The following is a 280,428-nucleotide window of genomic DNA, read 5'->3' as shown; positions in this document are numbered from 1 at the left end:
ATAAGAACATATTATGAGCAACTCTATGCCAGCAAATTAGATAACCTGGAAGAAATGGGTGCATTCCTAGAGATGTATCAACTACCAAAATTGAACCAGGAAGAAATAGAAAACCTGAACAGACCTACAACCACTAAGGACATTGAAGCAGTCATCAAAAATCTCCCAACAAACAAAAGCCCAGGGCCAGATGGCTTCCCAGGAGAATTCTATCAGACATTTAAAGAAGAATTAATACCTATTCTCCTGAAACTGTTCCAAAAAAGAGAAATGGAAGGAAAACTTCCAAACTCATTTTATGAGGCCAGCATTACCTTGATCCCAAAACCAGACAAAGATCCCATCAAAAAGGAGAATTACAGACCAATATCCTTGATGAACATGGATGCAAAAATTCTCACCAAAATACTAGCCAATAGGATCCAACAGTACATTAAAAGGATTATTCACCATGACCAAGTGGGATTTATCCCTGGGCTGCAAGGCTGGTTCAACATCCGCAAATCAATCAACGTGATACAATACATTAACAAAAGAAAGAACAAGAATCCTATGATCCTCTCAATAGACGCAGAAAAAACATTTGACAAAGTACAGCATCGTTTCTTGATCAAAACTCTTCAGAGTATAGGGATAGAGGGTACATACCTCAATATCATAAAAGCCATCTATGAAAAACCTACAGCGAATATCATTCTCAATGGGGAAAAGCTGAGAGCTTTTCCCCCAAGGTCAGGAACGCGGCAGGGATGTCCACTATCACCACTGCTATTCAACATAGTATTAGAAGTCCTAGCCACAGCGATCAGACCACAAAAAGAAATCAAAGGCATCCAAATAGGCAAAGAGGAAGTCAAACTCTCACTCTTTGCAGATGATATGATACTGTATGTGGAAAACCCAAAAGACTCCACCCCAAAACTGCTAGAACTCATACAGGAATTCAGTCAAGTAGCAGGCTATAAAATCAATGCACAGAAATCAGTGGTATTCCTATACACCAACAATGAGACAGAAGAGAGACAAATGAAGGAGCTGATCCCATTTACAATTGCACCCAAAACCATAAGATACCTAGGAATAAATTTAACCAAAGAGGCAAAGGATCTGTACTCAGAAAACTATAAAATACTCAGGAAAGAAATTGAAGAAGACACAAAGAAATGGAAAAACGTCCCATGCTCATGGATTGGAAGAACAAACATTGTGAAGATGTCAATGCTACCTAGAGCAATCTACACATTCAATGCAATCCCCATCAAAATACCATCCACTTTTTTCAAAGAAATGGAACAAATAATCATAAAATTTGTATGGAACCAGAAGAGACCCCGAATAGCCAGAGGAATATTGAAAAAGAAAAGCAAAGCTGGCGGCATCACAATTCCGGACTTCCAGCTCTATTATAAAGCTGTCATCATCAAGACTATATGGTACTGGCACAAAAACAGACACACAGATCAATGGAACAGAATCGAGAGCCCAAAAATGGACCCTCAACTCTATGGTCAACTCATCTTTGACAAAGCAGGAAAGAATGTCCAATGGAAAAAAGACAGTCTCTTCAACATATGGTGTTGGGAAAATTGGACAGCCACATGCAGAAGAATGAAACTGGACCATTTCCTTACACCACACACAAAAATAGACTCCAAATGGTTTAAAGACCATTTAACGTGAGACAGGAGTCCATCCAAATCCTAAAGGAGAACACAGGTAGCAACCTCTTCAACCTCAGCCGCAGCAACTTCTTCCTAGAAACATCGCCAAAGGTAAGGGAAGCCAGGGCAAAAATGAACTATTGGGATTTCATCAAGATAAAAAGCTTTTGCACAGCAAAAGAAACAGTCCACAAAACCAAAAGACAACCGACAGAATGGGAGAAAATATTTGCAAATGACATATCAGATAAAGGGCTAGTATCCAAAATCTATAAAGAACTTATCAAACTCAACACCCAAAGAACACATAATCCAATCAAGAAATGGGCAGAAGACATGAACAGACATTTTTCTACAGAAGACATCCAAATGGCCAACAGACACATGAAAAAGTGCTCAACATCGCTCGGCATCAGGGAAATCCAAATCAAAACCTCCATGAGATACCACCTCACACCCGTCAGAATGGCTAAAATTAACAAGTCAGGAAACGACAGATGTTGGCGGGGATGCGGAGAAAGGGGAACCCTCCTACACTGTTTTTGGGAATGCAAGCTGGTGCAACCCTCTGGAAAACAGTATGGATGTTCCTCAAACAGTTGAAAATAGAGCTACCATACGATCCAGCAATTGCACTACTGGGTATTTACCACAAAGATACAAATGTAGGGATCCCAAGGGGTACGTGCACCCCAATGTTTATAGCAGCAATGTCCACAATAGCCAAACTGTGGAAAGAGCGAAGATGTCCATCGACATATGAATGGATAAAGAAGAGGTGGTATATATACACAACGGAATATTATGCAGCCATCAAAAGGAATGAGATCTTGCCATTTGCAATGACGTGGATGGAACTGGAGGGTGTTATGCTGAGTGAAATAAGTCAATGAAAGAAAGACCTGTATCATATGACCTCACTGATATGAGGAATTCTTAATCTCAGGAAACAAACTGAGGGTTGCTGGAGTTGGGGGGTGGGAGGGATGGGGTGGCTGGGTGATAGACGTTGGGGAGGGTATGTGCTATGGTGAGCGCTGTGAATTGTGCAAGACTGTTGAATCACAGATCTGTACTTCTGAAACAAATAATGCAACCTATGTTAAGAAAAAAGAAAAAGAAGAAGATAGCAGGAGGGGAAGAATGAAGGGGAGTAAGTCGGAGGGGGAGATGAACCATGAGAGACGATGGACTCTGAAAAACAAACTGGGGGTTCTAGAGGGGAGGAGGGTGGGGGTATGGGTTAGCCTGGTGCTGGGTATTAAAGAGGGCACATTCTGCGTGGAGCACTGGGTGTTATGCACAAACAATGAATCATGTAACACTACATCAAAAACTAATGATGTAATGTATGGTGATTAATGTAACAATAAAAAAAGATTAAAAAAAAAACTAAAAAAAAAAGAATTCAACTTGTATTAAGCAAGTACTATGGTGATAGGCATGGCAGTCCTGGGGTACTTTGATATGATTTAGGTACTACACCAATTTCAGAAAAGTTCCTCCAAACCATCTCCTTAAAAAGAACTATTAAATAATTAGAGATTAACCTTATTTGGGGGGAAAATCATAGGAGTTACTTCATAATCTTCAAGTATGTAATTTCTAGGTTTATAATAAAGAGATCTGATTAGGTGCTGACATCATTAATAGGGATCACAACAGAACTGAACTTAAATGCTACTAAGACATTCCAGTGTATTGTCTGATTTCGGATTGCACAGCAGTAAATGTGACAGCACCTATCTCAAAAGATCTTTAAAATAAGACCGCTCCTTCCTGTTCCTGATGTCTTAAGGCATTATATACTTTTTGGAGTCAAGGACTGCATGATTTCAAGGACCTCACACCCATAAGAGTTGTTTCTTCAAGTGCTCACCCAACAAACAGATGACAGAATTGGCTATTCTTCTGTGGTCAAATACCAATCTATATTGATACTGAGTAAACTAGATAGTTTTTTAAGATGACTGTGTATTTCCCCAGGAATCAGAATATCTTACACATTCACATGCATATACACTTCTCTTTCTCATTTCAAAGTGCATTTCTGAGCCTCTTTACCCAAAACCTACTGAAAGAAAGAATCTGCCCTTTGGCTAGGACTCATGGCCGACAGCACACTCAGTTCAGAAAAGGATAAGGCTCATGAATAAGGATATGAGGTAGAGCTCTGGGTTCTCTCTTAATAGGGATCCCACCTAAACTGGGCAGTCCTTCCAATAAATGAAGAGTGTAAAATCATTATAAACCACCGCTACCACCAGGTCTCAGTGTAACTGCTGGACTTTCCCATTTCCTTGAGAGGCCCTGGGATGGATCAGGCCTCACCTGGAGCCAGATCAGACTTCTGACCTCTGTTCCTTGCACCCGAATTATGGTTCCAAACGGAGGTCCAGCCCACACCCTCCTCTCCTGTCCTTGATCACTTCTTGGATCCCGGTGAGAAATTCAGACTTTGGCTGTTAAGTCTATCCTAAAGGGAGTCCAGCTCATCCCAGGGGTTAGTGCACACCTATAAAAGCCAGGGAAGTAATGTCCTAATCAGTGTGAGATTGTATTTATCTTCCTCTTCCTGCAGGATCACATGATCAAACCCTGTGCAACTAGCTTCTGAAACTCCAGGAATCTCATGACCCGTTCTCTACTGGCAAAAACGATAGCTAACACTTAGCATTTATGATGTGCCAGACATCATTCTAAATACATTTATTTATAAAGGCATTTATTCACTTATTCATTTAGCAAGTATTTATTGAATGACCACTACTGCCAGGCACGGTCCTGGCAAACCAAACACTTGCCTTTTTAGATGGTATAGTCTAATAAGAAGAGAAAAACAATCACAAAATAAATAATTAAATTATATGGTAGATTAGAAAGTTACAGACCCAGAGAGAAAATAATTCAAGTAAGAGGGATAAGAAGTACCAGAGTAGGGTGAGTGGCAAATTGCTATTTTAAATAAAGTGAGCAGGGACCCCAACAAAAAGGTGGCCTATGGGCAGAGGAAAGAGTCAATTCAAAAGTCCTGGGGCAGGAGTTTGTCTGGCATGTTCAAGAACAGCAAGGATGCCAGTGTGGTAGGAGTAGAATGAACAAGGGATAGAGACATAGAAGGGGAGGCAGAGGAGGAGGTATTGACAAGGTGGTTAAGCAGATGACGAAGGGGACTTTCAGTCACTCTTGGGAAGTTGACCTTTATTCAGTGGGGTGAGAAAGAAGTTATGGATCTAAAAAACCTTGATCTAATTTATGGGATTTTTTTTTTAAAGCTTTTATTTATTTGAGAGAGAGAGAGAGTGCGGGAGGGGAGGGGTAGAGGCAGAGGGAGAAGCCGATTCTCCACTGAGCAGGGAGCCTGACTCGGGGCTCGATTCCAGGACCTTGGGATCATGACCTGAGCCAAAGGCAGACGCTTAACCAACTAAGCGTTGTGTCTACTTTGTTGAGAACTGCAGAGAGTTAAGGGTAAACATGGAGACCATTCGGACAAGGTGGCCAGGTCTTTGTATCCTCGCATCAGCCAGTCTTTGGTGGGGCTGCCCCTTGGGAAAGCATGGACATTTTGAATGAGGTAGTTCTCTTCAACCAAGGCAGTCTCCCTGAGAGACATACCCCATGAGGGTTACCTTCAACAACCGATTGTCCCAGCAGGTCGGGGAGGAGCACACTGGTCTCAAAGAGGACATCTGGGAGGGATGGGCACAAAGTAACCACTGTAGAGACGAAGTGGCCAAAACCAAATGATAGCAGTGAACGTGATACAAAGCAATTAGATCCTGGATATATTGAAATTAGATCCCACAGAATTTGCTACTGAGAGGAGTCAAGAATAGTCCGTAATTTGGAGACTGAACAAGGGAAAGCTAAGACCACTATTAATTAGACAGGGAACACTGATTCAGTGCTATCTCATTTAATCCACATAATTAAATTATGTGGCAAGTACTTTTATTAGTTACGTAATGCAGCTGAGGAAAGAGAGGCACAGAAATGTCAAATGACAAAGCCAGAATTTAATTCCAACTAGTCCCACTCAAAACAGTTTTTATCACTTAAAAAAAGATAATGGGGGCTGCCTGGGTAGCTCAGTTGGTTAAGTGTCTAACTCTTGGTTTTGGCTCAGGTCATGATCTCAGGGTCATGGGATCAAGCCCCACATCGGGTTCCACATGCAGCATGGAGGCTGCTTGTCACTCTCCCTCTGCTCCTCGATCTCTCTCTCTCAAATAAATAAATAAATAAAACCTTTAAAAAAGAGAGAGATAATGGGATCCCTTCTCTGAAATATTTGTTAAGGGGCCCAGAAACTGAACTTCTAGAATCTTGACTTCTCACCCAGTTTAGAACAGTGACTGGTACGTACTAGAATGTTCAAAACTGTGTGTGGACTATGTGGAGGTCCATTTACAGATACAGAATGCCTGGATGTAGTGGTTGTTTAATGTTATGTTCTTGCCCAAAATTCTTCAGTGCATTCTGCCTCCACATTCATAAAGTCCAAATCTTAGTTCAGAATCCATGCTGTGGCTCAAGGCTCATCCCGGCCCCTTCCGTGCTCTTTCATACATCAACTTTTACTTTTCTTTCTTTTTTTTTTTTAAGATGTATTTATTTAAGAGAGAGAAAGCATGGGAAGGGGGAGGGGCAGAGGGAGAGAGAGAATCTCAGGCAGACTCTCCGCCTAGCCCAACACAGGTCCCAATTCCATGATCCTGAGATCATGACCTGAGCCAAAATCAAGTCAGTCCCTCAACCAACTGAGCCACCCAGGCACCCCTCTTTCTTGCTCTTTTTTAGGCACTACAGATATGTGTTAACAATGCTTTACCCAGACCCACTGCTTTCCCACCTTCCTCAGAAGCCACTATGCTGGTTTTTCTTCCCTCTCATTGGATAGGACACACTCCATAACTGGGGCATTTCTCTTTTCCCCCAATGTAGCTGAATATTGCTGACTTTCAAAGCTGAGGGGGTGACTCTCCTCCATGAAGTCTTCTGCACAAGTTAGGATTTTGTTCAATTGCCTGTGACAGAAACTTGACTATGTTGCTTTAACCAAGTAGGGCTTTATTTTTCCCACACACCAGGAAGTCTAGAGGTAGGCAGTCTAGGACTTCTATGGCTGCATAAAGAAACCATCAAGGACCAGGTTGCTTCTAACCTCCTTGCCTGCCATCCTTAGCATCTGGCTGTCGTCCTCATGGTTGTAAGATGGCTGCTCCACCCTAGGTGTTGTGTCGGGGTCCCAGGAACAAAGAAAGGGCAAGGGCAAAGTTTCAAAGGTGCATATTAACTGTATCTGTGCCTTTGTGTCAGAAAAATAATAACTTTCCAGGGAGCCCCACCCAGCAGACTTCCTCTGCCATCCCATTGGCCAGAACTTGATTGCATGGCCACCTCTTATGGCTCCGGTCGTAAACAAAACTAGCATCCTGTTAGAAAGCAAGAGGAAGAAACTAAAGGTGAGATGGACAATCAGCAGTGCCTGCCATAGCGTCAGACCCTACTCCAGGCTATTTGAACTTAACCCTTCTCTGAGCAGCGATTTATTATGGCAATTTGTGTGCAACTGAAGGACAGAGGCCATGTCTCTATCCCCCTCAACTGAGTGCTGAGCATGTGGTAAATGTTCCAATGACTAATATCACGAATGTAGAATGTGATATCACTAATATCATGATGTGGCATAATGGTTACTAGCAAGGTGCCCTGGGTTTGAATCCCAACTCTGCCATTTACCATTGACTTAGTTCTGCAACCTCAGTCAAGTACTTAACCTCTCTGGTCTTCAATTTCCCATTGTAGACCATGGGGACAATATAGTCATACATACTTTATACAGTTGTGACAAGGATTAAATCAGTTTTACTAGAGCATGGAGACTAGTAAGCACAGAAAATGGGATACACAGTTGGACAAGGCACTGAAGATGTATTTATTTGTGGACCGAAGGCACTGAATAGCTGAAGGCAGGACTACTGAAGACAGTTTGGATGCATGGTGATCACCATGTCTGAGACCAGGTGGCATGCTGGTCAGAGTTCAGGCTCTAAGGTCAGCTGCCCAGATTTGGTGACTTGCTTTTTCCCACTTATTAACTGTGTCCCCCTGGGCAAATCACCAGACCAGCCTAAGCCTCCGTTTTCTTAAATGTAGAATTGGGGTTAAAAAAAAAAAAAAAAGGAGAGCCTACCCCTTGGGTGTGTTTTGATGATTAAATGAGGTCAGTTGTATAGGGTGTTTAGCACAGCTCATGGTTTGTCTGAATAACTATTAGTTTTATTAAGAATCAGGAGCAATAGTCAAAGAGGCAAGCCGGACAATTTCACCCTGGCTGAAGGGGGTGCAGGAGTATAGAATGAGGCTTTGCCATGAATGTTGATCCTCACATTTGAAATCCCCTAGGAAAAGGTGTCCAAGCTGCAAAGTCCTGTGGTCTCCCTGTGGCACTAGGAGGCACAGTCGGGGGCCAATGTCCTCTTCTTTGAGTCCTGATAATGGACCCTTTAAAAAAAATGCAGCAAATGAACATCTCCCAAGAAATACCTACTTTATTTGTTCTTAGAACCAGCATTCAGCAGACATTTGCTTAACTCTGGACATCCCTACCTAACACAAATATAGGCTTATTGAGGCAGTCCTGCACCAAGAAAAACTCGTGGGTCTTGAATCTGGTGCAACCTTTTTTGAGGAAGATAGGGCAATGTAAATGGCCACCATCATCCTTCCCCAAACTCAAGCATGCATGCCTGTCCTTCTCTGTTTCTCACTTTGAAGCAGGGAGTACGTTGACTGCTACTAAAAACAAAGCGGAACACCAGAAGCTTGTGACATCACAGTTCATGATTACTAGACCTTTCTTTGTGCATATATAACACTTGTAAAAAGCTCACATTTACTATCCAAGAGTCATGATAAAATGGCTAATTTTGCCTATAATACTGTCACTGCATTATTGCAAGAACAAAATAAAATTCCAAATTGTTGAAAAAAAATTGACTACGTACTAAGCTGATTCTGTGTAACAAAATCTCCCTCAATTAGAATAATAGAGAAAACCTGGGTCAAAATAACTATACATTTGTAGAATGAAAGAACAAAATATGTAAAATACTTTTTGTGAGGTATTTTATCCTTTTAGATAAAATACACATAATTAGCATCAACATATTCTAATAAACTAAATGAGACTAATTAAATGACAAAAGCTACAGTTTAAAGTAGTTGTATGTCATAACCATAGAAGTCTTTGAATATACAAGAAGTAATTGTTGGTTCCTAAAATAGACTGCATATTGAGGAACATAAGTTTTTAATTCCCTCGCTTTGAAAATAAAAGAATGCTATGAATTTAGCAAGTAAGTCTTTGAAAATGCTCAAAAGAAATCATCTCAAAAGCTTAAATTCAGTAAAACGTGTTTGAAGTATCATAGAAATTCAGTAAGTTTTCACCAAGCACCTACTATTTGTATAAGGTATATACTGTAGCTCATTTACTTCTAACTCTTTGCTACAATGTATACTATAACACACACACTTCCAAGAAACCAGAGGCTACATATCTTAGCCAATATCACATAGTGGGATTTAAACCCCAGCCTTCTAACTTATTTATTTATTAAGTAATCTCTATGCCCAACATGGGGCTCAGACCCACAACCCCAAGGTCAAGAGTTGCAAGTGGTGGCACTCAGTTGGTGGCAACTGAGCCAGCCAGGCACCCCCCCAGGCTTCTAATTTTAAATTTGTAGTTTGTTACATTTCAAAACAATTTCTTGTATTATAAAATGGAACACAAGACAGTGTGAGTTAATGTGCATTTCCCATATTCTCTACAGAAAATCTTTCTCTTAACTTATGATGTGTGGTTGCAAGCGGAAAGATAGATAACCTGCAGAGAAGATCAGGTCATCTTCCCTAACCCTAACCCTCTGCTTACCCCTAACCCTTCCAAGGCCCCATAAATATGGAAGGCTGCGTTGAGCCGAGGAAAACTTTGAAACCTGGGCTTTGGCCTCAAATGCCACTGCACTCCCCCATCAGACAAGCCTGAGCCAAGTCACACAGTCACACAGCCTACTTGACCCTCCTATCTCGGCACCCTTTGAACACAGCCCCCCATTCCTGCACTTGATGGTAAGGCAAGGCCAATCCAATGAAAATGAGGAATGAAGGTCAAGAAACGGAGAACACATGAGCCTGTGTGCGCACCACTGCCCAGGGAAGAGCCCCTGCGGACGATCAGCCCCAGCCCTCAGCTGAACCCAGCTCTGCCCTTCTGACTCACCCAGACAAATGAGAAAAAACAAGGAGAGAATGAAGTAGCCAGGACTCTCCCTTCTCCCTCCAGAAGAAAACCATCCCCGAAGACAGAAGTCTTACTTAAGCTCCATCTCCAGTGCTCCACACTGGAGAAAGCATGGCCCAGGAATATCTCCCCACATGTTGGACCGGCACAGGACAAAGCCATACAAACATCACTCCTCCTGGGATGGACCTCAGCAGTAGCTAAGGGAACATGGAGAGTTTCCTTAGCCTCCAAGCCAACATTTTATATTCTTGATGTAAAAATTTTAGAATTTAATAACAGAGAGCACAAAATAATAAATGTTGGGGCTTTTGTGGAGAGCCTTGGGATCCCCCCTACCACCTGCTGAGGTCGTGCCTCGTGTCTCCCACTGTCACCCTTACAAGCCAACACGATCCACTTTTCTGAATGAATTTATAATGCGAAACCTTCAAAGGGTGGTGTGTAAATTCCACCTACTTCATTTTTACAACAGGGGCAGGATATTTCCAGGAAGGAATTTTGAAGATGTGAATACTAAGTAAGCAGTGCTATTATGTGGATGCGAAATGGAAAAGTCTCCCAGTATTTGGGAGCTGATGCAGTGGACCAGAGCTGGTTTTAATTATGTAGAAGTGATTGGTTACAGTAAAACTCAAACTGGAAAATTGCCTCAGAGTTAGAGAAAAGAATTCTTAAGATTCTAGAGTCGGCAGAGACAAAAGGGCTCATCTCATTCAGTGGTGCCCTGCACTCTATGTAATCCAATCAACAAATATTTCCTGGACATCTATTATGTGCCAGGAACTCAAATACAAAAATTCTTTTTAATATTAAAAAAGGTCCCTGTCTTCCCTATGAGAGTGATTGTGATTCCAGATATTTAAGGAAGAAAAGGACCTAATGGGGTAACATTAACTTCAAACAGAGTTAAATTTTAAATATTACATTTTAATCATTATTACCACAGCACCTACATTTGAAAATTAGTAGTATATGTAAAGATGAGTCGTATTATTTTCTTCCATTGACAGAAAGTGCTTGATTCACAAACATTTTCTACAATTCCTTGGAATCACACCACAGCTCCCTCTCAGTATAAAGCCTGTAAGTGGAAATCACTGATTTAGTTCCATGTGCTCATGTTATAGACAAAAAAACTAAGGTAGAGAGAAGTTATAAGAACCTTCTATCTGGTCTCACCTAGTTAGTGGTAGAGGACCATCATGCAGCCTCTGCTTATTCGCTGTCTATAAACATAGGTGACAGAGAACACTATCTCCCACGATTCATTCTCTCCATCTTCTGTCCTAACAGTTTGAGCTGAGCACATGGGCAGCCACATGAAGACGACATCTCCCAGGCTCTCTTGCAGATAGGCATGGCCATGTGACTTTGGCCAACTGGACATAAGCACGGGGATAAGAATTGACGTATGCAGTCTGGGTCACATTCTTGTATGGGATTCTTTCACCTCTCCACATCCAATCCCCACCCTCATTTGTACTTGTGAGCCAGCTTTAACCCTGCAGATAAAGTCAGCACCCTAAGGACAAAGGCATAAATAGAAGGAGCCCTGAGTCCCTGGATTCCCGGGAAGAGCAAGGCCACCCTGCTTTGCTCTTCTGGGTGGAGAGTTCTCGCTTGTCTAAGCTACTATAGTTTGAGGTCTTTTGTTGCAGAAATTTCATCGAAACATAACAAAAATAAAATACTGTACACAGATAAAAGGCTGTAAGGTGGGAGGGTATGGAAAATAAAAATTATGCTCTTGAAAATAAGAGAGAATGGTATTTCGTTTGTATTTCTAAATAATGACACTAACAGATCACGACAGAAAACTAATCTCTAGGGTGGCCAGCTCCCTAGTGTTTACACCTGTGTGTAGTTCCCTCCCAACAGAACCCAATAAAAGCAATGGTGGGTGATGTCTGAGGGTAGGTCTTTTTTTTTTTTTTTAAAGATTTATTTTATTTGAGAGAGAGAGAGCTCGGGGGGGGGGGGGGGGGGCATCGGAGGGGCACAGGGAGAGAGAAACTCAAGCAGACTCTGTGCCTAGTGTGGAGCCTGACACGGGGCTCGATCTCACAACCCTGAGACCAAGACCTGAGCCAAAACCAAGAGTTGGAAGCTTAACTGATTGAGCCACCCAGGAGCCCCGAGGCTAGGTCTTAGGTCTTAAAAGCATTGTTGATTCGACCTTGTTCTCCTTCTCTCTCTCTCTCTCTCTCTCTCTCTCTCATCACCAGCTCTGGGGGAAGCCAGGCGCGTATCATCAGGAGACGCAGGCAGCCCTGTAGAGAGGCCCATGTGGCGAGAAACAGGCTTGCCGTCAGTGGTGAACGAACGAGCCACTGAGGTGAGCACAGAAGTAGATCCTCCAGCCTCAGATGGATCTCCAGATAATGGCAGCCCCAGAAGACATCATGTTTGCCTTAGAAGGGAGTCTGCAAAAGAACCAGCTAGTTAAGTCCCTTGCAATTGCTCCCCTGTGGAAACTGTGAGAGAATAACTCTGCTCGTTGGATCTGTTTGCTATGTTACCTTCTTCAGGGTTTGGTAGGTGCTATCGCATGCTAGAAATGTTGGCCTGCCTCCCCTGGTGAATAGGCTCATGACGTGGAAGGTTTAGCTAACGCTCCCTAGTTTTCTATAGGATTAGAGGTGACAATAGCTATAAACACATCTCTTCTTAATGAATTTTGAAAATGTGGTTTCTGGGGGTGATGGTGGGGACAGGTAATCTCACCAAATACTACCCTAGACCCCAGATAAAAGGGGCAAGTTGGTGTCAAGTTATACGACTAATTTACGTTTAGATTCTTCCTGATGTTTTCATAAAATGAATTTATAAATGTAGAAACCAATTCTTTCATTAATCCTGTAACAGCTACCCAATGCATTGGGGCTAATACCTGGGACAGTTTGTGGCAATAACTATAATCTGGACTCCTCCCACTCCCTTATTCCACACCAAGCTGGTCACTGTGTGACTAATTCTGAATGTCCCCAGAGTCCCTCCTGCTGGCTAAGGCTTAAGCTTTCCTGGCAAGGTCTCAGGGGGAGGTGCTACCACATTGCTTTCTTGGGGGAGGGTGGTACCTCCTTACAGGGGCTCAAAGAGCATCTGAGCTCTTCGTGCTCCTTCCTGAAATGGTTGCCATAATTTCCAAATCCCATATCAGGACATATTTCAATTAAGAACTGTTTCACAAAATCCAGGACCAAGGGAGGACCATCATCACAGAGAGACAGGCTGAACTGACCACCAGCGTCCCAGTGACTGACCATTCGTGCCCCAGATATGCCAGGAGTGTCCACTACATGCCAGACAGGGCACTAGACCGCATGCAGTGGACAGGCCCAGTCCCTGCCCTCGAGGCTCTTAAAGTCTAACTTTCAGGGCTACTGCCCATGACCCCCAGGGCTCCCTCAGCTTCTCCCTCACCCCCACCCCAAGCTGGAAAGTGAAGGCAGGGACCCAGCCTGTGCTTTTCCTTCACTTCCTAGAGTGGGGCCTTTATGGACAGTGGGGGCAGGAGGAGGTCAGAATGGTAGGCTCGTTGGGAAGCTGGATGACAGGGCTGTCACCCCCTACTATGTCACATAGCAAAAGAACTTGAACTAGGCGAATATTTTTTTCAAACACCAAAGGAGCAAAGAGAGCAAGAGCTACGTTTTCAAAAACGATGTTTTGTTGTCCAAACACTGCTTCCCTGACTGCAGCAGTATGTAAGACCACGGTTATGGAGAGGCCCAGGCTGGCCTTTGGAGGCCTGTGTGCCATGCAGTGTATGGCTGGGTCCTGCTCAGATGACAACGTAGTCTTCAATGCAGAGGAAGACCCTGGGTCTCCTACTGGTTACAAATACACCTTCTTTTCCTCATAGAGTATTTGTCTGCTAAGATAATGCAAAAACCAAAATGAAGATAAATATTACTTAGATCCATCTTGGGAAAGAGGCGAGACTGTTGAGGGGGGAAAGACCTTTTCCCATTGTTTCATCTGAGGGTAACATTCCCTACCTCATCAGATTGTCCCTACTCCTCCAATAACCCCCTGTGCTTGGAACAGCATCCCACAAAATCCATGTCCACCAGGACCTGAGAACATGACCTTCTTTGGAAATAGAGTCTTTGTGGATTTCATTAGTTATGATGATGCCCTACCAGAGCCCTAAATCCAATGACTACTATCCTGAAAAGAAGGCCATGTGAAGACACAGGGGTGTATACAGAGAAGAAGGTCATATGGTGGCTGAGGCAGAGATTGGAGTGAAGCCAAGGAATGCCCAAGGCCACTGGCAGCCACCAAAGGCTAGGAGGAGACAAGGAGAGATTCTTTCCTGGACCTTCAGGGGAGCATGTGCCTGCTGACACTTTGATGTTTGCCTTCTAGATTCCAGAACTAAGGGATTAAATCCTGCCCCCCGGTTTGTGAGACTTTGTTGTCCCAGGAGATGGGCCCCCTTGCCTGAGGCCCAGGAGTCAGTGGATGGGTCAGGCTGGGGTGAGGTCTTTCCTGTAGGAAGCCTGCCTCGATTGTGTAAAGCTGATCCAAGACCCAAGAACAGGCACAAAAATGAGGGAGCAGTGGTCACGAGTCTTGGGAGCAGGCACCTAAGGCAGGACCCGGGCTCTGGCAGGTTTAGACTGAGCCACAATGAGTCTCTGCTTAGCTGCCAAGCATCCCCTCCCTGCGCTCCTGGGGAAGCCCATGCTTAGTACTTCCTTCTTGGCAAAGGGTTAGGAAAGGCACTACTGAGAGTGAACACAGGCAGACCTTTGGTTGTGGGGAGGTAGGCGGGCTGAGGCTCAGGAAGGTGGGGTTGCAGCAAAGTCCTTTTATATATTCCACTCCCAGGACCTCTGGATGCTGTGGGGGGTGGGGGTATTGTATGCCACAGACGTGGACTCAAACTTTGTGGAGATTACCTTTGAGAAGGGCAGGAAATACGAATTACAGGATAAATGTGGCATTGCTACCATGAGAAGAGCTGTTGTCACAGTGTATTAACACGAGGTTTTTTTGACACAGTGTATTATGTGCTACTGACAAGACAATAAGTGGCAAGGGCTCCCAGATTCCAGAAGGACTTGCGAGTTCGGCCGTGTAGGACATGCAAAGGGGGAGGCTGAGAACCGGTTTTGAGATCTTAGCTGACTTCCCAGCCCCAGTCTGTGAAAGAGGCTGGTGAGTCTGAGCTCGAGGCCAGGGACCTGCAGGAAGATTTGGTGGGTGGAGGGTGTGTGGTTTGCCCCAAGAGCCCACGGTGCACAGAGGTGGCAGGCCGTCAGGGAGACCTTCTGGAGCAATCGACATGTGTGCCTGGAGGTGGGGCTTGGACAAATGTCCACCTCTTGCCTAAGAAACCTAAAGGGCAAGAGTCTGACTAAAGCTGCCTGTGGCGACAGCGTAGACGGTGCAATTCAGGAAGTAAGTTCACTGACAGTGGGTCAAAGGTACGTGTTTACCGTGAAACAGAAGCGCGGACACTGGACGGTTTGCTCTGAATTGACCTGGCATCTCGGTAAAGGGACTTTGCCCCCAAGAGCCACTCCTGAAGCTGCTCCCACAGACAGAGTTCAACCCCCAAGGACAGAGGCTATAGGGGGAGTCTCAAGTGGCCAGTGAGTGAGTAGATCCATGGAATTAGTGAAGTCCAGCTAAAAGATCCCCAGGCACTGGATCTCCAGAGAGTCTCAGAGCCGCCCCTGTGACAAAGAACCCACTTTGAACACTTGCCCATCCCGGAGAGCACCGACCACTGCTCCTCATCAACTAGTCAGTAGAACCTTTCTGACCCCCTTTTCTCTGCTTCCCCCCCAATCCTGGAGGGGTCAGAGATTGCACCTGGTGGAGGGAGGGGGGGACCTGGCATCATAAAGAGAGAAGAAACTGCCCAGGTCCCCCTCTCCTACAGGTTCATTCCTGCCCGAAATGAACCAACTTTGAATGATTCAGTTTTATTATTCCTCGGGACTGGGCACGGTTAGTTACTAAACTGAGACTGTCCTGAGATCTAAAGTAACCAGAGTACTTTTCATGATCTTCGAGGGAGCACGAACCTGTGGGGCCCGCCTGGGGGGTCTCATCTGAGGGAAACTCTCCCCTCAGAGTGATTTGTAAGGGCAATCAGGGGAAGAAAATAAGTTTGCTTTATAATTGGCTCTTTAATCCCTACCCTTTCGGTTACATTCTGAAAGAGAGAGATGTAGTGCAGGGGTGCATTCAGAAGAGGTCAGATCTAAGAAGGAAGGAGGTGGGGGGTCTGGGGGGCCTGGGGGGCTCAGTCAGTTGGGTGTCTGCCTTCAGCTCAGGTCATGATCCCAGGGTCCTGGGATCGAGCCCCATGTCAGGCTCCCACTCAGTGGAGAGTCTGCTCCTCTCTGCCCCCCACCCCCGTTTGTGCTCTCCCTCTCTTGGAAATAAATACATAAAATCTTAAAAAAAAAAAAAAAAAAAAAGAAGGGAGGAAGTGAGGGAGAGCAGAGAAAGGGCTCAGGCTATTGGGACTCTGGAAAGTTCACAGCCTCAGCGAAAGGAGAGGTGAAGAGCAAACAAGGAGGAGGTAGCATAGGAATTAAGATCAATGTGGCCCCTTTCTGAAATACTCTTACGAGAGATAGAATAGTTTGGGGTGACTTCCAAGTCAAGAACCTGGTCATAGGAAGTGGTATTTGGACTAAGTGAAGAAGAAGGTAAATTAGAGCTGGAGAACCAAGGAAGCTGGGGGCTAGGGCCATCCAGGAGTGGTGAACACCGTCCAGGATGATGGCAGGTTTTGAGACCGAGAGAGGTGGTTGTCAGTGAGTGAGGAAGAAAGGATAGGAATCTGCTGGAGCCTCAGAGAAACAGGGTTCCACAGATGTGAACAAGAGTTGAGAAGATGGATGGTCCAGATAGATCTACAGAAGAGCTTGGGGAAGAGAGAGTGAGTGGGAAACAGCTGGAGGAGAGGGAGCACCGATTTTGTTGGGAGTGAAATTATGGGGTGACAATAGGGAAGTGAGGCCGCAGTGATGCGGTTCAGAGCACCTTGCCATGCCGAGTGTGCTCTGAGTACCCGCACCAGCAGCAGCCCCACCTGAGAGCTGCGTCCGATGCACATTTGACAAGCTCCCTCGGTGCTTCTGTGCACGTTAAAGTTCCATTCTAGATCATGACAAACTTAATCCAACCATGGCTTAGAAGGGGCATCGTGAGGTTATTACATGTTATCTGGATATTCTTTTTCTTTTAGGTTTGCGCAGGGCCATTACATTGGCCTCTTAGTGTGTGAAAAATAAATGTTAGGAGGCACTAGAGGTGGGCTTTGGGGCACATTGTCCCTCACAGGTGGATGGGCCCAGATCGCCATGATGGTATTAGAGAATCTGGTCTGCTGTGTGCCCTTTGTGGCTGCCTGTTTGGTGCGGATAGTGTAGCTGAAGGGACTTGAAGCCAGTTTCATGTCTGGACAGAGTAAATAATTGAAGAGAGCAAGCAAAGATAAAGCCCAAAATATCTCTTCATCAGCTTTGCTTGCTTCATGCCTGACATCCCACATATCTCCCTCCAGCAGCCAATTCCACAAATATTTGCTGGCTATGAACCAGCGGCCAGGCAGGCACTCCCAAATATCCCTTCTCGTTTCCATAGCCTTTGCATAAACCTTATTTTTATTCTCATAACCCCCCTTTCAGGTCAACAAGGAACGTAGGATATACTTTCTCTATTCACAGGCCTTGAGGATTTCCCCCTAATCACAGAGCTAATAAGTGAACGAGTTGTGATTTTCATCTAGATTTTCTGACTTCAGTCGGCCTCCACAGAAAAGATGGGCTGTTTCACGAAGGGGCATCTTTCTTATTTCATAGATGTAAGAGTTTAATGGGCCTTGAATTGCCGTAAAGTGTTTGATTCCCTAACTATATGCGGAAGGGAGTTTGAAATGGAGAAGGAGGGCCTTGTCCCGGATGATCTCCCTTCCCCATCCTCGCCAACATAGCTCATGGGATACCGTAAACAAAGCAAGAAAGCAGACACACCCGCTTCGATGGACCTATCTGGGGCAACGTGCAAAGAAGCCCTGATTTCCTTTGCAGAGGGAGAGCCCTCGGGAAAACTTAGCCATTGCTTTGCAGCTTACTCAGCCCCCAGGTGTCGACTGTATAGCTGGGTGGCGGTAAACACACCACCATCTGGGCCTTCTGATTCGAAGATGAATGCACATCATGCTAAATATATCCCTGGCAGCAGTCTTAATGTTTAAAACAAGAGAAATGTGGGAGGGATGAGCCAGCTCGCTGCACCACTCCCAGACACTCGCACCTGTCTGCCCACGTGCCCCACCCTGCCCCCCCTCATGGGACGCCCCTGTCCTCAGGGAGGCGCAGAGCCTCTTTCATCAGTTTCGTCGTGCAGCCTGGGCTCCCCCCTTTTAGTCCCATGGCCTAAAAACAGAAATTGTTTTTTAATATCCAGAGGACATAATGCTGACAGGAAGTTGCCTCATTGATATAGTAGGTACCACTTCCTTCAGTCCACCAAATACTGTCGGCAAATGAGGCCAGTGAGCTCTCCTGGAGATTTTCCTCCATTGCTGAGGCAAACATTCTTTACCCATGATGGGAGGGATGGTTAGGGAAATCAAAGACGACAAGCCTACTTACAGCATCATAACTGGGCCCCAGAAGTGCCTGCCAGAGCCCACCTCTTTTTACTCTGACAGTGGGCTTGTGGTCTTTAATTGGGCCTCTGGTTTTGTCTTTGTTTTCTTTTTTTTTTTTTAAGATTTTTATTTTATTTATTTGAGAGAGAGAGAGAGAGATTGAGAGAGAGCACAAGAAGGGGTAGGGTCAGAGGAAGAAGCAGACTCCCTGCCGAGCAAGGAGCCCGATGCGGGACTCGATCCCAGGACTCCGGGATCATGACCTGAGCTGAAGGCAGTCGTTTAACCAACTGAGCCACCCAGGCACCCTGTTTTCTTTTTTTGAAGAACACAGTATGGTGACCAGAATCTGGGTCGAGGACCCAGTGATAAGGAATGTCTGTCCTGCCACTAGTCCTGATGTTTTGCCTGTGAGGAAGCAGAATGTGGAAGCCTATTCTGGGTGAGCTGGTGCCAGCTCAGGGCGCCACAGGGTCCAGCTGCGTAGAGAATTTAAAGCCCAGAGAATCCAGAAATTGAGGGCTTTTTGTATAATCAACCTGTTTCCATATCCCTGGCCTCCTAAGATCAATCGGGGTACTGAATTTCTGAGTCGGTCATTCAAGGAGATCGCCAGAATCGTTTCTAACCCAGGCATGGACCTCACCCTGTCATTCCAACACAGTCCGAGGCCTTCTGATGATTTTCCTATTAACGGGTTCCTAGAATTAAAGATGTACACTTCATAGCGGGTCAAAAAGAATTCCCTTCAAGGGTCTGAGAATAAAGTCTTTGATTACTTATGAAAACTCATTTAACTTTTCTTTCTTAGCTTCTTTACCCTTTAAATGCTGTGATGAAATTGATCAGAGAAAAAGAAGAGCGTACACTTAGTGACCTCTTATTTTGTGCCAGGCACTACCCTCAGCCCTTTCCTGTACTTTTTCTTTTCTTTTTTTCAGGAAAAATGACTAGGATTTGGGGCACCTGGGTGGCTCAGTCAGTTAAGCGTCTGCCTTCGGCTCAGGTCATGATCTCGGGGTCCTGGGATCCAGCCCCGCATCGGGCTCCCTGCTCAGCGGGAAGCCTGCTTCTCCCTCTGCCTCTGATCCTCCCCTCTGCTCTTGCACACACACTCTCTCTCGGTCAAATAAATAAATAAAATCTTTTTAAAAAGATGACTAGGATTTAAAGTCCATCTTAATGAGAACACTTTCTTACTACTTCTAAATAAAAATGATTTACATTTTTTAATATGAACATGCTCCGGCCTTCGGCCTTCACTGCTTCCTGATGGACGGGGTTTCGGTACCACAGGACTCCTGAGTCCCCAGGGCTCCTGAGGCTGGAAGTCCTTGTGGCAACTTCGGGAGCCTGATTCTTACCAAGTGTTTAACCACTTGCCATTCTGCATTCACTGAAGGGATGTTCTTGAGAACTTGAGGAGTATGTGCTCTTTCTCATCCAAGCATCTTTATGATATCTTTTTCCCAATACGGATGTCTTTTTGTACTTTTTAAAAAAGATTTTCTTTATTCATGAGAGACAGAGAGAGAGGGAGGGGGAAGCAGAGGCAGAGGGAGAAGTAGGTTCCCCACAGACAGTGACACGGTGCTTGATCCCAGGACCCTGAGAATGACCTGAGCCAAAGGCAGATGCTTAACCAACTAAGCCACCCAGGCACCCCGTTTTTGGACTTTTTATTCTGGTAATTATATGCAGTTGATGAGGGTGCTGTGGATCCCCACCATATTTTTCACGATCCGCAGGTAAAGGCTGAAACACTTTATCTGGAATTCTTGACTTGGTAAATGTGTGACGAATCCAGTCTGTACAAATGAGAGGCTCCACACGGTTTGTCAGTTTGTAGTCAGCCTAGGGACCTCTGAACTATTGAGTGCAAAATACCTGCCCTGAGCATGGTGCTGTTCTCTTCAGAGGTGAGAGGAAGCAGAGCAGAGCAAAGACTCAGCCCTTTCCTATATTTCTTATATTTCTTATTTAATTACCACAACAATATTGATCTCTCTCCCTTTGTAGTTTATAAATATGAGACTGAGATCTACCTAAAGTTATTGGAGCTACTAACTGGTGGGTTTAAAACTCAGATGTGTTTGTCCTTAAAGTCCTTAGCTGCCATATGTTGTTTACAAGGAGATGACTAGAAAGGGGTTCTTATTTTAGAACCTTGTGTTTTCTTTTGGATTTTATAGTATTCAATGTATTTTGTGAACAGCTCTTTTCTGGGGGGTCTTATAAGAACTGTATATAAGACAGAGCAGGTCTTTCTCCCATTTTTTTCAGGTGAGGAAACTGAGGTCCAGACAGGTTAAATGCTTGGCCAAGGTCCCGGAAGTGGTAAATACTGGAACAGGAAAGAGGTTATAGGTCTTCTGACCCCCTTTCACAGCCCCTCTATTTAGGCAAAGAGCTCATTCTAGAAGAGACCTGAGTGACCATAGAAACTTTGGCTCTCATTTTACATTTGCAGAAACTAAGATCCAGGGAGGGAGTGTTACTTAGCCAAGGTCACCCAGTTAGCCATCAACAGAATTGGCACCAAAAATCAGACTGCTGATATTCCCAATTTAATGATATTTCTATGCTTTCAAAAGAAACTTGTAGGTTGAAGCAATCAATAAAAAAAAAAAATTTGAAGGAAACATTTCTTCAGTTGCTTTGGAAGCACAGAAGGGGAAGCCTCAGGATGGCGAACTTTTGTGTCTTTGGTTCTATCCTCAACCCCAAAGTATTTCCTAAAAGATTTTGTTTAGAGAAGAAAATCACTAATTGGTCATTGATATGATGGCTATAAATTACAAAGTAATTTGCCCTTGGTGCCATTGGGTAACTTCCTACTAAAAACGTTATTTTTAGGTAGGCTCTATTAGCTTTTAAGGACAGTTTCTTATAAGATCAGGAAACTTTATCCTCAGTTGGAAGACTGAAGGAGTCATTATAGCATCCAGCACTAGAGGGCGCCCTATGAGAAGGCTGGCTACACAGACTCCCAGGAAGCCACCTGAGCAGCTCAGAGACAGGCAGAGTGGAAAAGGAAGGGAAATAAAGAGTAAACAGGTTCAGCAGCTATCATGGGGCCAGACATCACAAGCCACATGACGGGTTATGAAAAGTTGTGTGTGTGTCTCTGTCTGTGTCTGAGTGTTTGGTTTTAGCTGTTGTTATTATTTTAATATAGACATGGTCCTGAAAAAAATTGATTATTCACATATATACCATTTAATCCTTACAACCCTGAAAGGTAGATATTATTAGCTCCACTTTATAGATGAAGAAATTAAGGTTCAGTGAAACTGAGTGACGCATTCAGTCAGGGACTGTGCAATGGAAGATCTGCAATGCCAAAGTATCTAATTATTATTAACCATCCTTCCTATGGTATTTCCACTGTGCTGGGGCTTTTTCTGCTGAAGACCATGTAATGTCCTATTGTCTAAATAAATGCCTTTCTTTTGCAGACCTTCTTAGAATTTTTTCAGCTAAAACTTTGAGATAGTGTCCTTGCATATTCAACAAGCATCCTGGCTGACTCTGATGTAGGTGGTTCGTGAACTTCATTTTGACAAACTACTTCTCAGTGCATTCCTCTGGAGGTATTCACACTCATATATCATATCTGATGCGATTTGCCATTTGTTGCTGTTCCTTTAGACATTTTCTCAAGTTACCTCGTTTCTGTACATTTTGTTTTTCAAGAGCAGAAGCTCCATTCCCTCCCTTCAGACCCATTAGATTCCTATTGGGTTAGCAGTTTCCCAGCACGTCTCTCTGCCTAAAGCATAACCTCCTCCCTGTATCCCTTACCTGTGTAGTTCGTACCCCCCTTCAGGCCTTAGTTTAGGCTGCTCTAAGTGATCTTGTTGCCCGAGTCCCAGAGGTGCTCCTGCTTTGTGTTCCCATGGCACCCCGCCCTTCTCCCACCAGAGCAGGGCACAGGGTACACACACCTTCCTGTCTCACGCACGGGTCATTTCGTATTTCCTTAGTGACTTTACTCTGACCTTACCTACTGAATACTTGCTGTATCCCTTTGTGAGAGCAGGAACTTTGGTTTTCTGGTTCATTATCATATTTTAGCATCTAGCACAGAGCCTGATGCATAGTAGGCTAATGCTTAGTTGTAGAATAAGCATTTAGGATCATTTGTAGGATATGTGAATGAACAAACTGAGAAGAATGACTAAGAAGAGAGAAGAAATTTTAAAAAGCATCTTAACTCACATTGGGCTGGGATGTATGGAGACAATGACCTTTGGGGTCAAGTGGGGCACCTAGGAGATGGCCAAGGGGAGCCATGAAGCCCCAGTTACTTGGCCAGCTTCATCTTCCCTGTGGCTACAGTCGGTTCAACTCAATACGTAGGTAGTGGTGTCTTTGATGCGACAGGCACTCTGCTAGACACTGGGGAAGGAAAATGTGTACACCACAGCCCCTGAACTTGTGGATGTCATATTTTAAAGTGAAACCATTTTGTGATCTCTATGCCGTGTGTTTAACTATTAATAGGAAACAAGAGCTGACATTATTCCACTCTCAGGAGAGTTCAAATGACTGAGTCTTATAATTGCCGCATAATGTAAGGGAAGTCTGAAAGAGCAATGCAGCAGAATGGGAAAAAGCCAGGTTTCAAAGTCCCATGAGGACATGAAGACAGAGCTGCAGAGAGCCTCGGCGACATGTGTGAAATAGGTCTGATGATAACACGACCACTCCTGGCCCGTGATAGCAACGGTTACCATGACGGAGCACTGTGCCAGGCACTCTGCTGAGCCATTTCCATGGATTAATTTACTTGATCCTCTCAGCTATCCAGTGTAAGTGTTTTTATTATTCACATTTTACTATTTGAGGAAACTGGCTCAGAGAGCTTAGGTAATTTGCCCAGTGTCACACCTGATAACAAATGTCACGGTCAGGATTTGAACCTGGGCCTGGCTGATGAATACACAAGATAATGCATGGTGCCTGGCAGATAATAAGCTTTCAGTGAATGGTTTCTCATATTCTTATTGTACTCAAGAAGTGGGGCCCACAGAATTATTGCTGTTGAGGTGAGTCGCTAGTCAGTGGATAGGGAGGAGGGCTGGGTTCCTGGGTTTGTGACCCAAGCCAGAGGCAGGAGAGGAGTCCACTCAGCTATGAGTGCTTCTGCAATTCCTCTGGCACTGTGCTTCCCAGACCCCATACCTGGGGAACTAGGACACCTCAAGGTTACAAAGGCCTCGCAGGCCACCCAGTCGAGGTCCCAATCCGGTGCACGTGTCCCCGGACCACATGCCAAGAGGCCTCTGATTGAATCTCTGTCTCAACTCTACCCACCATCCACATGCCACCTCTTCATTACTCTCCTGCAGGGAGGACAGACGATTGAGCCCAAGCCCCAGAAGTCACCACTGGACCACATTTTCAAGATCTTCTACGTCGACCCCATGTGTTGTGCGTGTGGTCCTCCCGGAGTGGGGATTAGCAGGGACGTGACCTTGGGAGAGGCTGGAGATCTTCCCAACCCCCTACAGAGTCAGTCATTCTTTCCCACTCCCACTTCGCTCCTCCCTCCACGAGGCCGGGAGAGCAAGAAAGGCTCCCATGTTTATGAATCCAAATGAACGTTGGTATGGGCAGAAAGGCCCTAAGGCCTGGGGAACTGGTGTGGTCGGCGCCACGGCTGGGAGCTGGGAGGTGTTGCCGGAGCAGAGCTGGCTCACTGCTCCGGAGTCCAGAAGGCCCGGGACACGCAGACCTGTGTACACCGAGTCCAGAAACAACACCTCCCCAGCTGGCACAGGCCCCTGTGAAAGCTCCCGGGCTACAGACTGCTCATTGATGACTAATTTCCATCTCCAAGGCTCCCCTCGCTTTTCCTTTCGCCAACTTGAAAACCTGGGGAAGGAGGTGTCAGAGCATAATTTGCTGCCTCCAGAACCCTCCTGGTTTAGCTCTCAGCACAAGGTCTGCTTAGTGAGGGACCAGTGGATAAAACCCCACTGTCTGCAGGACTCACGCGGGCGGACCTGTTTGTCTTGTCTTGTCTTTCCTCTCGACACACAGCAGGCAAAGCCTTATCATCCCCGGAGGAGTCAGGACAGTTGTCTTCTTCAAAGAGCCGCTGCCTCCAAGGGAAGCGAGCTGTCCTTCGGTTTTCAGTCCCAGCTGTCTCGTGAAATTGTGCCAGGGCCCGGCATCCCAAGCAGACTGAGTAAGAAATGTATGTTATGACCATTTGGTAGCTTATGGGTTACATGTTAATAGGTGCTTGGTAAAAGCAAAATCGCGTTGACTCTGAGTACGAGTCCATTCTGGGGCAGAGAGGCTCTGCCCCACACCACCTTGCTTCCGGAGACGCCCAGCCCTCCCCTCCTGCTGGAGGCCCACCGCTCCTGCAAGGGCTTTAAATTTCAGTTGCAAAAACCCTCCCTGGACCTCATCCCCAGTTCTTCCCAACAACCAAAGCTTTCATTGTCTCCAAGACTTGTGCTCAGGCTATTTTTAACTTGTCCTTTCTTTTTTAAAAAAAAAGAGAAAGAAATTACACCAGAAGAGCTTAATGAGCCCCATTTAGCTTTTTGTAGAGAAGGAAACTTTGCAGACATTAACCAGTAAGTGCCGCTGAATGCCTTGGCTGCCCAGCACGCCTCTGAAAATCAGCCTTTCCCTCCGCGTTACAATAGCTTATTTTTGGACAGTGGCCTCCGCACCGCATCACAAACTTGCCAAACCAGGGGTCCATCGTGAACTTAGCAGAAGGTAGAGATTTAGGTGAGAGGTTCAGAAGAAGAACTCAGGGTTGCAGAGGGCAGAGTGGTGGAAGGAAGGGAGAGTTCCTTGCGCTGGGAAGCCCTGGAGGCTCACTCTAGCTGCTCTCTGCTCCTCTCACCTACACGCTTCCCTGCCTCTACCCCGCAGTGCCACAGATGTGAAGCAAGTGGGAGAAAGAGTGACATTTCACATTTGGGTTCATAATCATGTAAAACTAACACACATACACACACACACACACACACACACCCGCTGCTAGGGCCCCCACCCTTAAAACAACAACAGGACCAACAACAAAAGAGCTCAAGTATTCTTGCAGGGCATAAAAAATTCTGGCCATACACATCCCTGCTGTCCATCCACCCAAACCCCAGAGTCCTCCCGGGTCAAAGTTGATTCCAGGGAAATGTTCTCAGCTATTCTGCATGGTAAGAAGTCCAAGTCACAAATGACAGGACTGCCCCCAGCAGGGTCAAAGCGGGCAGAACGCGGCCATTGGCCTTCTGGACTTTTAAGGTAAAGCAACCCGGAGGCCTTTCCAGGGGGGAAAAGTCCAGCCTCAATCCCTCTGATGCCCACACCCAGCCGTTGGGTTGGTCCAAAGTCTGCTGCTGACCTTCCCGGGCACAGCACGTGCATTCTTCATTGGGGTGTGGCCATGCCTTTGCTTCAGGGACACAGCACAAATGCTCTCTGTGGCCAGATGTTTCTGCATACAGTTAAAGGCACATAAATACAGTCTCTGTAACTGCTGCTGGTGTGTCTAAGGTCTATGGATGGGAGAGGGAGAGACGTAGACTTCATCAGGGGAAGAAGTCCCTCCCGGGTAAATAGCCCACTCTGAGCTGTGTTAGTGTTATAATACACCATTCTTTCGAATCCATGTTATTTCAAGCATTCCATGGTAACTCAGGAGATCAAAAGGCTCACTCAGAGCCGGACAGAAGGCTGTTGGACCATCCTGACTAAATGAAAAGATTTGGGGGATGCTGGGAAGTAAAAGGGAAATTTGTAAATACCAAGAATCTTTTTAAAGTTTATTATTGTAAAAAAATAGTTATTTGCAGTCAAGATGAATGTGAAGTATGTATTGATGATGTATACAACTTCAATTAATTAATCAAAAGCAGACAAGATGAGAAGAGGAGGTCTTTTGAATTGACACTCAAGTCTAGTGCTTATAATGAAGAAGGCAAAGATTCTCATGTTTAGACTCTCGATGAGAAATTTAAAGGTCAGCAAAGCCCCATCTAAAAAGCAATTGGCTGTGAGGTCTTTACTTGCATGTCTGCTAGCAAGGCAAAAGAAGAAAGCCAATGCTTTTGCTTTATAGACAGTATAAACAAATTGTGTATTTATCCTCCCTCAGGTCCTCATTGAATTTTGGGTAGAAGAAGCCTTGTCCCTCCTTCTGTGGTAGGATAGGGTGACAAGGTTGGGATGGAGGTGGAGAATCAAGCTCTGTCTCTATGCCCATACTCTTCCCACTTTCTGTGGGGCTTTCCCTGCCCTTCTAGGTGAACCCTTATTCATCCTTTGGGACCCAGCAAAATGGTCACCTCTTCCATGAAGCCTCCCCTGATACATCTGGCAGAGGATTATCTTTGTATGTGCATCTCTGTCCCTCCGCACCGGACTGTGAGCTCTTCAAGGACTGGGATTAGGCTTTACTGATACATGTGCTTCAGCACCCAGTGCAGTGCCTGGCTCACAGTTCATAAGTACTCAGTACGTGTTGTTATCACATGTAACGTATAGAAATAAATTCTTGTTGAATGCGTGCATGGCAATGGCAGGTCAAACAAATAATAAAAAGGGTTGATGACAGGTATTAATTTATAAATTCATAACCATCCATCAGCTCATCACTGTGCAAGGCAGTGGGAGAGAAGGAAGAAACATAGGACAGAGTTTAGGTCCTGGTCAGGAGAGTCGAAAGAACACACATGAAATAGCAGGAGAACATAAAACAGTGTGTGATACAGTTAGTGGTTCAGAGTAGAAGGAGGTGGGTACCAGAGCTTGGCCCTCTGAGTTCTTACCCCCCCCACCAACACACATGCACAAAGAATTACCCCCAAACCAATGTTTAAAAATCAAGTAGCTATCAGATCTCTTTTCTGGGGTGTTCCTGACCCCACTTTGCACCTTGTTCTGCTTTGCCTATTCTCTGAACAGCACAGCCCCTTTCTCATCTCCCCCAATCCCTCACACACCTTCCTGCTTTGCCCCTCAATTCTCTGTTCCTCCAACCCAGAGCCTGTGGCCAACCGACTCCTAGACTGTGACTTCCCTCCTCCTTCTTGGTTGCCCTTGCTCAGACTGACATCCAGCAGGCACCTTCCCTGATGTGACCCCAGAACCCTTGCTCGGGAGCCAGGGCAGATCTGGAGGGTTTGGCCCAGTGGCCTGGTGTTCCCCCTTTCCTTGGCCCTAAGAGGAAATGTCTCTGAGGTCCAAAGGACCTTGGGACTAGAGGAAAGGTCTCTGAGGACCAAAATAGTTATGAAAGATCCTGAAGGAAGAGCTGCTTCACCTCACCACCCCCTCTAGGCTCCACATAAAGAAATGTTCTGCTCCAAGCCCCATGTTTACAGACTTGGTGTCCCAACTGCTAAACCTCACCCATGCACACTGGCTCTCGCCATTCTTGTCTCCTTTTCTGGCCAGTGATTCTACTTGCTGTCTATAGCTTCATGCAATGTTGTCTTCTTGGTGTCCAATTCCATCTCCCCTGGTTTCTGATCCTAATTTGCCTCTGGAAACTTCTGAGCATCCCCTTGCCTCCCTGGTGCAGACTAGTCCAAGGAACTCATGAGACAGCTGCCTTGGGGTTTAGCCGGGCCCCTGCATTTGCTACATTCCACCTCTGTTGGGCAGTTTCCCACCATCCCTCCTGATATCCTGAAAACTAGGAGGCTTCATGAGAAAGGCAGGTCTTAAAGACTGGGTCGGATGCAGAAAAGTGAATAGGGAACATTGGCAGGTGATGAGAACAGCAAGAAATGGGACTGAAGAAAACAGGATCTTCATGAGATGGGGACCTTTGGATCAGTCTTCTGACGGTCTCATCCTGGGGCCAAACCAGGGTCACTGCCAAAGCTGCCATCTAAATGAAGGACACCACAGTGCTGAAAAGAACCACCAGTGCAGCAGCTAGAGTTTAAGTCACAGAAATCACCTAACTTTGGGCAAATCACTGCTTACTTTATTTATACCTCTCTAAGAAAGGAGTTGTAGATTTTTTTTTTTAAAGATTTTATTTATTTATTTGAGAGACAGAGAGAATGAGAGAGAAAGCACATGAGATGGGGGGAGGGTCAGAGGGAGAAGCAGACTCCCCGCCGAGCAGGGAGCCCGATGCGGGACTCGATCCAGGGACTCCAGGATCACGACCCGAGCCGAAGGCAGCCGCCCAACCAACTGAGCCACCCAGGCGCCCGGAGTTGTAGATTTTGAAGCTTGCAACCCCATACGTAATCCTGAATGGCTGGACATTCAAGGGAACTGCTGTTTGATCAGTGCGCCAACCACGTGGTATTAAGGGCCAGGTTGTAGGATCATTCCACTGTGTGAACAAATAGACAATCAACAACGTTCTAGGTTTCCTGTTGCCATACCCTGGAGAACATAGGCAGAGCCCGTGATCTCGGACTGAACCCATCTTTGGGGATTAAGTTGATACCAAGCAAAATGATGGGTCCAAGTTAAGTGGCTCTAATTCAGAAGGACTAGAAAAGCTGTGGACAGCATACACCCCAGTACAGAGCCCTGAAAAAGGAGCCTAGTGTGTTGGGTCAAAGAAACAGACTGCTTGTGGAGGCTGCACCAGTCAGCTTTCTCTGGGTCACCCCAGGACAAATAGCATCAAACTCTCAGTAAAGGTTGATTTCTTGCTCATGTTGTATGTCACTTCATATGAACAGGAGATTTGACTCTTTCCTCCTGTGAGTTCACATTGCCCTAGGATCAGCCCCCATGCTGGCTGTAACTCCTCCGTTCCACGCTTTCTTCATCCCAACATTCAAACTGAAAGAACAGCTCCAATTGGCACCTTGCCATTTTCAAGGAAGAGGGGAAAGAGAAATGATGAGAACCCACAGTGACTCTTCAAATTCTTTCTCAGAAGTGACACATGTCACTTTCACTCACATTTCATTAGTCAAAGCAAGTCTTGTGGCCAGGCCTGACTGGGCGGGAAAGTATCATTCTCCTACAGAGAAGGACAGCAGACACTGGGAACAATATTGTAGCTAAGACAAGGATGGACCTTGAACATCAGACCCGGTAGGTAGTTTATAGCTAATTACTTAGGAAACCACTGCAAGTTTCTGAGACAAGCAATGGCATCAGGGAGCTCTATTACAAGGCCATTTACTTCACCTGTAAATACAGATTGGAGTGGACAGAGAGTGCTGTGTAAGGGCCTCAACTGGAGCCCATGACATTAATCCAAGAGTGAGTCAACCGATTTGGGATGAAGATTGTTTACGGGGAATGGAGACAAACATCTGGGTAGAACAGTTGTTTTAAAGGAAGAATAGACAGGACCATTCACCCAGTTAGAGGTGGGGGCTGCAGGGGTATGAGTCAAAGATGATTCCAAGATTTCTCCTAACTAGCTGGGCTATAAGGCATCGAAACATGTTATTGAGTTGATGGCAGAGAACGTTCTAAAGATTTCTAAGGATCACAGCACATTGACTTTCAAGGATGATATGCAACAGCTAGGATACGCCATCAAGAGCGCTGAACTTGGCCTCAAAAATTTGGGCTTGGTTCCTGGGTCAGGCATTTATTAGCCGGGTGGCCATGGGCAAATTCTTTCACTCCTCTGTGCCTCAGTTCTTGCACTTGTACAAATGGAGGTAATGCTACCTACCTAGCAGTATTACTTGAGGACTAAATTTCTATGAAAAGTATTTATAATGATTTATAGAGTATGATTATCAAAGTCCTGGTTAGAAGTATGTCCTCAGTCCTAACCATCCAATAATTATATTAATTATATAAAGTCTTGGGTTCTTCAGGGCTTAAGGCATTCTACCACTTCATTTTGAACTCTATTTAGATGGTTTTGGGGTTGAAAACCAGGGAGGACTGCCTGATAATAGAAACCATAGATCATAATCCCAAATGCCTGGAGTCACCAGATAGGTAGATAAAATACTGGTCGGGTATGGGAAATGTGAAGCACATTTGTAGGAAGCATGAAGGCATGGTAGAAAGAAGCATTTGTCTGTTATAGAAAAAAGAACAGTGTACACAAAATGACAAAGGGCGGTCGCCCCTCTCCACCTCCGGACCAGGGACCCTTCGGAGCCGCTGAGGCTCTTGGGCCCTGCGGAATGACAGCCGGCTGAAAGGCCTCTGCAGCTTCTCAGCCCTGGCAGGATTTGGTCCACAGGAACTACTCCAGGTTTGCCCGCTGTTCCGGTTGTTCAAAATGCTGGGAATCTGGGTATTTTTGTGACATTTCCTGGTTATTAAATATTGGCAATGAATTAAAAAAAATTTTTTAAGAAAACCCTATGCAGTAACAACACATCTGTAGGCTTTGAGTGTATCACACAGAAAGGGAAGAGAGACTCACAGTTAACTCACAAAACTCATTTAGAAAGTGAGAAAAGAGTAGAGGTTTGGGGAGAGGAGGCAAACATTAGTGAGGAAAGCGGCAAGAGGAACTGTCCATTAGTGAGCCAGAGATAAATTTCCAGGGGATATCACAGAATCTGAGACATGGATGGTCACCTCGTCTCATGCATTCAGATTTAGATCTAAATCTAGACTCATGGCCTGAGCTCCCCTTTGGCTCAGGCACCATGCCTGAGCCGGGCAAAGGCCCCTGACTTCGAGACGATCAGGAACAGGAGATGGGTCTGCTGTCTCCTCCTTACATCCGCATGGCCCAAGGAACAGCTCGCATGAAAGCAATGCTGACTTTTAGTTCCATGATGACAGCCGCTCAGTCTAAACTTTATTTTCAAGTCATCTCTGGGCCACACTGTTTTGAAGAGCTGTCAGATGAAGTTTCAGACAGTGCCCAGACAGTATTACTCTTTGAATCCCAGAATGCTAGGATTTCACCCATGAGTAAGAAAACCCCACAGGCTGGCTTGTCTCCCTGTCCTCTGCATTCCTCTCCCCAGCTCAAGCCCTGCTCTACCTCAGCTTGACGTTTAAGGTTTCTGGCTCTGCTCATCTTCTCTTCCCACAGAAGAGAGCTTTCAGGAGACATCCTGACAGAGTGAGTTCCGTGTGGATTTTTAAACATTCAACTCACCATTTGGAAACAGCAATTACTCTTCCTTCCTCTTTTCAAATGGCTACACAAATCAGTTTGCTTTGGGAGCTGGTTTTATTTTGTTTTGTTTTAAAGTATTGCCCAATTCCTTTTCATGGTGCTTTTTCTCATTTTGTGTCATTTCAACTTTCAACTGGCAAAGCTGTAATTAAGAGTCCCACTTACTATTTTATGTCCCATCTATGTTCTTCCGTTCCATTTGAACTTTTTCTCTGAGCCAGGTTAGAGTATATAGCAACTTTACTACACAGTAAGACATTTTTAAAGTAAGTGATATGTTACAATGAGCATTTAATCTGTTCTAACTTAATTCTTTTCACTGTTGCGTTACGTTGCTTATTTTCCTTAATAAGAGTACAATTTAGAACTTTGGAATTATTATTTTGCAATTCTGTTTGTCAACTCAGGTTAGATTGTTTTCCTTTTTCTTTTTGCTGGGGAACTAGAACAAAGGTAATATGTTCCACCAAGTTTCTTCTTTTGCTACAGAAACTCCTAGGTGCTGGGTGTCATTTTAGTAAAAGGTCTAGATTTGGACACTGAATATGAATGCCTTTTCTCATTAACAAATACTTAGAGAACAGCATGAAAAAAATCTCCCCCTAGGAAAAATTTTCCTGACTTTATACTGATTAGAAATCTGGACTAAATTCATTCATTCATTAAAACATCATTATTGACTGCCTACTATGTGCCAGACACTATTCTAAATGCATGCAATACATCAGTAACCAAGACAGATAAAATGTCCTGTCTTTAAAGGGCTTATATTCTAGCAAAGGGAGATAGATACTAAACAAAAAGTACATATAATAAGTAAATAATAAGTGCTGAGAGGAAAATCATAAAGCAAGGTAAGAGGAATGGGTAGGCATGGAGTTGCCATTTTAGATAAGCTTGTCAGGATATGACATTGGGAGGGAGGGATGCAGATCATGCAAGATCCTTGCAAATCACTGTAAGGATATTGCCTTTGCTCTGAGTAAAAAAGGGAGCTATCACAGGGTTTGGGCAAAGGCATGAGCTGATTTGTCTTACATGTTAAAAAGCTCACTTTCACTGCTGTTGAGAATAGCCCGTGGGGAGGGATGGGGCACGCGTGGAAGCACATAGACTAGTTAAGTGGCTAAGGAGTTAATCCAGGAGGGAGATGATGGTGAATGGAACCAACGTGTGACAATGAGGTGTATGTTTAGAAGGTAAGCCAGACAGCATTTCCTGGTGGTTTCAACGTAAGTTATGAGAGAAAGACAGAAGAGTCAAGGATGACTGACTCCAAGGTTTTTTGTTTTTGTTTTTTGTTTTTAAGATTTTATCTATTTCTTTTAGAGAGAGAGAGCAAATGAGCATGAGTCGGGGAAGGGGCAAGCCGACTCCATATTGAGTGTGGAGCCTGATGCAGGGCTCCATCCCACGACCTTAGATCAGGACCTGAGCTGAAACCAAGAGTCAGATGCTCGACCAGCTGAGCCACCCAGGCGCCCTGACTCCAAAGGCTTTTAGCCCAAGCAACTAGAAGGACAGAATTGCCATTTACTGAGAGGGCAAAAGCTGTGTGGGTTGCATAGGTTTGGGGGAGAAATCAGGAGTTTGGTTTGGAACTTGTTAAGTTTGAGATATCTGTTAGAAGTCTAGGTGGGAAAACCAAAAAAGTAGTTAGAAATGCAAATTGGAGCTCAGGAGAGGGAAATACGCTGGGAATATAAATATGGGATTGTTGGCATAGAAAGGGAATTCAAAGCCGTAAGAGTGGATGAGCTCCTTGAAGAGAGTGAGCCTGGTGTCTCAGAAGACCAAACAAGGTAGTTTACCAAAGAGGAGGGAGCAGTGGATGGTGTCTAATACTGCTGAGAGGTCAGTTAAGGATTCAGGGCTGTATTTAGCCAAGTGGAAGTTGTCAGTTACCTTGGCAAGATCAGTTTCAGTGATGCATTGGCAGTGGAACCCCTTTAGATTGAGTTGAAGAGAAGATGGGAAGAAAGGAATTGGAAACAAGGAGTATAAACAATTCGTGTGAGACGTTTAGATGCAAAGGCGAGAACAGAAATGGAGTGGGGAAGGCAGGGTCCGGAGACATTTTATTCCTGAAGATGGAAGAGAAAATCACATTTTCAAAAAGGTTGACGGCAGCCATCCAGCAGAGAGGGGGAAATTAGTGACATAGGAGACAAGGGACACTTGTTGCCATGAAAATTTGAGACTGGATGAAATTGGGTGCAAAAGTGAAGAAACTGGTTTTCTATAAGAACGTGGATAGTCCACTCCTCGTGGTGGCAGGCAGGAAGGCAGAGGATATGGGTACAGATCCTCACGCGGTTAAGTTTGGTGTTTTTTAATACTTTTTTTTTTTTTAATTCTCCCCAGTGAAGAAAACACAGTCCAGGGCTACCAAGTGAGGAACCCGGGCTTGCCTAGATAGACAACCTTAGTTTTTTCACTCTATGAATCCATTTTAGAAGGGAGAGGTCCACTTCTCCTCTTTGTGGTTAAGACATGTACCCTTAATTTTTCTAGTTTCAATTTCACCATACCATTTCTAATTATAACAGTCTGGCAATTTCCCTTCCTCTTTGGACCTTGTGTTACGTCAATAGTCATGGAGAGTTACCCCGCATCCCCGCCCAGTTCCATTTCCCCCACACTGTTCTCCTCCCTCTACCTGCTTACTCCTTTCTGATCTAGTCTCCAGCATTTCAATTTCCTCAGCTGTGAAGAAAGACGACAATTTGCTCTCTACCTCCAAGGTTGGGAGTTTAAATAAGTCTAAGAAGTGAAATGGTTTTAGCCCATCTCAAGCAACAGAAAGAAGAGGAAAGTGGGAAGGTCAGACAGGAGAAGAGGGAGGAGACCACTGGGTTTTCATTTGCTTTGACTGAGCCCCTACTCTACAATTTCAAATCATGATATGGATGTGAGCTCCCAGATGTTGCCTGTTATGGTGGCTGTAAAGTTTAGAGGGTCACAATAGTTTAAGAAATTGGGTGGCTCATTTGGTTAAGTGTCCAACTCTTGATTTCAGCTCAGGGTCCTGAGATCGGCCCTTGTCTAGCTCCACGCTCAGCACAGAGTCTGCTTCTCCCTCTCCCTCTGCCCCTTCCCCTGCTCTCATTCTCTCTGTCTAAAATAAATAAATCTTGAAAAAAAGGAAATTGGGTCACATTTATACTATATGGACACACTTATAGTAGGTAACATTTACTGAGCAATGCCTATGTTCTAGGCACTTAGCTGAGCCCTTTCCATATGTCAGTTAGTTCTTGGCCACACAATAACTTAAGATATGTATCGTTCTTCCCATTTCAGAAACCAGGAGGTGAGAGAAAGAGGCTCAAATAACTTGAAATTTTGTATCCCTTCAGCTGTTCAGCATGACAGCCACTTTCCAAGCAAATATCGTCTGTATTTATTTATGTATGGTTATGCAGGTGTATCCAGATTTAGCCCTGTGCCCCAGGACTATTCTTCATTCTACAAGGAATTCATCATGATATTATTCATAAGCTACCCCAGTGTATTTGCGATCAATTTATAAAGCTTGATTTCTGCACAATATTTCAAAAACATGTTTACAGATTATTGAAATTCCTATTGCTTACCACCTGTTGGGCACTCTACCAGGTGATAAAATAAAGGAACAATGCAATCTGAGCTCCTCCAAGGAGCTCAGATTCTTCTCTATAGGAAAGTCGATTGTTCAATCATTCATTCATTCATTCATTCATTATTACTGAGTGCTTCAGGGCATGCCAAGTGCTATGGTTTAGGTAAGCACAAATCAACCTAGAATTACAATACTTACTAAAAAGAGATGCACATATAATGGCCTTTATCTCAAATGGTCCTTTCAGACAGTATTTTAAATGCTTACCTCTAGAGCCACTTATAGGCTGTGTGAACTTGAGCTAATTACATAACCTCTTCAAGCCTTTATCTCCAGTCCTAAAAAATGAGGATAGGAATAGTATCTATTTCCTAGGGTTGCTGTGAGAACTAAAAGGGAACATATGTAAGGTACTTAGAGCGGTGTCTGGCTCTGGTTGTTATTATTAGTGTGATTACCAGGTGCTAGAACGGTTGCTGATTCCTGACCATCACAACTCAGCAAAGCATAGTGAATGCCCTCTGTAAGTTTCTGTTAGACACAACTTCCTTGAAACCTTGTGTCCCCCCATCCCTGCAGACGTTATCTGGAGTAGCCTCAGATTCCTTTTCTGTCACTTTCCTTAATTTTGAATCCAATGTCGTATCTGTTATTGTCCTCTGCTGTCCACTTCCTATTTGTTTTCCTTGGGGCATAAGGAAAGCAGACAACTTTTTACATCCTGGACCATCAGAGTGATCTTTCATTACTTGTCATTGGTAGAGCTCTTACCAATTTTACCTTTGAAAATGTTTTTATTGCTGGGCGCCTGGGTGGCTCAGTCGTTAAGTATCTGCCTTCAGCTCAGGTCATGATCCCAGGGTCCTGGGATCGAGCCCCGCTTCGGGCTCCCTGCTCAGCGGGAAGCCTGCTTCTCCCTCTCCCACTCCCCCTGCTTGTGTTCCCTCTCTCGCTGTGTCTCTGTCAAATAAATAAAATCTTTAAAAAAATGTTTTTATTATTTTTCTTGTCATCAAAGTAATATGTGCTCAACATGAAAGCAATGCAAACACACAGAACTTTGTAACAGAAAGTGGATGGCCATAGTGATATCACATCCAGAGATAACCACTGTTAACTGCTTCTTACATGTACTTCCAGATTTCCTCTAAGCGTGTGTCTGATAACATGTATGTTTTGAGACAAAAAAAGTGCAAATACAAATGGGATCATGCTATCTATATTGTTCTGTGGTTTGCTTTTTTCACTTATAGGTTTTGGACACTCTTCCATGTACAAGTAGATTTATCTTATTTTTATTAGTGGCTACATACAGTTTCCTTTTACAGATCTAGCAGAGCTTGCTTAAATAGTTTCCTACTGGGATTCGGTTATTTGACTTGTACACTATTACCTGTTTTTGCTATTACAAACATGCCTGTACATATGTTTTTATACACGTGTAAATATTTTTGAAACACATCATTTTTGCATATATAACCCTGAAATATAAATTCCTAGATGTGGAATGACCTGGTCAAAGAAAACACACACTTATTTTTTCCAAAATTGCCAAACTATCCTCCAAAGGGATCTGCCCAATTTGTACTCACGCGTATAGTATGTGTGAATATCTGTTTCTCCACATTTGACAGTTTTCTGATTATTATTTTTTCCCCCTCAAATTTATACCAATCATGAAATCATACTTCTCTCAGATCTAGAATCATAGTTTAAAGCCCAGGGAAGATCAAAACATGGAACAAAGTGTTTTTACAAACAGCAAACCATTCCAAATTAGTTATAATAGTGGGGTGTTTTCAATCAAAATATTACACCACGAGATGTTAACAGTTTTTAAAACTGCTCTAACCTCCCAGATGAGCAAATCTGGTACTGTGATTAGATCACTTACCACACAGCCCCTGCCCACACACCTCCTTCTTGGCCGGGTGTGTGGAATAGGAGAGACTGCTGGCTCGTGAGGCACAGGGCAAGGAAAGTGAGAACGCAAGGGGTCAGAAGGGCTCAAAACCTAGGGTCGTGTTGTAACTAGTCTAGAACAGTCCCTTGAGCGTGCTCTGGACCTCTGTTCATACTCCTCCCTGCCAGGGCTGCCCTTCTTCACTTTCAGTGCCTGATCCACAAGGGCTCACTACGCCAGGGTCTGTTCTATTCCCCCTCTTCTCTCTGAAGCCCTTTCTGAAACCTTAGAAAACCACTTTTTGGAAGGCCTTGCTGTATCTGAAGACACACCTTCCTGAGCGCCCCTCCCATTTTGTGCAGCATGTTTACAAAGAACACTGACACTGAGTAAATGTTGATTGAACATTCACTGACATGGAGAGATCCTGATAGAGATGAGACTTCCCATTGTTCACAGAAAAGGGTGGATTCTGATAAGAGGAGATACTAAAGTATCGGGCTGGGACCATTTGTCTTGTTATAAACCTATCATTCCGAATAGTCTTCCTGGCCTTATTTCTTTATCCCTGCTTCTCCCCACCCACGAGAAAGACGGGAAATACATTTCCCTCGTACAACAAAAACAAGAGGAGAAACTATCAGGTTGGAAAACACCTCTCAGCAGAGGACAACCTTTCATCTGCCTGCTTCAGACACAAGACAATTTTGGCGAAAAAGAATGGGGAAAAAAAGAGTAGACTCGGATTAAAACAAGAACTGACTCTCCAAGAGATCTTTCATAGCAGAGACGGACCACATGAGGCTGGGTAGCTATTCGTTCCAAGATAAAGTTGTGAGTGCCCCAAATCCGAGGCAAGGACTTTCTCCTTGGGTTGGAAACTGCTTAAATGACTTTTACGCAAATGTCCCCCTACCACTTCATGGCATTCCTCCCTACGTCTTAGTATCAGAGTTTTAGTCAAAAGGAAAGACCCAGGAAAGGCGAGGGTTGCTGATCTTGCTCCGCTCCCGCCAGGCGACAGCGGCTGCCTGGCACGGCGCCCTGTTCAGGTAGGCGTTTGACAGGTAAGTCTTTCGGTGACCGGCGATCTTCCCCGCCCCATGCACCTGCCTGGCGTCTGGCAGCCTCTCGCCGCCAGTCCCCGACCCGGGGCCACCTAGCCCGCCACGCAGCCGCCTCCGGTGAGCCCGGCCCGCTGCGGGCGCGGCCGTGCGGCCGGGGGAAAGTGCTCGCCGTCACATGGAGGCCCGGGCCCGCCCCATTGGCTGCGGCCGAGCCAGTCGCGGCGCTCGCTGGCTGCGGTTGGTCCCGGAGCTGCAGCGCCTGCACGGGCCCGGAGTCCATGTTACGCTTTGTCTAATTCCCCCCGTTACAGAGTCATGTGCTGCTGCTCCCGTCGCCGCCGCTGTCGCCGCCCGTGGTGCCCCGGCTCCTCCGCCGCGCTTCGAGGTGGCAGCCGCGGGCGGGGCCTCGGGAGCAGGGTCCAGGGCGCCGCGCGCCTTCGCCGCCCCGGCGCGTCCCGGTGCAGCCGCCGCCCGCCGCAGGTGATGCCGCCACCTCCCGCCTCAGCATAAGCCGTGGCTTGGCGGCCAAGCTGCCCGGGCTGCCCCCCAAGGTTGGTGCGCGCCTCTCCGGGGCCGGGGCCGCGCAGGTGGGAGCCGCCCCGGAGGCGAAGCGCGCCCCTTCCCCGGCGCAGGCGTCCGGCCCCGCGGCGGGAGCGGAGGCTGCGGCCGGGAACTCGCCGCGAGGGGCGGGGGCCGGGGGGGATGCGGGCGGCGCGCGAGTCTGCGCTGGGCTCCCGTCTGCGACCGCCTGAGCCCAGAAAATTGTGCCGCTCGGAGCAGCTGGAGCGGCGGGCGCCGCGGACGCCTGCGCCGGCGGCGGTGGGCCCTGGGAGGGGAGAGTGCGGACTGCCTCCCTCCGGCTCCCCGTCGCGCGCGCTCCCTCCTCTCGCCCCCGTCCGCGCAGTCGGGAGGGCGGGGAGACCCGGTTTCGGCTCCGCTGATTCCTCTCGGAGGTGGGTGTTTGGTGCCTGGCCTTGCTGGCCGGGAGCCCAGAAGGTGAGCCCTTTAACTTCTCCAGAAACGCCTCCCCCTAGCCCGCTTCCCGCGCCGGGTGGGTTGGGCGGGGAATGAGGGCCGCGCCCCGCCCCCCGAGCCGGAGGGAGGGAGCTGGGGGCCCGCAGGTGCACCCTGCCCGCCGCGGGCCATCTCCGGGTTGGGTACCGGTATAATCCGCTTCTAGCTTGTTTGAAGGCGTGGGCACTTGGGAACGGGACTTCTGCTCCTCTCCTGGCCAGGGGCTTGGGTAGGAGGATTGGGGGGAAGTTGCTTCCTGGAGGATTGATAGAGGCCTTCCTCTTAATGTCCCCCCTAATTTGGGGTATTCTTTAGGGATAAAGAAATTAGGGTTTTGGCTTTAGGCGGGCTTTGTTTTTTGTTTTGTGTTTCTTAAAAAGCCAGCCGCAGTGAAGAAGAGCTGCTGCAGGTTCGAGGGAGGAGAGGTAGGTCCCTGCTGTAGAGGAAGAGGTGGGGATTTGCGGTTCCAACGGGCACGCAGTTGGGGGTTGTGTGGCAGAAGATGGGGAGGTAGGGCTTCAGGAAGAGAAAGAAACGCAAAGGTGAGAGCGAGCAAGTACTCAAGCGGTAGGCAGAAAGATGGAGAATAGGTACTGGGGAGCCCTAGCCAACCGTGGGGCCCAACTTGAGCTACTTGTACTCCTACATGGTTCCCTCTGCTTTGCAGATTTCTTCCTTTCCTCTTCCTTGAATTTGAAAAATATTTCTTGTTGAGCAGAGAAAGCTATGAGGACCTATTTTGAAGGAGATACAGGAGTAAAGACCTAACTTCTGGAAGCTTTCCTTAGATTTTTTTTTTTTTAAAGATTTATTTATTTATTTGTCAGAGAGCACAAGCAGGGGGAGTTGCAGGCACAGGGAGAAGCAGACTCCCCACTGAGCAGGGAGCCGGATGCAGGACTATCCCAGGACCCTGGGATCACGACCTGAGCTGAAGGCAGAGGCTTAACGGACTGAGCCACCCAGGCGTCCCTCCATAGCTCTGATGATAAAATTCCATACAGGCAGCATTTATTGAGCACCTATTTTGTGTTCTGTGCTGGACTTTGAAAGAGTCTGCACAGGCAAGGAATTCTTGTCTGCAGTAATGGTGAGGGCTGTTTACCTCATGAACAACCAAAGGGCACGTCCGAGTGCCAAGGATGACAGTGATTCAGACCTGCCCCACCAAAGCTTTTGGGACCTCTGCTTTTTACTGACATGTGGGAAGAATCCTGCACCATAACCAGTAAATGAGGTCTTTAGACAACGTTTCTTTTTACTGTCCACAAAATACTAACCAAACACTTACCATCAGCTAGGAGAGGGGTAGAGTTGTCGCTTCTCCTGCCTTCCACATCAGTTGACTAAAACCCTGTTAAGATGCCAAAGCAAGAGAGAGGAAAGATCCTGAGATGAGTTAAAGTAAGGATCCAGCAAAGTTGATTTGGAGTGTTTGACCTCTATAGGTTAGGTCGGGAGCCTCCCATAAAACGATTAGGTAATCCATGGAGCTGGAAAAAAAAATTCCAAATCTTGAATTGGCATGGTTTATTTCTATATTTGAACATTTTATCTTAGATTTGTTTCATTTTTATTGAGGGTTTGTGTGTACTTTGTTGATTAAAACTTAACACATTAGCAGGTGGAAGAGGAGACTGTCCTTAGATGACCCAGTCCCCCAGTCTCTTCTGTTACCATGTTGAGTAGTTGGTGATGCAATGAACGGGGGGGGTGGTATGGAGCCACAGTCACAACTTTTCCTCCTTGCCAAGGTTTACAGAATTTTTAAAAACTTGGTCAGAGGGGCGCCTGGGTGGTTCAGTCATTAAGCGTCTGCCTTTGGCTCAGGCTCAGGTTATGTCCGGCTTTCTTGCTCCACGGGAAGCCTGCTTCTCCCTCTCCCACTCCCCCTGCTTGTGTTCCCTCTCTGGCTGTGTCTCTCTCTGTCAAATAAATAAAATCTTAAAAAAAAAACAAAACAAAACTTGGTCAGAACTTGGCCTTTTCCCCTTGACTTTTACATTGTGCTGAGCTTTTTTGATTAATTTTACAAAATTTTGATGTGTTTGTCTTGTCCCAGTAGCTAAATTGTTTTGGTAGCTATATGATGGAAGTTAGACGTGGTTCAATCCCAGTCACGTAGGTGGATTGGCACTACGTATGAAGAAGTCAAACTTTTGTTCAAACTGTGTACTCATGATCACATACGTTCTTGAAATGGTAGTTGGTAAGGGATTTCACATATTTTCCACGTGTGATTGGAGCTGATGTTTGACATTCTAAGAAATACCAGACAGGATTTATTGAGCGCTAGCAGCAAGCAGAGAACCAGAGTGGATGCTGTGGTTCCTTACCGAGGAAGGAGAGGATTCGTGTACAGATCGAGGGCCAGTAAGACAGGTATAGGGGAGGACACCAGCAGCAGCAAAGGATTACATTTTTCTCAAAGGTCAAGGAATACTGAAATGGAAGGGTTTTTGGAGCCAGATGAAAGTGTTTGTGCTTTGGGAAAAGGGGAAGGAGCATGTGTTAGGGGAAGCAGTGAGCTTTGTCACAAGTCAGAGATAGTAAATAGGTTTGCCTGGCTGGAGCAGAGAACATGACTGATGAAGGCAGGGGGAATCTAGTTAGTGGAAAACTTGAACCACAGGTCAGTGGTGTTAATCATTTGCCTCAAGAAGACTGGTTCTCAACAAGGGGTGATTTTTGCCTCCCAGCAAACATTTGGCAATGTCTGGAGACATTTTTTTGGTCATAGCTGGGAGGCAGGTGCTACTGACATCTAGTGGATAGAAGCCAGGGATCCTGCTCAACATCCCTCCTGCCATGGCTGGGACAGCCCCCACAACAAAGAATTATCCTGGTAAAAATGTCGGTAGTGCCAGGGTTGAGAAACCCTGCTGTAGACAGTAACCAGAAAGGTCACTGTGAAGTGAAGTTACATCTCAGAATAGGCCTTGAAGGGGGTGGTTCTTGACACATGAGGAGGGACGTCAAGGTTGGGAAGCCAATCTAGGAGACTTCTGCTGTGCTCAGGCCTGAAGTGATTAGGATCTGGGCAAAACCTAATCAGAAGAAAAGGGCATTTTCAAGAGATTGTGGCAGATGAGCCAGCAGGGCAGTATAATATTGGGTAGGTGGGGAATCAGAATCAGAATTGGAATTGTAGAGAGGTTCTGGTCTAACTTCTTTAGTAAATTCTTGCACTTGCTAGGCAGCCTCTATTTAAAAAACCCCAGAAACAGGGAACTCTGTACTTATGAAAACATGTCGTTGTATCTTTGAACTATGTATGATTATTATTTGAGCTGAAGACTGCCTCCTGGGAACTTACCACATCAACAGGACAGCCCTTTGACATCTTTCACAAAGAGAGTATGATGTATCCTTCCCCTTTTCTCAGTGCAAAATAGTCCACTTCTTTTCATAATCCTGTGTGGGACATGGTTTGTAGATGTCTTATTTGTCGGCATCTCACATGGGGAATAACAGTGTCTGGAATTGAATACGGGAATTGAAATGTGTTCTGGTCAACAAAGGGTATAGTAGGACAGCTGTTTCCTGAAACCAAGGCATAAGCATCTATTTACTACAATTTAAACTTAAAAAACTGCCTTTTTTAAAAAAAAATAGCATGTAGCTAGCACAGATCCATGCATAGGTTCTGTCCAAACAGTCAGAACATCCAGATATTTGTTGTATGAGCTGCTGCATCCTTGTATTCATTGGGCAGATTTTTGTATGTGTGTGAAATCGAATGGAAGTGTTTTGGTTTGTTTTTGTCCATGTTCAGTGCTATCCTATTTATTTTGGTCCAGTCTTAAGGTCTTTTGAGATTTTAAAGTCTTGCTTCTGCCTTCTAATCCTATGAGAGAGGAGTAGAGGATGACTTAGCCAAAAGCTTTGTAGCCGCCTGTATTAATACTGCGTGCAGTCCAGTAGTTTGGCACTGTTAGTCCCATTCCGGACCTGGGGTGCTGAGTGATGGAGGTGAATTCCAAGGGTTGACTGGCCTGTAGGGGCTTCTGAGAAATCTGTGTTTGTGGTCAAACCACATTGCATTTAGCTTTTGCAAATGTTTGCACCTGTGATGCCCCTTTGAAATTATTTGAGTCTGTTGCAAGCTTCTGAAATTAGTACTCCATCCTCTGGGGTCTTTGTAATACTGTTTAGACATCTGGAAGAGAATTTCTAATGTTCTGTGTAAATCTGAAGCTTGCCAGATCAGAGTTGCTTTTGAAATTTGTGAAGAGGTAAATAGGATAAGTGATACTGAAAAAAACACATATGAACTTGGTTCCCACTCGGGCCAAGCTTTTTTTTTCCTTTTCTTTTTGTTAGTACGCCCAAAATACTTCATTAGTGCCAGCTTTACATTTGGGGAAGGAGAGAGGATTGGGGATTAGAAACAAGCGTTTTTCCCCAGAATTGGGGTTTAACTTGTCATTGGTATAATTTCATACTTACCAGATTTCACATGTCATCTCTGAAATGACATTAGGAAATCACCATGCTCAAGTGTTTTTTGAAGCAGGCAGTTCAGAAAGAACTTAGTGCCAAGTTCCCTAAATGTTCCAGATCTATTCAACAAACTAGATTTAAATAAATTATTTGTTTGGGGTGGTAGCCATCTAACATCGTTGAGAGGGCTAGAACAGAATTCCAGATCTCAGAGCTAACGTGTGCACCTTCTTTGTTAGGAATGTCCATTGTGCCCTAATCCCCCGCCGGTGTGTTGTCTGTCCAGATGGTCAGTCTGTTTGCTCTCCCTTCCGTTCTCGTCCACGTGGGACACCTGTCCATGTCCTCTGGAGATGAGGCATTTTCCTGAGAGAAGGGATGTTTTGTGAAGGTATGAGATTTCTTGAGAGGAAAATATTGGAAAACCCCTAGGTATTGTCCTTTTATACTCTTAAGGGCTGTATCAAACTTGAAGTCACCCTGGAATTAAGGATGTGATGTACTATTTGAATAGAAGGGTAGAATTTTATAGAAGGTATCAACACTCGAATTTCGTAGATGAGAAAATCAAGGCCCAGGGAGGTGATGTGACTAGCTGTGGCTTACACATGAAGTGACAGAGCAGGCATTAGAATTCATCGGCCTTAAAGACCACAAATAAAGGCTAAGGATAAAGATTTCCCCTCTGCTTGGAGATGTGTAAACAGTGGGTCCCTCAGGCCTTATTTACATAATTGATCCAAAAGAAGGAGCACACAGTGGAGTTTCTAGGTTTACAGATGACAGCAAGCTCTTCTGAATTATGAAATAACTAACCAATGGGGATTTACTCCAGGGAAACCGTATTAGGATATGTGAGTCATCAGAAGATTTGCAGGTGAGTTTCTCTGGGCAGTAGGAGGTCAGGTACTAAGAAATTATGGAACTGTCAGAGGGTGGTGTTTTGGTGGCAAGACCCAGGAAAGGACTTGGAAAACACTTTCACAGTGTTGTCCCAACTTGCTCTCGCAGATTAAAAAAGACAGGAAATGCTAAGCTCCATCAAAAAGATTTTGGAAAAAAAAAAAAAAAAGATTGTGGAAACCAAACAGAAAACAATCTTATTTGAGTTTCCACTGTGCTTTGTTCAAAGCTGGGGCACCTGACTTTAGGAAGCACCATGGAGTTGGGACAAGCAATGTAATGGTACCTAGAAAATGTAGGCATTCCTGCTAGAATGGAGGCTCCACAGGACAGGGCCTTGCCCATCTGCTTTTCTGATAAAAATATTGGGATTTTTAGTATCTGGAAAGAAGATCGGGAGATGTTACTGAAACCCATGAAACCACACGGATAAGGATGGAGGAACCTGGAATGTTCACCTCATCCCGTGCCACAACCTGAAAGTGGTATTTCGGTTGCCCACCTCCTTGTCTGTTGCCCCGGTACCTGTCCACGTGGTGAGGGCAGGGGCATATCTGTCTTGTTCTCCACTGATTTCCTAGTTCCTGGCACATGGCAGGCCCTCTGTTCATGTTTGTCCCCTGAAGGAAGGCCCAGAGAGGTGTACCTTACAGCTTTGTAATACCTAAATTCAGGATGAAGGCAAAAAAAAAAAAAAAATACGGCACCAGTTTTCCTCAGCCCTGCCTGGCTCTCATCCAAGTCAGCCTGGGGAATATTTTAAAGTTACTTGAGCCCTAGGTATTGAATCAAAATCTCTGGGAGCGGAGTTTCATTTTGAAAAGAGCTCTCTCTGGGGGCGCCGGGGTGGCTCAGTTGTTAAGCATCTGCCTTCAGCTCGGGTCATGATCCCAGGGTTCTGAGATCGAGCCCTGCGTCGGGCTCCCTGCTCCGCGGGAAGCCTGCTTCTCCTTCTCCCTCTCCCACTCCCCCTGCCCATGTTCCCTCTCTCACTGTCTCTCTCTCTGTCAAATAAATAAATAAAATCTTTAAGAAAAAAAAAAGAAAAAGGAAAGAGCTCTCTCTGCCCCCAAGTGATTCCATATGTAGAGCTGAGCCTGAGAACCACTGTCTTACAGAGCCTACACAAAGGCTGGGTACTGACTGAAGACACTCTCAACAAGGTTTCGAAACATTTGTGGCTGACAGGCTCACAATTAGTTACTAAGACAAACATGGAGCTCTAAGGATACATCTGTATCCTTGGAAGGTGATGACCAAGACACTGGATGGTTCACAGTGTGGCCCTTCGTGCTCCCATGAGGTGCTGCATCCCTCACCGGATGGCATAATGGGGCCAACTGGAAGGCCATTCCAGAGGGGCTCCGTGGTGACAGTTCCCCAGCCTAGGGGGAAAGAAAAGAAGGGAGGCAATGTGGCAAGCTTTTCAGTTTTGATTTTAATGCTGAGTTTATTCCATTTAAAAGGTCTTTTTAAAAAAAATCTGGGTTCTTCCTGCTTTGAGGTATTACTGTTTTTCCTCTTGTGAAGGATGGTGGTGGTTTGGTTTTTCCTATCATTTCTTGGTCGCCTAAGCCCTGGCAATTTTATGACAGTCTTCCTTTCAGATTTTACTAGTCTGAAATCAAGTCTGGAACGACCACTGCTCTGAGGTTTTCAAGTTGTCCGTATCCTCTTGTGGATACCTGCTGCTGGGCACGGCTCATGCATGTCACCGTTAGATTCCATTATGAACATTTCTTAAAACCCTTTTTACTTTCCTCTTCTGCTTGCTGGTAACAGTTAGGAACATTGCCAGAGAAGGCTTCACTTCCCCAGCAACCCATAAATTCCTTTGCTAAATCTCCGCGTCAACAGATCACCAACACTGCAATGAATTCTACAAAGCAGGAGAAGAAAGGAAGTGCAAGACAGCCATTCTCTCTGAAGGATGTTGATCACCCAAGAGCTGCCTTTCCGGATCTCATGCAATGGAGACAGGACAGGTTCATGCCCATCACTTCGGGTATGAAGTACCATCAGTCAAAATTCTCGTCACTGAATGTTCCAAGCTTAGTTCTAAGAAGTATTTGAAAATTAAAATTCTTTGGAAAATGTTCTCCGTGATGCTACCCAACTGATAAGCTTTAAAAATCAATTTATTATTAGATACAGCTAGGTTTTTTTTTTTTTTTAACTTAACTGCTCAAGAAGCAATTGGACGATTTGTGGAATACCCCAGATTAGTGCTAATAACTATTTATTAGGCATTTCCTGATTGTCCAAGCCTATGCCCTGGAATTTACATGCATTCTCATTCAATCCTCAGAGCAATCCTGCGTGGAAAGTGGACTACTCCCATCTTACAGATGAGGTAACTGAGGCTTGAGAGGTTATGTGGTTTGCAAAAAAACCAGAGGTGGTGGAGGTAGAATTTGAAACTACACTTGTCATTTCAAAGCCGGTTCTCTTATCTCCTGTTCTCATTTCTCTTGTATTTCTTTGTATTCATTTTATGATACCTATTCATATTCTTGCCAAAAAAACAAATAAGAGAATGGGACTTTGAGGTGTAGAGGGACCTTACAACCTGTCTGGCTCGTGCTCCTCATTCAGGGATCAGATCTGAACCTGGGAACACAGGCTGTGAAGAGGGGATTGTAGTGGTACCTGGGTCTCCTGGCTTCCAGGCCCGTGTTCTCACCAGCGTAGTGTTCTCAGAAGTACCAATCAGAGTAAAACCACTTGAGGTTAAGTTTATCCTAGAACTGAGAGAGTATTTTAAAATCACCTGTTGTGGAGACTTCTCTAGCCCTATTCTCCTGTCCTCAGTGTTGGTGATGGAGTGCCACCTGTGGTGGTATACGTCGTAGGAGTATAATCCTCCTCAGGAGATATGACCTTAACAGTGACTGCTGTCCATAAGTATATACAGACGTAGCTCGTGTTTGTAAGGTGTTACATCCAAGTGCTTGCTAAATTAATGCCATAGCAAACATCTGCAGTGAAACAATAATCCTATCTATGTCTGCTAAACAACGAGTCAAATCAATATCCATATATGTGTATCACATATACATACTCCATTTATAGATGTATTCTACTCCAGTATAATCATTTCAGGGGATTGAATTCATTCTTTTAGAATTTCTACTTCAACGGTTTTATTTTTCACACTAACATTCAGCCAATAATAAAGTACAGATCAGGAGAGGGTCTGCAGTGTTAACACAGCTTGCACAAACGCACCCCCATCCCATGCACACACACCCCCAGAGAGGGAGGGATGCTTTTCTTTCTCTTTAACCTAGTTCTTTTCAGATGTCTTTCTATTATGGTACATTTTCCTTCTCTCTCAGTTCTTTTCCTTACACATTATTTGTATGTGGCAAATTCTGTACGAAGCCAAAACTTTGTAATTGTATCTGTAGTTTCTGCACTAACCAGAGGGAGACTTAGAGTTGGAGGCCAGCCTTGCCCTGGGGTCTCAAGCACATACCAGGCACTGCCTGAAGTAGGCCTCTCCGAAGATGATTTGTGGCAGCTTGTCCTCAGCCTCAGGGTAGGGTGATCAGGAGGGAGTGGGGTGGACCTGGGCTGAACTAGAAAGTGCAGGTCTGTCTAAAGGGGCTCTGTTTAGCTGATCTGTTCAGCAGCCAATTGTTGCCATATGGGAATGTGGGCAAGTCTTGCCAGATCTTCTGATTTTTCACTGTAAGCCAGAAATCTGGATTATTACTTTAAAATCTCCTGATTTTAAAAGATTGGCTAGCTCAACGTTTTAAATAAGAACTTCCTGCAGACCAAACAAAATGGCTTTGTGGGCTGGATACAGCCTGCAAGCTTAGGCCCTTAGAGATAGATAGCCCTTAGTGGCCAGGTAAACAGAAGCGTGGGATGTGAATAAAAGCACAGTACACTTTGACAATCAGTTTAAATGGAAACAGATCAAAACTTGATTTCATTGTTCTGCGCCCGGTCCCCCCACCCCCATACACATACACACAGCAGAAAAACAACAACAGAAGCCCCATACTTGTAACGATTTCTGCCCTTTAAATTTGTTATATCTGGAGTGAATGCATTTGAAGGGTTGTCTTGCTTGAGGAGTAAGAGATTCAGGGAGAAACATGTAGTTTGGGAATGAAGCAGCGAGGCCAAGGTGATGCGGGTATGGGGGCGAAGGGGGCAGGTGGGCCCAGGAGTAGAGAATGAGGGGTAAGCGCCACTTGGAGGTGAAGAAAGATCATCTACCCCCTGAAGATAAGGGAAGAGGAGCATTTATTTACATCTCAAAATTGATTTGGGGGTAATAGAGAGGAGAGACCAGAAGAGTCCTGACATGAGAAAGGGAAAACTGTGACCCGATAAATGTTTGGAAGTAATGTAGAATCTATGTGGGTGGGCAGAGTGCCATTATTTTGCCATTCCTCGTGGGTGCGCATTAATTTGTGTTGCGGCTTCTGCAAAAGGAGAATTGGAGTGGAAAGGAAGGGAAAGAGTTCCCGTCAGAAAGGAGAATACAGAGGCAGGAAAAGAAGAGACCGCAGAGCAGCTGATAACCAAAAGGAAACCAGGAGAGCTGGCCAATGTCCGCCCTGCAGAAAGTTAGCTATTGTTGGAAGACAAACCGCAGCGGCATCCTAGGGGGTACACCCGGCAGCCCCCAGCTCCCACAGGGCTCTGGACTCCAGCTTGCTTTGCTCATGGAGGGCTTGTGTGCTCAGCACGACTTGGAGCAGCCCCCACAGTCCCTTAGTGTGAAGTCAGCGGCAGCACGCCGGCAGCTGCCCAGTCGGGGAACAGCGGGGGCTGGGTTTCTGCCCCTGCTCCCTGGCGGGGCGCCCCTGTGCAGGGCACGACCTCAGACGTGTACTGTGACCCGACTAGTGCTGCTGTCGTCAGTTGTATCTGCTCTTCTGGGGAAGAGCCTGCCTTCGCTTCCTAAGAATGTGTCCTATACATGGCCCCTCTGAGAGGAGGAGAGGTGATCCTTGAGCAGATCTCTGTTAGGAGCTGAGGCTAGGCTCCTAGCCTGAGGGGATTTTTAAGAGCATTGTTCTCTTAATCATCCCAAGTATAGCACATTGTTCCTGGAATTTCAGCATTTTCTGGGAAAGGAATCTTTTGATTCATCAGCAGGTTTTATTCCAGTCCCTGGGACTGTCATCCCTGCGTGAGCTGAACCATGTCCCTCTCAGCTGGTGTAACTTTAAAATTTTTAATGTTTTGGTTGCTTTCAGAATAAAAACCGCATTTTTAAAAATGTGCCCCCCCCCCCCACTTTATTTTAATGCAATGAAGGTCTTGGTTTTTGTTTTTGTTTTTTTTTTTATTATGGAAGCCGGTTTGCAGTATTGAGAGAATGGGTGCAGATTTCCTTGCTCTATTGCTGGGAAGAAGAAGAATTCTTCAAATTCCACTGTTTGTTCTTCCAGGGACTCTAGTCCACAGATGGAAATCCTGGAAGATCCTACCAGGAAGTGAAACTTGTAAATAATCTTTGTCCTGGTTTGGGGCATTATGGATAAACAAATTTATACGAGAAGCCTTCTTGAACCTTCTGATAAAATACACTTGACAAACACGATCTTAGAGACCAGTTCCATTCTGGAAATAATAATAGGAAACATTTATGTAGTATCACACGTACTGGGCACTGTTTGGAGTACTTCGCATGGAGTAGCTCATTTGCTCCACCCCCGTGCTGTGTAGCCTAGGACACTGAGGCCCAGTTCCACAGTCTGGCTGCACTTCTCCATGACCTTGAGCAGCTGAGGGACTCAGGGCCATAATACTGGCAGTGGCAGAGCAGTGATGGGAACCCGGGCCCTCAGTGGCTTCAGGATCCATGCTTTTGAGGACTGCATTACTGCCTCTTGTGCTCCCTCACAGCAAGGATCACAGATTTGCTTCCCACATCACCTCGGCTTTAAACTCAGGATCAAGATTGGATTTGAAAAAAGAATGACAATTTTGCTCGTTCCCCAGTCACTCCTCCCCAAACCGAATGAACAGAGTTGTCAGGAGACAGTTTCCATCCAGGAACAGAAAGCTGCAGATCTTCCTGGAACGGCGTGCTGGCATACCGCACAGACCCTCCTCAGGGCTGCCGCTGGGGACTCGCTGCTGCTGACAGCCCTCACCAGAATTGTTTTTAAGAGCACAAAACAGTTTTACCTTTATCTTTACAACTAGTGGATTTGGAGTGCTTCTGAGAACATTTTGAAAATTGCTTTTCGCACTTAATGTAAGGCAGTGGGAGGGAGGACCGTGGATCTGGGGCTTGAGGACTTGAGATCTGGTGGTGGCCCCGGCTTCTGCTGCCTGTGGGGCCTTGGATTTATTTCACGTTGGGTTTCATTGGATTTCATCTCCATGGGAATGATGGAGGGGATAGTAACGGCAGTATGACTGCTTTGAGAAAGAGCAGGTCCTATCATACAGGACAGTTGTTTGTCAACAACAGTAGCCGTATGTGTTAGGCAGTGAGGGCACCATGGTGGCCTTCGTGAGCCCTGGAAGTCATTGTCCATGGGTGAGCGGCGGGGGTGATGCTTGGGAGTACTCGGGAAGGTTTTGTGTTATTTGAACGTCTTTCCTTTCCTGTTCTCTCCTTACCTGTGTTACAGTGTGGATGATCGTGCGGGTGTCAACTCAGTTTCTGGCCCAAACTTTCCTTTTCCTTGGCTTTTCCCCCTCCTACTTTGGGCTCGCCTCCAGTTTGTCTACAAAGTGCCGTTTGTTGTAAGGGTGAAGCAGGCGATTCTCTGGGCAGCGACACTGTGGCTGTAGGCAGTGACTGTAGTTCAGAGCACAAAGTCAGGCTGGAGTAGGAGGGACACTGACAGGGCTTGTTCATTAGAATTTTGTACAGTGATTTTTGAAGGAAACAAAGGGGGAGGAAGGGATGACTTGTCACTAGAAATACTATGAAATACCCTTCATGACAGAACAAAATTGGGTAAGGAGAAAGGGCATTGAGAAATCATTGCTTATTTGACAACAAATGCTTTTTGAGCACTGGGTCTTGCAGTACATTCCTGTGGCATAGGAAACACAAATTAATAATAATAAGGAAAAGCTGTCCTCTTGGTGAATTTTTAGGTGGTCCATATTGAGCCAAACATTCTTTAATGCTTCATCTTCACTTCAGTCATGAAGGTATCATTTGTCATTGTTCCATTTCAAAGATAACAAAATTGAGGCACAATGTGTTTAAATAACCTACCAAGGTTATTTAGTGCTAGTAAGTACCTGGAGGAACTGTCCCTCATCCACAATATAAGACATGAGTTACGTACGCCCCTGCTCTCAGCATGCGAACGGTTTAGTGTAATTCAGCACAGGGTGCAGTGTATGGTAGGCTCCTGTTTTTTGAACATTTGCTTAGAGGAAGGAGAGACTGATTTTTGACTGGAAAGATCAGAGAAGGGGCGCCTGGGTGGGTGGCTCAGTCAATTCAGCGTCTGCCTTCAGCTCAGGTCATGATCCCGGGGTCCTGGGATGGAGCCCCACGTCGGGCTCCCTGCTCAGCGGGAAGCCTGCTTCTCCCTCTCCCCCACTTGTGCTCCCTCTCTCGCTGTGTCTCTCTCTGTCAAATAAATAAATAAAATCTTTAAAAAAAAAAAAAAAGGAAAGATCAGAGAAGATTTTACACACAAAAAAACCATTTCAGAAAATTAACTTGAGCAGGGCCTTAAAGGATGGTAGAGAAAGGGTGGAGGAGTAAGGGATACAGGTGGCAAAGTATGGAGACATGAAAGAAGCATGTAATGTGTTTGGAGACGGTGCTGTGACAGAAGGAGGGATGTGGGACGAAAGGATAGCAGAAAAGCAGTTTGGGACGGATTACAGAGGGCCTGGAGTGTCCTGCTAAGGAATTTGGACTTCATTCCATTGCGTTGGAAGGTTATTCCACTAAAGGTCCATGGGAAGAGACATCATTTGCTCCAGTCTCTGACTTCAGCAGTTCTGGTGGCTGAGTGAAGAAAGGAGTAGAATGTCTGCAGCAGAGGTTCCCCAAGCAGGCTGCACCTTAGGGCCCCCTGGGAGTTTCTTAAATGGACAGATTCACACATTAACCCCCAGCAGTGATTCTGATGGTGTAGATCCGGGGTGGGGCCTGGCCTGGATGATTGTGTTTAAAGGATCCTGCAGGTGCTTCTGAGTTGGGGGGGAGGTGTCTGGGCTGAGCCTAATGGGTTTGTCATTGTGTGGATAATTTTTTAAACCATGGGAGGGGGCCACTAATCAACGCTTGGGGAAGATAATTTCAGAACTTGGTCATTTTCCCATTCATATCTAGAATGTAGTACGGCTCTAATCTTTATGGCTTTGTGTTAAATTTGCCTTTTTTCCTTTGTTGGGAAGGAAAGGGAATATGTAGGATTTCCTTGGTGACTGTTCATCAACAGTCTCTCAGAGCGTGAGTTCTGGAGGCTTCAGGGCTCCCTGTTCAGTCCAGTCTCTTAGGAGTTGAATGAAGTGCTGCTCACTTGTACATTTCCTGGGAGCCAGCCTGAACTTAAGCCATTTTTTTCCCCAAATGTTACAGACCTCTTTTACTCCCATTTCTTGAGTTCTAAATAACTACTGACGTTTAAAGTCTAATTTCTGCTGGGAAGGCAGGCAGCTCTACCAAGGGAGAAGCAATTTCTCAACATTAAAGAAATTAGAAATTATAATTTATGCTTAAAAAAATAATGTTAGTTCAAGTTTTAGCTCTCTTCTCGCTTCCTTCTCCGCTGCTCTTTATCCTGCCGTGTGTTTGCAAACCATTCTCATGACCTTCTGCTTGTGTGGCATATTTGTAGTGGGGCCAGATGATACATACACTACTGACTTTTTCATCTGACCTCCAAATTCAGCCTTTGAGCCCCTTTGTTTCTTTGAATTTTGCTAACAGAGTCTTCTTGTGAAAGGAATATTATTTCTCATGAAACTTTACATGGTTTGTGGAATAATGGGATCGTGCTTTTTGAAGTTCAAACCTAAGGTCCAGAAATTGTAAACCTATCCAGTTTGCCGTTGCTTACTTTACTTAGCTCAGCCTCGGCATTTCAGGTCTAGAGGTGGTTAGTACCCATTGGACATCCTAGCCCCTCCCTGAAAATTAAAAGGAGCACAAAAATGAAAGTGAATTGCTTTTCTTCACCTCTCTGTTAATTTAACGGATTCAATTGGCTTGCCCTCATTTGCCCTTTTACACCGCCCAAATTAATGCTATGTGTACATTTGATTATAACAGTGTGAGTAATTTCCAAGTTACTTTTGAACACTGTTCCTTGTGGTTCTTTTCTTCATCATATTAGTAGATATATCCAGTGTTTTTCTTTCTAGCCTGCTTAACTCCTGTGTGGTTCTTGTTGCCACATAAGTTTCAGTTGATTTAGTGATCCTGATTTCATGGGACATTGTATCAAATGCTTCAGGAAGATCAAAGTACATGGGGTTCATTGCATTCCCTTCCCTTGCTAACTCCGTTGTGCTGTAGCCAGGCGATCCTGGAGTCTTGCAATCCAGGATTCCACTCAAGGCGAGGAAGCAGCTCTTCTTCCTGAGGCTTTTCCATTCCACAAATATCTTTTCCTTTCTTGCCCATATTCCTTTTTTTTTTTTCCCCAGCAACATGTAACTGGCTGTATATTCCTTACCACTTACAACCATTTTTGCTGCAAAAAGGAAAAACTCTAAGCCTCTCATCTGCCATACCCATTGTGCCATTCCCATGGGACTATTCTGCCATGACCTTTCATGCTGGAAGAAGCAAGCCCAATCCAGTTGTGCCTTATTGGTAGTAAAATGTGTTGGTTAAAAGTAGATTCCATGGCCAGCCAGGCTGCCCAAGTTCTGGTATTTGCTAACAGTGTTACTTTGGACAAATTGATATCTCTGCATCTGTTTCCTGATCTGTGATACAGAGGTAGTGCTAATTTCTACCTCAGACGGTTGTTGTCAGGAATAATTGAGTCAAGACATGTCAAGTGGTTAGAATTTGGTTTAGTTTAAACATTGATGAATAATCTTTCAAAAGTTTATAATGTTTCTGGATTTTCTAGGCATTTTGTTACTCTTTTATGCTGTTTGCCTTAGCCATTCCATTACAGGCAAAGGAAAGGAAATGAAAATCAACTATCCGATTTTGTCACCTTAAATTTTTCACAAATTGCTTTTTTTCTTTAAGATTCCATTATAATAGATCGCTGAGAATTGATACATTTGATAGACAATGACGTGTGTAATGTATTCCCTATCAACTCATGTATTTTTCTACCATCAGATGTTTATATATTTTTAAAATCCTTTTTAAGAACATTATTTTCTTGGTAGTGAGGATTATATTTATTTGACTTGTTGGGGCCAACCCTTTTAAGTTGTTGGATTTTTAATAGATTATTTTTTAAATGGGTGCCCAAAGAGAATTAAATTTTTTTTGAAGATTTTATTTTTAAGTAATCTCTATACCCAACATGGGGTTCAAACTTACAACCCCAAGATCAAGAGTCACATGCTCTTCTGACCAGCCAGCCAGGCGCCCCTAAGTATTTTTTTAATAAGGAAGCAGAAATACCCACTACAGAAGATAAATAGACAAAACATGCTTTCCAAAGAAAAATGTCTTACAGCACAGTGTTTAGTCTACACAATACACATCACGATCAACAGTCGGTAAATAATCCAAGGCTGTCCATTGCTAACAGTTTGTGCCAGGAACATTTTGAATACTCTTAACTTGTATACAGGTATTTGCATTTAGTCAAACTTTTGTGGTTTCTTGCTATTCTTTTCATATTTATGCTCTTTAAAATCTCTGCACATCAGCCACTGTGGCCTACTTATATATTTGCATACTAACTGAAGAATGAGAGGGGAAACTTGGAAAAAATATATTGAGATTTTTCATCATCACAGTTTGATTAGCGGATCTTATTTATTTTATAAAATAATGTTCAGCTGTAGCCCCAGAGCATATTTAACCTAATTTCTATGGATTTTCATGCTAGGGTTTAAAAATCAGTGGGCCTGTTGGAAAATACATGTTTATAATTTACACTTTAGAGAAATTTGGCAAGGTGATGAAGTAACACGATGCAGCTGAGAGAACGTTACAAGTTGTGTTTGAAAAGTAAGAGTCTTCTGAGTAAAAGTTCTATAGCACAGAATAATAAATCCACAGCTAAGATGCACCCACTCGTTTCTCTTCAGTTAAAAGGAGGAAGAACAGACCCAGGGTGAATTTTAGCTCCATTACCTGCTGCTTTGAGAAAATGACTTAACATCTGTGAACTCTGCTGCTGCTTCTCACACAGTATTTATGCCTCGTCCCTGAAAAAGCAGATCTGTAAATCCAGGGGTCAGGGCATGTGAGGGTCCCAGGTAAAGTTACCAATTCTATGGAACATGGGTGAATTTGTACGTGTGATTGGAAGCTGGGGAAACCGAGGCACTGAGTCGAGAGATATAGCAGCCCAGGCCTGTAATCAGCCTGGCCCTATCGTTCTGCTTTGTAGTGGGGTCTTCTAAGTCATGCTGTAGGGTGCTCTAAGCAGTGCTTTCCTTCTCAGCTTGTTCAGAGCCAGGAAACTGTGCCCAGAAGGGACCCTAAACTGTCTTGCAGGCAGAATTTTAAAAAATGATTTGCACCCTTCTGCATTTTTGCCATGGAAAATGACACTCTGGCTCCTCGAAAATGGCTAATAACCCTTTGTGGGTAAATGCCAATCAAGCCAGCCAGTTGGCTCTGAGGACATCTTCCTTGAAAGCCATGGCCCAGGTTTGCAGAGGCTGGGAGGTGAGTGTGAGTGCCGGAGACCTCCTTCTCAGAAAAGCCTGTTACATTGCCACCCTGGAAGTGCAGACAGACAAGGGACACTGATGTGAAGGCTGCTAGTACAGAGAGGCACTCTTGTCAATTTTCTTTTTCTTGTTTGCAAAATCCATCTGTAATAATGACCAGGAATCCTCATACAATGAAGTCTGTGGCAAACATTTTTAACCACCAAGGTAAGGTCTTCGTCTTTCTTTTTAAGATGAAGAAGGATAAGCAGTATCATTTAAGATACGAGTTTATCATCTCCTCCTCCACACTTGTTAGTCCTCAGAGAAGCTTTCTCTTGTCACTTAATTTGGAACCTCCAAAATGGCTTTCACAATGTTGCCATCTTAATCCATGGACTGTTGTACTTAGGGAGTGGAGACTTTCAAAATGAACTTCCAGTATTCTTCCAAAATCAGTTTTATCCCTTGTGGCATGATTTGTACCTATTGGGGAGCATATTTTGTCTCTTCCTATGAGGTTGTGATTTAATTTTTTTTTTCTACTCAACAGGTGTAAGGTAGAAACACTTCTCCATGAAACACAGAAGGTGCAGGAGAATAGCTGAACAATGGGAAAGAAAGATACTTAGACCTTGTGGCTGTTAGGAAACAGGTCTGGGACTGATGCAGTCATAGGAGTGTTGTATTACCCAAACTGTACACTGGGATCCATGCAGGTTAATTTCAGCATGTTTCCTTTGATTTTTCTGAAGAATTTCCTTTCTCTTCAGAGGTTTTCCTTCTAGGCTCTTGGAGTCATAATGAATAACAAAAATGGAGGCAGAGATACCAAAATGTATTTTAAAATGGAATTGTATCCTCAAAAACATGGTTATTATTGACAGAGTTGTTTCAGATGAGAGAGAAGTGAGATAAGTTTTGAGCTACATGCTTCCCTCCCACCATGTACTTTGTGGGGTAAAAATGGTAGTGCTTTGGGAAAAAGCATTAAGTCTGGGAAAAGAGGTGAAGAGTTGATAAGTCCAGGGAAGCAAGGGACTGTGAGAAAGTAAAAGGTGGCAGCCAAAGCAGAGCTGGACCCTAAAAGGATGCTGAGACCCCTCAGTAATAAGGCCTCATTAGACTGTATCTCTGCCCCTCCCCCCACCCGTGCCCCCTCCCCGCCGCCATCACCCTGCTGCTACACTTGGACTGCCCTTGGCCGATCACCTGCACAGTCTACAACTCCAGAATGTGCTCCTTAGTGAGGGGGTTGGAAAGGGCAAGTGACATGCAGTTCATCTGGACACAGGATAAAAGCACTCACCTCCTCCCTCAGGCTCCGCAAGTGTCGGGGTCTTGCCATTGCCAAGGTTCTTAATCACCTTTTTACATGTGCTCTGTTTCTTGGCTTGTCTGGAGGCTGATAGCATGCTACTGACAGGTGAGTGTGAGCTAAGTGCTGAAGCAGAAGGAAATGGAAAACAGAGAATTCCAACAGTTTCACGAAAAGTTGAGGCCATCTGTGTGTTGTGTTGTTTTGTTTGCCCTCTTAAAAAATCCCAGTTAGAGAAAAAGAATTCAGGGAACAAATACTAGTCAGCCGATTAGATTCTGAACTTGCTCAGACTTTGTACCTTGGCATAAGAGAGGCTATCCTCGCACCTTTTGAACTTTTGCCACTGAGTAATTCTGAAAAGGCTGAAAGAGCCAGTAGTAGGTAGTAGGAAAGAGCACAGTGTCCTCTGCTTGGGTAATCAAGGTACATGTTACTGAGGTGGGTAAGGACCCTGGCTAGTTCAACGGGGTTACAGCTTGTAAACTGCAGGATCATTTGGAGATGAAGAAATGGATTACAGATGGTTGCTGGGCTTGATTTTTCTCCCGGGATTCACTATTGTTTTGAGAATTAGCAGAGTGTAGAGGAAATGGCCCAGATTTTATACTTAGGAAAGACCTGTTATTCAACTCTCCATTTGACCATTTTCTAGCTGAGACATCAGGACAGTTAACTTCTCTGACCGTGTTTCCTCAGTTGGGAATATGAGAATAGGACATTTGTAGATCTGTTGGGAAATGTTAAAACTAAGAGCACATTAGAATGAGATGCTGCCTAGCACAGAGTAGGAGCTTACCACCAATTTCTGCTTAAGTCAAAGTTTGGCTTTTTATGTAGAATAACTATCCTACTCTCCATGCTGAGTTTTGAAAGATGAATAACTTTTATTTAAGCCATCAGCTTGATGATAAAAGGAACTGTTTATCCGAGACAGTCCTGTAAATGCCTTGTGACCCTAGAGATTTGTGTGGAAGGGCAGGCAGGGCACAGGGCACAGCCATCCACACCTGGAAGCCCAGAAACCCGGCACTGAGCACACGTATGAACTCCTAGAGCTGGCACGCTCTGCATATGGCAGATTTTTAAACCACCTGTTCACTGTTTTTTAAACACTACCCTGAGGTTCACCTAAGTCAGAGGGTAAAGCAGTGAACCCAGACTCAGAATTTTGGAACTGCTCTGTGATTTCATAAGCACAAAGAAGTACTTAACTTGTTTCCTGAAACAGTACACTGTACCATTATCTTCTGTGTGGAATTGGTATATGGAATGTTAGGGTACTGTGAGGATGAGGTTTTCCGCGTAGAGACCCCAGAACCCTGGAACTCCCCTCCCCCCCCCCCCCCCCCCCCCCCCCCCCCCCACCCCCACCCCCAGTTTGTGGCAGCTGTGTGCACGCTTTCTTTTGAGTCAGCCAGGCGCAAGACAAGTCATTTCCCATCCTGAGGCTCTTCAGTTGCTGAGTTGGAGTGGATGTACTGGGATGTGGCTATTCACTTAAAATTTTTGCATAAATCCAGCCTCCACTCCCCTGGAAAGGCTCGGTCCTGTCTTTACACCTTCCCCACGGCGATTTTGTTGCAGGGGCGGGGGCGGGGAGGAGAGGCGAGGAAAGGAGGAAAACGGAGGCCGACTACACGCGGCGCGGCGCTCTGCGCTCTGCGCTCGGGATGAAGCGTGCAGTCCCTTGACTCGGTACAAGTGGGGAGGGGAGAACCCGGGCAGGGGCTGGAAACGGAAGGGCTGTGAGCGTGCCGGCTGCGCGCTGGCTGCGAGGCCTCCGGCAGGGGGAGGCCCGGGCCGGCAGGGAGCCACCGCGCTGGGAGCCGGTGTGGCGGGTCGCTGCCCGCCCGGCGCGGGGGACAGCTCCTGGAGCGACCATGGCGAGGCGGGCGGGGGCGGCGGTAGTTATGCAACCCGCAGCCCCCCGGTGCTCCCTCCAGCCGGTCTGCGCCCCTCCCTCCATTCTGCCAACACTCGGATCTCTCGCTCTTTCTCGCCCCTGTTTTCAAACAGGAAGTGCACGGCTGTCTGTAACGTGCCGCCGGGTCCCAGGATGGAGGAGTGAAGTCTCCGTCGCCGCCGGTTCCAGCCTTTGGAGCCCCCACCTGAAGCCAAGTCCCCAGAGAGCGCCCTGAGGGAGCAGGGTGGCCGCCTGGTCCAGGTGCGTGTGGTCAGGTCGGGAGCCCGCGGGCCGGGCGCTGGGCTGTCACTGGCCGCCGCCCCTGGGTGCTGCCGAGCCAGCTCTCCAGCTCTGCGCCGCAGCCGCACACCGTGTGCCCGGTCGCGCCCCCCGTCCCCGCCTTCGCCCCCAGGGGTCTCTGTTGGCCGTGGCCTTGCCGCTCCCGGGTGTGTGGGACCCACGCGGGAGGGCGGGACGGCTTTGGGCGGCTGCCTGTGGGACCTGCCGGAGCTCACTCTCTTAGCCTTGGCGGGCGCTTTCCAGCCTGGGCTGCGTGTGCCCAGGAGGCTTCCCGGAGTCCCCAGCTGCCCTCTCCGCCCTCTCTGCCTCCTCCTGCCGCTGCCGCTGCCCGAAGCGGGGCACTTTGTTGCTGCCTTGCTGACCGGGGGTTTTCTGCGGGAAGGCCCTGGGAGGCTTGGGTGTTAGAAGAGTAGTGTGTGTGAAGTGGGGACCTGGCGGGGGAGAGAGGGTGCGTGGCGGGCGAAGTGTAAGGTGGAAAGGGGAACCAGAGTCTTGGTGCCCAGGCTCCGAAATCCCACCTCTTCAGCAGAGCCCCACTTTGTTGTTATTTTTTGTTTTGTTTTGTTTTGTTTTGTTTGGGGGGGTTGGATTGGGGGGGCCAGTGAGGGGGGAGCCAGGCTTTCAGGAACTGAGGAATTAGTGATGCAGACACGCTGGAAAGGTAGCGACCAGGAATGAGGGACAGCTAGTTCTGAGGTGTTTAGTCTGGTGTCTGGCTTGTTAACTGCAGTTGTGGTTTCTTAGCCAGGCTCCCTTGCTCAGACAGAAGGTCCTATTAAAGGTATGAGTCAGATATCTTTATTCATTATATTCCATTTTCCATCAGAGTAAAATTGAGAATGACTTTTCTCAAATTCACCAAGTAGATGATAGTTTCACATCCATCCATATCTTGCTCGTTCTCAGATGTTCATAGGTGGAGAGCAAACCTCTAGAGAAGAGGTTGGTGTTAGGCACAGACTTTGTGCTGCTTCGTTTCCCTGGCAGCTCCTGTCTCTGCAGACTAAGTCAGATTGACTTTTCCCCTAATGAAAGCCTGGCCTTGTTTCTCTGCCTAAATTTATCCACCTGGTGAAACTCCAGTCCGGTGGAGGGTCACTAAGGGAGGTTGGATGGTTGAGAAGAATCAGTTTGTTGGGTGGATTGGCCTCAAATGCAATTTTTGAACAATGTGAAAGTCAGTAGTACCCTCTCACTCTTCTGTTTTGGAGGAGGGATGTGAACAAATGACTAGAGGGGAGGAAAGTGAGAGTCTGCAAGGAAGGGTCTTTTTCTGCAGCACCGGGGGAATATGCATAATCCCACTACCACATGCATTTAGCTCCTTCACCTTATTGGGCGGCCAGGCTGCCTCAGGAAGCAGGGTTAGTTGTAGATTTAAATTCATGACATCACATGCTGGCTATGCTGTTCTAATTTGTACTTTTTGTAATAAAACATGTTTCCTGTGTAATTTATTTTGCTTAGAAAGGAAAATCTTTTGTAGTCAGGGAGCCTAGTAAATTTGTACTGTCCTTTCCCCCCTTCCCTGGCCCCCAGAAGTGATTTGAATTCTGTGATCCCATTATTCCAGTAGTCCTTCGGAACTTTAATCAGTTTTAAAATGCAGCTGCTCTAAGCCTTGCGATAATATCAATAATTGGCATGATTGTGTTAGCAGTAAATAGTCAAGATACATTATAAGAGCTCAGCAATTAATTTTATCTTTTCTCTAGATAGATGGACGTGGGCTTCTTAAATGTGAATTTCATTGTGGTATGTCTGTGTTGATGCCTCTTCTCTTGCCAAATACATGACAAGACTAAAAGTGAAAACAAGTCAGTGAGAGAGACTCTTGAATGGCCTGTACCACCATAGTACTTTTATACCCGAGTATGCTCCTGGCCCTCCAGTTCATTAATTTATTTGAGGACTTTGTTGAACATCGGTCGCTGTACCTCAAGATAAAATAGAACAGCCTTTGTGACTCTCTGAACTTGTACCCTATTTAGAAACAGGATTTACTCCTACCCTAACAGAATTTACTAATAATTAAGTAATAACCTAGGAATAGTGATAACTGATCTTAAGATCCTCATTTTCTGTTTACAGAGCACATTTTCTAGATCTCATTTATAATTTGTTATTCCCTTTAATAGTATGGTGAAATAGGACTCATGTACTCCATTTTATGGAGAGAGGAAACTAAGGCTGATAAAATGTGACTTGTCCGTGGTCATATTAGTAAATGGAGATGCTGGGACTTCAACAAGTCTTTTGATTTGTAGTCCTGGCCCTTCTGTAATCTGGAAAGTTGCCACCTAAGGAAGAGATGGCAATGCTGATTCAGGGGTCTTTCGCCATTCCAAGGGAGTTAGTAAAACTGACTTGAGACTAGCTTTACCTACATCTTCAGATCTTTTCCCACTCTCTCCCCCCAGAGCTCAGGGGTTTCTCTGTGGTGTTTCCCCCCGCCCCATTTGAAATTTACACTTCCTCTGTTTTAGTAACTAGATTCAGCTGTGCTTGCATCAATGTGATTTGTTTTCTGCTGCCAAAATTCTAACGGCATATTTTAATTTACAGAAATTGTATGTCAGGTCTTAGTGGCCAGTATCTTTTTGAGGGTCAGATTAGCATATGATATCTTTTTAAGAATAAAAAAGCAGTACTTCTGGTTTACCCCTAGAACACTTTATGTCCCAGAAAAGAAATAATAAATTAAAAAATGATGTGTGTGACTCTCTATAGCCCACTGCCATACTTACCATACCACCACCATACATAGCCCTCCCAACTCCCCCACTCCCCCAGTTGGGGATACCCACTAACAAGGTCATATTACAGGGGCATCTGGCTGGCTCAGTGGGTAGAGCATGATCTCGAGGTTGTGAGTTCGAGCCCCATGTTGGACATAGAGATTACTTGAAAGAAAGAAGGGAAGAAAGGAAAGGTCATGTTATGGAAAGACACCGGCAAACCTGTATATACTTTAAATTATATATTAAGTCTTTTTGTAGTACTCCTCAGATGGAAATAAGTTTATTTTTCTTATCTTTGCAATGCTTAAAGTTAAGCCTCTCTTTAGCTAATATTTTATATTGCATTGAAAAGGATATAAATTAAAATGGGGAGTACATTTTCACTGGGAAATGCTGGATAAAAGATTTATTTTCTCTTCAACAACTGGAATATCTACATTGAGCTATAACTTCTCCTCCTTAGAATTATGTCAGAGTATCAGGAGAAGGGGAGAAATTGGGGGAGGAAAGAGATAAAGTGAGTGATTTTTCTTTTTATAAGTAAGGAATGAAATATGTATATTTTCTTAATACACAGTGCACTGCCATTTCTGTGTGGGACAGTTGCAATGGCTTGTGAATAGGAATGAAAGCATAACAAGCTTTGATGTTAAATGCCAAGGAAAAGTTTATGACCAAGAGAGGACAAGGGATGGAGATAAATGTGTTAGGATTTTCATCTTTTCAAAACATTCCCTTTTTTTCATGTCTATCATAAAATAAAAATTGTCTTCTGTTGGAATTTGTAACCTTTAAAGCAGTGGTTCTCAACCCTTACAAAAATCAAGAAGCTTTTATTAATACTTAAAGATTTCAAAGATTTTGACTTGCTTGGAGTTTTACTTCTTATTTCTGGTTGCTAATATTTAGTGACACAGGTACTATTAATATCACTCAACTGAGTATATATTATAAATAATGACCACAGCATCTTCCTGTTTTTATAAAGTAGTATTACATATATATGTGAGACCGGTTCAGTGTACTGACCTCTGCCAGCACCTTGAAGTCCATAGGGTGGGAAATCAGGGCCAAAGTAAAACAACTGCTCCAGGCTGGAAATGCTGAGATGGGAATTTAAATGTACAGTACATTAGCCACCAGATTATTAAGATTCCCAGGTGGAGATTTTCCTCTTTGGTGTCCGTTAAATAGATGATGTGTAAAGTCCTGACTTTGGATCTGATTTTGTTTTGAGGTTGTTTTTCATGGTCCGCTTTGAAGTCTTAGATTACTCAGTCACGGATAACTGGAATTCTCCCAAGAGCATTTTCCCTACATTACTTCTGTGAATACTCCTTCCTTACGTTTGTTGAGTCAGGACTCTGACACCAGTTGCACAATCACCACTGTCTTAAGTACCACCAGCAGCAGCCTTATATTCATTTCCCAGAAGCTAAAAGAAGCTTCCTCCCAACCTTAACCTTTACAGTTTTTGATAAGTACGTGAAAAGAGATATTATTTATCCCTATTCTTTAGTGGAAAAAACAGACATATAAGTTCCCATTGAATCAGTCTCTTTGGTGTCCATGCTTCTTGCTGTGATTTTGGTATTCTGTTTAAGACAGGTTAGGCTGAGCACCCAAACCTCTTAGGGTTAGTGCATGATATTCTTTTTTTCTGGTTTTAAAAGAAAAAAGTCACTTCTGATTTATCGAACACCTCATATGTGTCAGACACTTTACGTGGATTATCTCTAATCCTCCTGGTGTTGTGCAGGATGGGTAATATCCCTGTGTTATAGATGAAGAAACTGAGGCAGGCAGAGATGGTAACTTATCCAATTCACAGAAACAAGCTGAAGCCTGGACTGGGATTCAGATTTCTGATTCCCCATGCTAGAACAGTCCCTTTTTTACATCTGCTTCTTTGTCCTTAACCTCACCGGTGAAAAGAAATGATCACACTTTGTTTAGTCTTACCTTTCGTTTTATCGTTTCAGCAAGGGTTAAGTTACAGCCATAGAGAGTATGTGTTTGGAAATAGGGACATGGAAGAGTCAAAATTTTTATAAATTTTATAAAAAAAAACATTTTATAAATATTTTTGGCTTTCATGCAGTATGTATTCATTTCTCCCCCTAAGGAGCCTAGATATATTGAATCTGTTGGTGATAGTTTCTTGAGGCAATATTGTCCACAAGCAGAATTGCCTGGATCTTGGGATGTAAGCATACTGATTTTACTAGGAAACCTGCAACTTGTTGTTAGGTTTATGTCCCCACCAATACTGCACGATGATTTCTTTTTTTCTTAACAAATTTCCTGATTTTTGCCAATCTGATGGATGTTATTTGTACTTCATAGTTTAATTTTGCCTTTTTACGATTATAAGTGAGGTTGAGCATCTCTTCATTTACTTAATTTAATTTCCCTTTTCTGTGAATCGGGTCTCTTGCCCTTTTCTGGCAAGAAGTTCCTTGAAAGCGTTCTCGTGGAGTTCCTGTATATTCTAGAAACAAATTCCTTCTTAGCTTTAGGTGTTTGGAACGCTGTCTCCCAGAACGTCATGGTGACTCTCATTAACAACAACAAAAATCCCTTAATTTTAATGTAGGTGAACCCACCAGTTTTTAATATTATTGTGGTCTGTGCATTGAGTCATTTCAGGAATGCTTCCCTATTCTGGGCTTACAGTTTAGTCTCTCCTCCCTTTATTAACTTTATAGGTTTACTCTTGAGTTTTTAAACTATTTGGAATTGAAGATAGGAGGTAGAAACCCGTTTCTACTTTTAAAAAACTGGTCATATCGTGAGCCAGTTTCACCAGCACTATTTATGAAATAATCTGCTCTTTCACTACCTCTGGTATATAAGTGTACATTTATATAGATCCCTTTCTGAGAACCCTCATTTGTTTAGGTGGCTTATTTGTGTGCTTCTGGGTCATTGATACACTTTTTAAATTACTATGGCTTTAGGTGCACCTGGGTGGCTCAGTCGATTAAGTGTCTGCCTTCCTTTGGCTCAGGTCATGATCTCAGGGTCCTGGGATCAAGCCCCACTTTGGGCTCCCTGCTCAGCGGGGAGTCTGCTTTTCCCTCTCCCTCTGCCCCTCCCCCCTGCTCATGTGCGCACTCTCTCGCTCTCTCTCAGCTAAATAAATAAAATCTTTAAAAAAATACTGTGGCTTTGAAATATGTTTTATCTTGTTACATGTGCATTTATATAACTTGATCTTATTATCAAGATTGCAATAAATTTAAAAGTTCAAAAATAGATGATTTTAGCTAGATTTCTTGCTGTTATCTGCATGTTTGTTAACTCTTTACACCTGCATACATTTTTCTAGAAATGTGTTTACTTCACTGGGAACATTCTGTATTTATTTAATAACATATTTTAATTTTAACATCCCTCACTTTACATTTCCTTCTCAGTTTTATTTATTTATTCATTGTTAGCAATATGGCTCCCTTCCGTACTTGGTCACCTAGGTAGGGCAGGGGATGTCTCACTTCAAAGGCTTCTCTTCTTCAGTGCTCTGTATGTGCTTATAGAGCTAGGATGTGCTTTCCTGGTATGGCTTTTGAATGAATGTTTTATGAGGTGTGATGCTGTAATACATGGCTGAATACTCTTGAAAGCCTGTTAATTATAGATGTGTCTTTACTATTGGGAAAACATTGCCAGTTTTGGCTTGGTTTTCTCCCAGTTTACTTTTCACCACTCTCTTCTCAGTTCACTTCGTCTCATTTCTCTTCCAGGCTCTAATATATGTCCCCCTGAATGCTGGATCATTTGATTTGGTAAACGGTCATTTGCATGCCTATAGAGAATAGAGTGTCCTTTTTGCTTAGTTGATGAAATGGCATGGGACCATGTTGTACATAACATGGCTTATTATTGTAAATTAATTTGAAGTTACTGTGGGGGACAAATTGTGGTCTCAAAATAGATATCACAGGACATGGTTGTCTGGACCAAAGATGTTCCCCTTGGCCATCAGTTCTACCACTATATGGGTGACAGGCTATATTTTATTTTTCTTTCGTCTGGAGTTCTTAAGGTGCTTTATGGATATAGGGGAGGGTTGCAATCTAACTACTGAAATTTAGTAAAGCTTGCACAAAGTCCAGTAAAATTATAATGTAGAATGTTCTAGAGTTTAAAACCTGCTTAGACAGATAAGACCATGTCCTCTGGGCTGTTGGAGTTGTTCTCCCAGTGTGCTTTAAACAGGATTTATTAGGTATTCATCTAAGTTTGATTATAACAACCCTAGCTACTGACCTGATTGAACTGACATACTCAGGAGAGGTCTTCATCAGTGCTGACATTGTCCATTTCTCGCTCAGGTTCCTTTATGCTCAGCTCACCAGCTGTCAGATCCACCTGTCTTACCAGCCTTCTCTCTTAGTCATTTATTCTGATATAATTGACAGCAGAGCTACTTCATCCATTCGACAGACATTTGCTGAGCTCTGAACTACTGAATCTTAGTTCCCTTATCTCTCTTCCTCCTACCTGCTGTGTCCCAGTCATTGCGCTAGGTTCTGAGGATAACAATGTGAGTATGACACAGTGCCTCACCTCAGAAGATAGACCCGTAAATCATTGACTGGAACTTAGAGTGTGAGGTGCTTTACGGCAACACGTCGTGACAAATAATCATAGAGAGTGGGGCGCAAAGAAGGCAGTGATTTGTTCTTGTCTGTGAGGAAAGGGTTCATGAAGGAGGTGATTTTGGTGATTATTAGAGGGATAGGATTATTTACCAGGCTGAGCAGGAGGGGGAAGAAAAAAAAAAACCCCGGAAGAAATAGCCCAGGTTCAGAGCCGGGAAGAGCTCAGTGCGTGAGGAGCAGAGTGCGAGTGACTGGCGCAGAGAGGTCTTGGTGCAGAGGGGAGAAGGGGCTAGGGGTGCGTCTTGGTCTAGATTCTTGATCCAGCCATGTCTAGAGCCGCACCTGCTGTGTCTAGAAGTGTGGGCTTTTCCCCAGCAGCATTGTGGGATCACCAGAGACGACACAAATGCTTAAACCATGGTCCTAAGGTATATGAAAAGGAAGCAGGGAGAAGCCCAGTGGCTATTAAAACAGTCCACGTAGAAAGTGAGGACCGAAAGCGTGGTGACAGTGGTGGAAAAGGAGAGGACAGGGTGGGTTTGAGACTAATGTAGGAGAGAGAATTGGTTACTGACTGAATGGAAAGTGGGAGGGGAGGAAGAAGAAAGAAGAAAGATGACTTGATGTTTCTGGCTGGGAGGATTCACTGTCTGAAGGTGTCGTTAGTCAGAATGGAAAATATGAGAGGAGCAGTTTTGGAGAGAGAGCAATGCGTTCCGTTTGAACTTAGGTTGAGGTGCCCCTGGGACACTGAATTGTCCTTGAGAGGCCTCGCCCCCAGAGAGAAGTCAGGGCTGGAGATGTGTTTTGGGGAGTGACGGGAACTGACGATTGTTGCCATGAATGTAGTAGCTGAGACCATTCATGGATGGCCCAACGACCAAAAGACCAAGCAGAAGAAGAGGAGAAAGAAAGAAGCTCAGGAAAAGACAGAAACAGAACTAATGGAAATATTATGCACCAGGGTTTTTGTTTTGTTTATATATATTGTCATACAGTCCTTTCAGGAGTATCCCCTGAAATAATTGTTGTTGTTGGCTTTTACAGATAAGCTCTCCGAAGCTCGGATGAGCACCTTGCCAAAGCACCCAGGTGTGGTAAAAAGGGAAGAGCTCTCAGGTCTGTCAGAGGCCACAGAAAGGTCAGGTAGAGCAAGGATTGAAAGTGGGAGCGTGGGTTTGGCAATGAGATATTCAGCTGGTGTTCCGTAGTCAGAAGAGTTCTGAAGTCCCAAGTCGGCATAGTCGTGGGTGAGGAAAGAGTAGGCCTTGAGAGGGGAAGCACCAGTTGGGAGTGTGTGTGTACACAGTTGTCCATGAAGGACTATTCTTGTGTGTGCAGTCGTGTCTAGAGCTTGTATTTTGTTTGAGAAGTGTGGCGAGGGAGTGACTAAAGGTAGAAGAGAGAATGACTGTCAGAGGAAGGCTCCAGAAAAAACAGGCCTAGCCAAGATCAGGAGTGCAAGCATGGTCAAAGGAAGTGTCTTGAGGGGCACTGGGTGGCTCAGTCATTGGGTGTCTGCCTCCGGCTCAGGTCATGATCCCGGGGTCCTGGGATTGAGCCCAGAATCGGGCTCCCTGCTCAGCGGGAAGCCTGCTTCTCCCTCTCCCGCTCCCCCTCCCCCTGCTTGTGTTCCCTCTCTTGCTGTGTCTCTCTCTGTCAAATAAAATCTTAAAAAAAGGTGTCTGAGAAGGAAGAGGGACATTCGTTCCTTTGGGGCAGGAGAGGAAGAGAAGTTATGTGTGCCTGAAGAGGGGTGTGCAGGTGGAGAAGGAAGTTGAGAAAGTTCGTTTCTAAAGGTTTGGGTTTTCTCAGTAAAGTAGGAGCTGATAAAATCTTCTGGGAATGAAGGGGCCTTGAGAAGACAGTTTAAAGTTATTAATAGTAAACTTGGAGAGAGGACCTCACTGATGGAGGTAGGATGTGTAATCATGGAGGGCCCAGTTGGGGCTTTGTTAGCGGGCATTAGGTGGTGATGGTGGGGTTTTTTTCTGGTTGATAGAGTACGATGAATATCATGACTGGTCTTTTAAAATAAAACACAAAGGCCTTGCCTGCAATGTTAGGTTTTGATGGTGATTTAAGGACACTTAAGGTGCCGGGGAAGGGAGGAAAGGAGCACAGGAGGGAAGAGATTGAACGTTAGGGAACGTGAGTTCTGGTCTGAGTTCTCCATTCACAGGGGGCGGCCTTGGGGAAGTCAGCTCATCTCACTGAAGCCTCACTGTCCTCCTCTTTCAGGGGAGGAAGTTATAATTAGCGTCCCCCTGAGTCTCCTATAAGCCCCAGAATGTCTGTGAGACTTGTCCATTAGTAGACAAAGATGAGTGGACAGAGGGGGGGGTGGGGGATGGGTCGGCCCGGTGATGGGTATTAAAGAGGGCACGTTCTGCATGGAGCCCTGGGTGTTACACACAAACAATGAATCATGGAACACTCCATCAAACACTAATGATGTCATGTAGGGTGATTAACATAACAATAAAAAATTTTTAAAAAAATGAGTGGACAGAAAGTGAGAGTCGCTAGATTCCTGTCATTTATCATTCATGAGTTCCCCTGATAGCAGCTCTCCCCAGTGCCGCTGGGGAGTCGACAACTCGAGGCCAGACTAGCTGTCAGGTGAGCATGTCCAGTGCCCGCTGCCGGGCCACACTGGGTAGGCTGTCGGGAAAGGGAGGCAACGGGGCTGTGACTGGAGTCGGGCGAGGGGTCGGCAGGGTGGGTTTGCTGGGTGTGTGTGCCGGCTCCCCAGACATCACACGTTCCTTCATCCAGGTGGTGGTGCTCTTTGTGTTCATCATCTGTGCTAGTTCTTTCCCTCGTACGATTGCATTTGATTTTAGCTGGGTTTATTTCTCCCTCCTCATTGAAAGTGTAGCATTGTAGAAGAGAAGTCAACAGTTGAAGAAGGTTAAGCACTATTTCTAGCATCTTACCTCAGAAGGCCTTCTTTTCTCCTTCCCATCTCCTTCCGTACACCTGGATTTCTTTGCTGGTAGAAAAACCAGAAACAGTTTAAAGTATTTCATCACTTAAGGCTCAGTTGGGTATGTTCTTCCCCTGGAAGGTTTACTTTTCAAAGCCATTTAAACTGTCTTTGCCTCCTGTTAAGAACAGGGATGACATCTTAAAACCCTAGAGGTGTGGCTGGCATTAAAAAATGAATCCAGATCAGGTGAGTGGCTCCAGAGATGATTATAATAATTTAACAAGCCTAAACAGGTAATAGGACACTCTTCAAAAATTCAGTCTCTAATCTTTCTCTGTGCTGTTAAATATTTGAGAGAAACTTGGGCATTTCCTTTTTTCCTCATTAAGCTATTACACAACTTAATGCTTGGAAAATTCTTCACAGGAAGAAACAGGGTGTAACAGTTTGCATGAGACCATTTTTTTAAAAATTCATCCTTTTAGCTTAAGTCTGAGAATACTATTCTCTTCATCCCACTGCTCTAGTTTCTTTCTGAAAGTCTAAATTTCTCCATATAATTAAATATTCTTCAAAGTGGAACATAGTTAAAAAAATTAAAGCCATTTAAATGTGAAGTTAAAACATAGTCTATAAATGTGTTCTTCCATTTCCTGAGAAACAACAGGAAGGATTTGCTTTCTCAAAATAAACTAAGTAGCCTGACTGTGAACTTAGAGTAGTAGAGATCAAAGATTCCAGCATCATCACACAATGGGAAAGTTTCAGTCATTTTTTTCCAACCTCAGAAAATCAAATCAAATGCTTCTTTTTTCACCTTTAACACGAGGAGCGAGGATATGTATGTGAAATTCAAAAACATACCTTTGGCATATGTGAAATTGTCATAGCCTAATCGCTGGCTAATCCTTCTAGGAGAGTCCTCTTCCACGATGTATTTGATCAATATGGGCATGCTAGACATGCAGCGATGAAAATGTCTTTTTTGGGTATTCAATTCAGGACGATTAGAGAAAGGCCAGCTGAGTTTCTGTAAACTTATAGCATCTAAACTTAAGCATGCTAGATCAGTGAATTATTTCATAGCTTTGCTAGTAAGAAATGTTTAACAGCTTGTATTGGTCATTGAACTACATGGAAAAAGGAATCTGCTACAGTAATATGTATATATATATAATAACACACACTCTCAGGTAGGAGTAAGAACATTTATTAATATTTCTCGACTTCCAGAAACAAGGAGTGAGAGCTCATCTTAAAGAAAGGAAATCAATTGTGTTATGGTCAGCAGATTTTTGTTTGTGAGTTATAAGCAAGATTAGGGAGAAATATATGCATTAAGTATTCAGCTATCATTAATTTGGGAGTTCAGATAATGTGCAGTTCTTTATTTCTCAAATAGTATAAATAAGTCAACATTTTGAAATACTGGACATTGTTTATATGTATTGGGGAAATTATATGTACATTGAGAACAGTATAGAATTTCTCAGTAGACCATTTTTTTTTTCTGTACTTACCTTTCAAGAAAAGGTAGAAGAACAGAGCTCAGAGCACTTTACAGCTTTAATCTCAGTTTCTTTCTTTCTTTATTTTTAACCTAAGTTTATGTTTACATTGGGTATCTCATAGACCATGTATATTTGGGTCTATTTTTTAAAAAATCTAATCTGATAAGCTGTGTCTTTTAATTGGTGTATTTACACGAGTCACATTTAAAGTGATTATTGATATATAGTCGGTTTAATATCCACCATGTTTGTAACTGTTTATTTGTTGCACTTGCTATTTGTTTCTTTTTTCCCTTTTCTTCCTTCTGTGGTGTGTGTCTGTGTTCATTTCTTTCTTTCTTTTTGGGAGAGAGAGAATGTATGTGTGCTTGTACGCTCAGGGTCGGGGGGGAGCAGAGAGAGAGGGAAAGGGAGAGAATCCTCAGATTCCCTGCTGAGCGTGGAGCCTGATGCAGGGTGAACTGAAATCCAGAGTTAGCCCGACTGAGCCACCCAGGCGCCCCTCCCGCTGTTGTTTTTAAGTGAACATTTTATATGATTCTATTTTATCTCCTCTTTAAGCATATCAGTTCTACTTTTTACAAAAAATTTTTAGTGGGTTACCCTAGAGTTTACAATTGATTTTACTTTCTTAAAAAAAAAAAAAAAAAGCAAAAACATGTTTATGTGCATACGTAGAGAAAAAATTTGGAAGGATATGTACTAAGACGTTATGAGTAGTTAATCTCTGGGTGGAAAGATTATAGATAATCTTTACTTTCATTTCTCTAGTTTTCTGTATTATCTGATTCTTTTAATGGCAGGCAGGTATTGCTTTTATAATCAGAAACAACAAGGCTCTTCATTTTGAAGAGAAAGGAGAGGGCAAATCACAGCAAAACAAGCTGAAAATCTCCTATGGTTCTACAATTTACACCGTCTCTTGTCTTCCAGCTTGAGATAACCACACTTTCCCTACAACCCCCATCACTGCACTGGGAGGACAAAGGAAAAGGGTTTGGCCGCTTCTCACCTTGCACTGGGAAGGTTGTCAGCTCCTTTTCTGTACCCTTTCTGCCTACACAGTGAGAATGAACCCTCCAGGGCGCCTGGGTGGCTCAGTTGGTTAAGAGACTGCCTTCGGCTCAGGTCATGATCCCGGAGTCCTGGGATCGAGTCCCGCATCGGGCTCCCCCTTCTCTGTGGGGAGCCTGCTTCTCCCTCTCCCTCTGCCTGCCACTCCCCCTGCTTGTGCTCACTCTGTCTCTATGTCAAATAAATAAATAAAATATTTAAAAAAAAAAAAAAGAATGAACCCTCCAAAGGACTTAGGACCCATCCACTATGTGGTTTGACATAAAAACGGTTTTCACCTAATACAGAGTTAACCAAACCCCTCTCTTTCTGTATAATTAAATTTTCCTGTGCATGGAACGTCCTTATGGGTCTTCACTGTCCTTAAAAAAAATAATGAGCAGAGGAGTAAAAAACTTGAAAAGTAGTTTAAAGCATAGCTTTCCTTGTAAAACTTGTAATAGTTCTTTGGTTTGCTGGTATGAAACCTGTTGTCGTCTTGGGCAGGGCAGGGCGATGGTGTTAGAGCCGGTACCTGGGGTAGTAGGTGAAGAGCTTGTAAGTAATGTGAGGTCATTGCTGTCTGTATTTTAGAAAACTCCCCTTTATGCAGTTTTAGAGAAAATTACCATTATTGTTCTTGCGATGTTGATTATATCCTCTGACTTTATTTGGGTTTGCATGTAAACCAAACCCAGGTTAAGGTTTAAAAAAGTTTCATAGCTCAGGGCAAAAAGATGAAATGTAGATTTTCTTTAAAAAAATGGTTTTAGTACCAACTAACCTGCCAGGTGTTTTCAAAAAAAGTCATAAATTTTATAAATACCATAGTTTGTTAGCCTGTAAAATTGGGATCATTATCTTTTGCTGCTTACCTGCTGCATTCAAGTCAGCAAAAGACCAGCGAAGCTTTTTGTGTCTTCTGATCAGAAGAGAATCTTTAAAAAGCAAACCAGTTATGTATCTATTTCCAGGTGAAAATTATAGGTCTCCATTTTAATATACCTTATTATTAGAGCTAGGAAATTTCATTTACGGTAAGAAATAAATTAGTCTTCATATTCTGTTTAAAGCTAATACAATTAAACATTTTGGTATATACAAAACAATAGGAAAAATTATGAAATAAGCATAAAAAAGAATTCATAAAAAAAGAATTCATTGATTATTACAACTATGTTGAGATATATATAAGTTTTGAAAGGAATACAAAAATATAAATATTGTTATTTAATGATTATGGGTAGAATTTAATACATTTTCTTTATATTATTTTGATATATTTTGTAAGTAGAGAGGTCAGAAATCAAGTTTCTGATTTCTGATGCTTATTAAGATAAGCTTGAAATGAATTGAATTTTTATATTTGCAGTATAAACCATATTAGTAAACTCTTCAGTAAGTCTGGAAGTAAGGGTAAGTAATTTGATTCTTTTTTAAACTCACTTTTGAATGAGACTTGATACATGGAAATGTTAGTGGAGAAACAATGACGAGAATTCTAGGGGTTGTTACTATGTTACCCCTTTGTCTAAGCATTACCTGTGTTGGCTTTGGTGCCTTTGACCTGCACTGTCATTGGTCCCTTCAGTTTCTAACTTGTCAACATCTACGTTGTAACATTTTGTCTGCCTTTTTGTTCCTCAGGTACAGCTGTGAAAATTACTTAAGTGAGAAATGGTTTGGGGATAAGAACTGTGAATGGAAGAAAGAAATAATCCTCTCATTTTAAATACGGGGGGCGGGTGGAGAGGATTATCTGCAACCCTGAGCTTTCACCCCAAAAGAACTAATAGTATAATAGGTTATCTTTGCTTTTCTAAATGTAAAGCATAATGCTTTAATAAGTACTCTTAGGAAAAAATCAGTAGGCACTAATTTTGGTCTGCCTTATCACCCATTTATTCCGTGATGATTCCTCCATGTGTTTCCTAATCATTTGCTCTTTGAAAGAAGTGTGAGCTTGTGATCAGCACTGCCACAGATGCCCAGTATGCGATCTGGATATTAGAGCAGTGCTTTGACAAAGAGGCTAACTCCCATTTTGTGCCTTCAGGAGGTAGTTACAAACAGTGAAGGGAAAATTCAAAAATTGAAAAAATGACTTTGGCAGTACCCTGTAAAAATACTGAACATTAATATTTATATAATTGCCAAATTAATATATGTTGTATAAACACATCAAATATATGAGGTATTTTATATATTTGTTAAAGTAAGTTTCCTTGCTTTTTTTTTAGTGTTTCATTCTAGACGAGTAATTCATATATTTTGGAGGGTAGTAAGACCAAAAGGCAACATTTTTACAGCAAGTTTAAAATATGATTTACCAAGTAATATTCCCACTTCATGGATGGAACTTAAAAACCAAGTAGTTTAGGTTGAAGGTCACACGTTAGATGAGCTTTTTCATTTTTAAGTAAGCTTTCATCAGTACTGGGAAAGAAAGCTTCCAGATCTCTTGCTTAAGTCAGGCTTTTATCTGAACCATTCCAGGATAAAGGAAATGTACAATTTAAGCTTTTCTGGAAGAAATAAAAATCTCTGCACTCTCTGATCTTAAGTCAGTAATATTTTAAACTAAATCTTTTATGCTAAAACTTAAGGCAACTCTGATTCCTTTCTTAATAGAAATAGATGTACATCATCCTCTGTGAAGTACCTAATCAAAGACCCAATTGCAATCTTCTCTGTAGTTAGTTTACAAATCCCAAGGCTCTTAACTCTTATCTTACAAGTCTTTTTTTTTTTAATTATAGGATTTTTTGAGATTTTCCTTGAAAATTTTCTTACATTTTCCCATTCCCCCCTTTTAGTTATTAATGGAGGATTTGACGGGAAACCTTGTCGCTGCAAGTGTGTTGATCTCTTGGGATAAAGACAAGTGGAAGTTGCAGATAGACAGACTTTGGCTTCCTATGAGGAAGAAATCTTCAAAGCTCTGCAGAGCTGGACTGAACTACCCTGTGCTGTCCAGGGTCCCAGCGATGAGGGCACCTCGGAAAGGCTGTCCTCAGTCAGGGGTGCAGAGAGCCCAACACCTCCCCTGGTCACAGAGTAAGCTCTCTGAGGTCACAAAGTGCACACATACCATTCAGTCTTAAAGTTAATTTCTCTGAGCCTCAGTTTGCTCCTCTTTAAAATGAGGATAAAATGACGTGAGGCTTATCATGTGAATTTAACGTATGTAAAGCACCTGGTGTAGTTACTCCTTCCAACTGAACACAATTCTGTAGTTTTTATTCTGTGCCCCTTTTCATTTCTCCCTGTTCTTCCTTTTCTGTCCTCCCATTTATTCTTTTAGAGCTTTTAATTATTGTCTCTTCTTTTCTCATCCTCCTTTCTATACCTATGCCTTAGGGTCTACCAATGGTGTCCAGGGATGCCCTGAGCTCCTTGGGTAGCATCCCTGTCAGTGTCTGATACCTGGGCGAGTCAGTGAACAGCGACCCATCCTCCGTGTCCTTTGGATTTGGCACAAGGGATAGCCCTACAACCCTTGATAAAGCCAAGATCCATTGCTGCTTTAGCTTTCCTATGAGCTTTTACTGTAGCACTTTCTGCTTCAACGTTAATGGTCATGAAAGCACTAAGGGGCAGTTGGATATGGAGAGAGAACAATCTTACTATACTAAGGCTTATGGATGTAGAACTCTGTACTGGTAACATTTAATTTTTCCTCTATTTAAGTTTCTGTTTTGGAGCCAGGCTCCTGATTGCAGATGTTGTATTTGAGAGAGAAGAAGAAGATCGGGTCCAGAAGGGCCAGAAGCGTTATTTTAAGAAAGAACATTCAACATAACTTTTTGGGGACTCTCTGTAGATACTAAACGGGCAACATAAAAAATTTATTCATTACAAGCTATTTGAAGACCTACTTGCTTGACAGAGTGGTATCACTTAGAAACATGATAGAATCAGCCCAGACTTCATGACTAAAAGAGAGCAGGTGTATACCATCAGAGAAATACAGATTGTTAGAGCTAGAAGGAATCTTTGGGACTACTCAATTCAATGATTTTCTTGTATAAATAATGAAACGGAGAATCAGGTAAAGTAACTTGTTCCTTGAAATATAGCTCTTCACATTAAAAAAAAGGCAAATCAGGGAGACGTGGCTCCTAACATTGTAGTTATTTTCTTAGACTCCAATGCAGCACCATGATGCTAGCCTTTAGATCTAGGAGTCATTTCCCTGTGGCTCAGAGATGATCTCTAGGCTGTTAGCCCTGTTGCTAATTGCTAACTAAGGCATGGATGAAAGCCTTTCTGTGTTCTTACTCAGCTTCTTTCTTTTGTCCATGTTTGGTTATTTTATGAGATCTTTGGAAGGTTCGCTTGCTCTGGCCCAGGAATCATCTAAATAGACAAATATTTGGACAGTTTGGTTCTCCTGTGCTTAATAGTGTTTTGACCTCTTAACTCTCTACTAGGCACTTTTGTGTTCTTAGGTGGTTTATGTGAGTGAATTCTGGGAGACAGGTGTAGCTGTGGCCATTTGGCAGATCAGAAAACCGGGGCTTACAGGGCTTAAGCTGCTTATTCTAGGTTTATACAGCTTAGAAGCTGGAGCTAGAACCCAGGTCAGCTTTCCGGACAACACGTTCTTCATTGCTACCCTTCTGCAGATTTTCTGCTCCCCTTGCTACTTGTGTAATGGGGGGAACAGGGCACGGAACTAAAGATCTATGGCAAGTAACCCAAAGAAGATCATCTGGCCAACCCTTGTCTTCCAACAGACGAGGTGTTTGTTTCTATGATTTCATAGAAGAGGTATTTGAGGTCTTGTTTTTATTTCTTTTTTTGGTTTTCTGTTTCAAAGTAGAAATGATCTTTTAGCTTTTCCTTATTGTGAAAGTAATAAATCCTCATTTAAAGAAAATATAAAAATATAGGAGAAAATTAAAATAACCTTTGTAGCTCCACAGATTATTTATTTTTTTGTTTATTTAAAGATTTTGTTTATTTGTCAGAGAGAGAGCACAAGCAGGGGGAGCGGCAGGCAGAGGGAGAGGGAGAAGCGAGCTCCCCACTGAGCAGGGAGCCCGATGCGGGGCTCGATCCCAGGACCCTGGGATCATGACCTGAGCCAAAGGCAGGTGCTTAACCAACTGGGCCACCCAGGCGCCTCACAGTCAGATGATTAAGAGTGGGTTCAAATCTCAGCAGTATCACTCACTAGCAGTTTGACTCTTGGCAAACTTTATTGTCTTTGCATGCCTCGGTTCTCTGCATGTAAAACAGGAATAGTCATAGTGCCTCTCTCACACAGTTGTTAGGATTAAGTAGGGGTTCTTATTTGTGAAGCATTTAGGACAGTGTCTGGCACATAGTAAGTACAACACAAGTATTGATTAAATAAAAGAAATGATCTCCCATGGGGGCGATACCCAGGGTGGTTAAGTTGGTTAACCGTCTGGCTCTTGATTTCAGCTCAGGTCTTGATCTCAGGGTCGTGAGTTCAAGCCATGCATCGGGATCCACACTGGGTGTGGAGCCTACTTTTTTAAAAAAGCATAATAAAATAATAAATAAATAAATAAATAATCACCCATGTAAATACTGTTGACCTTTGAATAACATGGAGTTTAGGGGCACTGTTGACTCCCCCATAACTTAATTACTGATAACCTGCTCTTAACCGGAAGCCTTAACCAATAACATAAAGTCGATTAACACATATTCTGTGTGTTATATGTATTATGTACTGGGTTCTTAGAATAAAGTAAGCAAGAGAAAAGAAAATGTTATTAATATCATAAGGAAGAGAAAGTACATTTATAATACTGTACTGCATTTTTTATTGAAAACAGTGTGGGTACAAGTGGACTCTGCAAAGTTCAAACCCGTGTTGTTCAAGGGTCGACTGTAGTCTTCCCAGCCCCTGGAGGAAGAGATGGAGACAGACCCAGAAGGTAGATCGTGCAGTGCAGTGAGTGGGTAATGGGCTAAGCTGTGCACAACCAGACAGGGTGGGTGGCCCTGGATCCTCTGCTTCTATTTGTCTCCTTAGTAATCCTAATAACTTGGAATATTACTAAAATTCTGTCTCTTACTTTCAAGATGTTCAAAATGGTTGTGATTCTCCTTTCTCTACTTACTGCTTTTAGGAAGCCCACAAAAACCAAGCCTGTTTGAGATTTTTCTGTTGCAGGCTAGGCCGGACATGGTTTCCTTTCATGTGATTATTTTCTGCGTCTGTGTTAGTTTAGTTCTTCTTTTGTTTTCTTGTGCTTTGGTGTGAAGAAGATGCCCTGTTTATAGAGCCTTGGTGTCTTTCATGTATAATGCATTCTTAAACTAATTCCAGTTGCTCTGACCCTTTGAGATTTCAAACTTGCTTTGTTCCAGTTTTTAAGCATTTTTGAAATATTAAAAATGTTCATGAGGAGGTGGGTCATGGGAAAATTTTCCCAGAGTTGTTTGTTCCTAGAAAATTGTGAATTTGCATGGAGAGGCTTAATGCTGGGTTAAATTCTGCCAGGTGCATTGGACACTTGAACTTGAGTTTCCAGTTCTTTTGATACTTAAATCCTTCTTTCTGTCACATAAAGTGTAGAGTGAGCCTCTTAAACCTGAGTGCCTGTGTTGAGCTGTTGCCCTTTGTCCCATCAAAGAAAGGTCTTTAGTAGTGCTTGGGTTTGCATTGAAGCACCATGTCAGTAGTATGGATCAAAAGATTTGTGTGTTCTCTGATTTTTGTCTTTGAACCAAGACTTTCCAAAAAGAACACAGAGTTGTTTTGAATATTGCCGCCCCTGGGTGTGAGTGATTATGCAAGTCGGTAGTATTTTTGTTTAAAAAAAGCAAAACTATTCATAATAGATTTAGAGGTATAAAATTGCAAGAAAAACAAAATACTTTTTTCAAACAGCTTGTACAAAGCAGTCTTTGAATGCAGGTGGTCCTCAACTCGTAAGGACTTGCAATTCTTCCTCCATCTTGGGAAAGACACCACTGTCCACTGGTTTCCATTGGGCCATTTTTCTTGGTATATCCTTCTCATTTGACTTCCACTTGCAATGAGTTGCCAAGTAGTCTCAATTCTTTTCTTAAACTTAAATACTTAAAGTTTATCTGATATCCCTTGAAACTCCAATATACTGCTCCAGTCCACAGCTCCAGTGTGCCCACCGTCAAGTCTTGCCAGGACTAGTGAAGCCACCTCCAGCTCCTCCTCCCTGCCTCTGACCTCCAGTGCTCTCTTCTCCTTGAAGTCTTAGAGGCTTTTACAGAACCAAACATACTATGTCAGTGACTTGCTTAAAACCTTCCAGTGATTTCTCCGTGCCTTCAGAACTCCTTCAGAAGAAGTTAAAAAACAGACTCCTTAAGAAGACTTTAAAACCTTGCATGAGGTAGTCTTCAGTTATAGCTATTAGCTTGCCTCGTCCCTGATGAGGGGCTGTACTCCAGACACACTCCACTTACAGCCTCAGAGAACTTCTCTCTGTTCTTCAGATCTGCTGTGCTTTCACTGAAAACGAGCCTTCGGGGAGTGTCTCATGCCTGGAACGCTCTTTCCCCCTCCACTGCTTCACTTTTGTCTAGCTAACTCCTGTTTCTTCCTTTTGTCTTACCTTAAATGTCATATCCTTCAAGAAGTCTTCTTTAACCCCTAACCTAAATTAGGTCCCCTGATGTTTGTTTCTGTAGTAACTCATATCTTCCCAACATTTCACTTATACATTTACTTATCTTTTCTAATTGATGCCAAGCTCCATGTGGGCCTAGATACGTCTGTCTTGTTTCCCTCTGTATCCTAGTGCCTTGCATACAGTAGGATCTCAAATGTCCTTTGAATGAAATGAACATGTTCCAAATCACTCCCATGTTACTACTTAATATTGCTTATCCAACAGCCCATACGTGAATTTCTTTTCTTTAAAGGAGTTTTTAGTAAACTCCTTTTATTGACTTAAATTAGCTTTGCTTACTTACACTAAATATGTACAGACATGAAATAAGATATGTACTCCTTATGCTGATAGCTCCTGGGCAACTATTGAAACATTTGAAAAATCACACAAAAAAAATGGAAACAATATTTTGAAACCATTAAACTTTAAGTGAAAAATATTTGTATGATGAGTGTTCTTCTGCTGAAACTAAATCACCTATATTGTTATTTTTAATTTTTTTAGAAAGAGAGAGAGTGTGTGAGTGGGGGAGAGGGAGGGAGAAGTGGGGCAGAGGGGGAGAATCTTAAGCACACTCTGAGCTGAGTGTGGAGCCCAGTGTGGGGCTCAGTCTCACAACCCTGAGATCAGTGACCTGAGTCGAAAACAAGAGTCAGATGCTTAACTGATTGAGCCACCCAGGCACCCCATATTGATGTTTTTTTAAAATAACAAAGTTGTTGCCTTGGGTCCTAATATTTACTTAATGCATATGTCTTTTGATTTTGATAATAGTAATGCAGAGAATACTTGTTTGTAGTAAATACGTTATTCAGAAGCATATTTTGGACTCAAAGGCCTTGCTGACTATCTCAGAACCATGAGACGTCATCAGGCCTCATCTGTCAGCGAGCAGTCCTTAAATTACAATTTTGATGATTTTAATGATTTCTCATTTTCTTCCTAGTGCTGTAAATTTCTTGTACATTTAAAGATAAGGTTAGCATTCTAGAATTACTGAACTCAACATCAAACATTTACCTAATTCAACTATTACTAAAACCAGGAACAGGGATATATTTGTCAATTTTAGTTCTCATAGATGTGGAAAATTTTTAAAGTTTTAGCATGTGGTCAAGCGTCAGACTGCTGAAGGAAGTCAATAGATAATAGAAATGACTCATTCACACTATTGTGAAAACAACTTGAACATGACTTTTTCTGATAATTGCCTCTTCTTTGTAATTTTTGAACCACTAAAACAAAACCTTTGTTCTATAATACTTTCATGCCATTAGGAAGGTATTATTATGAATGCATTAATATCATTTGGCCTTCACTTAGTGTGACTGCATCAGTTATGTATCAAGTCTACCTCTGTCCTTTCCTTATTAGCCTATAGCAATATAGCACAATACTCTCCTGTTTGTTATTTCATGGTGTTGTGAAATCAAAGTCTTATTCAGTAAGTGTCTTACACTGACCTTTATCATTGCCACGTGTGCTTGCCAGCATGTTATAAGTGCTGTTAGTGATGAGGGTCACTAGAAGCCTCTGCAGTCATAAATGCAACCCTGGCACTGTATTGGTAAGGGGATCATTCAGATGGTCCAGTGTGTATTTATATCAGTTTCTTTTAGATTAACAGTGAAGTGAAAACAAAACTGAAAGATTATTTTAGAGAGGTCACAGACTCTTAAATGTGTCTCTGGTCCTCTAGAGCTCCTTAGAGCCCCATTTGAGAACCCTTGCTTATAGCACTCATAGCCGACTGCAGACCACACAAAAACATACCATTGTGTCATATCCTTGTGTTTCCAAAGGTGTTCTGGCTAATGTGGGTCATTCCCTTGGTTCTCTACCTCGCCAGCCTCCTAAACCATGTCTGCATCTTACAAAGCCTTGTTTTCTTTCTTACTAAGGGCTATAGGCTCTCTGTTGTTGTCTTTTGGTTTCCCCGGGTAACATGAAATAATATAACAAGATTTCCCCAGGTAAACCTGTAGCCCTGTCACTCAGGAGCCCCTGTCGAAGGGGGAGTGTAGTAAGAACACAGCAGAGCAGCTAGGGAAGGCCGGAAGAACTTCAAGTATATCAGATCCATATACTTAACATTAAAAGGAAAAATTGGTACAAATGTTACCGTTACAGATGTCAAAGTTGAAGGCCTTTTAAGCTAAACAGAATGTCATGGCTTTGGCCTAAGGACCTAGCAAGTCACTTAATTTTTTTATTTTGCTTATATATTTTTGACAGCTTTATTGAGATAAAGTTCACATACCATACAATTGGCCCATTTAAAGCATACAGTTCACTGGTGCTTAGTACTTTCACAGAATTGTGCAATAATCCCCACAATCAATTTTATATTTCATCACCTAAAAAGAAACTCTGGGGCTCCTGGTTGGCTAAGCATGTGACTCTTGATCAAAGGGTCGTGAGTTCAAGGCCCACGTTAGAGATTAAAGAGATAAAACATTAAAAAACAAAACAAAACAACAACTCTGTACCCATTACAAGTCCTTCTCCATTCTCCCCAATCCCCCTCCCCCCTGGCAACCACTAATCTACTTTCTGTAGAGTTGCCTGTTCTGAACATGTACTATAAAGAGAATCGTACAATACGTGATCTTTGTGACTAGCTTCTTTCCCTGCGTATAATGTTTTCAAGGTTCATCCGTGTTGTAGTGTCAGTATTTCATTTTTAATTGTCAAATAATATTCCATCATATAGGTGTGCTAAAAAAAAATTGCTAAGTGTCCATTCAGTCTTATTAGGTTCACATTGTGGTAAAACAGATTTTCAGAACTTTCGCATCTGGCAAAACTGAAACTAGATATACCGAGTTTTATTTATCCATTTATCCATTCTTATTGGTTGACAGACATTTGGGTTGTTTCCCACTTCTGGGCTGTTGTGTATAATGTTGCTGTGAACATTTATGTACACATTTTTGTGGGGGTGTTATATTTTAATTTTTCTTGGTATATACCTATGAGTGGAATTGATAGGTTATACAGTAATTCTATATTTTAACATATCAGGGAACTGCCAGACTCTAAGAAGCAGCTGTATCATTTTGCATTCCCTCCAGCAATGTATGAAGGTTTTAGTTTTGCCCCATTCTGGCCAACACTTGTCATTATCAGTCTTTCTGATTGTAGCCATCTTAGTAGGGCTGAAATGGTGGATCATTATGATTTACATTTCTCTAGTGACTAATGATGTAGAGCATCTTTTCACGTAAAGATATTTAATTAAATTTTTTTTCCTTAAAATGAAGATTTCCGGGGCACCTGGGTGGCTCAGTCCGTCAAGTGTCTGCCTTTGGCTCAGGTCATGATCCCAAACCCTGGGGATCAAGCCCCGCATTAGCAGGGAGCCTGCTTCTCCCTCTCCCACTCCTCCCGCTTGTGCTCTGTCAAATAATAAATAAAATCTTGTTTTAAAAAACAAAGATTTCCTAGGCTCTCAGGAATTCTAATACACATAAGAAATATACCCTTTGGGAATTCTCAAAAGAAATTATGACCCTGTGATTTTCAGGGATTGGAAGATAGAAAATAACTGTCCTCACTTTAAGGACTGACAATTGGCAGGTTAGAATTTAAGTGGAAGCAGTTGAGCAGTCTGTCATCTTCAGGAACCTATCAAATGGAAAGCTTGCCTGTGATGAGCAAAGGAAGCCCGAGAAGGTGGAAGATGGGCCCAGATTTAAGAGTTTTCTTTTCACGGTGCTAAATTACCAGCCCAACCAAGCCACAGAATGGCCTTCAAATGGTGGGAAAATACAAAAGCCATCTTTATATCTCTCAAGGTATATATACCTTGTTTTGGTGTCTGGCACAAAGTATTTATTCTTGGTTTTGAAGAAGATGTAATGGAGCAGACAAATCAAAAGAGTGTAGAATCATAAAAATGTAAGAATTAGAAACTGTTGATCCCTTGCAGGGAACTTTCCATCATTTTAAAAGGGGTTGGGGCTGGGGGAGGCCTGGGTGGCTCAGTCGTTAAGCGTCTGCCTTCGGCTCAGGTCGTGCCTGGGATCGAGCCCCACATCCGACTCCCTGCTCTCGGGGAAGCCTGCTTCTTCCTCTCCCACTCCCCCTGCTTGTGTTCCTTCTCTTGCTGTGTCTCTCTCTGTCAAGTAAATAAAATCTTTAAAAAAAATAAAATGGGGTTGGGGTTGCAAAATAAAACATCCCCAGATTAAGTTCTTAAAAGCTGACAGGCCCCCTCAGATCACACAGATTTCTTCAAAAATATCTGCCTCATGTCACCAACGACTACTGCACACACCACTGCATGCGCTTGAAGGGTATTTGTGAATTCCATGATGCCGATGAGGTTTATTTAGGTAAATATACCTCACTTCATTCCTCCCCATAGAAAGCAGAGCAACTCCCATGGTTGTGGGGCTAGCTGTGGAGCTCCAGCTGTATACCAGGCACTGTGCTAAGCAGCATACACTTCCTGTGTCATTTTATTGACACAGCGCTTGAGGTGAGGTTAGTTCTCCTCTTAGTCCCATATTACAGAAAAGGAGATTTAGGCTCAGCAAGATTAAGTAACATGCCCAGGATCACACCAGCTCTAAAGAGGCAGGCCAGGAGGATTTCAGCCTTCCAGCCCACGCTCTCAGCCCACTGTACTCAGTATAAAAAAGTCTTCCTTACCTCTCTGAGTCTTTGCAACAGCAATTGGGGAAAGGTATAGAGCAAGAACTTTCTTTAAATATCACCAGAGTATTATTTTGATGGCGATTCTGTCATTGCTCTCTTGGCCTGCTCACTGCAGGTACAGGTAAGTGCGGCAGGAACCTCACAGGGTGTGTGTCCGTGGGGCACCTGAAGGTGGTCACTTCAGCTTGTGCACACCTGCAAAGGTTGGACTTGATCCCAGAACCAGCAGGGGAAAGTTACAGTTAGATTTCCTTTTTCTTTTCTAAGGAAAATAGGCTGCTGTAGGTAGAGATGGGTGGCAGGGAGTCCACCTGGGGTTAAAGCCTAGATTTAGGCAGTGGGGAGGGCTTCACAGGGTGAAGGATTTCTAAGCTGAAACCATTAGGACTTAGCAACCTTCTAGATATGAGAGCTGACCGAGAGTTGACTTGAAGATGGTTTCAGCGGTTCTACCTGGGGGACATGGGGAAGGTGCTATATGGCTGCAGAGTTGTAGGATTGGGGAAGAGGTGGGGTGAGGGCTACCACACCCAGTGGTGGACTCAGGTTCAAGGCTCTGCTCTGATGGACTGAGAACCTTAGTGGTTCTCTTGAGCTTGGGTGCTTTGGTCAACTTAATTAGAAGATAAAAGAAGTTAAATTGCGTTTGCTTGCCTTTTTGGTTTTTCTAGAAAATTGTTGGAACACTGAAGTTTCTCTTGGCCTCATGTGGTTGTATAAGGCGAACAAAGGGTTTAAACTCTTAGTACTTTGACTACAGTTTTCCTACGATTTTTCAAAATTTTCTTTTAAGGAGGAGCATTTAGAAAGGAAACTCATTTTGTCAGGAGATGAGAGGCATTTTGCATTCTGCCCCTCCCCAAGGGAATCCAGTCTGTGGTGCGGGTGCTTTCACAGTTCTAGCTCCCAGCAGCCAACCCATCCTTGCCTGTAAGATTCCTCACATCTGAGCTCTAGTTGAGTGGCAGACACTGCAGGCAGTGGTGCCCACGTGGGACTGAGCCCCCTGCCTGATTCAGTTCGGTGACAGTTGGTCCGGTTTGATAATTTGGAAGTAAGCGAGTAGTAGTGTCAACATTTTGTTCTTCTGGGAAGTGTATTACATTTAGATCATGTCTGTAGGACCCTCCATACCTTCCATTTGGGCACACAGTTGAGCTTTACTAATTCTACTTCAGATCTGTTTCTGAGAGGAGATACTTAGTAATACAGCATTGAAGTGGTGGATGATGAAGTTACTTCCTCTTTTGTTTCATTCATGCCTCACAGTTGCAAAGTTACATAAGTTGTTTACAGATAAAATGCTAGTGAAGAAAAGTCCATTTGCCACCCTCTAGAAGGTACAGACCCCTAAGCAGTTAGCATGATGATAATCGTCGGCCTTTCCTTGCTGCTGTCTTAGGTTTACAGGGTCAAGTTATCTTATGCATATCTAGGGTTAAATGTCCTAGTCTCCTGGGTAATACAGTGTAACATAGTTTCTGGTTTGTACTTTGTTAAAGAAAGTTGAGTAGATGATTGCCTGAGGTTGAATTGGTATTTGGAGCCTCATTAATGATTAATTAAAAACGTACAGAAGTGCTTTTTTTCTGAGTACCTGTACATAACGGTCTCAGGGTTCAAATATTCAAAAGATATCCTTTTACCCCTCCTAAGAAGTATGTCTCCTCGTAGACTTAAAATATATTTGAACAGAATTGAAAGCTTAGAGTTCTCAGACTGTTTGCATTTACATTAATTTACATAGGGCATAATTACTCTTAGGTCTCTGATAGCCGCAGAGTTCTGCTTTTTTCATTAACACTTGTTTCTTTCTGCTGCTTACAGGAATACTAAACAAGATACCTTAAGTATCATCTCAGGTGTTAATGATTTATGTCATTCAACTTCATTATAAAACGTCCTGGTGATTTGCAGTTGGAAAATGTTGGTGACCTATAATATCTAGTTTGGTTTGGTACAGATGGTAGACCGATTTATTTCAGTACTTTCAGTGACTCTTTTCCGCAGTAAAACTCCATTGAAAATTTTGTGAGGTGGTTTTGTATGTGTGTACTTTTATTTTGTTGTCTTTATTTTTGATGGTTTGCTTTCAAGTGCTACCTTATGTTTCTCCAATTTTTCCTTTGGGCACCTCTGGCTTTTACCACCATTTGGCCTATTTCTCTTAACCTGGTATGTAGAGCTCAGTCCCTTAATGATTTCTTCCTCACTAGCTAGCAGTAGATTGCAGAATTTCAAATTTAGAATTTGGAATATGGCTTTCCTGAGAGTATATTCTGTCTCCAACTTAAATGCAAGTTCTTTTGGGACAAGTACTATAGTTTGTTTATTGAGGCAAGTACTATAGTTTACACGTAATTATCCACTGACAGAAAGTAGCGTGGAGCTAACTACATGGTGCTTTCAGGGTAAGTGCTCATCGAAATGAGCTGCCTTTGGGTGTGTGATAGACAGCCTTATTAACCTGGAAGTGGAACGTAGACCGCGTTCTCCTAACAGATTTCGGAGATGCCACACTGCTCACTGCCGAGACACGAAGTCTGAAACCGCCCCGTTGAGGGGTGGGGGGGGGCGGAGGCCTCCATGCTTTCCTTACTCTTTATGGGGGTTCTTCCACTATAATGATCAGGACTTTGTTAGCCTGTTTGTTACGGAGCAAGCCAGACATGAACCAGCCCAATCATACTCTGTACGAAGATATTAGCAGTCTGTTCTGCTTTCCCCAGCTTCTGTTTTCTTCATTCCACGTCTCCAAGAGAATTACCATAAGGATAGCAGTTGTGAAAAATCTAGGGCTATTGATGTTGAAGGGCAGCCTCTATGTTGTCCTTTGGAGAAACCAAGCAGTATCTGTAGTTCACTATTGTCACTTTGCTGTGGGTTCTGTCTGCTGACTTAATACAACTGCATTTCCATGAAGTCAATGTTGGGGTGTGTTTGTTCCGTTCCCCAGCTTCACCCTGCCCCTCTGAGGTGAAAGTGCTACTCATATGGCCTACCCCACTTGCCCTCCTGTGCGGTGCCAGGTATATAATAAGTGGTTGTGATAATTTGTTCAAAGCCTGCATGAATGACTATTTTTAAGAGATTTAACTCTTAATTAACAATATTTTACTTAATTTCCACAAGTTTGGGAGAGGATTTACTTGGAGTCAAAATTGGGATAGAATCTTGGGAATTTTAGGTGGGAAGAGTTTATGACCTAAGAGGAATAAAGATGGAATTTTAAAGCCATATTATAGCCAGGCTTCTAGTACAAACGATTTACTTATTCTGTCCAGACTGTGAACAGTTGTCTTGTTCTCACTAAAGGCAATTTTGTTGAAATGTTCTTAGAAACAATGTGTACAGGCTTCTGTGATCATACAGGGAAGAGATAGAGATCCAGGGAACATCAAGATACTAACTCAACCTGTCCTTTTTGAAAAATATTTGACCCCTTCCCTCTCACTGAACAACCCCTCAACGCTGTCAACACAAAGTTGCAAAATGGGAAAGAGATCAAAACCAGTTTCTGTGCGACAGCTTTTGGGGAAGAGGGTGCTAGGAGAAAAAATAATATGTATTTCTAAATATATCATTTCAGGGGCGCCTGGGTGGCTCAGTCGGTGAAGTATCTGCCTTCGGCTCGGGTCATGATCCCAGGGTCCTGGGATCAAGCCCCACGTCAGGCTCCCTGCTCAGCGGGGAGCCTGCTTCTCCCTCTCCCTCTGCCTGCCGCTCCGCCTACTGATGCTCTCTCTCTCTCTGTCAAGTAAATAAAATCTTAAAAATAAATAAATAAATCATGTCATATATACCCTTCTTAGGTTCCTCTTGTATTTTCAGTGACCTAACCTTGAACATTTTTGATAAGTTTCTTTCTTACAGAAACACCGAATGACCCCCCCCCACCCCCCTCCCAGCAAGCAGCTGGAGGCAGTGAAGGACCAGGCAGCTATTGAAGCTCATGGCTCTTTTCCGTGGCTTCTTTGTACACTGCTCCGTGTTTATGGCCAGAATGAAGTGACAGCATCGTTACGTTGCAGATTTGCTGGATACAGTAGAGGAGGGCACTCACTATCCTATAAAATAGGACCCTCTATAAAGCTAACACTAATCATTAAAGAATTAAAATACGAAATACATCCTTGTCATTGTGTAGGATTGGAAATGATCTTGATTTAGACTATTGAGTCAGATTTATATGTGGCATTGTTCCTAACAATCCTAAATTTTATAATCCTCTCCATTAAGTTGGTTAATGCAGCCCCAATGTCTACCCTTATGTGCCTCAAACAGATTTATAGGGGCAGAATATCAGCTATATCATGGCAAACTTAGAGTGCCCTTCAATGCTGAATGACCTAATAGGTTATTACTCTTTTCTATGGGGAATGCTTTTTCTTCATCAGCTGTCTAAAATATTTGGGAAATTATATCTTGTGGGAGTTGCCATTCATCAGGAAATGCTTGTTCATAGATGTAAGCCAGACCACATGTAGCAGTAAATGTTATGTATCACTATGGAAACCAAAAATCACAAATGGGATAGTCTTTTAAGTATTAAGCATTCTGCTTATGGGGATAAGTCATATCCAGATTTGGTTCAGTTCACTCAAATATTTATGGAGCATTTAACGATCAAAAGGTCTGTGGGTACTTTGTTTAATGACTAATTTTCCTCTACACGCAACCAAAAACAAAGGGAAAAACTAGGAGGAAAAGATCCCAGTTTATGTGGATTATCAAGTTTGTAAGTGTAAAACTCTGAATTAGGAGGCAGGAGGCCAGGGTTTTAGCTCTGGCTCTTGCAAAAACTAGTTGTGTGGCTTTCCACAAATCTTTTAGCTTATTTGGGTCACCATTTTCTCGGTTGTAACAAGATAGAGTTGGATTATATGACCCCTAAGTGATGAATCTGTTTTCCTTCATTGTTCCTTCAGCTGTGAAGCTGTTTTTTTAATGAGAGATATTATACTTGGATGTTTCTCATTATTTCAGGAGTAATGAGGATCATTGTTATACTGCAGTGACTTTATCACCTAAAAAAATTCACGAAGGATTGGGGTCACATGTTGCCATTTGTCAGTGGGTCCTGCCTTCCTCTCTCCTCGGTGTGTATTGACGTGGGAATGCCAGGAGAATCTAGTAATGACAAAGTATGCAGTAACTTGAAGTATAGATGTTTAATTTGACTTGTAGGGGAAGAAGCTGGCTGAATTGGTGAGGAGAATGTTTATTCATATAGCCATTTAATTCTCAGTTCTAAGACTGTCATGACTGTCATTTCAGCAGTTTCTATAATAGGACTATCTCGTAAGTGGAATTGGAATCATTTGGCCCTAATGATTCGGTAAACTTGTGAGAGAGGAAGGGTGTCCATGTTTCCAGCTTTGTTGCTGATATGGGTGTGTGTGGACAAGGAAACCTCTCTGGCCTATTTTCTCATTATTAAGTGGGGGAAATAACCTATCCCATCCTCACCCCTTAAGAACATTGTAAGGATAAATGAGAGACCTGAGTGAAGCTATAAACAATGTTGTTTTATGTGTTAAATAACCAAGTAGAATCTTTAGACTTGCTCAAAATACAAATGTCCTTTTTATGGTCAGTTCTCGCTGTTGGGTTTTTTTTTTTTTTTTTAACCTGGGAGGGTTTACTAGATTATAAGTGTTAAAACATGCATGTGAGTAAAAGTGAGGGGCTCCAAAATATTGGACTACCAGGCCTTTACAAAACCCCGTAATACAATAAGGATTTGTGAAATGCTCTTCATCTACACTTTATTTCATGTCAGAAATAGGTTTTGATCATTTACAATACGCCAGGCACTGTTTGAGAAGCTAGAGATGCAGTAGTGAACTTAACAGAGTCCTTATCCTCAAGGAGACCATGAAGTGGGTGGGGCTGATAAGCATTATCTGCCCTGTAATACGTGTTAATAAAAAAATCAAGCAGGATAAGAGAGAGAGCAGTGGGAGAAGGGGGTGTTAGTAGATAGGAGCAGAGACCTGAAGGAAGTGAAGGTACCTTGCCAGATAGGGTATCAGGAGGATAGACATTCCAGGCAGAGAAAACCTAAGTACAGTAGCCTTCTGGCAGCTGTGTGGCTGAGGGTGAGCAGTGTGGGCGGAGCAAAGGAGACAGGAGGGGGATGCAGGGCGGTGAGCAGATCCCCCACCCAGGGGCTTCTGGGCTACAATACACACTCTCCATTTGGGTTTTTGTTGTTGTTTTTTGTGTGTGTTTTGATTCTTTTTTTGTTTTAAGGTTTTTTTACCTGTTAAGAGAGAGAGCGAGAGCGCGAGCACGAGTTGGGGGGGTCAGAGGGAGAAGAAGCAGGCTGCCCATCTAACAGGGAGACCAGTGCAGGGCTCGATCCCAGGACCCCGACCTGAGCCAAAGGCAGATGCTTAACAGACTGAGCCACCCAGGTGGCCCTTGTGTATTTGTTTTTTAGAATAACATACCATTTTTAGTTTTCAGTAAGATGACAAATCCTTATCTAGGAAGATAATACCACATATCACAAAACACCAACCACATAAATCCACAATGGAAGTCATTACTAAAGAGTCTTCCTGGAACATCGTATCATGGAATCAAAGAGACTAGTTTATAACATGAGAGTCAAATAGTGAATTTCCTTTAAAATAATAAAAAGCCCCTGTTTTCTGATTGATAATATTGAGTCCCAGTAAATGATATTCAGGATTTATTGGGGTTTTTTATATTTTGGTTTTTTGTAATTACTGGAGATTTAATAATGAACAGACTAACCACTGTCTCAGACAGCCTAACTCCTGCCCTTCCCTCGTGGCACCTCTGAGCTCCGTCCACAGCCTATGTGGGAATCTAGTCTGTTGTTTAGGAACTGGGTCTTCCCTTACATCCCTGTGCAAACCTCCTGCTTATGTCTTCTGTCCAATCCCAAATTACCCCGATCAGCTTTTCTTCCCCTTTCTCCTCACGCCCTCTCTCTCGTTTTCATTTGTGATTTTTTTTTTTTATTGTAAAAAGCACATAACATAAAACTTACCATTTTAACCGTTTTTCGGTGTACATATGCACACTGCAGGGCAACAGTTCTCTAGAATTGTATCCTTTGTGTTCTCACCGCGTTCCCTTATTTATACACCTAGTATTTCCAGCAGTGTTTCAATTTCTGTCTCCCTCAAGGCTCTCTTTATTTCTGTATCTTTGCATCTAACACTGTATCTGACTGGTAGGAGGTGATTATTAAATGGTAAGTGGCATTTTTTCTTTAACAGACGTCTCTGGAGCACTTACCCTGAGCCACTTTTCTAAGCCCATTGCATCTACTCATTGATTTGATTTTCACAAACCCTCTATATACTTTGTTTCATTTTAGGAGGAAACTGAGGCACCAAGATATTGAGGGACTTGCACAAGGTCACAGCTAATAATGAACGAATCCGTTTATAAAGAAAAAAGATAAAGACAGGAGGACTTCTCAGAGATTCTTTGGGCTGCTCCTGGGCTCCAGGAACAGCAGACAGGGTGGGAGTCTGCATGCTAGGGAGCATGTCCACTCCTGAGATCCTATGGGAAAGAGTCTTTGTCCCCTGCCACCCCTGCCAGGCCGACTCCACTCTGCCCAGGCTTCCTTCCACCCAGAGCTCTTGCGTGCTGGCCCACTGGGAGCCTGGTTTGTTGCCTCCTCTCCTCAGTTGACACTTGGACTTTCCTGGGCCTGCCGGGGATAAGTGCTCTTAGCTTCTCTCCCCGGTTTGGGGATTATACCTTCTAGAGGGGAACTTACCACCTAACTCTCCATCTCTTCTCCCACCCAGTGTTTAAAAGGCTGGCAGCGGTTTTCATGCTGTGGTGCACAGAGGACCAGGAGTAACACCGCCGTGCAGCTCATTTAACATGCAGCTTCCTCAGCTCAACCTCAGACCCACTAAGTCCGTCTGTGCACATGGGGCCCCCAGATCTGTATTTTAGGGTGCTTAAGAGCTACTGGGTCAGGGGCAACTGGGTGGCTCAGTCAGTTAAGCGTCTGCCTTCGGCACAGGTCGTGATCCCGGGGTCCTGGGATCGAGCCCCGCATCGGGCTCTCCGCTCAGTGGAGAGTCTGCTTGTGTCTCTGTCTGCCCCCCTACCCCGTTCATGCTCTCTGTCTATCTCAAAAAAATATGTAAAATCTTAAAAAAAAAAAAAAAAAAAAAAGGCTACCAGGTCAGAAGATGTGTCCTTGCCCTTGTGAGGGGAAAGAGATGAAATAAAGAGTTCTATGACCCAGGTTCCTCTCCACAGAGTGCTGGGGATCCTATAATCCAACTGTCATTTTTCTCTCTGTTAAGAGAAGTTGCAGGATGGTGGGAGACCAAACCTTAAGGGCGAATCTACGGGAAAGCTCAACAGTCCTCTAGAATAAAGGGGTAGGAAGCTGTGGCCTGTGTGTTTGGAACATAGCCACATTCATCCCTTCTGTCTTGTTTGTGTCTTCTCTACACTACAGTGGCAGAGGTGAGTGATTGCCTCCAAGACCATACAGCCCGCAAAGCCTAAAATGTTTACTATTTGGCCCTTTCCAGAAGAACTTTGTCAGGCAGTTGAGCTATCCAGTAGAACTTTCTGTAAAGGTGGAAATATTTCTGTCTGTTCTCCTTAGTCCGCTAGCCAGTGACACTTGTAGTTTGGGTATTGAACACTTGAAGAGTGAGTAATGTGCCTGAGTAACTGAAATTTTTATTTTATCTAGTTTCAATTCAATTTTAAAAATTAAATTTAGAAGTGCCTGGGTGGCTCATTCGGTTAAGCGTCTGCCTTCGGCTCAGGTCGTAGTCCCAGGGTCCTGGGATCGAGCCCCACATCGGGCTCCCTGCTCCGCGGGAAGCCTGCTTCTCCCTCACACTCCCCCCGCCCCAGCCAGCCCCGCTCATGCTCCCTCTCATGCTCTTTCTTTCTCAAATAAGTAGAATCTTTAAATAAACAAATAAATAAATAGAGCTACTTGTGTCTGGATTCCCCTCTGCCTCTTACCAGCTTTCTGGCCTTGGTCAAGTTACTTAGCTTGTCTCTGCATCAGTTTTCTCATCTGTAAAAGAGATAGTAATAGTACCTACGTTGTAAGACTGCTCTGAACTTAGCTTAAGCAGTGTCTTGCACATAGTAAACACTTCATGAGTATTTGTGGCCCTTTATCGTGATTTCATAAGTTTTTTGTGGCCTAGTTTAGGAAAGTAATCCTTATTATTTCCCCCTCTCCTTTTTTTTTTTTTTTTTTTAAAGGAAAGTGGATTCTGAATTCCAGGATAATTTGTACACTAATCTGGCTAATGTAATCTGTTTCTAATTTGGAGACCAGCTGTGCTTCATATCCTCCCATGTAGGGTCATTAACGTTAACCCGGGTGGATCCAGCAGGTGACATTTGTGACAAGGTTATTGTCTGAGTTTTACTGCTGGGTCACTGTAAACTTGATAGGTGGCCAGATTATTTTGCAGAGACTCTTCACAAATAAATTAGGTGTATTTAATTAGAAGCAGGATATTTCTTAGTGTCAGTGCTTGTTCCTAAGCTGAAGAAATGAGGAAGTATGTTTCTATTTTATCTGGAGACGTGTCAGAATCTCCTAACATGAGTAAGTTTAATGTCTTCCCTGTTGCAGAAGGGTGAGCGGGCCCGGCAGGAACATTATGGGGAGGGGTAGTTGGCAATCGTTTGTGTAAATGATAATAGTAGTAGAAAAGTGAAAAAAATTTCAGAATAAAATCACTGTGGGATTTTTTAAGTTGACAATTTGGTAACTTTCTCATCTTCAGTATTACCTACTAGTAATCCAGTGTATATACTTGCCATGGCTAAACAATACCACTTTTAAAGACTTCCCAGAAGCCAGTGAAGGCGGCCTCTTGGAAATCTACTTTTAAGCCCTCCGAGATAGCGATGATGTAACAGTACTTTTCAGTCCTTAGATCTGTTCTCCAAGGCTGGAACAACAATGTTCAGCAGATATTATGTGCTCAGCAGTTGCTCTCCAAGGCTGCCTTTTTGATCTGTAAGACCATGTTTCAACACTCCTCGATAAGCAAATAATATAAGGAGAAACCCTTGCCCAGATGGCAGGCACTGTTTCATTGTGCAAGTAGTGATCCCATCCTTTAGGTCGTGGTGTCCTGTTGGTTTTCTGCTTTCAAATTCTAGATTGTGCTTGAATGTATCAGACATACATTGAACCTGCTGAAAGTTCTCATGGGCTCATTTTGCACAGAGCAGAAAGAGTGAGAAAATAGTCAACTGTTCATATCCTCCAGCTCAAAATCATGTGTAGCCTGACACTTTAGCCATCTTAGGGAGGGGAGGATATGGAAGTATCGAGGTCTCTGATGTGATGTGGCCCCTGAGGGATGAGGCTGCCCAGTAAGCAGGGCTGTTTGATTTGCAGGCTCTGTTTTTGCGGGCACTTTTGTGCCCCTCCCTGCCCCGTATCACCCCACCCCTTTTGCCTACTGGACTTTATCTACAGCTCTTCTAGCACATTTCTTTACAGCCCTTTGACACCATTTGCATCACTTCAGGTTGAAAGAGAGTAAGCAATAAAAACTTCTCCTGCTATAAATTCAATATTTTTCCTCTCTTTTTATTTGAACTGTAGAGAGGGGAGGCAGTTTACAGTTTGGAGGACTGTGCCTTCAGTTATAAATTTCCTTGGGGTAGAAACCTTATTAATGTAAATTGCAGAGCTAGAATTAATGAGTAGAAGTTCTGAGAAGGCTGACTTAAGCTCAGTATAAGGAATCATTTGTTAAGCACCGGAGCTGGCCAGCAAACTGCTGTTAACAGCCCTTGGATGTGCTCAATCAGACCATTCTGTGAGGGATGTGGGAATGGCAAGCTGGACGAGATGATGTTGTTTGCTGTGATATTGTACCTGCCAAAGATACTGTAATACAAATAAATATTTTCCAATTAAATCTGTGATGTTACCTTAAAGTGTTGTATAGAAGGAATTATTTCTTGCTAAATTGTGAGACTCACTTATTAAATGTGACGCTCTAGTAGATACATTTGTTCTAATGTGTGTTGTATAATCATCTTCCCTGCAAATTCATTTTAAGATTAATTAGCAACTTACTAATTAAAGTATACATGGATAAATTCAGCAATTATTTATTTGGGACCTACTGTACCCTTCACACTATGCCAGCCTCATGGAGGATAAAACTATAAATAAGATAGTGCCTTAGTGTTCTAATTGGAGAAATAGACATGTGCTTTTTAGCCAGAACATAAAGGAGACTATAAAAAATATTAAAATCAAATTGCAAAAAGAGCAAAGAGGGAGCCATATAATTCTTCCAAGGAGAAAATTTCAGCGCAAGGAGTCAATGGGGACTGAACTTTAAAAGACAAGGTTGGAGGGGCAGGTATAGTAATGCACATATATTTTGGTATCTACTATATGTGGGACCTTTTTATGTGTGCTTTGTGTGTCTCTGTGAGGTTTGGCACTGTCCTCTTCATTGTACAGATCAGAAAATTGGTTGTGTAAAAGAGAATGCGGTCAGGATATGTGAGGAAAGAAATATTGGGAGTCTGGTGTGGCTGAATACAGGGTTTGTGGAGACAGAGAACTGGATAAAACCGGGGAAAGGTATATTGGAGGCAGATTATCTAATCCAAATGAAAAAGTTGACTTTCTAGAGTCACTTCTAGGACTGTCACAAGCAAAGTGTTTCTTGCAAAATATGAGCTTTAGATTTCAGTTCTAGGGGCGTCTGGGTGGCTCAGTCGTTAAGCGTCTGCCTTCGGCTCAGGTCGTGATCCCAGGGTCCCGGGATCGAGCCCCGCATCGGGCTCCCTGCTCCGCGGGGAAGCCTGCCTCTCCCTCTCCCACTCCCCCTGCTTGTGTTCCCTCTCTCGCTGTGTCTCTCTCTGTCAAATAAGTAAATAAAATCTTTTTAAAAAAAAGATTTCAGTTCTAGACTGTAATACAGAGAGATCTCATTAGGTTGAACATTTGTCATGACCAGAAAGAATACCCAGAAGACCTGGACTTTTTTTTTTTTTTTTTCTTTGTCCCCACCTCTTTCTTGCTGAGTGTGCTGCAGAGAATTTGTCTCTCCATCCATAATGTAAGGGGCAATAATACTGCTCCACGAGTATGTGGCAGGTCCAGGTTTGGTGTCATATATACATATCTATGAAGGACTCAATAAAATATCAGTTGAATCTAAATCAGAAAACAGGATTTAAAGCAGCAGCTCTTGACCAGCTAGTCAGACCCCTAAATATATTTCCTTTCTATCCCCTTTCAACCTCTTGGGCTTACACCTATTTCTTCTTACGTGGACTATTACAAGAGTCTCAACCAATTTCCATACTTGCTCGCCTAAATGTAGAGTGTCAGAGTAATTTTTTCAAGTATAACATATGTCACTTTATTTCCCTGTTCAGAGATCTGCAGTGGCATTTCATCTTCTGCAGAATGAAGAACAGGTTCTTACCTACTGGTTCCAACTATTCCAACATGAATCTCTCTTTCTCTCCTGCTTATCTTTGGCTTCTTCTCATTTCCAGCTCCATTTCTGTTTCTCATCCCCCTAGTCCAAACTGATTTCCCCTTTCTCTATTGCTTTTTATATCTTGCAACATTTTTCATTCAATTATCTGTTCAACATTTATTGAGTGTCTGATACGTGTCACAAACTCTGCCCAGTGGTGAAGACACGCAGGTGAATAATATGAGTCACATCGCCATTTGAGTCACCTGGTGACATTCACAGGTTAACACATCTTGCCACTGCTTCCAGACCACAAGCTCCCTAGGATTAAAGTTATGTATTTATACATTTCTGTATAGCTCTAGGCATCTTACATTAATGACACGTAAATTTTGTTGAATAAATGGTTGAATTTAAGTTAGTTTATTCCAAATTCCAAAATTATTCCAATTTCTTGTCTAAACTTCTGGATACACTGTGGGAATTTTAGTGAGACAATGAACACTTACTCTGTCTCTCAGTCTTTGCACCTACAAAATGAGTACCTCAATCCTTTATGATTAAAAACATGGGCTGGGGGGCACCTGGCTGGCCCAGTTGGTTAAGCGTCTGCCTTCGGCTCAGGTCATGGTGGGATCAAGCCCCACATCGGGCTCTCTGCTCAGCGGGGAGCCTGCTTCTCCCTCTGCCTCTGCCCCTCTCCCTGCTTGTGCTCTCTCACTTTGTCAAGTAAAGAAATAACATCTTTTAAAAAAAATTAAAAAATAAAATAAAAACATGGGCTGTAAAAGAAATAGCTCTTCTTTGGACTCTTCACACACAAAGTGATATTGATAGGTATTTGTATATAATTCAGTCTGTTGAAAGAGGGAACATTTTAAGGTGTCTGTACCTCTGGTATATATTTTTTTCTGTTTATATTTTAAAGTTTTTATAGAAATCTAAACTAGTTGGGAATTAAAACCACATACCATATAGAGAAGATTGTCTGAAACTATTGAAAGAGGAAGTTAGGAATGAATGGAGACTTGGAACAGGATGTGGACTCAAGTCTCAAGACCCGGCTTCAGAAAATAACATGTGCAGTTGAGCCTTTTCATGTTAATACGTATGTGTCAAAATTGTCTATTTCCTTAATTTTAAAATTTAGTTACACATTTAAATTATAAAAACAAAAAAAATAAATTATAAAAGCAATATGATAAATTTTGGCAAATAGAGAAAAGAAAAAAAGTACCTACACATAGTTATTATAATAAACACCTTGACCTCTTTCCATTCAGTGTCTCTAAAAATGTAAAGTTGTTGTATGCAGAACATTTGAGATACTACATTTTTTCATATTAATATTTAACCATCATGGTTATATGACTAGATAATATTCCATTTAGTGGCATATGGTGGTGTTACTATGGTGGGAAGATCAAGTGCTTCACTGTCATGCAAAATGCTACAACCTATAATGCTGATTAGCACGTGCTTATAGTTTTTCCCGGGTTTTGACATATTTCCTTAGGTGATGTTTCCAAAGTGGCTATTCTCCTCTTTCTGATATTAAAAATAACAGTGGAACCATCAGATGGAATCATTTTTTTTCAAAACACAAGACTTGTTTTACTTACCACCTCCCTGCATGATAGATGAAGAAATGATGGCACTATTTTAACCAAACAGTGGTTTGAATATAGTACATTGACCGCAGCTTTGAGTGACTTGGTAAAAAGAAATTTGATGTCTGTGTCCACCAACTGACTTTAGCATTTGAATGATTAAGAAATAACCTTGGGGGGATAAAAAATAAAGTTTTTAAAGACATTGTTGAAAAGCATCTGATTGAATAGAGTTTTACGCTCAGTACATACTTTCATGTCACTTAGTAAGTGGCAAGTTTATGTGTAATCCATCACATCAGGATGCCTGAAGACTTGCACTGAGTCACGAGTGTTGACCCTATCCGAATGACACACCTAAAGTGCTTCCTAGCAGCCTTCCCAGCTACCCATCGAGAGTTGCAGACATGTCTCCCCACAGAAAGGAAACTGCTTAGAGAGTACAAATTATATACTTCAAATGATAATCCAAGGAGTATTCTGTGATCTTAGAACATCCATGGTCATATAGAACAAAAAACCCACACACATTATCATATTCAAAACTTAGTAATGAGAAAGCCAATGAGAAGGGAGAGAGATGGAGAAGAATAAATAATAAATTTACAATAGGTCGCATGTCAATAAGGGCAATGGAGAAAAATAAAACACAGGGTGGAGGCGAGGCACTGTCAAGATGTGTGTGTGAGAAGGTGCTGATCAGGGAAGCCTGGGGGAGGTGATGGCAGGAGGCATCCGGAGATAGCTCAGGGGAGAGTGTGTCAAGCAGAAGGGCCAGCCTGGGCAAAGGCTCCAAGACAGAAGAACACTTGGCGCGTCCAAGTATCAGCGAGGAGCTTGGGTAGCTGGTGTGGAGTGTTCTGGTGGAGTGGAAGGGATGAAAGCCTGGTTCCATGGCTTTTCAAGAGAATGGGAAAAGGGGCACCTCGCTGGCTCAGTCGGTGGAGCATGTGACTCTTGATCTCAGGGTTGTAAGTTCAGAACCCGTGCTGGGTGTAAAGATTACTTAAAAATAAAATCTTAAAAGAATAACAAAAAATAAAGAGAATGGGAATGAATGTAGACATATCTTGAGGAATTTCCTTTTAAAGGGGAGCAGAGGAGTAAAAGAACTTGGAGGAGGAGGTAAGGTGAAAGGGGCAGTTTTTAAAGTGGGGAAAATTGCAGCGTGCACTTTGCTGATGGGTCTGACCCAGTGGTGAGTGGAAGATCGGTGACCTGAGAGAGAGAGAGACAGTTGCTGGAGGAATGGTGGTGTGGAAGTCGGAGAAGTCGGGGTCTAGAATACAAGGGCAGGAGTTGCTTTAGATAGGGCAGACCATTTACCCGTGGAAATAGAAAGGAAGAAGAGGGAGTGTGGGTCCAAATGCAGGAAGGTCGGTAAAGGTGGAAATGGGAGTGTGTGGAAGTTCTCCTTCCATTGCTTCTGTTTTCTCAGTGAGACACAGAGCACAGGGTTTTGCAGCTGTGGGTAAGGAGATGTCTAAAGAGAGGAGAATGTGTGAAATAGTCACCTAGGGGAGAGGAAGAGTCATGGAACAGGGAAAGACGGTCAGGTTGCTGAGACTACACTAAGAACCCTCCAGAGATCCAGTGGTCATGAATTTTTAAAATAGATCTCATCAGTCAGCAGGATTACCTGTTTCTCTCCAGCCACATTCAGCAGCCCGGGTACGGTGCCGAGCAAGCAGACTTGTATTTGGAACAAGAACTGTGGTTTGTCAGATCTCTAGAATGAAGAAGAAAAGAGAGGCAGGGGGAACTGAGGTGGAAGGCAGCGTTTGTAATCCTGTGGAAAGAGCTGAGTGACACGGAGAAAGTAGAGGATCCATGGAATTTAGTCCCACTGGGATTAACAGATTATTAGAGTGACTACCAGAGGGAGTGAATTGGAAAATTAAGAGTTTCAGGACCATTTAAAGAATCAGTAGAACTTTCTATTGATTAAATATAAGGGTGAGGAAAAGAGTGAAGCCAGGGATGGTATTCAGGCTTTCGCTTGAGTTGACTGGGTAAATATGGTTTCCAAGCTCAGATATTCACCAGGCTTGGCAGCTAAGCATGTCAGAAAACAAGGAGTGGTTAGGGGCTGTTGCAAACTGGCAGACGTGTGGTCCATCTGAAAGGGGGTAGCTCGGCTATAGCGGTTATTACCGTGGAGTGTGTGGATCCCAGGCTGCTAGATCCTCCAGTTTTAAAAATAGAGTCAGGTTTTTAATGTACGATCGCTCAATTTATAAATGCTGACTACCTTTTTTTTTTTTAAACAGCTAAACAGTGGTGAGTTGTATTTAGACCCCAGACCATTTTTTCCCTTAAGGACATTCTGTCCAGTAAATAAGATCTATATACGTAAAGCTGCATCTGTAGTTCATCTTAAGAAAGAACTTGAAGCCACATGAGGTAGAGGCAAGAACCGGGTGCTGAGTTGTGTGGTCCAGGCCACACATCGAGAGCAATTCTGAGAAGGGGCCCAGGAAAGGTTACAAGGCTCTTGGTGGTGCTGATTATGTGCTATCTCCCAGAACCACGGGCCTTGCCCTCAGGCATGAATTCTTTGTGGTTTCCATCCCATTAACCTTGAACAGTTTCACTGAACTTTATTTTTAGCTTCTGCTTTTCATTTCCAGATTGATAACCAAATGAGGAAGCATTGGCCCAGAGTGGCAAGGCCATTCTGAGGGGGTATTCCCTGGCCATGATCTAAGAGATGGAGTTGGCCCTGGTCACTTTACACCTTTCTGCAAGCTGCTCATGGGCCTCCGTCTGGAGGCAGTTCATCCACACGTCTGCCAGGTGATGTCTCAGGAGGGTCGGGGGCTAAAGCCCGACCCAACAGAGCAGCTGCCAGGGAAGGTATCATGAAGCCAAGACCTCACTCCCATGGGAATTGGACCCAGGACTTCTGTTTCTTCTTAGAAAATTGCCTAAGAGCTTCCTCTGGCTGAGTGCTGGGAGAGGAGACTAGACACCTGACAGTTGGTTGAGAGACAAGTTCTTCCTGGACAGTGGCTATGGTTATTTGTTAAATGTTTGTTATTTTCCACATGTGCCAGGCCCTGTACTGGCCCCAGGGACACAAACATTGACAAGGCAGTCATCCCTCTTGTCATGGTGGCTTGCTTCTTGCCTCCTTCCCTCTCTTCATTCATTCCTGAGAATTACCAAGAGACTACTACATGGCATACATTGGAGTGGCTGTTGGGAATGTATAAAAATTACTGTCAGTCTGCTCAGGGATAGGCAGGTAAGTTGCAGTACATTTACATTCTGTAATTGAGAGAGCTTGAGAGTTTTGTGAGTCCACAGATGGTATTAAGTGCTGTGGGAGATACTGAAGGGGAGAGGGTTCTTACCCCATCATCAGGGAGTGTATGGACTAGTGGGAAGAAGGGAAGCCGAAGCCACAGTCCCCCCTTCCCCTCCCCCAGAAGCACATATGGCTGTTTGATAACTTGTATTTCTGATTTTAAGTGTCTTTTTATTCCCAGCAATGTACCTGGTGCCCAAGTGCTTGATAAGTGTTGGTTGAATTAATGAATCAGTAAGTATGCTTCGCAAGACAGAAATTAACTTGTTGCTAAATAGAGAGCCATTCTCTCAGAAGGAGTGACTTTTGAGCCAGGCCTGGGAAAATAGGTGGCAGTTCCACATGAGAAGAGGGGAGGTGCCCCAAGGCATATTCCAAACGTGGGAAATGGCAGGAGCCACTCATTAAGCCCAGGAAACAACAGGGGTTCTGTTTGGTGATGAGCACAGGGCATATGGGGAAATGTGGAGAGATGAGAAAGGTCGGGAGCAGGTAACGGTGGGACATGGACAGCCAGTCAAGTGAGTTTAGACTTTGTTTAGTAGGCCACAGAAGTTTTTAAAGGGTTGCTCCGGAGGGAACTCTCAGAAACTACCATTGGTGGCAGTCTGATAGGTAAATTGGAGGGGCTGCAGGATCAAAATAGGGTTGCATTTTTTAGAGGGGTGTGGGGAGCAGCCATGACTGGAGGCTGAGAAGGGCCCTAGTGGGAGAAGGAGGGTTTTCTAAGGTTACAGGGTCACTGTGAGATGCTAAGGGAGGGTGAGATGAGCAGCATGCCTTTGGCGGCCCTGTCAGCCCAGGGGCCCAACACCCTCAGCAAAGCCCCCTGCCGCCCCCCAACCCCTCCCACCTCCCCGAGAGAGATGCTCTTAGAGGAGCTGGCCGTGGCTGCAGATTCTGAGCCTCTGAGGCCACACATAAAATGGCTAACCATGGGGTTTCAGCTGGGCAGGGGGACAAGAAAGGAAACCAGAGGAGACTAATTCTACACCCCTTCTATGTTCCGTGGCCTCTAACACGTTCAGGTGGTAGACAATTGGGCATAAAATGCAGAATGTTGTACATTCATCCCTCGGGGCCTTAATGACCTTCTTTGTCAGCACTCTTCAGATCCTGCTCAGCACTAGCAGCCTGTGAGGGACTGGAGAAAAGCGGGGTGCTTTCTGAAAGCCCAGCCAGCCACCCTGTGCCAGCACCCAGCTGGGGGAGGGGGACATCTAAGCCCCGCCCAGTGTGGCTACTTTGATCCATTTTTTTGCTTACTCATTACTAATACTTTGTAGGTAAAGTTTCTAGGAAAACAAACCAGCTAGTTCCGAGTGTTTCATGTTAACCTTTTTTTCTCTTTGTCATCACCGAAGAAAGTAGGGCATGTTGTTTGAACAGCATCTGCTCGTGCTACAGCCTGCACCTAAGACTGCAGATGGGTCTTTCTGTAAGAATCCCAAGCACGTGAACACAGATTTCTTCATTTGTTCTGTATATCTTGGTATAAAGGAAAATGACCTCACAGTAAGCCTTAATAAGTTCATCTTTAGGGTGGGCTGTAGACCAGATAGACTCTGTGTGTAATGGAGCGCTTTCTATTTCCTGACATTAGTCACTGAAGGAAAACGCCCACATAATAATAAAAATAATACCTAACATCTGTTCAGCACTTTAGAGCTCCCAAGTGCCGTATATATTCACAACCAAGTATCAGAAATCGTATACGTGATGTTATACTGTAAACTAGTGAAAGGAAAATAATTACAGCTATTGAGTGTATAGGAGACTGTGCTCAGTTAGGTAACGGTTTGTGGTGAAGGGCAGGTGGCTTCTGTTTCTCGAAGCCTTGATGGGGGTGGGGGGAGGGGGAAGCAGTGGAGTGAATAAGAGCCACAGAGTAGGCACACAGGGGTTCAAATCCCAGCTCTTCCAGCTGGTGGCCTTCAGCGGGCACTCAGTGTCTTTAAGTCCAGGCCTCCTCTTTGTAAAGTGGAGTGATGATTCCCCTCAGAGTTGGTGTGACAACAGAAAGAAATGGGGTTCGCACCACTTGTCAGGCATGGCCTGAAGCAGAGAAGGGCACGGCGGCTGATAATGCTTAACCAAGATGGCTGACTTGGTGGTGTGCTGGCAGATCCTGGCATCACTGAACTGTCCTCACCTCTGTTCCTCCACACTGTCACATGGTCCCACCTGTGTTTCTTGTGTCGAGACAGCACATCTGCTCGCTTTTTTTTTTTTTTTAAGATTTTATTTATATATTTGAGAGAGAGAGAAACATAGAGCACGAGCAGGGAGGAGAGGGAGAAGCAGGCTCCCTGCTGAGCAGGGAGCTCAACTCGGGACTCGATCCCAGGGCCCCAGGATCATGACCTGAGCCGAAGGCAGACGCTTAACCGACCGAGCCACCCAGGCGCCCCTGCTCTTTCTTTCTCAGTCCCACTGATAACAGATTTGACCTCGTCTACAACTGCACACTGACAACAACCCAGCAGCCAGGCTCCAGCATCTCTAACACCCCCTGCATCGCCACTACCTGATATCTCATGTATCATGGTGTGACTCTGCTTTCCAAAGCTCTGTTCCATGTTATTACGAGTTTGCACGGTCTCTCTGTTGCCGTACTAAATAAAACCAAACTCTCTTGGATTTCAGTGTCCTCTGAAATCTAGCTAAACCTTAACGCTTTGACTTCATTTCGTATGACTCAGTACAGTTTTGTGCTCCAGTCACACAGGCATCTTAACCTTAGGCATATGATGAACTCTGTCCTGCCTCTGTGCCTTTGCTTATGCTGTTCCTTTGGCCTAAAATGCACACACAGCATTGGTTATATTTCAAAATATGCATGCATCATCAGTCATAAAAGAAACATGAGGGCCCAGAAATACATCTTTCTTATAAAAAATGATGAGGAGCTTAATACCTTGACACATAGCCCTCTGCTCTCCATTTCATTTCTGCCTTGATAATTAATTTTCTGACAGGGTTGGGATATATTACCTTCATAATGGCATCAGTACATCCTAGTAAGGTTAGTACCAGAGTATTCAAGTGCCCAGAGGAAGATGTTTTTGAATTAGGGGATTTGGAAAGAGCAAGAAGGCAATAATAAGTTTCCTGTTTATAGCACTAAGAAACGTTTTCCTAAACCTCTTAGAGAATCCTTATTTTACTATTGCTAGGCTTACTGCCATTCCTTAACCTTTTACTTAGATGGAGTAAGCAGATCACGCTCAGGAATTAGCAAAGACCTTGTGTGCAGAGCCCTTCATGGGAAGAGTGCCAGGAACCTCAGCACCATGAACTGTGGCTTCAGCTCTCAAGCTGTGGAAGCAGAATAGTCAAAAAGCCGTTTAAGTTCACTCTCCAGACTCCTTTGCATTATTTTTTGTCAGGTGTAACCAGGTACTTTTTTGGACATATAGACTGACTGCATTTTTCCTTCTGTCCCTTTATCTCCATAAGAAGAGGTATTGGAAAGCAGAGCGGGAGACAGTCTGTTCCCTGTCATACCTCATCCATGATGAATTTCTCTCTCCCATTTTCTAAGGTATATAGCGCCTCATCTGTGGCAAGTAGTAGGAATTTCAGTAGCCTAAGATTTCTGTTTTTGCCAATTCATTGAAAAGGAGGAGAGACTGCCATAGGACTGGGAGGCTCTCTTCTCAAGAGCCTCAAGAGGGGTTGTGATTTGTCACTGCCTAAGAGATAGCAGTTACATTTAGGATTTTCTTTCTTACCCAGGATTTTTCTTAGAGGTTTAAGTAGTGGAAAAAGGATCTAGTAACTCTTGTAGTCTAGCTCACTCAGTAAAATTTCTCCTTATCCAATAAGTGCTCATTAAATGTAGCGATTAAGAGACTACTTCTCTTTTTCTATTAGTATTCATCTCCAAGGACAAGGACATTTTTTCAGAAACCTGAAAAGCTCTTAGTAATGAGCGATTTAAAGTGGGACGCATGAGGAAACATTTTTCTTAGTTTTTATCTCCAAACATATGGTATATTCACAGCCCATAAGTTGACAATAACAGCCTGTTTAGTAAAAGGGAAGAATGCTTGTCAGGTTAACCAGGTCAAATACAAATATGCACATGCAGTATGATAACTTCAATGTAAAATGAAAACCACAAATGTATTCACAGCAGAAAGTGGAGGGGAACTCCGCAAGTGGTAACAAAGGTCGGAAAATCATCTGATTTGTTTTTCTTTTACTTCTCTCTCTGCGTCTTTGTTCTCCGACTTTTCTTTGCTCAGTGTTACTAACTTTATAAGCAAAACGTCACTTTTAAAAAATCAGATGGTGATGGGTGTATATCAGTTTGGTGCTTATTTAAATGTTATTTTTAACAAAAGAAAATGGGGGAAACATGGTAGAAAATATGGAAGAATAAGTGATTAAATACAACATGTTGAATATAGGGGTTGTTCACTTGGGCAGAAATGGGGAAACCTCAGCTATCTGGAAGATCACCAAGAAGCAAGTCAGTTGTCTGGTCAAATGAATTAACACCTAGAAAGTGCTTTGAGCAACGCTTGGGATAAGATAAGCTAGTTATTTTTGTTGTTATCATTTTCATTCATTATCACCCCTGGGTACTAGCACACTTTATAATACCGCGTACAAATTATAGTACTCACTAAATGCTTTCGAGTTAATCTTTCTAGACCCTTCACCGCTCTGGTTCATCTGATAGCTGTGTCACATTTGGACTTTGATGCCCAGAACTAAACTGTACACAGAATGGCAGGCACGATCTGACAAGTGCAAAGATTAGTGGGACCACCTCCTCCCCTGTCCCAGTCATTGTCTGTCTGGTAATGTTTGATTGGTGGCCAGTCTCATCTTTGTCCCCTGTTAAGCTCCCAGTCTATGAGAACATCAAAGTCTTTTTCTCATTAATGTGGTAACTGTTAAGATAGTTCTTTTACCCTGATCTGTGCTCCTGGAATTTTTTGAATTAAATTATTTGACTTGATTCCTACTAAATATAACCTGTTTTTTTTTTGGCCTCTTTCAGCCTGTTGAAGTGTTTTTATTGCTAATTCTCTTTTGCTGTCTTCTTAAGCTTTGTGCAGTCATGACTTTTTCTGCAGCAGTATCACCGATTTAAATGTGGGCCTGGAGAGGAACAGGACAGAGAACCCTGTGCACTAACATTTAAGGCTTTCTCGTCGGTTGGCCTGGGAGAACCTCTCAGGCCCTTGTTCACCACCTGCTTGTTCTTATTTTGTTTACAATGCTAACAAAGTTCGGGGGCAGTAGCAGCACAATATTAAGTAAGCTGAGGTGTGGAAAAATAATTGATACTTACCCTTATTTGGATGTGAATGACATAAGTATATTTTCCTAAAGGCAAGATAAATAACCATTTAAAGAGTTGTCTCCTTCCTTCCCTCAGGATACAAGCTATCCCGTATAGTGAGGAAGCTCTTGGCTTACAGGTTATGGAAAGTTCTATTAAGTTCAGAAAGAACCATGCATTTAAAAGAGGAAAAAGCTGTATTCCCTGCAACATGCTCGTGTTCTTTCATTGTTAATCCCCAGCAGCCAGGTATGTCCTCCAGCCCGCCCACCCATTGCTCAGCAGACAGGCTGGTGTTTCAGTGGCTACCCAGAGCAGTATTGACTAACTCCCATACTTGCTCGTCTGAGGACGGATAGGTATGCTGGGACATTGGTAACAACATGTGTGCTAACATAGTGAAAATTTTTGAGAAGCAAAATTATTACGTATTCCTAAATAGGTAACTCAGCATACTAGGAGCATATGAGGACCTTTACATTACTTTCCCCAAAAAAGATAAGCCTTCTATATTCATAGAATAAATTGTAAACATCTGGTTAGATGGCATTTAAATTTCTTTGTTTCTCTTATTTGACAAAAGTTTTAAATCTCTGTGTATTTACAAACTTGGCAGACTTGGAATATTTTTTCAAGCTATTGTTGTAAATAAACAGCTTAGAAAAATTCACGGGCAGGTGATTTTATCCCAGCCATCTGCTTAAATCTCAAAGGCAACTTGAGTTAGCCCTTAGCAAGCTCAGAAACTGTGTATAAGTATGTGTGTAGTGAAATTTTTCTATGTAGTACATGTATCTTCTAGGTAACATATATGTTGGTTTGAAAAACATATATATATAAAGATGTAGCTGTTCATTTTCCTGGTGTATCTTTAGTTTCTGATTTTATATGTGAACAAGTTTGACTTATGTAACTTTAAAAATTATTCAAAATATCTTTGTATCTACAAGTTTCTATTCATATATGATCAATTCCATTTTATAGAGTGATTGAGCTTCTGAAAAGTTGTTGAGGCCTTGAACTTTTAAAAGTGAAATTATTTTTAGATGCCCTAAAAGAGCTCTTTTTTATTTTTTTGGTAAACATTTATTCATTATTTATTTATTTGCAAGAGAAAGATCGTGCACGGGAAGAGGAGCAGAGGGAGAGAGTGTCTTAAGCAAATTCTGAGCTCGGAGCCTGTCTTGGGGCTCTGTCTCAAGACCCTGAGATCATGACCTCAGCTGAAACCAAGAGTCAGACATTTGGGGCACCTGGATGGCTCAGTCGGTTAAGCATCTGACTTGGCTCTGGTCATGATCCCAGGGTCCTGGGATTGAGCTCCGTGTCAGGCTTCTGCTCAGCGGGGAGTCTGTTTCTCCCTCTGCCTCCCCCCTCCCCCCTGCCGGCTCATGCTCTCTCTCTCTTTTTCAGATAAATAAATAAAATCATAAAATAAAATTTTTAAAAAGTCAGATGCTTGGCCGACTGAGCCACCCAGACACCCTAAAAGAGTTCTTTAAAGGGGCGCCTGGGTGGCTCAGTCACTAAGCATCTGCCTTGGGTTCAGGTCGTGATCTCGGGGTCCTGGGATCGAGCCCTGCATTGGGCTCCCTGCTCAGCAGGAAGCCTGCTTCTCCCTCTCCCACTCCCCCTGCTTGTGTTCCCTCTCTCGCTATGTCTTTCTCTGTCAAATAAATAAATAAAATCTTAAAAAAAAAAAAAAGTTCTTTAAAAAGAAAGGAATAATCACTTCTAAATTTTTCTGTGATCTTAGTGATCTCTTTACTTTATCATGGTTTCTTAAAGCAGTTTACATCTGTGTGTAATTTGTGAGACCAGGATAGAATGTCTCTGAGTTTGACAGTGCAGAGTATCATCTCCAGCCCGGTGGGGAAGGGGGTGGCAGTGTTTCCACGGGAAATACCAGGAAAAGAAAAGTGTTCCAGAAAATGTTTATGAAACATTTTACATAGTATATATATTACATTTTCTTTTAACGGGCAGTTGTTGGAATCATTAGTAGAGATTACAATCTTAATATAATCTCAGTGTATTTTATGAATACGTTCTCTCATAAACATAATGTGATACATGAGTTTTAGTTTCCTGACTAGCCTCCAGAAATCTATGTCTTAAGTGGCTTGTTATCAATTCTTTGCCACTAATAGTATGTTTCCAGGGCTTGGGCAGAAGTCGGAGTGTGGGGAGAGGGTCATTACTCAAGGACCCCCCTTTGGTGGGTGGGAAGGCAAAGGGGTGATGAATTGGGAGTGATAAAGGATAGCTGGGGAGAGGCCCAGAGGGAGGAGTGTGGTGGGGAGGGCTCAGGAAGAGGCTTTGGAGATCACGTTGTCTAATGTCCTCATCTTACAGTAGGGGAAACAGAGATCCAAGAAATCTGTGTTGCTGACCCAAGGTCACATAGCTAGTGGCTGAGAAGGACCTCGGGTCCAGGTCTCCTGATTCCCAGCTCAATTTATACACCAGCAGGTGCTAATAGGAGCTGAAAAGTCCACAAGTCCACGCTCTGGGGATTTGTGGGGAGAGGGGATGTGAAGAAGGGTAGAGGGTGGGGAAGGCTTCTGTGTAGGGACCAGGTGTTACCCCCCCTGGAGGACAGAGATGGCAAGAACGAAGCAGAGAGGTCAGGGCCCTAGCCAAATAGATTAGCATTCAGGACAGAGTCCAGTGTAACAATGAGAAATTGCCATACCACAGTGCTGATGATAATAATTACTCTTCTACTTGTTGGATACCTATTAAGTACTAGGCATCGGGCTTTATGTTCTGTTGTAACATATCCTTTAATTTTCATAGTAACCCCGGTAGAAAAGTGCTGTGTTCCCATTTTCAGAGGAGGGTGCTGATATTCAGAGTTACACGGCTTGCCCAAAGTCACATGGCTTGCTGTGAGAGAGAGTGCCATGATTTGAACCTGTCTTCACCACATCTTTTTTATTTCCGCAGTGTTATGCTGCCACGCCAGAATCCTAGATCAGAAGGGACTGGGCAAATGTGACAGTGTCAGAGATGGGGAGATGGGGTAAGGTGCAGCATGGTGTGTGTCCGGTCCTGGAGCTTTACAGCGAGGGAACAACATAGTCAGGGTATAATCGGAGGCCACCTCACCTGGTGCAGCAGTTAACAGAAGGAATTCCCACCTTATCCCTGTACTTACTCCTGAGGAGCTAAATAAAGATGACTCATTATCTCTCCAAAATGTTGCCGAACCTGCATACATGGTGTAGTGCCCGTAGGCAACTGATACCGGGTATGTGGTGGGGGGGGGAATCTTGGGCTCCTAAAACTTGTAAACTGTTTAACACGAGTAAGCAGCTGATGGTATGCCTGGGTACCAGAATCCACTGATGCTCTGGAAGTGATGCCACCACAAACATTTGTCAGCTCTTAGGATTTCAGGGGCGCCTGGCTGGCTCAGTCAGTAGAGCCTGCAACTCTTGATCTCGGGGTCATGAGTTCAAACCCCACCTTGGGCGTAGGGCTTACTTAAAAAAATGAAAAACAAAGCCAAATCTAAGGATTTCAGAGCAGGAGAACTGAGATGGTGAGGAATGGAAAAACTACAGCCTAATGAGGAGTCATAAGTATCCGTGAATTCTAAACATCATCGAAGTTTAGCCCAAAAAAGGGCTTTGGGTGAAGACTTCCACTCCACTTTTACAGGGAGAGAAAGGGAAGCATTAGTCATTGAGCATCTTACAGTGTTCCAGATATTAGGTGCTTTCCAATCCTCACAAATCCTACAAAGGAAATACTTTCACTTGCTTTGGATCAGGAAATTGAAGTTTATTTTATCTTATTTTTTTAAAGATTTTATTTATTTATTTGTCAGAGAGAGAGAGCATGTGCACAAGCAAGGGGGGCGGCAGGCAGAGGGAGAAGCAGGCTCCCCGCTGAGCAAGGAGCCTGAGGCGGGACTCGATTCCAGGACCCTGGGATCATGACCCGAGCTGAAGGCAGAGGCTTAACCATCTGAGCCACTCAGGCGCCCCAGGCAATTGAAGTTTAGAGATCATTTGCTGTGGGCCACTTAACACACACACAATAGTTTTACTGAGATACACAGACCACCCCCGACTTATGATGGTTCAACTTAATGATTTTTTTGACTTTACAGTGGTGCAAAAGTGATACATGTTCAGTAGAAAACGTGCTTCGGATTGTGAATTTAGATCTTTGCCAGGCTAGTGGTACTTGGTACAATACTCTCTTATGATGCTGGGCAGTGAGCTGAGCTCCTGGTCAGCCACAGGATCACGGGGGTACACAATATTCTGACAACCATGCTGTACCCATACAGCCATGCACTCTCAGTACAGTATTGAATAAATTACATGAGATCTTTAGCACTTTATTATAATAAGATAGGCTCGGTGTTCGTTGATTTTGCCCAGACATAGGCTAATGTGAGCACAATTAAGGTAAACTGGGCTAAGCTGTGGTGTTCAGTAGGTTAGGTATATTAAATGCATTTTTTAAACCATTTCATTCATTTATTTATTTTTTAGAGGTGGGGAGGGGCAGAGGGGGAGAGAGAGAGAGAATCCCAAGCAGGTGTCACACCCAGCACTGAGCCCGATGTGGGGCTCAGTCTCATGACCCTGATGACATCATGACCTGCGCTGAAATCAAGAATCAGACACTTAACCAACTGAGCCACCCAGGTGCCGCTGTTAAATGCATTTTTGACTTACAATATGTTCAACTCACAGTGGACTTATCAGGCTACAACCCCATCCTAAATTGAGGAAGATCTGTACTTTATGTACTGTAACATTCACCTGTTCTAAGCATATAATTCCAAAGTGCCTTTTAAGGTAGCAAGTTTCCTGTCATTGAAAATGTTTGAGTAGAAGAGGGTGGAAAATTTCTCAGGGATATAGTAGAGGAATGTTCTGTTGATTTTAAGTAATGCAAAAATGGTTTCAGTACCCCCAGAGTGCTGAACAGCTAGCTGTTCACTGCGGTGCTTTAAACTTTGATGGACTTGTGAAAAAAGGAAGGGCCCAGAAGACGTTTTAGTTGAGCTTGTCATCTTCACTTTGTGCACTGGAATTGCAGAGGAGTTTTTTGTTTTTTTAAGATGTATTTATTTATTTATTTATTCATTTTTAAGAAGGAGAGTGTGGCAGGGAGGGGCAGAAGGAGAGGAAGAGAGAGTTTTAGGCCGACTCTGCACCGAGCACAGAGCCCAGCACGGGGCTCGATCTCACAACCCTGAGATCACATCTCACGACCCTGAGATCAGGACCTGAGCCAAAACCGAGAGTCAGATGCTTAACCGACTGAGCCACCCAGGCGCCCCTGCAGAGGAGCTTTTCAACACTTCCGATGCAGATATGAGGCCCACCCGCTGGGGCCAGCCTGACAAGTCAGCACTTCTGTGCTTGGGCCCCGGCCTTGAGCACACTTTAGAGGCTCCCTCACATTTTTCTAGGGTACAGCTGTGCTGAAACTGCTTTCCTCAGCTGAGGAGGGTTTCAAGTGCACTTAAGAGGGTAATTTATGAAGGGTCAAAGACCCAAACCAGCCCCGTCCCGCCAGCAGCCACAGTTCCTACCTATAGTTGCTCCTCTGAGCCCTAATGGTGACTCAGCCACATCCAGGTGCCTTCTAGCTGCTGCTGCCATCCGATGTCCAGCTCTTTCAAGATGTTGGAGGCCCCCTTGGCAGTTGAACCAGAGACGGTTTGTCTCATGACCTTTTAATCAGATGCACTTTTGTCTGTCTCATTCACATCCACCAGACATTTCTGCAGAGCTGGAGGATAGAAAGGTCCTCGAGAAAAGAATAAGTGTGAGTTCCGTCTCTGGATCTGATCAGTGTTCCTGCTTTCAGAACAATGATTTTATCCATATTTGAACGTTCTGTATCTCTTCTTCAAGTGTACAGGTCACCGCATATATGCCTACATCAGACGATCGGTGCTTTCTCTTTTATCGTCTCCATAGAGCTTGTATCGTTAACTGATGATAGTGCGGGCCGGCGCAAATCTAGCCAGGAGCCAGAAGGTACCAGAACTGGTGGCCTTGGGGAGCCTATAAAACCCTTCTGCACCTCGATTTCTTTGTAAAATGAGACTAGCAATTCCTGCCTAAGTGTCACTTTAAGAATTCAGGTAAAGACTGTGTGTGACAATGCCTCACAATGGCGTCATGTATTGCACTCTTGCTGTGTACCAGGTGCTCTTACTCGTCCTTGGGGAAACAAGCATGAATAAATAACGATCCCTGCCCTGGAGAATCTTACAGCTCCGTCAAGAAGATAGATTCAAAGCCAGATCATTGTAAAAGGGTGCGCGGGCTCCAAAATGCACAGGATGCTCTGAGAGCCTCAGAGAAGGATTAGAAGGAGTAGGTTGCTGGCGTAGAGATTTCGGGAAGGCTTCCTACAGGTGCTGATGGGCGACCAAGGGGACGTCAAGGTGAGTCCGAGAAAGCTGGATATTCCCAGCAGAGGGAACAGAGTGGCAGCGGCGTGCGGATGGGGACCCAGGAGGGGGATGTTGTGATGCTAATGCTCGTAAGTGTTGTATTCAGTTCCCCTTTGCTTTCCCTAGGGAGAAATGACCTTTTTATTACATAGAGTGCTTTGAGAGGGTTCAGAGGAAGAAAGAAGGCAAGAGATGTAGTCATCTGTTTTCCTCCTCATTTGCCTGATTTTGTGTAGGTGTCTGGGATATGGAACAGGAGCGAGGCTGAGCGATTTATGCACATCAGCAAAACCCCGAGATTAAAAAGAACGCTTTGTCCAGGTCAGGTACCACGTATATGTTTAACACTTGAGGTGGGCATTGCAGCATAGTGATACAGAAAGTCTCTCTCAGAGGAAGGAGGCTGGTTTTCATAAAGAAAGCTTTTATAGCGCAGGAGGTCTTTTAATTGTAATTAAACTGAGAGATGGTCCACAAGCCATGCAGAGCACTTAGCAAGAGCATCTGTTGAGCCTCACAGTAATTTTCTGTGTCTGCCCCAATTTTATAGCCAGCAAAACCACAACACTATCCCTTTCAAGACTGTTCTTAAAGCAGCCCCCTCATCTGGTTCACATGTCCTACCCTCACCCTGCGTCCTTCACAGTTGTACTCCCTCGGGAATCGGGAAACCCACAAAGCCGTGCATCCAGCAGTGATTTCGTTTCTTCAGCGATGGCCAGTGGAGGCAGTAGAGGCACCAGGAATGTAAATGGTGCCCAGTTCTGTGCTGTGTGCTCTCATGCCTTCCGTTGTCAAGCCTGGGCCCCATCCAGCCAGACCTGCTCCTGGCCGGGAAACAGATTGTGCCCATGCATTTCTAGTCCAGGGAATTCTGTCAGAAGGGCAAATGGCTTCATCAGAAAAATGTGATAACCAGGGGCCTACTCTTTCTTGCCTCTTCCCTTGAGTGTCAACAACACGTGGCGTTGAGGCATGGGGGAGACCGCAGCGCTTTTTCATGGCCTGTTGAGTTCTCAGCTGCCTCTCTGAGCCCCGATCCCCCGCGCCTATGAGTGTCCAGAGGAGGGGCTCTACTAAGTGGGAAGGGCTCCCACGAGACAGCGGGAGACCCGCATTCCAGTTCCTGCTCTGCCCCACACTGGCAGCTTTGGCCTTGAGTAGGTTGTCACCAGTGGGTTGTAACTTCTCTCCCACAAAAGGAGAAGGTTCTCTGCAATCCTCTCTAGATCGAAGCTGGCAGGAATCGAAGTTGCAAGCCTCCCTCGAGCTGCGTCGTTGCCCCATTTCCAGCTGCCATCTCTTCGGTTCCCACTGTCTTCTTCACTCTTCCTTCTCTACCCACCTGCCCTTGCCCGACTCCCTTCTTTCAGGCCTGCCTCTCAGTGTCTGGAGGGAATCCTTCGGTGCCCAGGTGGGGCTAGATTACCAGGTAGGCAGGTGAAACATGCGTTTAGGGCACCTGCAAAACAAAGACACCACTAGAAAATGTTTTCAAAAGAATTTGATACTCACTGCTTTAAAAAAAAAAAATATCAAAGTGACCATCATGGGGGAAAAGCAGACTTTTGCTGGACTTCCCTAGTATTTTATGGTTTGTCATTTTAATTTAAATTCTACTTGGGGGAACTCTGTAATCTTTTCAGTATTTAGGATCACTGAAGGCTTAATCTTCTACCGCTAAACTTCCAGGACTCAGCCTTTGCACGAAAGCCTCAGAGAGGTAAAGGCAAAAGCACGCTGCTTTGCTCCGTGCCCTTTACTCTGGACTAGCCACGTGTGCGCTTATTTTAGTATCGTAACAGGTATCTCTGTAGCACCTGCTCGCTCAGCGCCTTCCACTGCACTGTGTACTTTCCAGGTGAAAATGTCCACGGTGGGGGTTCGGCCTTGGGACAGACATAGGCCAGGAAGAGAGATGCAAGAGTATAAGCCACACACATACCTCCTTCCAGAAATTACAGTCAAATTGAGACATCAGTTATGCTCCAGAACGATTACATGGAAAAAGTAGCCATAAAAACGTGAAGGAGTGCTATAGGAACTTAGAGCAGTTTCTGGAAGATGCTCCCTGCCGAAGGGACCTTGAAGAAAAGGTGGTGGAGAGTTTTGCCATATTAACAAAATGTGCCTATCTGACTGGCCTGTTACTTTCTTTCTAAGTTCTAAATCCCATGATTGTCAACTGTTGGCTGCTACGTCTTCTCAGAGCTGCCCCAAACTGGTTTCTTCCAGACTCAAGCACTCTGTCTCTGTTCCTCCATATCTCTCCTGCCCTGGCTTTGGTCCTTTGAGCCTGCTCCTTCTGATAAGCCACGGGAACCACTGAGAAGAGTCAAGTTGAGTCCCCTGGGACCACAGAATAAGAGGGCTTTTTTTCTAGTGGACTCTCCACATGGTTGCCTGGGGAACCTGTGGGGTCCCCCAGGTCCTTGTTTTTCACCACAGTCTGGTTAAGCACATTTCCTTATTGTCATTGTTGCCATCACTACCGTCACCATCAAAGTTAGATGTGTGGAGTGCTTACAGCGTGCCAGGCACCGTGCTACAGTGTACCTGTCCGGATTCATTAACTCCTCACCACAGCCTCAGATGAGTGCTGTTTTTTCCATCTTACTGATGAGGGAAAGGGAGGGACAGAGATGTTAAGTAACCAACCTGAAGGTCACACAGCTAATAAATGGCAGAGCCAGAATTTTCACTCTCGCGGTGGGATTTTTCTGAGCCCTGTACCATGACACTGTACTATGTGTTCAAAGGAAGAGGAGCTGGGGAGGTCTGGTGAGCTGCAGCAGCATGGGAAAAGTGGTAGTGCTTTGTGTTTGAGGAGAGGAAGAACTGATACTGAGTTTCTTTCCGTCAAGATGAAGGTGGTTTGAATTGTTGACAAGAAAGAGCTTCCTCTTAAATATATTAGATAGTATCTTTTCTCTGTAATGCCATTTTTTTTTCATTCTCCTCTTCGTGGGTTTTTTGTTTGTTTTTGTTTTTTTTTTTTACCCTATATCTGATCAAAACAAAAGTCTGTTAGGGAAGCCTTTTCAATGAGGTACACAGTCTCACATTGCCAAGTGTAATTGCCACTCAGGTGACACTGATCTCACCACTGAGGGAAATGGCAGGATTGGCCAGAAAGGCTGGTATTAGGTGTCTTACCTCTCACTCTTCACGCAAGCACAGTCACACATATTGAAATGTGTCTTTTCAGCATTCTGGTTTTGTTTATTGATTTGTTTTAAAAAAGAGGGTTTCCTTACAAAAGCTAAACATTGTTTCCTCTGCTTCTTTACCACCACTGACTTTTGGGGGTGTTTGCTGACATTCGTAATAGTGGTGATAACCATGACTCCTAAAAAGGAGTTTCTTACTTTATGAACATTTCAATCTGCTACTTCCCTTGAATGGAGTTCTGAGGACTAATTTTTTTTTTTAAGAGTTTATGTATTTACTTGAGAGAGAACGAGCAGGGGTGAGGGGCAGAGGGAGAGGGAGAAGCAGGCTCCCTGCCCTGAAGAGGGGCTCGATCCCAGGACCCTGAGATCATGACCTGATCATGACAGACGCTCAACCAACTGAGCCACCCAGGCGCCCCTGAAGACTAATTTGATGCCTCAGATTGAGCCCAGAAATGTTATAGTTGCCTCTGAATTGACTTCTTCCAAACGTAAGTATACTTTTTAAGATCATAATAACTCTGGTATCTGACATCCACTAGTCATTTATTTATTTAGTGGCTTGGGAGGCTCCAGTTGCTCGTTGTTTTTGTCCCTAAGAGTAATTATCATCCTGGAACTCCCAGTTTAGCCTGAGACCACCCAACTTCCCCCTTCTCAGGACTCAAGCCTGTTGCTGTTTTGCTAAGGACAAACCAGAGAAGGTGGGGTCTCGAGAACTCAAGTGAGGGGACAGGATGTAAACAGAGAGAGAGGTCTTTTGGCGCACTCTGGAGGAGCCCCCTATCCTCCTCCGCCCATGCTTCCTTCAAAGCCAAGAGCATTTCACCCTTAGCTTGGCTCTTTCAAGAGTCCCCAGGCTCAGCTGCGGTTTTCATCACAGATGGTAATGACCGTCTGACCACTGGGGAATTTGAGAAAGTTGGACCCTCGGCTTCTCTTTGGAATTAATGGAGCATCCTATAATTTAACAGATGTGAAACTGTTTTTAGAGATATCAGCTTCCCACTGGTCTGGTTCCTGGGCTGTGTCTCTATGGGTCAGGCCTAGGGAAGGGAAGGAAGGAAATAAAATGAAATGAGTTCACTTACTTTTTTTCCTTAAAAGGACTAAGAAGGAATACAGAAGTCAGGGGAATCTATCCTCAGTGAGCTAGCTTGTTCTTCTCTCTGCTCCAGGTTACTTTTGGTTTTTGCTGCCCAGGTCTCTGGGAAACTGCACGGGAGGGTGTAGACACCCTAGCATCCCGGTTCCAGCATCATGACGTTGTAGAAAGCACGTAGGTTTTACCATCAGAAGACCTGGGTTTGGGTCTCAGTGCTGCCAACATTAATTAGCTGAGTAATCGTGGGCATCGAGGTGAACCACTTGTGAACATAGTTTTCTCCCCTAACTTGAGGTTGAGAATAATACTTGCTTCACAGGGTGGTTTGTAGAGATGCACTGCAACCGTGACACATGTTAAAAATCACTTTGTTGGTACACCTGGGTGGCTCAGTCGGTTAAGCATCTGCCTTCGGCTCAGGTCATGATCTCAGGGTCCTGGGATCGAGTCCCACATCAGGCTTCTTGCTCAGCAGGGAGTCTGCTTCTCCCTCTGCCTGCCACTTCCCCTGCTTGTGCTCTCAGTCTCTCTCTCTCTGACAAATAAATAAATAAAATCTTTAAAAAAAATGTAAAAAAAATCACTTTGTTAGCTGTCTGGTATCTTTGCTTATCATGGTTCTAGAAATCATACTAAGGGTTAAGTTTTCACCTTTGTCATTTGGCTTCTAAAATACTTGGAAGAAAGTTTCCAGGTGTTTCAACTGCTCCTCATATGTCAGAAACCTATTCCCATGTGCTAAGTCATCAATAATATGTTTGATTGAGCTGTTTCTCTTTTGAATATATTTTAGATGAATGGTTTCCCTCCAAGATTTCACAAAAATTTGGATACCATGTTTTGGACTACCTTCCCAAGAAACGGGTGGGATGGGATATGGCCATAGAACCACCCACAAACAAATAAGACCAGATAGATTATTTTCACTTCCTTCTCACCGCGATTTTGTACATACATCTTCAATAAATAGTTGCTAAAAACTATACTGTAGACAAAACAAGGTGACCTACCCACTCTTGAGGTTTGAGGGGACCCAGAAATAACCCCTCCTCCATTCCCCAGATTAAAAAGCCACTGAGAAAGACAAAGGAGTCAGGCTGATGGACAGCAAGATGCCATCTTTATTAATGAGAATACTTTTTGGAGAACGTGGCTTTGGGTCTGCAGCCAAGTGGGCCTTTTGAAATTTCATCCTTGAGTACTCTTTCCCGGGCAGAGCAAGACAGCGGAAGCCAGCAGGAGAGGAATCCAGAATGCATCGTCTCTGCAGGCAGGCAGATCCCAAAGGGAAGAGGGGGGGAAGGAGAAGGTGGAGAGGCCTGATTTGTTATTGTGGGGAATTTTGAGAAGAGTAAATAAAAGTCCTCTTGAGACACCTGCCATGGTGTCTCCGAGGGTGGATTAGACCTGTCCCTGTTCACCAGGAACACTTGGTGAGGAAAGGAGATAAGGCATGTGTCAGTGTGATTGAACCTAAGATTGCCCTTCTTTGCACTTCTTCACCCTTTAGCTAGAGCTTTAAATGTGGAGTCGGCGCACATTTTATGTGGCCCCCATCCCTTTTTACTTCTGATTCCTTCCTACACCTGAAGCTTCTTTCAAGCACCACTTTCAGGCTTTAAAAAAATAATTCTCATTTGACAAAAACAATAGTGAGAGGACTAATTCCTTTTCATAAAGAGCCAAACCGTATTGCCTTACATACATCTGGTGGTGTATATAACTTAGCCCAGAGGTGAACAAGCAGGAAACAAAGTACCTTGTGTGGCAGCACTCAGCTCGAATAGAAGCAAGTGCATTGCAGCTGCTGAAGAATAGAAAAAAATAGTCATTGGAAGGAGTTTTACTATTTTTAATATTATTATTATTACCATGATTAATTTCATAGCTTTGGATTTTGATTTTTCATTGATTTGTAGCACATCACTGACAGAACCCCACAATCCCGCCTCCCACCCAACTTCTCTTTCCTATTTTCCCCAACGTCTGTGCCATTCTAAAGGCTAGAATTTTGTAGAATTTAAGGTGGACCATGACCTTTTTGTTAGTGTTCTCAGCCAGACTTTGGGGAACTGGTTGTCCGCCAGGACCCGGGACTGGCTTTCTTCGGGAGGAGCTGCCCATGTGTTGTGCCGAGCTGTGTTAGCCATTCCATTGTTGTTCTCACATGGGCTCTGGAGTAAGACCAATCCGTGCCTGTGCATTTGTAGTAGCCACTGGATAAGAACCAGAATAATGAGTCCAGAAGTAAAGGGGTCATGGCTCTAACCTGCTGAGTCATCTCAGCTCAGCCTTGTTGGTAAGAGTCCCAAGCTGCATTGAGTTTGCTTTACTTCTCATTGTATTTCAGCCTCTCAGGGGCTCTTTCACAGATGGGGGCGGGGGAGGGGGTACTCATGTAGAAAGGGATAGGTCTTGGTAGAGCCTAGGAATCTGGGTTCATAATACGTACCCCAGCTTATCTTGATTTGGGTGTTACTTTAGAAAAACACGCGAAAGAGTGGGTCACTCAGTCTCCTCCATGGAAACCTATCAGCATTTATTCCTGCAGAGAGGCTGCTGTGAGCTGCCAGCAAAGGGTCCGTCCCAAAGGGCTTCTTGGCCATCCTTCAGGTGCTGGCTTCCTGTCTTCTCCCGAGCCTTTATGCACCAGTACCAGCAGCCTTCACTCCCTTTTGTTGCTAACCGCCAGGGATGTGCATGAACAAGAAAAATAAATACCAGAGAACCGACAAGTGCTACATGAAATTTTGTTTGGGAACTTGAAAGCTAAACCCTTCCAGGCCAAAAAACATATATTTTTGCTTCCTTTTTTTTTTTTTTTTCCCGTGCCCTGGCCTGCGGTAACCTCACGCTTTGACTTACAGCACCCCATTAAAAATGTTTGTTAATCTTTCCTAAACTTTTTTTTCTTCTGCTTATCTTCAGGTGTCTAAGTCTTTTCCAGCCCTGAATCAGTCGCTACTCTTTTGAGATCATTTTTTCTTCTGAACAATTGAATCATTAAAAATGAGCACAACAGGGCACCTGGGTGGCTCAGTCGGTTAAGCGTCTGCCTTCGGCTCAGGTCATGATCCCAGGGTCCTGGGATTGAGTCCCACATCGGGCTCCCTGCTCCGCGGGGAGTCTGCTTCTCCCTCTAATCCTCCCCCCTGCTCCTGCTCTCTCTCTTTCTCTCTCTCCCAAATAAATAAAATCTTTTTTTAAAAAATGAGCATGAGATAGATTCATGCCCATCATATAGAAGAGGAATGGAGGAGGGAAAAATGGTAAGGCTCTGCAAGGTGGGTCATAAAATGTTAAAGCATCAAAGGGTCTTAGATATCTTAAATTCTGAGAGCATGTTTTTTTCTACAGAACTCACTTAAACTTATGACTTAAAATGCACTAAACTTGTATTATTAATCATCATCACCCATGATTGTCCTATTTCTAAATTGCAAATACTTTATGGTTGGGAACTTTAGTCCATCTCCAGAATGTGGTCTAGAGCCCAAACAAAGGAGGTACCACATGAATGCTTGCTTGATAGTGTGGTTCAAAGAATTGATTTTTAAAATATTTGTTGCATACCTTTTGTATACCAAGCAATTAGAACCTGTTATATGACAGATATACAAAGATCAGTAAGACATAGATTCTCCTCTGGAATAACTTACACTGTCTTGGCCAAACAAATACATACTAATGATTACCCTAATGAACAGTGAGTAAAGTAGTGTGGGGACTCAGCTACCCTGAGCAGCTGACTATGCCTCGGGGTGAGAATGGGAGGCAGATGGCTTCTGTGGAAGGATATATTTGAGTTTGGATTTTAAGTGTGAACTGAATCTTAAACTTCTATGTCAGGAAGGGACAATCTGATACAGTCTTACTGTTTTACAGATGGAGAACCTAAGACCTAGAGATTGCTAGGATCCAATAGCTAGTCAGTGCCAGAACTAGAGTCCTACCAGAACTTTCCTATCGCTTCTAGAAATAGAACTTGGGGTACCCAAAGAATTCACTGTTTTGGGAAAATGGGATCAACTTTCAATATAGTTTCTCCTAGAACAACCTGATATTTTTAGAGTCACCTTTATCATAAAGCTGTCTTAGAAGGATTAACTGTTAAATTGTCTTTTGTATGAGCCTACAGTAATAGCTGTCCTGGCACATAAACTAGTTGCATTATTTTTTTTATTACAAAACAGTAAAAGGCAGGGCAGTCTGGAAACTTGCTAATTGGAATAGTTTGTGGCCCTCAGGTAATCTAGGAGTTCTAAATCATTGCACCAAATATACTAGAACGTCACACAGTATAATTAGGCAGATAAAAGAAAGGATGAAAGAATCTTCTAAGTGAAAATAGAATTATTTGAATGTTGAATGCTATCTTTTTTCTTTTCTTAAAAATTGTATTTATTTATTTGCAAGAGAGAGCACAAGCAGGGGAGAGGGGCAGAGGGAGAGGGAGAAGCAGACTGCCCGCTGAGCAGGGAGCCCAACTCGGGGCTTAATCCCAGGACCCTGGGATCATGACCTGAGCCGAAGGCAGATGCCTAACTGCCAGAGCCACCCAGGCACCCCTGTTGAACACTATCTTAAACTTTTTCTATAAAATTATTAAAATATCACTGTACTTTTTGTTTTTAGTTTTTAATTAATTATGATTACAAGGATTGGTTAGTTGAGAAAGTGGCCTTTTAACCTTACAGGGGACCTAAATTATTCCTAACTCTTTGACCATATGTCCACAAAGCACTGTTAAGTTGATTTTATGTCATTGATTAGTAGAATTAAGTAGATTCATCTAGTACCCTCAGTAAGAAACATTTGAATGCCTTCCTTATAGGTTTCTAAAATGATTACCTGGACAACCTACAAAAAAGTGTGTGTGTTTGTGTGTTTAAGTTTAGTTTTGCTTCCTGGTCTGTCAACTTGGTTTTGGGGGTTTTGTAGGTTTTTGGCAGGGAGGTTAAGATTGTATTTGTTTATTTGAGAGTGAGAGCAAGTGAGTGGGGGGAGGGGCAGAGGAAGGGAGAGAGAATCTCAGGCCGACTCCATGCTGAGCTCTGAGCCCAGGGCGAGGCTCCATCTCATGACCCTGAGATCATGACCTGAGCTGAAATCAAGAGTCAGATGCTCAACCAGCTGAGCCACCCCCTGGTCTATCAGTTTTTAGCTCTGTAACTTCATGAGGATGTTACCTGACATTTCTAAGCTTTTTTTTTTTTCCACCTATAAAATTAGGGAAATAATTTTCCTCAGTTTGCCTTAAGAAGTTGTACTTTAGGGGCGCCTGGGTGGCTCAGTCGTTAAGCGTCTGCCTTCAGCTCAGGTCATGATCCTGGGGTCCTGGGATCGAGCCCCGCATCAGGCTCCCTGCTCAGCAGGAAGCCTGCTTCTCCCTCTCCCACTCCCCCTGCTTGTGTTCCCTCTCTCGCTGTGTCTCTCTCTGTCAAATAAATAAAATCTTTAAAAGAAAAAAAAAATTGTACTTTACTCTTCATAAAACCCTTCCCCAAATGTGCCTAACATATATTTGAGTCAAAGTAAATTATAGCTTGAAGTATTTTGCTTCATTTCCTATGGATATATTATAAAGCATTAAGTAGAGTCACAAAACAATACAAAATACAATGTTTTGTATTGAGAAAAAGCATCCCATTTTTTCCAGAACGTAAGAGTATGATAAATACCATGCCTCTCTCTTTATTCTTTTGGGGTTCTAGTGAACACTTTTTGTAGTAGCAGGTTTTAATGATTAATTCTGAGGCCTGAACCTAAGCATTATTGACTAAGATGAAAATCACAGGCCCCAAGAGTCAGTCAGTAAGTACTGATGTTGGTTGAGAGCCAATGAAATAATGACATTTAATATATTAAATATTAAATGCAGAATCTTCTGGTTTGGTGAGTGTTGCTAATGCTGCCAGTTAAAACATGGCAGTTTGATTTATAGAAGTTTAGTTTTATCTGCATACAATCCATTTCAGCTGATGGTTACCATATAATAATGATAAAACACTGTTACCAGCCCAAGTAATTTCCTGAAATTTTGTGTGAATTCAGTGAGAAAAATGAAAAAAACTTTGTTATTTAAATGCTTATATTTTTCAGTGAGTGGTTAAATTAGCATTTTTTAATATGACTTTGAATGTTTATAATTATTTTTTAAAGATTTTATTTATTTGAGAGAGAGAGAGAGAGATTGAGAGAACAAGTGGGAGGAGGGGCAGAGGAAGAAGCAGGCTCCCCAGTGAGCACGGAGCCTGATGCAGGACTCGATCCCAGGACCCTGGGATCATGACCTGAGCTGAAGGCAGTTGCTTAACCGACTGAGCCACCCAGGTGCCCTGGATGTTTATAATTTTAAAGTACTATAAATGATGTTTTAAATATAAAACCAAATAGAAAAAAAAATGTGGGAATATAGGCATCCTTCCTCTTTCATTTTGTCTAATTCCAAAATGTCATCCAAAACTCCTATGTAGTCACTGTAAAGGCGAACAGTTTTCTGAAGTGCAAACATCTCTATCACTGTAAAGCTGTATTGCCTGTGTGAGTTTTGTATCCGCCCCCAGAAATGGGTTTTTAAATCATACTTAGTATGTTTCACTTAAGCAGAATTGGGGGAATGTATTTCCAAAGCAGCTAACCAGCATTTCATTATTGATTAATGGAACTTTCCATAAATTTCTGAAAAATGAAAATGGTGGTTTGAGACTAAATTGGAGACTTCTAGGCATAAGAGAGTATCTGTAGAAGAATAGTCCAAAAATACCAATTATTAAACTTTTGCGAATCACAACAGTAGCTAACTCAGCCTTTATCGTGTGCCAAGAACTGCTCTAAGTACACGTATATAGTACTTTTAATCCTCCTAACAACCCTATGAGGTAGGTGGTGGTGTTATTATGACCCCCCACCTCTACGCCGACCCCCACCACCGCCATTTCATATACGAGGAATCTGAAGCACAAAGAAATCGGGTAACTTAGCTGGTTACACAGCTAGTAACTAGTAAAGTCAAGAGTTTAACCCAGATAATCCGGCTCTAGGATCTAAGTCCCATCATTAGTGCAAATAGGACTAACTATAGACCCAGCTCCCATACACTTACACAGACTTCCAAGTATGATTTATTTGTATTTGAGTAATATTCTGAAAAATCTTATTGCTCAGAGATTTCTGAAGCACACTTTCCTAGCACTTAAGATACCTACATTATTTTTTAAATGATGTGTTGACTATGCACAGGTGTTTAAGAGGCCTCGTGCTGCGTATTTATACTGCCAATGCTCTCTCTCAGCCTAGTTTTCTGAGAGCGTTAGCCCCAAAAGAGACATTGATAAATGCACAGTCTGATTTCCTTCTTTTCCCAGTTTACAAATGAGAGGAATTCTTCCATGAGTCCCCCAAAGTTAGTCATTTCCTGCTTTTCGATCCCAGGGCACTTTGCTCAACTCCATATTTTAAGTAAATTCCATTTTATAATTAATCTGTTTATATGTCACTTCTTTCCATCCCCCACCCTTGCCTCCAAGTGAGTTCTTCAAGAGCCCGAGTCAGGTCTAATTTTATTTTTGTCTCCCACCAGCCTGGTGACAGATGGATGAATCATGTTGCCTGGAGAGGTTAAGGGACTTGCCCAGAGTAGCAGACCTGAAATGTGAACAGCTTTTGTAACTCCCAGCGTAGTACTTAATCTCTCACGTACTGCCAGAAATGTTTTCCAATGATTGGGATGCTGCTAAGGAGTTAAGACGCAGTTTTCCTATTATGCTCTTCCAGACCAGCTCATTTATAAAACAGTACTAATAACAGTGTTGGTGTTGATGGCTGCTGCCGCCACCAGCTAAGCCACTGCATCATTTTGAGGATCCAACGAAAAGATAATAGTTGTGGTAGTACCCCTTCTACGAGGATATGTATCCCTGTTACTCTGGATGTTGTGATTTACGTGTGATTTGCAAGGTATTTTGGCATTTGTCATCCTTTTGACCGCCTAGTACTACCATGTGAAATTGGGCGGTCTTGTTGCCATTTCACAGATGGGAGAACTGAACCTGAGAGAAATAAAGAACATCAGCCACGGTTGCAAGTGGCTGAGGGAAGCTGAGCCCGGCTCTCCTGCTCTTTCCAACACCAGCCACCAGAACCAGGCTGCGGAGTCCTTCGGGGAGTGGGCCCTGAGAGAGACCTGCAGGAGAGCGGGGGGAGCTAGGCTCTGCTAGCACCGGCGACATTACGTATGTGTGTTTCAATTCTGGTCAGATTGTTCGTTTTGTCAAAATGTAGGGCCTGGGCATGGAAGGCTTTCAAAGATAAAGTGAGCAGTTTGATTTTGAAGTGGCCAACCAGAGTTGTGACAGGCATCAGCAGCATGTGGCTGTGGGTCCAGGCGGGAGGAGGCTGCCCTGCCATGGCTTTTGTCTCGATGGGGAGTTCCTTACTACGACTCTCAGAGGAAATGAAGGACGATAAATCCAGCTGCTGCTTCCTGTTTCTATAATTCTAAGATTTCTTTTTTTTTTTAAAGGGTAGAATGCTTTATTTTTAAACGAGTGGAAAATACCCTCAACCTGTTCCTTGTTATTAGTATTTCCTTAAAAACTAGATGTACTCACTTGGGCTTTAAAGTGTGTGTGTGTGTGTGTGTGTGTGTGTGTGTGTGTGTGTGTGTGTGTGTGTCTGAAATTCCCATGATGCTGCCTGGGCTGGCTCGCTCTCTCTGTTTTTCAACAGCAACAACAGAAAGAAAACCAATTAAGGCAGATTTTACTGGGCAGGAAGCCCTCTGTGAGATTGAGGACAGTGTCTGATTCAGAGGAGGCCTGTAATTTGTATCAGTGGTATGACCATCCCTCAGTTATGCTTGTGCAGTTTGGGTCTGGTTTTTCTTCTCCTTGTGATTGTGTTAATAGTGAGTAACGACCCAAGTTATTTAAGAAACACACTACCTGCTCACGTGCGGTAGTTTATGGAAAGTAGCCACTAGGTATGGATTATTAGGTTGTCACTTGCTGGGTTTGATTGTGTTATCATTGAATTAAAAGTAATAGGTAGAAATATTTTCTCTAGTAGCAGTTTTTTTCATTGCCCAATCTAAGAGACTGAGAACATCATAGGGGCACCAATGGTGCATCTTTCCAAGAGCACTAAAGGAAATTTTTATTTGGTGGAGTAGAATTGTAAGAATATAGTAAATGCAGGCAGTCCCCCCTACCGAGTAAGAATGTTAGCTCTGATTGGAGTCCCTTACCCTTCCTGTGGTATTCCTGTAGTCACAGTTAGAGCAGTACTCGGGTTCACACTGGGTCATTAGTATGTATTTTGCACCAAGAACAAGTGAGTTGCTTACTCTTTATGAAGTACAGTTGCAGTTTATAGTAAATGAATTCAGAATAAAAAGGAAAGCTTCATAAGCTACATTTCAAGAAGGGTTTACAGAGACTATTTGGTCTGACGTCGTTAACCACTCCTTCTGAAGATACGTAAAATTGTGAGACCATCACGCATGTCGGAGCCTGTTCTAGTAAGTAGGAGTATGCCGCTTGAGGCTTCCAGAGCTCTCCACTTAAAATTTCACCTGGCCACTGCCTTATTGCAACAGTTTCTTGGCTAAAAAAATGAGGCTGACACTATTTCATTGTCTTGTAGCAGTTTGTAAGGATCAGATTAGTCGGAATCCGTGCAAGTGGTTTTAAAAGCTGAGATGATGATAAAGACGTGAGGTAATCCTGTTATTAAATGGCAGTCGGGTTGTAAATTGTCATTTCACTTTTCAGACTTTGCTCCTTGTGTCCTGAGGCAGCCTTTGAACACCAGGGTTGTGTCTCCTTTACTTAAACATTCCTTCTAATAATTCATAAATTTGGGGGGAAATTTTTTTTAAAGATTTTATTTATTTATTTGGCAGAGAGAGAGCGTGATCAGGAGCACAAGCAGGGGGAGTGGGAGAGGGAGAAGCAGACTTCCCACGGAGCGGGGAGCCCGATGCGGGGCTCGATCCCAGGACCCTGAGATCATGACCTGAGCCGAAGGTGGACGCATAACCGATTGAGCCACCCAGGCACCCCTGGGGGGAAATTTTTAATTGATTTAGAGCTAATCTCTAATTTAAAACAAGCTGGGGGTGGGGGCAGGTATGGGCTTGGTAGGGGTCAGTCAGATCTGGGTTTGAATCCAGGTCTACTGGATTTTAGCTGAGTGACCTTGGTCATTGCAAACTTTCTAAACCTCAGGTTTTTTTCTCCATAAAATTAGAACAGGAATGCCACTGCTTGGCATGGGGGGAGGGGTGTGTGTGTGACAATTTCATGAACTCGAGTGTGTGTTGATTCCTTATCAGGGGCAGTTTTCTTCTGTCTCCCGTGTGTGCGCAGCGGTCTCCGTGTTCTGTGATGGTGTCTCCCAGCCAAGCTTGTCATTCACAGATGCCGGCAGCACACACCACCGCCTTCACACCCCATCTTCCCCTCCATACTGCGGCCAAGGAAATGAGAAGTAAATCGAGCTGATTTAGGTCACTAACACTCTCCTTAGGAATAATAAATATTTCTTTAACCACCTTCTTGCTTTCAGTGTAATCTCACTTGAGTCCTTTTAATCGCTTGACCTGAGCGGGGAGTTTCAGTGGGTGAGAGTGCCTGATACTGTTTAGACAACTTGAACATACACAGAGCTACTCACTCATATGTCTGTATGCTGTGTTTTCTTTCCAAAGTTATAGGAGTCGTGGAATTCTTTTATTTATTTTTAAATTTTTTTTATTTTTTGCAAGTCACCTTTTTTTTTCTCTCTCTCTCTCTCTCTTTCAACTTTCCCCAGAAAGGAATCTTTAAAGTTTTACAACTGGGTAAGTAATGTGGTGGATAGCAAGGTTAATGTTTCTCGACTTAACTGGAGAGAAAAAGCAAACAATATATGCCCAAATTCTGTTTAAGAATTTCTGTGGAATTATGAATTCCTTAATCTTGATACCTTTATTTGGTCCTAACAGCATGCTACATACTTGAGCTAGAGCTCCTTGTAGAAATGTGTTTAATGCATCTGTTTTAACTTGATGTTCCAAATAACAGCCATATAAAGAACATCTCTGTACCTTCTCACCCTGTTCTTTTTAACTTCTAACTCCCTGGTCCTTTCCCATCCTAAAAAGTAAACCCTTCCATCTAACCCGCTTCCCCTTCTTGCCATTGTCCCAGCCTTTTGTATTTCTCCCCAGCCGACGTTCGAGAAGCAGACGTTCCCTTTCCCACTTACTCCTCACCCTCAGTAAGCCAGACTTCTTCACGGACAGTGCTTAGGCTGGGGTCTTGAGTGACCCTCACGTGGCAGACCCAGCAGTCGCTCTTTACTCCTTGACCTCCTTGGCTTGTCACCTTCGGTTTCTTTCTCTTAACCACCACCCACACTCCTTCACTGAATCCTGTTCTCCCCAACAGGATTCCTTGACCTTTTTCTCCGTATGTACTCCCCTTGGGTACTCTCATCTTCCATATACTGATTAGCCACAGGTGAATAATTCCATCTTGGATCCTTCCCCTGAGATGTAGGTCACGTGACTCCGAGTAATCTCTACTTAAACGTATTACACACAGGTCCTGGCTATTCACGCTGAAAAACTGAATTTACCTGGAAGGCACCTTGACTAGTATAACTTTCACACTCCCTTCCCCTCCTCCAGCCTTTCCTACTTCCAGTCCCACTTCCATACTCTGGATAAGATTTCTTTCTAAATCGGAGCGCTGATCTCATTGCCCGCCTCCCCATTCAAACCCTTCAGAGATTCCTTATTGCCCTTTTTCCTAACTTGGATCTGATGATGTCGTGCTCTCCCTGAGCCCTCTTCTTGGAAAAGCCTCCACTCTTTTGTGTTCCGGAAAACCACAAAGAAGTACTCACAAATGAGTCTATCCAAATCTTTCTATTTCTGGATCCTTGTATTTAAGAGGCATTCTTGAGTAGTTCAGAATTTTCTTAATTTTGGTACCAGCTAAACTGCTGTAGCAGACTCCCAAATAGAATGGCTTACAAGGCGTTTCCTTCTTATACAGCAGTCCAGATGCGAGCAGCCTGCGGCTGGCCGGACGGCTCTGCTGTGCCTTGCACGTGGCTTCTGAGCTTTTGCCTGCTTCCCCATTTTCTAGCCCACAGGAGAAAGGAAAAAGGAAGGCCAAAGCAGGCAGGCTTATCTTTACAGGGCTTACCAGGAAGTGAGCAATCACTTCTCACATACTCTTTGCCCAGCTCAGTTACAGGGCCATACCTGGTTGCAAATAAGGCTAGGAAATATTGCCTCTCGCTGGGCAACAGTCTCCACCCAGCTCAACTAAGCAGTGGTGGCAGCAGATGTCTGTAACCAAAAAGGAGAAAGGGAGAATGGTTTCTGGAGGATACTTAACTTGCCTTTATCATAGGAACAAAATACTACGTTGATTAAAAGTGAAACCGGGGAGGGGCGCCTGGGTGGCTCAGTGGGTTAAGCGTCTTGCCTTCTGTTCAGGTCATGGTCCCAGGGTCCTGGGATCGAGCCCCACATCAGGCTCCTTGCTCAGTGGGGAGCCTGCTTCTCCCTCTGCCTGCTGTTCCCCCTGGTTGTGCTCTCTCATTCTCTCTCTCTCAAATAAATAAATAAAATCTTAAAAAAAAAAAAATTCAAACTGGGAGAAAATTAGTGATTTTTTTTTTTTTTTAACCCATCTGGACCTACCCTGGAAGATGTAGCAGTTACCATATGTTGGTAATAGGATTCAACACCTCTTATTTATTCCCTTCCCCTTTCAAAAAAGTGTGTCATCCAGGGTTAAGGGTATATACATGGAAAGGGCAGTTTGTAGCTCTCACTCTCAACTAATGCTTTGTGGTAAAAGTTGATGACACCAGACACATGAGCATGTATAGCATGGAATTTCCCTCCAGACTTTTGTGTCAGTACTTAACGTTTGTTACATTTAGTACAACTCTTGGTAGCATTTCATCTCCATCTTCAGAGTATTTTCTGAAAGGTAATGTTGACATATTCTCTTTCTAAGGGAAATTATCATTCATCCTGCCCTCTTGTATTCTTCGCTCTCAGACATGTAAACAGACAACATCCGTCAGTGTGTTACATCATTTGGGTCAGTTTCTCAGGAGGTGTGGTATGGCACACTAATAACAGAATTACATACATGTTTGCCAAAATACAGATGCTCTCAGCCCACGTTGCAGGGCACTCCAGTTATGAGCAGCTTCAGTGGTCTTCTACTTTGTATAGTACAAATATTTTCTGCACATATCTTGGTGGGTAGGAAGTGCTGGTTAGATGGTTTATGTCTATTTCATCTTTTTAAAAATTTTAGATTTCTTACTAGAAAATAATTGTAATATGTATCATGCTACCATGATAAAAGGTCAGTCCCCATTCATAAAGTAGTAAAGACTATCTTGAGACATCTACTGCTTTGAACCAACGGCTCTAGAGTGAAATATTTGGATAAGATGTGTCTAGGGACGCCAGGGTGGCTCAGTCAGTTAAGCGTCTGCCTTCGGCTCAGGTCATGGTCCCAGAGTCCTGGGATCAAGTCCCACATCGGGCTCCCTGCTCCGCGGGAAGCCTGTTTCTCCCTCTCCCACTCCCCCTGCTTGTGTTCCCTCTCTCTCTGGCAAATAAATAAAATCTTTAAAAAAAAAAAAAAGATAGACTGTGTTTACAGATTATTTGCCTTAAAAAAATCTAGACTTGTGTTTACACATCAGCCTTACATAATGGCCCCAAATATTTCTAGCTCATGTGGCCCTATAAAGGTGACAACAACTCCTGGTTTTCATGGGAGAGTCCCAGTTATACCTTATCCCGGCTTCCCCTTTTGTTTTGCATTTGTCACTCTCAAAAGTTTTCCAGTTCAGAAGGTGAACTATATTTTCACTTTTATTGCTTATCACTGGTCTCAGCTCTCACAGATTTTCTAACAGTCATATACTTACTTTGTTGTCATTTTAGATTGGGTTGTGTTAGGACTGTTTACTCTTAAGTAATTCTGGGCAGAATGGTGGTAATGGTTCGTACTTCATCTTTTCCAGAGTACGTAAGGTAAGCATGGGCAGATCTTTAAGCTGTGGGAGGGTAAGGACTATATATCTATCTTGCTTTATTATGTACATATTCTCAGCACCTATTGCTACCTAAGCCAAATATATGTTGATAATGTGTAATGATATGAGCCTGATGGCTTCATGACAGTAAAGGTTTCCTGAAGTCTATGATGGGCCAGATAAGTTATCTTCAACTATAGATCCTTAATACCTTAACACATAATGCAGTGCTTGACAGTGAATCAATGGGTGATTGAACAGCCACCCTCCATTTTAGCCTTAGCAGCATCTACCTAATGATATCAGTCCATCAAAACAGTACATATCATTATTATTATAGTTCTAATGTGTTGCATGTAAAATGACATAAATGAGCAAACTGTTTCTTGGTTATAAGGGTCTGTTTTTACTGGGGTTTTGGCTCATGAGGAAGAAAGGAAAATAACATCACTCCAAAAATTACCACATCTCAGATGGATAAATTCTATCACTTAGAAGATTTTAGATCTTTATTTACATCCAGTATCTTATACTTTAGTCTGGAATTCCCAGTCTGTGCCAGGAATGGGTACCAGATGGCTGAAATATCAGTTCATTTGGGTGGAGCCTAAAGCCCAGGGCCTGATAGTGTTCACCCTCTTCAGTTTACACAAGGGCTTATAAAAATGCCCTTTTTTCTGTGGACCGTGACATGAAATGGGCTGAGGAACACTGTTAATGATCTCTACAGTTAAAATAGCAGATGCTTAAATAAATACGTTGGCACTTGCGTATGTAGCACCTTTTTTTTTTTTCAAAAATGTTATCTTGAGTCATTTTTTCAGAGTTGAATGGATGTCATGCTTTGTCAGAAAGCGAATACCCCCAATTTTTTAAAGTCAAGGATCTTCATGTAATCTTCAAAGAAGCAACTCCTCTAAAATCAGTAGCAGCGGGCGCCTGGGTGGCTCAGTTGGTTAAGCGACTGCCTTCGGCTCAGGTCATGATCCTGGAGTCCCGGGATCGAGTCCCACATCGGGCTCCCTGCTCAGCGGGGAGTCTGCTTCTCCCTCTGACCCTCTTCTCTCTATCTCTCATTCTCTCTCTCTCTCAAATAAATAAATAAAATCTTTAAAAAAAATAAATAAATAAAATAAAATAAAATCAGTAGCAGCATGCTGAATTAGCAGTTATGCTGATTTATGTGTAAGGTAACCATGTGCATATAGGTAAGGTCATTGTACCTTCCCAATACAAAAAGGCTCGGGAGTTTTTACAAACCGTGGGCTATTCAGTTGTGCCTTAGTTTTACATCTCCACTATTACTTTATAACTAAAGGGACATGTTATAAATGATCTCAGGATGATTGTGGCTCTCTCTTAAAACTCTGCTAATTCATCCTAATTTGGGAAGAGGGAAAATACCATTAACTCCACGCACACGTTAGCTAGTGAAGGGCTTCCAGTTCAATATCCTATCGGACCTGCTTTTCTAGAGATGCTACGGAGTCTTCACAAGGTCTACACAAATAGATCTTAAGAACTGAGAAACAAGATAAAATGAATTGTGAATAAAACATTCCTTTCTTTTATCAAATCCTTTAAAATAGGACAAAAGTGATATTCAGCCAAGTTTACCATTTTAACACTAATTCTAAAATGAGGCTTTGTATTACTTTAGAAGGCTGACCCTTCAGGAGAATTTTTTGTTAAACCTCAGATGGTTTCTAATGTCAATAATGAATTCCACTCTAACAGAAATTATTTTGTCAAATGTCATTAATGATTTTTAAGAGTTTTGATTGTTTTTCATCTTCGCGGTGTTTGATTTATACCTTTATTATCTTGAAGTCCCCTCCTTCTTATCTTGTTGTTTTGGGTCTTTTTCCTGTTCTCTTTCTTCTTCATTGTTTCCCCCCCCCCAAATCCTTGATGGTCGTTTTTTCTCTCTGTTGCCACCACATTCTTCAGGGTTTCCTTTAGGGGCTCCCACCTTCCTTAATTTTTTCTGGACATCTAGGGCCAGTTTTGGAGCGTGGTTGGTGTGGGAACATTCAGTGAGCACGCCTGCTGTGTGTTCAGCGCTATACTGGTATCTTGTGTTCACAGTGATATTTGATCCCCGCTTCACGGACGAGGAAAATGAAGGCCTGAGTTTACACAGCTGGTGAGGGGAGACATTAATTGTGTGTCCATTTTACAGATGAAGTGGTCAGTCAGAGGTGGAGATGGGGTGAAAACTCAGGCAGGCTAACTCCTTAAGCCACATTCTTATCCATTATGCTACCAACGTGTAAGAATTGAAATTCTGTTTTAAATTATCAGTTCAGTGAAAGGAGACTCCCAATTATTTGTGCATAGATTATGCCATTTTTAAATTATTTTTGTATAAGTTTAAAGTATTTCATTGCATTCTCATACTGTTGCCCCTTATGTCTTTGCCCCATCTTCACTGCCACACCACTGCTTGCGCCTGTATACTCACAAAATATGGACTCATTTTAATATTGACCTAAAGAAAACATGGGAAAGAACAAAACTAGGCTGCCTTTCCCTGTCTCCCCTGAAAGACCTAAAGAAGGTGTGTGTTTGGTTTTTTACTAGTTTCCATTTTAGTTTATTCCAGAAACCAGGTTTTATTAGCACAAAAAATTACAAGCTTTGACTATATGTGGGATTCTTACAATGTTAAATGCTGACTTTCTTTTGATTATATTGCATATAATGTACAGTACAATGCATTATATGTACGTGTTCTCTAAATATAGATGAAAGCAGAACTGTTTTTCATTTTAAAATTGTGTTTCACCCCAGAAGTACTGTAAAAAGATAGTTATCCATCATCTATATGTTGATAACACTAAAGTAATGTTTTTCAAACTATCTTAAGCTTACAGATTTCATGCCCTAACACGTGAGGACTTATATTTCTTTTCACTTATTATATATAATCTGCTTACTTTTTTAAAGTATCTGGAAAAATAAATAAAGAAGAAAGGATTCTGGAAGATGTGTGTGGGGGAAGGAAAGGATTTGAAGGGCTTGGGAAAAAATTCAGTTACAGTGAAATCCTGTAAATGAACGTAAAAGAACAAGGGTACGGAACAATGACGGAGAAAATTAAAGGAAATCTGGGGATCATACCTTCTCCCCTTCGCCTTCCTCATCAGTCCATTAAGTCTGGTTGTTAGTTCTTGGGCCTGTTAGCTCCTAAATCCTCCGTGTTACCCGCTCCCTCCCTTCTCCACTCAGAACCCAGTCTTCACCTTCATCCCTTGCCCAGAGTAACCAGTAGCTCTTTCTCCTAATCGCCCATCTTCCTTCACTAGCCTGTCCACCCAGCCAGAAGAGACACCACCCCGATTGTCATCTGCCTCCTATCTCAATCTCCAAACACATCGGTGGCTCCCTGTTGCCCTTAGTTCGATGACATCAGAAACTTCCACATGGCTCACGGGACTATATCCCTCACACCGCACACTCTCCCTCCCTGAGCTCCAGGCTGCAGACCCTTCCCTCCCTTGGATGCTTTTTCCTCGTTGTCTCTCTACAGTGTGGGGCCTTTGGACCTTCTGGCCCAGCCCCTCTGCACTGTTTCTCCACACCCTGCTCCAGTCGTTACTTCTTCCCTGATCTTGCCACCTGGAGGAAAAGCCCCTGTTACCTGCCTTCATGATGCATGCAAGTAGGGGAAGGTCAAGGAATCCTGACACAGGGGAGCTCTCTTTTAGAAAAAGAACAGAAATTTAGACATACAAAAAGTAGGTGCAGGGCCTTGAAAGGGGCGGGTGACAGCGAGGGGTCCTGAAGCTTACATTTCTCTCCCTGCAAAGTAAATCTGCCTCTGGGGCGCCTGGGTGACCCAGTTGGTTAAACGACTGCCTTCGGCTCAGGTCATGATCCCGGAGTCCCGGGATCGAGTCCCACATCGGGCTCCCTGCTCAGCAGGGAGTCTGCTTCTCCCTTGGACCCTCTTCCCTCTTGTGCTCTGTATCTCTCATTCTCTCTCTCTCAAATAAATAAAATCTTAAAAAAAAATTAAATCTGCCTCTGAGTGGCCCCCTTCTTGGTAGCTCTTCTCAGTTGACCATTTTTATATCTTCAGTCATGAAAGTTCTCTCTCCTAGACTGTGCATGCACTCTGTGAGAAAGGAGATTATGTCTGAATTTGCTCACCAGAGTTTCTCCAGGAATTTGCATCGTGTTAACACTTGAGTACATAGGTATATTTCATGGATGGAGGGATGAGGGAGTGAATAAGTAAATGATTCAGGCTAAGGGTTAATGCTTATAATGCCATTATAAAATTCAGCTGACTTTCTTGGAAGCTACAGCTAAGTGGTGAACACCCAGATTCCATTGCTCTTATATCAGCACATCATGAAAGGCAAACTCTTCTCTTCGTCCGTAGTAGCAAAGAATTTTTGTAGAGTTCTTTATATAAAATGCCTTGTACAACACAGGGAATAATGACAGCAGCTTTCACCGAGCACTTATACCATGTGCTTTGGGTACTTACTTGACACTTCGATACGGTATTCTGATTTAAGTGTTTATTGACTCCAGCAAACCGTGCACACACCTTTAGATGCGGTCAGAACATCTGCAGCCAGTACGTGTGCGCAAGGGCAGAAAACGCCATGAGGACAAGGAGAAGGAAAGTCTGAGGTTCTGGCAGCTTCCTGGTCTCCGGGAGTCTGCCTCTCTGGAGTGCCTTCCTGCTTGGTCTTTTTATATCAACCGGCTGTGTGCTAAAGTGGTGCTCTTTTGCCTCTGTCCCAGAGTTCACACTGGCTTATCACCTGCCCGCCATCAAGGATCAGACCTCGGTCTTATCTCCTGGTGAGGGTGTGCCCAAGCTTACCTTTGTCTTTTTGTTTTCCTGTGGAATGTTTACTTACAAGCCAAACTGCATGCAGATGGTCTATCAATATGAGTCACCTTCAGAATAAACTGTTAAAAAGAGCTGTATGGTACTGTCCATCTGGACAGTGAAGAATTCCTGTCAAAGGCGATCATTTTAACTTTGGCACAATTAATAGTGACCTCATATGTCCCTGTAATGAACAGCAACAGAATTTGGCTCACGGGTTCAGTGCCTTCTACGCCTGCTCCTAGAATGATGTTATAGGTCACCAGGATTTGTTCTGGTCTGGTTCAGACCTTTATTGAGTTTTTTCTTTTTTTCCTGTGTCCCGCTCTGGGTACAGGCCGATAAAAGAAACTCCTCCTTTGGGTTAGGAATCCAAACCCAGGTGGAGGGAGAGGAGACAGACAGATGTAACTCCCAGTTCAGCAAGGGTCATGAGCAACTGTTGTCTAACTCTGCGTTCATTTCTAGTCCTGATGGCTGGGCTGTCCTAATGAACCACCAGGTAGCCTTTTTAACATGAACTACATGTCCAAGGTGTGGTATATCCCTGAGTATCTTTACTAACTTTGAGTTTTCTTGGGTTAGTAAGATGAGCACCAGGCAAGGTACTCAGCTGCTTTCTAGCAGTCTAGACTGTATCAGGAACAAGGACTGGTAGCCTCCCAGCTGTCTATATCCAGAGCATATACCCATGGGTTTGTGATGAGAAGGACTATCTGTCCCAAAGACAACTGGAACAGAATGTGGCAAGACTTCCCGGGACCATGGAAAGGTCCTAAGGGGGTCGGGGAGCTTCATTCTGGTTCACTTTCCTTAGTCCAGTCTCAGGCATGTCCAGTCTCAGGCATGTCCAGTCATACTCTGGAGAAGCAATATTAAAGGTGAGTAAACTTAAAAAGAAAGTGGTCAGTTTTGGTCTAAGATGTCTATCTTCCAGGCAGGAAGAATTTAGAAATGCAAACAGAACTCGCCTTAGCAATCCCACTGGCTTCCTGGAGAGCTGGATGAAGTTAGAATTGGAAGGGTTTGACCAAACACCTCTCTGAGCGTGGGATGGCTTTCTCTGGAGCCTTTATTAAGGCCCATTAGCTGTCAGCTCTCTTGTTCATGGCTGATCAGGCTGTCGCCATACCTCTTTCTCTATGTTTCCTCTAGGCTGCTTTTTCAGTAAGGACAGCTACTAATTTTTCTTATTATTATTTCCCTTTTTATCCCCAGCACCTGTATCTAGTACATAGATACTCTGTAAATATTTGTTGCATGAAATGTAGTTTCTGGTGGAAGGTGCACTAAGCAATAGTAGGTCCTGAAGGATTTGTGAGATTCTGTTGGCCTGAGTTCCTGGTCAAGGCAATGCTGGTGATCATTTGTAAAAGAAACTCTGATGGTTGCATGAAATGAAATGTGGAAGCCATTGATTTAGAGGCTCTTTTGTTCCATGAATAAGATCTCAATTTTCTAGCTTTCAAACATGGGGCTTGACTTTTAGAATTAAGAGCTAGAAGAAAAGGCAAGAAAATACACAATGGTGTATTAAAACATTTTTTGTTAATTCCTGAGATATTTTGCCTTAGGTCTTCTAAAATGTATTGAGAGTTCTATTCCTTAGCTTTGAAGTGGATTTTCTCTGTGAATAGCAGTAATCTAGAGAGAAACGCCAAATAGGCACTAAAATATACTTTGTGTAAAGTTGTTTTTGTAGCTCACAAGTTCTGAGTTTTCTCAAGTCCTCTTCTTTCAGGTGTTAAATGGATTTATAAAAAGCTTTTGGAGGGGTACCTGGATGGCTCAGTCAGTTAAAAGTCTGACTCTTGATTTTGGCAGGGTCATGAAATCAAGCCCTGTGTTGGGCATGGAGCCTGCTTAAGATTCTCTCTGCCCATTCTCCTCTAAAAAAAAGAAAAGCTTTTGGAGTTAGAAAAATGGGTGGATTTTGCCCGATGTGAAATCTGGTTTTAGTAGGTTTTAGATAGCCAAGTGGTTTGTAAAATCAAGGGACGAGTCCCTAAACATTTTTTTCAGTTATTTTTGAGGTATCTAGGCCAAAGTAGTGTTAGAAGAAAATTATTTTTTATTTTTATTTTTTTTAAGATTTTCTTTTTAATATTTACACTCAACATGGGGCTCGAACTTAGAACCCCAAGATCGAGAGTCCCACACTCTACCGACTAAGAAAATAGAAATAAAATTCTATTTACTAAAAATGGAAAAACGAGTTTAAAAAAAGAAAATTTCAGGGCACCTGGGTGGCTCCGTTGGTTGAGTATCCCAAGTCCTGATTTCGGCTCAGGTCATGATCTCAGGGTTGTGAGTTAGAGCCCCACTTTGGGTTCTGCACTGGACATGGAGCCTGCTTAAGATTCTCTCTCTCCCTCTGCCCCTCCCCTCTTCTTAAAAAAATAAAAGAAAATTTATTATAATCTTTTAAGGAGTAACACTAAGTGAGTTGTTGTATTTATATAGAGAATCATATCAGCTAGAGTATCTTGCATAATTATAATATCCATAATACTTATTAATAATTATTTTTTTAAAAGATCGTATTTATTTATTTGTCAGAGAGAAAGAGCACAAGCAGGGAGAGCAGCAGAGGGAGAAGCAGGGTCCCCGCTGAGCAAGGAGCCCGATGCGGGGCTCGATCCCAGGGCCCTGGGATCATGACCTGAGCCGAAGGCAGACGCTTTACCGACTGAGCCACCCAGGCGTCCCAATTAATAATTATTGAGGAGACTCGGAACTTGTGAGCTACAAAAACAACTTTACACAAAATATATTTTAGTATTAATCCTATTAGGAGTTTTTCATGTCTGAATTGGGTTTGGGATGCATGTGTGTTCCTGCACATGTGTGTACATATGTTTACATGTACATTGAATGCTGAGGAAGGGTTACTGGTAGTGATATAGCTTATTACCTCTTCATAAACTTTAACTTGTTCTGCTTTGATTTATTTCACTGAAGGATTTGAGAATTTGATCCTCACCAGTCTCGGGTGTTCTCCCATTTGCCCAGTTTGGCCAAGAAAACTGACTGGTTTTTCACAGAACACAGTAGAAAGAAAGTGAGAATTGGTATTTGATTGGGTAGGGAACTCATACCTATGTGAAAAATATACGTATTAGAAGGATTAATCAAGCTCTTTGCTATTTCGTACTCTAAACTCTTTTCATTAAATAATACTTCGGAGCCATTTGTCTTCCTTTTAATAGGGGTATTGAAGTCCTCCTTGTGCAGATGGGATTAATTTTTAAAGTTTAAATGAGGTGGCCATATTTTTCTGTTTTGATGCTGGGATTTTGCTATATGCTAATAATAATCTCATTAATGTAAGTTTTCCAATGGACACTAAGTTCCCCATGTTTACACTGCTGAAGAACATGGGCAAAAAACAAGATTTGAAACCAGTCTCTTTGGCATCAAACTTTGCCACCTCCTCATACAAGTAATTTTCATTGTGGGGCACCTGGCTGGCTCTGTCGGCAGAGCGTGTGACTCTTAATCTCGGGGTTGTATGAATCTCGGGGTTGTATGTTTGAGCCCCATGTTGGGTGTAGAGATTACTTAAAAATAAAATCTTGAAAAAATTAGTAATTTTAATTGAAATGTTTTTGAAAGAAGTGAAATTGAAACCGAAGTTTTACTGTCATTTATTTCAGGATTACTTCTGTGTACATAATGCTACATGCTAATTCAAAATGCAAGAAATTGGCCTAACCCTCTTCAGTTGCTTGCTTTACTCCTCAGTGATTCTTTTTCTGCATTCAGATTCAGCAAACATCTTTGGGGCTTACTTGGTGTCAGACCCTAAACTGAATTGTTTCCAATACATGCCAATATTGTTACCAAGATTTAGTAGTTGAGGCATGGATGCTCAGAGAGGATAAGTGCTAAAGATTTTTTCTCCAGAACCAGTTCAATGTAATCATAATAACATAGCAATCATTTTAGAACATATTTGAACCTCAAATGCAGTGTAGCATGACTGTCTACAATTCGGCTACCTACTTTCACTATCCTGTTTCTGTTGAAAGACGGTTTAGGCAGTAAAATAAAGATTGAGGTCTGGCTTCTAAATTTTCATGACTTTATTGAGGTATAATTCATATACCATACAATTCACCCAGTTAAGTGTACTTTTCAGCATTTTTTAGTATATTCACAGGGTTGTCCAACCAACATAGCTTCTAATTTTTGAACCTGGCTATCGGTTATTGGTTTAGTCCATTATTACTGGTCGTACTTTCAGATAAGAAAATAGAATCATATATTGTAAAAGAATTTAGATTCTTTAGATTCAGTCTTTTCTGATCCATCATTGTTCAACCAAAGTCCATTAATTTCCCTCTTTCAGTTCTAGTACAGAAAACTTTCTCAATTTCCATGAGAAATGTGTGCTTACAGGAATGTTAAGCTGATTTTCATATGTACCATAAACAGAGAAGCCTTGGAATGTGAAATCATCATGCTTGTAATGTAATTCTTTAAGTCCTTTGCAACAGATATACTATAAAGGAGAACCCAAAGAATGTATGCAATTAGTACTGACTAAATGTGCCTTTCTTGGGTAAAAAAAAAAAAAAAATCCCACTGATAACCATGTATATCCATTCTGAGTCCCAATTCGCTAAAGAGATCAAACCTTAAGATATGGAAGTTAGGTACTGATCTCTCTCCTTGACTTGACTTTCACATTAGGAAGTCACTTGATCATCATGTACTTAACATACTATATTATATGAATATGTATTTAATATACTTGGCATGCACTTGCACGTATGAAAAGCAACTTTTGTTTTCAAAGTGCTACTGCATTTTCAGGCAGTTAATGGTTGAAACACTCCCTGGGAGGTAGGAAGTTTTTACTCAGTTTTTTGATGGGTAAAATAGGATAACAGGCACATTGACTGAAGTCCTGTGTTTGAGATAAGAGCTAGTCAGTGGCTGACATTGCTGGAAAGTACTGGTTTCCTGCCTTACGGCCCAGGGACTTCCTTAAGACTACATTTAAAGCATCCATGCTTCGGTTTGTTTCTACCTTGTGACTTACCTGTAAAGTGTGCTGTCTGTACAGGGGCATGCTAGACTATAAATGGGTTAACAATAGAATTATTTGTAGTTTCTGTAATACCTAATTTCTCCCATATCTCTGTGCCTTTGTGCTTGCTGCTTCTTTCAAAATCGTATTTCCTACCATCCCAGGCACCCCATGACTGTCCCCCTCCTGATCTCAGCTTAGAAACCACCTCTCTGTGGAACTGCCCCCCCCCCCCCGTTATCAGATGCAGACATGGGTTTGTCCTATCCTGCACCTCCTGTATTTTGTATTAACCCGGTCAGGGCAGTTTTCTTACTGTGTTGTAATCGCACACTTCCTGCTAATGGGGATGCCCATTAGACTGGGAACTCCTGGAGGGCAAGGACTAAGTTACATCATTTCCACATTCCCCTCCATGGCGCCTGGCTCATGGTTTTCTTGAATTCTGAGCAGATGTCATGAAAGGTCACCTTAGGGAAGGGAGGTGGTGATTACATAATTTCATTCCTCTGTCTCCTCAAAGCCAAGGGCAATGGTCCGAAGTTCCCTCCTTCAGCAGCCAACCTTAGCCAACGGAACAGGCATTGGAAGACCGCGTGATAGAGAAGATAGCTGAAAGATTCTGTTAGCTGTGTCACTTCAGTAGCCCAGGGAAGTCATTTAAACTTTTTGTGCTTTGGGTTTCGGCATTCCTGGTGGGCAGTAGCAGTGCCTCATTCCCTGCGTTGCTGTGAAAACCAGCTATGAAAACTATGAAACTGCTTTCATAGAAAAGTAGTTTGCAAACTGCAAACATGAGAAGTAAAGAAGAGAGGCAGTGTAGCCCGCTGGAAGGAACATGTGGTTTGGCCTTAGCTGCGATTTTTCAATCCAGATCCCACCACTAATAATTTGACTTCCGCAACTTAACTCCTGCAAGCCTGTTTATCTGGCATGGGAAAGTGGCAGATGAGAGTAACGTGGTGAGGGTTAGATGGAATTCAGGCAGGGTCCAGTGGTGTTCCGCCTGTGCACATTCCCCCGGTCCCAGCCAGAGCTGAGAGATTCATACCTCTGCATCTGCTTCTCTGTGGCAGATTTGGTCCTTTGTACTCCAGGGAGAGTAGGTCCCTGGCCTCTGACCCCAGCCAGCCTGTGCAAGCCTTAGGATGGGGGAAGGCGAAGCCTTAGTCTGCTGCACTGCACATTCATAGGGCAGGTGTTTGCGCTTTTATCATTTCTTTTGAAACTTTTTATTGAAGGTAAAACATAATGAGTACCCAAAAAGGCACATAGCCTAAGCGTACAGACTGCATTTTATAAACTGAGCAGACCCGTATAACTAGGCCATTCATTCCCATGGATGCCGGATATTCCACTTTGTGAATATACCACATTTCATTTTTTCTTTCTTTCTTTTTTTTTTTTTAAGGATGTTGCAGTCTTTTTTTTTTTTTTTTAATGATTTTATTTATTTATTCATGAGCGACAGAGGTGGGGAGAGAGAGAGAGAGAAGCAGAGGGAGAAGCAGGCTCCCAGGGAGCAGGGAGCCTGATGCGGGACTCGATCCCAGGACCCTGGGATCACGACCTGAGCCGAAGGCAGACGCTTAACCATCTGAGCCACCCAGGCGCGCCCACATTTCATTTTTTCATTCTACTGGTGATGGACATTTAGCTAGCTGCCATTGTAGGGCGATTGCAAATAGTGCCGCTGTGAATGTCTTTGTATGTGGCTTTTGATAAGGATATGTATTTCTTGTGGGTATATTGCTGGGTCATGGAGTGGGCACATGTTCAGTTTTAGTAGATACTAACCCAAAAGTTTCCCGATACGGTTTTACCAATTTATTCCTACCAGCAATGTTTAAGGGTTCTCATCGCTCCACATCCTCACCAGCACTTGTTTTTATCTGTCTTTTTCATTTCATTTCATTTTTTTTTAAGATTTTTTATTTATTTATCTGATAGAGACAGCGAGAGAGGGAACACAAGCAGGGGGAGTGGGAGAGGGAGAAGCAGGCTTCCCGCCGAGCAGGGAGCCCGATGGCGGGGCTCGATCCCAGGACCCTGGGACCATGACCTGAGCCGAAGGCAGACGCTTAACGACTGAGCCACTCAGGCACCCCTGTCTTTTTTATTTTAGGAATTCTGGTGGCTTTTATGATACTGTGTAGCATTTTGGAAGTGGAACTGTTTCCTCAGCCCCCAAAACCTGAAACTCTAAACTTTTTACATTCATTTTCAGGAATGCATCCTGCACAAAAGCAGGATATTATACCAGATGTAAAGCTCCTGTTAAGTGCTTGGCATGTGGAAGGAAGGCGACACATGATAGCTGCCATCATCATCATCATCATCATCATCACCAAATGCCTTCTCTGTTCTTTAGAGGGGAGAGAGTAGGTCACAGTGGATCAAAGGTGAATAATAAGGCATAGTCTCTGCCCATAAGGAGCTCAAGATCTATATGAAGAGACAAATACTAGAAACAGATATTATTAGACCAGACAATAGGAGTTTGGAAAAAGAGGTAATACTTGAGCTGGTGCTTGACGAATAAGTAGGAGTTGAACAGAAAGGAAAAAGGGAAGTGGGCTGGAGGAAATGGCAGGGGCACAGAACCCTTGGTGGGCAGTGGCAGAGTAGACAGCATGGTGGAGGAGAAGAGCCCACCCTTGCATGCTGGTCCCTGTTGTTCAGATGTTGTCACCCTTGCTGGGATGTGGGGGCTGAGCTAGCGATCATTCAGGGTCATTGTGAAGTTACAGTACCCTAATGCTCTGTTCTCTGTCCCCCCTTTTAGCTCTTTCTCCCTCCTCTGGGAAAGTGATCAACCTCCTCTTCTCTCTCCTGGAATCAAAGCCTGTCCCGAGTCCAAGGTGCTTTAAAACCATAGATGAAGCTTTAACAGCTACGAAATACTGGTTACAAGGATCCCATAGTTTCTTTGCTCTGTGATCCTTTAGCTATTTATTTTTATGTGGAGGCCTGCCTTAGAGTTTTTATTCTCATAAGGGCCTAAGTTGCACTGTGGTGGCAATTAAGTTTAATAAAATGCTCTTCTGCCCAATGCCATATATAGTTGATAGTTATTCTTGAGGAATTTTGAGGAGGTGCAGCATGCTGAAGATGACGATCAAGAGCCATACAGTCTTTCTTGATTAAGCACCTGCTATGCATCGGGCAATTGGCTATATGGGAATGAGGAGGTTGGACATGGTCCCTGGCTCCTGGCCCCACTGAATTTAAAGTCAAGTATGGGATCCGACAAGTAATCAGTTGGTTCCACCACAGTGTGACAAGGGCTCTCATGGGTAGAGGTACAGAGTCCTGTGAGAGCGCTTTGGAGAAGAACCCCACCCAGACTAGGGGTCAGGGAGGGCTTCCTGGGAAAGACGACAAACCTGATAGCCTAATGAAGGTGATTGAGAAGGAAGTAGAGGAAACAATGCATAGGAGGACCAGAATACAGGGGGCAACGAATGGCTGGTTGGAGAAGCTAGAAGACATTATCAGCCTAGGGCAGAGAGAATCTTGGGAGAAGAGGAGTTTTAACCAGAGGACATGCAGCAGGTGGGAGATGGATTGAAGGAGGTCAAGAATGGAGGCAGACAGACAGCAAAAGACAAACATTGTATGATTTCATTTATATGGGGAAACCATAAAAGACGAAACGAACAAACAAAAACAGAAACTGACTCACAAATGCAGAGAACAAACCAATGGTTGCCAGAGGAAGGTGGCAGCTCAGGGATGAATGAAATAGGCGAGGGGATTGGGGAGTACAGACACCCAGTTATAAAATAAAGAAGGATGAAATGTACAACGTAGGAAACACAGTCAATAATATTGTAATCCCTTTGGTGATGGATGGTGACCACACTTACCACGGTGAGCATTTCGTAATGTACGTAATTGTTGAATTGCTGTCTTACACACCCAAAGCTAATAGAGCATTTCACGTCAGCTGTACTTTAATAACCATAATTAAATAAATAATAAGTATATAAATAAATAAAAAGACGAAGCAGAGAAACCAGTTCTAATAGGGCTTAACAGAGAAGTAACTAATATTCTCAGCAGGATGACTTTCAGAATTCCTTTCTCCTCTCAGTTCTCCAACCCAAACATCCTGACTTCTTGAGAGCCCAATGCAACTATTTGAAGAGTAAAGAAAAATCTTATTAGAAAGAGGTATTATGTGCAAAAGGGAAAAAAAAGAAAAAGAAAACCTGTTTTTTTCTCTATTATTTATACGGATGGCCCTTTAAAACCTTGGTCCCTGGGTGTGGCCGTATGAAGTTCATTGCCAGGAAGAAACCTGTGAGGTGTGTTCTGCAGTCTCTATACACTGAAGTAAAAGTCCCTCTGTAACCTATGGCTCGGGGCTGCAGTTTGTGCATTCTATATAGGGACCAAAGAGCTCACATGACATGTGGTTGAACTGTTTCTCATGTAGCTTGGCCCACTGCGCATTCCAGTAGCCTTGCTTCCTGCTTAAATTCCCAACCACTCACAAAACCAAACACACACACACACAAGATATAAGAGCTCAGAATAAAGGGATTCTGGTGGGGATATTGTTTCCCACTTCCTTGGTCAATTTTAAATACTGGGTGCCAGGCATTTCTTACTTCAGCCCTGAAGTCTAGAAATGTGATTTCTAGCCATTTTCACAAAGTATAAGGGACTAGTTTAGATGTATTTGGAGTTCTTGGGCTTACGTTTACCTAGTTACATAAAAGACATTTCAGTTAAAAAATAAAAACTACAGATATGAGAATTGCTATTACAATTGAATAGATATTCATTGTATTTTACTACAAATTATTATGTTCCTGCCTTGTACAGTACTAGGTGTATGTAGAGAGTTTCAGAAGAAATAAGACATGGTCCCGACCTTCAGAGACTTAACTCTAAAACAGAGCAAGCAGAGTCAAAGTACTGATACCACCTCTCTCTGTTTTGTCATCCAAGGGAGATAGTAGTAACCAGTCATGTAACACTTTCCTGCTGAAACCAGAGTCAGCCTCAGAATTCTTCTCAACACAGCAGTCCAGGCAACTTTTGTATAATTAGATAAACATCTATCTTCTTTCCTTTATTTTAAGAAATGCATTCTGGGGGCGCCTGGGTGGCTCAGTCGTTAAGCGTCTGCCTTCGGCTCAGGTCATGGTCCCAGGGTCCTGGGATCGAGCCCCGCATCGGGCTCCCTGCTCCGTGGGAGGCCTGCTTCTCCCTCTCCCACTTCCCTGCTTGTGTTCCCTCTCTCGCTGTGTCTCTCTCTGTTAAATAAATGAATAAAATCTTAAAAAAAAAAAAGGATGTATTCCAAGAACTTTAGGTATTTGCCTGGCCTTTCATCTTTCTGGTGTTTTTACTAGCTTTTCAAAGAAATAAGTCATTTTATATATGAATATTGGAACCTGGGAGCATCCCAAGAAAGTAGAATGGGATGATGTTACTTTTTAAGAAGTTGAAACTTCCAAATTCAAGAAGATAAGCATTTATTTCACATATATGATTACAGAAGCCCATTCCCATCACTTGCCCTATAAACATTGTGTTTTTCTTGGTTTCTCTGAGGGTGATTGTCCTGGTACTTTTATTCTTGTAGGAACAGTTTCAGCACTGTAATGCTGCCAGCCATCAGTGACTGGTGGCCACATTTTCAGGTGCCGTGGTACTGGAGTTCCCTTCATTGCGGCTGGGGTCACCTGCTTTGGTAGAGATCCAGGGTCTTATTGGCCCTGACCTCTTTGGTGTCTTATCACTGATCATTCCCCTGTGACTCTGGCCTTCTTCTCATGCCACATGCTTCCACAGGGGCTGTATCCAAGGCGATGCTATTTTTATATTGATAAATCCCAAGTATATATATACTAAGACTCCTCTCTTAAACTCTAGACCCTAATTTCAGCTGTCCATGGCACATTTCCACCAGAGTGATAAGAGCTAATGTAACGAGCGAACAAATACTTGTGGCCAGAGGGTGTGCTAAGAGCTTTATAATCAGGACTTAATTTAAGCTTTCCAATACCCCTCAGAAGTAATTGTCCCCATTATACAGATGGGAAACACAAGGCTTAGAGAATCACACCATTAGTAAGTGGTAAGCCTGAGTCTGGTACACAAGGCTTATGTAGAGTTTAATAATATACACGGAGCCTTCCATTCTGGCTTGTACAAAATAGGAGTCAACTCACCTCTCTCCCTAAAACTCCAGTCTTAACCTTGAATCAGTCCAGTCCACAGCAAATACTGTCTTGTTCTCATATCCTTCTTCAAGGTTCAAGAAGTTACAAGTCTTTCAGTTCTGGCTCTCAAACTATTCCCCCCTTTCTACTCCAACTCTTTGGCAGGCTGCCCTTATTTCTCACCTAGAAGGCATTCCTTATTCCCCACCCCTTTTTTTTTTCTCTTCTCTTCTCTTGGGTTTGGAGAGAAAAGCTCCTATGACAAACCACCATTTTTCTCATAGATTTTCCTTTTAGTTTATTTTCTACTACACCTGTCTTGCATAAAAAGCTAGGATGTGGAGGAGAACACTTTAATTTGGAGCAAGTAAGGAGTTTTTTTTTCATTTAATGTTTTCGCTTGCATCTTTGTAATGATGTCTTTTGTTTTCTTGTTTTCCAGGAATGTTTACCCTTGCAGAAGTTGCTTCACTTAATGACATTCAACCAACTTACCGAATCCTGAAACCATGGTGGGATGTGTTTATGGATTACCTGGCTGTCGTTATGTTGATGGTAGCCATCTTTGCAGGAACCATGCAACTTACCAAAGATCAGGTGGTCTGCTTGCCAGTATTGCCATCTCCTGTAAATTCAAAGGCACACACGCCCCCGGGAAATGGCGCTGTCACCACCAATATCCCCAAGATGGAAGCAGCCACTGACCAAGACCAAGACGGGCGGGCGGCAAGTGACATTTCCTTTGGCACATCTGCTGTGACACCTGACATACCTCTCAGAGCCACATATCCTCACACCGATTCGACAGTTCCAAATCAGGAGACAAAGAAAGAGAAGAAAGATCCAACAGGCCGAAAGACAAACCTGGATTTTCAGCAATATGTATTTATTAATCAGATGTGTTACCATCTGGCCCTTCCGTGGTATTCTAAGTACTTTCCATACCTTGCTCTCATACATACTATTATTCTCATGGTCAGTAGCAACTTTTGGTTCAAATATCCCAAAACATGCTCAAAAGTAGAACATTTTGTTTCAATATTAGGGAAGTGCTTTGAATCTCCTTGGACTACTAAAGCGTTGTCTGAGACAGCGTGTGAAGACTCGGAGGAAAACAAGCAGAGAATAACAGGTGCCCAGACTCTCCCAAAGCATGTGTCCACCAGCAGTGATGAAGGGAGCCCTAGTGCCAGTACCCCAATGATCAACAAAACAGGCTTCAAATTCTCAGCCGAGAAGCCTGTGATTGAAGTCCCCAGCATGACCATCCTGGATAAAAAAGATGGGGAACAGGCCAAAGCCCTGTTTGAGAAAGTAAGGAAGTTCCGTGCTCACGTGGAAGACAGTGACTTGATCTACAAGCTCTACGTGGTCCAAACATTTATCAAAACAGCCAAATTCATTTTCATCCTCTGCTATACTGCAAACTTCGTCAACGCCATCAGCTTTGAACATGTCTGCAAGCCCAAAGTGGAGCACCTGACTGGTTATGAGGTATTCGAGTGCACCCACAACATGGCTTACATGCTGAAAAAGCTTCTCATCAGTTATATATCCATTATTTGTGTTTATGGTTTTATCTGCCTCTACACTCTCTTCTGGTTGTTCAGGATACCTTTGAAGGAATATTCTTTCGAAAAAGTCAGAGAAGAGAGCAGTTTCAGTGACATTCCAGATGTCAAAAACGATTTTGCGTTCCTCCTGCACATGGTAGACCAGTATGACCAGCTGTATTCAAAGCGCTTTGGTGTGTTCCTGTCAGAAGTCAGTGAAAATAAACTTAGGGAAATTAGTTTGAACCACGAGTGGACATTTGAAAAACTTCGGCAGCACGTGTCCCGCAATGCCCAGGACAAGCAGGAGCTCCATCTGTTCATGCTGTCCGGTGTGCCCGACGCCGTCTTTGACCTCACAGACCTGGATGTGCTAAAACTTGAACTGATTCCGGAAGCTAAAATTCCTGCTAAGATTTCTCAGATGACTAACCTCCAAGAGCTTCACCTCTGCCACTGCCCTGCAAAAGTGGAACAGACTGCTTTTAGCTTCCTCCGAGATCACTTGAGATGCCTTCACGTGAAGTTCACTGACGTGGCTGAAATCCCTGCCTGGGTGTACCTGCTCAAAAACCTTCGAGAGTTGTACTTGATAGGCAATTTGAACTCTGAGAACAATAAGATGATCGGACTCGAATCTCTCCGAGAGTTGCGGCACCTTAAGATTCTCCACGTGAAGAGTAATTTGACCAAAGTTCCCTCCAACATTACAGATGTGGCTCCACATCTTACAAAGTTAGTCATTCATAATGACGGCACTAAACTCTTGGTACTGAACAGCCTTAAGAAAATGATGAATGTTGCCGAGCTCGAACTTCAGAACTGTGAGCTGGAGAGAATCCCCCATGCTATTTTCAGCCTCTCAAATCTGCAGGAACTGGACTTAAAATCAAATAACATCCGCACAATTGAGGAGATCATCAGTTTCCAGCATTTAAAACGACTGACGTGCTTAAAATTATGGCATAATAAAATCGCTACCATTCCTCCCTCCATCACCCATGTCAAAAACTTGGAGTCACTTTATTTCTCTAACAACAAGCTCGAATCCTTACCCGTGGCAGTGTTCAGTTTACAGAAACTCAGATGCTTAGATGTAAGCTACAACAACATTTCAGTGATTCCGATAGAAATAGGATTGCTTCAGAACCTACAGCATTTGCATATCACTGGGAACAAAGTGGACATTCTGCCAAAACAGTTGTTCAAATGCGTGAAGTTGAGGACTTTGAATCTGGGGCAAAACTGCATCACCTTCCTCCCGGAGAAGATTGGTCAGCTCTCCCAGCTCACTCAGCTGGAGCTGAAGGGGAACTGCTTGGACCGCCTGCCAGCCCAGCTGGGCCAGTGTCGCCTGCTCAAGAAAAGCGGGCTTGTCGTGGAAGATCACCTTTTTGACACCCTGCCACTCGAAGTCAAAGAAGCATTGAATCAAGACATAAATATTCCCTTTGCGAATGGGATTTAAACTGAGATGATCCGTGCACATCCGTGTGCAGGAACAACTTCCTAGATTGCAAACACTCACGTACAAGTTATTGCAAGATAATGCATTTTAGGAGTAGATACATCTTTAAAAATAAAACACAGAGAGGATGCATAGAAGGCTGATAGAAGATGTAACTGAATGTTCCCTGTTTGTAGTGTTTTCAGTCATTCATTTCCAAATCTTTTTTTCTTTTTTTCTTTTGGGGAAAGGGAAGGAACAATTATAATCACTAATCTTGGTTTCTTTTCAAATCGTTTGTAACTTGGATGCTGCCGCTACTGAATGTTTACAAATTGCTTGCCTGCTAAAGTAAATGATTAAATTGACATTTTTCTTACTATACCACCTTTTTGGAGGTGTCTTGATTTACTTTGCCTCATCAGTGCAGTATTGCTTTAATTCAGACCACTTAAAGACACGTCAGGTCCCAGCTTGGAAATCTGGATTTGGGCTAGGGCTTCTACTTCTGAGAATCCCATTTTAGAGATTTTACACTCTTGAAGGCCTGGAACACAGTAAAGGTGTGTAGATTGGGGGGGGGGGGGGGGGGGAGAGAGGAAGTCGATTGTTTTTTAAAAAATAACAAGAAAAAAATTAAAAAATGACATCCCCCTTACTAATAGCTGTTTTTCTGTAGTCTGGAGTTATTGTGAGACACATTTTTCTATCAATACTGTAAGGTTGCCAATAAATAGAAAATGTTTTTTAAATTATTTACTTGAGAGAGTGAGAGCACGCCCAAGCACAGTAGGGAGGGGCAGAGGGAGAGAGAGAGTGTCAAGCAGACTCCCCACTGAGCGGGGGGCCTGATATTTATAAAGGAAAAAGTCTTATATTTAATTGCTAGCACTTTCTCTGACTGCCTCCCCTAACCTCAAAGATTAGGACCTGAGCTGAAACCAAGAGTTAGATGCTTAACTGACTGTGCCATCCAGGTACACCCCCAAGATGAAATTTTTTCTTAAAGATTTTATTTATTTATTTGACAGAGAGAGACACAGCGAGAGAGGGAACACAAGCAGGGGGAGTGGGAGAGGGAGAAGCAGGCTTCCTGTGGAGCAGGGAGCCCGATGCGGGGCTCGATCCCAGGACCCTGGGATCATGACCCGAGCCGAAGGCAGACGCTTAACGACTGAGTCACCCAGGCGCCCCCCAAGACAAAATTTTTAATGGCTTAGTGATTAATGCATTCCCATATATCAACATTTGCAAGATAACACAAAATCAAAGCAATTATCATTAATTTCTTGCCCTTTTTTAGTGCTGGGGAAAAATAGGACTTGTAGCTCACTGAGTTGGAAACCTGACTTTGTGTATTTATTTAGTGACAGGCTGTATTTCTTGTGCTTGCCTGTGGCTAGGAGGGCTCATGCCCAGGGAAGTGTTGGCAGAATTTACTTTTTAGATGATGATTTTCCTTTTTTAACCTACAAAATGTCCAAACCCATCTCAGAAAGCAAAAACATTCCCTGCCACCTGTTTAGGTATTGGTCAGCAGATGTTTCTCAGCCTTTCTATAGATGTGGTTTTTTTCAAGAGAAGAAGACTGTTTGGCACTCCAGATGACAACGTAATGTCCTCTCTACACGAGACACCGGACTCCTCTAATAAGACGCTGGAGGGGCCCCTGGCTGACTCAGAAGAGCATACGACTCTTGATCTTGAGGTTTGGAGCTTGAGCTCCACGCTGGGTTGAGTAGAGATTACTAAAAATAAATAAACTTCAAAAAACTAAAAGACACTGGACATTCTCTTGTTACACCTTAGCATGACTTGAGGGATTTTGCGGAGAATGTGAAAAGATGGATTCACATCCTTGCTTTTCCTCCCAAGACTGGTCTCAGGCTAGTGGCCTGTTGTAAGTGGTGGTGAATCTTTGCTGGCTGTGGAGTTTATAAATATTCTGAGAAGTGGTATCACTAATAGAGAAAGCCTTGGCCGCTCTGGCTGAAGTAGAAACTGACCCCAGCTACAGCATCCCAGCCACTCTCTCTCCTCCTTAGAAGACTAGTTTATAAAATCTCGAGTTCAGAAAATGAGACGGCAAGGGCAAATTTGGGGTATAAAAGCAAATTGACTATTCTATACGTACCTTCCATTTCTCTTCAGCGTTCACTGACGTATTCAGTAGTAATGATTATGCACCTACTGTGTGCCTAGCCGCTCCAGAGAACTGGGAATTCACTGTTGGAATGAGTCAGAATCCTTGGCTACTTCCTGGAGCTTTAACTGCCGTCAGAGTTCACTGCCATCGGCAACTTCGAGCTTAGTTGCTGGTTGACTTTTAGTTTAGGGGTGGCAGGCAGAGAAAGTGCTAGCAATAAAACGTAAGACTTTTTCCTTTATATATAAAAAAATGTCAAATGGGCAGGAACTGTTGGCAAAGTGGAAGAGAGAATGTTAGTAATGCAAATTATACAAATGGTTATAACTGTAATCTAGAAGGCGTAGAGAACCTGTGTGAATGAACTATGGCTGGGAGGGGGCACACTTAAAAGAGGAGCTTCAGGGAAGTTTTGTACCTACAAACTCTGCCTGTAAACACTCCTGGACTTTTCCTTCCCACCAGCCACATAGGGCACTCCTTCCTGCATAGTAATGCCACCATCAGACATGGGTACAGCATTTTTAGAAGGATGCATTATCTTGCTTGTGAGATAAACAGGCCAGATCTTATGATCCTTGCTCTACAGACTAGGAAACTTGTCCTCCATTCTTAAAACAAGTGCATGTCATTTTGGAAGGGCGTAAATGGCAGGACCCCCACTGCTCATCTTACTTTTCAGAGAGGTCTGTAGGAGCCAATCTGTGTGACACTCCCAAGCTTGACAGCTGCCTGTGGGCACCAGTTTCCTAATCAATACTTGGGGTTCAGTCACTTAGAACTGATTGGTGTTACATGCCTTCAGACAACATCAAGGGGAACGTTTTCTCTTACCCAAACTTCTACTGACTTTATCAGCCCTTAATGATTTCCTTGAACTCTGAAGAGTTCACGGTCAATTGATTTAAGTGCCTCATTCCTTGCCACTGTTTGCAAATAGCAATATTTTAAAAAGAGGTTGCCCAAGAAATGCTGATTCATCTAGCAGACTTTAAATATACTGGGTCTTGGAGTCTCAACAAAACAGCAGATGAGAATATGGAGAAATATACCGTCAGTCCATGTATCTTCAAATTTACATTGGCACCGCGTGCACCAGACATGGGAGAGAAACAAGTTAGAATGTACGCGTCTCGGCTCACTAGTATTTTCATACCTTCTTCCAAAGTCCTCTGAGCACCATCTGAAGAGAATTAATTTAAAGAAGCTTTAAATGTTCCAGGTCTGTGTGAGTCCCACAAAGTCTGAGGTTTACTTTTGGCTGTTTGACTCTTTTTCCCCCAGCTTTCATTTGGCTCAACAGAGAAAAGTGACTTTTCCAGGGATTCAGAAGAATAAACTGGAATTGTTACAGGGACCCCAGTCTTTGTAGTGGAGATTTAGCAATTTCATAATAGGTAGAAAGAGTTCATTGTATATAAGCCCTGGCCAACAGTTCCTGCGCATTTGACATGTTTCATATATAAAGGAGAAAGTCTTCTATTTTATTGCTAGCACTTTCTCTTAATACCTCCCCTAAACTCAAAGTCAACCAGTGACTCAAAGTTGCTGATGGCAGTGAACTCCAAAGTGCCCTTGATAGCGATGCCCAGTAGCTGTTTCCATTCACCTTGCTGAATAAAAGCCAGAGTGCTGGCCTCTCGCTAGGATTTCTGGCAGCACTTGCGTCAGTAATTCATTCCAATAAAATGGTCCCTTTATCCACTGAATCCCCAGACAAAGCCTGTACTAACAAAAAGCCCTTTTCATGAAAAGAAGAAGGAGGGGGGAGAACTTTGGAAAACAGTTTTCCAATGTCCTCTAACTTGTGACTGACACCAGAAGTGGTCCCATCTGGTCCTGGCCAGTGGTGGCTCTCCTGGGACAAATGCACCAGGGATTCAGGGTAGCGCCGGCTGCGGTGGCGGGGTGACCACAGCAGGGCCACAGACCGCCGCCTCTCAAGCCTGGGATAGCCTCAGGTGACAACCAGGCCGCCAACACCTGGCGCATAATAAGCTCCTTGGTTCACACATCTTAAAAACTCCGAAGGAGAACGTCTTCGTCATTCTCTCCCTGGAAATACATGATGTAGAAATTGTCCCAGGTAAGCATCGTCTTTCTCTTTCACAGTGGAATGTGCAAGATTTTTGGTGTAGTCAATCCCGCAGGGTTTCACCTCATAGACTCACGACCCACCGCCCTCCCACTGCTGGGGGCCCTCTGAGGGTTGAAACTACCTGGCCCCACCTGCTGTTTCTATCGTCAGTCCTTTCCCTACTCCTCAGATTCCAGGCTCTGGAGTGACAGTGCCTGGATTTGAATCCTGACCGTAGCAAGCTACGTAACCTCCCTAAGCCTCAGTTTCTTTATCTGTGAATGGGAACAATAGTACCTACCAATGGTGATTGAATGAGGTGATTCATCTAAGGCGCTGTTGCCTGCCAGAGAGTAAGGACTCAATAACATTCCGGTGCCGCGATTATTTTTATCCCCAACTGTGACAGAGACTGCTAGCGTCCCCTAGTGTGCATTCTCGCCTTCCTTGGTAGGGACTTTTCAATGCACACCTGGGAACACAGCATAAAATATGCATAAAATAAAATATGTCCCAACCTTACTTGGGGCTAGATTTGGCCATGTGACTAAATTCTAGCCAAAAGAATGGGAATGGAAGGGGAATGTGCAATTTCTGGGTTGGACCCTTAAAGGGAAGAGCATGCCATCGCCTTCATTGCTGCTGGTTAAATTGCAGGTTTTAGAAGTGAGTCCAGTGTAGACTGCAGACGCAAGGCAACAAAGCAGGTATGGCCCAGCGTTAGGACAGAAGACTGGGCCACTGGCAATTTCGAAGAGCAGGGTTACATAAAGGAGGAGTAAACTCTTGTCTTGTTGAAGCCCCTATTCATTAGGGGGTTCTCATACATGCAAGTCCTAAAGACTTTGCTGCTCAAACTGCAGTGCAGGGAGCTTCTCAGAAACGCAGAATCTCAGATCCTTACCCAGACCGATGGAATCAAAGTCTCTATTTTAACAAAATGATACCCAGGTGATTTATAGGCATGGTAAAACCCGAGAAGTGTCCTAAAGAGCACACCTAGCAAGAACCAGTCAGCTGGTCACCATCAGGAGCTGGGAAGAGGATGGTGCTGGTGACTGGTTTTCTACCACCATTGGGTTCTGCTCCCATTGGGTTCTGCTTCTCCCATTGGGCTCTCGATGGGGAGGAGTTGGGGTTTTGCTGGTGCTTGTAGCTTATACCAACTCCCATGCCTCCCTTTTGCTCCTGCGGGCAACTATGGCATTCATGTCACCATGGCAACCATAGGAAGGCGGCCTGATACTCCTACTGCTTTTGTTGACTGCTTGAAGAGGTGGTGGGAATATGTATCATTCTCTCAGGAGTTGGAGGTTTTTGAAGGTCCTATAACTGTTCTAATGACATATGTACTTGTGCTCAGGCCATAGACACCCTTCCACAAGCCCAGGTAGCTAAACTACCCCATTGTGTTGTTTCACCTTCAGGCTGGGTCTGGGTTAGCTGCTTAAAGCTCACTCAACCATGGGATAACCTGCTCATTTGAGCCTTTCCAGAATGTCCCTGGGAAACTGCCAAATAGCCTGGCATGGAAATTGGCTGGAGTCGTTTCAGGGGAAGACCCGCCCAAAGGACTCACCCAGGTGTTAAGCCAAGCTGTGTATATACTGTAAAGAAATCTATGTTTTCAATTTGCCACTGGGAAACTCTAATTCAGTCGGAGCCACATAATTCAGTACTTTGAAACGAAGTACTGCCTGGATGGAAACCTCTTCAAGATGTATTTCCAGGGGTTTAACCCAAGTCTTTCCTACGACTTAGGCCTGCCGGCTCTTTATCTGGCTTGGGTTGTGGTGGAAACAGCTGGTCACCAGCCAGACGACAATCCTGCATCCTTCATCATCTTGAAGATGGTGATTAAATCACTCATCATCTCCTCTTCGCCAGGATGTTGTGAGGATTATGTCAGCATGGTGCCCAGAGCTCCCTGGAGATAAACGGTGAGCAAACACAGTTTGCTATTAATTTATCATCACGCTAGGCAGAAAATTCAGTCCAAGTCAGTATCTTCATTCCTGCCTGAGAGGTAGCCGATGCATATTCAAGATTACACCTTCCACTTGGCAGTTCTAAGTAACCGTTGTTATTTAGGGGATTATGTATTTCAGGTTTCCATTTCTGAAGGTGGAAGAAGACCTTTGGACATGGATTGGACAATATAAGTAGCAATAATAGCTCGGACTGTATACTAGATAGGCACTTGACTTTGACTTACTTGTCACAGCAAACCTGGGAGGTGTGGATTATCCCCATTTGACATATGAGGAAACTGTGAGGTTAGACAACCTGCCCCGGGTCACTTAGCCAGCAGGAGACCCAGGTACTGTCAAATCAGATAATGTGCATACCTTTATCTCATTCGATCCTCACCAGACCACTGAGAGAAACGCATTATCCCCATTGAAGAGACAAACAAACAGACTCGGACAGGCTAACCCGTCTCTGGTTCCACATTGTAAGCAGCAGACACCAGCCTCAAACTCAGGTGTGCCCACAACCAGAGCTATGCTCTCCTACCAAACTACACAGCACATGTCTGGTGCTCTGTCAGCAACTCAGAAACAGGTTGTGAAACCTGCATTGACATCTGGTTATGTAAATCTGCCCCAAGCTAAGGGTTTCCTTCATTCTTTAGTAATAGAGGTTTTTGATGTGTCTCAGCATCTGTCCTTAGCGTTACGACTTGTTTCCTCTGTTGGGCCGTCTGACAGTCATGAAAGGGCAATCCACCCAAGGTAATGTAACTATTTCCCCTCACTAAATGTTCAAGGCATGACCATCTTTACTCATGGTCATTTACGCAGAAATGAGAAAACTCTGTCTTAACTATTTGATGCAGAGTAAATGTGGTGAAGAGTGACATTCAACAGGTCCAGAAAGATGGGTGCAGGAAAACACTGTAACATTTGCCGGGCCCTCCGGGCAGATGTGACTTTTCTTTCCAGCATGGCATTTCAGACAGATTCTCAAGCTGTTACCAACCCAGGCGGCACCTGCCGCCTGCATCTCCTGACCTTTATTTTTTACTGGATCCCTTTCTTCTTCTGTTGATGGTCACTGTACTCCACCATCTGGGCTAGGACAAGAATCAGATATTTGTGGTCCCTGGGGAGAAAGAACCAGTTTTACTGGAAGAAATCGCTTAGAAGAAAGAAAGAATGTATAGAGTTGAGGAAACTAACATTCCCACCCCTGCTGGTACCCCTGTAACCCATCCTGCCCCCCCTTAGATTTACATTTCAAAGCCTCCAGACTGTTCTGGTTGTTTTCCCTTGGCCTTTCTTATCCTTTGTAATTGTTCCTACTCCATTGTAATTTATTCTAATATCTTACCTAATGTGAGCTCGGTTTGCCAGGAGTACATTTTAACCAAAACATGAATTGTCATTTGAAAAACACACATGTGTTCTGTATCTTTGAACCCTTGTAAAAGTGAATAGAGCTCTTACAGGATGAAACAGCTAATATGCAGACAATATAAGCAGAAGAATCTTCTCATTCACCAGGACTAAAATTAGAGTCAGTGGTGACCAAGAAAGTATGCAGATGGAGCAATCAGAAGGAGCTCAGAGGAGGCCTAGAAAAAGGTGGGGATGTTTGAAAAATATTGTAAACAGTTATTCTATTATTTACAGAATGAAATTAGCCCAGTGACACATTCTAAGTATGGCCTTAGTTCCTCCAACAGCCAGAGCTAAGGACATGGGAAATGACACGTGTGCTCCGTGACAGTGAATCAGGCCCCGTGCATTTGCCTTTGGGAAGATTGCAAGAGGTAGTCCCGTTAACTACTCATACTGAGTCCTCAGGTGCTAGAACTTACTTTCCGAACTGTATGAAGTTAAATTAATTTTTGGCCTCAGGCTTAATTCCCTGTTTATAAATAGAGCCTTCTGCCAGTGTTCAACTTTGACACTGAGACTAAGAAGCTGCAGAGTACGGTGGTGAGAGCTCCAGCTACTGGAACTGCCTTGGAAGCAAGTTACTTCACATGGGTGTGCTTTTGCTTCCTCATCTGTGGAATGGGGTTAATGATAGTGTTCACCTCATGGCATGGTGTGGATTCAGTGAGTTAGCACATAATGAAGCACTTACGACGGACTTAGGACGGTAGCTTGCATGCTGAGTGCTTAATACATTTTAATGGTTTTCATTAATGAAGTTTCTAAAATATTTGGAGGATATGTCCATAAGCAAAAAAAAAAAAAAAAATGGAAAATAAAGCTCTTCAGATGTAGTATTATGCTGGAGCTAAGGCAATGGACACTGCCCAAGTAGGAACGGATTGTGCCTTTCTCTCCTTTCAAAAGTCAGCAAAGGCAAGTCATTGGGGACTTAATGTCTCACAAGCAGCCTTTCACACATTCATTAACTTGTTTATTTTGCTCAGCAAATCAGAGTAACCAGACTATGTATTATTAGGAACCCTCTTTGGTTGGTTATGAATGTTTCTAAGTAGTTCTCTAAACTTGGGTCAGACCCAATGACCCATCTGGCCAAAGGCCTGAAGACAGATTTCTGAAGAATAGCTGCAAGGAACTGTGTCTTGGGCTAATTTATTGGATCCTCAAAAAGGAATGTTGACTATTTTAATTGCGTAAAGGATAAGGAATTGGTTGCTGATATAGGGGAGGACAAAAAATTGTTTTCCCTTTACCCATCTTAGGTTCATTGAGCTGGCCCTGAAAGTTAGACTGATAAAAGACATTAACAAGAGGAAGTCAAACAGATGTTTATTAACAAGTGCATCATGCATATACATAGGAGCACCCAGAGATGAGTAACTCAAAGGGATAGAATTGGGTTGGTATTGCATTGTTTAAAAATTCCTGTGTGGGTGCCTGGATGGCTCAGTTGGTTAAGCGACGGCCCTCGGCTCAGGTCATGATCCTGGAGTCCCGGGATCGAGTCCCGCATGGGGCTCCCTGCTCGGCAGGGAGTCTGCTTCTCCCTCTGACCCTCTTCTCTCTCGTGCTATCTCTCATTCTCTCTCTCTCAAATGAATAAATAAAATCTTTAAAAAAAAAGAAAAAATAAATAAATAAAAATTCCTGTGTAGTTAACATACAGTGTTAGATTAGTTTCAGGTATACAATAGTGATTCAACAATTCCATACATTACTCAGTGCTCATCATGATCTGTGTACTCTTAATCCCCTTCATGTATTTCACCCATACCCCCCACCTCCTATCTGGTAACCACCAGTTTGTTCTCTATATTTTAGTCTGGTTTTGTTGTTGTTGTTGTTGTTGATTTGTCTCTCTCTTTTTTTAAAGCTTTATTTGTTTATTTGAGAGAGGGAGAGCATGTGAGCGGGGGGGGGGACAGAGGGAGAAGGAGAGAATCTCAAGCACATTCCCTGCTGAGCAGGGAGCCCAACTCAGGGCTCAATCCCACAACCTCGAGATCATGACCTGAGCCAAAACCAGAAGTCAGATGCTCAACCGACTGAGCCACCCAGGTGCCCCATCTCTCTCTCTCTTTTTAAAAGTAAGCTATACACCGAGTGTGGGGCTTGAACTCATGATCCCAAGATCAAGAGTCGCATGCTCTACAGACTGAGCCAGCCAACCACCCCTTTGTTTGTCTCTTTTGTTCATTTGTTTTGTTTCCTAAATTCCACATATGGCTAAAATCACATGGTATTTATCTTTCTCTGACTGACTTATTTCACTTAGCATTATACCCTCTAGGTCCATCCATGTTGTTGCAAATGGCAAGGTTTCATTCTTTTTTATGGCTGAGTAATATTCCATTGTATATGTATACCACCTCTTCTTTATCCATTCATCTGTTGATGGACACTTGAGTTGCTTCCATAATTTGGCTATTGTAAATAATGCTGCCATAAAAATAGGGGTGCATATATCTTTTCAAATTAGTGTTTTCATATTCTTTGGGTAAATACCCAGTAGTGGAGTTACTGATCATATGGTAATTCTATCTTTAATTTTTTGAGAAACCTCCATACTGTTTTTCATAGTGGCTGCACCCGTTTGCATTCCCACCAACAGTACACAAGGGTTCCTTTTTCTCCCATATCCTCTCCAATACTTACCATTTCTTGAGTGTTTGAGTTTAGCCATTCTGACAGGTGTGAGGTGTTATCTCATTGTGGTTTTGATTTGCATTTCCCTGATGACGAGTGATATAGAGCATCTTTTCATGTGTCTATTGGCCATCTGTGTGTCTTTGGAGAAATGTCTGCTCGTGTCTTCTGCCCATTTTTTAATTATATTATTTGGGTTTCTTTGGTGTGAGTTATATAAGTTCTTTATATATTTTGGATATTAACCCTTTTATCGTATATGTCATTTGCAAAGGTCCTCTCCCACACAGTATGTTGTCTTTTTGTTTTGCTTATTGTATAGCATTTTAACAACAGAACAATACATTTTTAGTGAAGTGTCAAAGAAACAAAAGGACTTTGACCTTCTAGGGGTGGCAAATTGTGGAAAGGCAAATATATGGGGAAATTAATGGTAGATAAGGGGTAGTTTTAGCAAAGATTGTTTTGTAGATTTCTCTGATGCTATCTCTGCGCTGATAAGGGTCTAGAGTTGTCTCCAGTGATTAACTTCTACCCTTCCTGGTAGAGAGAAGAGACGGGGTACCTTTGCAAATTTACATCCTACTTTTAGGCAAATAGGCGTGGGCAGAAAGCTTTTTTTAAATCTGCTTCTTCTCAATTGCCTTCAGCTCAAAATAATCCTTATGCCAAAGTGGCATATTTTGGGATGGCATATTCTGGTCCCCACCCTTCGCTGGTCTGATCAGTATTTTGTATTTCTTTTTCATTAACTTGAAACTTGCACTAAGACTGGTCATTGGGGCTGAACATGTTCAAATTTTTCTAATCTATTCAAGAAGATAAAAAATTATCTCTATGATCAGAAATAATTGGTCATTGCTTCCTTCAAATAATTTTTATAAAATACCTGATCCATGAAATGCCAAATTTATAGAACAGATGACTAAGGGGGTGATCATTCACAAAACACAAAGAATGTTTCCTTCTGTTCAGCAGAGTTAGCTCCTCTGGAACTCAGAAAAAGAAGTGGGTTATATGTAATGTTTAGGAAATGCATCTGTTGCTTATAGCAAAGCACATTTGCACTTTAAACAGAATGCTCATTTAAAAAGTACTCTCTGTCCAGGCTTGCATTAAGCATCTTTATCTATTCATCTATCCCTCTGCCAGCCAAAGAAGAAAAAAAAAAGTGAATGGAGGTCTTGCAAGATAACACAACTCATACAGTCTTTCCATTGCACTTTTTAACTCTGCCAGTCCCAGTCCACACTTAGATACAAACAATGGTGCGATGTAAAGTGTTTTCTGAGAACCTGTGAGATCTCAACCTTACTTGAAGGTTCAGCTCAATTTGTTAGATTTTTCAAACTAGACACGGGGCTTAAGCCTTCATTTTATTATGTCAGTGATCCACCCTCCACTATGCCCACTCTGACTTAAAGATCCCCTTTAGAATTCAGTTGTACTAACAAAGAAGAGGCGGTAAGAGTAGGAGAGTGGGGTGCAGAATAACTGCTCAGGTCAGTTCATTCATTTCTTCAAGAAATCATCTAGCTCTTACGCTATAGAAGTGGGGCAATGTGCTAAGTGCTGGGGTAAATCAGATGAACTTGATCCCTATCAAGAAAGAATTCATCCATGCTTCAGTCTCTGTTCTTGCCCCACCCTCTGCTCCCTGCCCCCCGTCTTTTGCCCTGCACCATTCCAGAGAGGTGCAGTTCCCAGTGGGAGAACAGTCAGAGAAGAGGACAAATCCTCAAAGAATCCAAGGTCAGTGGCCTGATGAGACATCAGCTGCAATCTACCCCATCCCACCACCACCCTTCTATTCCTCTCTGCCTCTCCTTGCTTTCCTCTGTACTCACGTGTTGGCATTAAAGGACACAGCTTGTACTTGTTAGCTCATTCTCATGGAGCCTTCTAAATGGTCTGGTGTCTTTTTTTTTTTTTCTGATTATAAAAGTTAACACATGTTCATTGTTACATAAAAGTCAAATATTACAGAAATGCATGTCCTTTGAAAATATATCACTCCATCCCTCCAAACTCTGCAGACTTTCCTCTTAACTTCAAGTAAAAGACAAAGCCTGTCAAGGGCCTACTGATTTGCACACCCTTCCCCCTGGCCCCGGGGGGTCTCCAGTTCGGGCCCTATTTCCTATGCTCCATCATGACAGCATCAGCTTGCCTGCGTTTCAGCACCTTTATGCTAGCTGTTGCCTGTTTGCAATGTTCTCCCCCAGATATCTGTGTGCCTTCTGTCTTAGTCAGCTTGGGCTGCCATACAAAATACCATAGCCTGGGTGACTTAAACAGCAGAAATGTATTTTCTCACAGCTCTGGAGGATCTCAGTGCAAGATCAAAGTTCTAGCCAATCTGGTTTCCAGTGAGAACTCTCTTCCTGGCCCACAGACAACCGCCTTCGTGCCGTGTCCTCGCATGGCCTTCCCTTGGTACGTGCTCACCACCCCAGTGAGCCTCACTGGCTTCCTTAGAGGCCCCATCTGCAAACACAGCCACAGTGGAGGATAGGGCTTCACCATAGGAGTCTGGGGAAGACACAAACAGCCATCTGTAGCAACCTCCTGCGTCTACTCTTGTTTATGCATCACCTCCTCAGAGAGGCCTTCTCTGGCCCCCTTAAAACACAGCTGTATTATTTCTCACAATTCTGTGGGTCAGCTGGGTTCGCTGGGGTCATCGAAGAGCTGCGTCATCTGGCTGAGCCCAAGGGGTGTGCCATTGCCTTCCCCTCCTGCCCGGGCCCCAGTCCTGCTGGTACAGGGCCTCTCTCTTCAGGGAAATCTCATTCTTTTACCATCTGGTCCAGCACGAATGTTGGACTAAGGTCCAGAATGGAAGCTTTGAGGCTTCCGCAGGCCTGGGTTCCTGATGAACAGCATGGCCCATGGCAGGAGGGTGGCGATGCGTAACAGTAGGATTGGTCAGGTGTCATGACCGGAACAATCTGCCTCATGCTCCTATGATAAGTTGCCACTCCACTCTTAACTGTTTTTTTCAGTTATTCTCCCTGCTGAACAAATGACAAATGTGACACAAAGAGAGATATTTGCCTGTTTTTGTTCACCGTTGTATCTCTATCACCTAGAGTGGAACCTGACCAATGGTGGGTGACTAATAATTATTTAAGTCACTGAAAACATTCATTTGAAAATGTTTTCCATGCCCTTCATCTTTAACAGCTTTAGGACTGTGGACATGCTTCTACCATTAAAAAAAAAAAAAAAAAAAAGGAAGCACCTTCCCATAAAAGTATCCCATTTTACTTTTCACAATAACCTCATGAAACAGGCAGTGTATCATTGCTCCCACTTTCTAGATGAGGGGAGAGAGGCCTAGACGAACGCAAGTGGCTTGGCCCAGTTCACATGGCTGGTAAGAGAGCTTCCGACTTCCCAACTTCCCGTGCCAGGCTTCCCAGCAGCCATCATGCAACCTTTCAGGTGCAGTTGAGAAATGGCACCCTCTGCCTCACATATTTCCCTCCCCGGGGCTTTGTGCTTGAGGAGCCCCGTAGGGTAAATAGTTTTGGTTACCCAACTGGCTACAGACCATGAGGTCTACCAGCGAGAAGAAGCATTATCTCTTTGAAATCTCCCTATGGAGGCCAAAACCTAAAGGCCTCAATGACCCAGAGCCACCGAGACACTAAAAGTTAAGGGTGTCAGGACCTGTCTCCGTGGACCTTGCCCGGACGGCACTGCACTGTTTGTGTAAAGTTAAACTTTAAATCTGCGTGTCTAACCAATGGTTGCCAGGTGCTTCTGGTCTGGACAAGCCTTGGTTTAGCCTGTAGGGAACAGAAAACAATCGCCTTCCAAGCTGTGAGCTGCTATTCCATTCAGAGAAGGTTTGGTTAATGAGTACATCTTCACATCAAAGGGAAATCACAGCAGATGGAGAAAGTACTCAACTCTGTATATACAAAATAGTTCGCGGTGCTTTAGGGGGTAGAGAGGAAGGCTCATCGCCTTTAAGGAAAGCCCCTTGAGAGAGAATTTGCAGACCATAGCTAGAAGCAAGTTAGAGGTTAGAGTAAAAGCAGTCATTTTTGAAATAGGAAGTTTTCTCCTTTTTGCCTCATTCTTTCTCTTGACCTGTGATGGTGTTTTTTGTTTGCTACTTAATGTCATTCTAAGTAGAAATTAAAAATTTGGATTATTATCATACAGTGTACCGTTCATCTTTATATTATGCATGTCCTTTTTTCTTTTCTTGATCATGTAACTTTTTTTAAAAGATTTTATTTATTTATTTGACAGAGAGAGAGACAGCGAGAGAGGGAACACAAGCAGGGGGAGGGGGAGAGGGAGAAGCAGGCTTCCCGCTGAGCAGGGAGCCCGATGTGGGGCTCGATCCTAGGACTCTGGGATCAGGACCTGAGCCAAAGGCAGACGCTTAATGACTGAGCCACCCAGGCGCCGCCCCCCCGCCCCCCGCCTTTTTAAAAGACTTTGGTTTTAAGTAACCTCTACACTCAACATGGGGCCCGAACTTAGAACCCCAAGATGAAGAGGCACATGCTCTACTGACTGAATCAGCACGGCAGCCCCAGCTCTTGCACTCTTAAAGCAGGCCTTCCTTGCTCCTTGCTCTGCACACCAAGGGGAAGGATGGTTTGCTTGAGGAGCTCTAACACACTCCCTTCCCACTGTGCTCCCCATTGTTCTCCCCACATAGTCTCCATCTTTGGCCAGAAGAGTGTTAACATTTGTTTATAGAGTTACCCATCCTGAAAGAGATGAGGAAAAGAAACCATTCTTTTCTTAATTCATTCAGTACATAGGTATTGATTGCCTACTCTTTGCAAGGCACAAACTTCTGATGTTTAATTACCCAATTTGACTCTCAATAGAAATGGAGTTAACAAGTGATCATGAGGAAGTCTCCATAAAGTCTCAATAGTATGGGCTTTGGGAAGCTTCCATGTTGATGAACACCTTCACCTATTGGGAGGATGAAGCACATGGAGCCCTCCCCAACCTTATCCTATGTATATCTTCATCTGGCTGTTCATGTGTATCCTTTATCACATCTTCTAATAATCTGACAGTAAACTGTTCTAGCAAATAATCAAATCCACGGGATGGAGGTCATGGGAACCTCTGATTTTAGCCGCGTCAAACAGAAGTTGTGGGTAACCTGGGGACCTACTACTAAAAATTGGCATTTGACATGGGGGGCAGTCTCATGGGACTGAGCCCTTCACCTGACCCGATACCATCTCCAGGTAGATGTCAGAATTGAGTTAATTTGTGGGACACCCAGCTGGTGTCACAGAATTGCTTGTTGTGGAAAAAAAACAACGCATACATCTGGTATCCGAGGCGTCATGAGCACTGTAGTCGTGTGAGAATAAAGGAGAAACACGTGACTGAGGCTTTTCACTACACACATGTTGTTAACATACTTTTTCCCTCTTAGTGACTCCTAATCGGTGATATATTCCTGGTGGAACAATATGAAATATAGACCCTCTTCACTGGTCTACAAACTCTAGAAGGTGAGAAATAATAAAAATAGCATAATTTGCACCACACTGGGGAGCCCGCTGCGATCTTCTCTTAGTTACCTCTGTGGTCCCATCCTCTGCAGGCCTTTGCAATCCATTTCATTTATTACCCTGTCATCTTCCAAGACCAATCATCTTTCTCTCCTTCCCTCCTTCCTTCCCTCCTTCCCTCCTTCCTTCCCTCCTTCCTTCCTTAAATTCCATTAGGGTACTGCAAGTGATTTGTGCCAAAACAATTGATTCAATTCAAAATTTTTTTCTAGCTGGTAATTATGTCAGAAAAAGCCAGCTAAACGCAAATCAAAAACTTGTTCTATTTCACCATCTCTTTAATCATTAAGATTAAAGTTGTATTTGAATATTCATTTATCTATCAAATATGTATTGATGAGATAGGCTAAGTGGGAAAACAGTAAGGGACAACATATTCATGGCCCCTGCTTTCACAGAGCTTACACTCTGGTGGGGAAAAACCAATAAAGATATTAGTTAATAGATATTTTCTTCTAAAGGTAACTGCTGGAGTGCCTGGGTGACTCAGTCAGCTAAGCATCTGACTCTTGGTTTCAGCTAGGTCATGGTCTCAGGGTCATGGGATTGAGCCCCACATTGTGCTCTGTGCTCAGCCAGGAGTCTGCTTGGGATTCTCTCTTTCTCTCCCTCTGCCCCTCCCCTGTCCAAAATAAATAAATATATCTTTAAAAAAAATAAAATTAACTGCCATCAGAAAAAAACAAATGGCATAATAGAGAGTGATTTGGGAAGCCAATTTAGATTGAGGGTCAGCTAAGCCTTTCAGAGGAGGTAATAATTGCATTGAGACCTAAACTAGACCTTCTCAAACTATAATTTGCATATGAATCAAGTGGTGATCTGGTATAAGTGCAGATTATAATTTAGTAGGTGAGGGGTTGTGCCTGGGATTCTACATTTCTTATAAGGTCCCAAGTGATCCCTATGGTGCTAGTCCATGAAGCACTTGTGGGGTAGGTGCTGAGGTGAGAAAAAGTTTTGATGTTTGGGTTAGAGAAATACTGTTTGATAGAGGCTAGGAACAGTGAGTAAGGGATGAGGAATATGCAAGAAGGTCAAAGAAGTGGACCAAATCATGCAGGGCCTTCTGGGCCGGAGTTTCATTTTATTTTAATGGGATGGAAGACAAGAAGATGTCAAGGGGGTGAAAAGTAATGATGTAGGAAAGACGTTAGGGTTAGAAGCTGAAGGCCAAGAAAGAATTCTTGAGACATCTTTGGTGCAAGACGTCTTTTGGTTTCATGAAAGTTTGGGCACAGGACCCGTGGGCAGAAAGAGCTGTACCAGGGTCATGAGGAGGGGCCCATTCCATATTTTCCGTTTGGGAGGGGTGTTAAGGAGAGCATAAGTCTCTAAGAAATTGGAAGTAAGGTTTCCAGGCCCTTGAGGGGGCTAACTATTGATGGGAAAAGGTCATTTATTCCTGTCTAATAAAACCTGAGTCATGAGACCCTTCAGATGTATATTGGTGGGTCATATGCTTGGGGGATGATTGCCTACACATTATCTTGGTGTGTGTGTATGGGGGGGTAGAGATAAGGGAGTTTCTGAAGGAATTTTTGTATGTTAAAATAGACTTACAGGATCATGGGGGTTGGACTAAGATCGCCTTTTGCCCTTAGCAAAGTATCAACATCGAGGCAGTTGAGTCCCTAGAGGAATGTCACTCCTCCTGTTTCAAGGACTTGTCAATGGGCTGTAGGTAGTAAGGAAGCTTAATAATTTTCCTTCTGCCTTTGTTTCCCACATCAAGTAACGTGATCAGATTTAAGCTCTTGAAGATTAACCTGATGACTATGGGAATGATGAATTTTAGGGGAGAAAGAGTGGAAGGAGAAGAGGTTTTAGGAAATCAGAGTGGTACTCCTTGTGTGAGATATTGGTGGCTTGGACCAGGACAGCAGCAATGGACATCGGGAGCAGCAGATGGTGATGATGGTGATATAGTGGCAGAGCCGACATGACAAGTGCATGAATTGGATGTAGGGAAATGGGAAAGGGAATTAAGGATGTCAACTGGATTTATGTTCTGATCAATAAAGCAGGTGACACCATGTCCTGAGATGTAAAACCAAAGCAATAACAAAAAAAAATCAAAACTTGTATTTTTGGTAAATGGAAAAGGGAAAATCATCTAGAATGATTCTTACTTCTAAAGTCTCTGTTTCTACGTGTACTGGTACAAATTTCATTTAGAATCTGACATTAGAATCAAGGTGGAAGGGCAGATGCAACTGAGAATTCCTTCTCTCCCTCCCTCTCTCCCTCCCTCCCTTCCTTCTTCCCCCTCTCTCTCTTCTTCCTTCCTTCTTTCCTTCCTTCCTTTCTTTCTTTCTTTCTTTCTTTCTTTCTTTCTTTCTTTCTTTCTTTCTTTCTTTCTTTCTTTCTTTCTTTCTTTCTTTCTTTCTTTCTTTCTTTCTTTCTTTCTTCCTTTCTTTCTTAGCCACTCAGTGGGCTCTCTCTCACAAAGCCACTCTCCTCCTCCCTCTCACAAAGGAAGAGAAGAAAGATCATCAATGACACATGGCAGTGGCAGAGGCAACACTAAGAGCCAATTTCACCCTCAGGAGAGAACACTGCCTCTCTTCCCCATGGTTTCCAGTGCTCTACATGTTCAGAGAAACTTCTCTTAGTAACAAACTATAGAAATGATGCCTGAAAGTATAGTCTTGCATCTGAGAATTTAGAATCATTTGGTAATGTGTCATTTTAAAGAAAGAGAGAGAAGCAGCAGCTACCCTGATAGGTGATGGAAGTTGTCTGGCAAACAGTGTTTTGCATTATAATGTAAGTTAAATAGACTCTTTTGCCTAAGCCTGGAATTTTCCAATGGAAGTCGATTTCTTAGAACAGGGGTGGATGGAAATTTAGGGTATTTCTAAAGACCCACCAGTAAAATAGCAGTGTTTTACCCTCAGAGATTGCTCCCTTTTGGATTCCCGTGAATAATTTCTGTCATTTGAAAGAGTTTAAGAAAAAGTTATGTTTTCTTTTTCCAGTTGAGCCTCTTTTAACACATTTTTTTTTCTGGTACCATTATTATACTCATATTTCCTGCTGGAAGAATGTTAAGATTGAATTATTGTTCAAATCCTTTTTTTTCCCTTTTAAAGTTATTTTTCCTTGAAGAAGTTTCTTTGTCACTGTCAAGGTTAAGTGAAGTCACTATTGAAGGAAAGCATAGAAGGAATTTGGAATGCTCTTCCATAAACCCCAGTGACCTATCCCATGAGAATCCCCTGTAGGGCTCAGGGTTTTTAGGATAAATCATTTTGGGAAAATGTTTTCTTCCTTTGCTGCTAGGTTGACAAGGCAAAAGAAATAATACTGTTTGTGTCAACCTTTGTTCTAGCACAATTTCTCAAAGCAGGTTATTGAATATGGGAATTTCTACCTGAATGTACAAAATTGAATTTTTACCACCCAATACTGCACATAGCAGATACTCAGTAGACGTTAATGTTAATTGAATTACTTGGAATTCAAAGAATCTTCTAGAAATCTTAGATTGGTTCCGTTCATCTTGCAGATAGTGAGCTGGAAATGGAGGGGGACAAGTCTAGCCCCTAGGCAAAAAGACACATGTTGGTTAGGAATCTCACAATTTCCTTTGAAATTGAAGATGTCAGTTTCTTAAGGATGCTTTATAGTTCAAGGCCCTGAATCCATAAACATTCCCTTTGCAATTATCTTGCTACTTCTACAGGCGAACTTTTAAGTTTTTATTTATTGCTGTGGCAGGATAAGGAGTGATCCTCCCCGCCCCCGTTCCATCTGGGCAGAGATTTGGGGATCAACAAATTCTATCATAGGAAGTAAACAAACATCCTCAACTAACAAGGGACCTTTGTGATGAAATAAATCCAGGAAGGAAACAAAGCCTACTTTACCACAATAATGCCAAAGTTTTCATCATAGGGCCAGGTGAAAAACATGTTAGTGGCTGAAAATATTTTTCTCCAGTGTTCCTGGCCTGCATTATCTTTGGAAGATGAGTAATACTGACCATGGAGAGACAGCTGTCCTTAGGCAATTCAGGATGAAACTTGCCTCTGCCTGCAGCCTTTGCTGCCTAAGAGTGAGAGGCATCGAAGGTCCCCCAGTGTGTTTCACTACAGGACCAGGCCACGTTCGTCCTACTTAAGAGCTAGCAGTAGGCTGGGTAGAAGAAGTCTTTCATTAAACATCCAGCTGAAGCCCAAGGCACTAATTTTCCACTTAAGAAGAGATAGCAGCAACTTGGGACCTCTTCCTCTTATAAGAATGGGGCAGTTTTCTGTGGCAAAGGGATGGGAGTGTTACCTAGGCAACTTAGACAGAGGATGTGAGGAGGATGACAGAGGCTTGGGGAGATGCAGCATCCATGTGGCATAGGTCCTGAAGGCTCAGTGTGAGCCCTTGTCTTATCTGCTCATCTCCACCTTTCCCCACAGGGTCATGGCAAGCTGGTTACTAAGACAGGATATCACTATTGGTTCTCCCACTAGGAATGATTTTGCAGTGCTTACCTAACTTTTTTCGTTACTCCTTCGTCTGTATTCAAGGGTGTTTAGGCTCAGGAAATTGGGTGTGGATGTGTTTAGGAAACAACAAACTTCCTGGGCACTTGGTGGGCCTGGATAGAGATGGGTCTAACAGGGACACAGTCCAGACTCTACCCATAACTAGGATAAAGGGGAGTTTACAAGCCAGTAGATGACACCCCTCAAATTATCTGAGACAAGATGCCTACTTTGGCTTGGTGTCCCCCCTCAAATGTTAGCAAAGCCCATGTACTTCATAGCAGGGCAGGAAGGGGTTCCTGAAACACCTGGTTCATGTGACATTTAATTGTGACTATAGGTGCTGGGCACATTATGGCACTGAGTATTCCTTCTATAAATGCTAATTAAATGACTTTTTAAAAAAGATTTTATGTATGTATGTATTTATTTGACACACACACACACACACACACACACACACAGCACAAGCAGGGTAGAAGCAGAGGGAGAGGGAGAAGCAGGCTTCCCGCTGAGCAGAGAGCCCGATGTGGGACTCGATCCCAGGACCCTGGGATCATAACCTGAGCCTAAGGCAGACTCTTAACCAACTGAGCCACCCAGGCGCCCCTAATTAAATACCTTTAGACGGTAGACCCTAGACTTATTTCTGAGGAAATTAATTCTTTTAGTCTCTGACCTTAAAGATCTCATAATCTACTGAGGAAGACAACCATGAAGAGATAATTTATTTCAACTCAATTAGATTGAAGAAGGAACTTTGAAAGAATTCCATTTAGTTCACCTAAGAGACCGGAATGACCTGAACAGGTGCAGTGGCAAGAAGGCTGAAGAGGAGAGTGAGGCTGAGTCTGAGAGACATTCTGAAGTTTCAAATGGCTTCCACAGGCAATTGGATACAGTGGGACAGGGTGCAGCGTGTGGGGGAAGAAGCCTGTGGTCTCCTGTTATATACTTCTGACCTCATTTATTTAGAAAACTGAAAGTGGAAGTCAAAACATCAGTATTGTCTAAGTGAAAAGAAGAACTGAGAGGCTCCTCTGACTTGCTTCTGTCATTTATTGCCCCACATGATGAGACGTGATTGCGTTGAGAGTTGACCTGTTTTAAACTTGGGGGCTTTCAGTGTGAGTTCTAACCCCAAGTGGAATTCACTTCCCAGGAGTGTCAGAGCTGCTCCTGGATGTCAGGCCCTAGACACTATCACAACCAAAGAAAAGGGTAGGGGCAGCTACGCTGTGGCATCAGGGCCTTGCTATTCTGTGTCATGAACGAGGGTGTTGTTTTGCCTTTTTGGACAAGTATGTATGTGTGTTGGAGACTTTGTAGATTCTGGCCGTCCTAGGAAGGGTGGGGCGGAGGACTCACCTCAGGGAAGGGATGGGAACAAAGAACATGGACAGAGTAACCTATCCAACACCAACAGCAGATACACTGTTTTCCTCCTGCAAAAATGAAACAAATGTCAAGATGAGGAAGATGCGCTCCGTAGGACAGTGAAGTATAAGCTCCAGAATCAGACTGGCTGGTTACCCAAGCTGTCTGAACTCTTAGGAAAAACCTGGCACATAGTAAGTGCTTAGTAAATATTAGCTTCTACTATTCTAAGTAACTCAGAGCAGGAAAGGGAAATCAGAAGTATTTTTCTAAACCTGAACAGGAGGCTAAGAAAAAGTAGCTTTCAAAACAGCACTAGAATATAACTCCAAAAGCACACGCAGAAAAGAAAAAAAATAGATAGATTGGACATCATCAAAATTAAAAACTTTGTGCTTCAAAGGACACCATCAACAAAGTGAAATGAGAACCCAGACTGTGGGAGAAATGTTTTGCAAACCATATATATAATAAGAGACATAGATCTAAAATATGTAAAGAACCCTTACAATTCAATAATAAAAATCACATAACCTAATTTTTAAAAATAGACAGCAGACCTCAATGGACATTTCTTTTTTTTTAATCTTGATTTATTTAAACAATCTCTACACCAACCTGGGGCTTGAACTCATGATCCCAAAATCAAGAGTCTCATGCTCCTCCAACTGAGCCAGCCATGTGCCCCAAATGGACATTTCTTTAAAGAAGATATGCCAACAAAAGTAAGCACATGAAGATGCTTGACATCCTTATCAATCAGAGAGATGCGAACTACAACTACAAGGAGAGACTACACATACACTAGGATGGCTATCATGAAAATGACAAATAATAGGTGTTGGCAAGGATATGGAGAAATGGAAATACTATGCACTGCTTGTAGAAATGTAAAATGGGGCAGCCACTTTTAAAAGCAGTCTGGCAGTTCCTGAAAAAGTTAAACACGGAGTTACCACATGACCCATATGAGTAGAGCAATTCTACTTCTAGGCATATACCCAAAGGAATGAAAATGTATGACCACACAAAAACTTGCACATGGACATTCATAGCTATCATTTGGCAATAAAAAGAAATGAATCCCTGATATATGCTGCAACATGGATAGACTTGAAAACAGTATGCTTAGTGAAAGAAGCCAAACATAAAAAGACCACATTTTGTATAATTCTATTTATGTGAAATGTCCAGAATAGGCAAATCTGTAAAGACAGAAAGGAGATTAGTGGTTGCCAGGGCTGGGGGTGTTTGAGGAGGAATGAAGGGTGAATGATGATGAATATGCAGTTTCTTTTGGGGAGATGAAAATGTTCTAAAATTGATTGTTGTGATGGTTGCATCACTGTGAATAGACCAAAATCCATTGATTTATACAATGAATTGGTGAATTATATCTTAATAAAACTTATAAAAAAAAACAGTACTAGGAGAAGTAGGTATTGGTATGTTAAGAATATTCCTTGTTAGGGATTCCTGGCTGGCTCAACGGGTGGAGCACGCGACTCTTGATCTTGGGCTCATGAGTTCAAGCCCCATGTTGGGTGTGGAGCCTACTTAAAATAAAAATTAAAATTAAAAAATACACCAAAAAAAAGAACATTCCTTGTGATATTACACCATATGGACTGTGTGTTTCAGATTAATAGATCAATATCAAATGAAACATTTCTACTGGCTGTGCAAAAGATTTCCATTCATGGTCCTGGATGTTCCTACATTTCTATTAATGACCCAAAAAAGACCACTTGTGCTGAATATCTTGCCCTTGTTCCTCCAGATCCATTCTCCACCGTCCACCCTGCTCTCTGTGGAGGCTGACTTGTGCGAACTATGCCAGTGGGCTCCTGTGGCTTATGGTCGCGAACTATGCCAGTGGGCTCCTGTGGCTTATGGTCGCGAACTATGCCAGTGGGCTCCTGTGGCTTATGGTCAATCCAGCAAGAGATCAAACAGGAGGGAGGAGAAGGAGTTTAGGGACGTTAGCTGAAACCCCACCATGCCTTAGCGGCAGAAAGCAGGATGCAAGGACACCTGGACTAAGAACGATGGGATGATTCTAACAAGAAGATGTTTAATACAAAGTCCAGGTGAAGACGGTGACTACAACATTATGTGAAGTTTTGATTATTGTTGACTCACTGTGAATCAAGAGGTGACAAAATGTATACCCCCCAAATAAAATTCTAACTTTCTAAAGCCCCAGGTAAGGGAATGTTTGCATTCTCTTCCTTTGTGGTCCAACCACTCTTAGAGTACTGTGTTCAGCTTTAGGTGATACATGAAAAATCTGCTGCAGATTTTAATGCATCTGTTTTAATTGCAGCCTGTCTGTTAGGTACATGGACATGAGTGAATACACGCTACAAAATTAGATAATTTCCTAGGTAGACAGGGGGCTGCTTCTAAAATCACCTTTTCCTTCCAGTTTTTAAGAAATTGTTTTTTGAACGAAACTCTCACTTCCATTAGAGTAAATTCTTTCCCAGGAAGCTTCTGAAATTTTTATACAAATAGATTTAGTAATAAACCTTAAGCAAACCTTAAACAAACCCAGACCTATGTACACATTTTAGCCTCAAACCAAGTACATATGGAAGAACTATCTAATCAATAAAGTTGATCAGAAATAGTTTCTTACAGGCCTCACTTTAAATGTATAGTGAAATTTAAATTGAGGTCAAGCAATGTCAGAATGTTCATGCTAGAAGTGCCTTTGATATCATTTAGTCCAAACCTCTGCTGTTGTAAGTAGGGAGACTGAGGCCCAGGGAGGTAAAAGGACTGGTTCTCATCTGACTTCTCCTGATTTTAATTCCAAGTCTATTACACGTGCTACATTGCCTTCCTGATGAACTCATGCTTCTAAAAGTTGATGAGTTTGGACCAGCTTGGAGTGGACTTGGTGGATCTTGTTTTCTCAGTGTTTACTTGGTATCTACATTGTGATAAGGCATTGTGTATCACATATCCCAGGCATTTGTATCCCTTACTTGAAACTAAAAAACATATAATACTTATAATGTTTTACTGAGAGACTTTTAAAAAAAGTTTTCCTAAATTTTCATCCTCTCTATTCATTACACCAACATTTATTGAGAATCTGTTACTTAACAGTCATGTCCAAAGAGGTAAGCACAACAAACAGGAAAAAAGTCTTTGCCTTCATAGAACTCATCTTGTAATTTTTATTTTTATATTTGGAGTGGACTTCAAGGGAATTGAAAGAATTTTTGCATACTTCCTGTGATGGCCAGCCTCCAAGACAGCCTCCGATAATCCTTGCCTCCTGGTATTCACATATTCATGTATAATGCCCTCCCATGTTACCCTGTATGTGGGCTAGAACACTGTGGAAGTGACAGTGTGTGAGTCTGAGTTTCAGTCATAAAAAATATTTCAGCTTTGATCTTTGCCTCTCTTGGCTCACTTACTCAGGGGAAAGGACCCCAAACAGCTTTGTGGAGAGGCCATGTATAGGGAAGAATTGAGACCTCCTGTCAATAGCCAACACCAACTTTCCAGCCATCTCAGTGAGTCTTGGAAGTCACTTGGAAGTGGATCTTTGGATGTGTCTTAGAAGCAGACCTTTAGCCTCGGACAAGTCTTCAGATGACCGCAGCCCTGGCTGACGTCTTAACTCCAACTTCCTGGCAGACCTCGATTCAAAACTTCCAGCTCTGCTGCTTCAGAATTTATGACTCACAAAAACTGTGGGAAATATGAATGTTTATTGTTCTTTTACACCACTAAGTATCAGGGTCACTTGTCATGCAGCAGTAGAGAACCAAGACACCTCCTGTGTTTTAGGAAGGCTTCTTAGAGAAGAAGGATCTGAGAAACACCTGCGTATTATAAATAGGGAAGGAAGAATTATTTTCCCATGCTTCTGGGTCGCAAGAGAACCAACTCTTAGCGGGAAATACACATACAAACACAGGCCATTTCAAATTCATGGTTTCTGACAGAGTGTTCAATGTTTTTGATGCTGTCAGAAATTTGGGGTTTCAAAATATCATTAGGAAGAATATAAAGGAGCTACACCTTTATTACATGGGAGAGAGGAAGAGATCCATGGGTGACGAAAAGGCCATCTTCTTGACTACAGTCAAGAAGATCAGAAATTAACTTAGTGTAGTTAACCCCAGCAGTGGGCATAGCAACCAAAAATACTGCAAAAAGTACAACAACTCAGCAAGATTATTTGCTAATAATTTATTTTTCTCAAGAAAAGAAAAACATATCCTTGGAAACGTGCCAGTTCTCAACAAGCTAATTCATGGCAAGTCTTTCTCTGGGAAAAGAGATAATTAAATCATTCTGAAGTCTTTGCTCCCTAACTACAGAGTCATTAAAGCTGTTCACAAATACTCTTGTTCTTCCTTCCTGACATATGGTGGGTTGTACTTTCCCACCCACTCGAAGGTATCACCGTGTGCCTTGCTTTGGCCAGTGAAATGAGTGGAAACTTTGAAAGTCAGGATGCTTCCCCGTCTTATCTTTTTCTTGTCATGGCAACCAGCAATGTTCCTACTAGTGACTGTTTTGTCAGCCTGGGGCCTGGAGTGAAGATGACAATGGTGTGGAATAGGACCCCCACCTGACCACACTAGAAAGTAGGGTGAATAAGAAATAAATCTTCAGGGGCGCCTGGATGGCTCAGTCGATTGAGCCTCTGCCTTCGGCTCAGGTCATGATCACAGGTCCTGGGATCGAGCCCCGCATCGGGCTCCTTGCTTAGCGGGGAGCCTGCTTCTCCCTCTGCCTGCCAGTCCCCCAGCTTGTGTTCTCTCTAGCTCTTGCTCTCTCTCTAATAAATAAATAAAATCTTAAAAAAAAAAAAGAAAAGAAAAGAAATAAATCTTCAGGGCGCCTGGCTGGCTCAGTCCATAGAGTGTGTGACTCTTGATCTCAGTCGTGAGTCCGAGCCCCATGTTGAGTGTGGAGCCTACTTAAGAAAGAAAGAAATCTTCATATTTAAGTCACTGGAATTTTAGGATTACTTCTAACGACAGCATAATCTAGCCTATCCTGGCTGAAATGCTAATAAATAAGTGAAGTTCATCATCGTTGGTCCTGCCTGTTCAGACACTGGGTCAGCAGCTCTCCACGGGTTAAGGGGAGCCACTAAGAGTATAAGAGTCTTGCTGGGAGCCAGGTGCCTTCCATCCTATATCTCAGTATATTTTCACAATAATCCAGATACTATTAATGCCATTTTGCCTGTAAGGAGGCTGAGAAGTGAAGTGACTTGCCCCAGCTCACTGGCAAGCAGCAGAGCTGGGACAAGAAGCCAGGTTTTCTGAATATAAAACCCAGGCCGAGTCACCGAGCTGTACCGGGGCCCCGCATTACCGATTATGAACCGAGGTAATTTTAGCCTACTTGGCAACTCAGCTGTGACCTCTTCCTATATTAGTCACTTTTGTATCCTCCTTCCTGTCTCTGCTTTGCTATTTTCTACACGAACCCGCATAATGTTCCCCCACTTTGAGGTAATTGTCACCCTCCCTCTTAAGGGTGAGGAAATAAATACTTGGCATACAGCCCCTGAAAGTTGTGCTAAATATTTTATATACATTGCAATTTTACTTAGTCCATATATGAGCCCTGTAACAAAAGTATTATTAACTTCATTTTAAAAGGGGGGAAACTGAAGTGCAGGCAAGTTATGTAAATTACGTAAGGTCTTTGTTTTGTTGTGTGTTTTTTTAAAGATTTTATTTATTTATTTGACATAGAGAGAGAGAGAGCACAAGCAGGGGGAGCAGCAGGCAGAGGGAGAAGCTGGGTCCCCGCTGAGCAGAGAGCCCGAGGCAGGACTCCATCCCAGGACCCTGGGATCATGACCTGAGCTGAAGGCAGAAGCTTGACGGACTGAGCCACCCAGGCGCCCCTAAGGTCTTTGTTAATAATCATTGGTGGGTGGATCTCAAACCTGTGTCCACCTGACACCAAACTTCTTGCTCTTTCCAGTGCCTATTCCCACAATGATATTCTCTGCATCTAAATCCTTATGGGGGGGATAAAACAAAGTTGGAGAGGATTAAGACACTCTGCAGCCTGTTTGATTGGACTTTTCTCTCAAGCAGTAGCCCTTTGGTAACCCAGAGTCTGCAAAGATCCAGTGATCCAATCATCATGAAAAAACTGGTCCCTCCAATCTCCTCAGAGAAAAATCCAGGAACAAGATCAGCTGGAAATGGTCGTTTAATTTCCATCCTTTGATTTCTGTATAGAAAGTGCCCCGCATGTATTTATTCATAAATTTGAGTTCTTAAGGGGCTTCTCAAAGTCTATGGTAGACAAACAAGGTCTCCATAGTTTCTGGCTTTAAGGCAGGTTTGTGTACTTGACTGGTCCTCCAGATGGGCATTTCTGGACTCTGCATTTTCCTGGCAGTCTTTTTAACACTTCTTTGCACCGCCATGGACTAAGAAGGTAACCACCTTCTTAGCCCTTGGCTCCAGCTCTACTCCTATTTCACTTCTTTGTAAATTAGTGGCTCAGATCCCTCTGGGGAATGAAGAGACATAATGTTCCTGGGTATTTGAGGCTAAGTATGTGAGCAGTTAATTTACCCCACCTCTTATCCTCAGCTGCCTGGTGATTGATTTGTTGTGGTCAGGTCTTAACTTGTCCATGCTATGAAGGGTTCTCCTTCCCCTGCCTTACCTGTAGCAAGGGGAAATGCCAGAGGTTAGGCTGGAAGAGCTCACAAGCGGCCTTCTAGTTCTCAGACCTATTCAACTAGATGAGTTTTAAGTTGAAGCCACATCTATGTTGGTTTAAGAATCACAGTAGTCACTCCGTCAGTGTTTACTGGGGGCCTTACTCTGTGCCTGGCCCTCCTCTAGAGGCTGGTGACAGACCAGTGAGTGAGACAGACAAGGCCCCTGGGAAGAAAGAGTCAATAAACAAGTGGACAAGTGAACCTGGTAATTTCAGACCATGACCATGGCTGTGAGTGAAATAAACAAGGTCATGTGATAGGCTATGAGAAGGGATGTAAATTTATTACTTTAGGTTAGGTGGCTATGAAAGGTTCTCTGATAAGGGACCTTCTGAGTTAAGATGTAAATGATTAGGAGCCAGACTGGGAAAGAGCATTCCAGGCAGAGGGAGTAGAAATTCTAAGGCTCTCAGACTGGAGTAGGTTTGGGTTGTTTATGAAATAAGATAAAGTTGGGGTGCCTGGGTGGCTCAGTCGTTGAGCATCTGCCTTCGGCTCACGTTATGATCCCAGGGTCCTGGGATGGAGCCCGGCATCGGGCTCCCTGCTCAGTGGGGAGCCTGCTTCTCCCTCTCCCACTCCCTCTGCTTGTGTTCCCTCTCTCGCTGTGTCTCTCTCTGTCAAATACATAAATAAAATCTTTAAAAAAAAGAAAGCTAATGCACACACAAAAAAAAAAAGAAAAGAAAAGAAAGAAAGAAGATAAATTTGGGATAATTACCACTCACTGAGTGGTTACTATGGACCAGGCATTGTGCTATGCACTTCTATATAGTATCTTATTTTAATTAATTACAATCCCCACAAGGTAGCTATGATCTCCAGGTAGATCATTCATTCTGTTAGCACTTGGGGTTCCCTCACCTCTATGATGGCATCCTAGAGAAGTGAGTCTCAATTGTGGCAATTTGGAACTTTATGAATGAGCTCTACTAGAATTTAGTAGGTGGGGACCAGGGAGGAGAGACATGTTTCAATAAGTGGGATGTCCCACGCAACAAAGAATTGTCCCTCATCACACAGCATTCTCAAATATAACACCAGCTCAAGGTTGACGTACATGAAAAACCTGTTTATAAACTTCAAACCTAGGTTCTAATTCCATTTTACACACACAAATGAAATGTAAAATAATAGAAATATATATATATTTATTATATATATGTCTCAGTCCCCTATTCCTTGCACACAGCTCGTAAAACCCTTGTAATTTCCTAAGTGGTGAAAGCACTAGGAACATCTTTTGTTCTAATATTTGGTCTTTGACCTTGGTTTCCCACACAGAACTCCCAAATTCCTTGGGATTTCTTAGGTGATAGGAGTGCCTTTTGTTCTAATGGGGTGACTCTTGGTGCGTTCCTGGATAGCTTTAGGATGGGGGCTGGTCACACATGATTAGAAGCTTGGGACTTTTAGCTACATTCTCTGTCTTCTGGGAAGGGGAGAGGGCCTAGAGGATGAGTTAATGATTGCTCATGCTTACGTGCTGAAGTGTACGTAAATATCCCCCCAAGTACAGCGTTCAGAGAGCTTCCAGGTTGGTGAACACATGGAGGTGCTGTGTAGAGTGGTCTGTCCTAAGAGCACAGGGAAGCTCCACACCCCTTCCCGTCTCTTCATCTGGCTGTTCATTGATACCCTTTATCATGCCCTTAATTATATAATAAACTAGTAAACATAAGGAAGTGTTTCTCTGAGTTCTGTGAGCTGTTCTGGAAAATTAATCCAAGGAGGGGTTCCTGGTGAAACTCTGATTTGGAGCCAACTCAGACAGAAGAATGGATAACCTGGGGACGTACTACCTGTGATTAGCATCTCCAGGAGGGGAGGGATGTTGTGGGACTGAGCCCTTCACCTATGAGGTCTGTGCTAACTTCACTTAGTGTCGGAATGGAATGGAAGGGCAGGATAACCAGGTGGTGTTGAAGAATTGGTTGGTGTGGGAGAAGCATTTGGGAATTCAATCACCAACTAAACGAAGGGAAGATCCTACTTAATTTATTTTGAACTTTATCAAGAAATGCTCACCATTTCAGAAAATCGCAATACCCACCGCAATGCTACTCATGGGATTTGAGTCACCAGAATGACACAACTGTATCAGGCTGCATTTGTAACTGTAACGTGCAAATAGGTAACATAAGAGATCTGATACTTTGCAATTAAATTAAAATTAAACCTTTCTAAGAATGAAAATCCAACTTCTCTGTTAGCAAAGATGCATAAAAAGCATTCTCTTATTTCTTAACTCATTCGTTATAAGTAAGTGTAAGCAAATAACTATTCGATGGGTATTCTAATGGCCCCCCAAACATGGCCCGAGCAAAGGCTTCTAATGCATGTTAATTTATTTTTAATTACTTTATATCGCTTCTATATTATAAGCAAGAGTTAGTGCCAAAAATCCAGTGTCCCAGAAAGTTCCCCAGTCCCAAGTAAACCAGAACTGTTGGTCACCCTAGATAGTGTTATTATTATTTTTTTCCTGAAATTATGTGTGGGTAGGTTATATTATCTAAGAATTTAACTCCATGAGAGCAAAGGAAGGGTTACAAAAGATTTGTTGTGCTCGCTTCAGCAGCACATATACTAAAATTGGAACGATACAGAAAAGATTTGTTGTAAGAAAGGAGTATTAGGTCTGGTGGGGTGGAGAACCATGCCCTAGAGAAAGCCCTGAGTCATGGAGGAGTTTAAGTACAGGATCTGTCTCCACAGGCTGTCCAGAATGGGGAACACCCAGGGCTGAGTCCAGCCCTCCCTGCATAGATAAGAGTCGCACCTCCGAAACTGGGCTGGTGTGTTGGGGGTGGGAGAGTAAATCCCAGGACATTTGACATCTCTATTCCTAGTATGGCAGCCTCCAGCCCACATGTCCAAATGAATGCACACAATTATAATTTTTATTCTTGCAAAATCATAGAGCAGGACAAGTTTGTTTTTGCTGCCCTCCTACTTCTTTTTGACACTCCTGTTCTTGTGCTCTCTATGTCTTCATGTTGAAAACTGTCCCCAGACGGAAGCAGTGTGACCAGCTTTGATTCAGACCCCTGCTCTGACCTAATGATTCTGTGTTTACACTCCCTTCACTGTAAAATGAGGGTAATGATAATATATCTGCTGCACTGAGTTAATTTTAGGAATAAATAGAAGAAAAGAACTAATGTCACTCATTCTTAGCATGACACATAGTACATGTCTCATAAATTGTATTTATCATTATCCCTTGGCCTACGTACCTCTGCCCTTCCCAGTAGCGACTTGTGAGCGAAATTACTTATTTCTCATTCTTGTACCTCCTCTCCCACCTGTGTCACTGATGGAACACAGAAAGCATTGTGCTCCGTGACGCAATTTATGTTAAGGTTAAGGTTTCCTGCATTTTAAAACTTATTTACCTCCGCCGGAGGACTGTGTATGAGATATTTTTAGAATTGAGAGAAGAGTAGTAGCAGATTTTCCATTGCTCCCTGTTGTGGGCTGAACTGTGTCCTCCCTGAGTTCGTATGCTGAAGCCCTAACCCCCAGCACCTCAGAAGGTGACTGTATTTGTAGAGAGGGTCCTCGAACTGGTAATTAAAGTAGGATGATGTTATTGGGATGGACCTTAATCCAATAGGACAGGTGTCCTTATAAGAAGAGGAGGTTAGGACACAGACACGCACAGAGAAAGACCACGTGAAGGCACAGAGAGAAGGTAGCCAGCTACAAGCAAGGAGAGAGACCTTAGCAGAAAGCGGTGCTGCTGACACCTTGTTCTGGGACTTCTAGCCAATAGACCTATAAGGAAACAAATCTCTCTCTTTAAGACACGCAATCTGTGGTAGGCAGCCCTAGCAGACTTTCACACTCTCTTCCTCCCATCACAGACCTTTTGCAGATTAAAGTTCCTGGGGCCAAATCCCAGATAAGTTCCTTGAATTCCCTATTCTTTATTCATCCTTGTGGCAAACCCTGGAGATTCAGGCTATGGGTTCACAACGGGGAGGAAAGGAATTAATATTTTTGGGTTCTATACATGCCGGATACTTAATCATCATGGTAACTTATGAGGAGTTATTGCTACAGATTAGGAAACTGAGGGTCAGGGAGGTTGCATATCTTAACTAAAGTAATCATTCATTCATTCATTCAACAAGTATTTATGGAACAAATACACCCATACCTATATACCAGGCAATATGAAAGATGCTGGAGATACATCAGTGAATCAAACTGACTTACTCCTTGTTCTCGCAGGGCTAATAGATTAGTGGGCAAACAGATTTTAAACAAATAATCACATGGGGTAGCTGGCTGGCTCAGTCGGTAGAGAATGTGACTCTTGATCTCAGGGTTGTGAGTTTGAGCCCCATGTTAGGGGTTGAGTTTACTTAAATAATCACACAAATAACTATATCATTATAAATGTGATAACTTACAGAGGAGCACAACATATTATTAGGAGAGCCAGATCAGTTTAATTCCATGCAATAAAAATTTACCGAATATCTATCATATGCTAGATGTGCTAAATGCTTGGGAAGTATCAATGAACATGACAGATATGGATTCTCTCCTCTTAGAATTTCCATAGCTAGTGGGGAAAGAAGACATCAAACAAGCCTTACAAAGGAGAGAGAGAGGTGTTATGAGCGATGACTTCAAGGTTATCTGGGGGCATTTAGCAAAGTGTATCATTTGGTCTAAGAAATCAAGGTAGGCCTTCCGGAGGAATTGCTAAACTTACTGGAAATTGAAGAATCAGGTAGCAGTTGGCCAAGCAGAGTTGTGCAAAACTTTCTTCAGTCATACGATCTCCAGCTCAGATAGTACCTTTCTCCCCATAGACTTTCTGAGTAGGCCTTTTTTCTCTGCCTGGTCATACACGAGGTGTTCAGATAGAACACTGGGCACTAACCAGAGAACTATTTTCAAAGTCTTGTCTTGAAAGGGACATTGACCTTAAGGGGTAAGCCTAGGAAATTCCCATCTCAGTGGGTGACTTTAGGGCCCTTCCTTTCCTCTATTATTCCTTCTGTGGCAGACACTGGGGATTGGCTTACAGAAAGCCTTTTTCCTAGTGCCCTCTGCTATACAAGCCAGAAAACAACATATTTATTTAACCAGATTCTCTTGCTGGAATGTTCGGTCATGTGGCCCAGTTCTGGCCAATAAACAGAAATTACTGGGTAAGTTTTGGGAAGAACTTTTTAATTATTTTTTATTATTTTTTCTTTTTTAAAAGATTTTATTTTTAAGTAATCTTCCCAACATGGGCCTTGAACTTACAACCCGAAGATCAAGAGTCACATGCACGCTCCCCTGGCTGAGCCAGCCAGGCGCCCCAAGGGAAGAATTTTCTTTTTTTTTTTTTTTTAAGTTGGCTCCTCGCCCAGTGTGGAGCCGAATGCGGGACTTGAACTCCCGATCCGGAGATCGAGACCTGAGCTGAGATCAAGACCTAAGCTAAGATCAAGAGTCAGATGCTTCACCGACTGAGCCACCCAGGCACCCTAGGGGGAAGAACTTTTTTAAAAGGACAGATTCACCTGGCACTTGTTTTTTCCTTTGTCCTCATTCATGCCTGTTTTCTTCTTCTTGCCTTGAATCTAAACGTGCGAACTGCAAGTGCAGTACCCATCTTGTGATCACGGAGAGGAAGGCAACTTGCTAAGGATGTTGAATGTAAAGAAAGGGCCTGCTTCTCTCATGGCTTCTGTCGGCCTTGCTTATGCCCTGACTTAACTGTTTGAAAGGCTACTGAATCTTTCATTCTTCGGTGTTTTGGGTGACCCCACCACGCCCCGCTGTTGTTCTTATTTGCTGCTAGACACATCCCTGATTTATCCATTGCCCTATCTCCGGTAACCAAAAATAGGGGCTTGAACATTTCTACCTTAGTTTTGAAAGATTGTAGATGTTTTCTACTATCGGTTCATGTCAGGATATACCTGGTTGGGAAGTTCTAGGTCTTACCACAAATGCAAGCTGAATCATATTCGTTTAGACAATTGTACTCCGGACTGCAGAGCCAGCTTGAAGTGCCCTGATTTAAACCCCTGGGGCACTTATATTCTAGTGCTTCGTGTTAAAACGGGTACAAAGCAGTCAGGGAGTGGCTCCTCCCTAAAGTCTAAACACATTAAAAATGATGCACATTAACTTTAAAAAAAGTTTTCACTGAAGAAAAAAATAGAAAAGGAAAAATTGAGGAGAGAGAGGAAAAAAAGCAAGAGTACAAAGACTAGTTTCGGGTAGTATATCAGATTATCTTCCCTTTTGTAAGATCTAGATGAGTGGAAATATATTCTCCCGAGGGAAGTCTTTCCTTGAGGTAGAAAATTCCTCCAGACATCTCCCTTCCTCCAAATATTACATCTTTTAGTTACAGGGAGGTATTTACAAGACAGATTTTCTAAGGCAATCCCATTGCTCTGCAGTATAATTTCAAAAGTATTTTCTTACTGAAAAAAATTTGCCCTTTTGTTTATAAGAATCTTTCCCCTTGGAACACAGCCTCAGAGTCGTAAATCAAAACTACATGTTTACCTTATCATAGATTACTTTCTCTGATTCAGAAGTTTTGATCTTTGTGAAGTCGATCTTCAAAGAACAAGACTAGCCACCTGGATTCAGTGGTGTGTTCTGTGTGTTGTCTGCCTCACCAGTTGAACTAGAGAGATTGCAGTGAACTGTGTTTATTGACTTGGCCAGATCATTGCCTGTGGGCAGAGGGAAAGGAGAGCAGCAGAGGATCTGGAAATAAGAACATCCACCTCTCACAGTGGGATTTGAGAGACCCATTTGTCCTACCCCTCCTGCTCCTTTGGGGGACCTCACAGGGGCCACTGCTTTAGGAGAGTAGGCAAGGAACACTATAAGGTGGAAAGTGAAAAGTCTCCCTTGGTTTTAAGGAGCAGAGAAATACTGAGCCTATCTAGGAAAGAGAATCTATCACGGGTAGAAAACTGGAGCCAGAAAGCTGATCAGCGGGTCCAGGCGGCGCGAGGGAATGGTTGTTCTGTTTGTCGCTCCCGTGCTGTGGGTTTTCTCCCTCTTGTGGTCTCTCTGCCTTTCTTCTAAGATATGTCTGCTCTCTTTTTCTGTGTATTAATGGGCCAATTCTTCAATCCAAATGCCAGAAAGAGCGAGTCCAAATGACTTTGCTTAATCACATTGTCCCTTTGGGTAGCGCTCTTGGCCCAAGGCAGCTTCATGAGCCATTAGCCTGCTGATGGACAGGCTGTCCCAGGCCAGGTGCCCACCTCTCTTCCCCTCAGTGATCACTGATGCACAGACGTCAGCCTAATCTGACTTCCCTGATCCAGGGGGCTGTGGGCAGGGCAGTGTATGCTAGAAGCAAGTGTCAGATAACACGGTCTCTGGGACTTGCATTTAGACCAAGTCCCAGTGCCATCTCATGCCCACTTCGCTGGACCAGATTTGCACTCAGATTTCCTTTTCTGTAAATAGGGGATAAAAATGAAACCTTTTTCACAGGATTGTGGTGAAGCTTGAGCGGGATAGCATATAGGTGAAATGGCTGGGTAAATTGTTAAATATTATACTCATGACATTATTATCAGAAAGAGACAACCTCAAGCCATTGTGACCCATTTTGGCTTCTCAGAAAGGCTAATGGTTCATCTATAAAGAGAACAGTGATGGGAAGCGTGTAAGGAGTGGGGAGTGCGGGGCAGGAGTGGGCAGGAATGCCCCGCTACCCTGAGTTAAGGGGTGTCCGGGGGTAGCTAGCCACAGTCCTGGTCCTCAGGGTTTCACAAGGCTCTGGATGCTTGGGGTGTGTGTGTGTGTGTGTGTGTGTGTGTGTGTGTGTGTGTGTGTGTCTGTGTGTGTGTCTCTGTGTGTGTGTGTCTGTGTGTGTGTCTGTGTCTGTGTGTGTGTGTCTATGTGTGTGCCTGTGTGTGTGTGTGTGTATAAAATGATTGACAGAGAATAGAGAACCCTCTTTTTTTAAGATTTTTTAAAAAATTTATTTACTTGAGAAAGAGAGAGAGCACAAGCAGGGGGAGTAAGGGGAGAGGGAGAAGCGGGCTCCCCGCGGAGCAGGGAGCTCATCGTGGGGCTTGATCGCAGGACTCCTGGATCATGACCTGAGCTGAAAGCAGACACTTAACAAACTCAGCCACTCATGTACCCCTAAAGAACCCTCTTCTATCTCTTCAGAGCCTTTCTTCCCCTTTACTGAAGGTCCCCCTCCCTTTTTAAGGAATATTTTATTTTTAAGTCACTTCTACACCCAACGTGGGGCTCCAACCCACAAGAGTCGCACATTCCACCAATTGAGCTGGCCAGGCACCTCCTGATGGTCCCTTTTTTGCCACTAACCTCTCCAAATTTCTTTAAATACCAGGAATAAAGTAAACAGGAAATTAAAATATCAAAGCTGAAAAGAGAGAGGTGACAGTGAATAGACAGAAGTCATATGATATTGGGTGTGAGTTCCCCAGAAGGGCTGGGAGGTTCAGCCCACAGAACTGGGGAATTTTGGCTCATGAGCAAACATCCTGTAGATGCCAGTAAGTATCAAGCCCTTTGTATGAAAAGTGGCCCTAACCCTGGCCAGAGCTGCATCTGGGCCCCCCGGAACTCCCTGACTCACTGCAGAGGTAGCTGAATGAGGGCGCGGTCCTGCCAAGTCCAGTGGCTTTACTTGCTGAGCTCACTGGATCTCTCCTTAAAGCACAGGAGGGAAGGTAAGGAGAACCGCCTACCAAGATGCTTCTTTAGCAGACCTCCTGTCCTGGACTGGAAATTTAGGCCCTGTTCGAGTAGGCTCAGGTTGCTCACATTCAGGCTGTCACATAAAAATGTACTGAAGTATATGGGAAAAATTCAAAATTTATTTTAAAACACACTGCAAGCTGGAATGTCTTAGTATAGCAGGCTATCTACTTAATTCTGCCCTCTGAGGTGGGCCTGTACAGGGCCTCATGGGGCAGGAAGATTAAACAGGGGAGCAGGAGAAGTAGAAGCAAAGTTTGGATATGTTCCTTTGAGAAGCATACAGGAAGGGCAAACAAGGGGAGATAGGGAAGTGAGGAAAGAGATGAATCATTCTCCTCTATACTTGGCTAATTCCCTCATTGGCATTGGCAGATCTGACTGCTGAATCGAAGTCCTGGGGTCCTTGTTTTCTTCTCCCAGGGCTTCCTGTTCTCTGTTAATTAGGACATTGGAGAAATTGTCATGATAATTATAGTGTCTAGACTTGGGGAACCATGGGAAGCAGTAAGTGAATATTTAATTGCAGAGTTGAGAAGACACAGGTAGACGACAGTATTTTGAAAGTCGCTTCTGAGAACAAAGCTGCACTGAGACATATTTCTTGGGCTTGCCCTGACGTTGCCCGTTATGTAAAGGGAATCTTGGATGTTTCGTCTGAGCATTTAGGGTTGTCAAAATTTTCATTTCCTCAAGAAGATTCCAAGGATCTGCAAAGGAAGCTGTGCTGTAGTGCTCTGATCTTTATCAGTTTTACCCTCAGAGAGTATCGTCGTAAGGGGTGGCGAGGCAGATGCTCTCAGTTTGTTGCCCAGACTAGCAGATGTTGACTGATTCTCTCGGAAAGAGAGGTCAAGTCATGAGGATGGAAACTTCCCACCTTGCCATGTTCGATAATCATATTTTCCCTTCCACAAATTCAATGACACACTTTCTTTAGCTGGTTGGTGGAAGAATGGAACGGAATGTGTTCCTTCCCAACATACAGTATATCCGTGCTTATTGGTATCTAGTTAGAAATCCCCATGACTCAGCATTTCCCCACTTGGAGAGCACAAAATGATTGGTGTTCTAATGACGCCTGGAAGGTTCCTGACCATCTCCAGCTGTCTTTTATTTTTCCGGAGGGAAGTAACATTACTGTTTCTGCTGATGATGCACGTAAAACCGGCTTATTGTAAAGATTCAACATTGAAAAACGGGAAAGTGGAAATCCCCTTTGTAAATGTCTCACCCCCATGGTTAATCCCCCAGGTAAACACTCAGTAGACTAGTAGTATAGGTCCCTTGGAAATTTTCATGCTTATAAATATATACATGTATATAGAATATATTTATGCAAGTGAGATCATATTATGCATACTGTTGAGTAACCTACCTTCTTAGTTTATATGTCATAAACAACTATATTAAACATATAGAACTACTTCAATTTTTTTAGAGGGGGGAGGAAGGGGAATCAAGCAGTCTCCACGCCCAGTGTGGAACCTGATGTGGTGCTTGATCTCACGACCCTGAGATCATGACCTGAACTGAAATCAAGAGTCGGACGCTAAACTGACAGAGCCACCCAGGCACCCCATCATCATAACTGATTTTACTACATATCTGTTAATGAATACTTAGGTTGCTTCCTATTCTTTGCTATTATAACTAATTCTGCAATGACATTTTAGCAATGCTCTGATTATTTTTTTTAAGGTTTATTTGTTTATTTTAGAGAGAGAGAGAGAGAGAGCAAGCAGGATGGGCAGAGAGAGAGGGAGAGAGAATCTCAAGCAGACTCCATGCTGAGCATAGAGCCTGACGCAGGCCCGATTTCATGGCGCTGAGATCACGACCTGAGCCGAAACCAGGAGTCAGAGGCTTAGCCAACTGCACCACCCCGGTGCCCCTCTGACCATTTTTTAAAGATAAACTGTATTTGTACTTCTGTTTAAAATTAACTTAATTGAAATACAGTTTAATAAAAAAAAAACTGAACTCATTGAAAGTGTACAGTTCCATGGGTTTTGACAAAAGTATCCCCTCATGTAACTGATACCACTGCTAAGGTATACAGTGTTTCCATCACTTCCACAATTTCCTCATGTCCCTTTCCGGTTCACCAACCTACTGGCCCCAGGCAACTGTTGTTCTGCTTTCTGCTACTGTAGACTAGGTTACATTTTCTATAATTTCATGCAAGTGGAATTAGATAGTATGTACTTTTTTGAGTCTGGCTTCTTCCACGTCACATAATGTTTTTGAAATTCATCCACAGAGTTGCCTGCATCAGTAGTTTGTTTCTGTGTGTTGCTGAGTCCTATTCCATTTTAAGGGTATACCACAATTTGTTTAGCTATTCAACTGCTGATGAAAATGTGGATTCTTTCCAATTGGGGGCTGTTATGAATAGAGTTGCCATGAACATTTGTGTAGAAGTCTTCGTGTAGACATATATTTTTATTTCTCTTGGGTATGAACTTTATAAGCAACCACCAAACTGTTTTCTGAAGTTGTTTGTACCATTTTCCATTCGTACCAGCAGTGTGGCCAAGTTCTAGCTACTCTACATTTTTCTCAATATTTGACTCATTGGTCTTTCTAAGTAGAGCCATTGTATTGGATGCACAATAGTACATCATTATCACTTTAATTTCTATTTTCCTGGTGATACATGGTGTGGAGCATCTTTTCATAAGCTTTTGGCCATTGCATATCTTATTTTAGGAGGCACCTTTTGAAATATGTTCCCCACTTTAAAAAAAAAAGGTTGTCTTCTTATTACTGCATTATAAGAGTTCTTGATATTCTAGACACAACTCCTTTGTCAGATGTGTGCATTGCAAATATTTTCTCCCAATCTGTGGCTTGCCTTTTTCTTTTCTTAATGGTATTTTCCGAAGAGCAAAATATTTAAATTTTAATAAAGTCCATGAATTATTTTTTGAAATGTCAAAAAAAAAACCCCACAAAAAAGAATGAGATTAAACAGTGGTTAGTGCAGTTTTTGTACCAAGTGCCTACAATATTTCAATTCCTTGGAAATTGTCAACTGTGTGTTTAATTAGAGTATTGGATTAAACAAAGCACTCCTTTTTCTTATTGCCTTGGATGACAGAATTTGCTATATTTATGTGTCCTCATGCAGTGACTCTGAAAGTCATCTTAAACCCTTTCCCCCTTTTAAAGAAACTTAATTGGGAAATGTAGAGAAAAAAGAATACGTCAGATTTCTGCTGACCATTTATACCAGAATACCTTTTCCCTAAATGAGTGATCTATAAAAGTCTGTCAAGAGTTATAATGAAAGCATATATGGAGTGCTTACTACTATCAGGCACCATGTGCTAAATGGATTCTTTCATTTAGTTCTTACAACAATGACTCTGTGAATTGGTCACCATTGTTGTTTCCCCTTTATAGATAAAGAAACTTTTCAAGTTCACTGAACTGAATGGAGAGCTAGGATCTAAACTCTAGCTATATATGTGCCTATATGCTTTATTTTTTTTAAAAAAAGACTTATTTATTTATTTTAGAGATGGCGAGAAGGGCAGTGGGAGAGAAAGTCTTAAGCAGGCTCCACACTGAGCATGGAGACTGACTTGGGGCTTGATCCCACAACCCTGAGATCAGGAGCTGAGCTGAAACCAAGAGTCAGATGCTTAATGGACTGTTCCACCCAGGTGCCCCTGTGCCTATATGCTTTAACTACCACCCACCCTTTACTCATTCTGTGAGTTTTCTTTGGTGCATTAGAAGAGATGTATTATGTGTCGATCACAACGTAGCAATGTAACTAAATTGTTGTACTCTAAGATTATTTACTACCCAATCTGTGTTCTGATTTCCCAACATGTCCCCCAATATATTTTAACACCAATATTTAATCCCTATTAATAGCACGTTTGATGCTATTAGTAGGCCTATAATACCCAGCTATTACATGTCAACCATATATTTTTATTTTTAAATAGCTTTTATAGGGCTGTCTCAACATCCTTATTTAGGCATTTGTTGGTTTTGAGGGTGAAACTTTTTGAGAGTTTTGACTATTTCATTTCAACCTCAAAATGAATTTTTCCAATGAGGAGACTTCATTTTTAAACTCACACTTGCCAATGTTCTTAGGTAAAAAATTAGAAGATTCTGGTATTGAACCTTCTAACTCTCTGGCAAGGTATAGCTCAAAGGACAAGAATCTGGAAGGCTGGAGAGAAGTTGCTAAGGGAGACAAAGGCTATCCCTCATAAATAAGGAATTTTGCTGAGTCACAGCTGTCCTTCTGCGTTTTCAGAAAAAATAATGAGAATTAGTGGAGCCATGCAGACGTGAGATCTCCGTACCTCACAGAGCTGACTTCTAGGAAGGGGTGATGCATTTTCAGCATGGGGTTCGGAAGGGTGGTATGGCACATTAGCACCATGAGCACTGACGACTGAATATGGCTTTGTTACTAGGTCTGCAGCTACATCCTCCACAGGTATTCTAATGGTTGTCCCACGGGAAAATGTCTGAGTAGAGTTGCAGAAGACAATTATAGGACATGCAGTAGGACCTCTTCCTTGTTACTTTGTGCTTTAAAAATTAAATAAAGTCAAGTAAACATTTTTCTTTCTCCTCTTCAGTTTCCTGAAGCAAAAAAACAACAAAGAAATTAAGCGGTTTGGAAAAAAAAATTCCTTTGTTTTACATTAATTACTGAACTGAAATCACAAAATTATGACCTTTCTTCCCTTAATAATTTGTATCAGTGGGAATACTTAGGTCGTAAAACGACTTTGGGGAGAATGGTGTACTATGTAAATAGGACATCTACTACCTTCTGTAAGAGCATCATTCATTTCTAGGGCCAGGGCACATATTTTGTCAAAATAACTAGAGCCTAACCTACCTCTCCCAGGCAGGTTTGGAGTAGGAGAGGGAGTGGAGGAAGAAGGGGGAGTCTCCAGATTTAGTAATTTTGCCCACTGATCCCAGCCAGGGCAAGTTAATCCCCGGAAAAAAACGGTGCGGCCCCCTTCCCAGCTACAGTCGTCTTATCCTCCTTCATCCTGCCCTCGTCTCTAAAAACCTCTTCTTAGAGCTCCTGAAAGGCTGTGGTTGGAGGGGAGGAAATTGTAGAGAAGTGAGTGGAAAACAGCGATTCAACACTCAGCACGAGGTGTGGGTCAGAAAGCTCCTTGGATTAACCTTACCCATTTTCTAGTCTTACTGCTTCGCTTGTCAGTTAAGTGACCTTGGAGAAGTACCCCCTTGTCCTCATCTGCAAAGTCAAAGGTTGGGATTAGAGCTAGGTGGTCTTTGAATGCCTTTTAAGACCCGACAACCGGGACTGTCTTTTGTAATTCTCTGGTACGGCTTTGCACTTGCTTCATCCAAGACAATGCAAAGTGGTGTGTGTTTTTCGTACGGGTCTGTTGAAAAATATCCAGGCACCTTCCTTTTAAAACAACTCTCTTTCCTACGTTCATAGCGTTCTTTAAAAATAGTTATGAGACTAGTTGGTCAGAATAATGTGCTTCTAGAAATATCTGGTGGCAGAAGGCCACCGATTGATCAGATGCATTACTTCTTTCTCCTTAAGGACTACATATTGGCCAGAGTATGACTCCATATGCTTTCCTTCCTTCCTTGCCTCCTTTGTTTCTTTTTAACAGGATTTAATTCACATTCTTTTTCTTTCAAGATGTTATTTATTTGAGAGAGAGAGTGAGAGATCACAAGCAGGGGGGAGGGGTAGAGGGAGAAACAGGTTCCCCGCTGAGCTGGGAGCCTGGTGCAGGACTCCATCCCAGGACCCTGGGATCGTGACCTGAGCCAAAGGCAGACGCTTAACCGACTGAGCCACCCAGGCGCCCCACTTTATTTTTCTTGCATAAAACTGTGGCGGCCACAGCTGGAGCCAGGGTCCTCTGCACAAGATGGTCAGTGAATTCCTGATAGGGAGACTTGGTGAACAGTCTCTTTCCAGAGGTCAGGGGTAAGATAGCTGTAGGTCTTGGAAATGGCATCAAAAGTGGCCTTGGCAAAGTTGCCCAGGGTGGCAGTTCAGCCCCTGGCCTAGGTGTGGCACTGGCCACTACTGGCCATCATCAGAAGCTCCTTGGTCACAGGGCCTGAGGCAACCCCCCTGGGGGCAGGGATGAGGCGCACCAGCACAGAGCCACAGCAGCGGGTCACCTTGGATGCGACAGTGTGGTGCTTGCCAACCTTATTCCCCCAGTAGCCTCGCTGCATGGGGATGATGGAAAGCTTGGCCAGGAGGATGGCCCCACGGATGGCAGTGGCTACCTGCCTGGAGCACTAACACCCTGAGGTATCCATTGTGATCTCCAGTGGCAACAAATGTCTTGAACCCGGTCTGCTGGCCAGCACAGGGCTGCTTTTGCACAGGTATCCTCTTCAAAACCTCGTCCTCAAGGGATGCCCCCAGGAAAAACGTCAGTGACCTCAGATTCCCTGATGGGGAAGAAGAGGAGATGGATCTCCTCCAGGGACTTGATCTTCATGTCCTTGAGCAGGTGGCCCCGCTTGGTGACAGGGATCCACTCCTTGTCCTCAGTCTTGCCTCTGCCAGCTCTGCAGTCCCAGCCTCGGCCCTGCCAGGGCCCCCCACTATGGTGGAGACCTCAGCCGGGATGCTGCTGCCACCCATTCCAGGTTCCCCAGCCCCTCCAGGGCCCTCCCCCAGCACCAGATGTCATCCATTTGGTGTTTTCTCGGAGAAGAAGCTACTTTCCTTTCTTTAAGCCTGATCCCAGGTAGTTCACTCTTCATCAGGACTGCGGATGAAACTATACGAAAGGTGAAGTAAGCTTCTCTTTCAAGTCAGGAGAGTGAGCCTAAGTACACTTACCTCCCTGCTAAGATTCCCCTGGATTAAAAATAAACAAGTACAAAAAAAAGTGTGTGAGGGGAAAGGATAGAAGCCAATGGAGTGGAGATTAAAAAAAAAAAAAGTCTGAAAGAAAGGTAAAAGGGGAAGATTATGGTTGGATTAGGCAGAAAGTACCACAGGCTAGAATATACGAGATAAAATGGCAATTAGAAACTTGAGAAAAAGCAGATTCTGAACAATGAAGTCATAGGCCACACATGAAGCAAACTACATCCAGGCATGAATATAAGCAGTTAACAGAGTGGAAGAAAAGGCAATCCATTTGACCTTGATGCTAGAAATAGCCTAATTTGAGAGACCCAGGGGTTATAACACTGGGTTCATGGAAAATGTCATCCTAGCATATTAATATTAAACAATGTTCATATCGATCATAAAATATATGCAGCATATTGGCTTGTTTCCATTTTATATTTTAATAAATATATTTTTTAAAACAGTTTTAGATTTACAGAAAAATGTAAAGATAGTAGAGAGTTCCCCTATTATTAGCATCTTATGTATTATCCATGTGTTATAATGAATGAATGTTGATACATTATCATTAACTAAAGTTCATGTTTTATCAGATTTCTTTACTTTTTTCCTAATGTCTTCTATTCCAATTACATTTAGTCATCCTGTCTCCCTAGACTCCACTTGACCATAACAGTTTTTCAGGCTCTCCTTGTTTCTGATGACCTTGATAGGCTTGAGGAGCACTGGTCAGGTATTTTGTAGAATGTCCCTCACTGGGGATTTGTCTAATGTTTTCCTTATGATTAGATTAGGGTTATGGGTTTTGCAGGGAACACCACAAAGATCAGCCATTTTTGTCACATCAAACCAAGGGTACATACTATCAACATGACTTATCGACTTATCACTCTTACTGACCTTGATAACCTGGCTGAGGTAGTGTTTGCCAGGTATCTCCAATGTAAAGTTACCCGCTCCCCCATTCACACTGTACTCTTTGGAAGAAAGTATATAGGCTTTTTAACTTCTTCTTCTTTTTTTTTAAGGTTTTATTTATTTATTTGTCAGAGAGAGAGAGAGAGAGAGCACAAGCAGTGGGAGCGGCAGGCAGAGGGAGAAGCAGGCTCCCCGCTGAGCAGGGAGCCTGACGTGGGGCTCGATCCCAGGACCCTGGGATCATGACCTGAGCTGAAGTCAGACACTTAACCGACTGAGCCATCCAGGCGCCCCAAGGCTTTTAACTTCTAAAGTCAACCTGCAGTCAAACTAGAAAAGAATATTTTTTGGTTGCAGTACAGAATGTAAATATTGGCAACTTTGTTGGTGGTAAAGTGGTGCTGACAACAATGAAAGGCAGAGGAAAAGTGGAGCAATGGGAAGGGGGGCAACACCTTCATTTTATAGAAGAGGAAACGCACAGATACTCTATTAAAAGAAATAGAAATTAGAGTCCTTATTTGAAAACATAAAAGTTTAGTTCTAATAGAGGAAATAAAAAGCTATCATTGCTATTGAAATTTGGAAGAGAAGGATAGTATGAGATACATGCTTATTTTCAAACTGTGGAATCAACTGATATTCACTAAAGTTGGTAATCTAAGAAGAGAGATAATAGAGTGCAGTGGAAGGAAACACCAAATGATCTCACCCTGGATGAAACCAGAGTTTTCACCTGTAGAGGGAACTGGAGTTAAGCAAGGAGAAGAGGAAAGAATGTTGCTTTTCATTGGAAGTTCTTTTATACTATTGCATTTGCTACCATGTGCACAAATTGTTTGCTTTAAAACCAGAGATGATGTGTAGGGTGGTGCCCGGACTCATAGTAGACCACCTAATATGACCCCTTTTGCTAACCCATCTTCGGTGATCCAAACCAACCAGCCATTCGCACAAACCACGCTACCACGAGGTGTTTTGTTGAGGCAGGAACGTTACTTCTGAGAAAGTAAAAGGGTAATCTTAGGTCTTTGATTTGTAGGAAAAGCATTACGAACAAACCAAAAGAAAACAAAACAAAAAACAAAACTCCTTTTGTTTCCCTTGAAATAAGGATTAGGAAGATTTCAGTTGCGAAAGGGAAATTGGCTGAAAGATGCATCAACTGTTTCTTGTTGAAAAGTATTGGCAGTCAGTGGAAATCCTCTGTGTGTTTACTGTGTTTAGCATTTATACAACATGTTTCAGTTTAAAAGCCCTTTACTGTCATTAGTTAATTACCTCCCAAGGGCTGCAGGGTAGTTGCAGGGAATACGGGAACCAAGCCAGGTTTTAGAGCTGTAAGATGTACAAGTGTCTCTACCAGCCCCATTTCAGATGTAGTTGTTACACCGTTTCCCACACAGGGATTGATTGGTTAATGTGTGGTTACTCAATCTCTAAAGTTCCTTTTCTAAACTTGACATCTCAATAAGCACAAGTTACTGAATCAGAAGTGAACTTATCCCAAGAGCGTCTCTTGTAAGTGTCTTGAAAATCAAAGGTGGTAATAGTTTTAGGTTTATCTTTAAATAAGAATCTCCAAAGTGAAGCCTAAATACTGGCACTTATTAATAGTGCCCTGGATGATTCTAGAGTAGAGCCAGGCTTGAGAAAACCACTGACTTAAATGGCCAATCAAAGCGCCTTCCCTTATCCCCAACAATATTTATATCTACAAAGAAAATGAAATACAACATTTGGCTAAGCAGAACTGTTGTTAATAGATGTTACATCTTGTTTTGTATCAAATACATATTTTACATTATAAAAATGCTAAAGGGGTGCCTGGGTGACTCAGTTGGTAAGTGTCCGACTCTTGGTTTTGGCTCAGGTTGTGATCTCAGGGTCGTGAGATCAAGCCCTGCATTTGGGCTCTGTGCTCAGTGCAGTCTGCTTAGAAGTCTCTCTTTCTCCCTCTCCCTCTGCCCCTCCTCACCCAAATAAATAAACAAATCTTTAAAAAAAAGTGCTAAAGAAATTTGGGGAATATAGAAGAGTAAGTATGTATGCCTCTGAGTATATAAAAAGTTATCACAAAAAGAATCACTGTTGATGTTTCACAATTTTTCTTTCCATTTTATCTTTATGCTTTGTCTTTTAAAAAAATTACTGGCATCGCTGTTATCAGATTCCATAAACAATTTTGTATCTTGTTTCTCAAGTTTACCATTATAATAAGGATTTTCCACTGTTCTGTGATTCAAAAGATCATCTCTAAAAACAAAATCTACTGAAATGAGGCAAACAGGGAAATTTATATCCACGATTGACCCAAAATAGAAATTCAGGTACTTTCAGAGAAGAGGTCCCCAGGTATATTCTCTACCCCATGTCCCTTTAGAACACTTCAGACCAGCAGGAACTAGATTGAAAGACATGCTCCCTTTCTGTAGTCAAACCTTGACTATATTTGGTGTGTGGTGCCCTCTACTGGTTATCCTAGGACTGTGCCCTCTTTCTGTTTGTAAACTATAGGTGTTGGTATGGACCCTAAAGAAGGGGGTTAGATCGCATGTGTACATGTCTGAATTTTGTTTGTCCTTGTTTGTATTTTTATTTACATCTGTTTCCCTAATATAGAATTGAAGCTATTTAAATACAGGAGCTGACTGTGGGTCTGTTTCTTTCTTATTCATCCAGCAACATTTTAGAGTCTACCATGTGCCAGGTACGGTGCTACCAGGCTGGGGACGCAAAGATGAGATCTTCACCTTCAAGTGGCTCATTAGCTAGTGGGAGTGTCACAGCCAGGTGGGATAACCTACTTACTGAGTCCTGGACAGTCCAACGGGAGAACTTGATTCCATGTAGATGCTTGTTCTCCTCTCTCTAGGAAAATCATCCTCTTCAATTAAGCATGCAGAGACACGTGTAGCAGAGCCAGGAAGAAAGGGGACACCTTCCTAGCAGGGCAGATCTACCAAATCAATTCTGGCAATCAGTGGGGTTGACAGATGTCATAGCTTGTTCTCAATTTATTTAGAAAATTGAAATTTATGGTGGACTAAACACATTAAGAAGATAAAATGAGTGACAATAATTCAGAGGATTAATTGAGCCCCTAGAAGGGAATAAACATCATTTTCTAGAATGTATACTTTATATAATACATACCTAACGAAGGAAGGTAACTCTTACATTTTGCAGGGTTTTTTTTTTTTTTAATAGAGGGAGGAAAAGAGAGAGGTGGGGGAAAGAGCAGAGGAAGAGGGAGGGAGAGAATCGTAAGCAGGCTCCATACCCAGAGTGGAGCCCAACATGGGGCTGGATCTCATGACCCTGAGATCAGACCTGAGCCGAAATCAAGAGTGCATCACTTAACTGACCGAGCCACCCAGTCACGCCATACATTTTGAAAACACTTTTGCATTTGGAATTTTACTTTGCTTTTTGGGGGAGGAAATGCATATGAAACTAATTGAGTTCTTCTAATCTGAGGAAGGCCTGAAGCACAGGACAAAGTGGGGCTATCTCTAAAGTATTCATGATCACTTCCTTGCTACATACATAAAGAGAGCACCTTGCTCTCTCTACATTATGTACGATTATGCAAGATGATCTGTAGACTGGCAAATCTCTCTTTTTTAACCTGAGCACCTTGATGATGACGTTGAGTCTACAAGGTTGGCTCCATACGGCAACAGACCTAAGCATGACTATATAGTATTTGTCACAAATATGGAACCAACAATTGTTCATTGTGCAGTCTTAGACAGGTAACTTAATTTTTCTCTTTAATTTCCCTCATTTGGAAAGGATATAGCCTAGCTCATTGTAAGGAGGAGAACTAAGGCATGTAAAAACATCCATCAAAATACTTAGCACACAATAGCTGCTCAGCAGAGCATGATTGAGAGGCATTGTGGGCTCTGGAGCCAGGCTGCTTGGGTTTGAATCTTGGCTCTACTCTGTTTTTCAGTGGTGTGACCTTGGGCAAGTAACTTTGACTTTCTGGGCCTCAGTTTCCTTATTGGTACAGTGGGGGCAACAGTACTGCCTACATCATAGTCCTCTTAGGCAGATAAAATGAGTTAATACATGTAAAGTGCTTTGGACCATTTATTAATATATAGGACTTACTAGAATTTAATTATTATTTTATTTTAAAGATTTTATTTATTTGACAGAGAGAGACACAGCCAGAGAGGGAACACAAGCAGGGGGAGTGGGAGAGGGAGAAGCAGGCTTCCCGCGGAGCAGGGAGCCCGGTGCAGGGCTCTAGAAGAGTAAGTATGTATGCCTCTTGATGAGATTAGAGATTAGAACCAAGTCTTCTTTGTATCCTAAGTGCTGAGCACATACGTTTACCAAATCAAACTGAGCTCTCTTGACACACATTAATATATAGGACTTACTCTCTCTGTGTGTGTGTGATGTTGATGGGGATAAGGGAAGGCGCTTTGATTGGCCATTTAAGAGCCCGGTCCCAGGACCCTGGGACCATGACCCGAGCCGAAGGCAGACACTTAAAGACTGAGCCACCCAGGTGCCCCTAAAAGTTAATTATTATTTTAATTGCTATTCATTTTAGCTTTGAGAGACACCTGCATCTTTTTGAAGTTGCATATTAAAGTCAGAGACAGACATCTTCTCCTATGCATAAAACACAACCGTTCAGTGCTGTCAACACCAACTGTTTTCAGCAGCTTTCTGTTGTTACGGTTCTGTAACCAGCTCTCCTTTGGTAAGTCCTCAGAGCCCGCGGTAGGAATTACTTTGTTTATGTTAAGTTTGGCTGCTTTGCTTTATGATAGTCATTTTTAGTTCTTGACCTCCCTAAGTATTTATGAATTCCCTAAAGAACGTGGGGAGGAACAAAGAGTTATTTGCAGCAAATTAGGCAAGCACTGTGAAATTAGGACTCCCCTTTGTAACCCTCCTGTCACTTACTCTCCAAAATAATCATAGGATGCTGTGGTTTTTTCCAGATGAAGCTCTGGACATTTAGTTTCAGTCTCATTAGGTCTTTTCTTCAGTGGTGATTTTGTTCCCCCTCTTTAATACACAGTGCCAATGTGCTACCTACAGGCCACATAAATGGGGTACAAACAAGGTCTCCAAAGAGTCTGAACAAAGAGCTAGACAAGGCTATAACTAACTAACTCACTACAACAAGAATCCGCCTGCGCTAACCGCTATTAAGGTGACACAGAGGGAAGGGTCTTCTAACTGAGAGCTTAGGGAGAGGTTTAAAAAGAGGCCACATGATTATTGAACCTTGAAGAATGGCAAAGGAGGAGAGGGAATGCAATAGAAGCAGAGAGAACAAGGTGAGCAGGGGCTCGTAAAAATGCATGGCTTGTCCGGGGAGCAGCAGATGGTCCCATGTTGTTGGAGTGGGAGGTGTGTAGGTGGGGGCTTAGGAGATGAGGAAGAGGGGGCCCTGGTTCTTCACGGGGTCCACTCACCCAGCTCTTCTCAGGTTCTGGGGAAGGGGATGATGGGGCTTCTCTGACAGCTCTCTCAGGATCGGGTCTTAGGTATAGCCCCCCCATTTCCTCCTCCTCCCTGCAGGCTTCTCTTGGCCTCAGCCCATATATCCTTTTAACCTCTGCACTTAGAAAGCCATTGTTCTCCTCTCTTTTCCAATAGGCTTTGCTGGTGTGGCGTTGACTAACCTGCTGCCTATTGCGAAATGAATGGAGGATGGAATGGCCTGAGACTTTGTACAACACACTGGCCCCTCAGGATAAAAATCTAAGCCTAAGCAAGTGGGAACAGGCCCAGGAGCATGGCTAGTTTCTGGGGAATAGGAAAGAGATAACAATGAAGGAAGAAAATGATGTTTGGCACATAGCTGGTGCTCAATCAATATTTGTTTGATACAGGAATTAAGAGATGACTTGATGGACTGTCAGGTATTGCAAGGTGTCTCAGGTCTTGTGGGGTAACTGAGGTATTGCCACCTCTGTCAGAAACTTCCTATTTGGGAAAGAGGAAGGAAGGAAGAAGATATCTGTGTATTCTGGCTCTCCATGCATTTGTGCTGAGGCCAGATTTCTTCTGGAGTTAGGAGAAAACTACCTTGACTGGTAGTTTTCTCTTTCAGCAGAGAAAGAAGTGTGTGTGTGTGTGTGTGTGTGTGTGTGTGTGTGTGTACGCATGCATGTGCGCACACATGCACATAATACAGAAATACAAATAGTGACCCAATTATTTATTTCCTTACACTCATGACAAGACCTGACTACCACAGGTTACAAACCATTCCTTTGCCAAGATGCCAAGAAAAAAAAAGGTTAAAAACGTCAAGAGAGCTCAGTTTGATTTGGTAAACGTATGTGCTCAGCACTTAGGATACAAAGAAGACTTGGTTCTAATCTCAAAGGGCTTTCAATATGGGTGGACATAAAGCCAAACAGAGTATTTAGTGCAAGGGAGATAGTGCTCTAACAGAGGTTAGCTCAGGGCCTTGCTACTGCAAGTATGGTTTGACCAGCTGCAGCAGCATGTCCTGGAAAAACCTGTGAGAAATGCAGACTCTCTCCAACCCAGACTGACTGAATGTGAATCTGGGCTTTAACGAGATTGCTAGGTGAATCATATGCACATTAATATTTGAGAAGTACTGGCCTAGGGTGCGGGGATGGGATGTGGGAGTGTTTCTTAAGGAAGTAAATCCTGAGCTATGTTTTGAGAATGACTAGGATTCACTTGGGTGGTTTAAGAAACAGACAGAACAGTGTAAGTAAAAGTTCAGTGGCATGAAGAAGCGGAGGGATGTTTGGGGACTTAAAACTGTTCACCAAGAGGGAGAGAGCATGGGAGAGGAGGGAGAAATGGAGGAAGATGGCAGGTTAGGCAGTGGCCAGATCCTGCTGCACATGCTCTAGGTTACGGAGCTTTGCCCTGACCCAATCCATAATAGAGACCCGTGATGACATGTTCAGATTCGTGTTTAGAACACTGCAGCCCTGAGAAGCCTGAGAAGGTCAAGGCCAAAGGGCAGAGAAATTATTTAGGAAGCCACAGCAATAGTGTAGGAGAGAGAGAATGAGAGTAGTGCAGGTACCGCAGGTAGTGCAGTGGGAATGGAGAAAAGGGAACAAGTTTAAGATGTTTTAAGAGGTAATAAGCCGATGAAAGACTTCAGTGTGGACAGGGGAGGGAGGAGAAGCCTGTGTCTTGACTAGCTGAATCGTGCAGGCTTCCAGCTAGGATTAGTGGGTGGTTGCTCATGACACCACTAAAAGAGATGAAAGAATAAGGATGAGCAGGTTTGAGGAGGGAAATCATGAGTTCAGTTTTCAACATGTTCAGCTCAGGTGAATAGAAAACATGTATAGGAAGGGGGGGGGAAAGGAAGAAGAAAACAAGAGTGGAGAACTGGGTGAATCAACAGGGGTGGAGAAGCAAGGCGATGAGGAAGAAACAATGCCCTGTCAAGGTTTGGGGCTACGGTAATACACACGGTGTATCCGTGAATTTTTTCTCTAGTCCTATCTCCACAGGCTGCCGTCTTGGAACTTGGTTCTAGCAACTGAGCGGACCCCAGAAAAGAGAAAATGGTTTTGATTCATGGTTTCCTATCCTGTGATCAACTCATTGTTGACACTATTTGCTCTACTAAAATAATAATAATAACAATAACCTGGAGTTAAGCTGCGGCAGGGTCAGAACGAACAATTGTCTTTTTCCATATTGCCCTGTGGGGTGAATAATTTTGCCCACTTCCCCAATACTACTTCCCAAGTGGCAAGAATACAGTACCAATATATGTGGGGGTTTGCGTACGGTCATTCTTCAAGTTCTGGACGACTTCTGCCACAAATCTTCTCTGTCTTTGAACTTTTACAGCCCCTTTATTTTGCACCTTAAAATTCAGAAATTGGTAATAGCTTGTCTTGGATCATTCCCATAATTATTTCCTATTCAGCAATCTGTTCTCCTCGGCTCACACAGTTGTAAAAATCGTCCGGGACTTCTGCGTCTCCACAGCAAAACAGTCCATAAGTACTTTCAACATTTTCTGTACAGTCGTAACCAGCCAATAAGAAGCAAAAGGTCGGCACGTGGTTTATTAGTTTGGGCAGGAGGAAGGTATTCCAACCCGATCCTTTCCGCTCTTGCCAGGATCAAACATGGCGGGCCTCAGCCAGAATTTCCCGAACACCCAGTTCGCTTTCCCGTGACCCGAGTCAGTCTTTGGCGCTCCTTTTTCCACCTTCCTTCCTCCTCTGCGGCTCCAAGAGGGTCAGCACCCCGGAGCGTGACAGCGGACCTGCTTCCCGCCCCCACCCGAGGGCCCGCCCACCAGCCAGCGCCAACCAATCGCAGGCCGCGTTGCGCCGGCTGGCAGCGCCGGCCGGCCCCGCCCCTCAGCCTCACTGTGGCCTGCGGCTCCCGGGCCGGTAGCGCCGCTTTCGGTCGCGCGGACTGGTGGTGTGGAATCGCGGGTCCCGGGTGTTCGCCGCCGGCCACAGCTCAGCCCAGCGCCGCCGAGCCTGTGAGCCCCGAGCCTCCGCCATGGACTTCGAGGACGGTAAGCAGAGCCTTTGGCTGGTCGCCGCGGCGGGCGGGAGGCAGGGTGGCCGCCCCGGGGGTCTGTTTACGGTCTCAAGATGGCCGTGTGGGCTTTGTTCTGCGGGCCCGGAGGCCGCCCGCCCGCCGCGGGCCCAGTGCCCGGAATCGGCCTGTGTGGGGACCCGCGGCGCCCTGTCGCGCCCGCCCGGCGCCGGGTGCCGCCGGGGACCTGGGAGTTCCGTACCGGCCTCGGTGCGGGGAAGGGCGCGCCCAGAGCACCACGGCCTCCGGACTCGGGCCCCGGACTCGCGCTCCGGACTCGCCCCGGCCGCCGTGCGTGGAAATTGCCCCGACGCCTCCAACTCCCCGGGGTCGGGCAGAGGGGTGAGTGGGGCCTCCCCCGCCTCGTCTCGCGTTCGCCCCACAGGGCGGCGACCCGGCTCGTCCGTTTAGTAAATCCTCTACCAGGTTGCTTCTTACCAGACCAATTTTCAGAGGCTCGTTCACAGTGGATGTCTCTTGTCTTAGTTTAAGCTGAGTTTAAAGGGCGTCTGTAAGTGACAAGCATAGGTAGGTGTAGATATCTGTACAGAATGGAAACTAAGATATTACCGGCTAGCAAACTAGGATGTTTGTCCGCCAAAATGACCTGGTCGTTAATCCCTAATTTGAAATACTTCTGTGAACCAAAGCATTTTTCGTCTGGATTGTGTATGGATGGGACTTAAGTTAGAATTCTGGCACAGCATCACATGCCCTTCAAATTCAGGTCTGTGCACAGCCGCTTGGGTTGGACTTAACCGTTTAAATAAACTGTATTTCAGCAATACCTTTCAGTTGTCTCTAACACTAGTTCTTTAAACCATTTTCACGGGCTCACAAAGTAAAATTAATTTCGTCTTCACCTTGTCTTCAAATCTTGCCTAACTTTTATAGGAATTGGTGTCAAGATAAAATGCGTCGGTAATGACAGCATTAGGGAGAGGTGAAGAAGGGTTTGAATGATTAAACTGGACTTAATCCTGAGTAGCCAGACGTTTCTAATAAAACAGATTCACTAACTAGTTGTAAGTCCGAAACCCAACCAAGACCTGGTTTTCTTTAACATTGTATGTAGTGTGAGGTTAGCATGTGAGTCTGACTAGATGATCTTTTGATCTTTGATTTGATCTCATGCCACAAAGAATTAAAGCTGCCAGATCTAAGTATGTGAAAGGGTACTAGAATAACCCTTTTGTGGATCCTTTTAAATTACTTTGAAATAGGAAGTTCAGCTCTTAAGACTAGCACACTGGTGTTTTTGTTTGTTTTGGTTGGACTTTGACTCATTTTGGTATGGATACCTTTAAACTATGAATATTTGAAGTGCCAAAGCTAGGAATGAAACTTAAAAAAAAAATACATTATTGTATTTTCATGCCAAAGTTTGATGACAGTATCAACACCCAAGGTACAGCCGGAGCTCCCTAGGTGGGGGAGGGAACAATGGGAGTGGTGTCTCTGCCCCCGCCCCTCGCCCCCGCAGGAGAATCCATTTTCTGTAGAGAATTGAAAAACAATAATAAAACTTAGTATGTTTGCTTTTATTGTCACCATGTGCCTACAATTCCAAACAGTGTCAGTAATAAAATTATAAACAGTTGTCAGTGAGAAAATACTCCCCCTCTCTCTTGCTTCCTCTTAGCCTATACTGCTGTATTTGGGAGTGGAATTTGACTAACAATATGTCTGAATCTAATCCTATGTAGTGTAGCTGGACTCTTTGTATCCGAGTGATCACTATATTAACTTCCTTTCTTTTAGTATTTATTAGTAAAATTAATTAAATGATTTAACGATTGCCAAGTCAGTTTTGACTTGGAAATTGCCAATATGGTTTTTGGTGATGCCATATCCTGGGTAGATACAGCACAGGCATACACATACATATGTGCATATGCATTCTCCAATAAAATCTTGAAAACCTTAGAGAGCAAATAGGTAAAAGAACTATATCAACCTTGAAAAAATTACATGTTACATAGAATCAATTCTCAGATGGCCCTTTTTGCAATATTTGATACGTAATTTAATCTGTCTGCTTTCCCTTTGTTACCCTGTATAAATCAGTACTGGATTCCTCTTTTGGCAATTATATATCAGGTGTTATAAGCTAATTTTTACATTATCATAATTTGGATGATAAACCTGCCTCTTGGGGAGATAGTGAAGAAGAGGAAGAGATCTGTGTTTTCCCATATGAAATATTTGTAATTATTTATACCCCAATTTTGCAGATAAGTGAGTTAATGGTATTTTTAAAAATTGTGTTTCATTTGAATAGATGAGTATGTAATTTCAGATTTTCGCTAATGTTGTACTAATTTCTTTCTGTTAAATGTGTCTTCATAGATTACACACACTCTGCTTGCAGAAATACTTATCAGGGCTTTAATGGTGAGTATCCTCTTTCGTTTGTTCTTAAATATGTTAAGGGAATGCATTTCAATTTTTCTCCACATGCACATAAAGTAACGATGTAAAAAGCCAGTTCTACCTTGTTTCAGTCATTGTGTTGTCTCTTGGTGTATCACTGCTCCGTGTTAATGTTGTCATACTGTGTATAGTATTTGAATTAGGGAATTTGGGATCAGAAAAAGTTAGGGCTATTCAGATTAGTTTGACTCTTTGTTTTATTTGAATTATGATCCCTTTAATTTATTCCAAAAGGCCTTGACTACATTCTGAGTGATGAGTTACAAGAAACTAGCTGAGTTATTTTTGCTGAATGAGAAGCTTTGGTATTGAATAATGTAGATTAAGTGGCTTATTGGCTTGGTTTTATATTCCTTCTAATGTAATGCATTTTGACTTTGTTTTTGAGGTCATTTGCTTTAATGTGTCGAAATGTGTTAGTATATAAAGAGCTGTCTAGAGGAGCACATGAAGAAGCCTGATTATTTATTGACTTAAGTGTGACGTTAGAGTTGTGACTACAGAGCTAGATAAAATCATAGGAGGTATGCGGAATACAATTGGATGTTATTTTATTAAAGTTAAGATTCTGCCAGGCAGGATGATAACATAAAAAAGAATGTGGAACAATTCAGTGAGGTTAAAAAAAGGACCCCAGAGTGGAAGTAAATATCCTGATTGCCCGAGAAATGGAACAGAATATAATATATTCGTAAAATAAAACTGAAGCAAATGTACTACTAAGTAAAGCTGTGCCATTTTATGAGAATAATTACTATCTAGTTAATTTCTTTGTATCATCTCTAAGAGTTTAGAGAAACTTTGTACTTGATATGGGCTAAAAAGGCTCAAGATATAGGAAGTGGTCAGTATATATTGAATGCTGAAGAATATAGTTGTTTTTTTGTTTTTTTTCTTTTAAGCTTTTATTTTTAAGTAATCTCTACACCCAGCCTGGGGCTGGAACCTACAACCCTGAGATCAAGAGTTGCACGCTCTACCAACTGAGCTGGCCAGGCCCCCCTGAAGAATGCAGTTTTTTTTTTTAAGAATTTATTTATTTGAGAGAAAGAGAGAGAGCACAAGATGAGGGGGAGAGGTAAAAGGAGAGGGAGAAGCACACTGCGCGCCGAGCTGGGAACCCAGTGGATGCGGGGCTCCATCCCAGGACCTGGGGATCAGGACCCAAGTCGAAGGCAGGTGCTTAACCCACTGAGCCACCCAGGTGCCAAGAATACCGTTTTGAACAGGAGAGTGACATAATAAAATTAGCAAAGGAAGTTTGATTTGTATCCACACAGGTAGATTGAAAACCGGAAAGTTAGGAGTGCCTGGCTGGCTCAGTCGGTAGAGCATGCGACTCTTGCTCTTGGGGTTGTAGGTTCAAGCCCCACATTTGGTGTAGAGATTACTTAAAAATAAAATCTTAAAGAAAAAAAAAAGAAAACTGGAAAATTAGCTAAAAAACCATTTCATAAATTTAGGTGTTAGGACTTAAAGACCCTGAACTTGGGAGATGACAAAATTAATTTTTTTTTTAAAGATTTTATTCATTTACTTGAGAGAGAGAGCAAGAGAGAGACCACAAGTGGGGGAGAGGGGCAGAGGAGAGGGAGGAGCAGATTCCCCGCTGAGCAGGGAGCCCACGCGGGACTCGATCCCAGGACCCCAGGACAGTGACCTGAGCCAAAGGCAGATGCTTAACGGACTGAGCCACCCAGGCACCTGACAATAATAATTTTTAAAATATTAAGAAGTTTCTAGAGAAAATTAGCAGAACTTGCAAGCTAACTAGTATTGAGTAGAAAATTGAGAAGGATGAATAAAAATGGGTCCAAGATTTTAAACTGGAATGAGTAGGACTAAAACTTTCACCAAAGAGATTTGGAATGATAGAAGGCTTCAGTTTCTAGTAGTGTTTACCAGAGAGTTGGACTTAATGTCTAAATGTAGGACTTTGAAATGCAGAATCATACCAGTCCAGAAGTTTGTCTTAATGTACGGTCATCATGCTATACATTATATCCCCATGACTTATTTTTTTATAACTGAATATTTGTACTTCTTGATTCCTTTTGCCCACCTCTACCCTCTCCTCCAGTAACCACCAATCTGTTCTCTGTATCAATAAGCTTGGTTTTTGTTTTTGTTTTTTGGTTTGTTTAGATTCCATATATATGTGAAATCATACAGTATTTGTTTTTCTTTGTAACTTATTTCACTTAGCATAATGCCTTCAGGGTCCATCAGTGTTGCAAATGGTAAGATTCGATTCCTTTTTATGGCTGAGTCCTATTCCATTGTATGTCTATACCCCATCTTCTTTATTCGTTCTTCAGTGGGCACTTAGGTTGTTTCCATAACTTAATTATTGTAAATAAAGCTGTAATGAACATGGGGATGTATATATTTTTTTGGATTAATGTTTTACTAATGTTATGACTTTCATTTTTTTTCTCTTAATGTAAGTTCCAACATTGTGATTGTTAAATTCCCCTGGAGAGCTTTTTCAAAGTATATCTGTTCAGGTCATACTCTAGTCCTCTTGAATCTTAATTTTAGACAAGTGGTCCCTAGTTGTGCATGTTATGAAAAAGTACTCTGAATGATTTTGGAATGTGCTGCTGGTTAAAGATCATTATTTGACATTATTTTGAGGTGTATCTGCATTTTGTAAATGAGGAGCTTAATTTCAGAGATATAATTTGACTTCATTTAACAAATATTTCTTGAGTGAATGCTGTATATCAGATACTCTTCTAGGAGCTGGCAGTATAGCAGCCCATATTCTTGCCCTTGGGGGGAGCATACAATCTAGTGGGATGAAATGGAAAGTAAACAAGATAAAGAAGTAATATATATTGTATGTTAGATGGTAATAATTGCTTAGGAGAAAAACGACAGAGGGAAGGGGTGGTGGTGCTAGTAGTGGTGATGTTGGTAGTATGTGTGTGTTTGTTGGGGAAGGACTTATTAAGGAGGTGACATTTGAGCACAGATTGGACTAGGTGAAGATGCAAGCTATGGGGCTATCTAGAGGAGGAATGCTGTAGGCTTTAGAATATAAAAGATGTGTAGTTACCAAATGAAGCCATCAATACAATTCATTGTTAGCGTTGTATTTTTCAGTGACTGAGATGAAGTAAAAGATACTGGAAAACCTGTCAAGTTCCAAATTCCCTTCATACCATTTCTTGGAAGGAAGTTGTATTTCCAGTGTTTCCATGTTTCCTTCCTGCTTCATAATAACTTCTTACATAAATAGCAGACAAAAGAGGGAGAGCATTCCAGATAGAGGGAAAGCAGGAATAAAGGTAGGGTTGAGTGCATTGTGGTTCAGAGAGACTCATGAAGAATGGTTTTTTGTTTTTTGGGGTTTTTTTTTTTCTTTGTAAATAGGCTCCATGCCCAGCGTGGAGCCCAACACGGGGCTTGAACTCATGATCCTGAGATCAAGACCTGGACGCTTAACTAAATGAGCCACTCAGGTTCTCCTAGACTTAAGAAGAATGTTTTGACTAGAGCAGATGATTTTTGCTAAACAGACTTTTTTTTTTCTTTTTAAATATTTTATTTACTTACTTGACCGAGAGAGATAGCAAGAGCAGGAGCACAAGCAGGGGGAGTGGGAGAGGGAGAAGCAGATCCCCTGTCGAGCAGGGAGCCTGATGCAGGGCTCCATCCCAGGACCCCGGGGATCATGACCTGAGCCGAAGGCAGACGCCCAACGACTGAACCACCCAGGCACCCCTGAACAGTCTTAAGACAAGGTTAGAGTGGTAAGAGTTGTAGCCAGAGGCACTGAAAATCAAAGATACTTTGTTTATATCTAAGAGAGAGAATAGGAAATAAAGACCTGAAAGAGTGGAGGGATTGAGAGGTACAGATACAGAAGAAGAGCATTCCAGGCAGAGGCAGCAGCAGATGCCAAAATGGGTGTATACTTATTGTATTCTAGGGACAGCAAGTGGCCTGGTGTACCTGGAGTGATAAGGGGGAATAGTAGATGATGAAGTTAAGAAGTGATGGGGTGAATTATGTAGGGTAGGATTTCTCAACTTTAGCAGTATTGACATTTTGGACTAGATAATTCTCTGTTGTGGGGGATGTTTTGTGCATTTTAGACTGGTTAGCTGCATCCTTTGCTTTTGCACTGGATGTGAGCAGCACCTTCCCTTCGGTTTTGACAACCGAAAGTGCTTTCAGCCATTGTCAAATGTCCCCTGGAAGGCAAAATTGTCGTTGGTTCAGAGCCACTGTATAGGGCCTTACAAATTATTTAAGGCTTTGGCTTTTACTTTCAGTAAGATGGGAAGCCATTGGAAGTTACTAAGCATTGAATATGATTTAAACTTAAACTTTAACAGAATTATTTTGGCTATTTTCTTCAGAATAAACAAAGAGAGCAAAAGTGGAAGCAGGAAAACCAGTTAGGAGGCTGTTGAAGTAACGTAAGTGAGAGATGCTGGTGGCCTGTAGCAGGATGCTGGGAGTGTGGATATGGTGAAAAGTGGTCCCATTCAAGACTTAGTGTCACACAACTCATTGATTATTTTGATCCTAAGTCAGTTGTTTTTTCCTGTTATACTCCTCAGCTCCTTCCTTGTGATTTAATTGTAACTAAGTTTTAATATTTGTTGAGCTTATTTGTATGATAGAGTGGTCAAAACAATAGATTTGATTTAAAACATTAGGTCAGTTTTATTTTTGAGTGAATTAGTTTCATTTAATATTAATAGTAAAGGTATAATGTTATATTCTTACAGTTTTATTTTTAAAGTGATTTTTAAGTTCATTTGGTAACCTGGAAGAATATTGTTTATATATAAGCAGTCATCTTATAGACTCTATATCCCTATAATCACACTGATTACATATAGTATAAAGACTGTTCCTTCTTTCCTTTTTAATTAACTGAATAATAGCAGTACTATGAACAATAAGCCAAAATCATTGCCATGTAAAGGTTGTTCTCTTAATTTTTGTGTATTCCACAATGCCTGGCAAAAGGTGGGTGTTCAAGAAATATTAGTAATTTATGACTCCGTAGTGAAATAAAAACACACAGAATAAAAAACAAAGGATTTAGTGTCCAAATACAGCCTCTGTGAGCTCAAAATTGGAATTGGCAGAAATAACAAAATGCAAGACTTTTTACTTTGTGTACCTAACTGAACCTAACTCTTAAGATTATTATTTATATTTTAAAAAGATTTTATTTATTTATTCGTTTAGAGAGAGAGCACGCGAACAATGGGAGGGGCAAGGGGTAGGGAGAGAGAATCCCAAGCAGACTGTGCTGAGTGCAGAGCCCAAGGTGGGGCTCAGTCTCATGATCTTGAGATCATGACTGGTGGTGAAACCAAGAGTTGGATGCTTAACCTACTGGGCCACCTGAGCTGCCCCTTAAGATTATTTTTAATACGAGGCTTAGAAGAAGGCTTTTAATTTTGAAATTTTTATTTTAATTTCAAAATTGCCCTCTATCTGTGATAGTATGAGCATAAGTTACCAACTTTAAAGACAAATAATTGACTATTCTATTAGTCTAGAACTGTGTTGTCTAATATGGTCCATTATCTGCACTTACATTATCGAGCACTTACAATGTGGACAGTTGAAATTGAGATGTGTCATAATGTAAATTACATACCTCATAGGAAGTCTTAGTATAAAAAAACAATGTAAAAGAGCTCACTAGTACTTTTTGCATATTGATAAACTTTTTGTGCTCTGTTATGCATATTGGTCCGTACAAGTTTTATAAAATTCTAAATTTCACTTGAAAGATCAAATTTTATTATTGGCAGCACGTACTGTTACTTGTTTTCCTTGAACTGACAGTTTTACTTTGTTCATTTTTGAGAAAATGTCTGCCATATGCTCAAGTCTGACAACCTTAGTTTTTGAATGTTGGTCTGTCTTTCTAGTAAAAATAGTCTTCCTTGTAAAAGTGGCTAATTCAGTTAACGAAGCACTTGCACAATGGCTTTTCCTGGAGATAACTGTGCTACTTTGGTATGCAGCAAAATTGCTTTCTTTCTGTGTACTTTCTGTTTTACTAGAGAATATCAGAAAGAAAGTGTACTCAAAGGTGACGATTTAATAAAACTGATAATTCTGACTGCTTCATCAAGGACTTCTATAAGTGGAGATGGCAGTTCTCTTTTATTATTTTTTACTGCAGGTGTGCTGTGTTGAGGACTGCATTGGCTGCTAGTACAGTTCGGTGCCACTGCCTTGATTTGTGCTGTGGCACTAGCAGTTTTACGTACCAGTGCGTTTGCATGTTCAGTGCAAATGTCACCCTTGTGAAAAAGGCACATAATGTTGTAGTATTATTAATGAAAATAGTTTGATCTTGTGGATCCCTGAAAGGGTCCTGGCACCTCCCAGTGGTGAACAGACTATTCCTTGAGAACTGTGGCTCTGGGGTGTAACAGAATTACTAAAAATCAGACCCTGACCACAAGACTAGTGTACATTTAAGATGAGGCCACAAGTCTCAGAACGTAAGGCAGAGTATCATAAGCACCATATAAGAGCTACAGACTTGTAGATAGTTAGAAGAAAGATATAATAGTCAACTGAGACAGTATCACTAAAAGTGTTCTTGAAAGGGTTAGTATTTGAAATGGACTTTAAAAGAGATTTCAAGAAGCAGATATTTGGGGTTTTAGAGGAGAGTGTTTCACGTAAAAGCAACAGGATAAAGCTGGAGGGGTGGATGCTTACTGAACTTTGGGAAAATCATTTCATTTGTTTGGATTTTAGCGCCCTAATCTATAAAATAAGATTGAATTTTTTCTTTAAATCTATAAAATAAGATTGCTTCCAGCTTTAAAGTTGCAAGATTCTGCGTGGTATTTTTGTGAAGTTGTTGCTGTTGTCATTATTGTTGTTGTTAGGACCAGCAATATGTATGTGATTGTAATTAAAATTTAGTGTTTAAAAAAATACAAATTAAGGTATTTGCTCTATGTATACTATTGTATATATTAGTGCATAAAATTTGGGGAGGATGGTAATAAAGGATTTTAAAGGACTTTATAGGACACATTCTAAATGGTTTTTAAATTTTTTCATTTTTAAAATCATAGTAAATTTCTTTTAGCACCTCTTGTTGTATTTTTCATGTCAGAGGTTGGGATATAGGTGGAATTCCAGTGTAATAAAATATACTCAGTACCCTTAATGTATTAGAATTTTTTTTAGTGTTTTGCATTGCTAGAGTTCACATTCATTCCCTTTATTCAGAGTATTTGAGGATTTAAATGTTTGTTGAGTTGTTATTACTTACAGGCGTAGTACCACAGATTGGCCCCCTACTCCATGATTTTACTTTTTTAAAAATGTCTATTTCAGTTAATATATGAACGAATTGAAATTATACTAGTTGAAAATGTGGCTGCTTCTGGGTTTTTAGACATTTTGAGGACAGTTAGATGCAAAAACTATACTTAAAACAAAAATTTTTCTTTTTGACATTATTAAATACTGACTTTTCTTGAGAGTAGGAATTATTTATTATTGATTACATACTATGTCATTCCTAATACAGAACCTTAAAGGAGTACCCTAATCAAATAAATATTGGCTAAAGTGAAAAAAATTCTAACATAGAACTTTTTAGTTGATAGTTTTTTTTTTTGAAAAATTAAGTTTTCTTAGCAAATCTGATTTTTCAGTAGATTATTCTGTGAGTTTTTTCTGTCCATGTCTAGTGTGAGTTTAGCTTAAATGTTATTGATGGATTGTTATCTCAGATAACTGATGTGAGTATCTCGTGTTTTATGCTAAGATTCCCAAAGAGAATGGTATATCTTACTGACCTTTTGTTATTGACTCTGTTTTAGGAATGGATCGTGATTATGGCCCCGGATCTTATGGAGGTCTGACATTCAAGGATATTTATCTAAAAATTCTTCTTTTGGGTACCAGTAAAGGTGAGCATCATTTAATTTTTTTCTTTTTAAACTCTTTATAGGGATGGACCGTGACTATGGCCATGGATCCTATGGGGGTCAAAGATCCATGGACTCCTACCTAAACCAGTCATATGGCATGGACAATCACAGTGGTGGTGGTGGGGGTAGCAGGTAAATTGCTTAATCACTTGGCCAAATAATTAGATGACTATAAGATTCTGGATATTTTAATTTAAGTATTCCTTACGCATGTTATGATACTTGAACTTCACTATTTGGTATTGAATAATCACCTTAAATGTTTAAAGGTGTTAATTAATGGTTCTAAAAATTATCTCAGGGTCACTGACAGACATTATTTTAGGAAAACTTCAAGTAGCTATTTTCATTTCAATACAATAGAGTAAATTTTCTGTCTTCAGTAGTGATTTTTTTTTTTACTTCTTTTACTTTTAACTCCTTATCATTCAGAATGTTCTGAACAAATGACATAAAAATGTTATTGGAAATATTATTTGTGAAGTTTTTTTCTTTATGAGTTTTAAAAGTATCTTTTCTAATATGGAGAGTTCTGTAAAGCAGCAAAGCAGTCTTTGACTGGAATGGGTTTAACTGAACCAGTCTAGCAACATTCAGTTTCTGAGAAACATTTAAGATAGTTATTCTTTTAATTTCAATTTTAGAGTAAGTTGTAAGAACATATTGTAATAATAAAACGTTCTTTAAGTTCATGCCTAGGTTATTTATTGGCAGGTACTACTTATACCAAAAACACGGTGCTCTAAGCTAGGAGCATTGTATCAAATCCATGAATACTATGCCTTCGTTTATTTTAATGCACTAGAGTTTAGATTGTTTTTATATTTCACTGTTGATACCTTGTAAAGCTTAACACTAGTTGAACTAGTATAGTATGCTTTAGGGTTGTGACCACGTTTCAGGCAAAGGGGGTATACCTTTTGAGGCACAGATATTTCTACTAAATAAAACTAGTTAGGTAACATTTGAAACTATCCTCCTTCTTCATAAGTTGAAGGATCTGGATTCCTTAAGGATGGACTGAATGATGCCTACTTTCCTTCTTTCTGCTTCAAGTGTGCCACTATGGTTTATAGTAGAGGAAAATCAAAAAAATGAACAGATACAACAATTTTGCTTATGTGATAGATCTTTTAAAAAGAGTTGGAAAGAGGAATAATTTTTATAAGGTTACCAGGATTCAGAAGTAAATAGTACATTCTATTTAGTGATCTGTAAAGAATTGAAATAATGTAACACATTTAAATGTTTTAATATATCCGTTATTGCCCTATTGCATTGTAAATGTGTTGTGCATAAACTATGTAGATGTTATTGTTTATCTTATGTGTAATTGTGGGCCTTTATAAAACTATGTTGTAAGATATCAAGCAACTTTTGTAATCCATGCTTTGGATTTGTGAGAAATAAGATGATTTGTTTCTTCTGTTGACTCTATTAAAACCTTGAGGAGACTGTGTGCTCCCCTTTTTTAGAGTAGTTTTATGTGATAATTTCCTGCCAGGAAAGAATTTTTTAAATAATTGAAGACTTAAAATGTATTCTTTCTCATCTGCCTTGATAATTTATGTGCAGAGGGTATATGTTGGTGGTCTTTTACTTTTATGTTCTATTTTATGTGCTTATCCTTCTAGATTTGTTAGATTTGCTAGTCTACAAGTAGAAAGTGACTGAGGATTGATTATTGACCTTACCCAAAGTTGGGCAGGATATCAAATTTCATAACCAGAGATAATTCTTCAAATTTTGACTGCTATAGACACGATGAAGCAGTTTTGTGATATAGATTATTGGGGGTGCAAAAGGATCTCTTTTGTGTCACAAATAGCTTGTATCAGTGTAGTCTTCAATTTTTGTCCCTATAGAAAGCCAAAATATTGTAAATATTTGGTATTTTCCAATACTAGGGATGGATTCAAAGAAAGTTTGAGTAGTTTGTGAACTTTAGTAAATGACTTTTTCCAAGACTAGGGCTGGGCTTAAATACCGACAGACAAATCTTTTTAATAAAATAGAAAAGCTGCTACAAAGCAGATTTTTAAGCTAAGGTTTACTTAACTCAATTCATATTTAAAAACTGACTCAGATAGCTTTCTATCTGGTCTCATGTTGAACTGCCCAGCCCTAATCAGGTGTGAATAAAAGTAGAACTGTGCAAACCAGTATGGTATAAATGAATTTTAGTTGATAAATGTCATCTGATGATTTGTCTTTTGAATTGTCTAACATTAGTAAGCTTACTTTTGTTTTTTCCCTCACTGTGCAACTTTTCCAGGTTTGGACCTTATGAGTCTTACGACTCCAGGTCTTCTCTGGGTGGGCGAGATCTGTACAGATCTGGCTATGGTTTTAATGAACCCGAACAAAGCCGCTTCGGAGGTAGTTATGGTGGTCGATTTGAGAGCTCCTACCGGAATAGCCTTGACTCTTTCGGAGGTAGAAACCAGGGCGGGTCTAGCTGGGAAGCACCTTACTCCCGTTCAAAATTGAGGCCTGGGTTTATGGAGGACAGAGGAAGAGAGAATTACTCTTCCTACAGCAGTTTTTCTTCACCCCATATGAAGCCTGCACCTGTAGGCTCTCGGGGGAGAGGAACGCCTGCTTATCCTGAAAGTACGTTTGGAAGCAGAAACTATGATGCTTTTGGAGGACCATCAACAGGCAGAGGCCGAGGCCGAGGAGTAAGTACAACAGAATCTTTTCAGATTCTTTTCACTAGTCACTCTTTTAAACCCTTTCAAGACCATGGTTTTCATCTAGAATAAACACTGTTCATCCCAGTGTATTTTGAAGCAAAAGCTCAATCATAAGCACAATTTTTAGGTTGCCTGTAAAAGTTTTTCCAGCACTTCAGAAAATAAGTGGCAGTGTGAGATGATTGTTCGTAAGTTTTGCCAAATCTCCCTTTATTAAGAAGGTGAGGATATTAGGTTTTGGTCTAAAAGGGGTTAAAAGGAGTTGCATTTTTCCTTGTAAACACTAGCAGTTTTGCTGGTGGGACAGTTCTTGGATTATTGTAAAAGGTAATTGAACCCTTTGGAGTTTTTGAGTAGGTTAAAGGTGCAATGTATGATAAAATGTTTATACTTTGCTGCTAACTCTAGCACATAGAATTTCTTCAGAGCTCCATATTTCACATTAAACACAAGGGACTAAAAGTTGGTGATAGATGAGGGTAGCTTAGCCATGATTACATGGTGAAGAAGCTGATATGTTTCATAGGTTGTAGAATGATTTGTGGTCAGTGTAATGACTAACTCACTCTCTTGCAATATGTCCCATTCCTGGGTGTTCTGTTTTCCCTCGTGTCACTAGTTATTACTATTGAGAAGTAAGTTCCTACCTGTACAAACATGTCTCTCGCTCCTTCCTAGGAAGTAATTATTTTGTAAATCATTGCTTACATGAGTAAATATACTAGTCTTCAAGTGTTTTATTTCAGGACATAGTATAAAGATAATGACTTATGTTCTTAGGTAACTTGACTGACATGAAATTTTACCTAGTAAGTGTATGTAGATGTGGAGTTTTGTAGTTTGGTCATATGAAGGATACTGTACTTTTGACTTAATGTAAGAAATGTTTTTTTTTCTTTTTTTAAGTCAGTTACTCTTAATATTCTCTTCGCAGAGGAAAGTACTTCTGATAAAAAAAAATGTAGTAGGGCACACGTTTTTAACTGTTCATTAGCCTTTGGTACATGAGTGTAGTTTGTCACTTTTGTGTAGAAATTTTGCATTTATAACAGTTACCCTTTACTTAATGTAAAATGCATTGCACCTTTAATGGATAATTAATGAAGGTATTTCTAATGTGACTCTATAAATTACCTGGTAACACTAATGTGTTCAAGTCTACTAGGTTAGCTAGGGATTCCTAAGCATAATGCATAAATGGAAGCAACTGATATGTTGCTATTCCACCATAATTAGTGACTATAGGTTAATGGAAAATTGTTGGGGTAGTAGGCTTTGGGTTTTGAAGTTGAAAATCAATTCCAGTTTGAAAATTTGAAAAATGCTTAACATTTTCCATGCTGTGTATTACTTTAGGCAAATGATTTTTTTCTTAATGAGACTTCAAATATTAATTTTGTTTTCACAATAGAAAAACAGGCATTCCTGTACTTTGTGTTCACCATTCTAGTCTGAATGGACTTTTCTTTCTTTCCTCCTGTTAATGAAATAGATGAACCAACAGGACTTTCTTTTTTAATCTTCACTTGTACAATTCCCATTGGATCCTTCTCTTCAGATTACTCCTCAATCTTTATCTTCTAAAAGTAAGATTAGCAGAATAAATTTCTGTGGACATGTGGCCTCTTGGTGTAGTGGATTTTGTTAATGACAAGAGAAGAGGAAGGGACACAAGAGTCGTTTGGTTGCATGACTCTTCGTCTGTAAACTTTTCGCTTCTTGGGCTTCTGGGTCAGAATATGTTTCTCTAGGTAAGAATGTGAATGGAACGTCAGATGTAATTCTTTATCTGAAGTGTGTCCTGGAAGTTGATGCATGGTTATGCTTTAACTCTCCTATTTCATACTAATGTTCCATCTCGCCTTCTCATTCCCTTTTTCAACAGGGAGAAATCCCAAATGATTTCTGGATCTTTTTTACTTCAGACTTCAAATATGGTCTTCTTTATGCATCTTAGTTTTTAAGCCAGGTTTTAGTGAAATAAAGATGTCTTTTAAGGTCTTTTCATGGGAAAACATCAATTAGGAACTCTGAAGAGGAGTTGTCAGAGAGTTGTACAAGTGGTAATATTCTGACAGGCACATATGTTGTTTATGATCTCAAGTAATTTTGAATGGTACAAATAAAAAAATAGGTAGGAAATATCCATATTTGTTCTACTGGAAATAAAAATACTAATTCACTGGATTTGAGTTCATGTAATAATTCAAAGCTTTTCAATGTGTTTATTCAGAGTGACATGTAAAATTTAGTTACATTCTGGGGAGTTTTCAGGTGAAAATTATTAGATAGATAACACGTAAAGTTTGTGTGAATTCCTACTTTATCTTTGGATACTATGCTAATATTTCTTGATTTCACAAATTTGCAGCATATGAGTGATTTTGGAAGCATTCATAGACCTGGAATTGTTGTTGACTATCAAAACAAACCCACCAATGTGACAGTTGCTGCCGCAAGAGGAATAAAGAGAAAAATGATGCAACCATTTAATAAGCCTGGTGGAACCTTTATCAAGAAACCCAAGCTAGCAAAACCTGTGGAGAAGATGAGCCTCAGCAAATCACCCAGTAAGTAAGAAAACATAATTGCTATGGCTTAGGGTACTGCCAATTTTTTAAAAATTTAGTGCTTTTAGATAATTTTTTCATGTTCATATGACAGACTGCATAGTAATTATAATCGTAGAAATTAGATTTGTGAGTTACCTAGTGTAGTTATTAATTGGTCATGAACATCAAAATTACCCAGAGATACTTCTTAAAAATGCACATGCCCTGGTCCACCTCTCTTCCTTAAATCCTTATTTAGGGTGGAATCAGAACATCTATATGTTTTAAAAGGCTTCTCACATGATTTTGAGTCAGAGTTTTGTCTTAGGTATTATATTTATTGTTGGGAGCTATTGTTGAGGGTATGGTATTGTTGCAATACACAGAATCCCCTTTGGAGGACAAAAGGAAGACATTTTTCATGGTTCCTGATACCAGGAAAGTGTGTGTTTCTTCTGGAAAATTAATTTGCTTTTAATCTTGTGGACATGACGACTCTTAGAGATAGTCACATTTCCAACTTTACATTGTTAAAAAAATCAAGAGCCAATCTGAAAATGAAATTAAGAAAACCATTTCATTCATGCTAGCATCAACAAGACTAGATATTCAGGAATAAATTTAACAAAAGAAGTGTAGAACTTATACCTCAAAAACTGCAAAATGTTGAAAGAAGTTAAAGAAGATCTAAATAAATGGAAAAACTAAGTAAGTGGTTCATGGATCTGAAGACTTAACATTGTTAAGGTGGTTATACTCCCAAACTGATCTATAGATTTAGTACAATCCCTGTCAGAATTCCACCTGACTTCTCTGCAAAAATTGACAAGTTGATTCTAAAGTTCACAGGGAATTACAAGGCATCTAAAATAGTGGAAACAATCCTAAAAAGAAAAACAGAATAGAAAGACTCACATTCATGATTTCAAAATTTGCTACAAAGCCACGGTAATCAAGACCTTGTGGTACGGGCACAAGGACAGACATATAGATCAGCAGAACAGAACTGAGAGTCCAGAAATAAATTCATAAAACTATGGTCAGCTGGTTTTTTTTTTTTTTTAAAGATTTATTTATTTATTTTGAGAGAGTGAGAATGAGAGAGAGAGAGAGAGAGAGAGAGTACATGAGGGGGGGGAGGGTTAGAGGGAGAAGCAGGCTCCTCGCTGAGCAGGGAGCCCGATGCGGGACTCGATCCCGGGACTCCAGGATCATGACCTGAGCCGAAGGCAGTCGCTTAACCAACTGAGCCACCCAGGCGCCCCAGTCAGCTGGTTTTTTAAAAAATTTTTTAACAATGTAAAGTTGGAAATGTGACTATCTCTAAGAGTTGTCATGTCCACAAGATTAAAAGCAAATTAATTTTCCAGAAGAAACACACGTTTTCCTGGTATCAGGAACCATGAAAAATGTCTTCCCTTTGTCTAAAGGGGATTCTGTGTATTGGGACAATACTATACCCTCAACAATAGCTCGCAACAATAAATATAACACCCAAGACAAAACTCTGACTCAAAATCATGTGAAAAGCCTTTTAAAACATATAGATGTTCTGATTCCATCCTAAATAAGGAGAGGTACACCAGGGCATGTGCATTTTTAAAGATCTGTTTGTTTATTTGAGAGAGAGAGTGCAAACTGGGGGGAGGAGTAGAGCGGGGGTAGGGGAGAATCTCAGGCAGACTCCTCGCTTAGCATGGAGCCTGATGCAGGCTCCATGTTAAAACCCTGAGATACTGACCTAAGCCGAAACCAAGAATTGGAGGCTTAACCAACTGAGCCACCTAGGCGCCCCAGGGCGTGTGCATTTTTAAAAAGTATCTTTGGGTAATTTTGATGTTCATGACTGATTAGTACTATACTAGGTGATTCACCGGTTTTACTTCTACAATTGTAATACCATGTAGTTTGTCATATGAACATGAAAAAATTATCTAAAGCACTGAATTCATGATGATGGTATTCAAATGAGTGGAGTTTCAGAAATATTGATTAATCTCAAACTCAGATTTTTCTGGTGAGTTTAATTTAGATTGTGGTCAGCAAGTAAACCTTGCATGTCTATACTTTTTATGAAGTGGAAACTGAAAAAGGAGAATGGAAAAATGATTTTTAGTTTTGACTTTTGCTGATATCCTAGCAAAAACTGATCCTAAAAATGAGGAAGAAGAAAAGCGACGAATTGAGGCTCGGCGAGAGAAACAGAGGCGCAGAAGAGAAAAAAACAGTGAGAAATACGGAGATGGATACAGGTTTGTGCTTAGTAGAGTCTGAAAATTGGTCTTACTAAAAATGGTTTCCTAGAAAATGCAAATACATTAACTGGAATGTGAAAAAATTCATGAGGGTCAAATGAAAAGGTTAGATCAAAGATTTTTGGTATTTATGTGCAGTCACTACTTAGAAAATATAAAAAAGAGTTCCATTCACAATGGTAATCCAAAAATAAAAAATACCTGGAAATACAGTATTCTTAAAAAGAAATACATGTCATAACATGAATAAAACCACAAAGTCTTCTCGAGATTTGAGTACATGGAGATATAGTGATATTCTTGGATAGGAAAACTAAATATTTAGAAATGTAACAGGTGTTGTCAATCTTGATTCCAAAGAAGATCCTGTAAAAGAAGAGTAAATGAGTAGGTACTAGCTTTTCTAGATAATTGAAACATTACGAAGCTATAATAGTTAAAAATATGTGATACCAGAAAAAGGTTATTAGTATAATAGAATTATTAACTTGTAAATACATTGTGCTATATGTAAGAATATAATATATAATAAAGAAGAGGTTGCAAACAAAAGGGGAATTGCTTAAAAATAGGGGGGAGAGGGATTGCTTGAACAACTGAATAATAAGAAATAGTTTAGATCCTCTTATACCAGTGAAGATGAAGTCCAGGTGGATTAAAGAACCTACAAAATGGAAAATAACAGGAAACTAAAATAGAATATTTATAATACTCGCTGCAGAAGTTTTTTTCTCCCCCCCCAGGCTTAAAAATTGTAGAATAAATTACAAAGGAAATAATGACCACATTATTTTAAATAAAAATTTAAAACTTGAAAGCAAACAGACTTGGAAAATACTATAAACACAATGATTAATGTCTTAAGATAAATATCACCCAACCAGTAGTATTATTATTTTTTTTTTTGAGAGAGAGAGAGAATTGGGGGGCGGGGCAGAGGCAGAGAGAGAATCTTAAGCAGATTCCATGCTCAGCAAGGAGCCCGATGTGGGGCTCGATATCATGACCTGAGCTGAAATCAGAGTTGGGTACTTAACTAACTGAATCACCCAGGCACCCCCGACAGTGTTTTTTGAAAAGGAAGAAAACATGATGCTCAGTACATGATTGGCTGAAGGAACACCAGCTAGTTAATAATTTTCGGGAAAATGTTGAAACTCACTGTAAGATAAACTGGAAATTTAAATCATAGCATGGCATTTTATTAGTGAGGAGAAAAGAAACATTGATTTACTAGCAATGAAACAGTCAAAGCACATTGTTATAATTTGTTGGTAACCAAATAATATGGTTATAATTATTGGGAAGCAATTAAGCAGGTTATTTATTTATTTATTTATTTTGAGAGGGAGAGGGGAAGGACAGAGGGAGAAGGAGAGAGAATCTTAAGCAGGCTCCACGCCCAGTGCCGAGCCCAATGTGGGGTTCCATCTCACAACCCTGAGATCTGACGTGAGCCGAAACAAGAGTCGGAAGCTTAACTGACTGAGCCACATGGGTGGCCCCAATTTAGCAGTTTTTAAAAATGTCTTGAATTTTTTTTCTAGTTGGTGATCTCTCCAAGAAAATAATATAAAAGTATAAAAGAGTTTAATCTAAAAAGATGCCCATTACAGCATTGTTTGTAATAGCTCCAAACATGAAATAAATACCAGTGATAGCAAGTGGTCAAGTGTATGTAAGTTTTGATACTTCCCTTTATGAGCTCGTAGGCCATTGTTGAAAATGAAGGTTATAAAGCCTGTAGTAACATGGAGAAAATGCAGGCGAAGTAGAAAAAGTGATATATACAACATGTAAAATAATCATGAGAAAGTCTAAAAGAAAAATTTTTTTAAGGACAGTAATTAATATTTTTTCCATCATCTTTCTCTTCAATTACTGCTTATCCTAGGAAAATAAAGATTATAAAATTTAAAAAGTAAATTGTGTATTTTCTATTCAGAATATAGTTTTGCTCTTTTTTTTTAAGATTTTTATTTATTTGAGATAGAGATTGAGTTAGAGAGAGAGAGAGAGAGAGAGAGAGAGAGAGAGTGTGTGTGTGTGTGTGTGTGTGTGTGCAAGGAGGGAGGGGCAAGGGGCAGAGGGAGAAGAAGGCTCACCTTTGAGCAGGGAGCCTGATACGGGACTCGATCCCAGGACCCTGGGATCATGACCTGAGCTGAAGGCAGATGCTTAACTGACAGCCACCCAGGCGCCCCTAGTTTTGCTCTTTAAAAGTTAATTTGTTTTGGGTAGCATGAGGGGAATGAAATATTACACATTAGTGAATTTTCTAGATGTCTAAAACTTTATGTTAGTTCAGAATGTAACATTTTTAAAAGACAAGCATCTGCAGACCTTTCCATGGAGATATTTTTTAAATTGTGTTTTCTTCCACATTAAACAGGATATTCTTGGTTACTACTTGGTTTTAATATATACGTTGATTTTATTCATGTAAAATGTAGTAAAAGAAAATTCACTGGCATCTGAATTCCCAGATTTTTTTGTTTGCTTAGACTCTTTGATTTTAGTGAGCTCGGTATTACACTTGGCCCTTAAACAGCATGGAAGTTAGGGGTGCCATCCCTCCACACAGTCACAAATCCATGTGTAACTTTGGATTCCTGCAAAACTGCTAATAGCCACCTGTTGACTAGAAGTCTTACTGATAACATAAACAGTTGATTTAACACACATTTTGGATGTTACATGTATTATATACTCTATTACAATAAAGTAAGCTAGAGAAAAGAAAATATTAAGAAAATCCTAAGGAAGAGAAAATACATTTACAGAATTGTGCTGTAGAAAATCTGCACGCAGGGAACCTCTGCATTTCAAAACACTGTTGTTCAAGGGTCAGCTGTACTTGTATAATCTTTGTGTCCAGCTTCAATAACTTTTTCCTATGTTCTTTCTGATTTGTTACTCACAATTTGTAAACAATAGGATTTTTTTTTTTTAAAGATTTTATTTATTTATTTGACAGAGAGAGACACAGCGAGAGAGGGAACACAAGCAGGGGGAGGGGCAGAGGGAGAAGCAGGCCTCCCGCCGAGCAGAGAGCCCAATGCGGGGCTCGGCTCGATCCCAGGACCCTGGGATCATGACCTGAGCCAAAGGCAGACACTTAAGGACTGAGCCACCCAGGCGCCCCTGTGAACAGTAGGATTAAGCTAATTAAGAATTAACTCATGAAAAGAAGTTCTGGTATTTAAGAGGCAGCTAGTTTTGGTCCTTGTGAGTATCTCTGCCACTGTTGCTAGAATTCCTTCTTTTGACAGGGATGGAAACAAATTGAAATGAACTCTGTTTCAGGTGTGTAGGAATCTGGAGATGTTTTACATTATAAGATTAATTTCTCTATTTACCCTGTGAATACTTCCCCCTTTAAAAATTGTAGCTTTGGATAGGATATATCCATGTTATGTAATAAGTACGTTGACTTGGAGAAGATGAAAGAACTGAACTTTTATTTAGCTGTTTTCTCCATAAGTCTAAATATAAATCTGAGGACATAAGCCAAAGAATGTCAGTTCAATTAAATTGTCATTTTTAGGATAAGAGCCATTTAAAATAGTCTAAAATTATTTTAATTTATCAGAGCAGTTTTATTTTGAGTTAGGAAGATGCGAGAGTGACGGTAAATAGCTACTCTTAGGATGTGTTCTTTTGGGATATTTGAGTGCTTTGAGTGTAATAAGGAAGGGGGCCTGGGGCGAAGAGGACGGGGTGTGAAGGGTGCAGACGAACAGCAGTGTGTGGGGAGAGGGCCCCAAGAGAAGTACAACGTGGCTTCCAGGGATGCCTGCTCAGTAGGAGTGCAGGAAGATCAGGGAACTGGATGGAAGTGGCATTTCAGCTGACTCAGGGAGGGTAGGATTGCAGTAGGAGCTGTTGGGAAGCCCAGGAAGAGGGCATGGCTCGAGGCCAAAGCAAAGAAACAGGGATGTTTCATTGACACTCAGGAAATGGAAAGCTGTGTAGATTGAAAATGATTCTAGTGGGGGTTGAAAAGTGTCATCTAACTGAAATAAGGAAGACATACCGTGTGCCAGACACTGCTGAAGGTATTTAGTGTTTAAAGCTAAAAAGATAGAGGGGAGATTAAAAACTTTCTTAAATGGCAACTAACAGGGTTTCGACTTTGTTTTTTGAGGCTTAAGTCCGTGAAGCTGGCATTTTGAGCCTTGAAGTGCTGTTGCCTCCTTTAGGAAATGACAGTTATTAATTGAATTATTACTATGTGCCATGAACTGTCCAAAGGGCTTTCTATATGTTAGTTTTTTTTTATTCCTCACAGTGCTTCTGCAAGGGTTCTCACCTCATTAAGATCAGAAAACTAAGGCCCAGAGAAGTTAAGTAGTCTGCCCAACACCACACGAGAGGGCTAGGTTATAAACCCAGGAGTAGGCTCTAAATCCTATCCTATAATCTGAACCAGGAAAATAAATAGAACAGTGGTATAAAGAATTCACTGGGAAATGGAGGCTGGAGACAAACCAGCTAAGAAACGGTTGTCATAATTCAAGGAAAAGGAAATAACAAGAATACATAAGGCAGGAACACTTTATGGGAGGAAAGAGGGAAATTCATATTGGAGTGGCTCCTAGTCCAGGCTGATCAGTCATCCTGAAGTGGTCCCTAGAGGGCAGGCTTTTGCTCACCCACGAGCTCCAGGGGAGTGAATCATGGCTGTCTGGTGTTCCACCTGGCTTTGTTGATACTGCCTTGGTGGATTGCAAGCTTAAGAATGGAACAGAAAATAAAATAAGTAGGGGAACTTTTGGAACTTGATATTTTTTTGACGTTTGCTTTGGCTTTCTCATTAGTCTAGGCTTGAAGTGGATAGCTTAGGACTAGATTAAGTAGATCCACTGATTCCATCGTTTGTACCCAGAAGCTCCAGGGTGGGCCAGAAATGCAGAGTGGTATAATAACAGTTTTGTCCAAATAGGTATTTAAAGAAATACTGGTTTTTCTGACTTCAGCTAAATTTAGATCAACCATAAAATGGAATAAAGGAAATCATTTATGCTGGTAAAATTAGTTTTATTGGTATGGTCTTATGAACTCTAGGTAAATAAGGTAATATTTAAAGAAAAACTTTTTTTTTCCTTATAGAATGGCATTCACATGTTCATTTTGTAAATTCCGAACGTTTGAAGAAAAAGATATTGAACTACATCTGGAAAGTTCCTCACACCAGGAAACACTAGATCATATTCAGAAACAAACCAAATTTGATAAAGTAGTTATGGAGTTTTTGCATGTAAGTAGCTGTTTTTAAAATTAGAAGCACTTTATCTGATATCTTAATGTTTTACTTTTTCAGTTTCCCATCTCTCTCCCATTTTAACTTTCTAAAAATTTAGTTTACTGTTTACTTAAAGAGTTCTTAAAAAATATTAGCTCGGACTTAGATGTGAATTCCTCTGTGATAGATTTTAGATTTGTAATTTGAGGGATGATTTTATGTTTTTCACATTAGTTTCTAGCAGAGGTGTCAGGAAAAGGATTCCTTTAACAACTGTTTATTGATGCAGAATCAGCCGTCATTCACTGAGAGTCTACTCTGTACCTTGTGCTGTGCTGGGTACTTTCATTCATCGTTTCATTTGAGCCTCAGCACAACTCCTTTTTATCATGAAAGATCATACTCAGAGCAGTGTAGTGACTCAGTTAAGTGGCAGTCTGAATTCAGAGCCAGAGAGTTGGTGCCTGTTTGGTGTCCTTTATATTATCAGTGTGTGGTCACCAGTTCAACAGTTCTTCCTGAATACTTAACAAAAGGTGCTGTGCAGGGACCGAAGACACAGATACCACCCTCTGTGAACTAACAGTAATTGGAAAGAGAACACTCTCGTATATCCACAGATGGCACAGTTAAGTTGAAGGGCCAGGAGTGAGAATGTAGGCAGGGGGGTTTGAAGAAGGGGAGGATAGTTGGGGCCAGGGATGCTTAAGGAGGGGACTAGAGCTAGACTGCTAATTGTACATACAGTTAATTTGGACAAAAGCATGGAATTTTTATGGGATTAGAAATACAATGATCATTCATTCCTCCACATCCTTGCAGAATTCTGTACCTTTACAGACATTTCTTTCTGTAATTTCATTCCTTAACCGGTTCCTAGTTGTCATTTAGGACTTAAGTACTCAACTGCCTTGAGAAGACCTCTTGACTCTCCTTGATTTCTCTTGTTCTTTATGCCTAAAGTACATTTTTTTCTTTTTAAATTTTTATTTAAATTCTAGTTAGTTAACATATAGTGCAATATTGGTTTCAGGAGTAGAAACAGTGATTCATCACTTACATACAACACCCAGTGCTCATCATGACAAGTGCCCTCCTTAATGCCCATCCCCCATCTAGCCCATCCCCCACCCACCTCCTTCCATCAACCCTCAGGTTGTTCTCTATTGTTGAGTCTCTTTTGATTTGTTTCCCTCTCTCCCCGCCCCCCTTTTTCTATGTTCATCTGTTTTGTTTCCAAATTTAATTTAATTCCACATATGAGTGAAAGAAATCCCATGGTATTTGTCTTTTCTGACTGGCTTATTTCGCTTAGCATAATACACTCTAGCTCCATCCATGTCATGGCAAATGGCACAGTTTCATTCTTTTTGATGGCTGAGTAATATTCCACTGTGTGTGTGTGTGTGTGTGTGTGTGTGTGTGTGTGTGTGTGTACACCACATCTTTATCCATTCATCAGTCAGTGGACATTTGGGCTCTTTCCATAGGTTGGCTATTATTGATATAAAATACATTTTGAAAGCAAATACTTTTTATAAGTGTTTTAGTAATTTCTTTGTATTTTATGATCGTCTTTTTCAACTGAATTGTAAGCTCCTTGAGAACAGATATTAGTTCTTCTATAACGGATGTTATCTTCCATAGGCTGAGTTTGCTGCTAAGCACATTCTAAGTGCTCACTGAAAACTTTTTGGCTTTCTTCCTATTTGTTTTATAGGAATGTATGGTGAATAAATTCAAGAAAACATCTATTCGTAAGCAACAGACAAATAATCAAACAGAAGTAGTTAAAATAATTGAAAAAGATGTTATGGAAGGTAAGTATTTAAACAAATTATTTTAGATAATTTAGATTGAGTTCATAGTCAAATGTGGTAGCCGTGAGTAGGTTATTAGAAATGAACTTTGACTTCCTCTTCTCATGCTTATAAGTTTATCACTATCTACCGTTATGTCTCTCACTTCAGTTACAAGAAAAACCAGCTTTTACTCTAGATGGAAGTGAATTCTTCCATCTGTCTTCTGTTTTATTCCTTCTCATCTCTTCTGCTCAAATAGTGAACTCTTCTGTTTTTTAGTCTTTCTTTCTTTTTTGATTCTGTTTCTGAAGCCTACACTTTCATCTTTAATAAAGAAAAAAACTCTCCAAAGAAACAAAGGAAAAGAAAAGAAAAACAGACACTAGTTTCCCTAACTCCTTGAACTTGCTTTTCTCCTTGAACAACTGTGCTTCTTTAAGCATAGTCCACACTGATCTGTTTGTTCACTGCCCGTCACTACTGTTCCACAGTAGAACACTTTCTGCTACCAGTGGTCTCCTGAAACTGCTCTGATGGAGATTTCTGACACTAGCTTCAGTAGGTTCTTCTGAATCATGATCTTACTTCTGCAGCAGCATTTTTTACTGCTCTTCGTGAACGTGCTTCCTCCCTTGGATTCTGTGGTATATCACTGTCCTGATGTTCTTTATTCCCTTGCTGTTGTTTACTTGTGCTTTTCTTTCTCCATGAGGGTCTTACAAGTTGGTATTTCCTACTGCTCTTCCTTAGTTCCATTATCTTCTCTTTTTGTATTCCTTCCTCATGATTCATCGATTTGCAGAGATCAAACTGACACCTATATGTTGATTACTTACACATTTGTATCCCTAGCACAGATCTCTCCTCTGAACCCTAGTGTCGAACATCCAACTGCCCACTGCCTTCTCTCTTTAGCAGCCTCACAAAATCCGTGTATCAAAAAAATTTGTATACTCTTTGAGCATCCTCCACCCCATACAGAAAAATAACAAAAACCCTGTTGACCTGTCTTTTATCTACCTTGGAAGGTGGCCCCATGATCAAAGCCTTCTAGAAGTATGAAGTTAGCCCTAAGTAATTTTATTTTACTATATCTGTAACATTGTATCTTATCACTTCTGTCTTTTAAATATCTTTCAGGTCTGCTTCTTTACCTCTTTAAATATTACATGTGTTCAAATCTCTATCTGTTCTCTTGGCAGTTATTATTTTCTTAACTAGTTTCCATACTTCCGGTCTTTCTTATCTCTAATTCTACTGCATGATTTATATTACTTCAAGAATTTTAGCTCGTTCTCCATCCTCTACAGGATAAATTTCAAATTCCTATGCCTGGCATGCAAAGATTTCCATGGTATAGGCCCTGGTCTTTTTTTCTCTTTTGTCCTTTCTTTATTCTTAGTGCCCCAGCCATACTGAATTACTTGCAATTCCCATAAAGTGCCATTTTCTCTCACACCTTTCCCTTGCATATATTTATATCTTTACCTATAATAAATCTTGATCACAGTTTTCAGGATCCAGCATGTATTTTGTTTCTTGTCAATCCAATCTTGACATCTTTTTTCCTATCCCTGCCCACCCACATTTATTATGGAAATTCTTTTCTTACTAAAAAATCAACATTTGTCTTCTTTTATGTTATATTTTTAGGGGATGGACTTCTAGGCCTCAGAACATGATTGTATAACATGATTAGGAAAAATAATGTCATTATACTTTCTAATTTTATCTGTTATCCATATTTTTAATCTTTATGTGTAGATTTATGAGATGTGGTAGAAAAACTTAACTTACATACTTCGATCCTTTTTTGGGAAGAAGGGGTTATAAATAACCATGGAAACAAAATAATAAAAACTCGTTTTGTCAGAAATAAGAATATGTAAATCATTACTTTTATTAATAACTGGCTTTCTTTTGTAGGTGTTACTGCAGATGATCACATGATGAAAGTAGAGACTGTTCACTGCAGTGCATGCAGTGTGTATATCCCTGCTTTACATAGCTCTGTGCAGCAGCACCTAAAATCTCCTGATCATATCAAAGGGAAGCAGGTAAGTTTTGATCTATCTTAATTAAGTCATTGAATTATTCATCAGTCCTTTATTGTCCTTTAAAGGCCATTGTTTCACACCTAACCTGCTTCCATACAGCCTATTAATCTCCTGTGTAAAAAACTATAAAGATTACCTAGAGGGGCAGCATAGCATCGTAGTTAAGCATGGTGGTTGAGATTGGGCTGTGGAGCAAGAATTCCTGGGTTTGAGTTCTGGTTCAGTATATAACATGTGGTAAGCAAGGAAATTAACTTTTGTCTAAGTTTCCTTATCTGTAAAATGGAGATGGATAATCATTCTACTCTTGCATAACTGTTTAAAGATAAAGTTAGTTGAAGTATAAACAACACTTAAAATGGTGCCTGCCTAGTATAAGCCTTATGTAGTGTAAGCTTACATAGTGTAAGCCTTCAGGAAATCATAGCTGTTGAATTGTTCTTCTCATGAACACTTTTTTAAGTTTGTACAAAATAGTTTTATGAGGAGAGACAGTGTGTGTATGTGTGTTTTAGATCAAAAAAGAAAGATTTGATTATAACATAAGTTTTTCTGACGGCTGGGAAAAATAAACTAATATTATCAGTTATTGTCTGTTGTTACGTTTCTGAATAGAATTTACTCAGAAATTCTAGGAAAAATGTACTGTTTTCTTTTTGATTGGCATATTTCTGCATTTGTATTGGTTGATTTTATTTAGTCCAGTTTATTTAAAATAAGTGTTTATATTGTGGGAAACTAGCTCATTTGAGAAGCAAATTTAAAAATTCAAATAACAGGGACTTAAGTTTTATTTATGTTTTTAAGATTTATTTAGAGAGCGAGAGAATGCATGCACATGTGCGCGCCTGCGCATAAGTGAGCAGGGGCGGGAGGGGTAGGGGGGAAGAGGATCCTGAAGCAGACTCTACGCTGAGTGTGGAGCCCAACCCCGGGCTCAATCCCAGGACCCCAAGATCATCACCTCAGCTGAAATCAGGAGTCGGCCACTTAACAGACTGAGCCACCCAGGTGCCCCCAAAGACTTAAGTTTTTTTTTTTTTTAAGATTTTTTATTTATTTATTCATGAGAGACGGGGGGGGGAGAGGGAGAGAGAGAGAGAGAGAGAGAGAGAGAGAGAAGCAGAGGGAGAAGCAGGCTCCCAAGGAGCAGGGAGCCCGATGCGGGACTCGATCCCAGGACCTTGGGATCATGACCTGAGCCGAAGGCAGATGCTTAACCATCTGAGCCACCCAGGCGCCCCAGACTTAAGTTTTAAATAGAACATACCCGAGTCTTAAATTCATATTTTGTATTGATCTGATCCTCACTTAACTCAGACTTTGTTAGACACTTTGAGCACGTATAATCTTTTAAAAATCTTTGTACTTTCTCTTCTCTTTTGATATTCCCTTGACACTTTTTTGGCAACTAGACATTCCATAGTATTACCTTTCCTCCTTTATATAATGTAGTCTTACGCTAACTACAGTCCAGAGGAAGACTAATTACTCTAGCAGTATGGAAAATTTCTCTTTCTTTTTTGATAGCATGAAAATTAGTAGTTGGAAGAGTTGGGGCAGGGGGACGCGCATGTGGAGTAGGAAGGAGAGAAAGCAGCTATCTAGTAGATCTAGATGTATCATATTTGGTGACAGTGTTTTTTAATGAGTCTGATTGGCTTATTGAATCTTCATTGTTTTAATCCCTGGATGATTTAGATTGTATCACAGTAGCTGTTGTTGCTTTATAGCTTAATTTGCCAGAACGTAAATCATTTAAATCTGAGAATTTGAGCATACAATGTTGTTTTAATTATAGAAATATTTTCATGGTATGGTTTTCAAGTACCTCAGTGTGTTCTATTTTTCATAGGCGTATAAGGAGCAAATAAAAAGAGAAAGTGTCTTGACTGCAACAAGCATTTTAAATAATCCAATAGTGAAGGCACGATACGAACGTTTTGTTAAGGTAAGATTTTACGGCAAAACCTTTTTAGGTTGTATCGTAGTATCTTTATAATTGAATGGTGACATAGTAACTATGATGTCTAAATATAGTGCAACATTAGGAGGACTTTTACTTAATATCTTGCATATAGGTAAAACATCCTTTTTCCTAATTGTTGGGATTTTTTTGGGTGAGGGAACAAGAAGCCATTCCTCTCTTATCCCTTTCTCACTCTGGATCATTTGAGAGATATGCGGGAAGGAGTCTGATAGATCAAAATGTCAGCTTTATTCTTGATTTTTATTTGTTTATTTTTTATTTTATTTTATTTTATTTTTTTAAAGATTTTATTATTTGAGATAGCGAGAGAGAGAGCATGAGCAGGGGGCAGATGGAGAGGGAGAAGCAGACTCCATGCTGAGCAGGGAGCCCAACACGGGCCCCCATCTCAGGACCCCAGGGTCATGACCTGAGCGGAAGGCAGATGCTTAACTGACTGAGTCACCCAGGTACCCCTATTCTTGATTTTTAAAGAAAGGACAACTTGGGGATATGTCTTACGTGTGTGGTTACTGTGGACCTTTTGTATTTCACTTCTAAGTTGGATGAACTTACCTCTCCCCAGCCCCTGTTACTGGTTCAGCTAGACAGCAGTAGGCTTCCCCTGGTTTACCACGTGGCCTGGCCTACAGTAGACTAGAACGCACCCTGTCTGTTGCTAGGAAGACCCAAAAGAGGGGACCCAGAAAGGACTAAGTTGTACATGCCCAGTTTCTTCTTCCAAGCATATTAATTGGTTAAGTTGTTCTTCCTTGGATAAAAGTTGGAGCGAAAGTGGGAAGTCAGGTATGCTGCTTCAGAAAAAGCTCCCTCATGGAATCAGGAGGCCAGGAGGAGGTTTGCCCTGAATGTTAGTAAACGCAGATGTGAACAGTTAGGTAGACCTGGCACACTGCTTCTTGGGATTTTTAGCCATATGCTCTTGTGGTAATCCTTCTTTACATAAAATTCTTTACATATTATATATACTTAGTGTACAAATAAGAATTTACTATTATTCAGGAAATTAACAGAAATGCATTTTAGAGGTTAGCTTTTGAGTCTTTGTAAAATAATACCTCATTTAAAATCATTCCACATTGAAGAGAGCTGTTATGTTGAAAATTTGTAAGTCTGTTATTTACATTTGTAACTAAATCTTGATTTTGTGGATTAGAGAAGTTTATCTTGGCTGTTGTAGTGATTAACAGGTACTTTGTGAAGAAGCCTGATTGACCATTAACTTATACCTCAACCAAGTGACTTACAAGCTGAATAAATCTCAGTTCTTTCATCTTGTTCCTGAGGGTCCTATTTTCTGATTTGTCATATTTGTCACTTTTACTACATTCTTGGCACCATTTTTAAAAGGTGAATGCAGAAATTGTAACAGAGTAATGCAGTCCAACAACAACAACAAAAAAATAGTGACTGCAGCCCTAATTGAAATTCAATTTTTTGGGAGATATGGCATCAAAAAGGTAAGAGCACCATTGCTAAATGAGGAAAAATGAGATTTTTATCCTTGCTATATCACAAACTTTTGAGAAGTTAATAATGGTTTCTATTGATGTATGAAAGTAATAGTTAATGAGGGAAGAATACAAATGTGAGTTTCTATGTAGACTTTTCAAGCTACACTTGAGAGTCACTTCATGGAATGAGAGACATCACTGGTGGGAGTGTTTCTCATGTGCATATTGTGGAGAAAGTACCTGAACTGAGGAGAACTCTTCTAGAATTTTTTTACTATGAATGTGATCCATGGACCAGCAATATTGGCATCTCCTGGGAGTTCATTAGAAATGCAGTTTCATTTGAACAAGATCCCAGTTGATTCATAGACATGTTAAAATTCAACAAGCATTGAGACATGTTAAATTTCAAGAAGCACTGGTGTCACATTACTCAGTGATATCCCTTTGTTCAGCTTTCCTATCTGCTCTGTTCCCTGCTGTTACTCCCCAGAACATCCTCTGCCCATGGTCAGCTCTGTTCATCACTTAAAACTCTTTAATCTTTAAGTGTTCTCCGTCTGACAAAATATCTTTTTTAATCTTTGTCCCATGAAAATAATCAGTTCGTCAATTTCCCCTAATTCTCCAACTGTATCACCTTGTTTTACCTTCACGCTCTGGCCTGGATACTCATGGTCAGTCCTTATAACAATGCAGTGCTGCCATTCTAAAATTCCTCACTTACTTGTTCTGCCACTTAGCAGTTCCCAGCACTATGCCATGGTTAGGTTTTTTTTTTTTATTTTTTAAAGATTTTATTTATTTGAGAGAGAGAGAGAGATTGAGAGCACAAGCAGGGGGAGCGAGAGGGTGAGGGAGAAGCAGGCTCCCCACTGAGCAGGGAGCCCTATGCCGGGGCTTGATCCCAGGACCTGGAGATCATGACTTGAGCCGAAGGCAGACACTTAACAAAGTTAAGGGTGGCAAAGGTGCCACCCAGGCGCCCTTCTGGTCAGCTTTATTAACTGTCTTGCTGTAGATGTCATGGAATTGTACCAATACTGTGTTTGTTAGATTTTCACTGCAGTTCACACTAACTTTGCCTATTATCATTCAATGTAATGTGCTTCCTGCAGTGACTGTTTCAAAGCTTTTCCACTCTTAACATATCTAGATGTCATCCTCACTCTCTTTACTTCCCATGTTCTTATCACTTCTCTTGCTTTAGGGAGATTGAGACCATTAGGTGTGAACTGTAAGTTTTCTTCTTCCTGCATTAGATTTATGTACCTTACTCTCACCTTTATTGTTATCTGTGAAGAAAGATACCCCCTTTTTGCCCTTGACCTGTATTCTTGTTTGCATCAGTTTTCTCTCTCCTTGCTTGTATCTTGTTCCCTGTTTATTATTTTATTCTTCTGCAAACAGACATGCTTCTAAGTTCCCTAAACTAAAAATGACACACTTTTCCTACTCTGCCCCTTCCCATCTTACCTTTTCTCTTTTATCACCATCCTTAGGAAGGTAGTTTACCTTGCATTGTGCTCTTTACTTCCGCTCTTTAACTTGGTAGTTCTCAACTGGAGACATGTAATTAGAATTCCTTGTGAAGCTGAAATCAAACAAAAAGCTGCCTAGGCCCTCTTTAAGAGCTTCTGAATTAGAGTTTTCCAAACTTCTCATTAATATCTCCTGAAATGCTTCTGAAGTATGCAGGTTACCACATCTCTCCCCTGGAAAATTTTCATTCAGGATGTCTGAAATTGGTTCAGGAACTTGTGTTTTTAGCAAGAGCTCTAGTACTTGACTAAATTAAAGTCTCAGAGTGGGGACTTGGGCCTGTGGGTTTTGAGAGCTTAGAGGAAATTACGACGATTCATTCTTGGGCAGTCGTTGCTGTCCGGCTTACACTTAGATCATACTTTTGGAACTGCTCTAAGATAACTGGTGACTTAATTTTCAAATAAATTTTTTTAACATTTTTTATTTACTATTTTAAACATATGAAAGTTAAGGGGATAGTGTAATAAATCCCCCAAGTACCCTCATTCAACTTTAATAATTATCAACTCTAGTGACCTTTTTCAATTCTTTTCTAGTATTACCTCTGCATCATTTGATACTGTTAATATGTCACTTATTCTTGAAACTTTGTTTTGCCAGATAATATTTTACTATCTGCGGTTTCCTCCTGCACCGAGTATTTTTTTTTCTCTTTTTCCTAACTTCTGTCCCTGTAGTATAGGCACTTTCAGTGGGTTTTTATCATCAGCCCTTTTATCCTGCTTACTTCCCTGGCCTCACTATTCACTCTGTGCAAACAATTGACAAATCTCAATGTCTTACTTTGAACTCTCTTCTCTTTTGAGTTGTGAATTTAAAGCTGCCTCTTAGACATTTAGACATCTTAAATTCTAACTATATGTAGCATACATCTGCTTCTTCCACTCTCCCCATCCTAATTTACATATTCTGTTAATGGTGCTGCTGCATCTTTTACACTCCTTTCCTGGCTTAGTAGAGTAACCACCTCACTGGTATTTCTTCTCTTATGACTTCAGTTCATCCTGTGCATTCCTACCTGATGGGTCGTGAAGTATAGCACCAGGCTTAACTTTGCTGTTTAATAACCTTCATTGCCTCTTCATTTCTTACTATATTAATATAGCCTTCTGATATGGTCTAGTTTATGAGACTTAATCCAGACACATAATCAAGTATTTATGTACCTTAAAATAATAAAGTTGTATCTGTGAATTACAGATTTTTTTTTTTTAAGATTTATTTATTTGAGAGACAGCACGAGCAGGGGCAGAGACAGCGGGAGAGGGAGAAGCAGACCCCCTGCTGATCAGGGAGCCTGATGCGCAGGGCTCCATCCCAGGATCCCAAGATCATGACCTGAGCCAAAGGCAGACGCTTAACTGACTGAATCACCCAGGCACCCATAGTGAATTAAAGATTTATCTACTTTTTTAAAGTAAAAGTAAGGCATATCTAATAGGTACCTGATTTTCATTCATTTGAATTTTAAAAAAGACTTGATTTTCATTTGAGTGTTCTAAAGAGATCCTACCATAGTAGTACATTGAATCCTGGTGTAATTTAGTAGAACATAAATCTTTGCTTTATCTACTTTATTTCTACCAAGCCCATATTTGCTTTTGTCATATACATATGATTTTAGAAATTCAGTTAGGAAAATGTGGCCTTTAAGCATTCCAGTTTATGGGATGTTAAGTAGTGACTTTAGTAATCTATATACCCACATTGGTAGGAAATAGGTACTGAACAATTAGTGAATTTGTCATGAGTTAAAAAGCTTCAAATTGTATTTATTTTTAATGTTATAGCAAATAAAAATTTCACTGATAACAAAAATGAATGTACTGATTTTAAAAGCTATTTTTCCTCATGCTTTTTAGGGTGAGAATCCTTTTGAAATTCAAGACCATTCTCAAGATCAACAAATAGAAGGAGATGAGGAAGAGGAAGAAAAGATTGATGAACCTATTGAAGAAGAGGAGGAGGAGGAGGAGGAAGAAGAGGAGGAAGTGGGGGAAGTAGAGGAAGTAGAAGAAGTGGAGGAAGCAGAGGAAGTGGGAGAAGGAGGAGGAGTAGAGGGCGTAGGAGACCCAGAGGAAGCAGGGGACATAGAGGCAGCGGGGGAAGGAGAGGCAGCGGGGGAAGGAGAGGCAGCGGGGGAAGAAGCAAAGGAAGAGCCTGTCGACTTCCCTGTTGACCAACCTGAAGAAAATTAAATATAAGGTATTAGTCAGATTTAAAAGAAGCTTTAAATTTCTCTCCTAATATGGAAAAGGGTAAGAATTTTAATAGTTTAAAATATGAGAATTAACACCCATGTTGCATGCATTCCACACATTCAGATTTGTTTTATATAATTTCTAAATGTTCGGCATTTGTTTAATAAAATGAAGGTAAGACTATTTTAGTTTAGTTTTTATAGCTACCAAACTTAGATTAGATAAATTGTTTGTATAATTTTTAAGCTTAATTTTTATTACTTTATTGGTGTTAAGGATAACAGATGTGTATTGTTAGTATATCTACTCTAATCATTTGAACTTAAATGCTGCTGTTGGGAGTATATATTCAAGTGTGCGTTAATGTTTTGAATACTTACCCTGGAAGAGATAAATTGGGCAAGTATTTTGTGCTCTGACTGTGTATTTTTTTACGGCATTGGACATTGAATAGTAATTTGCGTTAAGATACGCTTAAAGGCTTTTTGTGACCATGTTTCCCTTTGTAGCAATAAAACGATTTTTACAAAAACTCTTTCCCTGGATTAGCAATTTTAAATGAAACAGAATTCATTAATTAAATGAATATTTAAAATGAGCTTTTTGCCTTAATGTAGGAATTTAGCTCACAGATATATCAAGATGATTGAGAAGAGTTGAATTAAAGAAAAAAACTTCAGTCATTTTTTAAAAGTACTACTAAAATATTTTTTAACATACTTCACGTTGAGGTCAGTCTATAACTGACTTGTTTATACTTGTTTCAGTTCCTTCCTTTTCTTTATGCCTATGTCAGTTCTTGAAATCTTCTTGAAAATACATTTGGATACAAATGATTTTTTATAGTTGTGTTAGTTCTTTTGTCATGTCTGTTTTTAGCTGAAGAACCAAGAAGCAAACTATCACTTTTCTAAAAAAGAAGTATTTCTCTCTTGAATATATATATATTTTTTAACTTTTTGTAGTTTATAGGCTTACATACTGAAAAAGAGAAGATGAGATTGACAGTCTATTTTCAAATGACCATCTATGTCACTGAAAAGTAGTGCTCTTATTTCTTTGAATCTTCACTCTGGCCTCTGTTGAGAGAGGGACTCTTAGTGAAATAAACTAACTTCCCAAAATTTTGAGGCATTGAATGGATGAGTATACATACGGGAATATTAAGTAATTTTAAAGCATTAAGTACATGAGTGTATAGGCATTTGTAGCATTTCACAGGTAATTTCTCTTTTTGCATACAACAGAGCTTTTAAAAATACATTTTTGGGGGCCAATATGGGTTCATTGTTTGGGGCTAGATTTGCTTATCTTTAAGCTTTAAGTCCTTTGTATCCACTTATAGGAATTTAGAGCCAAATAAGAGGTTAGTTGAAGACTGGAGAAATTTGGATCCTAGCTAAGAGTCTGTATTTACTTAAATAGGCTTCAGAAAGCCTTTGTGCTTAGGAGTTAAAATTTTAAGGGTAATAGGACTTGATCAGCGGTCTTGATTCTCACTTATTTATTTATTTATTTAGTTTCTCCTTTATTTGAAAATGTTTATGTAGGGGTAAGGTCAAAGGAGAACAGATCCTTTTGGATTATAATTAGTGGGTTCTTTTGGTACTAAGTAGGGTGTTTTTTTTTTAAAAAAGAATGTCCCTAGTAATTTGAGATTTGAAACTTTTGGAAAGAATCCTGTAACAATCTGTAGAACAACTTCTAAGTAAGCATTTTATTTATTTATTTGATTTTTAAAAATATTTTAAGTAATCTCTATACCCAGCATGGGGCTCGAACTCAAAATTCCAAGATCAAGATTCTGACACTTCACTGAGTGAGCCAGCCAGGTGCTCCATAAATGTTTTAGAATAAGAGATGACATCTAAGTAGTAATTTTGGTGGGAAACATGTAAAAACCTTTACTCAGACTGGCTTATTTGCAAGGTATTATTATTAATAAAGGTATTTTGTCATTGTACTTACTTCAGATATTCAAATTTATGTATATCCTATTAGATAATTTGTAGATAGGCAGTTTAATTTGCAGGCAGATTAATTTTTGTGATCCTTTGAGTTTATATTTTCAATACTTTTGTGCTAAGAATTTATATGATATCCTTAATAACCTTTCAGCTTCTGTTATCCAAGTATTACTTGTTTATTAAACATCTAAACATGTAGTTTTAATAACCAAAGAAATTTATTTACAACTTACACAGTTGTTTAAGCCAGATCCCTAAGGACCATCCTGTATTCTTCCCTTTTTATCACCTCCCATCTCCAGTCTATCAGAAAGTCCGTGTTTTCCACTTCCAAAATTTATCTGCCCCCTCCCTCTTCCACGTCTTGTGCTACCAATCGCAGTTCAAGTCCCCATCATCTCTTTCCTGGACTATTAAAATACTTTATAAACTAATCTTGTTTCTAGTTTTGCCCTGCTAGATTCAGTTTTCCACACAGAAGTCTAGTCTTCTAAAAATATAATAAAGATAACACTAGTCTCCTGCTGCTTTTTGTATCTTACGCTTACTCATGGTAATCAGGCCTGGCCTAGCATTCCTGCTTTATATCACGCTGTTCTTCTCACTGGCCGTGGTGGCCTTCTGTTAGCTTTTAAATGAATCTCTTCCCTATGTCCAGACCTTTGCACTTTCTGTAATCTATACCTGTCAGCTTTTTTTGGACTCTATCCTTTAGGTCACCTTCAATGTTAAGACGAGGCTTTTCTAAGGAAACATAAGAGCAGTAGTTCTTAAATTTTTGTAAAAGTGAGGATTTGGGGCCCCTGTACCCCAGATTTACTAGACCATATTCTTGGGAGATGATGTATTTTAATAGATGCCCAGGTGATTCTGATGGTAGTGGTCAGTGATTGCATTTCAAGAACACTTAATAGTGGCCTCTAATTTCTAGTGCACGCAACTCCTGTATCAAAGCAGGAGCTTCTGCCCTTTAGTCGACAGGCACAGGTTTGGGGAATTCTCATAATGTTTTACAAAAGCATTGGAATGACCTGTTAGAAATTTCTGGGAGTCAGAAAACTGGACCTTGTTCTTGTTTTTGTTCTTTTTCTCCCATTAGGTTATGTAATTCTTACAAGTTGAAGTTCTAATAACAGAACTAACAGTTTTCCCATATAACAAGCTCTTTCATATCATTCCCCTACTTGAGATCCTTTATTGGCTTTTTATACCTATCAGTGTAACATCCAGATTCTTTTGATATGCCCTCTGTGGTTCTGTATGTTCTGTTCCTTGCCTGCTTCTCCAGCCTTGTATCTCAGTCTTGAACATATTTATATTAACTCCCGGTGCCTGTAAACATTTGAATTGATGATATGCTTCAGGAGAGGCAGAATGTTTCCTAGAGTTGCCAAGATTTAATTATAATCTGTGTTATAAAATCTAGCTATTATATTTTATATTACTATACTATAGCATATTATAAAATATACTTGTATTTTATAATGTAATATTTTATAATGGTATAGTATTATGTAACACATCTAAAAAACCATTGATCCTAAGAATGGGGTGAAAATTCTTAGCAATTTGTATACCCAAATCATGGACATATAGAAAAAAAAACTATAAGGGCAAATGTTGGTAATGCATGTTAAAATGTGTTTGAGAATTCTCTTTTTATTGGCAAGATTGTTCTTATTTACAAGTAGTTGGTATCAGATTATCTTATTAACCAGACTTACATTATTTGACATTTACTTTGCCTTTCCTTGCTGTGAATACAAACTTTATGTATATGTAAAATACACATAGCATAAAACTTAACACTTTCACCATTTTTGAGCATACATTTCAGAGGCGTTAATGACAAACTTGATTACAATTTGGAATCCGTGGTAGTTCTGCTGATGGACAGAAAATGGAGTAGTCATGCAGGCAGAAGTGTTTTAGTCCATGTGACAGTTACAGTTCATATTTAAATTAACAGTTTGATTTTATTTGGTAGTTCCTACCCAGATGGCTGGTTCTCTCTTTGTTATGCCGACAAAATCAGGGAACCTGCAAGCCTGGGGGTAGACCTTTGGGTGTGGGAAATTCAGTCCCTGTTGCCACCAATTTGGGCCTCCTTCGGAAGCAGTTATGCTGGTCTCTTCCCGCATTTCCCTTCCCCTTCTGATTTTCCTAGTTTGTGTTTAAAAATTTTCTTAAAGACTGTGTTTGAGGTGGGGGTGAGGCAGAGTTGCTGGTGATAAGAGATGGCCTTCTTGGTGACCGAGAGTGTAGAAGGGAACAACTGTAAGCAGCTTAGTTATTAGATGAATAGAAATTATGAATTTGGGGGGAGATCCAGATCAAAATGACATACTGGGTTCAAGTCATTATCTTCTGAAGTTCTATTAAAATTACAGAAACTATACAATGATAATTACAGTAATAAAAATAAATTCATAATTGCACTAGAAAGATACCAAGGTTGCTGTGAAGCATTTCTAGAAGATACAAAACAAGGAACCAGATCTTGGTGAAACAGAGAGCCACAGTCCACATAGAGATGAAAGTTAAGGAAGCACCTCCTTATTTATTTATTTATTTATTTATTTATGAGAGAGAGAGAGAGTAGAGGTGGGGAGGGGCAAAGGGAGAGGGAGAGAGGGAACTTGGGCATGGAGCCTGACGCGGGGCTGGATCTCAAAGCCCCTGAGATCATGACCTGAGCCGAGATCATGACCTGAGCCTAAATCAAGACTTGGATGCTTAACTGACTGAGCCACCCAGATGCCCACACCTCCATTTTTAGAGGCAACTGTCAGAGTGGGTGGCTTTAGTATGGTAAGCCATGTTATTGAAAGACTGAATAGTTATGCTAGTCCCTGGCTTGGGAATCTTGGTCCATGATATTCCTCCAGTTTAAAGCCATAACACAGCTTACTGTTTGCCAATTAGAGTGAAACTTCTGATGTAGTAGACTCACAGAACATATATATAGCAGCCATCAAAGTATGGTAATGCCTTAGGTGTTTTGTGGATACCACAAGGGGTTTTGATTCCTCATATTTAGAAAACAGGCAATCCGAAAAACCTGGTGACTGTCCATTTTCCATTTTTCCAACTGATTCCACCCCCCTCCTCCCTCACACAATTGAAATGCCAGGTTCTTTGTAATCAAAATCTGCCAGGGAGTTTCACTCAAATTGAGAAAATAAACACCAGGTAACAACACCAAAAAATCTAGTAGTTTTGCAAATCACCAACGGCAAGCCTCCCACTGCCTGTTTCCATATGGATTTTAAAATTTTTAAAGGTTGTAGAGAACAAAAATAAAATGTGACAGATACCTAATGTGTCTTCCAAAGCCTAAAATATTTATTAACTGGCCCTTTACTGAAAAAGTTTGCTGACCACCTAGGTTCAGTTCTTATTTAGCCATGACAGTCTGTGCGGTAGCAACAGATACTTAAGGAAAAGAGCAGCACGAAGGCTAGATAGTAAACTTAACAAGCAGAGATAATCCTGGGGATATAATGCAGGTTAAACAAAAACAAAACCCTTTAAACTTTAAAGTGTTTTAGTAAATACTAAAGTAAATTTAGTATTTTATGTAATAATAATTAGCAATAATTATACTAAGTATTTTCATATGTAATCCTTAGATATAGTATTATATATCATTATATTATAATCTCCGAAGAATTTTAGAGGTTTTTGCACTAATTTAAAAAAAAACACGAACTGTAATAAGAAAAATATCTCGGAAATAAAAAATAGTTGCTAAAATAAAAATGTATTTTAGGCCAAGGAGTTGAATAAACATGGCTGAAAATCAAATTAGTGAGCTAGAATTTTAAGCTGAGGGGCACTTCCAGAATCGTGTAAGAAAAGGTCAAAAGGTAGAAATGAGAAAAGTTGAGACAGAAGATCCAGGTAAATACCATCCATTTAAAATGAAACTTCTTGAGGTTAGGAGACATATGTATAGAGAATTTAGCATTGAAAGTCCTACATCTATCACAGTGCTGGGTGCATTGTAAATGCTCAGTGAATATTTTTGAATCAGTGAATATATGTATGTATGCATAGGAGGTGCAGAAGTTGAGAGCAGAAAAAAGTGAAGAAAAGAAATAGGAAAAATTTTTTTTTCTGATGAAAGACTGACCACATACTAAAAGTCTGAAGTACTGAGTAAAAATAATGAAAAAGGAGACAAGCACTTAAAATATATCCTGACAAAATTTCTGTAATCCCAGGATAATGAAAACAATCTCAAAATTTCTAAAGAAAAACAATTACCTATAAGGGGAAAGAATCACATTGGTCTCAGATTTGTCAAATGTACGTTGGGATGCTAGAAGGTACTGTTATTTTTATAAAGTATGGGAAAATTATTTTGAATTTAGAATTCTATAGAGTTAAACTGTTGTTTTTATTTTTTTTTTAAAGATTTTATTTTTGACAGAGAGATAGCAAGAGCAGGAGTACAAACGGGGAGCAGGAGAGGGAGAAGCAGGCTTCCGATGTGGGGCTCGATCCCAGGACCCTGTGATCATGACCTGAGCCGAAGGCAGACTCTTAACCGTCTGAGCCACGCAGGTGCCCCTAAACTGTCGTTTTAAGAAAGAGGGCACAATAGAGACATTTTAGAAATTCAAGAACATGGATTCAGAAATTAACTATCACAAAACTGCACAACATGTTAATCAAATTATAATGAAAAACTTGACGAGGAACTGGCATATTTGCAATCAGAGCTAAGTATTTGAACACAGCTCTTTATCAGAAATTATTAGCTGAAGAAATTGAGGACACTGGTTTTGAACCATGTAATTCAAAAACTTTAAGAATTATAGAGTATTTCTTTTCAAATACCATGAAAAATGACCAAAAGCAGGCCACAAAGAAATTACATACAGGCTCCTTCCTGTTATCACAATGCAGTGAGTTAGAAATTAACAAGTGGATAGCAATCAATTAACAAAATCTAGTCAGATATAAAAGAAAACATGGTCCTTGTAATGCTTACATTTAAAATGAAACAACAACTTATGAAAATTTAAGGAAGAATTCCTATTTTATTTAAGCTCTTCCAGATTATACAGAAATCTGAAATACCTCTCAGTTTGGTCTCTGAGACTAGCAGAACCCTTATTCTGTAATGTTGCCCATCAAAGACAACTATAGGCCCATCTCACTTAGGAACAAATGTAATTATTGAAAAAACATTAGCAAATTAAATCTGAGAGTATGTCATGATAAAATGGGGTTTATCCTGAGCATAGAGCATAATCTTATTATAACTCAATACATTAGGAAATCTATTACTGTAATTAAAAAAAGGCAGATGAATTAAAAAAAAATCACATGATAATCTCAGCAGATGCTGGAAAAACATTTCCTAAAATTTAACACTCAATCCAGATTTAAATCTTGTCAGGCTTGGAATAGAAAGAAAGCTGTTTAACTTGGCTGAGGATGTCTTAACGGAAACATTCAGCAAACAACCACATTTGAGATAGGAACAAGCCTGTTGTCTATAGAATCACTTAATGACAAGAAATAGAAATATTAGGAGAGAACAGCCATTATTTCAGGCAGTGTGATGTGGAGATAGTACATCTAAGAGAATTAATTGACAAACTATTGGAGATAGGGGTGCCTGGGTGGCTCAGTGGGTTAAGCACCTGACTCGATTTTGGCTCAGGTCATGATCTCAGGGTTGTGAGATGGAACCTTGCTTCAGGGAAGTCTGCACTGCACATGGAACCTGCTTAAGATTCTCTCCCTCTTCCTCTGCCTGCCATCCCCCCCACCCCCCATGGGGCATGCATGCACTTGTGTGCACTCTTTCTCAAGAAAAAAAAAACTGTTAGAAATAATAAAAGGTACTTTTGTTTAATAGTTCAACATATGAAAATCTGTAGCTTTCTGTAGACCAGTATGGCCAATTAGAAATTAACTTAAAAAAATCTTACTTGCAATAAAAATCTAAACTATTATTTAGTTATAAACTTTATGGGAAAAATGCAAGATCCATATGAGGAAAACTACACATTTTTTTTTAGAAGATTTTATTTATTTGAGAGAGAGAACAAGCAGTGGGGAGGGGCAGAGAGAGAGAGAGAGAAGCAGACTCCCTGCTGAGCAGGAAGCCTGATGCAAGGCTTGATCCCAGAACCCGGAGATCATGACCTGAGCCAAAGGCAGACGCTTAACTGACTGAGCCACCCAGGTGCCCCCAAAACTACAAATTTAGTAAAGGGTATAAAATGCCTGAATGATTAGTAAACATTCTGTTCCTGTTTGTAAAAACTTAATATTGTCCAAATGTTAATTATCCTCAAATGAATTCATAAATTAGTTACAATACGATTTTGTTACTTAGAATTTGTGTTGTAAAGACAAGGTTAAAAATAATAGTGGCTTAAGATTGCAGTCTTTCATATGAAAGTTCAGGTAGGCAGTGCCAGGGTGGTGGTGGTGCCTTTCCAGGTGTTGTAAACTGAGGCTCACTCTGTATTGTTCTGCCATCTTCAAAACCCTAACCTCTAGTCATCCTGTCTCTGTTTCTGTCAGTGGAGAGGAAGAAGAGAAGAAAGTCACACACCTTCACAGTAGGAACAGGTCCCAGAAATTGCACCTGTGTTTGTACATTATTTCCATTGCTTACAACAGCCACATGAATGCACCTGCCAAGAAGGCGGGGAATTGTATTTATTCGATAGGACATCTTTCCAGCTAAAAAGCAGGGGTTCTATTTTAGGAAAGGGGAAAATGGATATACATAGCAGTGTATGCCATTTAAACTGATTCAGAAGTTCATATGCAAATAAAAACAAAAAAAAACAATGAAAATTTAGTTTATGTTTCTTACTAGAAATGTAAAACAATATGTCAAATAACAAGTAGGTAAATAGATACGTGAAACATTAAAGAGTCAATATTATTTAAATATATATATATAGTATATGATGAAGGTATAATTTTGAATCATGGATAAAATATAAAGTACCCTAAAAATGGTTTTGGAGACAGAGGAGTCACACTGGGAAAAGACCTACCTATGTCATACTTTGCACAAAAATAAATTTCAGGTGGATTAAAGAGATAAAGGTACGAACCCCTACACAAGTATTAAAATGTAAGGAGCTTATTTATAATTTTGTGTTTTTCTCAGTAAGATCTAAGATCCAGCAGACATAGGGAAAAATACTGACAAATATGGTACATAAAAGAAATGACTGCGGGGTGTAAGACACTCTAAACAAAGTTGAAAGAGAGTAGTAAAAGAGAAGAATATTTGCAGTACAAGAGACCAAAGATTAAGTCAATAAAGAGCTTCCATTTTTCAACCATTATGTTAATAAACATTCAAAGATTTATAATAGCCACTTTTGGTGAAAAAGTCCCTCTTCTGCATAGTTGATGGGTGAATAAATCGTTTCACCTTATTTGGAGGGCAATTTGGAAGTAACTAGCAAAATTTTAAATGTACAGACTATTTGATCCAGCCATCCCGCCTATAAATAGCTATTCATTTGCTTGAGATCACAAATGCCTGAAATGTGCATGAATACAAAGATTACTTATTTCACCTCATCTAAAATGTATTGAGCCTAATACTTCTTTACTTTTACCAGAAGGTGTCAAAAAAGGTTTTTAACACAACAAATACCACCTGGCTGATAGCAATGGTGAGATGCCATCAATTTTAAGATGTATTCCAGCCTGATGGATAATAAAATGGGGGGGTGAGTGTGTCTAAGAACTGCTGAAAAAAGAGTATAAAAGAATGGTCTTTGCAGCATCATTTGTAATAATGAGAAACTGGGAACCTAAATATTTTGACGTGGAAAAATCTCCAAGACATACTGTTCAGAAGAAAAAAGGAGTTCTAATATATGTATTAGAGTTTTACTTGGAAGAGATATATGTATAAACTCCAAACTATGTACTTGTATAGAAATGCACAAAAATAAAAGTAATGTATTTACATAGAGGAGAAATTGGAAACGGTACATAGTGTTTACTTGTGAGGAGGAAAGTTGCATTGTGAAAATGTTTTTTTCTTAACTGCTTATTTCTGTTTTTTTCTTTTTTAAATAATAAGGATATAGTCATGTGTCATGTTTATAATGTAAATGTTTCAAAAGAATCTGGAAAATACAGAGAAATATAAAGAATAAAATAAACACCCAGAGTACAATCACCCAGATAAATAGCACCATTAACAGTTTTTGTGTATTTCTTTCTAATCCATTTTTCTTTGCAACTGGGTAGATGTTGACACTGTTCTTTGAGGTAGGAGGAAACAGGAATAGCAGGTGTAGGTGAGGAAGACGAGAAATCATTTTGGGGGCGTGTTAAGTTGGCATTGCCTGTGGGGCACTGAAATGGTGATGTCAAGTAAGCAATTGGATATATGGTCATGGAGCATAGGGGGAGCTCATGATCAACTTAGAGTATTAATGCTTTCCCTTTCAGGTGATGGATTTTAATATTCATGTGTCTGACACAAATAAAAATGTCATTTCTTGTGGCAGCATAGTGTAACATGACATATTAGCCCTGGAATTCAGCAACTCTTCCTTCCCTGCTGTTCCCCACCCCCTACCCTCGTGTATCATTTTCTAGTCCCGTCCATCTGTCCATCTTGGGAAAAACATTTAAATGAAAAAAAGCCTCAATTTTCCTATCTACAAAATGAAGGTAATGTTACCTGCCTTGCACTATTGTTGCCAAAATTAAATATGTAGCACTGTCTGGAGTGCTTTGCTCTCAACATTTAAATATTAGTTTTTTTACTGTTACCTAAATATATCAGTGCACATGTATTTGTTTCTTTTTAAGTAGAGATAAAAGAGAAATGGGAGTACTGACTTGGTAAGTCCTTGGTAAAATTAATACAGAAATTTAGTTTTTTTTTTCCACATTCATTTTAACATAAGTCTTGATCTTTCATGATGTGTTTTAAAGATTACATTACGTCTACTCTTCTCCATAAGGTTTGCACAGGCCTTTGGTCAAAATTAACAAAGTCACAACCTGGTAATTTAATGTAATGAAAGGGAAATAATTCATGAATGTCTCATATAACAGAACTAATTAATCGTAATTATTCCAAACAACTTTTTCCTTCAGCATCAGAGGTTCTCACCTCACCAGGATATTAAATAACCTGCTAATGTTAGAACTCCAAACTCAGCCACCGCAAAGAGGTAAATAACTCTCCTCAACTGGGATTTGGATTGCTTGTAAGTGCTGAGGTCACTATCACTGTTAAATGACAGATGTTTTCCTGAAAATCCCTTGTATCTCTTCTTGTAATATAAAGTTCAGTGCCTGCAACAACAGGGTGGTGTTCTTTAATAACTGTTAAATTTATTCTTTAGAGATTTTACAAAGATGTCCTATTGCTCCTGGAGGACTCCCTTGACACCCAACTCTGCATTTTCTTTTTGCATAATGCCTACAATTTAGAGCCACCAGGCTCCCAGTTGTATAGCTCTTGTATCCTTGGTTCAGTACAACCAAAATACTCATAAATCTCCTTTTCTTCCAGTAGCTTTCTGCAGCAGCTGGGGTATGACAGTGATGTCCCTGATCTATAATTCTAGACAACCCTAGGGTGAACACAGACCAATCCAAAGCTACTACGTCAGATAAAGTGATGTTGTTTGCACAACTCAGTGTCCTCAAGAGGTTGTCATGTAATACTCCCAATTTGTATTCTGCATAAAACTCCTTTTACTAGTTATAAACTTCCTACAGGGAACAAACGTATCCAGCTAAAGGATGGCTGCCGATCATATGACTGTAATTTTAAACTCAAAAGGAATGGGCTAAGCCTTTTCATTCCTAGAACTAAAAGCTATAAAAAAAAATCCAAATTTCTTCGTAAGTATGACATTCTTCAATTTGGAATTCTAATGAGGTAGTGTGTTCCTGAGACCCTGCATTTGATGTGTAATACTGAGAATATGACTGATTAATATAAATATTTGAATTGTACATGAAACTTAAGTGTTTTATTGATAGTCATCACAAAAATTTAATTTTTTTTATTATTAAAGATTTTTATTAGAGCAAGCAGGGGGACGGGACGAGCCTCAAGGAGACTCCACGCTGATCGAGGAGCCGACACGGGCCTCAGTCCCGGGACCCTGAGATCATGACCTGAGCCAAAATCAAGAGTTGGACACTCAACTGACTGAGCCACCCAGGCGCCTCTAATTCACTGTTTTACTGTTCATACTGTATTGACTTACAGTTGAGTCAGCTATTAAATGATTCCTATTATCATATTAATTGCATTGGGAAAACCTTGAATAAATGATACACAATTGACCCTTTAGCAATATTGGCAGGTCCACTTACACGCAGATTTTTATTTTTATTTTTTTTAAATATTTTTTATTTATTTATTTGACAGAGACACAGCGAGAGAGGGAACACAAGCAGGGGGAGTGGGAGAGGGAGAAGCAGGCTTCCCGCGGAGCAGGGAGCCTGACGCGGGGCTTGATCCCAGGACCCCGGGATCATGACCTGAGCCAAAGGCAGACGCTTAATGACTGAGCCACCCAGGCACCCCTACACACCAGATTTTTAAAATAAATATAGTACAATATTGTAAATGTATTTTTTCCCTATGACTTTGTTAACATTTTCTTTTCTCTGCCTTACTTTATTGTAAGAATAGGGTATATAATATAGCATACAAAATAGGTGTTAATTGACTATGTTACCAGTAAAGCTTCTGGTCAGCCATAGGCTATCGTAGTTAAATTTGGGGGAATCAAAAGTTATACATAGATTTTTGACTGCATGAGGGATTGGCAGTCCTAACCCCTGTGTTGTTCACGGGTCAGCTGTACTCATGTTTTTATTTGCAGGGCACTTCCTAATTCTCTCAAAATGTTTCTAGACATTAGCAAGGTCCCTGGGAGGCAAAATCTCCCCCAGTTGAGAACCACTGGTCTAGATATATTAAAGGCAGTTGGGTGTGAAATTGAACTCTAAATGATCTACTTGATAATATTAGGATTAAAAAAAAAGTCACCTTAGATTCAGCTCTTCTAGGAAGTACTCCTGGGCTTTCTCGACCTTTTCTCCCTCTCCACCAGTAAGCCATGCTGGAGATGTTTCTTTCTCCACTCTATGTGGTAGGCCTCTGCTTCCCAGAAAGGTCTGTATCTTCCTCTTTTTTTCTATGTCCCGTGTCTGGCACAGTGGATGGCTCTTTTGAACTGGATGTATGAATGGATATTACAGTTACTTTTCTCTTGGAAGTTTATAAAATGACCTTTTAAAAAATAGATGTGTGCAGCTCTTATTTTGCTTTGTGTTATCTCTAATTGTACAAGCCTGTGAGACTTTACTCATAAATCATCATTCATTCACCTAGTATTTATTGGGTGCTTACTACGTGCCAGACGCTAATGCTGGGAGCTGAGGACACAGTTACGAACAAAACAGACATAATCCTTGTCCTTAGGAATTTTGCAGATGAATAAGACAGTTATGATCCAGGGATGGCCTGTGCACTCATGTCTGACATCACTGGTTTCCAAGTAAATCAAAATTATGTAGGGTCTAGAAACCTTCTATAGATACATGGCACAGTAGAATCATGGCCTGTAGACATCCAGGCTTTGCCTTCTGCTTCAGAGAGCCTAAATTCTTTCTTACAGGTTTTGCCATGCTCTAGAACACCAGAGGAGGAAATTTGGGGTCAACAGTAGTGGGATCATCATTAGGAAGTAATGAGGAGGCAGTGCTGCTTTTAAGGGTCTCTTCACAACAAAGGGCCTGCAGGAACCTAGAGAGGCAGCATTCCAAGAAAGCCCGAGATTTTGCTTGGGAAAAAAAGCGTTGAATAGCTTGCTTTCTCCTCTAGTTACAGATGTATCCCTGAGTTTGATTTAGGGTCCATCAGCTTTCTGTGGATGCTGATGGGATATAGTAACAAAAATAGTTCAGATTCTCCTGCTCTCAACCCTGTCTGCTCGCTAACTTACTCTTTTTGTTTCCCTGTAAAGTTCCCACCCTCCCCACTCCAGCTTTCCACATGCACCAAGGAGTGTCCCACATGTTCATGAATATTTGCTCACACTGCATACGGTCCCTGCCAGACACCAAGGTTCCCCTCTGCATGACATCTCTAAAAACTTCATTGGAAGCTGCAGTTGGTACCACGCCAGCAATACCATATGTGATCCTGCAAATATCTTTCGACCTCATCTCCTGCCTTACTCATTATGCCACAGGTACACTGGCCTTTTTGATACTGGCCTTCTCTGATAGAGCACACTTGCTTCTGTCTCATGGCCATGGTGTTTGTTTCTTTCTCTGCCCAGAATGTTCTTTTCCCAAACCACTGCATGACTGGCTCTTCCATCATTCAGCTATGTTAAACTGCAACTTTCTCAGACATGACTTTCCATGCAGTCATTCTCTTACATACATTACCCTTTGACTACCCACCCCTATGGAAAATCATTGTATTTATCTGTTCATCACTCCTTTATTAAAATGTAAACCCCATGAGAACAGGAATATTTTCTTTTAATTCAGCACTGGATCCTTGGCACATAGAATGGTGGTGGGCACTCAGTAAATACTTATTAACCTAGTTAGTTAATCCAATAATGCCATAAATGGCTGAGCAGAGGTATGTGGCAAAATGGGAGAAGATATCTCATCCTTATTTGTATCATACTGTATTAGGACGAGGTTCCTTAACTTTGACACCACTGGCATTTTGGATGGGATAATTCATTGTTGTGGGGGCTGTCCTGTGAATTGTAGGATGTTTACAGCATCCCTGGCCTCTGCCCACCAGATGCCAGTGACACCCCTCCCCAATTTAAGACAACCCAAAATGTCTCTAGATGTTGCCAAATGTTTGCTTAAGGGCAAAATCACTTCCACTTGAAAACTACTTTTTAAAGAGATCCAAACAGGGAGACTTGTGCACCTGTTTCTTACAGTTTTATTAGAGATACATTTTTTTTGTTATTTTTATCCTAATGCTGCATACTCTGAAACTCAGTGACACATAGCTATATACATATATTCATTTGTTTCTTCTCATGTGCCTGCAGTTTGGCTGGGATTGTGTTGGTCTTGGTTGGGCTCGGCTAGGTTTGATGTCAAATTGCAGATGTGATCAGGTCTGTTTCAATTTCTCATTCTCTCTGGATCAGTGGCTGCCTGAATCATGTTCACCATGAAAAGCAGATGTGCTAAAAGGCCAGCCCAATAATGCTAGCATATTTCAAACTTCTGCTTTGTTATGTTCTCAAACATACTGACTGAGGCAAGACACGTGGCCAAGACCAAAGTCAAAGGGCAGGGAAATCTACCACCTACGGCGGAGGTGAAGGGGATTGAATATTTGCTGACTGGTAATCCAAATGATTATACAGATCTTTCCATTTTCACTCAACAGTTCTTGATTTAGATAGAACCAATAGAGTCTAGAGCAGGAGACATAGCTGAGTGATAAACATACAGAAATCTTCCTTCACAAGATTTTCTTAATGAGTTCTTGTGTCTTCTTCCCTCGGGATTAGTTTGTTTCAGGATGATGCTTAGTTTAATTTGAATCCCTTTTAGACTTCAAGGTAGAATCCCTCCTATACAAAGTTTGATAAATTATTTGACTTTTAGGCATTGAAGATTCTTTGAAGAACGTAACTATTATTAATTTACCTTTTATAATATTCTCTTACATATACCCTAAACTGTTTTAGGAGGCTGACTAGGTTTTAGATGTGTTTGGCTGCAAGTAACAAAAGTCAATTTATGTTGGCTTAAAAAAATAGGTTTACTTTTCTCATATAACAAGGATTCTGGAGTCAGATAACTGCTGATATTGGCTCAGCTGTCAGTGTCATCTGAGTTAGCATCTTGGTTCTTTTGGTCTTTCCCTTGTCATCTCAAGATGCTGTTGCAGCTCCAAGTAATGTATCCACATTTAAGGCAGCAAGAGGGATGGAGGGGCAGGCAGTCCCCAGGCATATCTGTCTCTGTTATTGGGAAAGAAAGTATTTTCCTGGAAATTCTCCAGCGGGCTTCTGCTTCTATCTCTCTGGTCAGAACTGGGTCACTTGGCCATCCACAGTTGTCTGTAGTGGAAGATGGCAAGGAAGAAGAGTGTTGGTAAAGACTATTGAGTCAGTTTTCCAACAAACTCTGGGGAATAGTTTTGATATGCTATGATTTAGAGGAAAGCAGTCATGATAAATAGCAGTAATAACCTCAATTTGTCGACATATTGACAATATTGACATATCAGAGATTGTGCTAGTTGGCTTGCTTTTATTATATTAGTTAATCCTCACCCAACCTCGGATAAGGATGCTGAGGCCCAGAGCAGTTAAGTAATGCCCCTGGACCCATCACACCCCAGTTCACACAGCTAAACAGGTAAAGAGCAGACTTGTAATTCATGTTTAGTTCTCTCTGATTCCAAAGCTTGTAACTTAAATCTGTTCTGAGTACAGTATAAATGAATAATTTTTAAATCGGAATCCATAGAAGTTGTTAGACTCTCAGAGTTTGAGTTAATCCATTTCTTGAACTTGGAAAGTGAGTAATGACCCTGAAATTCAGCCATCTAGGAACATTTAATACTTTTATTAACTTATTCAAATACGTATTGAATAATAAACACATACAAGACAGTCTGTTAGATACTATGTGTGAAAGAGGCATAAGAAGTGAATGGAACGGGTGCCTGGGTGGCTCAGTCGGTTGAGCGTCTGCCTTCGGCTCAGGTCATGCTCCTGGAGTCCTGGGATTGAGTCCCACATCGGGCTCCCTGCTCAGTGGGGCATCTGCTTCTCCCTCTGACCCCCCTTTTGTGTTCTCTTTCTCACTCAAATGAATAAATAAGATCTTTTAAAAAAAAAAGAAAGCAAATGGAACACGGAAACATGGATGCTGTACTTACAAGATTTTCAGTCTAGGAGGGAAAGTAAGATGCACAGAAAGAACACAAGTTGGAAAGTGGTAAATATTAGAATATAAGATACACAGGGGGCATGTCATGTCTGTTTTTGTTTGCCCCAATGTACCAAGACCTAGTATATTCCTGTACATAAGAGGATAAATGTTTGCTCGTATGAACTGAAGATAGGAACAGATGGAAGATGATTGGACTAAAGACAAAGATTTACTCCAGTTGAAGGAATTAGGGAAAATTTTGTGGGAAAAGTGGCATTTGACCTAGGACTTGAGAGGTACAAATGACTTGGATGGAAAGAACTAGGGATAGTGGAGGTGGTGGAGGAAAGGCAGTCAAGGAGGCAGTATCAGGAGCAAGGCAGAAGGAAACCACAGCCGTCTCTAGGGCTGTGCGTCCGTGTGGCTGCCGTGTAAGGCACTTGAACATGGCAGCAGAAGCCGTTGGTGGCAGATGGCACAGACCATGACAGACTAAAGGGTTTGGATTTTATTCTGAGGCAAGCAGGAGATGGTAGAGTGACATGAGCAGACCTGGACTTCAGGAAGATAAATCTGCCGGCAATTTTAAGTTGTATTGGAGTGAAGAAAAGCTGGTATGAGTTGGAGCCTGCAGTTAGGTTAGTGGAACATTCCAGATAGAAATAGCCGCGGCCCAATTAGCGCCAAACCCAGGGTGACAACGAAGAGGACGATGTGGGTTTGAAAGGTGTTAATAGGGAAGGACAGTACCTGCAGTTCATTTGATGTGGGGAGTCCTGTGAGGAGGGGAATCAGCGATGGAGTAAGATTTTTTGACTTGGGTGACTGGAGATTAGTGGTGCCATTAAAAGAAATCAAGCTCACTGAAGGAAATCCTCGTATTGGCTGGTTTATGAGGGAAAATGCTGTTTGGTTCCGGTCATTTTTGAGTTGAGAGGCATTGTGGGATATCCAGGTATGAGTAAAGCTTGGGTGGTTTGAGTTGGTGATTCTCCTTTAGCGTGGACGTGATGGCTGGAGTCAGATCATTCCAGGACGAGCACAGAAGGGCAGATTCATGCAGGGCCTCACTGTGTCACTGTGTCTAGGGGACCAGTGTTTAGATAATAGTGGGGCTGAGATGACGGAGGATGTTTTTGGAACCCTTAAGTTTTGGGGTGTTGTGCACGTGTGCGTTCATGTGCGTGTGCACGCGTGTATGTGTGTGAGACACAAAGATATGTCCTTCAATGATTTAGTTATTTCCAATTTTATCCTAAGCAATTTTTACAGTGGAAGGCAGGGGGCAGCAGAGTCCCACTTTTCAAAGGAAAGTCTGGCCATAACTTCAGAAGAAAGATCGTTTTCACCTCCCCGACTTGTACCTTTTTTGTTGATGAAACCATATCCCCTTTTTAAAAATTGGAGAACGTGGGCGCCTGGGTGGCGCAGTTGGTTGGGCGACTGCCTTCGGCTCAGGTCATGATTCTGGAGTCCCTGAACCGAGTCCTGCGTCGGGCTCCCTGCTCGGCAGGGAGTCTGCTTCTCCCTCTGACCCTACCCTCTCTCATGTGCTCGCTCTCTTATTCTCTCTCTCTCAAGTAAATAAATAAAATCTTAAAAAAAATAAATAAAAGTTGGAGAATGTAATTTGATTCCAAAATTGCTGTCTTTGGGTGCAACGTACGGATCTGAAGCCTGACTTCGGGGGAGTGTGCCTCCAAGCTGATTATATCAACTTTTTTTTTTTTTTCCCATGGAGAGAGACACAGCGAGAGAGGGAACACAAGCAGAGGGGTTGGGAGAGGGAGAGGCAGGCTTCCCGCCAAGCAGGGAGCCCGATGCGGGGCTCGAGCCCAGGACCCTGGGACCATGACCTGAGCCACAGGCAGACGCTTAAGGACTGAGCCACCCAAGCATTCCTGATTGTATCAACTTCTTTTAAAGAAAGGAGTTAAGAACTTCTATACTGGTGATGGTCTGATGCGATCTCAGTGGAAGGCTTGGTGTTGGACTTGCAACAGGGAATTGAAAGAAAAGAAATTAGGCCCACAGCCATAGCATTCTTTTAAGATCCATTTACTGTTACCGTTAGAGTCCTGCTAAGTATAGTCCCCAGTCCTTGTTGCTGCTGTTGGCTGGCTTCCTCTAGTCAGGTTGCGGGATAAGGGTGGGAAATGAAGGCACATTCACAAACGTAACTCATCCTTCTTTGGTTTCTGACCTATCGCACGACTGCTGTACCGCCGAGCACTTTCCAGTCTCTGTCACTGTACCTCTCAGCCTCCACCTACTGTCTCCACCGTGAAGCAGGGGCATAGAAGCCTCTCATTTCTGTTTCTAGTGCTGGGCTGGGCTGTCTTCCAGCAGGTGGACCCGCTGATCCCTGAGCAGTGAGTCCTACTGCGGGCCTTCGGTGTGCGGGTCCTGCCGGGCACCGTGCAGAGCAGCCAGGCTTGCTTCCCTGTGCTCCGCTTTGTGACACGGACACGCGGCTACCGTAGAACGCCGTGTCTGTAGCACCAGCGCTATGCCGGCGATGGAACGGGTGCTTGATCGTTTTGTTGTTGCTACTGAATAGGCACCAAAGTCTTTTCACTTTGATGCCATATGGAATTTTTAATAAAATTTCTCTTAAAATACAGCCCCCCCCCCCCCCCAGGCTTTTTACTTATACTTCTTTCTCTAGGTGTCAGGCATTGACCATGGGAATAAGTCCGAAAGTACAAGCTCTCCTGGGCTCCAGGAGTCAGGTGGCGACGGTGTGCAGATAGCCGGTGCTCAGTGCCAAGGGCTGAGCGGGGATGAGCCTGCGGCAGGGAATGGCACGCGTGCTGTCATATTGCTCCAAACCCCGGTCACGCCACACTGTCCTCAGTTCTCTGATTACGCCATGTCCTTTAAACCTCCGGGCCTTTGTTCATACTGTTTTCTCCCTCGGAACATCCTTCCTCTTTGCTGTTTCATGAACTTCTTTTTCCTGCCTTACTCTTTCTTTTGCCCTTCATAGAAGTTATCTCTTTTTATCAAGTTCTGTAGTTTATTTATTATGTGTGTTGTCTGTCCCCCCATCCTGCTAGAATATAAGCTCTGTGAGAGCAGGGATCTTTGTTTGCCTCACTGATAGATCCCAAGCACCCAGAGTACTGCTTAGAACATATTAGCAACTCAATAAATATTTGTTACATGAACAAGCGGATCCTTGAAAGCTCGACTTATATGTCATCACCTCCGCGAAGCTTTCCATGTCTGACGTCTCCCAATCCTAGATAAAATTCACTTATCCGTCCTCCATTTTACTGTAGCATTTTGTATTTACATTTGTATTATAGCACTTACCCCACTGTATGATAGCTGCTTTTTATATTTCGATAAAGATAACAAAAATAATGTAACAGAATTTTAAGTTGAAAGTTTTGATTGAGGCACCAAAATGTAATACATACAAAATTTCAAACTGAGGTGTCATCCAAAGATGGAAATTTCCATGAGTTTCTTGACTCGGGGAAAAAAACAAAAAACAAAAACCCTGCTCACATTGAGGATATTGAAGGATCAAGAGAGTGGAGAGGAAGAAAGTTTTGGTGAGGAGGATTTCTTTTGAAAGAGCTCCACTGTGAGTCCTCTGTGCTCAGCAGGAGGAGCAGGGAGGGTGCTTCATCTTCACCTCGAGTCAAGAAAGGGCGTCGCAAGGACTATATGGAGATAGTGGGTCTCTGGCAGTTAGGGAGACATGACTCCTTTCAAGTCTCGCCTAGAAATGGTAAAAGGTAAAGACGGGTCAGTGAGCTGCTCTGATGGCAGGAACAAGTTTGGGTGAGACGTGAGAGACTTGAAGCAGTCCGGGGTCATTTTCAATCTTCCCCACGATTGCTGCCTGGAAGTTCCCCTCCAGGACACCTGGGGAGAAAGAAGGGGGCCAGCCAGAGCAAAATGCATTACCTCTGACAAAGGAAAGTAGTCCGATACGACTCAAAAAATTCTTTTGCGAGGGAGGCTTTGAACAATCCGTCAAATTCTTTTTTTTTTCATTTTTTAAAAAATTTTTTATTGTTATGTTAATCACCATACATTACATCATTAGTTCTTGATGTAGTGTTCCATGATTCATTGTTTGTGCATAACACCCAGTGCTCCACGCAGAACGTGCCCTCTTTAATACCCATCACCAGGCTAACCCATCCCCCCACCCCCCTCCCCTCTAGAACCCTCAGTTTGTTTTCCAGAGTCCATCGTCTCTCATGGTTCGTCTCCCCCTCCGACTTACTCCCCTTCATTCTTCCCCTCCTGCTATCTTCTACTTTTTCTTTTTTCTTAACATATCTTGCATTATTTGTTTCAGAGGTACAGATCTGTGATTCAACAGTCTTGCACAATTCACAGCGCTCACCATAGCACATACCCTACCCAATGTCTATCACCCAGCCACCCCATCCCTCCCCCCCCCACCACTCAGCAACACTCAGTTTGTTTCCTGAGATTAAGAATTCCTCATATCAGTGAGGTCATGTGATACATGTCTTTCTCTGATGGACTTATTTCACTTAGCATAACACCCTCCAGTTCCAACCACGTCGTTGCAAATGGCAAGATCTCATTCCTTTTGATGGCTGCATAATATTCCATTGTGTATATATACCACCTCTTCTTTATCCATTCATCTGTTGATGGACATCTTGGCTCTTTCCACAGTTTGGCTATTGTGGACATGGCTGCTATAAACATGGGGGTGCACGTACCCCTTCGGATCCCTACATTTGTATTTTTGGGGTAAATACCCACTAGTGAAATGGCTGGATCATACGGTAGCTCTATTTTCAACTGTTTGAGGAACCTCCATACTGTTTTCCAGAGTGGCTGCACCAGCTTGCATTCCCAAAAACAGTGTAGGAGGGTTCCCCTTTCTCCGCATCCCTGCCAACATGTGTCGTTTCCTGACTTGTTAATTTTAGCCATTCTGACTGGTGTGAGGTGGTAGCTCATGGAGGTTTTGATTTGGATTTCCCTGATGCCGAGCGATGTTGAGCACTTTTTCGTGTGGCCATTTGGATGTCTTCTGTGGAAAATGTCTGTTCATGTCTTCTGCCCATTTCTTGATTGGATTATGTGTTCTTTGGGTGTTGAGTTTGATAAGTTCTTTATAGATTTTGGATACTAGCCCTTTATCTGATATGTCATTTGCAAATATTTTCTCCCATTCTGTCGGTTGTCTTTTGGTTTTGTGGACTGTTTCTTTTGCTGTGCAAAAGATTTTTATCTTGATGAAATCCCAATAGTTCATTTTTGCCCTGGCTTCCCTTGCTTTTGGTGATGTTTCTAGGAAGAAGTTGCTGCGGCTGAGGTCGAAGAGGTTGCTGCCTGTGTTCTCCTTTAGGATTTTGATGGACTCCTGTCTCACGTTTAGGTCTTTCAACCATTTGGAGTCTATTTTTGTGTGTGGTGTAAGGAAATGGTCCAGTTTCATTCTTCTGCATGTGGCTGTCCAATTTTCCCAACACCATTTGTTGAAGAGACTGTCTTTTTTCCATTGGACGTTCTTTCCCGCTTTGTCAAAGATGAGTTGACCATAGAGTTGAAGGTCCATTTCTGGGCTCTTGATTCTGTTCCATTGATCTATGTGTCTGTTTTTGTGCCAGTACTATACTGTCTTGATGATGACAGCTTTGTAATAGAGCTGGAAGTCTGGAATTGTGATGCCGCCAGCTTTGCTTTTCTTTTTCAATATTCCTCTGGCTATTCGGGGTCTCTTCTGGTTCCATACAAATTTTAGGATTATTTGTTCCATTTCTTTGAAAAAAGTGGATGGTATTTTGATGGGGATTGCATTGAATGTGTAGATTGCTCTAGGTAGCATTGACATCTTTACAGTGTTTGTTCTTCCAATCCATGAGCATGGAACATTTTTCCATTTCTTTATGTCTTCCTCAATTTCTTTCATGAGTATTTTATAGTTTTCTGAGTACAGATCCTTTGCCTCTTTGGTTAGATTTATTCCTAGGTATCTTATGGTTTTGGGTGCAATTGTAAATGGGATCGACTCCTTAATTTCTCTCTCTTCTGTCTCATTGTTGGTGTATAGGAATGCCACTGATTTCTGTGCATTGATTTTATAGCCTGCTACTTGACTGAATTCCTGTATGAGTTCTAGCAGTTTTGGGGTGGAGTCTTTTGGGTTTTCCACATACAGTATCATATCATCTGCAAAGAGTGAGAGTTTGACTTCCTCTTTGCCGATTTGGATGCCTTTGATTTCTTTTTGTGGTCTGATTGCTGTGGCTAGGACTTCTGATACTATGTTGAATAGCAGTGGTGATAGTGGACATCCCTGCCGCGTTCCTGACCTTAGGGGAAAAGCTCTCAGCTTTTCCCCATTGAGAATGATATTGGCTGTAGGTTTTTCATAGATGGCTTTTATGATATTGAGGTATGTACCCTCTATCCCTATACTCTGAAGAGTTTTGATCAAGAAAGGATGCTGTACTTTGTCAAATGCTTTTTCTGCATCTATTGAGAGGATCATATGATTCTTGTTCTTTCTTTTGTTAATGTATTGTAGCGCGTTGATTGATCTGCGGATGTTGAACCAGCCTTGCAGCCCAGGGATAAATCCCACTTGGTCATGGTGAATAATCCTTTTAATGTACTGTTGGACCCTATTGGCTAGTATTTTGGTGAGAATTTTTGCATCCATGTTCATCAAGGATATTGGTCTGTAGTTCTCCTTTTTGATGGGGTCTTTGTCTGGTTTTGGGATCAAGGTAATGCTGGCCTCATAAAATGAGTTTGGAAGTTTTCCTTCCATTTCTCTTTTTTGGAACAGTTTCAGGAGAATAGGTATTAATTCTTCTTTAAATGTCTGATAGAATTCCCCTGGGAAGCCATCTGGCCCTGGGCTTTTGTTTGTTGGGAGATTTTTGATGACTGCTTCAATTTCCTTAGTGGTTATAGGTCTGTTCAGGTTTTCTATTTCTTCCTGGTTCACTTTTGGTAGTTGATACATCTCTAGGAATGCACCCATTTCTTCCAGGTTATCTAATTTGCTGGCATAGAGTTGCTCATAATATGTTCTTATAATTGTTTGTATGTCTTTGGTGTTGGTTGTGATCTCTCCTCTTTCATTCACGATTTTGTTGATTTGGGTCATTTCTCTTTTCTTTTTGAGAAGTCTGGCCAGGGGTTTATCAATCTTGTTAATTCTTTCAAAGAACCAGCTCCTAGTTTCGTTGATCTGTTCTACTGTTCTTTTGGTTTCTAGTTCATTGATTTCTGCTCTCATCTTTATTATTTCTCTTCTCCTGCTGGGTTTAGGCTTCATTTGCTGTTCTTTCTCCAGCTCCTTTAGGTGTAGGGTTAGGTTGTGTATTTGAGACCTTTCTTGTTTCTTGAGAAAGGCTTGTATTGCTATATACTTTCCTCTCAGGACTGCCTTTGTTGTATCCCAAAGATTTTGAACAGTTGTGTTTTCATTTTCATTGGTTTCCATGAATTTTTTTAATTCTTCTTTAATTTCCTGGTTGACCCATTCATTCCTTAGTAGGATGCTCTTTAGCCTCCCTGTATTTGAGTTCTTTCCAACTTTCCTCTTGTGGTTGAGTTCTAGTTTCAAAGCATTGTGGTCTGAAAATATGCAGGGAATGATCCCAATCTTTTGGTACCAGTTGAGACCTGATTTGTGACCCAGGATGTGATCAATTCTGGAGAATGTTCCATGGGCACTAGAGAAGAATGTGTATTCCGTTGCTTTGGGATGGAATGTTCTGAATATGTCTGTGGGGTCCATTTGGTCCAGTGTGTCATTTAAAGTCTTTATTTCTTTGTTGATCTTTTGTTTAGATGATCTGTCCATTTCAGTGAGGGGGGTGTTAAAGTCCCCCACTATTATTGTATTGCTGTCAATGTGTTTCTTTGCTTTTGTTATTAATTGCCTTATATAATTGGCTGCTCCCATGTTCGGGGCATAGATATTTATAATTGTTAGATATTCTTGTTGGATAGACCCCTTAAGTAGGATAGAGTGTCCTTCCTCATCTCTTATTACAGTCTTTGGTTTAAAATCTAATTTGTCTGATATAAGGATTGCCACCCCAGCTTTCTTTTGGTGTCCATTAGCATGGTAAATGCTTTTCCACCCCCTCACTTTCAATGTGGGGGTGTCTTTGGGTCTAAAATAAGTCCCTTGCAGACAGCATATGGATGGGTTTTGTTTTTTAATCCAATCTGATAGCCTGTCTTTTGATTGGGGCATTTAGCCCATTTACATTCAGGGTAACTATTGAAAGATGAATTTAGTGCCATTGTAATCCCTGTAAGGTGACTGTTACTGTATATTGTCTCTGTTCCTTTCTGATCTGTGCTTTTTGTCTCTCTCTTTGCTTAGAGGACCCCTTTCAATATTTCTTGGAGGGCTGGTTTCGTGTTTGCAAATTCCTTTAGTTTTTGTTTGTCCTGGAAGCTTTTTATCTCTCCTTCTATTTTCAATGACAGCCTAGCTGGATATAGTATTCTTGGCTGCATATTTTTCTCGCTTAGTGCTCTGAAGAAATCATGCCAGTCCTTTCTGGCCTGCCAGGTCTCTGTGGATAGGTCTGTTGCCAATCTAGTATTTCTACCATTTTAGGTTACATATCTCTTCTCCCAAGCTGCTTTCAGGATTTTCTCTTTGTCTCTGAGACTCGTAAGTTTTACTATTAGATGTTGGGGTGTTGACCTATTTTTATTGATTTTGAGAGGGGTTCTCTGTGCCTCCTGGATTTTGATGCCTGTTTCCTTCCTCACATTAGGGAAGTTCTCTGCTATTATTTGCTCCAATATACCTTCTGCCCCTCTCTCTCTTTCTTCTTCTTCTGGGATCCCAATTATTCTAATGTTGTTTCGTCTTATCATATCGCTTATCTCTCGAATTCTGCCCTCGTGATCCTGTAGTTGTTTCTCTCTCTTTTTCTCAGCCTCTTTATTTTCCATCATTTGGTCTTCTATGTCGCTGATTCTCTCTTCTGCCTCATTTATCCTAGCAGTTAGTGCCCCCATTTTTGATTGCACCTCATTAATAGCCTTTTTGATTTTGACTTGGTTAGATTTTAGTTCTTTTATTTCTCCAGGAAGGTTTTCTCTAATAACTTCCATGCTTTTTTCAAGCCCAGCTAGTATCTTTAAAGTCATGATTCTGAACTCTAGGTCCAACATCGTACTAATGTCCATATTGAGTAGGTCCCTGGCTGATGGTACTATCTCTTGTTCTTTTTGCTGAGGTGATTTTTTTCGTCTTGTCATTTTGTCCAGAGGAGAATAGATGAATGAGAGAACAAAATGCTAACAGGTTAACAACGTCCCCAACAAATATACTCTATACAAATCAGAAAAGACCTGAAACCAGGGGAAAAGAAAGGGAAAGAAAGAAAAAAGAAAGAGAAAAGAAAGAAAGAAAGAAAAAAAAGAAAAGGATTAAAAACAAAAAAAGTACAATATAAAAAAACCCGAATATGATCAAATATGATCAGGCTAGTGCATAGATCAGTTCCGCACACGAGATTTTGGGTGTATTTTGGTCTGTTAGATAAAAGTGCCTCCTAAAATTTTAAAGGAAGAAAGACTTATATATGTACAAAATAAGGGTTGATACAATGAAGGGATGGAAGATGACTGTAAAGATGAAAATTATAAAAGATTTTATAAAAGGAATTGATACGATAAGAAGTTGTTTGAAAAAAGAAAGAAGAAGATTAAAAAAAAAAGGGAGAGAATGTGATCAGGCAGAAGACTAGAACAAAGCCATACACTAGTGATTTAGGGTATATTTTGATCTGTTAGAAGAAACTGTATCTCAAAATTTTAAAGAGAGAACAACTTATATATATATGCCAAAAATAAGGGTAACTACTATGAAGGGATAAAATATGACTCTAAAAATGAAAGTTAAAAATGTTTTTCTTAAAAAAGGGATTGATAAGATGTTGGTTGAAAAAGGGAAAAAGAGAAATTAAAAAAACAGTTAAAAAAATTAACTTTGAAAAAGTAATGAATCATGGTAAAAAAGCCATGAATTCTATGTGCAGTATTCCCCTAGCGCCGGAGTTCTCCCGTTCTCATTGATTGGTAAACTTGGTCTTGGCTGGCTGTTCGTGCTGATCTTCTGGGGGAGGGGCCTGTTGCCGTGGTTCCCAAATGTCTTTGCCGGAGGCGGAATTGCCCCACCCTTGTCGGTCCGGGCTAAGCAAGCTGCTCGGGTTTGCTCTCAGGAGCTTTTGTTCCCTGCAAGCTTTCCGTATGGCTTTGGAGGATGACAGTGAAAATGGCGGCCTCCCAATCTCCACCCTAGAGGAGGCAAGAACTCGGGGCCCCGCTCCTCAGTGCGCCCCCAGAGAAAAGCAGCCAGTCACTCCCGTCTCCCTGGTCTCCGGCCGCACTCCGTGCTCACCCGGCCTGTGACCGAGCGTTGCTATCTCTGGCGCCCGACCCCGTGTGGAGTCTCCAAACCCAGCAGATCCCTGCGGTGCGCTTCCACGCCCCTCCTCCCGGAGGAGGAAGGGGAGTCTCCCCGGCTCTGCCGCCTGTTGGGTCCCTGCTGGAGGAGCCGTGGCCCGACTGGGCCGCAGATCACAGTTTATGGCAACCCCGAGCTGAGAGCCCGCGCCTCGGCTCCGTCTCTGCAGCCGGCTTCCCTGCTCCGATACCTGGGAGCTCTGCCGCACTCAGGCACCCCCGGTCTTTCTGTGACCCCGAGGGTCCTGAGACCACACTGTCCCGCGAGGGTTCCACCCCCGCTTAGCCACTGTAGCGATGTCCCTCAGCGGAACCGACTTCTCAAAGTTCCGATTTTGTGCTCCGCGGCTCTATCACTTGCCAGAAGCGGCCGACGGAGGCCCCCTCCCCCGCCGTCTATCCTCCCGAATATCGCCTCAGATTCACTTCTCCGCTCGTCCTACCTTCCAGAAAGTGGTCGCTTCTCTGTTCAGAGAGTTATTGCTACTCTCCTCTTCGATCTCCTGTTGAGTTCGTAGGTGTTCAGAATGGTTTGATCTCTATACAGCTGAATTCCTGAGACCAGAGGAAATCCAGGTCTCCTACTCCTCTGCCATCTTGCTCCGCTCAATCCGTCAAATTCTTAGAAAGCGTCATCTTTAAACGCCCACAGCAAAGAAGTGTCCAAATGCAAGAAACTGGCCCCAAAGAGAATCCTCCAAATTAGAACTTTCCAGCCCCTCTTTTCTGCTCCTCCATCTCACTTTCTTTGCCTCTGGCAGGGTGAGAAACCTAGTGACAAGCCGGGGGAGGGAGGAAATGCTGAGGTCTGGGAGGCACCTCGGGGAAGACGGAGAGGGCGAGTCAGTCTGTCTCCCTAGGAACGCTGTCAGCCCTCAGCAAAACCCTCCAGAGATACTGAACGTTAAACCAGCTTCGAGTTGTATTTCTTTCATAGGACTAGACATTCTCATGGCTGGATTAACAGTTTGTATGCCTTCAAGTGACCTGAATAATCTTCTTATTACCTAGGCATCTTCAGAATGTTGTGATGATGTCCGCGATTTTGTCCAGGGTCAGCAGAAGTACTCCCCCTTCAGCTTAAGTTGTGAATGACTGGTGGGATCATGCTTTGTGGTGACCTCCCAGGAGCGCTGCCTGTTCAGTGTTGCACCAGTAATCATACTAGCTGATGTTTTTTGTGTGTCCACTGTGTTTTCTGGGCACTGGGCTATTAAGGTATTTGTCTCAAGGTTCCATCCAACAACCCTGGGTGGTAGAAGCTCTTATGGTATTCCACACGCAGGGGATCTGAAGTTGAAAGACATTAACTTCCCTGAAGTTTACATACCAGGTAGAAGTAGAGTTGGCGTTTGAACCCAGGTGATCTGACCATACTGTATTTTTTACTAGATTCCAGTTTCCTCGGGAATAGGGCTGTGCTCCTGTCCTTATTCCCCACACACAGCCCAGGGCCTGGCCTTTAGTGCTCCACAAAAGTTCCAACGAATGAAAGGTGCATAGATGTTGGTGGTGGTATTTCACAGTAATGCATACAAAGTTCAGCAAAATATCGTAACTAGGAGCTTAGGCTTTGGAACCATTGGACATGGGTTTGAATCCTGGTTCTTCATAGCTGTTCAGTCTTCGGGAAAATTACTTAACCTGTCTATGCCCCTCATTTGTAGAATGGAATAATAAAGCCTCCATCATAAGATTGTGTTGTACTGTGGACCAAAGAAGAAAATAAATATAAGAGCAACTAACAATACCTAGCATTTAGCACACAGTGAACATACTTGCCATAGCATGTGGCTCAACAATATGATGATGTTGACTTATTTGGGTTTGGTGCTACAATGAATTCTGAATTAGCAGAGGTGGAGTTTGATAATGGTAGACAGACCCAGCCCTAAGCAAATTGTGAAGTACAACTGAAGCTCTTGACCAAACCAGCTCTTGCCATCTGATGCCCACAGCTGGCTGAGCCCTCCTGTCATCTGGCTGCTCTCCAGGGTTCCCATGGGCACCTGCTTCTCTTGTAAGGTGTGTGATTCCAGTGGGTCCCTATTCTTGTTCCTAAGTCTGCTTATTTGTAATTATAATTACATAATTTAATTAAATATTTAAATGAACTATGAATGGGAAAGATTAGAGCACTATTCCAGTTATCTCCCCACCTTTCCTTTCCCCTCCACTTGGAGGGAGAAACTCTGTCTTCATGCTTTCTTCTCTTCCTTTTTTTAGGAGAAGGAACTGACAAAACTCATTTATATATTTTTCTAAAGATTTATTATTTATTTATTTTAGAGACAAAGAGAGAGAGGGCGTTGGGGGAGCAGAGGGAGAGGGAAAGAGAGTCTTTAGCACACTCCATGCTGAGTGTGGAGCCTGATCTCAGGACGCTGAGATCATGACCCAAGCCAAAACCAGGAGTCTGGGGTTTAATTAGCCGCACCACCCAGGCACCCCCTGTCTAAACCCATTCATATTAAGAAATAAATGACTGCAGCCCCTCTCAGGGTCCATTGCATTTTAATAGGTGTTCAATGCTCTAGCTAAAGGAAGAAAGCTCTCAATATGGAAGTTGAGTACTAAGGGCAGGGTGACTATTTCATCCTGTCCAAAAATATGTCATAACTCTTCCTTTATCCCTACTCTACATACTTGGAAGAAGGGTGCTCTTTCTGTTATAAGTGTGCATGGTATCTACATTCTCATGCCTCTGCACGGAGCAAATATAGGCTAATTGTCTAACTGGCACTTATCTTATTTCACCAAGAGTGGTACAGTATGCATTATATTGGAAACAAATGCCCACAGAATAAGCTCCCAGATTTTATTCTTCTGAGGTAAACCCCAGGTCCGGCACTACTCACAACACTTAGTCTGTGCACCATCTTGTGAATTCCTCTGCGGTGAAATGTGTCTTTATTTATCTTTGCACACTGCTTTGGTAAATGCTCATGGAACAAAAAACTTGATTCCCACTTAATATATGTCTATTTTAACTTCCTTTTAATGCAGAATTCAGAACATGATACAACTGGAATCATACAGTTGGAAAGGACTTAGGGAAATTGTAGTTTAACAATCTCATTTTATACATGAGGAAATCAAGATGAAGAGAAATGAAGTGACTTGCCTAAGGTCACACAGTGAGTTAATTCTGGAGCTGGGTTTAGAACCCAGGTCTTCTGACTCCAACCTGGTGCTCTTTTGCTGTTCTAGCTATTTCATTTGCTAATGTGCCAATAATATACAACATTTATTGACTGCTTATGATAGTCCAGGTGTAATTGATAGCTCTTTACATTTCTTGACTCATTTCATTCCCTCAGCAACCCTATGAAGTAGACACTATTATTATCCTATTTTAAAAATGAAGAAACAGAGGCATAGAGAGGGTAACGTAAGGTCAAATGGTAGAATCAGATCTAAAAACTAAGAACTTTGGCAGAAGGCGTATGGATAGACAGGTGCTTCTTTTTTTAAATTGAGGTATAATTGATATATAACATTACATTACTTTCAGGTATGCAATATAATGATTCAATATATGCATATATTGTGAAATGATCACCACAGGAAATATAGTTAACATCCATCGCCACACAGTTACACACTTTTTTTGTGATGGTAAATTCTAAGTTTTACTCTTTTAGTAACTTTCAAATATGCAACAGAGTATTAACTATAGCTGCCATGCTGTGTACCACATTCCCCTGATGGTTTTACTTTATAACTGGAAGCTTGTAATTTGTCACCCCCTTCACCTGTTTTGCCTAACCTCCCCCCTCTCTGACAACCACCAATCTGCTCTGTGAGCTTGTTTTTTCTCATTTTGTTTTTTAGTTTTTGTTCCTTTTTTTGGTTATAGATTCCACAATAAGTGAAAACATACAGTATTTGTCTTTCTTCATCTGATTTATTTCACTTAGCATAATGCCCTCGAGGTCCATCCATGTTGTTGCAAATAGAAGGATTACCATCTTTATTGTGCCTGAGTAATATTCCATTGTATATATATTTCAGATTTTCTTTTTTTCATTTATCCATCTGTGGACATTTAGGTGGTTTCCATGTCTTGGCTATTGTAAATAATGCTGCAGTGAACATGCAGATGCAGATATCTTTCAAGTTAGTGATTTCATTTCCTTTGGATATATACAGAAGTGAAATTGCTGGATCATAGTAGTTCTACTTTTAATTTTTTGAGGAGCCTCCATACCATTTTCTATAGTGGCTGCACCAATTTACATTCCCACCAGCAGCACACAAAGGTTCCCTTTCTCCACATCCTTGCCAACATTTGTTATTTCTTGTCTTTTTAATAATAGCCATTCTAACAGGTGTGAGCTGATATTGTCATTCTGATTTGCATTTCCCTGGTGATTAATGATGTTGAGTACCTTTTTGTGTACCTGTAGGCCATCTATATATCTTTTTTTTTAAAGATTTTATTTATTTGACAGAGAAAGGCACAGTGAGAGACAGAACACAAGCAGGGCGAGTGGGAGAGGGAGAAGCAGGCTTCCTACTGAGCAGGGAGCCCAATGAGGGGCTCGATCCCAGGACCCTGGGATCATGACCTGAGCTGAAGGCAGATGCTTAACGACTGAGCCACCCAGGTGCCTCAAAAGAGAAGGTTTTTTGTTTGTTTGTTTTCTATTTTTTATTTTTCTTTAAAGATTTTATTTATTTGACAGAGAGAGAGAGACAGCGAGAGGGAACACAAGCAGGGGGAGCGGGAGAGGGAGAAGCAGGCTTCCCACTGAGCAGGGAGCCCGATGTGGGGCTCGATCCCAGGATCCTGGGATCACGACCTGAGCCGAAGGCAGATGCTTAACCAACTGAGCCACCCAGGCACCCCTGTTTGTTTGTTTTTCAAAGATTTTACTTATTTATTTGACAGAGTGAGACACAGCGAGAGAGGGAACACAAGCAGGGGGAGTGGGAGAGGGAGAAGCAGGCTTCCCGCTGAGTGGGGAGCCCGATGCCAGGCTTGATCCCAGGACCCTGGGATCATGACCTGGGCTGGAGGCAGACACTTAACGAATGAGCCACCCAGGTGCCCTGTATATCTTCTTATCTATTAAAATATTCTGACCATTTAAAAAAATCGGATTGTTTGGGTTTTTTTTTTTTCTATTTTACAACTGGAATCATACAGTTGGAAAGGACTTAGGAAAATTGTAGTTTAGTAATCCTAGGGAAATTGCTATTGAAATGTATGCATTTTGAAATATATTTTGGATATTAACCTTTTGTCAGGTATATTATGATTAGCAAATTGTTTTCTCCCTTTCAGTAGGTTGCCTTTTCATTTTGTTGATAGTTTCCTTTGCTGTGCAGAGGCTTTTTAGTTTGATGTAGTCCCACTTGTTTATTTTTGCTTTTGTTAATTTTGCTTTTGGTGTCAAATCCAAAAAATCATAGCCAAGACTGATGTCAAAGAGCTTACCGCCCATTTTTCTTCTAGGAGTTTTATGGGTTCAGGTTTTATGTTCAAGTCTTTAATCCATTTTGAATTAATTTTTGTATATGGTGTATGATAGTGGTTTAGTTTCATTCTTTAAAAAAAATATATATATATATTTTGCTGTCAAAAAGCTTTATTGTTTCTGGTCGGTCCAGGCTTGGGAGAGGGCTTGGGGTGGTCAACAAGCTGCCTAGCCCCTGCAGGGAGACCCTCAGCCACAGGCCCTGACACCGGGGGCCGGGGGGGGGGGGGGCGTTGCCAGAAGGCCCCTCAAAGCCTGCTGGGCTCTGGAGGCTCCTAACCGTGCTGGATGATGGGCGTTTGGAAGAGACGCCCGCCCGGGCCCAGCCTGGGGCCACCAGCCTGGGGCCACCAGCCTGCCAGGTGAGTCAGGTGGTCGCCACCTTCTGGATGAGCTTCACCTGCGGCCCCAGGCGGCGGTTCTGCGGGCAGCCTGAGAGATGGGCACCTGCGGGGGCCGAACCTAGGCCGGCAGGTAAAGGGCCGGCTTCAGGGGCCGCTCCAGGCCGCTGGTGGCTTGCGTGGCGTCCGGGGCTCTGCGCCCCTCGACTTGAGACGGCTTCTGCTGCACGGCCGGAAAGAGGCCGGCCGCCGCGCTGGTTTCGCATCTTCGAGAGAAGTCGACTGGCTTCGCGTCGGCCAGCCCTGGAGAAGCGGGCCGCCCTGCGGAGCCTCGTCCTGGCGGTGGAGAGAGAAGCCCGGAGAGAAGTGGGTGCGGGAGCCCCGGGAGCGTGTTGACCCGGCGGTGGACGGCTGGGTGGCCTCCACCCCAGGGGGTGGGGAGGGGAGTCACTCTGACCAGTCTGGGGGCTCGTGGTCGATCCACTACCAGGAGCGAAGCGCAAAACACCGTGTTGGCTGGTCCCGGGGGCAGAGGGTGGCCGAAAAGATGGTTCCCAAGGTTGGGACCGGAAAAGAGGTTGCAGGGTGGTGGGAGGCTGGAAGACGGGGTCCTGGGACTCTCCTGTCTAAGCACTGTTGAAGCAAGACCCAGATCCACGGGGCCCCACGGGGCCGCCCGGTGCGCTGGTGAAAACGTTTGGTCTTTGACCTTAATGGATGACGTAGGCTACAGGTGTTTTGTAGATGCCCTTTAGTAGAGTGAGGAATTTCTCTTCTGTTTCTGGTTTGCTGAAGGGCTTTAGGGTGAATGGACGTTGACTTTTTTATTGTTATGTTAATCATCATTAGTTTTTTTTTTTAAAGATTTTATTTATTTATTTGAGAGGGAGAGAATGAGAGACAGCACGAGAGGGAAGAGGGTCAGAGGGAGAAGCCGACTTCCTGCTGAGCAGGGAGCCCAATGTGGGACTCGATCCCAGGACTCCAGGATCATGACCTGAGCCGAAGGCAGTCGCTGAACCAACTGAGCCACCCAGGCGCCCCCAATCATCATTAGTTTTTGATGTAGTGTTCCATGATTCATTGTTTGCGTATAACACCCAGTGCTCCCTTCAGTACGTGCCCTCTTTAATAAACATCACCAGGCTAACCCATCCCCCCACCCCGCCGACGACGTTGACTTTTATCGGATTTTTTTACCCCTGCTGCTACTGAGATGATCACAAGTTTCTTCTTTTGTCTTTTGATAGGATGAATTACATTATTTGATTTTTCAAATATTTAGCCTTCCATTCCCGGGATAAAGTCTATTTGGTCAGGGTATAGTAATTTTAAAAATGTACTGCTGGATTTAGTTAGCTAAATTTAGTGAAGATCTTTGTGGCTATGTCCAGGAAGGATAATGGTTTGTTGTAATGTCTTTGCTTGGTTTGGGTATCAGGATAATGGGTAGCTTTAAAAATGAGACAGGAAGTGCTCGTTTCTCTTCTATTTTTGGGAAGAGTTTGTGTAGAATTGACATTTTTGATATTGTTTCTTTCTTAAAAGTTTGAAATTTTTTTGCCAGTAAAACCATCTGGGCCTGTGGTTTTCTTTGTAGGAAGTTTTAAACTACAAACTTATTTCCTTTGGTAGATGTTAGGAAAGTTCAAATTATTTATTTCTTCTTAAGTTTTGGTAGTTTGTGTCTTTTAAGGACTCCATCCATTTCATCTTTTTTGTCAAATAAATGGCCATAAGGTTGTTTGTAATATTTACTTATTACCCTATGACTGTATGATCTGTAGTGATATCCCCTCTTCTATTTCTGATATTGGTAATTTGCATCTTACCTAATTTTTTTCTGAATCAGTATGGCTGTAGTGTTACCAATTTTATTGATCCTTTCAAAGAATTAGCTTTTTGCCTCATTGTTTTTTTTCTTTTTTTCTATTTTCAAATTTATTGGTTTCTGCTCTTATCCTTATTTCTTTTCTCCTGTTTGCTTTGGGTTTAGTTTGCACTTCTTTTTCTTGTTTCTTAAGATGGAAACTTAGATAATTGATTTGAGACCCATTTTTTTCTTAATAAAGGCATTTAATGCCATACTTTTCTCTTTATGCATTGGATTAGCTACATCTTACAAATTTTGCTTATGTTGTGTTTTTATTTTCATTCTGTTAAGAATATTTTCTAATTACCCTTTTGACTTTCTCTTTGACCACTGGGTTATTTGGAAGTGCATTATTTAATTTCCAAATATTTAGGGAAATTTTTTTTTTTAAGATTTTTTAATTTATTTGACAGAGAGAGACAGCGAGAGAGGGAACACAAGCAGCGGGAGTGGGAGAGGGAGAAGCAGGCTTCCTGCCAAGCAGGGAACCCGATGCGGGGCTCGATCCCAGGACCCTGAGACCATGACCTGAGCCGAAGGCAGACGCTCAAGCGACTGAGCCACCCAGGCGCCCCTAGGGAAATTTTAAAAATATATTTCTGGTTTAGAGTTCTAATTTAATTCTGTCTCTGCCAATAAACATTCTTCATGTCATTCCAATTATTTTAAATTTAGGGAGTGTGATTCATGGCCTGGAATATTTCTTGATGAATGATCCATGTGCACTTAAAAGAACGTGTATTCTGCTGGTGTTGGGTGTCAATTATGTAAAGTTGGTTAATAGTGTTTTTCAGCTCTCCTGTATACTTACTGAGTTTCTGTTTTTGTTTTTTTAATTATTATTCAAGTCCGTAGCATTGAAATCATCATCTATAATTGTGGATGTATCTGTCTGTCCTTTCACCTCTATAAGTTTTTGCTTATGTGTTTTAAAGCTCAGCTGTTAGGTATGAAAACATTTAGAATTATTTTTTTCTTAATAAATTGACTCTTTTATCGTGTGATGTCCTTATTTATTCCTTGTAATATTTCTTGTCTTGCATTCTGTCTGGTCTTAGTATAGCCACTCCAGCCTTCTTTTAATCATTATTTTGCAAGATATATGTAGTTTCATCCTATACTTTTAATCTGTTTGCATTTTTAAAAAAATATTTATTTTAGAGAGAGGTAGGTAGAGCACGCCTGTGTGCGTGTGCATGAGCAGGAGGAGGGGCAAGGCGAGGGGGTGGGCGGGTAGAGAGAAAATCTTCAAGCAGACTTCCCACCAAGCTTGGAGCCCAACATGGGGCTCAATCCTAGGATCCCGAGATCATGACCTGAGCTGAAATCAAGAGCTGGATACTGAACCGACTGAGCCACCCAGGTACCCCTAACCTGTTTGAATTTTTAGGTTTAAAGGGAGTTTCTTGTAGACAGTATGTAGTTGGGTTTTCTTTTTTTATACTGTTAGGTAATCTGTTTTTAAAATGATGTACTTATGTAATTTACATTTATTTATTTATTTATTTTTATTATTTTTTTTTAAAGATTTTATTTATTTACTTGAGAGAGAGAGAGAGAGAGAGCAGGGTCAGAGGGAGAAGCAGACTCCCCGCTGAGCAGGGAGTCCGATGTGGGACTCGATCCCGGGACTCCAGGATCATGACCTGAGCCGAAGGCAGTCGCTTAACCAACTGAGCCACCCAGGCGCCCTGTAATTTACATTTAATGTAATAATTTATGTGGTTAAAATTATACATACCATTTTGCTGGTGGATTTTTTTTTGATCCCATTATCTTTGCTCCTCTTTTTTTTACTGTCTGCCTTTGCATTGAGTATTTTTAAAAAATCCACTTTGACTCCATTGTTGGACTTACTATTTATACTTCTTTTAAAGATTTCTTTGTTGGAGTCCAAGTGTTTACAATGTATATGTTTTATCAGTCTACCTTCAAATAATTTCATCCTGCTTCACCTATTGCATGAGAACCTTACAATAATATACTCCTGATCTGTCCCTCTTTCCTTCCAATCTTCTGTGCAATCATTGTCTTATGTTCTACTTTTATGCATACTGTACTATAAACCCTCAATCCATTATTACTATTTTAAATTTAGTCAATTATTTTTAGCACTATTAAAATGAGAAAAATCTTTTACATTTATCTTAATCATTTCTGGAGATGTAGTTTCATTGTGTAGATTCAAGTTTCTGATGTCCTATTTATTACTGAGGAACTTTTTTAAGCATTTCTTATAGAGCAAGTCTGCTGCCAATGAAATCTCTCAGCTGTTGTTAGAAAGATCTTTCCACTGGGTATAGGGTGTTTTGTTTTTTTCTTTTTCAGTATTTTAAAGATGTCACTGTATTGTCTTCTGAATTATATAGTTTATGACAAACAGTCTACTATAATTCATATCTTTTCTCCTTAGTATGATTTTTATCTTTTTTTCTGCAGCTTTCTCTTGCCTTCTATGTTTTCTCTTTTTCTTTGCATTTTAGCAGTTGGAATATGATGTGCTTAGAATTGTGTACCTGTGTTTGTGTGTATGAGTGTGTATGTGTGTGTGTTCCTAGCCTGCATCACTTAATGAAGCTTTTCCTGGCCTTCTGCCCTGCCCTTAACCTGTTGTATGCACATAATAGATATCAGAGGAGAAGAGCAGTGTGAACTCTGTGTCTCAGAGGTCAGTAATTCTATGCACTCATACTAGTGTATGCTCAGCCTAACAATTTGTTAAAAATTTTAGTTGAATTCTACTTATATTCTTATATGGTGCCTTGATTTTCTCCTATGCTTTGCCACAAGTGAGCCAGCATTTGTGTTTTTATCCTCAGGCCTGTCTTTCCTTATATTTCAGGCTACTTGGTTGCCATGTGATTTTAGTTCTAGTAGGTTTAAGAAAAGTTAGGATTTTGTCCTTTATTTGGATTTTTCTTCTCAGGTGGTACTGATGCTCTTTCCAGCTTTCTATATAAGTGGAATGGACTTCAGTTGCAAGGCCAGTGGCTCTGAATAATGTTGTATGTGGATCCTATGGTTATGTATTCTCTTCCTCCTTTTTTTTTTTTTTTAGGGGTGATTATACTTTATAATTAAGAGAAAGTAGTGGTAAGGTAACATGAACTATTTCTCCCACTCCTGAACTCAATATGGAAGCTGTTGACAGAGCAGGAAGAGGGTTGTTGGATCTGAGAGAACAACATAAAAATTGTGAGAAATCTCTGCAGAGAGAGAATGTGGTTGAGCCCCTTTATAGCAAAGCAGTGGTGGCCCAGCGCATAAGAGGGCTGTATGCCAACGACCGGGAATAGGCAGAGGAAAACTTTTCAGTTGTGCCGTTTTGTTTTGTTTTGTTTTGTTTTCTCCTCTCCTCCCATTGCCCTGAGTGGGTCATGACCATCCCTGTCATTGAAAGAAAATTGCTGGGGAGGAGGGGAGGGGGATGGGTTATCCTGGTGATGGGTATTGAGGAGGGCACGTTCTGCATGGAGCACTGGGTGTTATGAACAAACAATGAATCATGGAACACTGCACCAAAAACTAATGATGTAATATATGGTGATTAACATAACAATAAAAAAAATTAAAAAAAAAAAGAAAGAAAATTGCATCACCAGATCAGCTATTGGTAGGAGTAGGGAAATAATATCATAGTTGTACTTGGGCCACTCAAGGCATGAGAGCAGGTAACAAAAGCCAGAAGTCTCTATATTGCTCCCTACCCATCCAAACCACAAAGTCTAGGTAATAAGAAAGACCAGAGTGGAGGTTCCTGTGAGACATGGTTATCTGACACAACAAACACCAGTGGGAAGTGGCCAAACCTAGATGTTAATGGCAGCCACTGTGCAGTGGAAGACCGTTTTGGCATTCCAATTCTCACAGAAGGAGAGTGAGTTGGGGCTTGGCCTTTATCTCCTCTCTTTAAGGTGCACGGTGCTGACCAGTGAGTTGGCTGCCTAGGGGAACATGAACTGCTGGAAGAAAGTATTGAAGGAGTAAAACCATGATGATAAAAAAAAAAATAACCTCTGTCTGATGAAGCAGAATTAATACTTCATCATTCTTAAACCTAATAAGAAACCTCTTATCCAATAGGATAAGAGTTTAAAATAAGCATAATAAATACTCTCAAATAGATAGGGAATGTATCCAAGCTACAAAGCTGTAAGAAGAAGTGGAAAAGAAGAAAGTGTAAACACTGGTTGTAAAATTATAATTGTCAAAAACAAGAATTCAATAAACTGATTCACATAATGGTTATAGCCAAAGGATGAATTAGTGAATCAGTAGATTATGACCAAGAACTCTTTTGGTACACATTAAGAAAGATAAAAAGAGGCACGTGGGGTGCCTGGGTGGCTCAGTTGGTTAAGCATCTGCCTTCGGCTCAGGTCATGATCTCAGGGTCCTGGGATGGAGCCCTGCATCAGGCTCCCTGCTCAGCGGGGAGTCTGCTTCTCCCTCTCCCTCTGACCCTCCACCCCTCCCCCACCCTGTGCTGTGTCTCTCTCTCTCAAATAAAATCTTAGAAAGATAAAAAGAAAGTATAAAATAAATGTTAAGAGGTGGAGGACTGACATACAAATCTCTATATTAGTGTATCAGGGTCTTCATGGGAAACAGAAGACACACGAAGTTGAAATTTTTTTAAAAGACCTTGATGAAAGCACTATTTAAAGAATAGAATTTAAGGTGAAAAATGTCATTAGAGTCAGAGAGGGGCATTGTATACTGGTAAAAAAGAACAATAGATCCAAAGGATATAAAAAAGAGTTGACAAACTGTGGAGAAAAAAGGATAAATTAAGAATCACAATTGGAGAATTTAAGAAACAAAGCCGATGAACATAGGGGAAGGGAAGGAAAAATAAAATAGGATACAAACAGAGGCAAACCATAAGACACTCTTAACTACAGGGAACAAACGGAGGGTTGCTGGAGGGGAGGTGGCGGGGGGATGGGTAACTGGGTGGTGGGCGTTAAGGAGGGCACGTGATGTAATGAGCACTGGGTGTTATATATGCAACTGATGAATCACTAAATTCTACCCCTGAAACATATTGTATGTTACCTAATTTGAATTTAAACAAAATCTTAAGAAAAAAAGATACTTAAAAAAACACAAAACTGGGGGATAAAATTAATAGATGATAGAATCTCACCAAACTAGAGAAAATAAATCCAAAATTCTTTGAAAATATCAGTAAACTAGACAGCAGCTAATGCTAACAGTGTTTACTATATTGTTACACTTGTTAGTGCTTGCATATTGTTCTAAACTTTCATGCCTATTAATGCATTTTATCCTCTCAACAACCCTATGAGGCAGGTACTATTATCTCCATTTTATAGATGAGGCAATAAAACAGAAAAGGTTAACTAAAGTTTGCAAAATACAGGGTGTAAAAGGAGAAACTTGCAGAAACTGAAGATATTAAAAAACTGTTAAAGAATATTATGACCCATATCCACCAAAAAGTTGAAAACCAAGGAAAAAACCAAACAATTTCCAGAATAATATAGAATGACAAATAGAAAATTTGAATAAGCCAGAGACCACTAAGGAATTGGAAATGATAGTAAAAGATCTTTCCCTCTTTCCCCCAGAAAAAAAGACCCAGGCCCAGGAGGTTTTATAAATGAGTTCTGTTTTTCAAGGAGAGAACTTCTCTATGGTATACAAGTTATGCAAGGAAATAAAAAAAGACAACTGCCCAAATAATTTTTTACAAATTGAGGTGAATTTCACAAAATACAAAATTAATCATTTTAAAGTGCTCAAATTATTTTATGAGGTTAAGTTAACATTGATTTGAAAACTAGATAAAGATAGTACAAGAGAAGAAGAAAAGGGTAACTCCATTTGACTTAGACATGTTTCAAAACTATGAAGAACATCCTAGATGAATATGAGCTGACAAAATCTGACCTTATACTACAAAATAATACATCATGATCAAATAGGATTTATCTATGGAATGCAAAGATAGCTTAATATCTGAAAATCTATTGGAGTAATTCACTACATTAAGAGACTAAGGGAGAAAAATTACATGGTAATTTAAATCCATGCAGAAAAATTTTGATACCATTTAAACATCTCTTTTTTTAGAGTGGGGATGGGGGGAGGAATAGAGGGAGAGGGTGAGAGAGAACCTTAAGCAGACCCTATGCCCAGTGTAGAACC

The 280,428-nt window shown here is 42.0% G+C and overlaps 2 protein-coding genes and 3 pseudogenes across 9 annotated transcripts; 2 read left to right on the top strand and 3 right to left on the bottom strand.

Moving 5' to 3' along the window:
* Window positions 1–18,299: 18,299 nt before the first annotated feature.
* LOC141373383 (large ribosomal subunit protein uL30m pseudogene) lies at window positions 18,300–20,507 on the bottom strand (annotated as a pseudogene).
* An 18,088-nt stretch (window positions 20,508–38,595) lies between these two features.
* Window positions 38,596–151,930, top strand: LRRC8D (leucine rich repeat containing 8 VRAC subunit D). 8 transcript variants are annotated; one of them, XM_073896353.1, is made up of 4 exons: window positions 38,596–38,789; window positions 59,693–59,840; window positions 144,595–144,769; window positions 148,989–151,930. In XM_073896353.1, exon 4 carries the CDS (start codon window positions 148,991–148,993, stop codon window positions 151,565–151,567), a length of 2,577 nt encoding a protein of 858 aa, XP_073752454.1. In that variant the 5' UTR covers window positions 38,596–38,789; window positions 59,693–59,840; window positions 144,595–144,769; window positions 148,989–148,990; the 3' UTR covers window positions 151,568–151,930. The 8 variants fall into 8 exon arrangements, with proteins under 8 accessions (XP_073752454.1, XP_073752452.1, XP_025727939.1 ...); XM_073896351.1 differs by lacking the exon at window positions 144,595–144,769 and having other exon boundaries at window positions 38,596–38,718; XM_025872154.2 differs by lacking the exon at window positions 144,595–144,769.
* A 17,880-nt stretch (window positions 151,931–169,810) lies between these two features.
* LOC112824684 (small nucleolar RNA U3) lies at window positions 169,811–170,039 on the bottom strand (annotated as a pseudogene).
* A 17,341-nt stretch (window positions 170,040–187,380) lies between these two features.
* Window positions 187,381–204,997, bottom strand: LOC112824284 (small ribosomal subunit protein uS5-like; annotated as a pseudogene).
* On the top strand, window positions 204,865–239,747 carry ZNF326 (zinc finger protein 326). Its single transcript, XM_025872157.2, has 12 exons — window positions 204,865–205,011; window positions 207,384–207,428; window positions 215,303–215,338; window positions 215,434–215,545; window positions 217,689–218,094; window positions 220,481–220,679; window positions 222,802–222,913; window positions 228,029–228,176; window positions 229,882–229,981; window positions 231,890–232,020; window positions 233,876–233,971; window positions 238,872–239,747. The coding sequence occupies exons 1-12, from the start codon at window positions 204,996–204,998 to the stop codon at window positions 239,205–239,207; spliced, it is 1,737 nt and encodes a 578-aa protein (XP_025727942.1). The 5' UTR covers window positions 204,865–204,995; the 3' UTR covers window positions 239,208–239,747.
* Window positions 239,748–280,428: the final 40,681 nt, after the last annotated feature.

The sequence above is a fragment of the Callorhinus ursinus genome, unplaced genomic scaffold (genome assembly GCF_003265705.2).
Source record: "Callorhinus ursinus isolate GAN/ISIS: 27379988/994484 unplaced genomic scaffold, GSC_fseal_2.0 scaffold9, whole genome shotgun sequence".
NCBI classification, from domain to species: Eukaryota; Metazoa; Chordata; class Mammalia; order Carnivora; family Otariidae; genus Callorhinus; species Callorhinus ursinus.
The sequence above is the reverse complement of the archived record's forward strand: the minus strand, read 5'-3'. Positions and strand labels throughout refer to the sequence as shown.

Excerpts from the sequence above, each read along its gene's own strand:
- LRRC8D (XM_073896349.1), top strand. The coding sequence starts at position 146,168 with ATGTACAACGTAGGAAACACAGTCAATAATATTGTAATCCCTTTGGTG. Across the intron at positions 146,241-148,988 it reads TGGTGACCACACTTACCACG|GAATGTTTACCCTTGCAGAA; the intron begins GTGAGCATTTCG and ends CTTGTTTTCCAG.
- ZNF326 (XM_025872157.2), top strand. Across the intron at positions 220,680-222,801 it reads GAGCCTCAGCAAATCACCCA|CAAAAACTGATCCTAAAAAT; the intron begins GTAAGTAAGAAA and ends CTGATATCCTAG. Across the intron at positions 229,982-231,889 it reads TGAAAAAGATGTTATGGAAG|GTGTTACTGCAGATGATCAC; the intron begins GTAAGTATTTAA and ends TTTCTTTTGTAG.